The sequence below is a fragment of the Oncorhynchus mykiss genome, chromosome 10 (genome assembly GCF_057628025.1).
Source record: "Oncorhynchus mykiss isolate SJ-2025 chromosome 10, ASM5762802v1, whole genome shotgun sequence".
Classification (NCBI taxonomy): Eukaryota; Metazoa; Chordata; class Actinopteri; order Salmoniformes; family Salmonidae; genus Oncorhynchus; species Oncorhynchus mykiss.
This window is the reverse complement of record NC_143031.1, coordinates 50895741-51174440: the sequence shown is the minus strand read 5'-3', so window position 1 is coordinate 51174440 and position 278700 is coordinate 50895741. Positions and strand designations below refer to the sequence as shown.

The 278700-nt window shown below is 42.5% G+C and overlaps 5 protein-coding genes and 3 long non-coding RNA genes across 12 annotated transcripts; 3 read left to right on the top strand and 5 right to left on the bottom strand.

Annotated features, from left to right (window-relative positions):
- Nucleotides 1–69746: 69746 nt before the first annotated feature.
- Nucleotides 69747–76127, bottom strand: LOC149980053 (uncharacterized). Its single transcript, XR_016483787.1, has 2 exons — nucleotides 75967–76127; nucleotides 69747–73287 (listed from the first exon to the last, which is right to left on the bottom strand). It is a non-coding gene; the product is annotated as an uncharacterized LOC149980053 (long non-coding RNA).
- A 48-nt stretch (nucleotides 76128–76175) lies between these two features.
- LOC110534228 (uncharacterized) lies at nucleotides 76176–108586 on the top strand. 2 transcript variants are annotated; one of them, XR_016483786.1, is made up of 3 exons: nucleotides 76176–76245; nucleotides 82614–82688; nucleotides 107972–108586. It is a non-coding gene; the product is annotated as an uncharacterized LOC110534228 (long non-coding RNA). The 2 variants fall into 2 exon arrangements; XR_002475100.3 differs by lacking the exon at nucleotides 82614–82688 and adding an exon at nucleotides 84966–85040 and having other exon boundaries at nucleotides 76201–76245; nucleotides 107972–108110.
- Nucleotides 95969–184938, bottom strand: LOC110534227 (forkhead box protein O1-A). Its single transcript, XM_021618954.3, has 4 exons — nucleotides 183945–184938; nucleotides 107958–108149; nucleotides 101638–103052; nucleotides 95969–101493 (listed from the first exon to the last, which is right to left on the bottom strand). Exons 1-3 carry the CDS (start codon nucleotides 184533–184535, stop codon nucleotides 101658–101660), a joined length of 2178 nt encoding a protein of 725 aa, XP_021474629.1. The 5' UTR covers nucleotides 184536–184938; the 3' UTR covers nucleotides 95969–101493; nucleotides 101638–101657.
- Nucleotides 116561–122582, top strand: LOC149980052 (uncharacterized). The gene is made up of 3 exons (XR_016483788.1): nucleotides 116561–116668; nucleotides 122326–122392; nucleotides 122516–122582. It is a non-coding gene; the product is annotated as an uncharacterized LOC149980052 (long non-coding RNA).
- Nucleotides 184939–194262: 9324 nt separating the features above from the next.
- On the bottom strand, nucleotides 194263–213649 carry mrps31 (mitochondrial ribosomal protein S31). Of its 2 annotated transcripts, none has more exons than XM_021618951.3 (6): nucleotides 213164–213649; nucleotides 199788–200567; nucleotides 199479–199631; nucleotides 197168–197317; nucleotides 196586–196800; nucleotides 194263–196277 (listed from the first exon to the last, which is right to left on the bottom strand). In XM_021618951.3, exons 2-6 carry the CDS (start codon nucleotides 200432–200434, stop codon nucleotides 196042–196044), a joined length of 1401 nt encoding a protein of 466 aa, XP_021474626.2. In that variant the 5' UTR covers nucleotides 200435–200567; nucleotides 213164–213649; the 3' UTR covers nucleotides 194263–196041. The 2 variants fall into 2 exon arrangements, with proteins under 2 accessions (XP_021474626.2, XP_021474625.2); XM_021618950.3 differs by lacking the exon at nucleotides 213164–213649 and adding an exon at nucleotides 202514–203032.
- slc25a15b (solute carrier family 25 member 15b) lies at nucleotides 213459–225313 on the top strand. 2 transcript variants are annotated; one of them, XR_016483785.1, is made up of 9 exons: nucleotides 213473–213604; nucleotides 214438–214566; nucleotides 216016–216127; nucleotides 218810–218956; nucleotides 219072–219209; nucleotides 219316–219389; nucleotides 220345–220520; nucleotides 220808–220966; nucleotides 221269–225313. XR_016483785.1 is itself a non-coding variant. In XM_021618952.3 (8 exons), the coding sequence occupies exons 2-8, from the start codon at nucleotides 214512–214514 to the stop codon at nucleotides 221388–221390; spliced, it is 909 nt and encodes a 302-aa protein (XP_021474627.2). In that variant the 5' UTR covers nucleotides 213459–213604; nucleotides 214438–214511; the 3' UTR covers nucleotides 221391–225313. The 2 variants fall into 2 exon arrangements, 1 of the variants encoding a protein (XP_021474627.2); XM_021618952.3 differs by lacking the exon at nucleotides 219316–219389 and having other exon boundaries at nucleotides 213459–213604.
- Nucleotides 225314–227915: 2602 nt separating this feature from the next.
- tm4sf21a (transmembrane 4 L six family member 21a) lies at nucleotides 227916–231115 on the bottom strand. Of its 2 annotated transcripts, XM_021618949.3 has the most exons (6): nucleotides 230671–231115; nucleotides 230301–230553; nucleotides 229623–229688; nucleotides 229075–229208; nucleotides 228718–228904; nucleotides 227916–228409 (listed from the first exon to the last, which is right to left on the bottom strand). In XM_021618949.3, the coding sequence occupies exons 2-6, from the start codon at nucleotides 230475–230477 to the stop codon at nucleotides 228401–228403; spliced, it is 573 nt and encodes a 190-aa protein (XP_021474624.2). In that variant the 5' UTR covers nucleotides 230478–230553; nucleotides 230671–231115; the 3' UTR covers nucleotides 227916–228400. The 2 variants fall into 2 exon arrangements, with proteins under 2 accessions (XP_021474624.2, XP_021474623.2); XM_021618948.3 differs by lacking the exon at nucleotides 230671–231115 and having other exon boundaries at nucleotides 230301–230583.
- A 31651-nt stretch (nucleotides 231116–262766) lies between these two features.
- LOC110534223 (transcription factor Sox-19a) lies at nucleotides 262767–265892 on the bottom strand. Its single transcript, XM_021618947.3, has 2 exons — nucleotides 264301–265892; nucleotides 262767–264022 (listed from the first exon to the last, which is right to left on the bottom strand). Exons 1-2 carry the CDS (start codon nucleotides 264945–264947, stop codon nucleotides 263710–263712), a joined length of 960 nt encoding a protein of 319 aa, XP_021474622.2. The 5' UTR covers nucleotides 264948–265892; the 3' UTR covers nucleotides 262767–263709.
- Between the last annotated feature and the right edge of the window lie 12808 nt (nucleotides 265893–278700).

The window sequence follows — 278700 nt, the reverse complement described above, 5'->3', positions numbered from 1 at the left end:
TACAAACAGACTGAGTTAAATGGTTCCAGTCTGTCGTGAAGCGTTCATCCATGTATACAGGTATGAATCTAGCTATATTTTTCAGATATAATTTTCAAATTTTGTCAAAGTCATTTTTATTGCAAGTTAAAGCATACTGTTAGTTAGCTAGCGAACGTTAACTTGCTGGCTCGCTAGCTAACGTTACGTGTATGATCTATGTAGTAATATTATTTGTTTGCATTGCTAGTTATAGGCTAGCAAGCTAACATTGAACCTAGTTTGTTAGCTTTAGCTACCTGCAGATTCATACTACAGCTATGACAATGTTTGTATTGGTAGTAGTATTAGTTGGGATTTTGCCGGTTCATTGTCATATTATGTCATATTATATTATAGTCATATTATTACATGATCCATCATCTATTGCATTTCATGAACATTTGTACAGTACATGTCCAGACAAAAGTGACCCATCACCCCAGCATTAAAGCAGGGGAAACAAAATGAGCCGACGACAATAATGCTGAAGTGGGGAACAACCTCGGGAACAGACAGATATAGGGGAGGTAATGAAAGCAGGTGATTGAATCCAGGTCACTCCAAAGAATCGCTGATGCTTAAAAACCTGACAAACCGCCTGAGGTGTGGGAGCCCGGCGAACCGGCTGAGGCGTGGGAGCCTGATGATCCTCCTCGGGGCAGTACAAAGGCCAGGGTGATGGCTATCCCAAGAAAAGAAAATTGGTTGGTACGAAACGCAAAACCAACAGCTTGATCTGAACATATAACAGGGAATCAGAGTGTTGTGGAATTCGCCATAGCCTCCAGCTTGTAATCACTCTGCCCCTTCAGTCCGGTCCTTAAGAGAGCACAAACAAAATTAGTCAATTGACCTCAGGTGAGCTCATCAGTAGTGGCTGTACTGCGGCCCAGCCTCCAGGAGAGGGCGCAGTCAGACCACTTGATCCGGCTGATTCCCCACAGTGTATATATGTGCCCTCTGTTCCTCATTGTCCTTGTCGGTTATTGTTACCATGTCCGTTGGGCTTGTAAGCACCTGTACTGTTGTTTTGGCTTCCATGCTAAGTGTTATTGTGCACTTGTTTTACGGGTCTCGTCCCGTGTATTATTTAGAGGTTTACAACTCACATTTTGTATTGGAAGAGAAAATAAAAAACCCTATTATACATTCCTGCGCTTGTCTCCTATCTTTATACAGCGTGACAGAATAACCAACCCACTAAATGGAGACAGCAGGAAAGACCAAGCTGTCGACCATCGTAGAGACAGTCCAGCATCAAGAGGACTGTCCCTTCCAGACTCGGCAGCGCCATGGACAGCGTGCTGGCAACCATCTTGTGTTTGGACGGGAATATGCAGTCCCTCCAGTCTCCAGCACTGGTTCTGGCACCAGTCCCCACACCTGCCTACATCCCATGTGAGTCGGTCCGCTGAATACCCCTCCCTCCTGGAGCGCTTTGATGGCGCACTAGCGAGATGCAAGAGATTCTTTTTGCAATGCGACCTGTACCTCGCTCGCTACGCCAAGGCTATCTCTGGGAGGGACAGGGTTGCCTCATCATGTCGGCACTGACCGGATGGGCCCTGGACTGGGGTGCCGCGGTCTGGGAAACGGGCAGACCCGAGGTTGTGTCCTACGAGCGCTTCACCCTCCTCTTCCGCTCGGTTTGATCATCCTGTGAAGGGCCGATAGGGGGGTGAGTACCTATTCCGACTACGCCAGGGATCTAGGAGTGCCTTGGAGTTCGCTCTGGAGTTCCGGTCCATCGCGGCATCCACCGGATGGAACGAGTCGGCTCTGGTCACCGTGTTCTGCAGCTGACTGCGGTAGGAGGTACAGATGGAGTTAGCCTCCCATGATGACAACCTGTCACTGGACCAGCTCATCAGCATGGCAATTCGTTTTGGACGACAACCTGCAGTCTTGACGAAGACCTGTGCGGAATCTGGAGCCCATGGCTACACCTGCTCTGTGGCCAGAACCGATGGAGTTGAGTTCTGCATGTTTGCCCAAGCAGAGCGTGGGAGGAGGAGGAATCTGGGCCTCTGCTCCTATTGTGGAGAAAGGGGTCAATTATCCCCGACCTGCCTTCTATCCACTAATAGGAGAGGAAGGTGACAAGCCAGGGAATTCTCCTGCTCCAACCCAGGTAGGATGCAAGATCTCCCCTCCTTTCCTGTCAACTCAACCAGTGTGTTTTCTCATGAAATACCCTGAATACCCTAGCCACTCACTCCCGTTAGCTCTGATTTGATTCCGGAGCTGCCGGGAACCTATTAGCGCACTGGCCACTGCATTGCACATTCGTTTGGTTGCCCTACAGTCACCCATTCCGGTTCGAGCCCTGGATAATCGTCCAATAGGGACAGGGCTTGTACATCTCATCACTGTTCTTGTTTCTCTGATGACCCATGACACTCATTTAGAACAGATCTCCTTTTAGACTATAGACACCCCCATGCACCCCGTTGTGTTAGGTCTCCTCTGGTTGAGTTGGCATAACCCTGTTATTCCCTGGTCTGAGGGGAGACTGTTGGGTTGGTCGCAGGAGTGTCAGGGGAGGTGCCTCGTGGTGTCTGTCAACACCAATACTATGAGGAAAGTCTGGACAACGCCCCTCAAGTGGAGTTACTGGAGGAATACCATGATCTGCACAGGCTACACGCCTGCCTCCTCATCGCCCCTGGGACTGTGCCATTGACCTGCTGTCTGATGCAGCCCTGCCGAGAGGACACGTCTATCCCCTCTGACATGCGGAGACCTACACACAGGAGAGGCTCCAGCAGGGTTTTATCTGTCCCTCTGTCAAGCTTATTTTTTGTTTAATTAAAATAAAGATGGGGGACTGCATCCCTGCATTGATTATCGAACTCTGAATAAAGCCATCGTTAAGTTCAGCTATTCTTTACCCCTCATGCAAACCATCATCAAACAAATGCAGTACTTCACGAAACTGGACTTGAGGAGTGCCCACAATCTGGTGTGCATTTGTGCAGGCGACAAATGGAAAACTGCCTTTTCCACGACCACGGTCCATTACGAGTATCTCATAATGCCTTTTGGCCTGTCTAATACTCCTTCAGTGTTCCAGGCCTTTATTAATAAAGTGTTTCGGGGAGTGGCGGTTTATATAGACAATATTTGTTCTATTCTGCTGATCGCGCCCAGCATGTCTCTTTAGTCAGGTCTGTGCTGGAAAGACTGTTGGAGCATGATCTACATATTAAACAAGAGAAGTGTTTGTTTTTCCAGCGGTCCGTGTCCTTTTTGGGCTACCTCATATCCACAGAGGGAGTGTAAATGAAGGAGCAACGCGTCAGCGCAGTCAGGTCATGGCCCATCCCCAACTCCGTGAAAGCAGTCCAGCGATTTCTGGTGTCCGCCAACTATTTCCGCAGGTTCATCCGGGGCTTCAGCACGGTGGTCGCGCCTCTTACCCTCCTGCTGAGAGGAAGTCCCCAGGAAGGCAGAAAGGGCGTTCGAGACACTCAAGGCAAGCTTCATCACTGCTCCCGTGCTGGCACATTCTGACCCCTCACTTCCCTTCATCATCAAGGTGGATGCCTGGGATAAGCCATACCATCGCCTTGCCTGCTTGAGAAGTACTGGTGGCCCACCTTGGCTCGGGATGCCCGGTTTATGTCTCCTCCTGCTCCATCTGTGCCCAATCAAAGACAACAAGACATATCCCTTATGGAAAGCTCCTTCCCCTGCCAGTTCCAGAACAACCCTGGTCTCACCTCTCTGTGGACTTGGTCACTGACCTTCCCCCCCTCCCAGGGGAACACCACCGTTCTCGTCGTTGTGGACTGGTTTTCCAAAGCTTGTCGCCTCCTTCCTCTGCTTGAGCAGTTGTCGGCCATGCAAACTGCATGTCTTCCAGCACTACGGGATCCCGGAGGACATCATGTCAGATCGTGGCCCTCAGTTCACCTCATGCATATGGAAAGCGTTCATTGACCATGACCCCCAGGCGTTCCGTCTCACCTCCATGTACCGTCCTCAAGCTAATGGGCAGGTGGAGAGGGTCAATCAGGAAGTGGGCAGGTTCCTGAGGTGTTACTGTCAGGACCGGCCAGGGGAGGGGACTGATTTTCTACCTTGGGCTGAGTATGGGCAGAATTCCCTCCGCTACTCCTGAACTAACCTCACTTCTTTCCAGTGCGTGTTGGGGAATCACCAGGCCCTGGCCCCTTGGCATCTGAGCCAGACCGAGGCCCCTGTGGTGGACTAGTGGTTTCGGCGTGCTGAGGAGACCTAGAATGCTGCGGACACTCGTCTCCAGTGGGCCGTGTGTCGGCACAAGGAACAGATCGACCGCCACCACAGTGAGGTGACTATCTTCTCTCCAGGCGACCGGGTCTGGCTCTCCACAGTCCCCTCGCTGAGGCTGGACCCAGTGATGCCCTGCCCCCACCTTTGGACATCGAGGGAGGTCCGGCGTAGTCGATCCGTGAAGTCGAGGTGTCGGGCGGGGCGTTTCCAGTACCTCATCGACTGGTAGGAGTATGGCCCAGAAGAGTGGTGTTAGGCTCCTGCGGTGGACATCCTGGACGCGTCGCTGACTAGGGATTTTCACTGCCCTGACCGGCCCACACCGCGTCCCTGTGGTCTTCCCCGAGGCCGGTGTTGTCCCGCTGCTTTTGCAGCGTGTCGTGGGGGGGGGTCCAGTCACGGACCCCCCCAGTACTGCTGCTCATTCTGTTCACCAGCTCCGGAGGTCTACGTCACATGCCTTCTAGGCATCACTGAATTGGATTCATTACCACCAACCCCGGACTGTCTTGTCTCATTACGCACACCTGATTACAATTCCCCCTGATTAGTATGTGAATACAGTGGGGAGAACAAGTATTTGATGCACTGCTGATTTTTCAGGTTTTCCTACTTACAAAGCATGCAGAGGTCTGTAATTGTTATCATAGGTACACTTCAACTGTGAGAGACAGAATCTAAAATAAAAATCCAGAAAATCACATTGTATGATTTTTAATTAATTAATTTGCATTGTATTGCATGACATAAGTATTTGATACAGAAAAACAGAACTTAATATTTAGTACAGAAACCTTTGTTTGCAATTACAGAGATCATACGTTTCCTGTAGTTCTTGACCAGGATTGCACACACTGCAGCAGGGATTTTGGCCCACTCCTCCATACAGACCTTCTCCTGAACATTCAGGTTTCGGGGCTGTCGCTGGGCAATACGGACTTTCAGCTCCCTCCAAAGATTTTCTATTGGGTTCAGGTCTGGAGACTGGCTAGGCCACTCCAGGGCCTTGAGATGCTTCATACTCCTTAGTTTCCCTGGCTGTGTGTTTCAGGTCGTTGTCATGCTGGAAGTCCCAGCCACGACCCATCTGCAATGTTCTTACTGAGGGAAGGAGGTTGTTGGCCAAGACTTCGCGATACATGGCCCCATCCATCCTCCCCTCAATACGGTGCAGTCGTCCTGTCCCCTTTGCAGAAAAGCATCCGCAAAGAATGATGTTTCCACCTCCATGCTTCACGGTTGAGATGGTGTTCTTGGGGTTCTACTCATCCTTCTTCTTCCTCCAAACACGGCGAGTGGAGTTTAGACCAAAAAGCAGTGTATCATATATTTGTTCTCCCCACTGTATACACATTCCACTGTTCCCCATTGTCCTTGTCGGTTATTGTTACCGTGTCCGTTGGTCTTGGGAGCACCTGTGCTGTTGTTTCGGCCTCCATGCTACGTGTTATTGTGCACTTGTTTTACGGGTCCCATGTATTATTCAGAGGTTTACGTATTCCTGCGCTTGTCACCTATCTTTATACATCTTGACATGGCTGACAACTTTACAAAAACAATGTGTGTGCTTCCATGCTGCAGAAGTCAGCCTGTTGTTGTGATTCTGGATGGCCAGATTGCTAGCAAGAATGACAAACTGCTAAGTGGCTTGTTTCATGCCTTCTTTTGAGGTGTTTTGACTGATTTCATGTCCATGCTAATTTCCCTGCAATTCTCTAGCTAACCAACAACTCTAACAATCTATTTCAGAGACAGAGTCATTGTGCAAAAGTGTTTTCAATAAATATTGGAGACAAAATATACAAAAAACAAAAATATGAACGCAACAAGCAGCAGTTTCAAAGATTTTACTGAGTTACAGTTCATATAAGGAAATCAGTCCATTGAAATATATTCATTAGGCCCTAATCTATGGATTTCACATGACTGGGAATACAGATATGCATCTGTTGGTCACAGATACCTTTAAAGAAAAAGGTAGGGCCGTGGCCACCATTTACGTCATGCAGCACGACACAGCTCCTTCGCATATATATGATCAGACTGATTATCGGGCGGTTCTCCACATTAAGCAACGAGTTGGAGTCAAAGGCCAAACCTTCTCTGGTCTCTCCTCCACCATTAGCTCTGACAAATTGAAAACCCTAGTCATTGGCGACTCCATTACCTGCAGTATTAGACTTAAAAAGAATCATCCAGCGATCATGCACTGTTTACCAGGGGGCAGGGCTACCAACGTTAAGGATAATCTGAAGATGGTGCTGGCTAAGACTACAACTGGCGAGTGTAGAGAGTATAGGGATATTGTTATCCACATCGGCACCAACGATGTTAGGGTGAAACTGTCAGAGGTCACACAGTGCCACATATCTTCAGCGTGTAATTCATCTAGAAAGATGTTTTGGCATCGAGTAATTGTCTCTGGCCACCTCCCAGTTAGGGGGAGTGATGAGCTCTACAGCCAGCAGTCTCACAACTCAATCGCTGGTTGAAAACTGTTTTCTGCCCCTCCCAAAAGATAGAATTTGTAGATAATTGGCCCTCTTTCTGGGACTCACCAACAAACAGGACCAAGCCTGTTCAGCTGAAGAGTGATGGACTCCATCCTGGCTTGAGTTGTGCTCTCATCTTATCTATGAACATAGACAGGGCTCTAACTCCTCTAGCTCCACATTGAGATAGGGTGCAGGCCAGGCAGCAGGCTGTTAGCCAGTCTGCTATCTTAGTGGAGTCTGCCACTAGCACAGTCAGTGTAGACAGCTCAGCTATCCCCATTGTGTGCCCCGATCTAGGTTGGGCAAAACTAAACATGGCAGTGTTCGACTTAGCAATCTCACTGGAATAAAGACCTCCTCCATTCCTGTCATTATTGAAAGAAATTGTGGTATCTCACATCTCAAAAAATAGCTACTTAATGTTAGATTCCTCTCTTCCAAGGCAGTTATAGTCAATGAACTAATCACTGATCATAATCTTGACGTGATTGGCCTGACTGAAACATGGCTTAAGCCTGATAAATTTACTGTGTTAAATGAGAAATCTCCTCCTGGTCACACTATATCACCAGCGCATCCCGCAAAGGCAGAGGTGTTGCTACAGGTGTTGCTGCCAGAGTCATACTCTGGACCTAGTTTTGTCCCGTGGAATAAATATTGTGGATCTTAATGTTTTTCCTCATAATCGGACCACCATTTTATTACTTTTACAATCACAACAAATAATCTGCTCAGACCCCAACCAAGGATCATCAAAAGCCGTACTATAAATTCTCGGACAACCCAAAGATTCCTAGATGCCCTTCCAGACTCCCTCCACCTACCCAAGAACATCAGAGTACAACAATCGGTTAAAACTTGTTGGGGATAGGGGGCAGTTTTTTCACTTTGGATGAATTGCGTGCCCATAGTGAACTGCAGCCTACTCTGTCCTAGATTGCTAATATATGATATTATTATTACTATTGGATAGAAAACACTCTGAAGTTTCTAAAACTGTTTGAATTATGTCTGTGAGTATTACAGAACTCATAGGGCAGGCAATCTTCCAACCAGGAAGTGAACTTCTGAATGCGTGTCTAATTTTAAGTCATCGCCTCTTCCCTTCCAAATAAGATATGGATCTGTTAGCACTTCCTACGCCTTCCACTAGATGTCCTCATTCAGTAGAATGTGGAATGGAGCCTCTGGTGTGAACTTTGACCGAATGGGAGGGGAAATAGTCACTGTCCTGGCAGAATGCAATTTACCTGTGGCGTATTTGTCTGTGGATGTCACCATCGTTCCATTTGGCTGCAGATGAAAATGTATGCTCCAGTTGGAACGTTATTGGATATATATGAAGATTGATTCTCTACTTAGTTTGACCAGTTTATTCGACCTGGAATTGATATTTTTGAAGTTTTCGTCCGAGTTCTCCTGGACCAGCGTAAGCTTTTGGGCACGTGAGCTGAAAGTGCTAGCAAATGCAGCCAATTGGACACTAGTATTGGACGTTATGGAACAAAACAACGATTTATTGTGGAACTAGGACTCCTTGCACTGCATTCTGATGAAAGATCATCAAAGGGAAAGGAATATTTATGATGTAATTTCGTATTTCTGTTGACTCCAACATGGCGGATAAATATATTTACGCCTGAGTTCTGTCTCAGATTATTGCATGGTAGGCTTTTTTCGTTACGTTTTTCAAAAATCTTACACAGCGGATGCATTAAGAACCAGTGTATCTTTAATTATATGTAGAACATGTATCTTTAGTCAAAGTATTTCTGTTATCTGGCGTAGCTTTCTATAATTCCTCAGGATATTTTGGAGGCATTTCTGAACATGGCGTCAATGTAAACCGAGATTTGTGGATATAAATGTGCATATTATCGAACAAAACATAAATGTATTGTGTAACATGTCATGTGAGTGTCATCTGATGAAGATTTTCAAAAGGTTAATGATTCATTTTATCTCTAATCCTGCTTTTGTGACTCTATCTTTGGATGGGAAAAATTGTGTTTTTTTTATTTATTTGGTGCTGGTCTAACATAAATATGTGTTGTGTTTTCGCTGTAAAACATTTTAAAAATCGGACATGATGGGTAGATTAACAAGATGTGTATCTTTCATTTGCTGTATTGGACTTGTTAATGTGTGAAAGTTAAATATTTCTAAAGAATATTTTTGAATTCCCCGCGCCACCTTTTCAGCTGAATGGGAGGGGGTTCCCCTAGGGGAACTCCTCGCCATAACAGGTTTTAACCAACTAACTGAGGAACTTAATTTAACCTTGCGTAATACTCTAGATGCAGTTGCACTCCTAAAAACAAAACAAAATTGCACTACACCAAACTGGAAGTCTTCCTATTAGCTTGGAAAGACAGTACCATGCAGTATCGAAGAGCCCTCACTGCTGGTCGATCATCCTATTTTTAAAAATGAATTGAGAAGAATAAGAACAATCCTACATTTATTTTTGATACTGTCGCAAAGCTAATTAAAAAGCAGCATTCCCCAAGAGAGTATGGTTTTCATGGTTTTCACACAAATTCAACTTCATTGACGAAAAGATCATAGAAAGATCATTAGAAAGCAAATTACGGACTCCTTTTTAAATCTACAGATTTCGCCAAAGCTCAATTGTCCTGAGTCTGCACAACACTGCCAGGACCTAGGATCAATGAAGACACTCAGGTTTTTTAATACTACAGTGCCTTGCGAAAGTATTCGGCCCCCTTGAACTTTGCGACCTTTTGCCACATTTCAGGCTTCAAACATAAAGATATAAAACTGTATTTTTTGTGAAGAATCAACAACAAGTGGGACACAATCATGAAGTGGAACGATTGATTTTAAAAAATCAAAAACTGAAAAATTGGGCGTGCAAAATTATTCAGCCCCCTTAAGTTAATACTTTGTAGCGCCACCTTTTGCTGCAATTACAGCTGTAAGTCGCTTGGGGTATGTCTCTATCAGTTTTGCACATCGAGAGACTGACATTTTTTCCCATTCCTCCTTGCAAAACAGCTCGAGCTCAGTGAGGTTGGATGGAGAGCATTTGTGAACAGCAGTTTTCAGTTCTTTCCACAGATTCTCGATTGGATTCAGGTCTGGACTTTGACTTGGCCAATCTAACACCTGGATATGTTTATTTTTGAACCATTCCATTGTAGATTATGCTTTATGTTTTGGATCATTGTCTTGTTGGAAGACAAATCTCTGTCCCAGTCTCAGGTCTTTTGCAAACTCCATCAGGTTTTCTTCCAGAATGGTCCTGTATTTGGCTCCATCCATCTTAACCATCTTCCCTGTCCCTGCTGAACAAAAGCAGGCCCAAACCATGATGCTGCCACCACCGTGTTTGACAGTGGGGATGGTGTGTTCAGCTGTGTTGCTTTTACGCCAAACATAACGTTTTGCATTGTTGCCAAAAAGTTCAATTTTGGTTTCATCTGACCAGAGCACCTTCTTCCACATGTTTGGTGTGTCTCCCAGGTGGCTTGTGGCAAACTTTAAACGACACTTTTTATGGATATCTTTAAGAAATGGCTTTCTTCTTGCCACTCTTCCATAAAGGCCAGATTTGTGCAATATACGACTGATTGTTGTCCTATGGACAGAGTCTCCCACCTCAGCTGTAGATCTCTGCAGTTCATCCAGAGTGATCATGGGCCTCTTGGCTGCATCTCTGATCAGTCTTCTCCTTGTATGAGCTGAAAGTTTAGAGGGACGGCCAGGTCTTGGTAGATTTGCAGTGGTCTGATACTCCTTCCATTTCAATATTATCGCTTGCACAGTGCTCCTTGGGATGTTTAAAGCTTGGGAAATCTTTCTGTATCCAAATCCGGCTTTAAACTTCTTCACAACAGCATCTCGGACCTGCCTGGTGTGTTTCTTGTTCTTCATGATGCTCTCTGCGCTTTTAACGGACCTCTGAGACTATCACAGTGCAGGTGCATTTATACGGAGACTTGATTACACACAGGTGGATTGTATTTATCATCATTAGTCATTTAGGTCAACATTGGATCATTCAGAGATCCTCACTGAACTTCTGGAGAGAGTTTGCTGCACTGAAATTAAAGGGGCTGAATAATTTTGCACGCCCAATTTTTCAGTTTTTGATTTGTTAAAAAAGTTTGAAATATCCAATAAATGTGGCAAAAGGTCGCAAAGTTCAATGGGGCCGAATACTTTCGCAAGGCACTATATATCTCTTGACACATTGATGAAAATACTGGACCCTATTCCTACTAAACTACTGAAAGAGCTGCTTTCTGTGCTTGGCCAACCTATGTTGACCATAATAAACATCTCCCTACCTTCTGGATGTGTACCAAACTCACTAAAAGTGACAGTAACAAAGCCTCTCTTGAAAAAGCCAAACCTTGACCGAGAAAACATTTAAAAAACTATCAGCCTATATCAAATCTCCCATTCCTCTCAACATTTTTTGAAAAAGCTGTTGCACAGAAACTCACTGCCTTCCTGAAGACTAACAATGTACAGTATATAGTCTGGTTTTAGATCATAGCACTGACTGCACTCGTGAAGGTGGTAATAGTAGTCATAGTAGTAAATAGTGTCAGACCAAGGCTCTGCATATGTCCTTGTGCTCCTAGACCTTAGTGCTGCTTTTGATACCATCGATAACCACATTCTTTTGGAGAGATTGGAAACCCAAAATTGTCTACACGGACAAGTTCTGGCCTGGTTTAGAGCTTATCTGTCAGAAAGACATCAGTTTGTCTCTGTGGATGATTTGTCCTCTGACAAATCAACTGTACATGTTGGTATTCCTAAAGGTTCCATTTTAGGGCCTCTATTGTTTTCACTATATATTTTACCTCTTGGTGATGTCATTCGGAAACATAATGTTAACTTTCACTGCTATGCAGACGAATAACTGCTGTACATTTCGATGAAACATGGTGAAGCCCCAAAACAGAGATCCTAGTTCTCGGTCCCAAGAAACAAAGAGATCGTCTGTTGAATCTTACAATTAATCTTGATGATTGTACAGTCGTCTCAAATAAAACTGTAATGGACCTCGGCATTACTCTGGACCCTGATCTCTCTTTTGACGAACATATCAAGACCATTTAAAGGACAGCTTTTTCCCATCTACGTAACATTGCAAAAATCTAACTTTCTATCCAAAAATTATGCAGAAAATGTAATCCATGCTTTTGTCATGTTATTTCATTCTCAGACATTTCTTCTGTTACTGCAAGTTATTGCTAGTTTGACTACCAGAGGGCATCTTTGAGAAACATTTGATAGTATTCCGTATTGGCATTACCAGAGAATTTAACCTTTTTGTAATAACCCAGTACATGGAATTGATTTTAAGAAATTTGGCTTAATTAATTTGATTAATATTATGGTGTTTCATTCAGAGAAAAAATGTCCTTTTGTAAATTCTGACTGCTTCGCTCTCGGAGCTCACACTGGACGTTCAGGCCGTGGAGTAGGGTTGATTTGAGCGTTCTGGCCTTACAACTTCTATCAAGCACCCAAGCTAACGTTGGCTAGCTACTTCCAGACACAAATGAAACCACTCTGACCATTTTACTCGCCCTAGCAGAGCTGGTAAGGCAGTTTTCGTGTTAACCAGAGCGTTGGTGACTGTAAATGTAATGCTGGTGTCACGTTCTGACCTTTATTTCCTTTGTATTGTATTTATTTAGTATGGTCAGGGCGTGAGTTGGGTGGGCAGTCTATGTTTGTTTTTCTATGTTTTGGGGCATTTCTATGTTTTCGGCCTAGTATGGTTCTCAATCAGAGGCAGGTGTCATTAGTTGTCTCTGATTGAGAATCATACTTAGGTAGCCTGGGTTGCACTGTTTGTTTGTGGGTGATTGTCTATGTTGATGGCTTGTTTCAGCACAGGTCTCATTTTGTAGCTTCACGGTCGAATTTGGTTTATTGTTTTTGTTACTCGTTTGTATAGTGTTCAGTCTTTCTTGATTAAAGATTTACCATGGACACTTACCACGCCGCGTATTGGTCCTCAGATCCATCTCGTCTCTCCTCTTCAGACGAAGAGGAGGACGACCGTGACAGCTGGAAACAATTTAATTCGGATTTTTTCCGACGTTTATTGACACCAGCCATATTCAACGGGTGTTGGGCGCTCGTGAAGTAATTATTCTGCGCTCTGGTATACTCAGACAAGGGTGCTCTGAAATCCGTCTAGATAGTAGGCTGGACACATGACATATTTAACAAAGTTATTTTCTGATAAAAACTAGTTCATTGCATCCGCCGTGGAACCCAATTTTATAATATGACCATATTTCCCAGCTGCTTGCCGTCGTTTTGAAGTAATCACAAAAAAACAGGCCTTATTTTAGTGCATTTTTAACCCTGCCAGCTCCTATTAGTTCTATTGAGCACCGTGGCACCAACTCGCCTTCCGAACGTTTTATTCCCAGCTTATTGTTCAACGTCACAATGCCTGCTTCACTATTGTTGGCAATGAGACCTGCTCACATTGTTTTGTAGTTAAAATGTAAACAACAAAATGTAAACAACAAAAATAATATTGGAATGGTCTTTTGTCACTTAAAAATGGTCTTCCCACTGTTTCCTATGGGGGAAATATAGGCATGTCTGTCTATTTTGCCAAATATCTCGCATGTGTAAATTTAGATTTTTTTCAAGTCGGGTGTAACCGGTGTGAAAAGGCTAGCTAGTTATTGGGGTTTGCGCTAATAGCATTTCAATCGGTGACATCACTCGCTCTGAGACCTTTAAGTAGTTGTTCCCCTTGCCCTGCAAGGGCCTTGGCTTTTGTGTAGCGATGGTTAACGATGCTTCGAGTGTGGCTGTTGTCTATGTGTGCAGAGGGTCCCTGGTAGGTAGGGACGAGAAGAGGGACGGAAACAAAACTGTTACATGGGCACCATTTTAAATCAGGAGAATCTCATTTTTGTAATTATATACAGTGGGGCAAAAAAGTATTTAGTCAGCCACCAATTGTGCAAGTTCTCCCACTTAAAAAGATGAGGCCTGTAATTTTCATCATAGGTACACTTCAACTATGAGAGACAAAATGAGAAAAAAATCCAGGAAATCACAGTGTAGGATTTTTAACGAATTTATTTTCAAATTATGGTGGAAAATAAGTATTTGGTCACCTACAAACAAGCAAGATTTCTGGCTCTCACAGACCTGTAACTTCTTCTTTAAGAGGCTCTTCTGTCCTCCACTCGTTATCTGTATTAATGGCACCTGTTGGAACTTGTTATCAGTATAAAAGAAACCTGTCCACAACCTCAAACAGTCACACTCCAAACTCCACTATGGCCAAGACCAAAGAGCTGTCAAAGGACACCAGAAACAAAATTGTAGACCTGCACCAGGCTGGGAAGACTGAATCTGCAATAGGTAAGCAGCCTGGTTTGAATAAATCAACTGTGGGAGCAATTATTAGGAAATGGAAGACATACAAGACCACTGATAATCTCCCTCGATCTGGGGCTCCAAGCAAGATCTCACCCCGTGGGGTTAAAATTATCACAAGAATGGTGAGCAAAAATCCCAGAACCACACGGGGGGACCTAGTGAAAGACCTGCAGAGAGCTGGGACCAAAGTAACAAAGCCTACCATCAGTAACACACTACGCCGCCAGGGACTCAAATCCTGCAGTGCCAGACGTGTCCCCCCTGCTTAAGCCAGTACATGTCCAGGCCCGTCTGAAGTTTGCTAGAGAGCATTTGGATGATCCAGAAGAAGATTGGGAGAATGTCATATGGTCAGATGAAACCAAAATATAACTTTTTGGTAAAAACTCAACTCGTTGTGTTTGGAGGACAAAGAATGCTGAGTTGCATCCAAAGAACACCATACCTACTGTGAAGCATGGGGGTGGAAACATCATGCTTTGGGGCTGTTTTTCTGCAAAGGGACCAGGACGACTGATCCGTGTAAAGGAAAGAATGAATGGGGCCATGTATCGTGAGATTTTGAGTGAAAACCTCCTTCCATCAGCAAGGGCATGGAAGATGAAACGTGGCTGGGTCTTTCAGCATGACAATGATCTCAAACACACCGCCCGGGCAACGAAGGAGTGGCTTCATAAGAAGCATTTCAAGGTCCTGGAGTGGCCTAGCCAGTCTCCAGGTCTCAACCCCATAGAAAATCTTTGGAGGGAGTTGAAAGTCCGTGTTGCCGAGCAACAGCCCCAAAACATCACTGCTCTAGAGGATATCTGCATGGAGGAATGGGCCAAAATACCAGCAACAGTGTGTGAAAACCTTGTGAAGACTTACAGAAAACGTTTGACCTCTGTCATTGCCAACAAAGGGTATATAACAAAGTATTGAGATAAACTTTTGTTATTGACCAAATACTTATTTTCCACCATAATTTGCAAAGAAATTCATAAAAAAATCCTACAATGTGATTTTCTGGATTTCTTTTTTCTCATTTTGTCTGTCATAGTTGAAGTGTACCTATGATGAATTACAGGCCTCTCTCATTTTTTTAAGTGGGAGAACTTGCACAATTGGTGGCTGACTAAATACCTTTTTGCCCCAGTGTAAGTCTGGGCAGCGAGCACGTTTGTCATCGATCGCTAGACCAGAAATAGTCAGAAGTTTAGATTTTTTTCCCCTACTTTTTCATTATGCAGACATAAGCACAGTTGACACCATCGACGTGCGGATGTTTACTTTCTACACAAGTTGTTTTTTTCCAGTTTCGTCCGATGAACAGATTGTAGTGGTAAAATAAAAAGCAATACATTTTTAATGGAATTCTAAGCATCACTCCAGTCAAAACAGGCTATGTGAACGTTTGATTCCATTCATTTGCTATGGGCTCGCGCTAGTGTTCCAAGTTTGGCCAATGTTCTTGAGCCATTTTTCAGCCTTGGGTGAATTTTGGTTTGTTCTATTGTCCAGCCTATAGATAGCCAGAGCAAATTTACGAAAGCACCCGAATGTCCATTGAGAAAGCACAACGACTATACCATTTAGCTAAGCTAAGAATGACGAGAATAATCAAGTCAATAAACGTTGGGTAGTTAGATAGCCTATAGTTCATATATTGGCAAGTTTTATGTTTAACTACTAACGTTAGGTAGCTAGCTAACATAACATACTGCTGTAATGATATGCTATGTGGTTCGTAAGGACAGTGTAGCTAGCAAATTGTCAGCCAACATAACGTGTAAAGTAACTTGCTTGTGGTCGTGCTGGCAGGATATGGCAGCATCTTCGTTTGTGCGTCAAGAATTCTGCATACAGTAGCATGTTTGTATGAAGGTGTGATTATTCACAGGCAAATTGTTAAATGTTATGGAGGTACATTTGTGTCTTTGTCGAGAGCAAAACCTTTTTCATTTCCAATCAAAAATAATTGTTCTGAAAGCAACTTTTTTCAGACAAAAAGGAAGTCAAAGCGGACACCTAAGAAGAAGACATCTCAGGAAAGCAGCACTGGGCTGTATTGACGTATCCTAAAAATGACATGTGCTGCTTTGAATTGAATGGTCATATCGCAGTTATTGTTTTCATATGTATAAAAAAATAAGCTGTTTTCTTTACTTTTAGAGAGCGAGCTGACCAAGGGATCGAAAATGTAGATATTGCCAGATGTTCACTGTCCGAGGAACAGGCCGTGGAAGCTTTATTGCTGGCAAACGTGTCCATAACCAGAGGTAATTAAACTGTTCTGTGTTATTTTTCTCCATCTCTGCCTGTCTTATTGTACATGGAACCTGTCTCACATGCATTAATTTAAAAACCTTAAGATGTCAGCTGCTAATTTTCAGATTTACACCACAAAAACACATCCATTTTCACTGGACCATCTGTTGCTGCCAAGTCATGATTTCCCTGGGGGTTAGCCTTGCAATAACCAAGTGGTGAGACACATAGCCCTCTATATTTAAATGTTTCAGGTACACTCCGATACGTGTCTGCGTCACATGCAGTATCTTCTATTGACATTATCTTCTATTGTTTGTCCTCATGTGTCTGTTTTTCAGCATAAAGTACTCTGTAGCCACTTAGTGTGGACTTAGTGTGGACTTGGTGACTCTGTCTTCTACGCCTCTCTCCCCACCACACCATATGTGCATTGAAGTACAGATTGAACTTGTATTGATAATTATACAAATATCAGAATTATAATGCATTTATGTATTTATAACACCTGGATAATGAACTTCTTTCAATAAAGCGTTTTACATTCTCCACTGGTTTAAATTAAGTATCTCATTGAAATACTATCCCGTGTCCTCAGATTAATGCAGATGAAGGGAGTTAGATATGCATTTTTTTTCTGTATATACGAATTACAAATGTGATTTAACTATTGCATAGTTACAATGTGTAATCATTGATGTCCCAGGAGCAGGAGTGGTAAACATTGTTGAAGTGTATAATTGTAATATATACATGCAGACACCGCATCATTCAAATAATGGAGTTTGATATGACTGAAAAAGAGATTCATACCTGAACCGCACCTTTATTTGCCAAGGAAGAGTACATGATCAGTGAATATATTAAATGTACAGGCTACAATGTGGGAATCTCATGTGTTGGCACAATAAAGTTATTATATTCTACTCTATCCATTGGCTTCATTAATGCCATTCAGGCATGTTGTTACAACAACTATGATAGTTCATAGATTGGTAGGAATATTAGTTCAGAAATTAATGTTTTAGGGTCCATACACAGACCGGCTACATACTGTAGCTAGCTACACAGTAAGCAAGTAAATAGTTAGCTAGCTATGTTACTTCAGCTGCATTGCAAGGCAAGCTTACACAATTGTACATGACATTTGCAGTGAATGCTTTAGCTAGCTAGATTCTTTACATCCACTGTTTCACAAGAAGACAGCCTGGTTTGCTGGTTTTCTCAGGAGACCCTAAAACATTAAACAACACGAATTACAAATTCATTCTCTTAACACTAGGTAGCTGGCTAATGTTAGCTAGTCAGAACTTGCTAAATAGAGATTTTCGTAAATTAACTTTATGACAAAAAAATATGCACAAACATTTGTCTCTACATTAACTAACATATTCCTCTCAATTGTACAGTTTTTGCTTGACTCGTTATGACGTCATAACAACTTACATCTGGTTCCACTGAAATGTTTTGTCAGCCATCTTTGTTGAAGAATGCCACAAGGCAAGGGCTCGCGTCAAAATTCGTCATTGGAGCCACTCGATATGATTGGTCACATAAAAACCTTGGGACCCAAATGCATAATGAGTGCTCTAACTCCCCCTTGTGGTGGTCTGGAGCAATGAAGCCCTGATGCTGGGTACCTCTAAGTCCCGCAGTGTAAGCTCGCAACTTTAAAGGAGGAACCACTGTATGTGTCTAAAAACCATTATCCCCAAAAAAGTTAAATCACATTTACCACAAAAACCAAGATATGAATATTGTTGTATTATTTGTTTAATTACTATTTTTTGGATTCACAGACTTCACCCTCCCAACACCTCTGATGAATATAACAGGAAACTTGTTCGATCACCATGCACCGCAAAATCATTCTGGCTATAGATACAGAGAACATCAACACATTATCATCAACATGCCAGAGGATAAACCAACTGGACTTGGGTCTCTGCTGGGAGTTTCCCTCATATTTAGATTTTTAAATTCTGCTTTGCCACTAAAACATAATAAACACTGACAACTAAAATATTGTGTTATTGTTGTTATGCGTATTATTAACATTGGTGTAAAGTACTTAAGTAAAAATACTTTAAAATACTACTTACTGTAAGTTGTTTTGTGGGGTATCTGTACTTTATGTTACTATTTATATTTTAGACAACTTTTACTTTTACTTCACTTACATTCCAAAAGAAAATGATGTACTTTTTACTCCATACATTTATCCTGACACCCAAAAGTACTCGTTACATTTTGAATGCTTAGAAGGAAAGAAAAAAGGTCAAAATTACGCACTTGTTCAACACATGTTCATCCCTTCTGCATCTGATCTGGCGGTTTCATTGGTTTCCTCCATTTAAGAATTGTTAGGTTATAAATTAACCTTGTAATAATTCATGGACGATTAGTAAAGCTCAAACCAAGTTTTTTCACCCATTGGATCATACAGCTGCAAAGACAAAGACATGGTTCCACCAGTGGTAGTATGTACTGTATATACCCCCATTTGGGTGACGTCCTCATTCTCTCTAAACATTACATCTTTATTGCAAGGCAGAAAATTAAGTGATGCGAGCCATAATGTCTCGGACAATAAGGCGGACTAAGACAATGGTGAAGTGGGGTCCGCGTCCCGCGCCAGAGCCGCCACCGCGGACAGACGCCCACCCAGACCCTCACCTATAGGTCAAGGTTTTGCGGCCGGAGTCCGCACCTTTGGGGGGGGGGGTACTGTCACGTTCTGACCTCTATTTCCTTTGTTTTGTACGTAGTTAGTATGGTCAGGGCGTGAGTTGGGTGGGCAGTCTATGTTTGTTTTTCTATGATTTGGGTATTTCTATGTTTCGGCCTAGTATGGTTCTCAATCAGAGGCAGGTGTCATTAGTTGTCTCTGATTGAGAATCATACTTAGGTAGCCTGGGTGTCACTGTGTGTTTGTGTGTGATTGTTCCTGTCACTGTGTTTGTTGTCACAGGATAGGACTGTTTTGCGTTTTCACATTTCTTGTTTTTGTTAGTTTGTTCATGTGAAGTTATTTATTAAAACATGAATCAAAACAACCACGCTGCGCTTTGGTCCGCCTCTCGTACAGACGAACGTCATTACACATAAACTGTTCCTTCTCCCTTAATGTGACCTGAACTGACCTCGACCCCCTTCCTCACTAAACCACAACTCTCCACTATTGTCAGTGCCTGCCACGTGATTGCCCTTCCTTTACTCAGTACATTCCCCCTGCAGATAACCATTAACTTCTGGTGTAGAAACTAGACTATGGTACTCAATATTCCAATAGGATACCTGATCATTAGCCATATTTCAAGTTCAGAACTCATCAGAATGATGGAGGACACTGTGTTCTTGGGGACCTTCAATGCTGCAGACATTTTTTGGTAGCCTTCCCCAGATCTGTGCCTCAACACAATCCTGTCTCGGACAGTTCCTTCAACCTCATGTCTTGGTTTTTGCTCTGACATGCACTGTCAACTCTGGGACCTTATACAGTATAGGTCCAAATCACGTCCAATCAATTGAATTTATCACAGATGGACTCCAGTCAAGTTGTTGAAACATCTCAAGGATGATCAATGGAAACAGGAGGCACCTGAGCAAAATGTTGAGTCTCACAGCAAAGGGTCTGAATAATTATGTAAATGTTTTTATGAATTAAAAATGAAATGTTTTAATACTTTTGCAAAATGTTCTAAAAAACAGTTTTTCGCATTATCATTGTGAGGAATTGTGTGTAGACTAATGATGAAAAATGTGTATTTAATCCATTTTAAAATAAGTCTGTAATGTAATAAAATGTGGAAAAAGTGAAGAGGTCTGAATATTTTCTGAATGCACTGTATAGCCCGCTAGCCCGCTAGCTGTCTGAATCGCCGTGTCTCCGGCTCGCCTAGCTACTCACTGGACCCCTATGATCACTCGGCTACGCATGCCTCTCCCTAATGTCAACACACCTTATCCATTGCTGTTGTTGTTAAACCAGGTGACCTCACCTGGTTTAAATTATGTTTCTAGAAGCAATATCTCTCTCATCATCACTCAATACATAGGTTTACCTCCACTGTATTCACATCCTACCATACCATTGTCTGTACATTATGCCTTGAATCTATTCTACCATACCCAGAAACCTGTTCCTTTTACTCTCTGTTCCTAACGTACTAGACGACCAGTTCTTATAGCCTTTAGCCGTACCCTTATCCTACTCTTCCTCTGTTCCTCTGGTGATGTAGAGGTTAATCCAGGCCCTGCAGTGCCTAGCTCCACTCCCATTCCCCAGGCGCTCTCATTTGTTGACTTCTGATACCGTAAAAGCCTTGGTTTCATGCATGTAAACATTAGAAGCCTGCTAACCTAAGTTTGTTTTATTCACTGCTTTAGCACATTCTGATGTCCTAGCTGTGTCTGAATCCTGGCTTAGGAAGACCACCAAAAACCCTGACATTTCCATCACTAACTATAACATTTTCGGACAAGATAGAGCTGCCAAAGGGGGCGGAGTTACAATCTACTGCAGAGAGAGCCTGTAGAGTTCTGTCTTACTATCCAGCTCTGTGCCCAAACAATTTGAGCTTCTACTTTAAAAAATCCACCTTTTCAGAAACAAGTCTCTCACCATTGCCGCTTGCTATAGACCACCTTCTGCCCCCAGCTCTGCCCTGGACACCATATGTGAATTGATTGCCCCAGAGCTCGTGCTGTTTGGTGACCTAAACTGAGACATGCTTAACACCCCGGCTATCCTACAATCTAAGTTTGATGTCCTCAATCTCACACAAATGATCAATGAACCTACCAGGTACAACCCCAAATCTGTAAACACGGGCAACCTCATAGATATCATCCGAACCAACCTGCCCTCCAAATACACCTCTGCTGTCTTCAACCAGGATCTCAGCGATCACTGCCTCATTGCCTGTGTTCTGGGGTCAAATAACCTCCCCTCATCTCTGTCAAACGCTCCCTAAAACACTTCAGTGAACAGGCCTTTCTAATCAACCTGGCCCGGGTATCCTGGAAGGATATTGACATCATTGCGTCAGTAGAGGATGCCTGTATTCCTTAAAAGTGTTTCCTCACAATCTGAAATAAGCATGCCCCATTCAAAAAATGTAGAACCAGGAACAGATATAGCCCTTGTTTCACTCCAGGCCTGACTGCCCTTGACCAGCACAAAAACATCCTGTGGCATCCTAATAGCATCGAATAGCCCCCGCGATATGCAACTTCTCAGGGAAGTTAGGAACCAATATACACAGGCAGTTAGGAAAGCAAAGACTAGCTTTGTCAAACAGAAATTTGCATCCTGCAGCACAAACTCAAAAATGTTCTGGGACACTGTAAAGTCCATGGAGAATAAGAACACCTCCTCCCAGCTGCCCACTGCACTGAGGCAAGGAAACACTGTCACCACCGATAAATCCACGATATTTGAGAATTTCATTAAGCATTTTTCTACAGCTGGCCATGCTTTCCACCTGGCTACCCCTACCCCAATCAACAGCCCTGCACCCCCCACAGCAACTTGCCCAAGCCTCCCCCATTTCTCCTTCAACCAAATCCAGATAGCTGAGGTTTTGAAAGAGTTGAAAAATCTGGAACCCTACAAATCAGCCGGGATAGACAATCTGGACCCTTTCTTTCTAAAAAATTATCAGACAAAATTGTTGCAACCCCTATTGCTAGCCTGTTCAACCCCTATTGCTAGCCTCTCTTCTGTATCGTCTGAGATCCCCAAAGATTGGAAAGCTGCCGCGGTCATCCCCCTCTTCAAAGGGGGGATACTCTAGACCCAAATTGCTATAGACCTATATCTATCCTACCCTGCCTTTCTAAGGTCTTTGAAAGCCAAGTTAACAAACAGATCACCGACCATTTCGAATCCCACCTTGCCTTCTCCGCTATGAAATCTGGTTTCTGAGCTGGCCATGGGTGCACCTCAGCCATGCTCAAGGTCCTAAACTATATCATAACCGCCATCGATAAGAGACAATACTGTGCAGTTGTATTCATCGACCTGGCCAAGGCTTTCGACTCTGTCAATCACCACATTCTTATCGGCAGACTCAACAGCCTTGGTTTCTCAAATGATTGCCTCACCTGGTTCATCAACTACTTCTCAGACACAGTTCAGTGTGTCAGATCGGAGGGCCTGTTGTCCGGACCTCTGGCAGTCTCTATGGTGGTGCCACAGGGTTAAATTCTCGGGCTGACTCTTTTCTCTGTATACATCAATGATGTCGCTCTTGCTGCTGGTGATTCTCTGATCCACCACTACGCAGAAGACACCATTGTGTATACTTCTGGCCATTCATTGGACACTGTGTTAACAAACCTACAGACGAGCTTCAATGCCATACAACTCTCCTTCCGTGGCCTCCAACTGCTCTTAAATGCAAGTAAAACTAAATGCATGCTCTTCATCGCTACCCACACCTGCCCGCCCATACAGCATTACTACTCTGGACGGTTCTGACTTAGAATATGTGGACATCTACAAATACCTAGGTGTCTGGTTAGACTGTAAACTCTCCTTCTAGACTCACATTAAGCATCTCCAATCCAAAATTAAATCTAGAATCGGCTTCCTATTTTGCAACAAAGCATCCTTCACTCATGCTGCCAAACATACCCTCGTAAAACTGACCATCCTACCGATCCTGGACTTCGGCGATGTCATTTACAAAATAGCCTCCAACACTCTACTCAGCAAATTGGATGCAGTCTATCACAATGGTTCCAGGTCATCTATAAGTCTTTGCTAGGTAAAGCCCCGCCTTATCTCAGCTCATTGATCACCATAGCAGCACCCACCCATAGCACGCACTCCAGCAGGTATATTTCATTGGTCACCCCCAAAGCCAATTCCTACTTCGGCCACCTTTCCTTCCAGTTCTCTGCTGCCAATGACTGAAAGAACTGCAAAAATCACTGAAGCTGGAGACTCATATCTCCCTCACTAGCTTTAAGCACCAGCTGTCATAGTAGCTCACAGATCACTGCACCTGTACATAGCCCATCTGTAAATAGCCCATCCAACTACCTCATCCCCATACTTTTATTTATTTTGATCCTTTGTACCCCTGTATCTCTACTTGCACACTCATCTTCTGCACATCTATCACTCCAGTGTTTAATTGCTATATTGTAATTATTTTGCCACCATGGCCTATTTATTGCCCTACCTCCCTTATCCTACCTCATTTGCACACACTGTATATAGACTTTTTCTATTGTATTATTTTTTTTTTATTTTTATTTTACCTTTATTTAACCAGGCAAGTCAGTTAAGAACAAATTCTTATTTTCAATGACGGCCTGGGAACAGTGGGTTAACTGCCTGTTCAGGGGCAGAACGACAGATTTGTACCTTGTCAGCTCGGGGGTTTGAACTCACAACCTTCCGGTTACTAGTCCAACGCTCTAACCACTAGGCTACCCTGCCGCCCCACTGTATGTTTGTTTATTCCATGTGTAACCCTGATTTGTTGTTTGTGTCGCACTGCTTTGCTTTATCTTGGCCAGGTCGCAGTTGTAAATGAGAACTTGTTCTCAGCTAGCCTACCTGGTTAAATTAAAATTAAATTAATTAAGTTTAATTAAAGATGAAATAAAATAAATACAAATAGCGCCTCACAATCACCACACATAACATCCTATTTTACCACTTCACCAAATCTTTCCCAAACATTACTTTTCCAGCGTTCCCTTCTCTTTACTTTCAACTCTCTACTTTGCAGATTTTCTCTTGAATTAAAATGAAATTTTTCCATCAGTGGATCCACATGAACTTTTTCTGCAGTTCCGAAAAGCATATGGCGATTGGCGTTTAGGCTATTAGGTTCAAGTTTTAAATTGAATGTTGTACATTTGTAATGGTGGAAAATGTAAATGTGTATAGTGCAGAATGTCTTGTGTGATGTATTGTTGTATTTATGATATAGACTTTTGTTTTGTTTCTGTTTGGACCCAAGGAAGATTAGAGACTGCCTTGGAAGCTTCAGTTTATGGGGATTCTAATTTTACTATGCAGATAATTGTGTTTTCAATGCAGATGTTTTATGTACTGATTATACAGTACAAGAGCAAGGTGATGTTCATAAGAATGTCTTTACAGGTAGCCTGCATACAGCTCCATTCAGTGCACAATCAATGGCTGTGTTCGGGCGGTAAGCCTAACTAAGCCGACTGTAGATGAAAGTCAGGTGAGTGAAGCCGGGGGAGGTGCATCTGCTAATGCCGAAATTCGGACACTGTGGTGGTTTTCCAACCACACGCCTCAGCAGATCAACATGGCAGTGTCAACACACACAGCTGCTATTGGTTATAGACGTTTTTCTGTATAAATGTCGAACACTTTTCTATACCCCCACACACACAAACTGAAAATATAATGTGTGTACAATTAAATGGTTAGAGAGGTCTCATATGTTAGTGTTCAAATACTGGAGAGTTGAGACCAAATCACGGACGCTGGACAGAGTGGATTTCAGTTGTAACAAAAGACAGTTTTAATGAGTCAGAGATATCTTGTCCCGCAGTTTTACGTGCACGGACCTAGTTCACATAACTCGGCAAGGAGCCAGGTGAAAAAGAGACCTATACAATGGTTACATACATTTTTATACATAGAATAAAGTAGGTGGAGTCTTGTCGTTTCGGTCTTCTTGACTGGTCGGAGGGTTGGAGGCGGGCCTTGCTCTAGCCAGAGCGGGCCCCATTGGTGCACAGCAAAAGTTCTTTGCTCTTGGGACCGGCCAGTTAGAGGGAGATGAGATGTGTGTTTATATAAGGAAGTGGGGGTCAGTCTTATGGCTGGGTGTATGTGTTCTTACGACGGAATGTCTTTGTTTATATGAGCTATGTGTATGAATATTTATATAACAAATCCCCCTCTTCACATCTATTAGACGTGAAAACTATAGCAGAAAGGTGGCGGTTGCAATCGTGGGTATACATAAGGTGGTGCTCCTAACCTTGTCTGGTTTGCATGGTGGGTCTGTAGGTGTAGTGCTACGTTTGGGACGGGAGTGATTGGAGGGAGTGATATCAGGAAAGGAGTTAGGGACATGTGTAGAGGTTGGTGTATGTGATGTGGCAGGGTGAAATAGTTGTTCAATTAACCATGTGAAAGTCCTAGGGTTACTCCAAATATCAGTAGGAATATCACAAATAAGGGACCAGATATCCCCAGCCTCACCCAGAGAGGGAGAAATTTCCCTCTAACTGGGCGAGGTTCCCTTCTCAGGGGAGGCGGAGTTTGATGCCGCATCACCTGAGGAAGGAGTGTCTTCATTTGGAATCGAATTTAGGCCGCTCAAATCAGCTCTGACTTCAGTCAGTGTTCTAGAAGGAATTGGGGCTGGGGTGCAATGTGTAAGGCGGTGCCAAGGTGTGCCTGATTTACCTTTGACCTGGACTGAGTGTGAAGTAACCTCCTTCACTTCGTACGGTCCAGTCCACCTGGGTTCCAGCCACTTTCTCTTGTGGACTGTAACCCTCACCCCGTCACCAACCTTTACCTTCAGTAGTGGCGTGTCCCCCGGCAGCTCCCCCTCCTGGACCTTGTGAACCTGGGTAGAGAGTGCTGCAGAGAGAACCGTCAGTTTTTTCACATAATTAGACATTACAATTTGTTGTACATCAAGGGCGGGCATATGACCTCCCTCCCTTGGTGGACCATGCATGACTCTACCAGTCATTATCCCATGAGGCACATACTTTAGCTATCTTAGCTTTTGCTTTTGGTTTGACGTTCCACCAGATTTTGGGATTGGGGCCTGTACACAGATCCAAATCTGTGGGTTATGCCAAATCTTTCTTCCACCTGTCTCAGGTGTTTGTTAAATGTAAGCCATTTGTCAAATTTGATTTGTCTTGGGATGCCATACCTGGGTATTAGTTTGGTTTGTAGCCACTCAAAGACTGACCTAGCATCCTCCCCTTTTGTTAGTATTGCCTCTACCCATTTGGAGAACCTATCTACTATGACTAGGAGATAGAGTTTGCCTTTAGATACATTTTCGGGGCCCATGTCGGTGTAGTCTATACTAATATCCTGAAAACATGCATTAGGTATTACGTATGAGCCCATTGGTGTTTGATATGGTTTCTTTGGGTTGTGTCTGTCACAACCATTGCATTCGTCACAAAATAAATCATCGTCATAAAATAAGTCAGTCATATTTTTCATGTGAGGGTGCCACCAGATGTGCGAGGCCTTTTTGGAGGGTCTTTAGTTTGCCTTCGTGTGTGGGGCCATGTGTTTCTCATAAAAGTTCTGGGTCCATCAGTGTGGCCTGCTTCATGGGCATGGGCTGAGTCTGTATAGATATTCAGTCTTTCCTTTTCACCTGCGTCAATCCGATGATTTCAGCTAATTTGGCCGATGCTGGTTGAGGGATGATGGCTGATTGAAGGGTGACATCACGAGGTGAGCTGTTTTTTCAATAGCTTTTGCTACTGCATCAACGTACCTGGAGCATGTTGACTGTCCTACCTCAATGTGGTCAAGTTTGAAGAGTAGTACATCAAGACCCTTCTCTCCCCCTCTTGTTTCTGGAATAGGACGGATGAGGTGAATCCTTCCCTTTCAGAAACATCCAAATGGAACTTGTTCTTGTAGTCAGGTGCAGTCAGAGCTGCTGCCGCTGATAGATCTGTTTTCAGGAGTGCTATGGCTGTTGATGCTTCAGCCGTCCAGGCCAGGGGTGCATGGAGGTTCCTTGATCGTAGGATGACCGGTGCTGCCACCCCCTCTGGGCCACACCCAATGGTACAACACCTGATAGGTGGGGTCAGGTGCATCATGCCTTCGTCCCAGTCTGCAGTGTAGAGGCAGTCATCAGTTTCTGTTGCATTGAGTGTGCAATGGATCTCAGCTTGGGGAGTCTTATATGGGTGCAGAGTGTAGATTTGAGCTTTCAGTTGGTTGAACTTAAACTGGATGTGAGGGGTGGCAGGCCCTGTGGGTAGGCATTTTAGCCAGTACACTTCTTGGGCTTCAGACAGTGTGGTCATCGGCAGGAGTGGCATCCTCATCATTCTTACTGGGTGATCAGGTGTTGAAGTGGGAGGGTTGGTTGTAATCTTGCTGCATGTGTCTAGGAGAGGGTCCTCTTCCTCTTCCTGGTGCCCCTCCACGTCCTCTTCCTCTTTCTCTCCATTGCTGTTGCTGCGGGGAGAGTGGTTTCGTGCAATATCTGGCATAGTGACCGGGAATTCCGCAGTTATACCACTGGTAGTTTCCCCCTCTGTATGGTCCAGTGTAGGGGCCTCGTTGAGCCCGTTGCCGTTGCAGGATATACCGCTGTGGGGGAGGGTAATGGGGTGGTGGGGCTGCCTGCTGTTGGATCATCTGAGAGACAGTCTGTGCCACGATCTGAGTGTTATCTGGCTGCTCCCCTTGGTCTTGAGTTTCTACTGCAATCATTTGTTTGGGCGTGATGGCTGCAGACATTTTATCTAAGTCGTCTGATAATGTGTATAATGCGTTATTTAGGTATATTCAATTCTTACTATGTGGTGTTTATTTCTATCGTTGTATGCTTAGATATACTGCTGTACTGGCAATGGCTTATCTATTCTACCCTCACCCTCGCATACCAAGGGGTTTATCAGTATGTGACGCCCGCCACGTGTCTATTTCTCCGGTATTTTATTTGAATTTGTTCAGCGATTCGTTTAGGTATTTTCTAAAAATGATTCGGCGATTTCCTTTTGGAACAATATATCAGTGAATATATGCGGTTCTATAACAATTTTCAGAGTAATTCTAGCTCTTTAGGAAATATAGATAGAATTTCTAGACAACTAAGAGTTGTTCAGTGAATTATTTAAATACTTTCTGTAAACAATTCAGTAAATTCCTTTATGAACTTATATCAGTAAATTCGAGCGATTCTATAGCAATTGTCAGAATAATTCTATATCTTTAGGAAATATGGATAGAATAGAAAAACCCAAAAATCAGTGTGTAGCTTTTAGCGTCTGTCAAACAAAGTCTGTACTAAGCTCGGCGGCTTATTTAAATACTTTCTAGAAACAATTCAGTAAGTTCCTTTATGAACGTATATCAGTAAATTCCAGCGATTCTATAGCAATTGTCAGAATAATTTTAAACTTTAGGCAATATCAACAGGAATGAAAAAAAAACGAAAATCAGTATTCCAGCCCGGCTGCTGTCAATCAAAATTGCACGGCCATTCGATACTAAGGTGGCTTTGTCTACCAGCACGTGTGCCTAATAGCCCAGTTACGTATCCCAACCTACTCCGCGACAAACGTTTATTTCAATTTAATTTCCCCCATCTCCAAATCATGGAATGTCAACTCTGGTTCATATTATGTTTATTGTTTGATGTGCAATAGCCACATCATTCCCGATCTCTGTCTTGTGGAAGGCCAAACTTACATATCCTATATCTATTCGACTACACCTCTAACATAACCAATTAAACAGTTTACAACTCATTCAATAGGATCTTTTACATGCAGATTCAGTCGATCTATTAATTAACTAAATCTCTAAACACAACCAATTAAACAGTTTAGAACTTATTCAATAGGAACTTTTACGTGCATACTACACTTCTAAACACAACCAATTAAACAGTAAGCACTTATTTAATATGATCTTTTACATGCATACTACACTTCTAATAATAGGCCAATTGATAAAAAATTAAAATACAAATAAAGAATAAAAACGAGCAAAACAAGATCTCCGCGATCAATGTCTTAGGTTCTTATGTAAGAATTTGGGCACCGATTCATACTCACGCCCAGTACTTTCTGATCAAAATTTGGTTTAGGCTATAATACAATATGCAGATTTCGATATAACGGGCTCTGCTCACCTTTATATAGAGCGCTCCGATCAGATTTCCTGAGGCAAGATGAATGGCTGGGGAAGTCACTCTTCCGTCTGATTTTTTAGCCGTGATCAGTCTCGTCCTCTCACACTAACTTATAATAGATCGAATTCAAGAACAACCAAACTCTGCTACCAATTTTGTTAGTGTTCAAATACTGGAGAGTTGAGACCAAATCACGGACGCTGGACAGAGTGGATTTCAGTTGTAATAAAAGACAGTTTTAATGAGTCAGAGATATCTTGTCCCGCAGTTTTACGTGCACGGACCTAGTTCACATAACTCGGCAAGGAGCCAGGTGAAAAAGAGACCTATACAATGGTTACATACATTTTTATACATAGAATAAAGTAGGTGGAGTCTTGTCGTTTCGGTCTTCTTGACTGGTCGGAGGGTTGGAAGCGGGCCTTGCTCTAGCCAGAGCGGGCCCCATTGGTGCACAGCAAAAGTTCTTTGCTCTTGGGACCGGCCAGTTAGAGGGAGATGAGATGTGTGTTTATATAAGGAAGTGGGGGTCAGTCTTATGGCTGGGTGTATGTGTTCTTATGACGGAATGTCTTTGTTTATATGAGCTATGTGTATGAATATTTATATAACACATATCACTTTCATTGGTGGAACCTGTAGTATAAGAATAGCGGCAAAGTTGGTTTCTGTTTCTGTCACGTCTTTGGCGAGGGTCAAACAAAAACACTGTAATAATTGGTCGCCTCCCACAAAGCAGGCGATGTCTGCATGGTGCAGTTGGTGAGAAGCAACGGCAGCAATTTGAATGTAACTTCATCAAAAACTGCATGACCTTTGATCGCATGGTTTTTGTAAAGTTCATGCAGTCAACATGTAGTCGCAAATCTGACAATATTTATAACCATAATGCAACACACTTTGAAAGGCAAATTGATCAGCTCGAACGCCTCACTTGACTTACTCATACAATAGAGTACCAAACCAAGCTACACATAACATTAGCGCCATCTACTGTACTAAGTAGGAAACATATCGTAACACCGTCTGCCTTTGACCTTTGCTTGACACAGATACAGATCTCCTAATACCACTTGAGTAAATTTGAGAGACGATTCATCTACCCCAGTCTTGATAAAGATAATGTTCTGTCTTTGGGCATACCATTGGAACACCATGTGTAGAACACATTGGCTGCACATTTTGTTATCTTCTATTTCTAGTATAGCTCTAGATCTATCGAACAAATTAAAGCTCAAGTCACACTAAGCTAAGGCTCTATAAATTCACTGTGTGTCTTCTAAGTGTATGACAAAACAGTAATGGATATGGCAAAACATTTACTGTTACAGGTGTAATTACGTTGGTAACCAGTTTATAATAGCAATAAGGCACCTCGGGTGTTTGATATACAGCCAATTTACCACTAAGTCCTTAGGGGGTGTGGTATATGGACAATGTACCACGGCTAAGGGCTGGGTCCAGACACTCAGTGTTGCATCTTGTTGCTTAAGTATATCACACATACAGTATATCTGTTTTTAGATCAGTGGTACAAGACACAAGGGTTTTTCCTCACTGAACATAGCCTCTGAAAATAAGTGGCCCACTTTTTACACTTTTGATTAATAGCCCTTTGCTCCAAGCAACATCTTTTGTGTACATAGCCCCTTGAATTTTACCACGATTGTCATGACAACCCACTGTCTGAATTACCATCGTGCTGTAATGATATCAATTCACTGCTGTCACTGTGGTGTGGACAGCTGTGCAGGACATAGATGGATGGGGAGGCATAGGGTAAGAAGAAATAGCAAGTCATATTAACACATCCATGAATATAGTACACAGTATGTGTACCATGAATTTGATATTTTTTTCAGGCAATTTCCTGGACCCAGGTTAAGCATATTACTGGACTAAAAAGCACTTTCAATGGAGATTCTCCGCTGATCATGCTTTCTAGTCCAGGAGAAGGTTTACTCTGGTCGTGGGGAACTAGCCAGCATTATCCATTAAATGCTTAGTGTACACAATCTTTAGATTGTATCTCACCCTTTCTAATCTTACACTATATTCTATATAATATGCTGTATGTCAACATGCGGTTCAGGACACTGTTTAGTACACCAAAATGAATCAGTTGGACGGGAATTTGACTTCTACAGGCAGGCCCGATTTGTTTCCCCGGACCTGCTGTGTGCTTGTGCATGCATTTGTTAATGGGTGTTATAATAAAGATCATAGGCAGCTCATGAGTTTCGAGTTTGGGGAAGCTTCTAATTTATCCTACCTTTTTGCCTATCTGCGTGCCAGTTATGATAATAATAACGTTTTCGTTTCTCAAACGCATTGTCACATGATTAATCATAGAAATCTGAGTTCAAATGAAACATTGATGCGCCATTGGCAGCTTGTAACGGTCGTCGTATGAAGGAGAAGAGGAGGACGTAAATGCAGCGCGGTAAGTGTCCATATTGATAATTTATTATCATAAGAACACTAAACAAAATAACAACGAAGAATGAAGGAAACGAAACAGTCCTGTCTGGTGTAGACACAAAACAGAAAACAATCACCCACGAAACACAATAGAAAACAGGCTACCTAAATATGGTTCTCAATCAGGGACAACGATTGACAGCTGCCTCTGATTGAGAACCATACCAGGCCAAACACAGAAATAGCAAATCATAGAAAAACTAACATAGACAATCCACCCAACTCACACCCTGACCATACTAAAACAAAAACATAACAAAAGAACTAAGGTCAGAACGTGACACAGCTAAAGAAATCAGCGCATGGAACTCAGAGATAGCCTACAGGCCAATGCAGCATTAGGCCTATAACTTCCATCGTCAACTAATCCATAAACAGTGGGGCAAAAAAGTATTTAGTCAGCCACCAATTGTGCAAGTTCTCCCACTTAAAAAGATGAGAGAGGCTTGTAATTTTCATTATAGGTACACTTCAACTATGACAGACAAAATGAGAAAAAAAATCCAGAAAATCACATTGTAGGATTTTTAATGAATTTATTTGCAAATTATGGTGGAAAATAAGCATTTGGTCACCTACAAACAAGCAAGATTTCTGGCTCTCACAGACCTGTAACTCCACTCGTTACCTGTATTAATGGCACTTGTTTGAACTTGTTATCAGTATAAAAGACACCTGTTACCAACCTCAAACAGTCACACTCCAAACTCCACTATGGCCAAGACCAAAGAGCTGTCAAATGACACCAGAAACAAAATTGTAGATCTGCAATAGGTAAGCAGCTTGGTTTGAAGAAATCAACTATGGGAGCAATTATTAGGAAATGGAAGACATACAAGACCACTGATAATCTCCCTCGATCTGGGGCTCCACGCAATATCTCACCCCGTGGGGTCAAAATGATCACAAGAACGGTGAGCAAAAATCCCAGAACCACACGGGGCGACCTAGTGAATGACCTGCAGAGAGCTGGGACCAAAGTAACAAAGCCTACCATCAGTAACACACTACGACGCCAGGGACTCAAATCCTGCAGTGCCAGACGTGTCCCCCTGCTTAAGCCAGTACATGTCCAGGCCCGTCTGAAGTTTGCTAGAGAGCATTTGGATGATCCAGAAGAAGATTGGGAAAATGTCATATGGTCAGATGAAACCAAAATATAACTTTTTGGTAAAAACTCAACTCGTTGTGTTTGGAGGACAAAGAATGCTGAGTTGCATCCAAAGAACACCATACTTACTGTGAAGCATGGGGGTGCAAACATCATGCTTTGTGGCTGTTTTTCTGCAAAGGGACCAGGACGACTGATCCGTGTAAAGGAAAGAATGAATGGGGCCATGTATCGTGAGATTTTGAGTGAAAACCTCCTTCCATAAGCAAGGGCATTGAAGGAGTGGCTTCATAAGAAGCATTTCAAGGTCCTGGAGTGGCCTAGCCAGTCTCCAGATCTCAACCCCATAGAAAATCAATGCAAGGGCATTGAAGATGAAACATGGCTGGGTCTTTCAGCATGACAATGATCCCAAACACACCGCCCGGGCAATGAAGGAGTGGCTTCGTAAGAAGCATTTCAAGGTCCTGGAGTGGCCTAGCCAGTCTCCAGATCTCAACCCCATAGAAAATCTTTGGAGGGAGTTGAAAGTCCGTGTTGCCCAGCAACAGCCCCAAATCATCACTGCTCTAGAGGAGATCTGCATGGAGGAATGGACCAAAATACCAGCAACAGTGTGTGAAAACCTTGTGAAGACTTACAGAAAACGTTTGACCTCTGTCATTGCCAACAAAGGGTATATAACAAAGTATTGAGATAAACTTATTTTCCACCATAATTTGCATTAAAAATACTACAATGTGATTTTCTGGATTATTTTTCAAATTTTGTCTGTCGTAGTTGAAGTGTACCTATGATGAAAATTACAGGCCTCTCTCATCATTTTAAGTGGGAGAACTTGAACAATTGGTGGTTGACTAAATACTTTTTTGCCCCACTGTACATCAGCCTAAAATGAACAAATAAAAACAGTAGAAAATATCCTGATGAAAATGCAGGTTCTTACAATCGCATGCTGTTTCCTCACTACTCCGCCTGTCTGACTCCCTTTCTATCTGTCTTGATTTGAAGCTATCTCTAGTAAGATAAATGTATATAACCAAATTACATTACATTACATTACATTACATTACATTACATGGATAAGCAGGCCCAAACCATGATGCTGCCACCACCATGTTTGACAGTGGGGATGGTGTGTTCAGGGTGATGAGCTGTGTTGCTTTTACGCCAAACATAACGTTTTGCATTGTTGCCAAAAAGTTCAATTTTGGTTTCATCTGACCAGAGCACCTTCTTCCACATGTTTGGTGTGTCTCCCAGGTGGCTTGTGGCAAACTTTAAACAACACTTTTTATGGATATCTTTAAGAAATGGCTTTCTTCTTGCCACTCTTCCATAAAGGCCAGATTTGTGCAATATACGACTGACTGATTGTTGTCCTATGGACAGAGTCTCCCACCTCAGCTGTAGATCTCTGCAGTTCATCCAGAGTGATCATGGGCCTCTTGGCTGCATCTCTGATCAGTCTTCTCCTTGTATGAGCTGAAAGTTTAGAGGGACGGCCAGGTCTTGGTAGATTTGCAGTGGTCTGATACTCCTTCCATTTCAATATTATCGCTTGCACAGTGCTCCTTGGGATGTTTAAAGCTTGGGAAATCTTTTTGTATCTAAATCCGTCTTTAAACTTCTTCACAACAGTATCTCGGACCTGCCTGGTGTGTTCCTTGTTCTTCATGATGCTCTCTGCGCTTTTAACGGACCTCTGAGACTATCACAGTGCAGGTGCATTTATACGGAGACTTGATTACACAAAGGTGGATTGTATTTATCATCATTAGTCATTTAGGTCAACATTGGATCATTCAGAGATCCTCACTGAACTTCTGGAGAGAGTTTGCTGCACTGAAAGTAAAGGGGCTGAATAATTTTGCACGCCCAATTTTTCAGTTTTTGATTTGTTAAAAAAGTTTGAAATATCCAATAAATGTCGTTCCACTTCATGATTGTGTCCCACTTGTTGTTGATTCTTCACAAAAAAATACAGTTTTATATCTTTATGTTTGAAGCCTGAAATGTGGCAAAAGGTCGCAAAGTTCAAGGGGGGCGAATACTTTCGCAAGGCACTGTACATATGTAATGGGGAATTTTTAAAAAACAATCAAAGGGAAAACAATTCAGACAATTGAATGTGCAAGGATTGGCGGGAGACAGCGGAGCACATTTTGGAGAGACTCCCATATCTTCGCAACGCACCTTCTTCTAGTCTCAACATTTTAAATTATACTCAATACAGATGATCTTTACACATTTTAGAAGCTTTTCACTGACAGCTCAATAATCAGCTAGCCTACTGCCATGCTCGCAGTAGGCCTAGTTGATTAGTCAAGTTTTCTGGTAAAGTATTTTGAATGATTTTATTTAGACAGTACGTCTAAATAAAGGTCTTCCCAGTATGAAAATGTGATGCAAGGGGGAGGTCACGTTCTGAATACTGTTTTCTATTTTACAATGTGTACAAGTTCGCTGTACATTACTGATTTATACATGTGTACCTGTTAGGGATTGAGGGGCTTTCTGGGATGTGCTTTGGCATATGGTTGCTGTAAATAAGTGTGTTAGCTAGCATACACCGACGTAATGGTCACATAAGCGCACTGCTAACACAGTTGTCTTCATGCTACAGATTTTGCCATTGACAGCCATCAATACCGTTAAGCCCTGCACAACTAACATGCTGTTTCCTATTTAACAACAGCAGTATAAATAAATGATGCTCAACTGGAACCACTGGCTGATGTTATTTATTTGGACAAAACACAACGCAAGGAGAATACGATTTACGATCTGTTACACGTGCACTGTGCACCTCTCAACTTTCCTCTTTAATTTGCCTGTGGCTGAAACCAGAGATCTGTGTATAATGACGTTATGGTCATGTCTCCATCCTAACAATGCGAGTCGATGTCCCAAAGGCGGGAATGCAGGGGACAAGCTTAGGTCTGCATATCATGCCCATAGAAACACATTTGGCTTATTCAGGACAGATTTTCGCTAGAGTTAGCTACTTCCTCTCTGCTGAAACTAGCGAGCGAAATGGCGTCCCACTGTTTTACAACATGTAGCTAATCTATCTGATTCTGTCTGGACGAAAAAGTATGACATGCCATACTCCGTTTGTCCAGACAGCATCAGATTCATAGTCTACAAATATGGAAGCAAAGGGGCGCTGCTTCGCTCGCTCGGATGCTTAATCTGAGACTGATGCATCTTTCTGTCAGCGCTCGTATCGGTGAGTGAGAGAGAGGGCCTCCTTACCCAAGAAGAAATGAAGAGCTGTTAAAACACCCAAGAAGTTAGAGGAGTTCACTATTCCTGAAACACACGTACATACGCACAGACACACACACTTCACGTGTTCTAAAACTGTCAACACGCCAATATCTTCATTATTACACTGAACAAAAATATGCATGTGAAAGATTTTACTGAGTTACAGTTCATATAAATAACCATTTAAGGACACCGAACTGCAGTCAGGTCAAGACCCTGGTGAAGACAACGAGGACACAGATGAGCTTCCCTAAGACTTTTTCTGACAGTTTGTGCAGAAATTCTTAGGTTGTGCAAACCCTCAGTTTCATCAGCTGTCTGGGTGGCTGGGCTCAAACAATCACGCATTTGAAGAAGCCGGTCCTGGGCTTGCGTGGTTAGACGTTGTCTGCAGTTGTGAGGGCGGTTGGACGTACTGCCAAATTCTCTAAAAATGACATTGGAGGCAGTTTATGGTAAGGAAATTAACATTAAATTCTCTGGCAACAGCTCTGGTGGACATTCCTGCAGTCAGAATGCCAATTGTATGCTCCCTCAACTTGAGACATCTGTGGCATTGCGTTGTGTGATAAAACTGTCAATTTTAGAGTAGCCTTTTGTCCCCAGCACAAGGTGCACCTGTGTAATGATCGTGCTGTTTAATCAGCTTCTTGATAGGCCACACCTGTCAGGTGGATGGATTATCTTGGCAAAGGAGAAATGCTCAATAACCGGAGGCTGTAATCGCTGCTAAGGGTCTGAATACTTATGTTAATGTGATAATTCAGTATTTTTATTTTTTTATACATTTACAAAAAAATTCTAAAACCTGTTTTTGATTTGTCATTATGGGGTATTGTGTGTAGATTTATGGGGGGGGGGGGGGTATTCAATTTTAGAATAAGGTTGTAGTGTAACAACATTTGGAAAAAGGGAAGGTGTCTGAATACTTTCCGAATGCACTGTATGCTTTTTTTTGCAGATGGAACATTTTCAGCTCAAGAAACATGAGCTTTGACTCTCCTTCTCTCTGACCACCCATACAGCAGACTGGACATATTCTGGAAGTCTGCACTGTGTCTGAGCATAGACTGTCCTAAAATAACACTGACTATCTGAAAGTTGTAGTATGTTTAAAATGACTTTTTTAACCAAACTATAGTAGGTGTATTGTAATGATTTGGATTCAACATATGGGTTGTTCTCCTTACATTGAGGTGGACAGCAGAAACAGCTAGAGAGGAAATATTTGAGAGTGGAGAAAGATGAATTGCATGATGTGAAACTTGACTTCTGGCTTGTCAATTGGTTAAATAATATTTAGCTGAAAGATTTTAGGCGGTATGGAAAGATGACTGATGTAGTTCAATGTAAGGATGCAAAGAGTCACCCATTTTAGCCATGGTCATACTGTACTGTTGTCACACCATCCCACTCTCGACTGCAACTCTTTCAAAGGTTGTTGTTGTTGTCCTAAATTACATTGTTAATTATTTCACCCCTTAAAGAAAAGGACCATATTTAATCAATACAAATCTTGAAATTCTGTATGATGACAGGCCCTAGAGAAGGAGACACTGGAATATGATATCTGGGCTGGAAATGGGAAACAGATGACTATCCATCCTCCTCTTCCTCTCTTCTGTCTCTCCCCCTCTCCTGCTCTTTCTGCCATCAGACTCCCAAGAGTCCCTTCTACCCCTCTTCTTTCTTTTTTTCAATTGAGACCAGATATTTCCTTTCCTTCTCTTCATGACATCTCCTTCACTCCTCTGTTTCCTTTTCGTCTAATAACATTGGGACTTCTCTGCTCTTTTTTGAGAGGGAAGTAGTTGCGGCCGTGAGGCCTGTTTGGTGGGGTGGCTGATTTAGAACATTCATTCCAGGTCTGGTTCTCTCCCTCACACAGACAATGGTGCTTTCATGTCAGTCGGCTGAATCTCCAAGTCATGCCAAGGTCTTAAATTAGGAAAGAGATGCCTGCCATCTCCCCGCGTTTGATACTATTGATCATAACATCCTTGTTGACTGGCTGGAGAGGTGGATGGGAATCTCCAGCGTTGCCCTCAACTGGTTCAGGTCATATTTAGAGCTGTGTAAATAGTGGACAGAACATACATTGGGTTATTTTTGACCCAGCCAGTTGGTTCACTTAGTTGGCTTATGGAGCTATAATCCACCAGGTCAGATCAGAAGACTGGAGGTATGGCTTGGTAGGGGGAGGGGGGGAGGGGGGGAGTAAATGTAATTCCGGTTCACCTGTTCTGTTCTATTGTCAGTACATGTTATGGTTGAGCACTGACACTTTTGTAGCTAATGGTGCTTGCTAAAGATGAGTTCCTAACTATCTGAAAGCCACTTCCCTACTAAGCCAAGCCTCCAGTCTTCTGATCTGACCCGATGGATCATAGCTCAAAAACCCGGCATCAAAAACCCAACTGAAAGAAAACATTGGATTGTCTGTAAACCAACTGGCAAGGTAAAAATAGCACAACATGTGTTCTGTCCAAAATGTAACCAAATTGCTTTTAACCCAGCATTTTTTTGAGTGTGGGTGGTTGAGTATCGTCCCCAGCACATATTCACTATAGTGTCCCTCAGGGGTCTATTCTGGGCCCATCATATTTTCCCTATACATGCTTCCCCTTGGTGACATCATGCGCAATCATAATGTTCAGTTTCACTGCTATGTGGATGATACACAGCTTTATTTACTAATCAGACCCAGTGACCAAGCTAGCGTAGCTACCCTTCACAACGATCTTGCTGACATCAAATGTTGGATGTCTGACAATTTTTTCCAGCTCAATGATAACAAATCAGAGGTTGTTTTATTTGGCCCCCTTCCTGGCTAGAATCCAGATTGTAAATAATCTTGGTCATTTGTCCACCAACATAAAGCCTACAGCCAGAAACCTTGGTGTCTTCTTTGACCCTGACCTAAACCTTGAGCTGCATGTAAAGAAGGTTGTCCAATCCTGCTTTTATTATTTAAGATATATAGCTAAAGTCAAGTATTTTATTTTAGTCACTGATCTGGACAAAGTTATGCATGCTTTTATTTACTCAGTGTCACGATCGTCATATGGAGGGGACCAAAGCGCAGCGTGAATACATTCTTCTTTATTGAAGGAAGAACACTTAAACAAAACCATAAGACCACCATTACTGCTAACGTGCCACTGCGCTAACATCTAACATAGACAACTAGACATAGATAATAACCCACAAAATACCCAAAGAAGATGGCTGCCTAAATATGGTTCCCAATTAGAGACAATGATAAACAGCTGCCTCTAATTGAGAACCAATCTAGGCAACCATAGACATACATAAACACCTAGATAGTAAAACGACCCCATAAACCTACAAAACCCCTAGACAGTACAAAAACACATACATCACCCATGTCACACCCTGACCTAACCAAAACAATAAAGAAAACAAAGAATTCTAAGGTCAGGGCGTGACACTCAGGCCTAGATTATGGTAACTTTTTGTGTCAGTGGAGGCTGCTGAGGGGAGGATGGCTCATAATAATGGCTGGAATAGAGTCAATGGAATTGTATCAAACACATTAAAGACGTTGTTTCCATATGGCTGATACCACTCTATTGCCTTCATTCCAGCCATTATTATGAGCCGTCCTCCCCTCAGCAGCCTCCACTGCTTTGTATACATGTCTCAGTCAAAAATCTCTCCATCGTCTACAGTTAGTTTAAAATGCTGCATCTCAGCTTTCAAAAGGCACCAGAAAATGTAACCATATCACACCTACAGTTGAAGTCAGAAGTTAACATACACCTTAGCCAAATACATTTAAACTCAGTTTTTCACAATTCCTGACATTTAATCCTAGTAAAAAATTCCCTGTTTTAGGTCAGTTAGGATTGCCACTTTAGTTTAAGAATGTGAAATGTCAGAATAATATTAGAAAGAATGATTTATTTCAGCTTTTAATTATTCCGTCACATTCCCAGTGGGTCAGAAGTTTACATACACTGAATTAGTATTTGGTAGCATTGCCTTTAAATTGTTTAACTTGGGTCAAACATTTGGGTGAATTTTGGCTCATTCCAACTGACAGAGCTGGTGTAACTGAGTCAGGTTTCTAGGTCTCCTTGCTCGCACACACTTTTTCAGTTCTAGTAACAAATTTTCTACATGACTGGGGTAAGGGATTTGTGATGGCCACTCCAATACCTTGACTTTGTTGTGCTTAAGCCATTTTGCCACAGCTTTGGAAGTATGCTTGGGGTCATTGTCCATTTGGAAGACCCATTTGCGACCAAGCTTTAACTTCCTGACTGATGTCTTGAGATGTTGCTTCAATATATGCACATAATTTTCCTTCCTCATGATGCCATCTATTTTGTGAAGTGCACCAGTCCCTCCTGCAACAAAGCATCCCTGCAACATGATGCTGCCACCCCCGTGCTTCACGGTTGGGATGGTGTTCTTCAGCTTGCAAGCCTAGACCTTTTCCTCCAAACATAACGATGGTCATTATGGCCAAACAGTTCTATTTTTGTTTCATCTGACCAGAGGACATTTCTCCAAAAAGTACCATTTTTGTCCCTGTGTGCAGTTGCAAACCGTAGTCTAACTTTCTGATGGCGGTTTTGGAGCAGTGGCTTCTTCCTTGCTGAGCGGCCTTTCAGGTCATGTTGATATAAGACTCGTTTTACTGTGAATATAGATACTTTTGTTCCTGTTTCCTCCAGCATCTTCACAAGGTCCTTTGCCGTTGTTCTGGGATTGATTTGCACTTTTCGCACCAAAGTACGCTAATCTCTAGGAGATAGAGCGGTATGATGGCTACGTGGTCCCATGGTGTTTATACTTGCATACTATTGTTTGTACAGATGAACGTGGTACCTTCAGGACTTTGGAAACTGCTCTCAAGGATGAACCAGACTTGTGGAGGTCTACAAAAAATATTTCTGAGGTCTTGGCTGATTTCTTTTGAGTTTCCCATGATGTCAAGCAAAGAGGCTCTGAGTTTGAAGGTAGGCCTTGAAATACACCCACAGGTACACCTCCAATTGACTCAAATTATGTCAATGAGCCTATCAGAAGCTTCTAAAGCTATGACATCATTTTCTGTCATTTTCCAAGCTGTGTAAAGGCACAGTCACTTTAGTGAATGTAAACTTCTGACTCATTGGAATTGTGATACAGTGAATTATAAGTGAAATAAACAGTTGTTGGAAAAATGACTTGTGTCATGCACAAAGTAGATTTCCTAACCGACTTGCCAAAACTATAGTTTGTTAACAAGAAATGTGTGGAGTGGTTGAAAAACGAGTTTTAATGACTAAAACCTAAGTGTATGTAAACTTCCGATTTCAACTGTATTTTTGCTTCTCTACACTGACTACCAGTCACTTTTAGAATAGATTTTAACATTTTATTAGTCACGTTTAAGGCTAGTCTAGCCCCATCCTATATCTCAGATGTTATTTCTCCCTATGAGCCATGACGCAGCCTGAGATCCTCTGGCAGGACACTGTTGACTATTCCAAAGTCTTGGTTGAAAACAAAAGGAAATATATGATGAAAAATTGCCAGAGGAGATCAGGTTTGCAGATTCTGTGCCTCTTTTTAAATCCCCGCTGAAGACACACTTTTATAAAGATGCTTATAATATACAGTATGATTTCAATGTATGATTTTAATTTGCTATCTCTATTCATTCTCTTTCCTCCTGTCTTTGTTTCTTTGTTAGTAATTCTATTTTATTTTATGCTGTGAAGCACTTTTTTACTTGTATTGAAAAGTGCAATACAAACACAATTATTATTATTACTATTATTATTATTATTATTATAGCATAGTATGCCAGCTTTTTAAGGCAAGAGCAATGAAAAGAAAGTCTGTAAATGTAATATTTCACAGTCTTCTATGAAAAGAAAATATTCACTTTAGGAGTTACTGTAGGCTAAATTTAATCCTATTTTAATGTCTTCTTTCTAGATGGGAGATGGAGAGGAGGGGACTGTGATGGGAGACAAACACCACTGTGGCTTTGAGCTGCATGTTGTCCCCTCTTTTAGGAGTTTTGGTCGTTGACCTGTCAGGTACTTGATCAAAGGGCCAGTCAAGAACTTTGAGAGGAGGAGGAGGTTTCGATCACCCCCTTCAATACAACTTCTCACTCTATATGCATTTTATCACATTGAATTAGATTGGTGATGCATGTCACTGCCACGTTATCCTTGTAAGCCTTATGGTGTTTTATGGATGTAAATCACACTTTCTTCATCGTGCCACTGACTGAACCTCCAAGCCTCTGGAAGCAACAAAGACATTGGGTGCAACCTACTGTAAAGATAGCCTGCAGAGTTCTGTCCTACTATCCAGGTCTGTACCCAAACAATTTGAACTTCTACTTTTAAAAATCGACCTCTCTAAAAACAAGTCCCTCACCATTGCCGCCTGCTATAGACCACCTTCTGCCCCCAGCTGTGCTCTGGACACCATATGTTAACTGATTGCCCCCCCATCTATCTTCAGAGCTCGTGCTGCTAGGCGACCTAAACTGGAACATGCTTAACACCCCAGCCATCCTACAATCTTAGCTTGATGCCCTCAATCTCACACAAATTATCAATGAACCTACCAGGTACCACCCCAAAGCCGTAAACATGGGCACCCTCATAGATGTCATCCTAACCAACTTGCCCTCCAAATACACCTCTGCTGTCTTCAACCAGGATCTCAGCGATCACTGCCTCATTGCCTGCATCCGTAAAGGGTCAGCGGTCAAACGACCTCCACTCATCACTGTCAAACGCTCCCTGAAACACTTCAGCGAGCAGGCCTTTCTAATCGACCTGGCCAGGTATCCTGGAAGGATATTGATCTCATCCCGTCAGTAGAGGATGCCTGGTAAAAAAACATCTAATTAAATGCCTTCCTCACCATGTCACACCCTGACCATAGTTTGCTTTGTATGTTTCTATGTTTTGGTTGGTCAGGGTGTGATCTGAGTGGGCATTCTATGTTGTGTGTCTAGTTTGCCTGTTTCTGTGTTTGGCCTGATATGGTTCTCAATCAAAGGCAGGTGTTAGTCATTGTCTCTGATTGGGAACCATATTTAGGTAGCCGGTTTGGTGTTGGGTTTTGTGGGTGATTGTTTCCTGTCTTAGTGTTTGTTGCACCAGATAGGGCTGTTTTGGTTTTTCCACCTTTATTGTTTTGTATTATGTTCATGTTTAGTTTTCTTATTAAAAAACATGAACTTCAACCACGTTGCATTTTGGTCCGCCTCTCCTTCCCAGGAGGAATCCCGTGACACACCATCTTAAATAAGCATGCCCCATTCAAGAAATTTAGAATCAGGAACAGATATAGCCCTTGGTTCTCTCCAGACCTGACTGCCCTTAACCAACACAAAAACATCCTATGGTGTTCTGCATTAGCATCAAACAGCCCCCGTGATATGCAACTTTTCAGGGAAGCTAGAAACAAATATACACAGGCAGTGAGAAAAGCCAAGGCTAGCTTTTCAAGCAGAAATTTGCTTCCTGCAATACAACCTCAAAAAAGTTCTGGGACACAGTAAAGTCCATGGAGAATAAGAACACCTCCTCCCAGCTGCCCACTGCACTGAAGATAGGAAACACTGTCACCACCGATAAATCCACTATAATTGAGAATTTCAATAAGCATTTTTCTATAGCTGGCCATGCTTTCCACCTGGCTACCCCTACCCTGGTCAACAGCACTGCACCCCCCACAACAACTCGCCCAAGCCTTCCCCATTTCTCCTTTTCCCAAATCCAGTCAGCTGATGTTCTGAAAGAGCTGCAAAATCTGGACCCCTACAAATCAGCCGGGCTAGACAGTCTGGACCCTTTCTTTCTAAAATGATTTGCAATAATTGTTGCCACCCCTATTAATAGCCTGTTCAACCTCTCTTTCGTGTCATCTGAGATTCCCAAAGATTGGAAAGCAGCTGCGTTCATCCCCCTCTTCAAAGGGGGAGATACTCTTGACCCAAACTGCTACAGACCTATATCTATCCTACCCTGCCTTTCTAAGGTCTTCGAAAGCCAAGTCAACAAACAGATTACCGACCATTTTGAATCCCACCATACCTTCTCCGCTATGCAATCTGGTTTCAGAGCTGGTCATGGGTGCACCTCAGCCACGCTCAAGGTCCTAAACGGTATCTTAACCGCCATCGATAAGAAACAATACTGTGCAGCCAGATTCATTGACCTGGCCAAGGCTTTCGACTCTGTCAATCACCACGTCCTCATCGGCAGACTCGATAGCCTTGGTTTCTCGAACGATTGCCTCGCCTGGTTCACCAACTACTTATCTGACTGAGTTCAGTGTGTCAAATCGGAGGGCCTGTTGCCCGGGCCTCTGGCAGTCTCTATGGGTGTGCCACAGGGTTCAATTCTTGGGCCGATTCTCTTCTCTATATACATCAATGATGTCGCTCTTGCTGCTGGTGATTCTCTGATCCACCTCTATGCAGACGACACCATTCTGTATACTTCTGGCCCTTCTTTGGACACTGTGTTAACAACCCTCCAGACGAGCTTCAACTCTCCTTCCGTGGCCTCAATTTGCTCTTAAATATAAGTAAAACTAAATGCATGCTCTTCAACCGATCGCTGCCAGCACCTTCCCGCCCGTCCAACATCACTACTCTGGACGGTTCTGACTTAGAATATGTGGACAACTACAAATACCTAGGGGTCTGGTTAGAATGTAAACTCTCCTTCCAGACTCACATCAAACATCTCCAATCGAAAGTTAAATCTAGAATTGGCTTCCTATTTCGCAACAAAGCATCCTTCATTCATGCTGCCAAACATACCCTTGTAAAACTGACCATCCTACCGATCCTCGACTTTGGCGATGTCATTTACAAAATAGCCTCCAATACCCTACTCAATAAATTGGATGCAGTCTATCACAGTGCCATCCGTTTTGTCACCAAAGCCCCATATACTACCCACCACTGCGACCTGTACGCTCTCGTTGGCTGGCCCTCGCTTCATACTCACACACTGGCTCCAGGTCATCTACAAGACCCTGCTAGGTAAAGTCCCCCCCTTACCTCAGCTCGCTGGTCACCATAACAGCACCCACCTGTAGCACTTGCTCCAGCAGGTATATCTCTCTGGTCACCCCCAAAACCAATTCTTCCTTTGGCCACCTCTCCTTTAAGTTCTCTGCTACCAATGACTGGAACAAACTACAAAAATCTCTGAAACTTGAAACACTTATCTCCCTCACTAGATTTAAGCAGTAGCTGTCAGAGCAGCTCACAGATTACTGCACCTGTATATAGCCCATCTATAATTTAGCCCAAACAACTACCTCTCCCCCTGCTGTATTTATTTATTTATTTTGCTCCTTTGCACCCCATTATTTCTATCTCTACCTTGCACATTCTTCCACTGCAAATCTACCATTCCAGTGTTTTACTTGCTATATTGTATTTACTTCGCCACCATGGCCTTTTTTTTGCCTTTACCTCCCTTATCTCACCTCATTTGCTCATATTGTATATAGACTTATTTTTCTACTGTATTATTGACTGTACGTTTGTTTTTACTCCATTTGTAACTCTGTGTTGTTGTATGTGTCGAACTGCTTTGCTTTATCTTTGCCAGGTCGCAATTGTAAATGAGAACTTGTTCTCAACTTGCCTACCTGGTTAAATAAAGGGGAAATAAAATTAAAATAAAAACCCAATTCTGATATTTCTTTCACAAATTGGTATTTGCCCAATCAGATCAGCTCTAAAAAATATCTTATGTGAAAAGTCACAACACAAGTAAAATCTTTCTAAAATAGTGTGTAGATTTCACCTGTCTTGTGCTTGTCTTCACACCCCACCAGGTGTCTCCCATTTTCCCCATTATCCCCTGTATATTTATACCTGCGTTTTCTGTCTGTTGCCAGTTTTCTGTCTGTTTCCAGTTCGTCTTGTCTCATCAAGTCATCCCAGTGTGGTTTCCTTCGCTTTAGTTTGTGGTCTACTCCTCCCGGTTCCGACCTGTTTTTTGCCTGCCCTGACCCTGAGCCTGCCTGCCCTGACCCTGAGCCTGCCTGCCGTTCTACACCTGCCTGACTCTTATTAGGATTACTGATCTCTGCCTGTCCTGGACCTGCCATTTGTCTACCCCATCTCTGAGACTCGAACCATCTGCCTTCTGTGTCTGCATCTACATATATTTCCAAAATGTCAAAATTGTTCTTTGTATTTTAATTATGTTAAATGCTGCAAAACTGAAGAAAAAAAATAATGAGATCTACAATCTATCTAGCAGGAGATTCTGAAAAAGAGGCTCAATTTGCATCAAGACCTTGATCTTAGATCAAATTTAGCTCCTCCATAATCACATTTGAAGATGTCTCAATCTATTGCTCTAATGGGGCACAGACACAGTGACTGAGAGAAGAGAACACTGTTACGCTGTGTCTCTCAGGCTCATTTTAGAGTTCAAAATCCTAATAGTTGCATCTGAGACAGTTAGGCAGACCTGGTTTAAGTATGGGGATGTACTGTCTATAGTCTATCCAGCTGTCACAGAGTCAAAGACATAGTCGAAAACCAAAATACACTGCAGAGCAGGCAATAGGATAAATCCATTTGACTATAAATCTCAACATAGCAGAACAAGAGAGAAATGGAACATGACCTTTGCCTTATGAGCAGGCCCTAGGGTGCCTGGACTGCGCTACCTTACCTCCTTGTCCGTCCAAATAAAATATAGAATTATTGATAATTTATGTGACCGAGACGCACGCGGACAGAAAGATGCATCAATCTCGGATAAAGCCTCAGAGCGAGCTAAACAGCGCCCCTCTGCCTGCGTATGTATAGACCATGTATCTGATGCTGTCTAGACAAACTTTTTCTGTCCAGAATGTATCAGATACATGGGCTACTAAAGTAAGACAGAGAGGTGTTGTTTTTCTCACTAGTTTCAGCAGAGAGGAAGAGGCAAACTCTCACACAAATCTGTCCTGAATAACCCTTTGCGTACACTAGCATGCGGTGCGCGGTGTGTCACCGCTTCCCATTCATTTTCAACGGAAAGAAAGCGGTGAGAAGCGGAATGGCTGGGGGACCGTTGGGCGGCACGAACGTGGCATGGGAGGCCGTGAAAAAGTTCAGCATTTCCCAACTTTATGCAAATCACCAGCGGGTCCGCTGGGCATTGACCAATCATATCGAGTGGTTCCCATGACGAATTTGAAGCTATGCGACCAAACGCTGAAGACTTTCTTCATCAAAGATGGCAGACGAAAATACTAGGATGGAAGCAAATGTAAGTAATTAAAACATCATAACGAATCATGTAAAAAATGTACAGTTGAGAGGAATATGCAGGCTAGCTAACATTAGCTGGCTAGCTAGCAAGCTTTATGCGCGTTATGACATCAGTTTGAAATTGTCATTTGTGTTTAATGTTTTAGGGACTCCTGAGAAAACCAGGCTGTCATCTTGTGGAATAAAATAATCTAGCTTGCTAAAGCATTTACTGCAAATTGAATGTACAATTTTGTAAGCTTGCCTTGCTGATATTTGCCATGCAATGCAGCTGAAGTAACGTAGCTAGATAACTATCTTCTTGCTTATTGTTTTGTATGAGGATACAAAATTACTGTATGCTTATGGGATGTGTAGCTAGCTATGTAACCAATCTGTGTATGGACCCTAAAACATTTGGTATAAATATTCGTTCAGAACCTAGCTATGAATCTCAGCTATCATAGCCGGTTGTATAGACTTAAAAACCGTCTGAATGGCATCAACGAAGATTGTGGATTGAGTAGAATATAATATAACTTTATTGTGCCAAGGATTCAAGTGGTATATGCATGTAGTTATTACCAAGCATGAGATCCCCCCATTGTAGCCTGTACATTGGATATATTCACAGATCACGTACTCTAACTTGGCAAATAAAGGTGTGGTTCAGGTATGAGTCTCTGTGAGGCATTCTTTTTCAGTCATGTCCAATAGCAGGAAAATAAAACTCTAGTTTTTGAATGATGCTGTGTCTGCATGTATGTATTACAAGTATACACTTCAACAGTGTTTACCAATCCTGATCCTGGGACATCAATGGTTACACATTGTAACTATGCAAAAGACTAATAACATGATTTAACTAGTTAAAGGCTGATTTGTAATTCATATATATAGAAACATAACTTAAAAAACAACACCCTACACTTCCTATGCGTCATGTAAATACTCTAAAACAGGTTCATTTCAACCAGAAGAGAATGTGAAAAGTGTTATTGAAAGAAGTTATTTATCCAAGTGTTATAAATACATAATACATGCATAAAAAAATATTATAATTGTAATATTATACTATAAATACAAGTTCAGTCTGTATGTGAATGCACAGCACGTGATTAATAAATTACAGTGCTACTAAACTGAATATTCTCTCAGTTCATCACAATTACATAATAGTGTCTTCTATCCAGCCTTGGGCCCCCAGTTGGCCCAAAGGCTTTCTTAAGAGCAGGTGAGGTGGTGATGACGGGACTGGGGGTTGGCATCCTCTCTCACATCAAAACACAGCTAAAGACAAGAAATATGGAGATTGAGAGAGAGCATGATTAAGCCTTGTGTTTTTTTTATTCTAGCACTGTCAGTCATCATAATCATCAGGAGGTGAAATGCAAAACTGACCTTGGATCATTAACTCTGGGACTACTACATCTCTATCTGTATTTCAAAGTAAAGCATATTTTAAATAATACTTCCTGTTGACCCAACCAAGTGACCTCTCACGTCTGATCATGTTGTGCACTCTATGTAGCCAGTTCAGATGCGGGAGGGGTTCACCGACATAGCTGATATACAGTGAGGAAATATCACATTTACATAAGTATTCAGACCCTTTACTAAATACTCTGTTGAAGCACCTTTGGCAGCGATTACAGCCTCGAGTCTTGGGTATGACACTACAAGCTTGGCACACCTGTATTTGGGCAGTTTCTCCCATTCTTCTCTGCATTCTCCTCTCATGCTCTGTCAAATTGGATGGGGAGAGTTGTTGCACAGTTTTTTTCAGGTCTCTCCAGAGATGATCAGTCGGGTTCAAGTCCGGGCTCTGGCTGGGCCACTCAAGCACATTCAGAGACTTGTCCCGAAGCCAATCCTGCGTTGTCTTGGCTGTGTGCTTAGGGTCGTTGTCCTGTTGGAAGGTGAACCTTTGCCCCAGTCTGAGGTCCTGAGTGCGCTGGAGCAGGTTTTCATCAAGGATCTCTCTGTACTTTGCTCCTTTCATATTTCCCTTGATCCTGTCTAGTCTCCCAGTTCCTGTCGCTGAAAAACATCCCCACAGCATGATGCTGCCACCACCATGCTTCTCCATAGAGATGGTGCCAGGTTTGGGATTCAGGCAAAATAGTTTAATTTTGATTTAATTATAACCAGATAATATTGTTTCTCATGGTCTGGGAGTCTTTAGATGCCTTTTGGCAAACTGTCACGTGCCTTTTACTGAGGAGTAGCTGGACACTCTACCATAAAGACCTGATTGGTGGAGTGCTGCAGAGATGGTTGTCCTTCTGGAAGGTTCTCCCATCTCCACAAATAAGCTTTTTCAGAGTGACCATTGGGTTCTTGGTCACCCCCCTGAGCAAGGCCCTTCTCTCCCGACTGTTCAGTTTGGTCGGGTGGCCAGCTTTAGGAATAGTCTTGGTGGTTCCAAACTTCTTCCATTTATGAATGATGGAGGCCACTGTGTTCTTGGGGACCTTCAATGTTGCAGAAATGTTTTGGTACACTTCCCCAGAGATGTGCCTGGACACAATCCTGTCTCTGTGCTCTATGAACAATTCCATCGGCCTCATGGCTCGGTTTTTGCTCTGACATGCACTGTCAAATGTGAGACTTTATATCGACAGGTGTGTGTCTTCCAAATCATGTCCAATCAATTGAATTTATCACAGGTAGACTCCAATCAAATTGTAGAAAGGATGACCAATGGAAACAGGATGTACCTGAGCTCAATTTCGAATCGCATAGCAAAAGGTCTGAATACTTATGTAAATAAAGTATTTGTTTTATATTTTTAATACATTTGCAAAAATGTCTAAAATCCTATTTGCGCTTTGTCAATATGGGTATGTGTAGATTGCTGAGTTTTAAAAAAAGTAATCAATTTTAGATTAAGGCTGTAACGTAACAAAATGTTGAAAAAGTCAAGGGGTTTGAATACTTTCCGAATGCACTGTAACCTATAGGATTGAGGGAAAGGATGAAGTGAAGGAGAGAGACTTATTTAGAAAATAAAGTAGTTAAAGAGTGTTCAACAGGAGTCTGTGTGTGTGGCCTCACCTGGTGTCCACACTAACTGACTGCAGAGTACTTTATTCTGAAAAACATGCAGACACGAGGACAAACAATATAGTGTAGGTAAGTAAATAGAAATAACGAAGTGTCTTACTATTCTCTATGGTTGGTCCTCTTTATTCTTTGGTGGAAGGAGCCACAGTTATACACCTTAGCCTGCTTACTGCACAACACAATCCTTCAATCAGATTGATACACAAGTGTGTAGGTGTGGGTTATAAGTTGTTTAATTGTTCTACATTTTTTCAATATGGGTGACCCCTTTAATAACCTGTTTTGTTTTTGTACAGACATCACTCTTACCTAAACAGCACCCTCACCTGAGAAGTATAAATCAAAGGGAGAGAAACTGGGGATTGAATAACGGCATTTGACATGGCTAAGTAAATGGAAGAATACTTTTATTGCTTTTAATACTTTTATTAAAAGAGCCTTTAGTTTTGCATAGTGTATTCTATGGCAACAAGGGGTTGCCAGGGAACAGCGCCCTCTTCGAAGTAGGAGGTAAAGAAGATCTCCTGCACATGGATTGCCTCCCATCCCGCATTGTTGGCCCCCCATCTGTGCAATATTCTGCAGAGCAGCAGACCTCTCCTCTGGTACACGGTGGAGAGCTGCAGGTTCCCGCCGGGTCTTCGTGTCCATCCTCATGTAGTTATGCAGGGCACAGGTAGCCTTCACACACACGACTGAAATCCCCATGAGATAGCCCTGGTCACACTTGCGACAATGCACCCAACCGTGCAGTGTCCTACATGGTAACTGTAGGCAATTGTTTTGTAAGAATCTCCAATTGCAAGGTATGTGTAGGAATATGGAAGATAATGTAATTGTTAGACTTTTACATCACCGGGTAATTGTGGATTACTAATGTATGAGATGTCTTATAACAAATCATGATAGCATTGGGGAGATTGATGCATGTGAACAATTGTAGCATGTGACAACAGCAGGATCGTGTCAAGGATAGCATCACAAATGAATACATAAATACTAGTTGAAGCTTGATGATGAGTTTATCAATTGAATCAGCTGTGTAGTGCTAAGGCAAAACCAAAAATGTGCACCCCTTTGAGACCCAGGACTGAGAACCACTGCTCTTAATTGGGACCTCTTCATCTGCAGACAGGTTCACACTGCTCTCTGTATCTGAAGACAGAAAACATCACAAGAAACAGGCTTCATTATACTCATTAGACAGCACTGAATATTATGTTGCTATTATCTCTGTCCTCAGTTTCTTTATAGGGACTGAAACTACACAAAAGTACCTGCCCTATCCAGAATAGCCTGCTCTCTCCCTTCTTTGACAGATGGAGCTGCTATCCTTTCACCCTCTTCCATGGCTGTTTGCTGGCTACCTACAAATGCATTTGGAGTTTGTTTTTAATTTACAATGATAAATACATCAAGATAGCTAGCTAATATGAAGTTAGGTATTTAATTGACTTGGCTAGCTATTGATACAGTATGTAAAGTTGGTTAGCTAGCTACGTTAGCAGCTCATTTGAGTTAGCCTGCACTGTAGCTAGCTAGCTAATAATACATATTTTTGTTTTTTACATTTTCGATAAGTATTTACTTACTTTAATATGTTCTCCCAGCCATGTGGACAATTGGAGACAGGGCATCAAAGTTTTTGGTCACCAGAGTGGTTTAGAGCGTATTACTATTTACCTGTGGATACATTCGTTTAATAAACAGACCTTCATACAAACTTGCTATGCTGAATTCTTGATGCATAATCGAATGTGCTGTTATATGCTGCTGGCACACCTACAAGCGAGCCACTCTGGGTGGCTGGAGCAGCATGCAGTAATTTACTGCATAATAGTGTACACGAGCCGTAAACCCAATGCGTTTTAATGGGCATAATATGTCGACCTAAGCTTGTCGCCTGCATTCCTGCCATGGGACAATGATTCGCATTGTTAGTGTGGAGACATGAGCATCTCCTCATTATATACAGATCTCTGTTTTCAGCCACTTGCAAATTAAACGGGTGCACAGTGCACGGTTCGGATGCTGGCTTCCCCTAAAGTAAATTGATGTTTCTCCAAAATTGTGCAATTACTCTTTTCTAAATAAAATTATTCAAAATACTTTACCAGAGAGCTGTACTTAGCCACAGAGGATCATTGTTTAAAAAAATAAAAACATGTAAAAATCATTATTTAAAAAAAATAGCTGTGGATTGTTTCAAAAAGTGCTTAGGCCCATGCCTATTTGGGAAGCCAGCAATTTGTGTCACGCTCGTCGTTGGAATGAGGTGAGGACCAAAGCGCAGCGTGGTAAGCGTTCATCATATATTTATTAAACCGAGACCACTAAACAAAATAACAAAGGCGAAACAGTTCTGAAAGGTGACATACACATAACAGAAAATAATCACCCACAAAACACAAGTGGGAAAAGGCTACCTAAGTATGATTCTCAATCAGAGACAACTAACGACACCTGCCTCTGATTGAGAACCATACCAGGCCAAAACGCAAAACACAACATAGAAAAAGGAACATAGACAACCCACCCAACTCACGCCCTGACCATACTAAAACAAAGACATAACAAAATAACTAAGGTCAGAACGTGACAATTTGGGCAACGTGCATAGCTGTAGGCATAACTGATTATTGAGTTAAGGCTGTCAGTGAAAAGCATCTCACATGTGTGAAGATAATGTGTCTTGAGTATAATTTAAAATGTTGAGACAAGAAGAAGGGGAGTGGTGTGTGGCAAAGATAAGGGCATCTCTCTCCCGAATCCATGCACTCAGCTCTCCAGAATGTGCTCTGCTGTCTCCTGCCAATTCTTGCACATTCATTGTGCGAATTGTTTTCCCTTTGATTGTTTATTTTTGATAAATTCCCCATTACATATGTAACTAGTACGCCTAGTAAATGCACCATTAATCCCTGTCATTTGGTTATATACAGTTCTCTTAATGCATGTATTACTCATTTACCGTTCTCATTCTTGGAGTGGAAACATTGTTTGCAGAGTTCACAACCTGCTACACTTGTGAGAAATACATTTTGGTTTATTTCATAACCAGTGTTCCCTGAAAGGAATGTCGGCACTGAACAATTGTCAGGTCTGGTGAGTGCAAACTTGAATGTTGTGAAGATTCTGTTCAACTTCTGGCGCATGTTAATTGTGAACACCAAGGCTGTACCTGATTTAAGTTACAGTTATAACAGTGACCAAGTAGGCTGCTGTGGCTATTTGATCATAGTGTAGGCATATCAGAGTGGCCTACATCAAAAACAATGAAGAAAATGCATCCCATAACATTTTAACATGGAAATAGCTGTTCTATAGCTGTGCCTACAGTAGCAGCCAATGTGTGGTGTTCAGTGTAGGCTTACATTTCGTGAGACTTGACATTAACCTGTTTATCCAATTGTCCTTCAGGGAAGGTGACTGAAAATGTGTTGTTTGATGCAAAAAAACACTTAACAAAATAAAGTTCATTATTATTCCCATACCATTATTACAGAGAATCAGAGGAATTATGCTTCCCTCTGCTTATTGGCTACTTCGCTTATTCAAGCCTGTTTCAATATACAACACTGCCTCTTTAAGACAGAAAAAAAGCTATTTACCTGACTCACTTTTCAAAAATGGTAAGAAATGCACACATTTTGTGCTCTTTAGGAAGCAACCACTCCCCCATTGCTAACTAGAAATTAGCTATAACTGGGGGCCTCCCGAGTGGCGCGGTGATCTAAGGCACTGCTGTGCCAGATTCTGGGTTCAAGTCCAGGCTCTGTCGCAGCCGGCCTCGACCGGGAGACCCATGGGGCGGTGCACAATTGGCCCATCGGATATCCTTGTCCCATCGTGCACTAGCGACTCCTGTGACGGGCTGGGCACGCTGACACAGTCGCCAGGTTTACGGTGTTTCCTGTGACACATTGGTGCGGCTGGCTTCCGGGTTAAGTGGGCATTGTGTCAAAAGCAGTGCGGCTTGGTTGGGTTGTGTTTGGGAGGTTACACGGCTCTCGACCTTCGCCTCTCCTGAGTCCGTACGGGAGTTGCAGCGATGAGACAAGATTGTAACTAAGAAATTAGCTATAACTGGGTTAATAACTAATTTATTAGCAAAGAATGTGAACATGTGCACACGTGGCTACTTGCAGCTCTCACCTTGATCTCAAAACAAGCGCATCTACTCCCAACCACTCATGCTGTAAACACAGTCCATTTCAAAGGAATGGCACAGATCCATACATGGCAACGGTCTATTTGCATATATGGATACTGCAGCTCTGATTGATTATGCCGCACTGGTCTGTAGAGTACAGGCTGAGCCTGTCAATGCAATAGAAGCCTGCAAGAAAATCTCTTGCATACTTTGTTTTGCATACTTTGCATACTTGCATAGTTCGTTTTGTTTTGGCATGTTGCATTGAAAGTGGCTAACATTGGCAATTCCTACAGTAGAGGGAAACGTTGATAGTGTTAACTAGAAAGTTACATCTCGGGCTTCTCTGTGACAGTCCAGGGGAGATGAGCACCCGGGCACGCTCGCAGATTAGAGGGAACATTGTTCATAACCATCATTTAGGCGTTTTGTAAATGTTTTCATTGTCTTTTGTTTGGAGGGCTCCATGTGAGCAATGAGCATGTGTGTGGTTTCTCTGTCCTGATAATGTTGAGGGAGCGCGTGCACCTGAGCACACCAACCTGCTGAGTTGATACAATGTTGCACTTCACTAGCAGATAGAAAGGGAGACAGACAAGCAGAGTAGATAGGTTCTTGCGATTGAAAGAACTAGAATTTTCATCAAGATCTTTTAGACTGTTTTTATTTGTCGGCTTTAGGTCTATGTATTTAACCTAGTTGATGATATAAGTTATAGGCATACCGCTGCATTGGCCTATATGGTATTTCTGAGTTCCATGCGCTAATTTCTTTAGCCGCCAATGGTGTATCAGTATGTCCATATGGAAAAGGCTGGTGCTCTTGCATTAGTGGAATTTTTACTTTTATAATTTTAACCAGGTGACAATACTTTTTAGAAACAAAAAAGTTATTATTGAAATTAAACTTCCACAAACATGTGCATATAAAAATAATCCTAAATGGCACGTAGATAGGTAGAAATTGTAGAATCAATTGTAAGCTTCCCCAAACTTGAAACTCCTGAGCTGCCTATGGTCTTTATTATAACACCCATTAACAAAATTTGTGACAAAAAATGTGTGAAATAAACGGGCCGCCAATAGAAATCAAATGCCCATCCAATTGATTTGTTTTCGTGCCGGCCCTTACCTACAGTGCCTCGTGTGGCTCAGTTGGTAGAGCATGGTGCTTACAATGCCAAGGGTAATTTGATTCCCACTGTAACTTTATGCACGCATGCCTATAAATCGCTATAGATAAAAGTGTCTGCTAAATGGTGTATTATTATTGTTATTTCAGCATGACAAGAATCAGAGCACGGCGTCTGCCTGTAGATCATATCACAGAAAGTGCTATGCTCTTACTCTTAGAGGAAGAAGATGAAGTCATGAAGTGTTGTCACTGGTTTCGTGGTAATTCAGTAACAGTTGGAGAATGACAGGGCCTGTTTTTGAGTTATGCTGTTCTATGTCAGTACGTACTGTTTCTCTATTTTTCCCCTCTGGGTTATTTCCTCATTTTCAACTCCAGTGGTGTTGATTTTCAGAATATATTTTTGGCAGCCAGATCGTGTCAGTTAATGGTGCCAGAGTGCCACATAATAATCTGATCACCTTCGAAAGCAGATAAACAAAAAAGTGAGCGAAAGTAAGAGGAAAATGTACAGGTATGAATATGGTATGTCGTAAAACTATTTACAGTATCTTTCTCCAATCCTGTTGTGCTGTAATATCAGTTCGATTTACAGGACCAGTCAAAAGTTTGGAACACCTAATCAATCCAGGGTATTTTCATTTTTACTATTTTCTACATTGTAGAATAGTAGTGAAGACATCAAAACTATAAAATAACACATTTGGAATCATGTAGTAACCAAAAACATGTTAAACAAATCAAAATATATTTTAGATTTTAGATTCTTCAAAGTAGCAACCGTTTGCCTTGATGACAACTTTGCACACTCTTGGCATTCTCTCAACCAGCTTCATGAGGTAGTCACCTGGAATTAATTTAAATTAACAGGTGTGCCTAGATAAAAATGTATTAGTGGAATTTCTTTCCTTATTAATGAGTTTGAGACAATCAGTTGTTTTGTGACAAGGTAGAGGTATACAGAAGATAGCCCTATTTGGTAAAAGACCAGTCCATATTATGGCAAGAACAGCTCTAATAAGCAAAGAAAAACGACAGTCCATCATTACTTTATGACATGAAGGTCAGTCATTCCAAAAAATATATACAACTTTGAAAGTTTCTTCAAGTGCAATCGCAAAAACCATCAAGCGCTATGATGAAACTGGCTCTCGTGAGGACCGCCACAGGAAAGGAAGACAAATCAAATCAAAATCAAATCAAAGTTTATTTGTCACGTGAAATGCTTACTTACAGGCTCTAACCAATAGTGCGGGAAAAAAAGGTGTGTGTGTGTGCATGTGTGTGTGTGTGTGTAGGTAAGTAAAGAAATAAAACAACAGTAAAAAGACATTTGAAAATAAGAGTAGCAAGGCTGTATATGGTTAGTCAGGCTTATTGAGGTAGTGTGTACATGTAAGTATGGTTAAAGTGACTATGCATATATGATGAACAGAGAGTAGTAGTAGTGTAAAAAGTGGTTGGCGGGTGGTGGGACCCAATACAGATAGCCTGGTTAGCCAATGTGCGGGAGCACTGGGTGGTCGGGCCAATTGAGGTAGTATGTACATGAACGTTTGGTTAAAGTGAATATGGATATAAGATAAACAGAGAGTAGCAGCAGCGTAAAAGAGGGGCTGGGGAGGCAACACAATGCAAATTGTCCGGGTAACCATTTGGTTACCTGTTCTGGAGTCTTATGGCTTGGGGGTAAAAACTTGAGAAGCCTTTTTGTCCTAGACGTGGCACTCCGGTACCGCTTGCCATGGGGTAGTAGAGAGAACAGCCTATGACTGGGGTGGCTGGGGTCTTTGACAATTTATAGGGCCTTCCTCTGGCACAGCCTGGTGTAGAGGTCCTGGATGGCAGCAGCTTTGCCCCAGTGATGTACTGGGCCCTTGCAGTCGGAGGAGGTGTGATGATGTGGGGGTGCTTTGCTGGTGACACTGTCAGTGATTAATTTGGTATTCAAGGCACACTTAACCAGCATGGCTACCAAAGCATTCTGCAGCAATACACCATCCCATTTGGTTTGTGCTTACTGATACTATCATTTGTTTTTCAATAGGATAATAACCCAATACACCTCCAGGTTGTGTAAGGGCTATTTGACCAAGAAGGAGAGGGATGGAGAGTTGCATCAGATGACCTGGCCTCCACAATCCCCCGACCTCAACCCAATTGAGATGGTTTGAGATGAGTTGGACCGCAGAGTGAAGGAAAAGCATCCAACAAGTGCTCCGCATATGTGGAAATTCCTTCAAGACTGTTGGAAAAGCATTCCAGGTGAAGCTGGTTGAGAGAATGCCAAGAGTGTGCAAAGCTGGCAAAGGATGGCTACTTTGAAGACTCGAAAATCTAAAATATATTTTGATTTGTTTAACTCTTTTTTTGGTTACTACATGATTCCATATGTGTTATTTCAAAGTTGTGATGTCTTCACTATTATTCTACAATGTAGAAAATAGTCAAAATAAAGAAAGACCCTTGAATGAGTTGGTCTGTCCAAACGTTTGACTGGTACTGTATATGTTTGGTTCAATGGAAAACATAGAAATAGGTTAATAGTTCATGCATATTTATAACAGGTGTTATAAATCAGTTATCATATTTCATCATTGTTAAAGCTTAACTGGAACTGATTTGCTCTCATTAATTCCTTCTAGTCTGTGTATATCACATCTATGCACTTTGTTGTTGTGTGTGTGCTGTATTTTGCATGTGATTTGTGGCTAGAAAGGGTACATCTATTTGGGTGTTTTTTTTGCTCACACAATGAGCCCTCGGAGACAGAGCTGATGGTGGGGAGAGAGAAATTATCTGATAAGTGAGATTTGATAGGGAGAATCATTGGACCCAATGTGATTAGGAGGGTCAGTAATTAAATAAAGACGATTGTGTAAGGATTTGCCCGTGCGTCATGGACTTGGCTCCATGTCCTGGTAAGACCTAGACAGAACCCATCAGCATATCTTGCGAGTACAAGCATAGAGTGTAGCCTGATGAGCATTAGAGTAAAGACTGATTACTACCGTACCTAGAAATGATAACTTCCTCTCTATAAGAATAAGAATATTATTAACATGTACAAGAAGGATACAGAACCATGCATTCTTCACAGCCTTCACCGTGAAGATGTCTTCCTAAACAAAGTCATAACATAATAAAAATATATGTAAATAAGCAGATGCTTGTCATGCGTGCATAATTCTTTTCATGTGAGTGGCGCCGTGAATCGAACCCACAATCCTGACATTGCACGCACCATGCTCTACCAACTGTCTTGAGGTATCAAAAGGAAGATGTCCATAGACAGGCCTTAATAACTTGATGTTGAATTGAAGGAGGCATGGAATTATTATTTTCAAATGGTGAGTTAAATACACAGTTCAAAGAGAACATTTGAATTTCACTTAATTTACTGATGTGTTTTGTTCAAAGCCACTACAAATGCTCCCTTGTCTTCCGACCAAGGCATAGCGTGGTTCACATTAGTGTTTCAAGACACACCCTGAAATATCCAAAGACGTACCATGAAATGTCCTAACACACAAGCTTTGTAGTCAAATCCGTTTTCCGATTCCAAACCCACCAGTGGTGTGCGTTTCCAAAGAGCTCTATTTTCATGTCATCTGACCATAACACAGCCTGGAGTTTGATAAACTTGGATAGGAACTGGTGCTATTGTCAGACGACATAAAAATAGAGCTCTTTGGAAACGCACACCACTGGTGGGTTTGGCGTTGAAAAACAGAAGCATACAGTACGCAGAAAAGTACCTCATACCTATGGTCAAATATGGTGGTGAATCTTTGATGTGCTTCCACTGTTCCTGGACCCATTGATAAGGTTCAACAATGTGAACTTCACCAAGTACCAGGACATTTTAGCCAAAAACCTGGTTTCCTCTGCCAGGAGGCTGAAACTTGGCCGCAAGTGGATCTTCCAGCAAGACAATAACCCCAAGCACAAATCAAAATCCACAAAGAAATGGTTAATTGACCACAACATCAACATTTTGCAATAGTCATCTCAGTCTCCCGACTTGAACCCCAATGAAAACCTGTAGTTTGAATTGAGGAGGGCAGTCCATAAGTGTAGACAAAGGATATCAAGGATCTGGAAAGATTATGTACGGAAGAATGGTCTAAGATCCATCCCATTTTCTTATGTAATTCTCAGTGTCATTATCCTCGCAAGGGTAGCGTACTAGAGTATTGAAACATGGGGTGCCAATAATATTGATCCCAATCTTTCTGAGATTTAAAAAAGTACTTGTTAAACAAAATATATTTCTCTGAGCAATTGTATTAGTATAAAATAATATAATTTCCAGAATTTTTTTTGAGCATACATAGCTCAGTTTTTTTATTATTAATTTTATACAGTCTTTTTTGCTCTTCTTTATCAAGGGTGCCAATAACTATTGACCTGACTGTATATGAAAAGACACAATATCATTCTGAGCTTTCAAGAAAATACATAGGCCTTGGCTACATCCCATATGGCACACATGTATTTCCTATATAGTGCACTACTTTTGACCAGAGCCCTATGGGGTTCTGGTCACCACATAGGGAATAGGGTAACATTTGGGAGACACCCCTACAGTACAGTTCAGTCCGCTTGTCCCCCAAATGGTAGCTCAAATGGTGGCTCATTGAGACCTATGAGAGCTCTTTTGTTACATAAAATAGCAGTGATTACTCCCTTTCTTCTCCTCCCTGCTCTCAACAATGGCCTCTACATTCCCCCTCCATTTCTCATCCTGAATCCTTTAATAGCCAGCACCAATTACCAGACACTCCATCAGCTCTCCTGTCACAAGTTCAGGATGGGTCTGATAAGATCTCATGACACAGTCCTGAACATATGTTACAAATCATGTTAACCCTTCTTCTAAGAATGAATAATAAGGCCATTCTAAGAATCTCATACATCACAAACTATACTGAACAAAAATATAAATGCAACATGCAACAATTATAAAGATTTTACTGATTTGCAGTTCATAGACGAAAATCTGTCAATTTTAAATAAATCCATTAGTCCCTAATCTATGGATTTCACATGACTGGGCAGGGGCACAGCCATGGGTGGGCCCAGCCAATCAGAATTAGTTTATCTAGACAAAAGGGATTTATTAAAGGAAATACAGAAATACTCCTCAGCACCCCCCCTAAGACGATCCCACAGGTTGAGAGGCCGGATGAAGTGGCCTTGGGCTGACGTGGTTACACATGGTCTGCGGTTGTGAGGCCGGTTGGATGTACTGCCAAATACTCTAAAACGAAAAAAAAAAACATTTTCCATGAACTAACTTAAACTACATTAACATAGTTTTTTTCAAGTAACAGATAAGGGACTTTTGTTCCCCCTCTCAGAAACAATCAGAAATTATTAAATTACAACCAGAGCGAGACAGGGCTACGCAGAAAGATTCATGGTAGAGAAATTAACATTTAATTATCTGGCAACGGCTCTGTTGGACATTCCTGCAGTCAACATGCCAATTGCACGCTCCCTCAAAACTTGAGACGTCTGTGGCATTGTATTGTGTGACAAAACTGCACATTTTAGAGTAGCCTTTTATTGTCCCCAGCACAGCATGCACCTGTGTGATGATATTGCTGTTTGAGCTTCTTGATATGCCACACCTGTCAGGTGGATGGATTATCTTGGCAAAGGAGAAATGCTCAATAACAGGGATGTAAGCAAATTTGTGCCCAAAAAATTGAGAGCTTTTTTTTGCATTTGTCAAATTTCTGAGATCTTTTATTTCAGCTCATGAAAAATGGGAACAACACATTACATGTTGTGATTATAGTTTGTTCATTATACTTTACACTTTATCCATGGATCAGTGATCTTTTCTCATCATACTGTGCATGGTATACAGGGACCTGCCGAACCAGCCTGCCGAACTAGTCTCTCCCCTTCCCTGCCAACCGCAAGCACCCTCATGGGATATATGGGTGTGAGGCTGTCAGCTCCCTGTCCCATGGCCTTAGCAGTAGCAGCACCAAGCCTGCCTGGGCTTGTCTGGCTGAGGATGGATCCCCTTAGCAGTGATGAAATACCTTCCTCTGGGCTTTTCAACCCGCACTTGAACAGCATCTTTAAACACCTTTACTGAAGACTCACAGCTGGTGCCAGAGCCCCAACTCCCCAGTCTGGGTGTGCATCCCAAATGGCACACTATTCCCTTTGTAGTGCACTTCTTAGGACCAGGGCCCATATCGCCCTGGTCAAAAGTAGAGCACTATATAGGGAATAGGGTGCCATTTGGGACTCAACTTGTGTGTGCCTTACATAGTTACTGTACTGTGTCTATGTCAGTACTGTAGCCAAGTTCTCCAGTGTCATACTAACTGACTGACTGACCCTCCCCCCAATTATAATTGTTATCAATATTATCATTATGTTGTTATTCTTATTTACTTACCTTTTAAGAACCCCACAGGTGCTCTGACACTCCCGGCCCACTTTGTTAGATACCATGGGAGTCATCACTGATGCTCACAGCTTGCCGATGTATAATTTAACCAAGGTTTTTGTCTGCTCTGTTCTCCTTCCTCTAGCTTTTCTTTACATCAGCAGACTATTAATACATGCTCCATTAGTTTCTCAGTTGTGTAAATGTTTGAATTTTTTTTAAATTAAACAGTTTTGTCGATTTTCAAAACAGAATCCACAAGATGGTACTTGCCTACAGAGCAACAATAAAAACTGCCCATCCCTACCTTCAGGATATGCTCAGACCCTACACCCCAACCTGAGTAGTGTTCCGCCACCTCTGGTCCATTGGCCCTCCCACCACTACGAGAGGGCAGCTCCCACTAAGCCCAGTCAAAGCTCTTGTCTCTCCTGGAACCCCAATGGTTGAACCAGCTTCCGCCTGAAGCAAGGACAGCAGAGTCCCTGCCCATCTTCCAAAAACATCTGAAACCCTACCTCTTCAAAGAGTGTCTTAAATAATCCCACAGCACCCCCATCCTCAACTCCCCCAAAGAAAATATATTAAGTTAACATGTAACGGTTGTCGTGGGTGGAAGAAGGAGAGGACCAAGGTGCAGGGTGGTGTGCGTTGATGATATTTTAATTACACTGAACACTAGCACAAAAAGGAACACCCGAAACAGTCCTGTCTGGTACAGCGACAGAAAACAACTACCCACAAACACAGGTGGGAACAGGCTACCTAAGTACGGTGATCAATCAGAGACAACGATTGACAGTTGCCTCTGATTGGGAACCATACCAGGCCAAAGACATAGAAGTACAAAACATAGAACAAAACATAGAATGCCCACCCCAACTCACGCCCTGACCAAACTAAAGCAGAAACATAAAAAAGGAAGGTCAGGACGTGACATCACACTTGACTTTTTCAGCACCTACTAGCACTGAATTTGCTGATAGCTACTTCATTGAGGAAGAATATACTTACTATGTCTGAGATATGCGCTTGTCCCTCCTAGCTCTCTTAGGATGAATGCACTTACTGTAAGTCGCTCTGGATAAGAGCATCTGCTACGACTAAAATGTAAATCTAAACATTTAAGACAGAACTCTGTGGCCTTTTGCAAGACAGTACATGTGTTTTCAAAATGAATTTGCTTTCACAAAACCAATACTTTCATCAAAACTATACTGTCAAAAGAGCAAATACTTTAATCAAAAGAACACAACTGCCTGCAAAAAAATGAACGCAGTCATATCTCGAGTCCAAGTAGATCAATAAATGTTCTTTGAAGTCACTAAATCATGATTATCAAAATGTAAATACTACTATCCAAAGGTGCAGAATTATTAAAAATTACTCTCCTTATATGCATATTGTTGTCGTTCATATATGCAATATCAAATATTATTCCTGATAAAAAATACAATAGAAAAAAATTGAATTTTGTGTCGGATTCATACAATGGTATCATCAAAATTTAATTCCATGTATTCAAAAGGCTGGTTTGCTCATAGTTTTGTAGACTTTCCTTTGGTGCAAAAAAACACAATGGAAAATAAGGTGAATACAATGAAGGTGCACAACTGATATGAATGTATAGGCCTCAAACTACACCAAAGCAAAGCTCTATAATGGAAGGTCACAATGTCAAAGATGATGACTTAGAAGCAACCCAACTCATGATAACAATTACAGTCCCCACTGCCTAGAATGGATTGCCGGAAACAGAGAACACAATTGATCTTCAGATGAAAACAATGTGTTGATATTCTGTGAACACAGCAGTGAATTGTGTTTACACTGATGCCATTTGCCTTTAACGTTTTGTAAAAGATATGTAAGTCAGGTACTAAGGCAAGAAAATGATCAGAAGTTCTCTAAAATGTATTTGAGCATTTGATCATTGCTGTTCTGCTGATAGATATGTCTAAACACAGATCCAAAAAGTTATTGTACGCAATTGAGAAAAACTGTAATTTATGCTCATTCAGGGCTTAAAAGCAACATAAAATATTATCCATAGTATACATGACAATATTTATATCAGCAAAGTATCGGAAATATTATGTTTCTAATACACACAATACTGTAGGTCTTATGTGGTCGCTACATGGGTATTTCTCTGAGTTTGCACACTATTCAATGTCCTAAAGCAATAACCCACTCAAACTATCCTCTGGTATTTTTTTTAGTAGTCCACTGTTGATACAGTCCCAAAATGTTTTCCAAAATGCATCATGTGACGCAAAGCGCACTTTACATGTTGAGTTTATATTTATGTTCAGTATACATTTTTACATTTTTACTTCTGTTGTTGAGGCCACATCCTCAGGGCTCTGGTGTTCTCTACCAGATGAAGCCCTGGGCGGTGGTCGTCACTAGCTGGCACATCAAATTCATAAACCCTGCCTATTTCTACAATTATCTTCTTAAAATCGGATTTTAAACCTAACCTTAGCCACACTTCTAACCGTATGCCTAAACCCTAACCTTAAATTAAGGTAAAAAAAAAAAAGCCAAATAAATATTTCATAAATGTTTATGACATACCCAATTCTGACTGTTTATGTCGACCATTTCCATGGTTGCACCCCATGATGACCAAGAGTATAACATTTATGTCCCTTTGATGAATTCTTCATGAGCCAATCGAAGACTGGAGTGACAAAATTGAAAGACAGTATATCTCATTGTATCATATCCACTGGGTACACCACACTATTTCGACATGGATAATTGTGTAAGTTTTGGTTGAGACAATGATATTACAACCCATATTTTCCTCTCAAAAAGACAGCCAAAAGTTAGTTGAATTTCCATTGTGGTATTACTATGGTTTTAAACATCTAAAAGCACAACCAAATACCAATGGAAAAACAATGTCAGATTTTTGGTTTATTTATACAACAGAATAAGTTGTTATCGTTGTGCTTCATCGGATATCAGAACCAAAGAACCTGGATTGCAGTTGAGATTACATTAAAAGTACATGCTGCAAGTGATGAATACCGTTTAAGATTCTGTGCAGATTATTACAGAAATTGTGAAGTTCTCCACAGACCTGTGACGACCTATATGATTACATAGGAATAAATGTATAGTTACAGTAACCGCAAAATATGATCATGGATGCGTTACACATTTACAGTGCCTTGCAAAATGATTCACCCCCTTGGCGTTTTTCAATTTTGTTGTATTACAACCTGTAATTCAAATGGATTGTTTATTTGGATTTCATGTAATGGACACACACAAAATAGTTAAAATTGGTGAAGTGAAATGAAAAAAAGTACTTGTTTCAAAAATTATAAAAAATAAAAAACATAAAAGTGGTGCATATGCATATCTATTCACCTGTTTTACTATGAAGCCCCTAAATAAGATCTGGTGCAACCAATTACCTCCAGAAGTCACATAATCAGTTAAATAAAGGCCACCTGTGTGCAATCTAAGTGTCACATGATCTGTCACATGATCTCAGTATATATACACCTGTTCTGAAATGCCCCAGAATCTGCAGCGCCACTAAGCAAGGGGCACCACCAAGCAAGTGACACTGTGAAGAACAAGGAGCTCTCCAAACAGGTCAGGGACAAAGTTGTGGGGAAGTACAAATCAGGGTTGGGTTATAAAAAAATATCCAAAACTTTGAACATCCCACAGAGCACCATTAAATCCATTATTAAAACATTTAAATAATATGGCATCACAACAAACCTGTCAAGAGAGGACCGCCCACCAAAACTCACAGACCAGGCAAGGAGGGCATTAATCAGAGAGGCAAAAGAGAGACCAAAGATAACCCTGAAGGAGCTGCCAAGCTCCGCAGCAGAGATTGGAGTGTCTGTCCATAGGACCACTTTAAGCCATACACTCCACAGAGTTGGGCTTTACAGAAGAGTGGCCAGAACAAACACGTTCATTACTATGGGACACAGCATGGTAGCAACACAACATGGCAGCAGCACAACAGCACCTCTCACTCAAACCCTTGTCTTTTTGTGGTCTTATGTTCCACCTACCCCAAATGTTCCAAGAATATTCCTATTATGTTACTGTATGTATCACAAGCATTTTTTAGATTTCATTATCAACAAATGCAACAAAATTACAGTGATTGTAAAATGCACAAAAATCAACAGTGTAATGTTTGGATTCAGGTGAACTGTTGTGTCCTCGCCTTTAGTCTAATAATTTCCCCATAATCTCCAAACTGTTCCTTTTTAATTGGTACCATGGTTATGCATATGCTTTCCATATTTATTCTGTGAGAAAATAACAAATCTAAAGATTAGTGATGTTACGGTTCAAATGGGAGCTCCGAGGCATGAGTCGAAATTGCTAAGTAGCTAACTCCGAAGCAGTGTTCCGATGCGTGTATCACTTTATCAGAAGTATGTAATCAATGATGTACAAAGCTTCATTTGATCACATGCTTTTACAAAACCTCTTCAGGACACCATACTTACAAATATAGTTTGGAGTTTGTACAAATAGTTTAATCTGATCGGTAGCTTAGCAGGTATAGTACAAGATGGCGCCGGAGGGTAGGGCTGCCGTCTTATCGGCTCTTAACCAACCATGCTATTTTGTTTGTTTTTTCGCGTTGTTCGTTTTGTACATAATGTTGCTGCTACCATCTCTTGCTACCGAAAAGAGTTTCTGGACATCAGAACTGGGATATCTCCCCTCAAATTGGACGAGGAGTTCTTCTTCAATGAGTCGGATACGAGGGATATATTACGGACACCCGACCAGGCCCAGATCCCCGTAATTAGTTAGAAAAGGAAGATCAGTATGCCTTGTGAGGATCAGGTGACGAGTGGCTAATCTGCCCTTGCCTTCTGTTCTGCTAGCTAACGTTCAATTACTGGAAAATAAATGGGACGAACTAAAAGCACGTATATCCTACCAACGGGACATAAAAAACTGTAATATCTTATGTTTCACAGAGTCATGGCTGAACGACAACATTAAGAACATACAGCTGGTGGGTTATACACTCTATCGGCAGGACAGAACAGCAGCCTCTGGTAAGACACGGGGCGGGCTCCTATGCATATTTGTAAACAATAGCTGGTGCACGATATCTGAGTAAGTCTCAGGGTTTTGCTCAACTGAGGTAGAGTATCTCATGATAAGTTGTAGACCACACTATCTACCTGGAGAGTTTTCATCTGTATTTTTCGTAGCTGTCTACCACCACAGACCGATGCTGGCACTAAGACTGCACTAAATGAGCTGTATAAGGTCTTAAGCAAACAGGAAAACACTCATCCAAAGGCAGGGCTCCTAGTAGCCGGGGACTTTAATGCAGGGGAAACTTAAATCAGTTTTACCTCATTTCTATCAACATGTTAAATGTGCAACCAGAGGGAAAAAAAATTCTAGATCACCTTTACTCCACACACAGAGACACATACAAAGCTCTCCCTCGCCCTCCATTTGGCAAATCTATCCTCCTGATTCCTGCTTACAAGCAAAAATTCAAGCAGGAAGCACCAGTGGCTCGGCCTATAAAAAAGTGATCAGATGAAGCAGATGCTAAAATACAGGACTGTTTCGCTAGCACAGACTGGAATATGTTTCGGGATTCTTCTGATGGCATTGAGGAGTACACCACATCAACCATTGTCTTCCAAAAAGGGTTCTTAAGATTAAAACGGTTCTTGGTAAAAACCCTATCCCTCCGCAAAGAACCCTTTTGGAACCCTTTTTCCTAATAGTGTACAGGCCAATTCCCACGAGGGTAAGGGGTTAAATAATCAAATCAAACATTAAATGCACTTCAAATAATGTTTGATTTTATTTAGTCTAATTCTTTAACTTCCATTTTGGGTTGAAATGGAGACGTAAATCCAACATATCAATTATTAATTTGTAGACAAACTGGATTTAAAGCCTACTAGGTCAGTGGTACAAATGGAACTATCCAAGTTGAATTTACATCTTCTTCTTACATCTTCTTCAAATGCTTATATTTGTTTACTTTGACACTTAAACATAATTCATAATCATATAAGGGCTAATTTCAATCTGTATCTGTCATGCCTGGTCTTGCTCCCCATCCCTGGTGCTCGAATGAGCCACGCTCCCAAGCATTACGCACTCCTGCCACCATCAGTACGCACACCTGCCTTCCCCCTCCAGGGTTTTATGCCTCAGCCAGCTCATCAGACTCCCACGTTCCAGCGGGATCATCAGGCTGTCACGCCTCAACCGGGTCGCCAGCCTCCCATACAAATGGAACTATCCAAGTTGAAGTTACATCTTCTTCAAATGCTTATATTTGTTTACTTTGACACCTAAACATAATTCAGAATCATATAAGGGCTCATTTCAATCTGTATCTGTCATGCCTGCTCTTGCTCCCCTTCCCTGGCACTCAAAGGGTCCAGGCTCCCCAGCATTATGCACTCTTGCCACCATCAGTACGCACACCTGCCCTCCCCCATCACGTGGGTCAGCGACTATTGGACTCACCTGGACTCAATCACCTGTACCTCCCCTATATCTGGCTGTTCCCAAGCTCTGTTCCCTGCTTCAAGATAAATGTCTGTTTGTCTTTGCATACCCGGTTCTGATGCTGTCGCTGTCCTGTTTGATGTCTGTTCCCTATTAAATGTTCTACTCCCGTATCTGCTCAAACCTCTCCAACACCTGTCCTTACAGTATCACTGAATTTCAAAGTGATTGAAATTTAAAGGCAATGTTCCCGCATTAGCGGAGCCTGCATTCACAGTAAATGCTGCGTGTCGGCTCAATCGGAAATGACCTTTACATTTCAATTGCACAATCTGCAATGCTTCAGCGATACAGATTGAATCAAGACCTAAATAATTAAATCAACCAGAGCTTGGAAACCCTACCCACTGGGCACACTACGACATTTCAATGTGGACATTTTTGTAATAGAGACGTTGATCAATGAGATTTCAACCTTTATTCACCCACTCAAAGACAACCAGAAGTTTGTTGAATTCCCAATGTGTTATCACGTGACTATCATTAATCTGATGACTGTTATTTATCAAATCAAACTAATTATGTTTAATTATTACTCATTTAAATTAATCGTGTAACAATTAACTCATTAGGAATTTGGGGGTACCACGGGAAAAGTTAAACTCAAACCCTAAAGATATACAGATATCTCTTACATCAATAACAGGCAATTATTAATTATTACCTCATCAGTCTCATTCTGAAAGTTGCATAATCCTTGGATCCGCAAGAACCCTGGCCCTTTTGAATATTCAGTACTACACAAATTGATTTAATCATTTATTTACTAACTAAATAATAACACAGAATACCCATACACACTTACATGAGATAAAAGTCCCTAGTGGACTGACACGACATGACGGCTTGTTATACAATGGAAAAAGGGTGGGGAAAATAAAGTGAGGGAGAGACAGTGAGTAAATTTATCGTACATACATTTGGAAACTACACTCACAGTAACCAGAATACTTAGCACCTGTCACGGTTTTCTGTATGTGAAGGAGAGTCGGACCAAAATGCGGCGTGTAGTTTGCGATCCATGTTTATTTAAACTAACGTAAAACACGAATCGATACAAACACTACAAAACAATAAACGTAACAAAAACCGAAACAGCCTAATACTGGTGCACATACACACAGAACAAGGACACTAAGGACAATCACCCACAAACACACAGTGAAACCCAGGTGATCTAAATATGGTTCCCAATCAGAGACAATGACTAACACCTGCCTCTGATTGAGAACCATATCAGGCCAGACATAGAAATAGACAAACAAGACATCCAACATCGAATGCCCACCCAGCTCACGTCCTGACCAACACTAAAACAAGGAAAACACACACGAACGATGGTCAGAACGTGACAGCACCCTAACCAGCGCTCATTTGGATTAGAAAAACAATCTATATTTATACATAGATGTCTTTCTCTGTCGTATCTCTGTTGAAACCAATCGATCTGTCTATGGGTAGTGGCTCGATGTAAGGTTCTGGTTGTCCAGAATTATTCACATTTTTAACAAATTAATACAAACTGAAAAGCTGAAGTCAAGTCAATAAGTATTCAACCCCTTTGTTATTGCAAACCTAAATAAGTTCAAGAGTAAAAATCTGCATAACAAGTCACATAATAGGTTGCATGGAATCACTTTGTGTGCAATAATAGTGTTTAAAATTATTTTTGAATGACTACCTCATCTCTGTACTCCACACATACAATTATCTGTAAGGTCCATCAGTCAAGCAGTGAATTTCAAACACAGATTCAACCACAAAGACAATGGAGGTTTTCCAATACCTCGCAAATAAGGGCATCTATTGGTAGATGGGTACAAATAAAAAAATCTGACATTGAATATCCCTTTAAGCATGGTGAAGTTAATAAGTACACTTTGTATGGTGTATCAATACACCCAGTCACTACTAAGATAAAGGTGTCCTTCCTAATTCAGTTGCCAGAGAGGAAGGCCAATGTTGACTTTAAAACTGTTACAGAGTTTAATGGCTGTAATAGGAAAAAAACTGAGGATGGATCAACAACATTATAGTTAATCCACAATACAAACATAAATGACAGAGTGAAAAGAAGGAAATCTGTACAGAATATTCCAAAACATGCATCCTGTTTGCAACAAGGCACAAAAGTAATAGTGCAAAAACTGTGGCAAAGCAATTCACTTTTTGTCCTGAATACAAATTGTTTTGTTTGTTGCAAATCGAATACAACACATTACTGAGTACCACTATCCATATTTTCAAGTATAGTGGTGGCTGCATCATGTTATGGGTATGTGTGTAATCATTAAGGACTGGGGAGTTTTTCACAATAAAAAATAAACAGAGTGGAGCTAAGCACAGGCAAAATCCTAGAGGTAAACCTGAATCAGTCTGATTTCCACCAGATACTGGGTGATGAATTCACCTTTCAGCAGAAGAATAACCTAACACACAAGGCCAAATATACACTGCAGTTGCTTACCAAGAAGGCAGTGAATGCTCTGGAGTGGCCAAGTTGAACTTTTGATGTAAACCAACTTGAAAATCGATGGCAAGACCTGAAAATGGTTGTCTAGCAATGATCAACAATCAGTTTGAGCTTGAAGAATTTTGAAAAGAATAATGGGCAAATGTTGCACAATCTAGGTGTCGAGAACACACATACTGAGACAAAAGGGCGCTGTTTCGCTCGCTCGGATGCTTTATCTGAGATTGATGCATCTTTCTGCCCGCACGCGTCTCGGTTAAATAAATTATCAATATTTAGATATTTTATTTGGACAGGTAAGGATGTGCGGTAGGGCACCCCAGGACCCCTAAGGCCCACCCATAATGCCCCTGGGATACTCTACTGTGATGTCAGACTATTAGACGTTGTGTGTAAAACTTGACTATGAAACAGTACTGTTTGTCTCTCACTGCCAGACCTACACCAGATCTCCAGACCATCACGAATAGAGCTCCTAATTAATGGTTAATTGCTGTGACAGTTTTAGGAGCTGGGAATATTTCATTGTGTAGAGCCCTCAAACTCAAACTTTGGACTTCGAAGCCAGTTCCACTGCAGTTCCTCATTGTTCTCCTCAAATCAGGGGCTGATTTAGACTTGGGACACCAGTAGGGTAAGATTTGAATACCACTGGTGTTGAGACACATCAAACTCACAGGCACAACAAATGACAGGTGGACTGCAACTCTTACTGCTAAAGATAGTTGAATGTTGCAGATCGACGGAACAGTAAATGGTGCACCAGATGCCCGGAGGGAAGAAGCCACTGCAATTCTTACTGCCAACACACATTTCACTGGGTTTAAATTCCCACACTCAGCGGGAGAGGAGAAGAAAAAAGCCTATTTTATTTTTTGTGATGTGTGGGTGTCTACTGATTAATAATAATAGCTAATCATGCTGACTACGCCAAATGTATTTGTGGGGTAATATTGATATATTATTCTATACTGTAATCCCCAATGTTACATGTTCATGCCTATTGCTGCATGAGTGCTGAAAGTTCCATTTCGACTGAACACAGTCTTTTCTGTTCTCTACAAAATAAATGAAATGACCATAACAACACCCATGGTACCCCTCATGTTGTTACCCGGAAAGCCGGGTACAACATATCTTGCATTAGTACAGGTCCAGGGTAGGGTTTGGCCGGGGTAGACTGTAAGCTGACTTGCCAAAGTTAAATAAAGGTTCAGTAAATAAATAATAAATAAAAGTATTTGATTGACATACAACAATACAACACTGTAACCAGGTTATGTACTCTTTATCCTCACATGAGCAACAATACAGTCACTCAAGTCTTTTAAGTGTGTCATTTCCTTCAAAAGGATCCTGTCTGCTTGACTGATTGAGTTTCCTCAGCCCCATCCTTAAATCAACTTCCCTTTGTCAGCGCCGGGTTACCGTGACAATGGAACAGACATTCCTAAAACATGTACAGCGTTCTTTCTGTTGTCATTGAATAATTGGTTGGCTCCCCTTTGGAATGTGAATCCGCAAGACGATTTACTAAGTATATTTTGGCTGATTCACAAGTCAAGTGACGTCTTAAGGTGGGGTGGTGACATAAGCCATCCGCAGTCCAAATGTTTACAACCTGACTCAAACAACCATATCATGACAGTTCATATACAATCCAAACAAAGCAAAGACCATACCTCCCTTGCAGCATTATCATTCTGACTCAATACACTGTAATATAATATTATATATTATTGTACAAAAGACTGTGTCCATTTGTTTTCTTCTTCATACACTTTATATCTATCAATCGTCTGTGTACACGTACATGTAAATCAACCACCTTATCCTGGTCATCCTAAGAGCATAGCTGAAGCTGGAGGCTGGTGGTGGGTTGAGGATGGGTCTGGGCTGTGGCCATGCCTGTGCACACTGCTCTCCCCATTAAAGTCTAGCTCCAGCAGCCGTGGTCTAATTCCCTGGCCCTGTGCTGGGGCCACACCAGGATATTAGCCGTGGCTCCCATCCCGCTGTGAGACTCCCTCCCCAGCCCCCTGTAGCACGCTGCCAGGCCCCATGCGGCACCTCCTCCTGTGGAGGAGAGAGTTGTCTGTTGACAGTTGTCTGTCCTTATGATCTAAACCTGATGTCTGGAGCCTTATCTCAACAATGTCAACAATCAACACTGGGGTGCATTAAAGCTCAAATCTGGGATTCAAAATACAACAAAACGGCAGCCCGGCATCGCCACTTGACCATTACACAGATGACCAGATCCTAGATTGTAGCTTTAACCAGAGCCCTGGATGGTGACGGTCGGTCAGCTGGCTGGAAATGTAAAGAGAGGGTTTGTTATGACCCCTTTCACTCAATTAGGAGGAGCAGGGTAGAGAGGAGGACAGAGAGGAGACACAGGGGGAGAGGAGGCACAGGAGGGGGTAGGAGGAACAGGGAGAGAAGAGAGGAGGAGATAATGAGGCACAGGAGGAGATAAGGAGGCACAGGGGGAAGAGGAGGCAGGAAGAGGGTGGTAGGAGCAGGAGGGGGTATAGAAATAACATGGAAGAGAGGAGGAGGTAGGGAGAGAGGAGTACAGCAGGGGGGTCTAGTCTGCCTGTCAATAATATTTAACATATTTAACCTTCGTCAGAGATAATGGCTGAGCAGCAAGCAGCAACGCTCGTCTGATCTGTCTCCTGCTGTGACTGCTTTTGTCGCTGCCTTTCACAAATACAGACTAAGAGAAGAGTTTAGCTAAAATATAGTCAGGACTCCCCCTCTCCACTATGCGGAGGGAAAAGGTCTGTAACCAGAGTGACTGACTGGATGTCCATAAAACGTTAACACTATGGCCAACCGGACTCCCCACTTACTCACAAGATCATGGTTCGGTAGCATGAATGGTAAATGTGACCACCTCCATCTCCCATCATCACAACAAATTGAAGTGGTGGTGGTGCACAGTGGGATGGGGAGAGAGGGTGTGCACGTGCATGTGCATGTGCATCCATGCTTGTGTGCGCATCCATGCTTGCATGGGTGACCAACCTCTACTCCCACTCCACACTCTCCCCTGCCGCAGGTGGCCACCTCTCCCCCATCAACCAATCAGAGGTCTGGATCCACTCTGCGGCACACCCGTCTCTTTGAACAACAACCAATTAAGGTGTTTTATTGTCATCCGCCTCCCCGCTGCTAAATAGCTCTCAGTACACTTGACTGACCAATCTCACCGGAATTAATTGAGTGTGAAACGGGCAGCATCTGGTAATCTGACGATTAGAGAGGGAGGGAGAGAAAGAGAGTGGGGAAGTGAGAGAGAGAAAGAGGGAGAGAGAGAAATAGAGAGTGAAGGAAGGGGAGGGAAGGGGCTGATGGGGAGATGAGAGATAGAGTGGAGGGAAGGAGGTGATAGAATGGTAAGTAATGGAGAGTAGAGTGTAGCATTAATACCAAGGCTTTCTCATTTTTACTCTTTTAAAACACAGTAATTATCTATTGTTTGATCATTTCTTTTTCTTTCATTGTTGGAGATGGATAGATCAATGTTTCTTGTTATTTGCTCACCTCTTGAGTCCATTAGTGTTTTAAAGTAAATTGCACAGAGAGCTTATTAAATTATGTTTGTAATTGGATGGTAAAGGGCATCCTACCTTCAAGATCTTTGTGCTTTTCCAAATTTAGAAGGAAAGGTTTCTCTTTTGTGTGATAGAAACCTTATGTTATCTTTGTTCAGTTTAGCCAAATGAATAGTGTGAGATACAGCGTTTCTCTTTACATAGCACAGCTTGTATATAACTAAAAGCACCCTATACTGTCCTTTCAATGCTGCGCTTGAAATAAGTAATTATAAGTCATTAAAATAGTTTGAAATAAAGCTACGTTTTTATGGGCAAGATATTTCCCAAAATCTGAAATCCTCCCTGGTCTTTGTGGTTGAATCTGTGTTTGAAAATCACTGCTTACAGATCATTTGTATGTGTGGGGTACAGAGATGAGGTAGTCATTCAAAAATCACGTTAAACACTATTATTGCACACAGAGTGAGTCCATGCAACTTGTTAAGCACATTTTTACTCTTTATTTACTCTTATTTAGGCTTGCCATGACAAAGGGGTTGAATACATATTGACGCAAGACATTACAGCTTTCAATTTTAAATTAATCAAAATACATAATTCCACTTTGACATTATGGGGTATTGTGTGTAGGCCACTGCCAAACAAATCTACATTGAACCCATTTTAAATTCAGACTGTAACACAACAAAATGTGGAAAAAGTCAAGTGGGTGTGAATACTTTCTGAAGGCTGTACTTTATTTTTCTCATAGAAATAACACAATTCTCCATGCTACTAATACGAGCTAGGTAAATTAGTAAGCCATTTGGGTAAAGGGATTGTAAATGTAAATTACAACTATTTTACATCTATTTTACCTTACAATCGCTGGAGATACAGTTGAATGATGATGTAAATATATCACTAGCCAAACAATGCTACCTTATATAATGTTGTAGCTCCCTTCAGTAACCACGAGCACAACCGTTCCTTGATTTTAACTGGCGGCTTTATTCTGTAGTTTTAGTCAGAATTATCACCTTCCGTGAGAACTATAAAGTAAATGAAAAATACAGTTAAGCACACTCTTACAACCTTATCTTACGAGTGACTTATTAGCTTGGTATAACTCTGAAGTGCTTACATACATAACAGTTTAACCGGCGTTATAATGGGTTCAGATTAAACACATGAATAAAGGAAAAAATACCTCATTGGCTGCTTATTACAGAAGGGAGGAAATCAAACTTCACACTTATTATTCCTGCCGTGAATTCACACTTCATCCTAACATACACTCTTCAACCTTTATGAACTACACCCGATGACATGAAAACTTGGCTAACAGGATTGCCTTCCCTCCAAAAGTGTGTTGCTACGATAAGGATCCCCGTTACAACAGTATTAGCTACGTAGTTCCGCTTGTATTATCATTTCCCCCGCACAGCGGACACGTAAACAATTCAAACGAAAGACAACGACATAACCTGTAAGTCTAACTGTCAGTTACAAATGTTACTTACCCTACATTATTCATCTCATATGCATACGTATATACTGTACTCTATATCATCGACTGCATCCTTATGTAATACATGTATCACTAGCCACCTTAACTATGCCACTTTGTTTACATACTCACCTCATGTATATACTGTACTCGATACCATCTACTGTATCCTGCCTATGCTGCTCTGTACCATCACTCATTCATATATCCTTATGTACATATTCTTTATCCCCTTACACTGTGTATAAGACAGTAGTTTTGGAATTGTTAGTTAGATTACTTGTTGGTTATTACTGCATTGTCGGAACTAGAAGCACAAGCATTTCGCTACACTCGCATTAACATCTGCTAACCATGTGTATGTGACAAATACAATTTGATTTGATTTGATTTGAAGTCGGAAGTTTAAATAGACCTCAGGCAAATACATTCAAACACAGTTTTTCACAATTCCTGACATTTAAACCAGGTAGAAAATCCCTATCTTAGGTCAGTTAGGATCACCACTTTATTTTAAGTACGTGAAATGTCAAAATAATAGGAGAGAGAATGATTTATTTCAGCTTTAATTTCTTTCGTCACATTCCCAGTGGGTCAGACGTTTACATATACTTAATTAGGATTTGGTAGCATTGCCTTTAAATTGTTTAACCTGGGTCAAACGTTTTGGGTAGCTTTCCACAAGCTTCCCACAATAAGTTGGGTGAATTTTGTCCCATTCCTCCTCCTGACTGAGTTGATGTAACTGAGTCAGATTTGTAGGCACCCTTGCTCGCACATGCTTTTTCAGTTCTGCCCACAAATGTTCTATAGGATTGAGGTCAGGGCTTTGTGATGGCCACTCCAATACCTTGACTTTGTTGTCCTTAAGCCATTTTGCCACAACTTTGGAAGTATGCTTGGGGTCATTGTCCACTTGGAAGACCCATTTGCGACCAAGCTTTAACTTCCTGACTGATTTTCCTGCCTCATGATGCCATCTATTTTGTGAAGTGCACCAGTCCCTCCTGCAGCAAAACACCCCCACAACATGATGCTGCCACCCCCGTGCTTTACTGTTGGGATGGTATTCTTTGGCTTGCAAGCCTCCCCTTTTTCCTCCAAACATAACAGTTCTATTTTTGTTTCATCAGACCAGAGGACAGTTCTCCAAAAAGTACGATCTTTGTCCCCATGTGCAGTTGCAAACCATAGTCTGGCTTTCTGATGGTGGTTTTGGAGCAGTGGCTTCTTCCTTGCTGAGCAGCCTTTCAGGTGATGTCGATATAGGATTCGTTTTACAGTGGATATAGATAATTTTGTACCTGTTTCCTCCAGCATCTTCATACGGTCCTTTGCTGTTGTTCTGGGATTGATTTGCACTTTTTGCACCAAAGTACGTTCATCTCCAGGAGACAGAATGCGTCTCCTTCCTGGGCGGTATGATGCCTGTGTGGTCCCATGGTGTTTATACTTGCGTACTATTGTTTATACAGATGAACGTGGTACCTTCAGGTGTTTGGAAATTGCTCCCAATGATGAACCAGACTTGTGGAGGTCTACAATTTATTTCTGTGGTCTTGGCTGATTTCTTTTGATTTTCCCATGATGTCAAGCAAAGAGGCACTGAGTTTGAAGGTAGGCCTTGAAATACATCCACAGGTACACCTCCAATTGACTCAAATGATGTCAACTAGCCTATCAGAAGCTTCTAAAGCCATGACATCATTTTCTGGAATTGTCCAAGCTGTTTAAAGGCACAGTCAACTTAGTATATGTACACTTCTGACCCACTGGAATTGTGATACAGTGAATTATAAGTGAAATAATCTGTCTGTAAACAATTGTTGGAAAAATGACTTGTCATGCACAAAGTAGATGTCCTAACCGACTTGCCAAAACTATAGTTTGTTAACATGACATTTTCTGGAGTGGTTGAAAAACGAGTTTTAATGACTCCAACCTAAGTGTATGTAAACTTCCGACTTCAGCTGTAAATGTCAAATCAGTCATAAGGCAGAAAACTGAAGCATATCAACATATCACCTTTTCCACAGTGAAGTTTATGACATGCTGGCTGTTATAGTGTGGACACTATATAAATAATTACATTGAATATGTATTGTACTTACCTGCAGTATAGTATGATTGCTATTCATGTGTGCATGGTTATTATTGACATTGACCGTGACTTTTCCCCTTGGATGATATCATCACCCCGAGTCGAATCTGTACAATGCAACTCTCTTACATGTTGAGTTGCCTGTATCGTTTGGCTGTATTTGTACCATTTGTACATCACTGTACACTCTTTATTTCTTAGGTTGAAAGTAAAGGAAAGTAATATTAAAATGCGTGTGGGCATTCCTTGTCAAGTTACTACACTGGCCTTATACACTGCCTTGAAAATGTACATGGCCCCCATCCAAATCTTCACATTTATGAGTCTCGCAAACTCCTTTTTCCATCGAGTTTCTATGCAGAGTAAATACATATCGTATAAACAAATGTAATCACGAACAACTGTGATGGAAACAGGAAGTTTCGATGTAATTTTATAAATGCTGAGAGATCATTTGTTTGTTCGACATGGAGCAAATGCCGTTAATGCGCAAATATTGATATAATAGGCCGCCACAGTGGATGCGTCATAATACCAATACAACTGTACTTACTTGTATGTATGATGGTGCCGACAGAGATGGTCGCCTCGCTTCGCGTTCTTAGGAAACTATGCAGTATTTACATTACGACCAGGAATACGAATTTCCCGAAGCGGATCCTCTGTTTGGACAACCACCCAGGACAATGGATCGGATCCCAGCAGGCGACCCAAAACAATGGTGCCGAAGAAGGGGCAGACAGAGCTGTCTTCTGGTCAGGCTCCATAGACGGGCACATCGCCCACCGCTCCCTAGTGTACTACTTGCCAATGTCCAGTCTCTTGACAACAAGGTAGATGAAATTCAAGCAAGGGTTGCCTTCCAGAGAGACATCAGAGATGGTAACATTCTCTGTTTCACGGAAACATGGCTCAATCGGGATATGTTATCAGAGTTGGTACAGACACCTTTTCTTCATGCATCGAGCCTACAAAACAAACATCTCTCTGGTATGAAGAAGGGCGGGGGTGTATGCCTTATGATTAACAAGTCATGGTGTGATCATAACAACATATAGGAACTCAAGTTGTAATGAGGTCTGTGTGTAGCTGGTGTAGTCAGGAGCAGGACAGCAGATATGAGTAAATAAACATACTTTACTCAACATATACAAATGCAATACAAAAAAGAGAGCCTGCATAAACGGACCTTACTACATACAACCAATTACTCACAAACAGACATGGGGGAACAGAGGGTTAAATAATGAACAAGTAATTGGGGAATTGAAACCAGGTGTGTAAGACAAAGACAAAACAAATGGAAAATGAAAAGTGGATCGGCGATGGCTGGATGGCTGGTGACGTCGACCGCCGAACGCCGCCCGAACAAGGAGAGGGACCGACTTCGGCGGAAGTCGTGACACAAGTCCTTCTGTTCACCTGACCTAGAATTCCTTACAATGAATGCCGACCGCATTATCTACCAAGAGAATTCTCTTCAATTATAATCACAGCCGTGTATATCCCCCACCAAGCAGACACCTCGACAGCCCTGAAAGAACTTCTTGGACTCTATGTAAACTGGGAACCATATATCCTGAAGCTGCATTTATTGTACTCGCTAAATTTTATCAGCATATCGAATGCGTGACGCGGGCTGGCAGCAATCTGAATCATTGCTGCTCTAACTTCCGCGACGCATACAAAGCCCTCCCTCGCCCTCCTTTCGGCAAATCTGACCACAATTCCATTTTGTTGCTCCCAGCCTATAGACAGAAACTAAAACAGGAAACGGCCAAGCTCAGGTCTGTTCAACGCTGGTCCGACCAACTGGATTCCACGCTTCAAGATTGCTTCGGTGACTATTAAAACCTTCCCCAACTAGAAACCGTGCATTGATGGCAGCATTTGCATAAAACTGAAAGCGTGAACCACTGTTTTTAATCATGGCAAGGCGACCGCCACCAAAACCTGCGGGCTCTCCTTCACCGCAGCCAACGTGAGTAAAACATTTAAACGCGTTAACCCTCACAACGCTGCCGGCCTAGACGGGATCCCTAGCTGCGTCCTCAGAGCATTCGCAGACCAGCTGGCTGGTGTGTTTGCGGACATATTCAATCAATCCCTTTTCCAGTCTGCTGTTCCCAAATGCTTTAAGAGGGCCACCATTGTTCCTGTTCCCAAGAAAGCTAACGTAACTGAGCTAAATGACTATTGCCCTGTAGCACTCACTTCCATCATCATTAAGTGGTTTGACACCCTAGACCCACTCCAATTTGCTTACCGCCCCAATAGGTCCACAGACGTTGCAATCGCAATCACACTGCACACTGCCCTAACCCATCTGGACAAGAGGAATACCTATGAAAGAATGCTGTTCATCGATTACAGCTCAGCATTTAACACCATAGTACCCTCCAAACTCGTCATTAAGCTCGAGACCCTGGGTCTCGACCCCGCCTTGTGCAAATGGGTCCTGGATTTTCTGACGGGCCACCCACAGATGGTGAGGGTAGGAAACAACTTCTCCACCCCGCTGATCCTCAACACTGGGGCCCCACAAGGGTGCCTTCACAGCTCTCTCATGCACTCCCTGTTCACCCATGACTGCGGGGCCACGCACGCCTCCAACTCAATCATCAAGTTTGCAGACGACACTACAGCGGTAGGATTGATTACCAACAACGACGAGACGGCCTACAGGGAGGAGGTGAGGGCCCTCGGAGTGTGGTGTCCGGAAAATAACCTCACACAACATCAACATAACAAAGGAGATGACCGTGGACTTCAGGAAACAGCAGAGGGAGCACCACCCTATCCACATTGACAGGACAGTAGTGGAGAAGGTGGAAAGATTTAAGTTCCTCAGCGTACACATGACGGACAGACTGAAATGGTCCACCCACACAGACAGCTTGGTGAAGAAGGCGCAACAGTCCCGCTTCAACCTCAGGAGGCTGAAGAAATTTGGCTTGTCACCTAAAACACTCACAAACTTTTACAGATGCACAATCAAGAGCATGTTGTCGGGCAGTATCACCGCCTGGTACGGCAACTGCTCCGCCCAAAACCGTAAGGCTCTCCAGAGGGTAGTGAAGTCTGCACAACGCACCACCGGGGGCAAACTACCTGCCCTCCAGAGGACACCTACACCACCCAATGTCACAGGAAGGCCAGAAAGATCATCAAGGTCAACAACCACCCACTCCACTGCCTGTTCACCCCGTTATCATCCAGAAGGCGAGGTCAGCACAGATGCATTAAAGCTGGGAACAAGGGACTGAAAAACAGCTTCTATCTCAAGGCCATCAGACTGTTAAACAGCCATCACTAACATTGAGTGGCTGCTGCCAACATACTGACTCAATCTCTAGCCACTTTAATAATAAAAAATTGGATGTAATAAATGTATCACTAGTCACTTTAAACAATGGCACTTTATATGATGTTTACATACCCTACATTCCTCATCTCATATGTATATACTGTACTCTATTGCATCTACTGCATCTTACCTATGCCGCACGGCCATCGCTCATCCATATATTTATATGTACATTTTCTTATTCATTTTTTTACACTTGTGTGTATAAGATAGTTGTTGTGAAATTGTTAGATTACTTGTTAGATATTACTGCACGGTCGGAACTAGGAGCACAAGTATTTGGCCTCACTCGCATTAACATCTGCTAACCATGTGTATGTGACAAATACAATTAGATTTTATTTGACAAAAAACTGTATTGTATGTAAAACATGGAAATGATTCCAATAGCTTTTCCACGATTCATTTTTCTTATCATGAATTTTAAAAACACTTGAAATTAAGTATGTGTTTGGTGTAGGCTTACCTTGACAATACGTTTTGTTAACTGTGTAATTCCCTCTCGGACAATGTGAGTTTTATCAATATAATTGCCTCAATTTACACAAAAAAAATTGAAATACTAATTAGCAACAGAGAACACCTCAGCAAGACTACAAATTCCTGTAGGATGCTCCTGCACATTATCTCTAGCTAACACTGTCAACTACATTCACCAGCGCGAGCAGACCTGTGCCCCAATCCGTGATGAATCCATGTGTTATATTGAAATGAATTGAATAAGCTGTTGAACGTCTTCTGTCCTCTTTCTCGGTTTTAGCTAGACTCTGACGAGACTTTAGCTAGCTAGTTATCGGAGCAGTAGATAAAACAATACTTTTGTATTACTTTGCCTAGATCATTGTTTGTATATTATGTCGACTTTGTTGTCTATTTCAGACCTTACGGAAATGTTCAAGGATAAGCATATGAGCATTACAGGGGGAGAAGACCACTATAAATCTGGCCATGTGGGTAAGTGCAGCTATAATGAGGGATAAAGTTGATCCTGTGTCAGTGAGTGTAGCTATTAAGTCAAGGTTGAGCATCTTAGCAGTACAATGTGTTCTATACAGCTGTCAACATTCTACAAGGAAAAAGCCACTTAATCAATGATATAATCATTAACCAGAATACCCCGGATACCAGACTTCTATGAGTGATATTTCAGTTCTAGAATCTTGTCATTGATGAGAATTAATAAAAAAAATGTATTGACATTCAGAATTGACTTTGTTTAGATATCCAGACTGTATTGTAGTTTCATGACCAGAGACAAATCTTCAAAGGCACAGTATTTATTTATTTGGAGGGGTACATGCATTCACACAGTCTTGATTTATGGGTTCCTTCCCACTATATGATTGTTATGTCAAGTGATAAAATCCAAAGTTATCGATTAAAAGTTTATGGAAAATCTGTACTTGTCCTCGTGTAAATTACGGTTTATTAAATATTCTATAGCTGTAATATCATCAATCAAATCAAACTTAATTTACACCACTGGTCAAAAGTTTTAGAACACCTACTCAGGGTTTTTCTTTATTTGTACTACTTTCTACATTGTAAAATAATTGTGAAGACATCAAAACTATGAAATGGAATCATATAGTAACCAAAAAAGTGTTAAACAAATCCAAATATATTTGATATTTGAGATTCTTCAAATAGCCACCCTTTGCCTTGAAGACAGCTTTGCACACTCTTGGCATTCTCTCAACCAGCTTCATGAGGTAGTCACCTGGAATGCATTTCAATTAACAGGTGTGCCTTCATAAAAGTGTGTAATTTCTTTCCTTCTAAATGCGTTTGAGCCAAACATTTGTGTTGTGATAAGGTAGGGGGGTATACAGAAGACAGCACTATTTGGTAAAATACCAAGTCCATATTATGGCAAAAACCGCTCAAATAAGCAAAGAGAAACAACAGTCCATCATTACTTTAAGACATGAAGGTCAGTCAATAATGAACATTTGAAGAACTTTGAAAGTTTCTTCAAGTTCTGTCAAAAAAACGATCAAGCACTATGATGAAACTAGCTCTCATGAGGACCGCCACAGGAATGGAAGACCTAGAGTTACCTCTGCTGCATAGCATAAGTTCATTAGAGTTACCACCCAGAAATTGCAGCCCAAATAAATGCTTCACAGAGGTCAAGTAACAGACACATCTCAACATCAACTGTTCAGCGATATGCCATCCCATCTGGTTTGCACTTAGTGGGACTATCATTTAATGCACAGATGCATTAAAGCTGGGAACAAGGGACTGAAAAACAGCTTCTATCTCAAGGCCATCAGACTGTTAAACAGCCATCACTAACATTGAGTGGCTGCTGCCAACATACTGACTCAATCTCTAGCCACTTTAATAATAAAAAATTGGATGTAATAAATGTATCACTAGTCACTTTAAACAATGGCACTTTATATGATGTTTACATACCCTACATTCCTCATCTCATATGTATATACTGTACTCTATTGCATCTACTGCATCTTACCTATGCCGCACGGCCATCGCTCATCCATATATTTATATGTACATTTTCTTATTCATTTTTTTACACTTGTGTGTATAAGATAGTTGTTGTGAAATTGTTAGATTACTTGTTAGATATTACTGCACGGTCGGAACTAGGAGCACAAGTATTTGGCCTCACTCGCATTAACATCTGCTAACCATGTGTATGTGACAAATACAATTAGATTTTATTTGACAAAAAACTGTATTGTATGTAAAACATGGAAATGATTCCAATAGCTTTTCCACGATTCATTTTTCTTATCATGAATTTTAAAAACACTTGAAATTAAGTATGTGTTTGGTGTAGGCTTACCTTGACAATACGTTTTGTTAACTGTGTAATTCCCTCTCGGACAATGTGAGTTTTATCAATATAATTGCCTCAATTTACACAAAAAAAATTGAAATACTAATTAGCAACAGAGAACACCTCAGCAAGACTACAAATTCCTGTAGGATGCTCCTGCACATTATCTCTAGCTAACACTGTCAACTACATTCACCAGCGCGAGCAGACCTGTGCCCCAATCCGTGATGAATCCATGTGTTATATTGAAATGAATTGAATAAGCTGTTGAACGTCTTCTGTCCTCTTTCTCGGTTTTAGCTAGACTCTGACGAGACTTTAGCTAGCTAGTTATCGGAGCAGTAGATAAAACAATACTTTTGTATTACTTTGCCTAGATCATTGTTTGTATATTATGTCGACTTTGTTGTCTATTTCAGACCTTACGGAAATGTTCAAGGATAAGCATATGAGCATTACAGGGGGAGAAGACCACTATAAATCTGGCCATGTGGGTAAGTGCAGCTATAATGAGGGATAAAGTTGATCCTGTGTCAGTGAGTGTAGCTATTAAGTCAAGGTTGAGCATCTTAGCAGTACAATGTGTTCTATACAGCTGTCAACATTCTACAAGGAAAAAGCCACTTAATCAATGATATAATCATTAACCAGAATACCCCGGATACCAGACTTCTATGAGTGATATTTCAGTTCTAGAATCTTGTCATTGATGAGAATTAATAAAAAAAATGTATTGACATTCAGAATTGACTTTGTTTAGATATCCAGACTGTATTGTAGTTTCATGACCAGAGACAAATCTTCAAAGGCACAGTATTTATTTATTTGGAGGGGTACATGCATTCACACAGTCTTGATTTATGGGTTCCTTCCCACTATATGATTGTTATGTCAAGTGATAAAATCCAAAGTTATCGATTAAAAGTTTATGGAAAATCTGTACTTGTCCTCGTGTAAATTACGGTTTATTAAATATTCTATAGCTGTAATATCATCAATCAAATCAAACTTAATTTACACCACTGGTCAAAAGTTTTAGAACACCTACTCAGGGTTTTTCTTTATTTGTACTACTTTCTACATTGTAAAATAATTGTGAAGACATCAAAACTATGAAATGGAATCATATAGTAACCAAAAAAGTGTTAAACAAATCCAAATATATTTGATATTTGAGATTCTTCAAATAGCCACCCTTTGCCTTGAAGACAGCTTTGCACACTCTTGGCATTCTCTCAACCAGCTTCATGAGGTAGTCACCTGGAATGCATTTCAATTAACAGGTGTGCCTTCATAAAAGTGTGTAATTTCTTTCCTTCTAAATGCGTTTGAGCCAAACATTTGTGTTGTGATAAGGTAGGGGGGTATACAGAAGACAGCACTATTTGGTAAAATACCAAGTCCATATTATGGCAAAAACCGCTCAAATAAGCAAAGAGAAACAACAGTCCATCATTACTTTAAGACATGAAGGTCAGTCAATAATGAACATTTGAAGAACTTTGAAAGTTTCTTCAAGTTCTGTCAAAAAAACGATCAAGCACTATGATGAAACTAGCTCTCATGAGGACCGCCACAGGAATGGAAGACCTAGAGTTACCTCTGCTGCATAGCATAAGTTCATTAGAGTTACCACCCAGAAATTGCAGCCCAAATAAATGCTTCACAGAGGTCAAGTAACAGACACATCTCAACATCAACTGTTCAGCGATATGCCATCCCATCTGGTTTGCACTTAGTGGGACTATCATTTGTTTTTCAACAGGACAATGACCCAACACACCTCCAGGCTGTGTAAGGGCTATTTTTATTTATTTATTTTTATTTCACCTTTATTTAACCAGGTAGGCTAGCTAAGAACAAGTTCTTATTTACAACTGTGACCTGGCCAAGATAAAGCAAAGCAGTTTGACACATACAACAACACAGAGTTACACATGGAATAAACAAACATACTGTAGCTGGTGTTCTGAAAGAGCTGCAAAATCTGGACCCCTACAAATCAGCCGGGCTAGCTAATCTTGACCCTCTCTTTCTAAAATTATCTGCCAGACTGTTCAAACTCTTTTTCGTATCGTCTGAGATTCCCAAAGATTGGAAAGCTGTCGAGGTCATCCCCCTCTTCAAAGGGGGAGACACTCTAGACCCAAACTGCTACAGACCTATATCTATCCTACCCTGCCTTTCTAAGGTTTTCGAAAGCCAAGTTAACAAACAGATTACCAACCATTTCGAATCCCACCGTACCTTCTCCGCTATGCAATCTGGTTTCAGAGCTGTTCATGGGTGCACCTCAGGCACACTCAAGGTCCTAAACGATATCATAACCGCCATTGATAAGAGACATTACTGTGCAGCCGTATTCATCGACCTGGCCAAGGCTTTCGACTCTGTCAATCACCACATTCTTATCGGCAGACTCAACAGCCTTGGTTTCTCAAATGATTGCCTCGCCTGGTTCACCAACTACTTCTCTGATAGAGTTCAGTGTGTCAAATCGGAGAGCCTGTTGTCCGGACCTCTGGCCCTTCATTGGACACTGTGTTAAAAACCTCCAGACGAGCTTCAATGCCATGCAACTCTCCTTCCGTGGCCTCCAACTGCTCTTAAATGCAAGTAAAACTAAATGCATGCTATTCAACCGATTGCTGCCCGCTCCTGTCCACCTGTCCAGCATCACTACTCTGGATGGTTCTGACATAGAATATGTGGACAACTACAAATACCTAGGTGTCTGGTTAGACTGTAAACTCTCCTTCCAGACTCACATTAAGCATCTCCAATCCAAAATTAAATCTAGAATCGGCTTCCTATTTCACAACAAAGCATCCTTCACTCATGCTGCCAAACATACCCTCTTAAAACTGACCATCCTACCGATCCTCGACTTTGACGATGTCATTCACAAAATAGCCTCCAACACTCTACTCAACACATTGGATGCAGTCTATCACAGTGCCATCTGTTTTGTCACCAAAGCCCATATACTACCCACCACTGCGACCTGTACACTCTCGTTGGCTGGCCCTGGCTTCACTTTCGTCGCCAAACCCACTGGCTCCAGGTCATCTACAAGTCTCTGCTAGGTAAAGCCCCACCTTATCTCAGCTCACTGGTCACCATGGCAGCACCCACCTGTAGCACACACTCCAGCAGGTATATTTCACTGTTCACCCCCAAAACCAAGAGAAATACCGGAGTGTGTGTGACGATATTAAGAGGATCTGCGACGATATGAGGGTACACGGCTAGCACGGAAGCCCGAGAGGCAGCCCCAATAAAAATATTTGGGGGGGCACATGAGGAGATTGGCTGAGTCAGGTAGGAGACCTGATCCAACTCCTCGTGCTTACCATGGGGAGCGTATAACTGGTCAGGCACCGTGTTATGCAGAAATGCGCATGGTGTCTCCAGTGCGCTATTCTAGCCCTGTGCACTCTATTCCAGTTCCTCGCATTTTCCGGGCTAGAATGGGCATCCAGCCAGGACGTATTGAGCCAGCTCTATGTTCTGGATCTCCAATGCTTCTCCACGGTCCAGTGTATCCTGTACCTCCTCCCCACACTCGCCCTGAGGTGCGTGTCACCAGTGCCAACACCAGGCACCAGGCTTCCAGTGCGCCTCCAGGTTCCAGTACGCCCTGTTCCTGCTCCTCGCACTCTCCCTGAGGTGCGTGCCTCCAGCCCGGTACCACCAGTTCCGGCCACAGGCTTCCAGTGCGCCTCCAGGTTCCAGTATGCCCTGTTCCTGCTCCTCGCACTCACCCTGAGGTGTGTGTTGCCAGCCCGGTACCACCAGTGCTGGCACCATGCACCAGGCCTATAGTGCACCTCGGCAGTCCAGTACGCCCTTTTCCTGCTCCTCGCACTCGCCCTGAGGTGTGTGTCCCCATCCCGATACCACCAGTGCCGGCACCACGCACCAGGCCTACAGTGCGCCTCGGCAGTCCAGAGCGTCCGGCGACAGTAACCAGTCCAGAGCGTCCAGCGACAGTACCCAGTCCAGAGCGTCCAGCGACAGTACCCAGTCCAGAGTGTCCAGCAACAGTACCCAGTCCAGAGCGTCCGGCGACAGTACCCAGTCCAGAGCGTCTGGCGACAGTACCCAGTCCAGAGCGTCCGGCGACAGTTCACAGACCGAAACCTCCAACGACGGGCCACAGTCCGGAACCTCCAACGATCAATCAGCAAAATGTATTTTTAAAGTCCTTTTTACATCAGCAGATGTAACAAAGTGCTACAGTGTTTGTTTCTTTAAAAGTTGCGTCATACTGCAGCACACCTTGCTGCAGCATTCTGTAGCACGTTATCTAATTACATTTTTTCTGTTAATGCAAGTTAGTGCTAGTTTGACCAACCGGAGGGCATCTTTGAGAAGCATTTGATAGTTTTCCATATTGGCATTACCAGAGAATTTAAAACATTTTTTGTAATAACATAGTATATGGGATTGATTTTTAAGAAATTTAACTTCATTAATTTGATTAATATTATGATGTTTCTATTCCGATTTTTTTTTACATGAAACCCTTAGGGTTTCCGTTATGAGGGAATGGAAAATATGGCACTGTACAATGTGACGGTCGGGAGTAGCCTACAGGATTGGATGATTCTAAATTGTTTGCCTTCTTTAGACAACTTTGTTCCAATATTTCTGTAAATCTGTGATATTTATTCCCATAGTAATTTGTTATGGATCCATAACTAAAGAGAGCAGGGTTGAGCACACAGTAGACTGTATCACCTAAAGCTGCTCTATGGATTCTAATTACTGCACAGTGTATGTGATAGAGAGAGAGAGAGGATGTTTGGGTACTGGACAAAATTTGGCTAACGTTAGCTATTCTATTTGCCTCAACCACACTAGACCTGAATCAAAAGATGAAACCATTGGACAAAAGATTAAAGACCGATATTCAGAAGTTTTTATTAGTCAGTATGGCATGTAACGTTACTGATATGACAGTTTTCCTAGCTAAATCCCACATTTTTACACTGACACGGTAATAAACAGCTCTAATGTTACAGGCTTCACTGTTATGTTGCACAGTAGAGGTCTGCGAGGGACTGATTTCTTCATACCTCTCCTGCCCACACCTGCAGCTTTTCATACCACACTCCGCTTTCTGTCAGACTCCCACCCACTACTTCAAGAACTGGTCCCAAACTAAACCGCAGTGTTATTTTAGGTGTATGTTATTTAGCAAGTATGGCTACTGAGCAGCAATAATTATGACAGTGACACTTGCAACGTTTTGCATAGGCCTATAGGATGTAGCCTAACTTTTAGGAGGACGATTTGTAGGCAGAGACAAATAAAAGGGTAATCAATACTTATTGAAAATGAAAAGGGGCAACACTTGCATACCATAGTAGCCTAACCTATGTACATAGTTGTGCCTTTTCAATTATGATTATATTTTTAAATTGCACTTCGACTCACGTTGGTTGTGCGCCCTCCTCTTCTTTCTATTATCAATATTTATTTACAGACACTAGTAAACTACAGTCTAATCATATTTAAGTTAATTTCATATTTAAGTTAACTGCCATGTGTTTATCCGCCCATGTAGGCAGCGTACTCTGTTTCAATGAGACCCCACATACTAGGTGCACTTGAACTCTCACGCCCAACTAGACGAGGTAGGCTGCTGAATTTGAAGCAGCGAATTCTGAGTCTGTGAATAATGTGAAAAGGAATATGTGCTTTTAATACAATAGGTAGACTAACGCATACAGAGCAGAAAGAGGACCGTTTCCAAATAATCTGTGGAACAACAAAAATATTTTCATCAATATTTTCAGGTCGTCTGTCTCACCACCCGCTCCTGCCCGCTGAATGAAAATGCAGCAGGGAATGCAACCCTCTAGTGCAGTCAGTACACAACACTATGCTCATCATTTCTTAGCAGGATCAGATGGTGACAGGGGTCCCAGTGGGGTCAGACCGCCAGGGAAGACCGGTCTACGGAGCTCAGGTGAATTTGACAGTATATTAACAATATCAGTGAATGATACAAGGTTCCATCTTGAATTGATGGGTAGACCTACAGTAGCTACAGGACAGCAGCTTAAGCTTAAAGTTAGAGTCTGGGATCTGGGAATAATGGTCATTTCAATTATTGAACCATTGATTCTACTCTTGGTTAATATCATGTATAAATGTACACCAAGGTAATTCTTTATCATGCCTCCTCTTAGGAGCATCACATGGTGACAGGGGTCTCAGCAGGGTCAAGCAGCCAGGGAAGGCTAGTCTGTGATGGAGTTGAGGTGAATCTTTACAGATACAACACTTTAATCTCTCTGTGTAGCAAACACGGGACAAGCCAGATGCTATTTTAAGGCAGTCTGACATACCTCCAAAGTTGATTTCCCAACTGGATCAAGGCTTTTCCCAATGACACAAAACATGCAAAACAAAAATGTGAGGAAGATCTGGTAGAAGCTATTGATGATGATGAATGGATATAGGTATGTTTGAATGACCAGTCATGTTCATATAATCTCAGACATAAATTACTGCAGTTTAAGACCATCCATAGAATGTACTATATGCCAGTGAAACTGAATAACAGTGTACATGCACTCAGAAATGTAATTCCTCTGCAGGAGGTGTAAAACACAAAAGGGGACATATTTGCAGATGTTATGGTCTTGTGAAGGCTGGCTGAAGGCTGGCTGAAAGAGTATGTACTTTTATCTCAGCATGTCTACAGATTATCCCTTCTCCCTGTTTTTGTTTGTTTGCTTGAAATGTTGATACTAGAGACAGTTATCTGAAGAAACTGTGTAACCAATCATTTATAGTGGCTAAGAAATGCATTGCCCTTAATTGGAAGGTTGGTTATCCTTCCACAATGTCAAGTTATGTATCACTAGATTTGATTTATTACAAGATTAATGGTATACTGGGCAACTTTCATAAGGTCTGGATGCCTTGTAGGGAATACAGTACGACTAAAGGTGTCTGTATTGAAAACCTTCCCAAGTCAGGGGAGATAACCTTTTAGGCAATCCCTCGCTGCTGGGTTGCTCTGACCTGGCCCCGGGGGTCTGACGTACTGTGGGTTGTCACTCTGGCCTTGACCTAACACACCTGAAACTATTAATGAATGTTTCACTAAGATCCTAAAGCTGAGTGGGGTGTGTTGGGTTGGGGCACTGCAGGGTGGTGGACCCCTAAGAACAGGATGACCCAGCTATATTGTGTGCAAGTAAAAATAGCTCTACAGTACTCTTAGGCCAATGTGTCACACCCTGATCTGTTTCACCTGTCTTTGTGCTTGTCTCCACCCCCCTCCAGTTGTCACCCATCTTCCTCATTATTCCCAGTGTATTTATACCTGTGTTCTCTGTTTGTCTGTTGCCAGTTTGTCTTGTCTTACCAGCGTGTTCCCATCTCCCTGCTTGCTCAAGTTCTGTTCCCTAGTTTCCCCTGTTCTGACCATTCTGCCTGCCCTGACCCCGAGCCTGCCTGACATTCTGTACATACCTGACTCTGACCCGTTTACGAACCTCCCCACTGGGCAGCGGGTCACCCCCGTAATCTCCCAGCCTACCCCAGTGTACTCATCGTCTCTGGGGCAGATGAGAGGTTTTTTTGGACGCTACCCTGGCATCCGAGCTGGGCATCCCCACTCAGCCCCTTTCCATTCCCTTGGACGTTAGAGTCCTGGGCGGGCGCTCTATAGGCCGGGTCACTCACAATACCACTCCCATTGAATACGTCCGTAACACCCCCACCCACCCCCCTGCCACTGGGCTCTCACCTTTCGAGTGTTCCCTGGGGTATCAGCCCCCGCTCTTCCCAGAGCAAGAGGTCGGCATACCCTCGGCCCAGATGTTTGTCCGCCGCTGTCGCCGTACCTGGAAGAGTCGGCTCTTCTCAAGACCACCTCCAGGCATCGATGACAAGTGGACCGCCACCGGACCCCGGTTCCCCGGTATCGTCTCGTGCAGACGGTATGGCTGCCCTTCCGGGTGGAGTCCTGCAAACTTTCCCCCCACTTTATCGGGCCCTTTCTCCATCTCCAAGATCATTAGCCCCTCTGCTGTTCATCTTCTGTTGCCCCGTATTCATCCCACTTTCATGTCTCACAGCCCTTTGTCTCCTGTCTCCTGTTTTTATTTAGACTGTTTTCTACATTGTAGAATAATAGTGAAGACATCAAACTATGAAATAACACATATAGAATCATGTAGTCACCAAAAAAGTGTCAAACATATCAAAATATATTTTATATTTGAGATTCTTCAAAGTAGCCACCCTTTGCTTTGATGACAGCTTTGCACACTATTTGAGCTGTATGACAGGTGGGAACTGGGAAGGAAATTGTGTTGGGAGAGAGTTGAGTTATTGACTAGAATGGTGGGGGGTCGGGTGTGCAGGCGGCTTGGGCTGGCTTAATAAAGATAATCAAAAGACTGTGTATTTTTTCAAGTTGTTCAAGTTGTTAGACTATTGGTTAAAGCTGCAACACATTTGTTATTGAATTACCTTTGTTCTAGTTCAGTCTTGTTAATCACTTAAACATATTTAATATTGATCTCTTACCTAACTTGATGACCCTCACAGGCATTTTTGCTTACATTGTGTTCTAAATAGAGACGGCATGTTGGATTGTGTGAAAATGCAGGAAATTCTCTTTAGATGCCCAAGAAATTCTGGGGAAGGAGCCCAAGACCCCCCCCCCCCCCCCCCCCCCCATCAGGTTATGTGGTGCCCCTGGCTGTTGTTTTACGTGTTCCAGAGTAGAGAGACCCACAGTAGTTACTGTAATTGAGTACTGGAAGTGTCTGCTGTGGCAGGTGGGAAGGTGCAAGTTACCTCAAAGTACACCAAATTCATGCATTTAGCTGTTGAAATCCCTTATTATTTTGTGAACCCCCCTTTGGGCTAAGCTACCAATGTCTTCAAATCCTAGAAACACCCCTGACAAGAACTGATCAATTCAAATACAGCATTCTATTAGAACAACATTACCGTTGGTTCCTTATTGTGATAATTCCATAAATTCAACACACAATGCAGGTCTGGAATGTGTAAACTGAAACACTTTCCCCGTAACAGCCCTAACCCAATCCCTCAAAATGAACTTGAAGAAAGGCAGATACACTGCCCCGGCTAGTGAACCCATCTTCCCTGTGCTGTGTCCTCGCGTGCGCTCTGGAGATAGCGCTCTGGCCCTGTCCTCTTCTCTCCCGCTGGGGAGAACATATGGGCGGCATGTGTGCTTAGTAGTGATGCGTGTCTATCCTGCACGAGCAGGTCACATTCCTCTAGAGCCAATTCTCTTCTGACGCCCCTGTCAATTTGTCTGTCTGAGACTGGGGGGGGGCAGGGGCCTGAGAGCCCTCCACATATAGTGCCGGAGAGGAAGTCTGCCGTTTTACAGGCTCATAATCAACTGTGCTATTTTGTTTGTTTTTTCGCATTGTTTGTACCTCATCTTGTACATAATGTTGCTGCTACTGTCTCTTATGGCCCAGTACATCCCTGGGGCCAAGCTTCCTGACATCCAGGACCTATATACTAGGCGGTGTGAGAGGAAGGCCGAGTGCCAAGTCTAGGACCAAAAGTCTCCTTAACAACTTCTACCCCCAAGCAATAAGACTCCTGAACAACTAAAATAATCAAATGGCCACCTGGACTATTTACCCCCCCCCTGGACTATCCTATACCCCCGCACATTCACTCGGTACCGGTACCCCCTGTATATAAAGCCTTGTTATTGTTATGTAAATGAATTGTCACTTTTTGATTGATTGGATTTTTTTTCTTTAGTGTATTTAGTAAATATTTTAGTAACTCTTTCTTGAGCTGCATTTTTGCTTAAGGGCTTTTAAGTAAGCATTTCACATTAAGGTCTACTACACCTGTTGTATTCAGCCTATGTGACAAATACAATTTTATTTGAGAAACAGAAGGCCAGCATCCCGGAGTCGCCTCTTCACCGTTGAGATTGGTGTTTTACAGGTACTATTTAATGAAGCTGCCAGTTGAGAACTTGTGAGGCTTCTGTTTCTCAAACTAGACACTCTAATGTACTTGTCCTCTTACTCAGTTGTGCACCGGGGCCTCCCACTCCTCTTTCTATTCTGGTTAGAGCCAGTTTGCGCTGTTCTGTGATGGAGTACACAGCATTGTACGAGATCTTCAGTTTCTTGGCAATTTCTCAAATGGAATAGCCTTCATTTCTCAGAACAAGAACAGACTGACGAGTTTCAGAAGAAAGTTATTTGTTTCTGGCAATTTGAGCCTGTAATCGAACCAACAAATGCTGATGCTCCAGATACTCAACTAGTCTAAAGAAGGCCCGTTTTATTGCTTCTTTAATCAGGACAACAGTTTTCAGGTGTGCTAACATAATTGGAAAAGTGTTTTCTAATGATCAATTAACCTGATGGTTGCTGATAATGGGCCTCTGTTCGCCTATGTAGATATTCCATCAAAAAATCTGCCATTTCCAGCTACAATAGTCATTTACAACATTAGCAATGTCTACACTGTATTTCGGGTCAATTTGATGTTATTTTACTGGAAAAAAAACGTGCTTTTCTTTCAAAAACAAATACATTTCTAAGTGACCCCAAACTTTTGAACGGTAGTGTATATGACATATTATAAGCCTTATAAGACATTATAAAGGCTCATATGTTTACAACAAATGATAGAGCATTATACTTGCAGGCTCTTCCTACTGAGTGAATGGCACTAGGAGGACCCCACACAGGTGCTTCCTGTAATATTAAAGATATATTAAATAGTTTTATAAAGGTTGAAGACGGTCAGAGATTGATATGTGCTGATCAACGTTTCATATAGTCCTATTTGGGGTGTTACTTTGGCTTTGGGTTTGAGTCTGGCTGAGGAATTAAATATCTTCTCTCCACATCCTGATCTGATGATTAACCCAAACCCAAGGTCAATGCAGTGCAGACCTGGTTTCAAATACTATTGGAAATCATTTAAAATACTTTAGCTGTGTTTGATTGAGCTTGCCTGACAAAATGGAATCAATAGAATTATAGTGTCCCAAAAGTGTAAAACCATCTTTAGTCTGCATTCCAGGCAGGCTAAAGCAAACGCTCAAAGTATTTGAAAGATCGAAACATTTCAAATCGTATTTGAACCCAGGTCCGCTGAGGTTTAGATCTGAGAACACATTCTGCATGGATTTCCAACAAGAGCCTGTAGAATCTAAATGAATCTAGCACCATTATAACTACATTATGTGTGTATAACATTGTGCCAATAACTAGAGAAGAATGTAGTGTACTCTAGATTAAGGATGTGAAGGGGTTGGGTGTCTGGTGAAAAGGTGAAAAGTACAGTGAGTAGGAAAAAGCAGCTTGCTATAGGGGTTACAAAGAGAGAGTGTCCACCAATTAATTATACAATGAATAGACAGCCACAAATATTTTCAGTGAGATCATTTATATATACATACGGCTTCAACCAACATCTGCAAAAAGATTTTTTTCACAAAATCTTACTTGTTGCATTTTATTTGTAAATATGGCGCAGATAGAATAGTGTCAGGCACTTGCTCCTCGAGGTTCCAAGAAAGCACCATGGTGTAGCTGGCTGGTCTGAGTTGTCACTTCTCCCCTTTAAGATATGACTACTTATTAAAGGGGAGGGTGGTTGGATGTTTTTTTAACACCAAGGCAAAAGAATAGCAGGCAACATTTACATACATGTCAGGATAAACATTAACCAATAACAATTTAAATGTAATGAACACTCACCAGAAACAACTACAGTCAACACTAACTCATCAACATTGATTTTAAGATCAGCATCAACATTGCACAATAACCATTGACTTTAAGATTTGCCTGTGTCAAAATACAGTGCTTTCGGAAAGTATTCAGACCTCTAAACTTTTTCTACATTTTGTTACGTTACAGCCTTATTCTAAAATGGATTAAATAGTTCTTTCCCCCCTCATCAATCTATACACAATACCCCATAACTACAAAGCAAAAACAGTTTTTTTATATGGAAATCATATTTACATAAGTATTCCCTTTACTCGGAATTTGGTTGAAGCACATTTGGCAGCAATTACAGAGTCTTCTTGGGTATGACGCTACAAGCTTTGCTCCGTTCATCTTTCCCTCGATCCTGACTAGTCTCCCAGTCCCTGCCGATGAAAAACATCCCCACAGCATGATGCTGCCACCACCATGCTTCACCTTAGGGATGGTGCTAGGTTTCCTCCAGACATGACACTTGGCATTCAGGCCAAAGAGTTCAATCCAGGTTTCTTCAGACCAGATAATTTTGTTTTTCATGGTCTGAGAGTCCTTTAGGTGCCTTTTAACAAACTCCAAGTGGGCTGTCATGTGCCTTTTACTGAGAAGTGGCTTCCGTCTGGCCATGCTACCATGAAGGCCTGATTGGTGGAGTGCTGCAGAGATGGTTGTCCTTCTGGAAGGCTCTCCCATCTCCACAGAGGAACTCTGGAGCTCTGTCAGAGTGACCATCGGGTTCTTGGTCACCTCCCTGACCAAGGCCCTCCTCCCCTGATTGCTCAGTTTGGGCGGGCGGCCAGCTCTAGGAAAAGTTGGTGGTTCCAAACTTCTTCCATTTAAGAATGATGGAGGCCACTGTATTCTTGGGGTCCTTCAATGCTGCAGAAATGTTTTGGTACCCTTCCCCAGATCTGTGCCTCGACACAATGCTGTCTTGGAGCCCTACGGACAATTTCTTCGACATCATGGCTTGGTTTTTGCTGTGACATGCACTGTCAACTGTGGGACCTTATATAGACAGGTGTGTGCCTTTCCAAATCATGTCCAATCAATTGAATTTACCACAGGTGGACACCAATTAAGTTGTAGAAACATCTCAAAGATGGCCAATGGAAACAGGATGCACCTGAGCTCAATTTCGAGTTTCATAGCAAAGGGTCTGAATACAGATGTAAATAAGGTATTTCTGTTTTTTATTTGTAATACATTTGCAACAATTTCTAAAAACCCGTTTTCGCTTTGTCATTATGGGGTGTAGATTGATGAAGAAAAAAAGTAATTTAATCAATTTTAGAATAAGGCTGTAACGTAACAAAATGTGGAAAAAGTCAAGTGGTCTGAATACTTTCCGAATGCACTGTATAATCATATAAGCAGTTAACAATTATAGATATAGTTTCCAATCAGAACTCAGAAGGTCAAGTCTCTATACTTCAAACAAACAAGAGCTATTTTACAATATATATTCTGGGGTCCGGAATTATTGGATCCCTTGATAAAGATGCACAAAAAAGACTGTATAAAATAAATAGTACAAATACTGAGCTATAGTGTATAATAAAAAATGTTATGTAAAAGAAAGGGGTCAAAATGATTGGATCCCATGCTTTCAATACTCCAGCACCCTCCCCTTGCAAGTCTAATGACACTGAGCCTTTAAAAAAAATAGATATATAATGAGATTGGTGAACACATTCCGCCATACAAAATCTTTCCAGATCCTTGATATCCTTTGTCTGCGCTTATGAACTGCCCTCTTCAATTCAAACTACAGGTTTTCAATTGGGTTCTCAAGTCCAGAGACTGAGATGGCCATTGCAAAAATATACATTTTGTGTCCAATTAACCATTTCTTTGTGGATGTTGATGTGTGCTTGGTGTTATTGTCTTGCTAGATGATCCACTTGCAAATAAATTTCAGCTTCCTAGGAGAGGCAACAAGGTTTTTGTCCTGGTACTTGGTAAATTTCTGATGCCGTTGACCTTAACAAGGGCCGCTGGACCAGTGGAAGGAAAATAGTCTGATAACGTCAAAGATCCATCACTATATTTTACAGTAGAGTCAAGGTATTTTCTGCATTTGCACTGTTCTTTCGAAGGCCAAACCCACCATTGGTGAGCTCTATTCTCATTTCATCTGACCATAGCACTGCCTGGAGTTTGCTAAACGGCATTGGTACTTGGATTGGAACCGGTGCTATGGTCATATGGCACGAAAATAGAGCTCTTTGGCCACCCACACAAGCATTGTGTTTGGCCTTCGAAAGAACAATGCATATGCAGAAAATACCTCATCCATAAAAACAAAATTGGAGCATACTTTATTGAGCATACTTTATTCAAAGATACTTATCTTTATTAAGAGATCCAATAATTCCGGACCCCACTGTAGATCATTTGTAATTCATAAACAAATCTCATTGTACTTTTATGGCAAATCTCAGACAAATATCAAAATACATTTGACTTTCCGTACATAAATTAAGAAATGTAACAGGCCCAAACACTTGTTTATGTTTGAGGATAAGCAGTTTTCTGTCAAATCTTTACAGTCAAAACTAATTATACAAAACACTTGAGCAACTACAAAACTTTAGAAGTGCAACATTGTAAACGTAAATTGGTCCGACTTTTATTCACGTTCTTTTGTGTATGTTGTTTACGAAGTCAATTTCAAAATGTCTACTTTCAGTTATTCGTTTTTTTATTCAAAAGCAGCTAAGTAACAATGTCAGTTTCCAAAAACAAAAAGAGCACTTAAATCATTGCATAATCTATTAGCTGAATACTTCATTTTTTGTTGAGTATCTAAATCAAATAAAATAGTAACAAAAAGTTAAGATAATAATAATAATAAAAATAAGATTTTATACGATATAATTTTCTCAAGAATGATGATCTGAAAACTGGAACTAACATAGTGTCGGTCCCAAATGGCACCATATTCCCTATGTAGTGTACTACTTTGGAACAGAACCCCATGTGCACTATATAGGGAAAACAGTACAATTTGGGATGCAGACAGTCTCTCACAATAGGGTCTCTGTAGGTACTGCATACCCTATCTTAAATGTTTCATTAATTTCAAATAATCTACATATTAATTTCTTATTATTTACAGTGAGGTCACATGCTGAAAGTAGGTAAGGGGTATTGTTTTGAGAGAAAAAAAATGGAATCAACAAAAAGTGAAAGAAGAAATATATTATATCACTCAGTACACATATAGCTGGTAAGGTTTGTGAATGGTCCATTGTAACATCAATAACATGTCCATCCATACTGTATATCAAGAAAAAAGTTCTGGATCATATTTTACATACCCAATCCCCATGTACTGTGACAGAACGGTGAGAGGTAAAATAAGTTGAGGTATGAGTGTGTGAGTGTGCGTTAACTCATCTTAAATTGCATTAATTAAACATGTTTAGTAAACAGCCAAGTGGGAGAGAGGCTGGTAAAAAGGGGAATCCATTTAGACCTCAAACTAAAATTAGATATTAATCTGGGGAACACAAGAAAGCATCTTGTGGGGCTGATATACAGTAGATCCTGTGCCTGGAGTTTGAGACAGCTGATTTAGGTCCCAAATGGCAACCTATAGGTGCAGACTCTACCAGGTTACTCCAGCACTACACAGATTCTCACAGGTCACTCAGGTAATTATTATAAACTACAATGCAAAGTCTAGTAACAAATAAAGCCTTGACTTTCCAAAACTTACTTACATAAATCTGAGACTATAAAAGGTGCAGTGAATCAGCACACTGACTCTAAAACATCAGGTTATTTAGGTTACACGTTTTGGTGTGACAAAAAAAAGGAGGAAGAGAGGGAGGGTTGCTAGGGAGGAAAAAAGCTCAAATCCTGTGTTCTGCTGTTGAGCACTGTTATGTGAGATAAACTAGAGTCCATTATCAGCCTCTCAAATTATCACTGCCCTCCTAATGCATACAGTGCCCTCACACCCACAGACAGAGAAAGAGAGGAAGAGGGGGCGAGAGCGAGAGATGAAGAGAGGAATTGAGAGTAATAAGGCACAAAGAGAGGTGAGTTAGAAAAGGGTAGGAGAGTGGGAGGGAAACGGTGGGAGTGAGAAAAGGGAGTCAGGGATGCGAGCTGAATGAAGGCCAGGGAGAGTGTGATCGTCACAATCAGATAGATGATGATTAGAGAAAAGTAGATGGAATTAGGAATCGTAACTCGAAAGAGACGTGAAGGGCAAGAGAAGGGAAGAGTGATGAACAGCTGAGGAAAGAATAGCCTGAGATGTTAGATAAGTAACCACTTGCTGCACTTCTCTGATTTGTCCTGTCACTAAAATACATATATCTATTATCACTGAACTAGTCTGATTTGTCCTATCACTGTGACTTTGGCTATCCCTATGCTGGCCTGGTTCCTGGGTAGATGGTTCAACATAGCATATTGGTCATTTGAAAGGTAATGAGAGGCAATGAAAAATGAATTTTAAATGCACACAGAGAAAGGTGTAAGAATAATAAAAATGTAAGAATATTCCTTTTCACAAATATACACACAGTATACATTACATATGTTTGAAGTATTGTAGCATATTTTACATCCCTAATATTTTAATCATACATAATATGCCAAATGCTTTTTGACAACCTTGTTGAAAAGCACCCTGAAGGGCGGGACTGATCCCACTTGAATGTAGAGTAGAACAGACTCCATTCCAGTTGTTTTGAAGAGCTAAAACTAGCCCTGATCTTGTGTGATTTTGACACTGAACATAAAAAAGAAATACACTTGCAAAAACATAATGTGAGAGCCCAAAAACGATAATAACACAATAAAAACAAAATATATTTCACAACAAAACATAGCTTTTTGTAAATTAGGCTCCAGCTTCTTCCAGGTTCTGTTGAAGTGAATGACATTGTGCCGAGTCTGGCGCTGCTGTATTTACAAAGCCAACTTCAGACGAGACGTTCCCTCCAAACAAGCACAGTCTCAGCCAGCCCCGATTCACTCTCTAAGCCCTTCCCCTTGGCCCTTACCCTTCGATCTTCGCAAAATGCATTATTTCTTCCACCTTACAGATCTGCAATGGATAGTGAGAGAATTGGGATGGGCTGATGATAGTGCTGTGGAGAGGGGCAATGGTTTCCTTAGACCTTTCCATTCTCTTAACGAAGGGCAGTGTCGAAGGGTGAAAAATCTGAAAAACCACGCATGTAAAACCATTAATAACTGCATTATCCATGGGTTTCAGGATTTCAAAACATTTACCACACATGGTTTGAGACACTCACCCACAGAATACTATATTATATTTACACTGTCAAATTACTTATACACTCACCTGTCTGAGAGGTGTGTGTCCTAGCCAGACACCCAGCTGTGTGTGGTGGTCTTCACCCCAACCCCCTGACTGAACCCCTGAGAGGTTACCATGGGGTCAAAGTTGAAGTCCAGCGAGTCTCCGTCCATCAGCGTGTCATGAAGAACAGACTCCATGTCACACTCAAACCTCTCTATGGACATGTCGTCTAGATCACTAGGCAGCCTCTCCTGATGATGGTTGTGATATTGGTGGTGATGGTGAGCCTGGGGATGACCAGAGCTGTGGCCGTGGCCTGGACCTGGCCTCACATAACCATTAGCACTGCTGCCGTAGCTGGGTGGAGGAGCTCCGCTGTGGTGGGGACTGTGGTTTTGGTGGCCTGAGGCTGGGTGACCACCACCACGTGGCTGCTGCTGTAGCTGGTGGATGTGTGTCCTGAGGCTAGCAAGACGGGCTGGGCCCCCGGCGTGGTTCAGGCTGGTCAGGGGAATCAGGCCACAGCTGTTCATGGAGGGCCCAGAGGGGGGAGGGCCCTGGCTGTGGAGGGGCCGCGGGTGAGGATGTGACTGAGGGTGCTGTGGGTGTTGCTGAGGTGGGGGACTCATTATCTTCACCCCCCCGTGCCCCCCTACCTGCACCTGGCTGCTGTAGTTGGGAAGCATCCGCCCTCCTCTTCCTCTCCCAGACTGGGACACTACAGTCTCCATGGAGGGCATGGCCTCCCCACCACAACAAGGGTCGGCTACGTCAGAGGTCAACAGCTCCTTGAGTAGCCCAGCAGGGCAATTGTAATGGCTCAGGAAGGGTGCGAAGGACCCTGGCGACTTGCTCTCTTGCAGCGTCTGCATGGGGATGGGAGAGAGATGTGGGCTATTCATCCCTGGCCCGGCCTGGCCGTAGTGGCACTTCCTATAGTCCTGCTGTTGGGGCTGGGGGTGAGGGGTCATGGAGGGGGAGCTATAAGGGCTGTTCTGAAGCTTGGAGGAGGGAGAGGACCGGGAGGAGTCAGGCCCAGACCCAGGACCACCGCCTACCCCCAGCTGGGTTTGATTCTTGGGGGACAGCAGGTTGAGGTTGTCAAGGAGGCTATCCATCACGTTCTCTGTTCCGTGGTGACCGTGGTGATGACCACCCATGGAGTCGACCAGGCCCACCTCTGATAGGCTAGGCAGGGTGGCCATGGAGGTCATCTTAGGCCCCACCCCTCCGGGGTAGCCCATGTGGATGTCGGCCTCTGATAGGTCGACCTCCTGTTCCAAGAAGGGAGAACGACGGCCAGAGAGGGTGGAGGCGTCGGAGCTGGTGCGCGTCCGGAAGGTGGTCCAGGCCTCGAAGTCGTCGTTGCTGTGGCTATGGGAGTTGGGGCTGCCGAGCCACTTGGAGTACTGGAAGCCTCCCGGGCTGTCTGCACCCCCATCCACCTGGAGAGCCACCTGGCGAGAGGAGAATCACAGAGGTGAGCTCAGGTAGACAAAGGTACACGGGTGGACAGGCCCCTGACACAAGGCTAAAAGAAAAACTCAGCACATTAGGTAGAGAATGCTTTAGTTCCAGCACCTTCAGATTCAGCAGCATACCACCCTGCATCCCACTGCTGGCTTGCTTCTGAAGCTAAGCAGGGTTGGTCCCTGGATGGGAGACCAGATGCTGCTGGAAGTGGTGTTGGAGGGCCAGTAGGAGGCACTCTTTCTTCTGATCTAAAAAATATTCCAATACCCCAGGGCAGTGATTGGGGACACTGCTCTTTGTAGGGTGCCGTCTTTCGGATGGGACGTTAAATGGGTGTCCTGACTCTCTGAGGTCATTAAAGATCCCACGGCACTTATCGTAAGAGTAGGGGTGTTAACCCCGGTGTCCTGGCTAAATTCCCAATCTGGCCCTCAAATCATCATGGCCACCTAATCATCCCCAGCTTACAATTGGCTCATTCATCCCCCTCCTCTCCCCTGTAACTATTCCCCAGGTCGTTGCTGTAAATGAGAATGTGTTCTCAGTCAACTTACCTGGTAAAATAAAATAAATTCATCAGATTAACCTACACTGAGTATACCAAACATTAGGAACACCTTCCTAATATTGAGTTGCAACCTCCCCTCCATCTATGTCTCAAGGCTTAAAAATCCTTCTTTAACCTGTCTCCTTCCCTTCATCTACACTGATTGAAATTGATTTAACATGTGACATCAATAAGGGATCATAGCTTTCACCTGGATTCACCTGGTCAGTCTGTCATGGAACCCATGTTGGGTTGTAGAGATGACCAAAACATGGGTTCATTTAACCATCAATTGGGTTATATTCACTTTGATGCTGGGTTGATCCAGAAGATGGGTATTTTGTAATGTAATCCATTGGTTATTTTCAGGAGGTGTGTCTTATTAGGGTAGTGGCTTTCAGATAGTTATTTTCGCCACCTAAATTAATGTAATTTGTGTTCATCATTTTAAGTTGGTACACTGCAAATTTTATTTTCATGAAATATGTTTGCACATGGCATATTCTAATATAATATTAATAGCATAAGTATTTACATATTGTAAATCTAAGGGTGCTGGTGTCGCTATATACATAAAATGCAAGCTTTCGGGGACCATGCTTAAGGCCTACCTCCAGGATTTCAGGTCTAGCCACAACACTGTCATAGAAACATTGAAGGTTCTGAATGATGTTCACTGTGTCATGGATAGGAAGCAGCATTGTGTATCTGTATTCATAGACCTGTTAAAGACATTTGAAACTGTGGACCATACTATCCTGGTGCAGAAATGGAAGTGTATTGGATAGGAAGCAGCATTGTGTATCTGTATTCATAGACCTGTTAAAGACATTTGAAACTGTGGACCATACTATCCTGGTGCAGAAATGGAAGTGTGTTAAGCAGATGATTGTAAGTCGGACACCATAGAGTTGTGATCGGATGTGCCTCAAGGATCACCTTTAGATACCCTGTTGTTTATAATATAGATCAACAACATTGGGAGACATATTGAGACAGCTGATGCACATTTCGTATGTGGATGACACTGTGCTCTATTCAATTGGCAGCAGCTTGACTTTTGAAAAAGCTCAAACAGCTTTTAACATCATTCAACAGAATCTGTACGATTTGAAGCTAGTTCTGAATTCCTCTAAAGTAAAATGCATGTCCCAAGTGGCGCAGTGGTGGGTCAGCGCTTGAGTCATCACTACAGCCTCGAGAGACCCATGAGGCGGCGCACAATTGGCTCAATGTTGCCCAGGTTATTGGTGGGTTTGGCTGGCCGTAATATCCTTGTCCCATCGCGCTCTAGCGACTCGTTGTGGAGGGCTGGGTGCCTGCAAGCTGACTTTGGTTGCCAGCAGGACGGTGTTTCCTCCGACACATTGGTGCTGCCGGATTCCGGGTTATGCGAGCAGTGTATCAAGAAGCAGCGCGGGTTGGCAGCGTCCTGTTTTGGGGGATGCATGGCTCTCGACCTTCGCCTCTCCAGAGTCCGTAGGGGAGTTGCAGCGATGGGACAAGATTATAACTACCAATTGGTGAGTAAAAGTGGTAAAAGTACAAAAAATATTTAACAATAATAATTGTAAAAAAAATCAATACAGTACCAGTCAAAAGTTTGGACAAACCTACTCATTCAATGGTTTTTCTTTATTTTTACTATTTTCTACATTATAGATTAGTGAAGACATCAAAACTATGAAATAACATATGGAATCATGTAGTAAAACAAAATATATATATATTTGAGATTATTCAAAGTAGCCACCCTTTGCCACGATGACAGCTTTGTACTCTCTTGGCATTCTCTCAACCAGCTTCCCCTGGAATGATTTTCCAACAGTCTTGAAGGAGTTCCCACATATGCTGAGAACTTGTTGGCTACTTTTCCTTCACTCTGCAGTCCAACTCATCCCAAACCATCTCAACTGGGTTGAGGTCAGGTGATTGTGGAGGCCAGGTCATCTGATATGCAGCCCTCCATCACTCTCCTTCTTGGTCAAATAGCCCTTACACAGCCTGGAGGTGTGTTGGGTCATTGTCCTGTAGAAAAACAAATGATAGTCCCACTAAGCGCAAACCAGATGGGATGGCGTATCACTTCAGAATGCTGTGATGTCCATGCTGGTTAAGTGTCCCTTGAATTCTAAATAAATCACAGATAGTGTCTCCAGCAAAGCACCCCCACACTATCGCACCTCCTCCTCCATGCTTCCCATGGGAACGACACATGCCGAGATCATCCGTTCACCTACTCTGCGTCTCACAAAGACACAGCGGTTGGAAACAAAAATCTGAAATTTAAGACTAAAAGACAGATTTCCACCAGTCTAATGTCCATTGCTTGTGTTTCTTGGACCAAGCAAGTCTCTTCTTATTATTGGTTTCCTTTAGTTGGGGTTTCTTTGCAGCAATTTGACCATCAAGGCCTGATTCACGGAGTCTCCTCTGAACAGTTGATGTTGAGATGTGTCTGTTAACTTTAACTCCGTGAATCACTTATTTGGGCTGCAATTTCTGATGTTAGTAACTCTAATTAATTTATCCTCTGCAGAAGAAGTAACTCTGGGTCTTCCTTTCCTTTGGCGGTCCTCATGAGACAGTTTCGTCATAGCGCTTGATAGTTTTTGCGACTGCACTTGAAGAAACTTTGAAAGTTCTTGAAATTTTGCAAAATGATTGACCTTCATGAAGTAATGATGGACTGTCGTTTCTCTATGCTTATTTTAGCTGTTCTTGCCATAATATGGGACTTGGTGTACCTATGATGGAAATTACAGGCCTCTCTCATCTTTTTAAGTGGGAGAACTTGCACAATTGGTGGCTGACTAAATACTTTTTTGCCCCACTGTAATTACTACCTTGGAAGGACATTCTATATTGCAAGTCTAAACTCACAAATATCTGTGAGTTTGGGTGGATGAGAAGTTGAGCTTCACCACCCATGTAGAGAACCTTGTTAGGAAACTCAAGCTGTATTGGTTTTTATTACTGGCACAAAGCTTGTTTTTTATTTTCCGCTAGAAAATGGTTGATTCGTTGCACTTCTCTCTCTGTGTGTTGGACTATGGTGATACTATTTATGTGCAAGCCTCACCTTCTACACTGAAGGCTCTTGACTCTGTGTAACATGCAGTACTTTGTTTTGTCATCAGTCAGAGGTCAGAGGTGTCTTACTCACCATTGTGATCGCTACAGTGCTGTCTGGTGGACATCACTAGCAACATGCAGGCTCAAACTCTGGTACATTCTTATTTACAAGGCCATTTTAGGAAAACTGCCATTTTATCTACAGATATCCTCTCTTCTAGCTCAAAATGAAAACACATACAACCTCAGCTCTCAACCTTGTTTCATGCTAAGAGTCCCGAAAATTTAGAGCCGAGCATGGAATAAGGTCCTTTCATTACTCAGCCCTCAGTCTTGGAATTCCAATTCAAGCCAGCCTAAAACTCCAGGACCTAGTGTCGTGGGAGGACTTCAAAGGATAAATAGATTAACAGATTGTTGAGAAATTTAGTTTTTCCTAGTTGCCACCTGATGTCAGTTGTTTGCATTGCCTTACGTAAAGAAGCATGTTGTTTTACTTCACACACACCACACACATGCCTGCACGCGTACGCACACACACACACACACACACACACACTGTTTGTTTACTGCTGTATTTGTGCTGTTGCCAGTGTCTTCTGTCTGTATTGTCCGTTTTGTCTTTTTGTTTTTTTTGTCCCAGCCCACATCACCACAGGAGGCCTTTTGTCTCTTGCCAGGCCATCACTGTAAATAACAATTTATTCTTGACTTGCCTGGTTGTATTTGACTTGCCTGGTTAAATAAAGGTGAAATGAAATCAATAAAAATAAAGGTTCAATTAAATAAAAGTTCTAAATATCCCAACATTTGAATATGCATAGGCTTCAAGGAACTCATACAGTTGTGTACGCCTCATTAAAGCTACAAAACCGTCAGTGTTCAAGCTTAACATGTGATAACAATACAACAGTAGAGATGAACCGGAATGACGTTAACTCTCACATGTAGCCAAAAATAACTATCTGAAAGCCACACCCTTACTAAGCCACGCCTCCAATCTACTGATCTGACCCGCTGGGTCATATATCAATAACTCAATAACCCAATAACGCAGCATCAATAACCCAACCTTGCTCTTTTTAAAGAAAACGACCCATCTAAGTGACCCAATGCCTGCAACCCAGCAGTTGGGTTATCCATACAACCCAGCATTTTGTTTTTGGTGTGGTCTATGTTATTCACTCTTCCATATTGACAAACAAACACTGTAGAGGTTCTAAAAATGAAGCTAATAATAGACCATCTCCATTCTACTCCTTCCTACCTTCTTCTTTGCAGCCCGTCCTCTGCTCTTGGTGAACTTGCTGTTGTTGTCCATGGAGGCAGCTCTACGTCGGGGGGACTTCCCGCTCTTCCCTCCCTCGGGGTTTAGCATCCACCAGGAGCTCTTCCCTGTCCCCTCGTTCTGCACACGAACAAAACGACTGTGGAGGGACAGGTTGTGGCGGATGGAGTTCTGGAGGAGAGAGTTTTGATTTAACATCCTAATAGACATTTGCAAATAACACCATTCAGGCTTTCTGTGTCTTTAAACGTTTTAGGATATACTGTAAATTGCTTAAAGGAGTTGCTCAAATAATGTATGACCTCTGATTCCCCAATGATGGTGCACATTTGTTTTCCTCAACAGTGTTCTTCCATTACAGAATCCATATCTACCTGACCTAATCTCCCCCCTAAGACAGTTGACGGTGTGATGTGTCAGTGTGTGTTTGAGGGGGCACTTTAACCAGAAACACCACAGTCCCAGCTGCTCAATAGGAGCTACAAGGAGGAGACATTACCTATTGGGCTTGAAGGGGAAAACTCATCTGTGAGTTTTGTCATACGAGGAGGAGGAGGAGGTGCAGAGTGAAATCAAAATAAACAGACCAGACAGATAGACGAACAGTACCATGCTCTGCGCTGTATGTACACACACACACACACACACACACACACACACACACACACACCCTCCCTAATGATATTTTGACTAGCCAGTTTTTTCCACTCACTCCCAGACAAGACCGCTGTTGGCAGGGACCCCTCTCTGGTGGGGGAGGGAAGGAGAGAGGGGGAGAGAGGGGCATGTGGGCAGAAGGATCAGGATGTGGTGGTATCATTCAAACATTTCTGTAAATATTTGGCGGTCGACCGATTATGATTTTTCAATGCCGATACCGATTATTAAAGGACCAAAAAAAAGCTGATACCGATTTTTTTAACAATTTTACTTGTAATAATGACAATTACTACAATACTGAATGAACACTTATTTTCACTTAATATAATACATCAATAAAATTGATTTAGCCTCAAATAAATAATGAAACATGTTCAATTTGGTTTAAATAATGCAAAAACAAAGTGTTTGAGGAGAAAGTAAAAGTGCAATATGTGCCATGTAAGAAAGCTAAAGTTTAAGTTCCTTGCTTAGAACATGAGAACATATGAAAGCTGGTGGTTCCTTTTAACATGAGTCTTCAATATTCCCAGGTAAGAAGTTTTAGGTTGTAATTATTATAGGAATTATAGGACTATTTCTCTCTATACGATTTGTATTTCATATACCCTTGACTATTGAATGTTCTTATAGGCACTTCAGTATTGCCAGTGTAACAGTATAGCTTCCATCCCTCTCCTCGCCGCTACCTGGGCTCGAACCAGGAACAGCCACCCTCGAAGCAGCGTTACCCATGCAGAGCAAGGGGAACAACTACTCCAAGTCTTAGAGCGAGTGACGTTTGAAACGCTATTAGCGCGCAACCTGCTAACTAGCTAGCCATTTCACATCGGTTACACCAGCCTAATCTCAGGAGTTGATAGGCTTGAAGTTATAAACAGCGCAATGCTTGAAGCATTGCGAAGAGCTGCTGGCAACGAAAGTGCTGTTTGAATGAATGCTTACGAGCCAGCTGGTGCCTACCACTGCTCAGTCAGACTGCTCTTTCAAATCATAGCCTTTTTTTTTTTTTCTTTTTTTTTTTACCCCTTTTTCTCCCCAATTTCGTGGTATCCAATTGTTGTAGTAGCTACTATCTTGTCTCATTGCTACAACTCCCGTACGGGCTCGGGAGAGACGAAGGTTGAATGTCATGCGTCCTCCGATACCCAACCCAACCAGCCGTACTGCTTCTTAACACAGCGTGCATCCAACCCGGAAGCCAGCCGCACCAATGTGTCGGAGGCTACACTGTGCACCTGGCAACCTTGGCTAGCGCGCACTGCGCCCGGCCCGCCACAGGAGTCGCTGGTGCGCGATGAGACAAGGAGATCCCTACCGACCAATCCCTCCCTATCCCGGACGACGCTAAGCCAATTGTGCGTCACCCCACGGCCGGTTACAAACCCAGGGACTCTGATGGCACAGCTGGCGCTGCAGTACAGCGCCCTTAACCACTGCGCCACCCGGGAGGCCTCAAATCATAGACTTAATTAAAACATAATAACACACAGAAATACGAGCCTTAGTTTCCGGATTCAACCATATTAATGACCTATCTTGAAAACAAGACGTTTATTCTTTCAGTGAAATACGGAACCGTTCCGTATTTTATCTAACGGGTGGCATCCATCAGTCTAAATATTCCTGTTACATTGCACAACCTTCAATGTTATGTCATAATTACGTAAAATTCTGGCAAATTAGTTTGCAATGAGTCAGGCTGCCCAAACTGTTGCATATACCCTGACTCTGCGTGTAATGAACACAAGAGAAGCGACACAATTTCACCTGGTTAATATTGCCTGCTAACCTGGATTTCTTTTAGCTAAATATGCAGGTTTAAAAATATATACTTCTGTGTATTGATTTTAAGAAAGGCATTGATGTTTATGGTTAGGTACACGTTGGAGCAACGAAATATATGCAAATTCTACCAAACTGTTTCGGCTGGGAAGCACGTGGACGCATTTAGGATATCCAACAGCTGGAATTTTTATTCATCTGTAATTTAGGGTTAGGAATGTTGTGCGGAGACTACCTAAGGCATTTAAACAGGAACAAACATTTCAGTAACAGCTACAAAAAACTGATTGGATTAGTTTAGATTTTTTTTTGTGTATTATAAGATTAATCTATCAATCAATGCACAAACATAGATATTGAAACAAACAATTTTTTAAAATCTATCTGCAATAGAGCATGCTGGGAAATATGATAATGATGGGCTGAAGTAATGTGTATGAGTTTCACCTGTATTAGGCTAAAACTAGGCCCTCAAAATAAGTCGTAATGAAATACGGATAGTATTGTGTTAAATAACATTTTTGCTTAGGATCTTACTTGGTGAATTCCATAGGACCATGAATGCCACAACCAAAAGGCAAGGCACTCTGGGAAATATTTGAATTAGTCTTTACACTAAGCAGTGTGTTAAATTAACACTGTTCTGGTGTCTATGTGGGTCCAAAGACTCAACACTTTCAGTGTTAATTTAACAATCGGTGTTAATTCAGTTGTTGTTTTTTTACCTGGGATAATTTGCTGTGTATATATTGAGTCTTCCTGTGTTAAAGAGCACTGATTTGTCTTTCTCAGTATAGTTTATATTCTATAACTACTACATCACATTCAGAGGTGGTAGAAGGTAATATAAGAAGCAGCTCTTTCTGTCTATGAAGGGATGGCTAGTTGAGGTGACTTGAGGACAAATGGATAGTATGGAGATTCAGGGTCTAACAAGTCAAATACCATGCCTTAAACCTTCCCTTACACCCAAACACAAAAAAAGCACAGATTATAATTTCCGAGACGTATGTATTTGTCACTTAGCTTTACTGTACTTTATGAATGCCCAGCACCATTACTCCTAGTATTCAGGATCTACTACAGCATTTCCCAAACTTGGTCCTCGGGACCCCTGTGGGGGGGGCCATGTTTTGTTTTTTCCCCTAACACTACACAGCTGATTCAAATAATCAACTAATCATTAATATTTGATCATTTGAATCAGCTGTGTAGTGTTAGGGGAAAAAACTAAACGTGCCCCCCCCACAGGGGTCCCGAGGACCAAGTTTGGGAAACAGCTGATTCAAATGATCAAAGATTGATGATTAGTTGATTATTTGAATCAGCTGTGTAGTGCTAGGGCAAAAACCAAAACATGCACCCCTTGGGGTCCCGATGGCCGAGTTTGGGAAGCCCTGGTCTACCATGTCAAATACCAAGCCTTGAACCTTAAAACATATGTCCCTCTAGCTCTGGGGTTACAGGACAGGGCTCTGCGCAGTGGGCCTTTAATACACTCAAGTATGGTTTGGGACCTGAGATGTTTTGATACCATAATCAGTAAAGGATCCCTGTAGCCCTCCACCCTGACTATAACCTTGTTTACAATCTACAAAGATGTGCAGGTCTTTGAGGTGTGCACTCTGAGCCAGAGATTAAGGTGCTAGTTGCTAGCGTTGCAGTGTGATTTAAAAAGAAACAAAATAGAGAGGAGTGTTTTCTTCAACATTTCAGTCCCAACACACACTGCACACAAACAACCAATGGTTGTAATCCTCTTCACAATAGCTCTTAATAACACGTTTCCTGTAGGGCTCCACCCTGTTTCACCTGTACAATCCTTTACCGCCCATCTATCAACTCCCCCTCACACACACGGGCACGCACACACACACACACTCACATAAACACACACACCTACAAACACACACACCCTAACCACATACACCATCAAACAGAGAGAAAATATAAGCGAGAGATAAAGTACAAAGGTAGGGAAAAAATGTTTTTAAAAGGTATTCTTTCGTTTTTAAAGGAGGGCCGGGCTGTGTTACAAGAGACACCCAGAGAAATAGTTTCAAGAGATCAGTAAATTGAAATAGTTCCCCACCCAAACCATTCCTCTTTCAAGAAAATTTACTGCGGCTCTTTAATTATTTGTTATTCTTATCTCTTACTTTTTCTTTTTTTCTCGTTGGTATTTTCTTAAAACTGCATTGTTGGTTAATTAAGGTCTTGTAAGAAAGCATTTCACTGTAAGGTCTACAAATGTTGTATGTATGTACTGTATAATCTCACCACCCAGAACCAAATTTTGCGGTGCATGTTTTCCAGTCACAAGAGACCCAACTTGGCTAGACCAGTGGGTTCTGTGAGGCAAGATCTGATTAGCCTGGATCTACTCGAAGGGGGTTTGAGTAACACTTTCTCTTCATGACTCACTTCTACTCTGTGTGTGTGTGTGTGTGTGTGTGTGGGTCAAATCAAAGTTCATTGGTCGCGTACACAGATTTGCAGATGTTATTGCTATAATGCTTATATGTCTAGCTCCAACAGTGCAGTAATATGGCAGGGTAGCCTAGTGGTTAGAGCGTTGGACTAGTAACCGGAAGGTTGCAAGTTCAAACCCCCGAACTGACAAGGTCCAAACCAGTTTAACTGTCTGATGGCCTGGCAGTGATACAGGATTCTCTAAATGGTGCATCTGTTGACGTTTGTGAGGGTCTTAAGGGCAAAGCCACATTTCTTCAGCCTCCTGAGGTTGCTGTCTGTGTGAAGGGAACTTTTGCTGTCTGTGTGAAGGGAACATTTCACGTTGTCAGCACGCCGAAGAGTTTCTGACCATCTCCACTGCGACCCCATCGATGTGGATAGGGCTGTGATCTGTCTGCTGTCTCCTGTAGTCCACAATCAACTATTAACTTTGTTAATGTTGAGGGAGAGGTTATTTTCCCGGCACCACTCCGCCAGGGTTTTCACCTCCTAGGCTGTCTCGTCATTGTCGGTAATCAGGCCTACGACTGTTGTGTCATCAGCAAACTTGATGATTGAGTTGGAGACGTGCATGGCCAAGCAGTCATGGGTGAACAGGGAGTACAGGAGGGGGCTGAGCACGCACACCTGTGGGGCCCCCGTATTGAGGATCAGCGTGGCGGAGGTGTTGTTGCCTACCTTCACCACTTGGGGGTCGGCCCGTAAGGACGTCCAGGACCCAGTTGCACAGGGAGGAGTTCATTGGCAGCTCAATGTTGTTTTCCTCGAAGCAGGCAAAGAAGATGTTTAGCTCGTCCAGGAGTGAGGCGTCGGTGTCCAGGAGTGAGGCGTCGGTGTCCAGGAGTGAGGCGTCGGTGTCCGCAACGTGGCTGGTTTTTCCTTTGTAATCTGTGATTTTCCCTGCCACATATGTGTCTGAGCTATTGAATGACTCCACTTTGTCCCTGTAATGTCGTGTGTGTACTTGTTCTTATATCCTTGTAAGGTACTTGAAATCCCCAAATGTCCCCACAAGGATAGAAAACAAGGAAATCCTCCCTATTGAGTACAAAGGCTATTTTAAGCTCAGGGGTTAGGTTTTGTGTGTGTGTGTGTGTGTGTGTGTGTGTGTGTGTGTGTGTGTGTGTGTGTGTGTGTGTGTGTGTGTGTGTGTGTGTGTGTGTGCGTGTGCGTGTGAATGGGTTGAGTTGAAGAAAGTAAGTATTGGAATAAGAGCTTAATTAAAGAGGATCATCAATACAGCGGTTGTAGAGAATGGGAACCATGGTAACCAAGCCATGAAGACTGAAGAGTCTCACCTGTTGAAACATATGTGTCTTATGGGGGGAGGCGTTTACCAGGAGGCTTAAATGAACACACACACACATTTGTTTTACTTTCCTTGTGGGGACCAAACAATTGATTCCCATTCAAAATCTTTAAAAAAAACAACCTAACCTTAACCCCAACTGTAACCTTAATTGTAACCCTAAACCTAACCCCTAAGCATAAAATAGTATTTTTTTCTTGTGGGGACCGGTAAAATGTCCCCACTTGTTTGAATATTCCTTATTCAAAAACCAAATACACACTATGTGACCACCTTACTTTTTGTTTTGTTTTAGTTAACAGCAGAAAAAAATGCTGGCTTAAAATCAACGCTATTTGCCTTATTTAGTAAACCAGCACTGGCTAAATATTAGACAGAACACATGCTGGGTTATTTTGACCCAGCAGCTGGGTCTTTTTTTATGTAATCAATAGGTTATTTTTCCCCACCCGTGAGAGTAAATGTCATTCTTGTTCATCATGTTAATTTGGTACACTGCCAATGTCATTAAATTTTTTTTTTTACATGACATATTCTAAAATAATATTAATAACATTAATATTTACATATTGTATAAAAGTGGTAACTATCCCAACTTTGGGATTTTCATAGGCTTTAAGAAACTCCTACAGTTGTGTAAGCCTCATTAAAGCTACAAAAACGGCCAGTTTTCAACCTTAACATGTGATAACCATACAACAGAACAGATGAACCGGAATGACTTTACTCTCACGGACGTCCAAAAATAACTATCTCAAAGCCACGCCCCTACTAAGCCACGCCTCCAATATACTGCTCTGTCCTGCTGGGTCATATCTCAATAACCCAGCGTCAATAACCCAGCATCAACAACCGAACCTTGTTCTTTTTAAAGAAAATAACCCAACTCAGTGACCTAACGCTTACAATCCAGCAGTTCAGTCATCAAACAACAGTTTTTTTTTCGGGTAAGGGGCAACAACAGCACATACTAGGAAGAAAGACTGGAGGGGGAAGAATAAAAGAAAGCTATAATTCACTACCTGTTATCATTTATGTAATGGAGAAAAATAGAAGGTCTTTAGGAAATGAACACGATTCTCCTAGCTACCCACAGAAGAGAGGAGGCTACCACGGGGCAGCAGATAGCCTAGTGGTTAGAGCGTTGGGCCAGTAACCGAAACAGTTGCTGGATCAAATCCCCGAGCTGACAAGGTCAAAATCTGTTGTTCTACCCCTGAACAAGGCAGTTCCCCGGTAGGCCGTCATTGTAAACTGACGTGCCTAGTTAAATAAAGGTTAAAAAATACAGACAACATAGAGAGACATATGGGTATGAAGACAGAGGACAGAAGCTAAGGAACATAACAGCGAAATGAAAAGAAAGTCCCTGATGAATTAGCTCTATTTTGGCAACCCACTGGACACAAATGTCTGTCTAGTTTTGACTAACGTGTAATCAATAAACATTTATTGGATTTAGTTTAAAAGTTGGGTGAAAAAAATACAAAACATTCCCAAAATTCCTTTTACGTTGATTACTTTTTTGTTGTTGAAATGACATGGAAACAACGTTGATTCAAGCAGTTTGTGCCCAGTGGGAAAGACATGGGCAGATTGACACAACCCCTCGCTTTGTAGCCTGGATCCAGTTCTGTTTTTGCTTGTCTTGTCTTGTCGACTCCTATAGGAACCAGGCTACTCTTTCTGTCCCTCTGTAGTCAGTCTGTCCCTCTCCTACCTAAACACACAGCCTGTACCATTATAGAAGACAACAAGGTCAAATTACAAGGACTGACAGACCGATTAGACACACAGTCTGTCTGCCTCTGACGCACGCACGCACGCGCGCACACACACACACATACATACATACATACACACACACACAGACTGTCTAGCCAAAATCTTCCCAGCACGCTATAGTATCAACTTACTGTTGTGATGCAGCAGGACACAGGGAACAGAGAGAAAGACCAAAACAAGACAGGCGACAGAAAACAAAACACCCACCCACCAACCACCCAGGGAATTTCCCAAAACAACCATGTGGACTGAGGCTGAGCTAGGCTGAGACACCCCTCTGTACATCAACCCAGATGTACCAGACCACAGGATTCTGCATGGATACAAACACACACACACACCCATGCACGCATGCACAGATACTGACTCTTGGAATGAACAACAATAGAATGATTATCCAAATGAGGCACAAGAATATCCATTTTGGTTTACGATTAACAATAGTGAAATTCTTCCATGTTTACTCACTCACAACATGATTCATAATACAACAATGAGCTGGGTGTCTCCTGAATTGCTCACATTCAGTTCAATCTATACTACACAACCTTTCTTCTCAATTCTCTCCCTTCTTATTGCAACTTTCCATGGATATATGGAACTACGACTCAAATCCCAGTGCCAGGCACAGATTTTTTTGTTTTTTTGTTTTAAACCTTAAACAAAACCTTAAAGGGTAAGTTCACCAAAATTAACATTTGGGTAGTTATAATGTATTTATTGAGGTCCTAAAAATGTATTGTCTCATTTTATAATTTCATGTCTGTTGAATGATGAGCAAAACCGGAAATTCCTACCGTGTTTTGGTTTTTCTTTATGGACAGTCATTTTCAGCGACCTACAGTACCTTCGGAAAGTATTCAGAACCCTTGACATTTTCCACATTTTGTTACGTTACAGCCTTATTCAAATATTGATTATACCCCATAATCACAAAGCAAAAACAGGTATTTTGAATTTTTGATCATTTATTACAAATAAAAAAACTGAAATATCACATTTACATAAGTATTCAGACCCTTTACTCAAGACTTTGATAAAGCACTAATGGCAGTGATTACAGCATTGAGATGCCACAAGCTTGCACACCTGTATTTGGGGAGTTTCTCCCATTCTTCTCTGCAGATCCTCTCAAGCTCTCAGGTTGGATGGGGAGCGTTGCTGCACAGCTATTTTCAGGTCTCTCCAGAGATGTTTGATCGGGTTCAAGTCCAGGCTCTGGCTGGGGCACTCAAGGACATTCAGAGTCCCGAAGCCACTCCTGTGTTGTCTTGGCTGTGTCCTTAGGGTCGTTGTCCTGTTGGAAGGTGAACCTTCGCCCCGGTCTGAGGTCCTGAGCGCTCTGGGGCAGGTTTTCATCAAGGATCTCTCTGTACTTTTCTCCGTTCATCTTTGCCTCGATCCTGACTAGTCTCCCAGTCCCTGCCGATGAAAAACATCCCCACAGAATGATGCTGCCACCACCATGCTTCACCATAGGGATGGTGCCAGGTGTGATGTGACGCCAAAGACTTCAATCGTGCTTTCATCAGACCAGAGAATCTTGTTTCTCATGGTCTGAGAGTCTTTAGGTGCCTTTTGGCAACATCCAAGCGGGCTGTCATGTGCCTTTTACTGAGGAGTGGCTTCTGTATGGCCACTCTACCATAAAGGCCTGATTGGTGGATTGTTGCAGAGATGGTTGTCCTTATAGAAGGTTCTCCCATCTCCACAGAGGAACTCTGGAGTTCTGTCAGAGTGACCATCAGGTTCTTAGTCACCATCTTGACCAAGGCCCTTCTGCCCCGATTGCTCAGTTTGGCCGAGCGGCCAGCTCTAGGAAGAGCCTTGGTGGTTCCAAACATCTTCCATTAAAGAATGATTGAGGCCACTGTGTTCTTGAGGACCTTCAATGCTGCATACATTTTTTGGTACCCTTCCGCAGATCTGTGCCTCAACCCAATCCTGTCTTGGAGCTCTACGGACAATTCCTTCAACCTCATGGCTTGGATTTTGCTCTGACATGCAATGTGAACTGTGGGACCTTGTTTTTTATTTATCCTTTATTTAACTAGGCAAGTCAGCTAAGAACAAATTCATATTTACAATGACGGCCTACCCAGGCCAAACCCTAACCCGGACAAAGCTGGGCCAATTGTGCACCTCCCTATGGGACTTCCAATTACAGCTGGTTGTGATATAGCCTGGAATCGAATCAGGGTCTGTAGTGACGCCTCTAGCACTTAGATGCAGTTCCTTAGACCACTGCGCTACTCGGGAGTCCCCTTATATAGGCAGGTGTGTGCCTTTCCAAATCATTCCAATCAATTGGATTTACCACAGGTGGACTCCAGTCAAGTTGTAGAAACATCTCAAGGATGATCAATGGGAACAGGATGAACCTGAGCTCAATTTCAAGTCTCATAGCAAAGGGGCTGAATACTTATGTAAATTAGTATTTCAGTTTATTTATTTTTTTACAAAAATGTCTAAAAACCTTTTTTTGCTTTGTCATTATGGGGTATTGTGTGTAGTTTGATGAGGGGGGAAATGATTTAATCAATTTTAGAATAAGGCTGTAACGTAACAAAATGTGGAACATGTCAAGGGGTCTGAATACTTTTCCGAATTTACTGTATATCCATAGTTTTTTGGCAAAATTGCTCAGACTCTGTAGATTTGGTTGGGGATCATTGATGGACAATGATATTTAAATGTTGTCTCAGATTTTGTAAGCAGATTTAAGGCAAGACTGAGACTAGACCCCTCAGGAACACTCAACACCTCTTGGAAAGCCATTCTGGTGTGTCTTTTGCTTAAACATTTGTGTAATTATTTTAAAAAACTATCCCAGGATTTTCAGAAGACTGATGTGGGCTTTCCTCTAACTTTTCATCTAGGGTTTACTCCTCTTATATTTATTTTGATCCTAACAAACTTCTCAGTTCCTGCTGGTGGAAGCATACCCATAACATGATGCTGTCACCCCAAAAAAATAATTACAAAAAATCCAATTCAATCCTGTTTAGATTACATTTTATGGCAGGGAAATACAAAAAAGGTAAAAGGGGTTGTAGACTTTCTATAAGTACTGTATATCCCAAAAACAGTGCCCAAGAGGTAAACTCCTCTGTAAGAGAGGGCTGTTTCAGGCCCCTACGAAGGCTGTCACCCTCACCATTATAAATAAACATAATTGTCCCAATGATCTGCCAGGATAGCGTTGAGGGTGGTTGCCCAATGAGCAAAGAGCATGACACCCTTGCATGAGCTCTCGTTCAATCCAAGTACGTGCAACGTGCGTACTGTACAACGACAGGGACATCTTTCTGGGGAAGGCGACAGTCGAAAAGAAATAGGCTCCAAGGTGCGACAACGAGAAGTCGGCCAAGGATGGGGTTAGGTACATTAACCTGAAAAACCTTGGGGCAGATTGTGAGCATGAACAGTGGTTGGTAGAGCGCAGTCAAGACACAATCACTTTAGGGATGCCAAGGGTAGTAGTAAAGAAAAACACTGATGAATATTACATCTCCACTCTTCTCAGCGGCTAGTAGCTGCTGTGAAAGGATCACAATAGACACATTGCACAATAGACACATTGCAGGATGAGTTAAAGGCTTAGAGACTGGGCGTAAGCGATGTGCCTCCCCTAGAACTGACATATTTGTTTGGGATAAACTGTATTACTGTCGGGGCCTTGGCAGGCCCAAGAAAGAGGCTAGAGGACCTGACAACATTTTCAGGAGCATAGCACCCTGGAAAACAGAGGAACGATCTGTTTAGTCATACCACTTTTTCAAGAAAACGCATCAACTGTAAAACAGAGAGCATGACTCATGGGGCTGGCACTAATATTCCCTCAAAAAAAATTGGGCATAGCAAATTTCATGTCTGCAGAGTGCTAATTTGAACATTGTGAAACTTCCGGCGCGTGTTTACTGTGAACACTGAGACTACTGTGGCTATTTGATTATAATGTAGGCCTACCAGATTGGCCTAACATCAAAAACAATCTAGAAAAATGCATCCCATGACATTTTAACATGGAAATAACTGTTCTATCTTCAGCCTACAGTAGCAGCAAATGTGTGGTGTTCAATGTAGGCCTACATTCCATGAGACTTTTGAAAAAAAAAAACATGCAGGGCTTGACATTAACCTGTTCATCCACTTGGCCAAGGTGATTGAAAATGTTGTGTTGTTTGATGCAAAAAAAAAAAACATTATGTATAATTATTTTTTATTCCCATACCATTATCACTGAGAATCAGAAAAATTATGCTACCCTCTGCCTATTGGCTACTTAGCTTATTCAAGAGTTGTTGCAAAATACAACACTGCCCCTTTAAGCTCTTACCGGACATGCTTTTCAAAAATACTAGAAATGCACACATTCTGTGCACTTGTAGGAAGCAACCACTCCCCCATTGTTGACTAGAAATTAGCTATAACTGGGCTAATAACTCACTAACTGGCAAAGAATATGATCAAAACAAGCGCATCTACTCACGATAACTCATGCTGTCCAGTTCAAAGTGAATGGCACAGATCCATATATGGCAATGGATATTTGCATTTAGGCCTACTGCAGCTCTGATTGGTTATGGTGCCCCGGTCTGTGTAGAGTAGTGCATGGTCAATCTGACGTCTGCATTGGATGTACAGCATTTACGGTGGCTTTAGCAGAAGTCAGGGCATTCAAACTTCTTGTGCTTCGCCGAGTAGGGGGCCTCTGGAGGCCTGGCCTCTGGAGGCTTCGCAATTATGTCACACCATTCATACGGCGCCTCCGACCACATTTTCAGATCAAGCATAAATTGGCTTTGAGTCGTGCATGTCAATGCAATAGAATCCTACTCCAATGCGCTCTGCCTGCAAGAAAATCTCTTTGCATAGTTCATTTTGTTTCAGTATGTTACATTGAAAGTGCCTACAGTGGTTGCTCCACTAAAAGTTTTGTGATTATGCTGCGGGACTTAAGAGGTAATTTGTGGTTTAGTATGGTACCCTGCATCACTACTTCATTGCTCCAGACCACTTCATTGCTCCAGACCATTAGAGCACTAATTATGCTTTGGGTCCTACTGTGTCTCTAACTGACAATGAATGGGTGCCATAAACCTAAATAGAAACTGATAATTATGCACGACTTCAGTATTACTTACTAAAACTGTTGTTACACTAAGGTTTTTATTATTTTATTTTGTTAGGATTATTTTTGTTCTTACTGTAGTACTGTAGCCCACTCCTGACCGGTCATAGAGCCACTAGCAATGGTCTAAGATACTGCATAGCAGTCAAGCTGTGTTGCTACAGATGCTGCTTCAATACCCGTAGACTGGGACACCCATGAGATGACTGTAGGTTTTTGGTATCGCTCCCTCTAAAAACAGAAATAAATCATTCTAAATAACAAACTGGTTTTATTTACAAATTAGTAACAATGTCTCACCCCTTGTTCAAGAATGGCCTTTTTGTCACTAATTTTACGTTATTTGGAGAGAAAAAAATCAGCTCCAAAATATTTTTAAACAAAGAGATGATTATTATTATTATTAATTTAGAATAAAAGCCCCTTGGATATTCTTACAGATATATTATTAACCCTGTTATTAGCAGGACAATCTATATTGGTCATGGCTCCCGAGTGACGCACAATGGGATTGCCTTGCAGTTCTCCAGCTGAATCCACTGAAACAGAGGTGGGCGCGTGAGGTTCAAGGAACGAGGGCACAGGATGGGCCGCAGAGCCACGCACAGAAGACGGACCTAGCCCATGTGGAACAGATCAACACTTTAAGGGGCATTGCACTAATAATGGAGCTGACTAGGGGAAACGTTCCCTCTGTTCTTAGTGCCAGTCTGCACGTTCAAACTAAAACAATGTAATTAATAATGGCGTGAAAAATGCCCCGTAGATATGAATTCGGAGGGCAGATATTATTAAATATTAAACCATTAGATCTCTCGCTAAAGGCGTCACTAAAAAGTTATACTTAAATCACAACTGGATTTAACGAAAAATGACATGAAAAGCACACATTTGTAAATCCCAAACTCTAAAGTAATTGAAAAGGGTGAGCAAATTATTTGTGACATTATGGTTACAATAAAGAATGTAAACAAGATGTGTTTTTATTTAAAGTAGTGATGGACAGCTGGTGGCATTCTGAAAACAGGTTTTCAAACACTTGTAGCAGATTAGCAGGACAAAAGACTCTTTACAGCCCGGCTACTATAGGTGTGAACATCCCCCTACCTGCAAAAAAAGACATTGCGACCAAAGAGAACATACCAAATGGAGATTGTTTTCATCAAGCCAGCTTCTTTCTATGGTTCTACCCATTCCAGGAGTAGGACTGTAACCACGAGAGGACTTGAAAATGAGTCGGAGCTGAGAGAATCACCAAAACTAAAGGTTTGTATATTTATATATACATAACCTATCAATGTGTAGTAGGCATACTGTGTAATAAAATCGATAATTAAATAAAATAAATGTAAATGATTGAGTACTAAAAACGTGAATGTTGTTTTGCAGAGCATACAAACATGCCGACAACCCTCCGTGGAGATCAGTGGACAAAGGGCTGGACAATGGGCCGCACGCCCAATTTTTCAGTTTTTGATTTGTTAAAAAAGTTTGAAATATCCAATAAATGTCGTTCTACTTCATGATTGTGTCCCACTTGTTGTTGATTCTTCACAAAAAAATACAGTTTTATATCTTTATGTTTGAAGCCTGAAATGTGGCAAAAGGTCGCAAAGTTCAAGGGGGCCGAATACTTTCGCAAGGCACTGTAGATTCTTAAAATGTGTACGCAGCATTTGTGTGTTGAAGTCACTTTTAATTCTTAATTTATTTACCGTTTCTATCATAGGCCACTGTAATCGATGGGGGCTCAGGGCGGTACCATTCATCTGATGAAGGTGCACATGGATCAGATTCAAACTTTGAAGACCAAGATCGAATCATTGAAGGCAGACCAGCAGAAAAATAAACATTATCGCGGGGCAGAGATACGGGCGACAGCTGATGCATTGGTCCAGGCGGCATTGGCAGAAAGACAGGCGGAGAATGCCGCGTTGAAGAGAGTAAGGAACGAGATGGAGTCACAATCCATGCAAGGCACACCTCTGAGCTCTGGAACTCCACCTCCGACAGGCAGAGTCAATATACCTGGTGGGTTCATCAGGTCGTCGGTTCACCCTGACATTTCCATTCCTCTTCTGACAACAGAACTTGACCAACTGCTCATCAGGCACAGCAAGGGCCGTCCGGACCGTTCTGCTGTTCTGCTGTAGCCTAATAAACAAATGCAGGTGGCTTATACCTTCAAAATGCTTTAAATGCATTATTATCCAAATGTAAAAGCATATATTGTACAGTACTCTATTTCTTCATCAGCATCTTTATGCTTTCGTTAATAAAATAATGATAAAAATAATTTTTCAAAATGCCGATGTTTATTTAGTTATGGCTGCATAACAAATTACTATGGGAATAAATTACAAAAATATTGGAACAAAGCTGTCTAATGCTTACTGGAAAATACTCTTTCAAACACACACGGTCACGTTGTACAGGGCCATTATGGCTATTAGCAGGGTATATTTTGGCCTTTATGGGCGACACACAATTGGCCAAACGTTTCTCCCCCTCTAAAAACAGAAATAAATGTTTTTAGAGGGAAGTTTTAATGTTTTATTTTGTTTTTAGTATTCAGATTACAACCGCTCACTTTCGTTTTCATTATGGGCTATTAGCAGGACAATATACCTTTTACCAAAACCTCTCTGTATTTTGATACTTTGTGGATGGGGCTCCCGAATGGATTGGGGCTCCCGCAGTGCAAAATACAGTGGGGCAAAAAAGTATTTAGTCAGCCACCAATTGTGCAAATTCTCCCACTTAAAAAGATGAGAGAGGCCTGTAATTTTCATCATAGGTACACTTCAACTATGACAGACAAAATGAGGGGAAAATATCCAGAAAATCACATTGTAGGATTTTTAATGAATTTATTTGCAAATTATGGTGGAAAATAAGTATTTGGTCAATAACAAAAGTTTATCTCAATACTTTGTTATATATATCCTTTGTTGGCAATGACAGAGGTCAAACGTTTTCTGTAAGTCTTCACAAGGTTTTCACACACTGTTGCTGGTATTTTGGCCCATTCCTCCATGCAGATCTCCTCTAGAGCAGTGATGTTTTGGGGCTGTTGCTGGGCAACACGGACTTTCAACTCTCTCCAAAAATGTTCTATGGGGTTGAGATCTGGAGACTGGCTAGGCCACTCCAGGACCTTGAAATGCTTCTTACGAAGCCACTCCTTCGTTGCCCGGGCTGAAAGACCCAGCCACGTTTCATCTTCAATGTCCTTGCTGATGAAAGGAGGTTTTCACTCAAAATCTCACGATACATGGCCCCATTCATTCTTTCCTTTACACGGATCAGTCGTCCTGGTCCCTTTGAAGAAAAACAGCCCCAAAGCATGATGTTTCCACCCACATGCTTCACAGTAGGTATGGTGTCCTTTGGATGCAACTCAGCATTCTTTGTCCTCCAAACACAACGAGTTGAGTTTTTACCAAAAAGTTATATTTTGGTTTCATCTGACCATATGACATTCTCCCAATCTTCTTCTGGATCATCCAAATGCTCTCTAGCAAACTTCAGACGGGCCTGGACATGTACTGGCTTAAGCAGGGGGACACATCTGGCACTGCAGGATTTGAGTCCTTGGCGGCGTAGTGTGTTACTGATGGTAGGCTTTGTTACTTTGGTCCCAGCTCTCTGCAGGTCATTTTTGCTCACCATTCTTGTGATCATTTTGACCCCACGGGGTGAGATCTTGCGTGGAGCCCCAGATCGAGGGAGATTATCAGTGGTCTTGTATGTCTTCCATTTCCTAATAATTGCTCCCACAGTTGATTTCTTCAAACCAAGCTGCTTACCTATTGCAGATTCAGTCTTCCCAGCCTGGTGCAGGTCTACAATTTTGTTTCTGGTGTCCTTTGACAGCTCTTTGGTCTTGGCCATAGTGGAGTTTGGAGTGTGACTGTTTGAGGTTGTGGACAGGTGTCTTTTATACTGATAACTTGTTCAAATAGGTGCCATTAATACAGGTAACGAGTGGAGGACAGAGGAGCCTCTTAAAGAAGAAGTTACAGGTCTGTGAGAGCCAGAAATCTTGGTTGTTTGTAGGTGACCAAATACTTATTTTCCACCATAATTTGCAAATAAATGCATAAAAAAAACATTTTGTCTGTCATAGTTGAAGTGTACCTATGATGAAAATTACAGGCCTCTCTCATCTTTTTAAGTGGGAGAACTTGCACAATTGGTGGCTGACTAAATACTTTTTGCCGGGAGACCCATGAGGCGGCTTTTGGTTTTAATTTAGAATCCTCCAATCCCCTATATGTAACTATTGGTGGAGAGTCACTTCATATTTTTCTATATATTGTAGGCCACTAGTGCTGAGTTATGTGCTCTTAAAAGTGGTGTAGGTCTTATTTATCTAAATAGCATATTGAAGATAGAAGCAATAGGATTTTAAGCAATAGCCTACAACTATTTTAGCACCATTTCGTGCTGCTCTGAGACAAGCATGGGGACTAGTCTTGATAAATCAAATTTATTTTTATTTTCACTGAATCTCAGTTTGGGTATTGGTTAAACTACAATTATACAATTAGGGTGTAGAAATGTTATGCTCTTAGTGTAACCTTTATTTAACTAGGCAAATCAGTTAAGAACAAATTCTTATTTACAAGGACAGCCTACTAACTCCCCATTGGGGAATTGAACCCCAGTCTCCCGCATGCCTGCACGACACAGGGATTCTTTAGCTAAATAGCCCAGTACTGTAGCCTACTCCCGACGGTCACGTTTTACAGCAACATATTTTCTGTTCCATCCTAACGGAAACAAAGAGGGTTTTGTTTTTCTTGGAATATAAACACCATAATATTAATCAAATTAATTAACCAACAATTTTTAAATCAGTCCCATATACTATGTTCTAACAAAAAAATTGTTTTAATTCTCTAGTACAGCCACTATTGAAGGCTATCAAATGCTTCTCAAAGATGTCCTCTGGTGGTCAAACTAGCACTAACTAGCATTAAATGGTACCAGTGGTTGACACTTAAATAACGTGCCATAGAATTCTGCGGCACCATGCAAGCTGTGCCGCAATACGCTGCAACTTTTAAAGGACGAACCACTGTAATATTGCATTAATTTGAGCACAATTGAAACGTTGACATTGTTAACTAAAGGGGAAAACTATGGAAAGTTGAGGGATGTTCAATCTCGTGCGTCTCTGCATGGGCTGATATTTAATCTGCGTGGCAGTCCGAAGGGGAGCTGCGAGCCCGTGAGCAGCATAGAGCGAACGCTGGCTGGCACTATTTTCCAAGAGTCACGGGCCTGTCTTTCTTTTTCTTTCTTTTTTTCCCTTCTCTCACCGGCTATGCCCAAAGGGCTATAGCATCCGGGTGAGGGTAGAGAATTGCTTAGTATGCCAGGGTACAAAATCTGCATGATGATAGCAGCCAGGACTGGTCGTGAGCAGGGTGTAACTGCCAACTGGAAAGTCACTGGTCATCAAGGGGCTTGAAGATGAGGGGGAAGTCCTCTTCCCGTGCTCCGTGTAGACGGAAAAGGGATGCTGGGCAGCATAGAAGGAAAAGCATATGGCATCACCCTATTTCATGGGTGTGTCAGCTCTCCCACGACAAATGGCATGGTCACCGTTTTGAGGGTGGGGTCTTCCAGGGCCCTCACAGGGTCATAGCTTCTACCAGGCTGCAGCAAATCAGTCCAGATACATGCGGGAAGCGGTCTCTCTCGGGGTTTCGGCACTACGTAAGACGTCAGGCAATGTAGCCAAAGGGAGAAGGAAATGACTGCAGCGTAGTATTCCTGATCCTGGGCAGTAGGACAGCTAGCTGACTGGTATGCCTTGGACCTGCTCAATGGAGGGTTGTCAAAAGCAAAGATATATCCTCAGCCGCTCACTCCCGTAAGATGGGGAGGCAGAGCGGGTAGTGGTCTGGTTGCGTGAACCAACATTTTTGTGGACTCGGGAGTACCAGACAGCTGTCTGGGGCTTCCCTAAGACCCAGAAAGTGAAGTAATAAATTACTATACTGATTGATCGCTAGCTCAATGGAGAGTGTTCTCCATAACAGAGCCAAGTCATCTTTGCCATATAGAGGGGAAAAAAAGCTCCCTCAGAGCCCCGTAGAATGGGGAAGCGAATATGGCAGCGCCCTCCAGTGGGAAAACTGGAGCGATGCATCTCAGAGCTGGCTTGACGGTGATTGTCTGTGCAATGACAGTTATAGGCAAAAAGGCCATAGGCAAGGGGGAAATGGCCACAGTGGATGGTGAGAGACAGAATGTCGTCCTGCTCCGTGTGTCTGTGAGACCGGAGGGAGAGATGATATGCTGACTTCTGCCCCTGGCTGAAAACCTAAGAAGGCGTCAGGGGGAGAGCCTGAGGGTGGCACTCTGGGGGAACAAAAAATACTCCATTATCTCATGTGAGCATGGACATTAGGTGAGATGCTGCACAGAGAACAGGATTTTGATCTAACGGAGCTCTGCTTTCCCGCTGCTGCGAAACACGGAGAGGGAAAGGAGTGGCAAACATTAAACCCAAAAGAGGGAGAGTAGCGCAGGGAGCCATGGGCTTTGCACTATATCCTCTTCAGCCACCAGGGCTGTGCCCCCTTAGGGGAGTTAGAAGAGCAGAACCCTGATGCGGCTGCAGCGTAGGACTGCTTAACTACACTTTTGATCTGTAAGGCTGGGGCGAGATGCAGGGGCCGGCAGAAGTTGAAGGCTTCGTCTTCTTTCTTGAGCATGTTACACTTCTGCTGCATGGTGGCGACAGTGGGCCCGAACAAATTCTTGGGTGTCACTGGGGCATCCAGGAGGTCCACCTTTTCTTTGTCTATAAAGCTGGACAGGCTTAACCAAAGTGCCTTTTCTCCCACCACCTCAAGGCTCATGGTATGACCACAGCCTTGAATGGCATTACGGGAAGTGCAGAGCAGTGGTGTGAAGTACTTAAATAAAAATACTTTAAAGTACAACTTATGTTGTTTTTGGGGTATCTGTACTTTACTATTTATATTTTGGACAACTTTTACTTCACTACATTCCTAAGAAAATAAAGAAAATTTTACTCCATACATTTTCCATGACACCCAAAAGTACTCGTTACATTTTGAAGATTCACGCACTTATCAAGAAAACATCCCTGGTCTACCCTATTACCTCTGATCATTTGTAAATTATGTCTTGAGTGTTGGAGTGCACCTGGCTATCCATAAATAAATAAATAACTGAAAATTGTGACTTCTGGTTTGCTTAATATAAGTCATTTTAAATTATACTTAAATATATTTTTGCAATTACATTTATATTTTGATTCTTAAGTATATCTAAAACCAAATACTTTTAGACTTTTACTCAAGTAGTAGTTTACTGGGTGACTTTCACTTTTACTTGAGTCATTTTCTACTAAGGTAGCATTACTTTTATTCGGGTATGACAATTGGATACATTTTCCACCAATGGTGCAGAGGGTTAGGTCTGTTATCATATTTGTACTTTGTATTTGTAATTATTATGGATGACTATTATTATGGATGACCACTGCCAAGGCATCAGCTACTCTTCCTGGGGTCCGGCAAAATTAAGTCAGTTATACAATTTTAAAAACATTACTATACATTTCATAACAGATTTCACAACACACTAAGTGTGTGCCCTCAGGCCCCTACTCCACTACCACATATCTCCAACATAAAATCCATATGCACGTGTGTGTATAGTGCTTATGTTATCGTGTGTGTGTATGCATATGTCTGTGTCTATGTTTGTGTTGCTTCCATAAGGTGTATTTTAATCTGATTTTTAAATATTTTAAAGATTCTACTGCTTGCATCAGTTACCTAATTTGGAATAGAGTTCCATGAAGTCATGACTCTATGTAGTACTGTGCGCCTCCCATAGTCTGTTCTGGACTTGGGAACTGTGAAGAGACCTCTGATGGCATGTTCTTGTAGGGTATGCATGGGTCTGAGCTGTGTGCTAGTCATTTAAACAGACAGCTCGGTGCTTTCAACATTTCAATACTTCTCACAAATCCAAGTATTGATGAAGTCAATCTCTTCTTGACTTTGGTATGTATATTATAAATGTTAGCTCTCTGTGTACATCCAAGGGCCAGCCGTTCTGCCCTGTTCTGAGCCAATTGCAATTTCCCTCTTTGTGGAATGTGACCACACGACTGAACAGTAGTCCAGGTGCAACAAAACTAGAGCCTGTAGGACCTGCCTTGTAGATAGTGATGTTAAGAAGGTAGAGCAGCGCTTTATTATGGACAGATTTAGTTACTGTCGTATCAGTATGTTTTGACCATGACAGTTTACAATCCAGGGTCACCCCAAGCAGTTTAGTCACCTCAACTTGCTCAATTTCCACATGATTTATTACAAGATTTAGTTGAGGTTTAGGGGTTAGTGAATGATTTGTCCCAAATACAATGCTTTAATTTAAAAAAAAATATATATTTAGAACTAACTTATTTCTTGCTACGCATTCTGAAACTAACTGCGGCTCTTTGTTTAGTGTTGCAGTCATTTCAGTCTATCACAACACAGGGCGAGACCCAGATGCTGACACAGGAGGCAGATGGTTTGAGGCTCAAGGGGCAGGCAAGAGGCATGTCGAGGACAGGCAGAAGTTCTTTAACCAGGTCAGAGTCTAAAAGGTACAGGGCGGCAGGCAGGCTCGAGGTCAGGGCAGGCAGAATGGTGAGGCAGGCGGGCTCAGTGCCAGGGCAGGCAAAAAGTCAGAACTGGGAGGACTAGAAAAACAGAGACTAGGAAAAAGCAGCACGGAACAACATGCTGGTTGACTTGACAAGGCAAGATGAACTGGCACAGACAAACAGAGAACACAGGTACAGTATAAATACACGGGGGATAATGGGCTGTCATTAGTAAAGATTTTTTAAAGTAAAAGGCCTAGACAGCTGCCCTGGGTAATTCCTGATTCTACCTGGATTATGTTGGAGAGGCTTCCATTAAAGAACACCCTCTGTGTTCTGTCAGACATGCACCTCTTTATCAACAATATAGCAGGGGGTGTAAAGCCATAACACATAAGTCTTTCCAGCAGCAGATCAATGATGTCAAAATCCGCACAGCAGTGTAACAAATCAGCCCCCACAATCTTTTTATCATCAATTTCTCACAGCCAATCATCAGTCATTTGTGTAAGTGCTGTGCTTGTTGAATTTCCTTCCCTATAAGCGCGCTGAAAGTCTGTTGTCAATTTGTTTACTGTAAAATAGCATTGTATCTGGTCAAACACCATTTTTCCCAAAACTTTACTTTGGATTGGTGACAAGCTGATTGGTTGGGAATTTGAGCCAGTAAAGGGAGCTTTACTATTCTTAGGAAGCGGAATTACTTTTGCTTCCCACCAGGGCTGAGGGCACAAACGTTCTAGTAGGTTTAAATTGAAAACATGGCAAATAGGAGTGGCAATATCGTCTACTATTAAGATGTCAGACCCCAGTGGCTTGTCAATGTTGATAGACGACAATAATTTTTCACCTCTTCCACATTCACTTTATGGAATTCAAAATTACAACGCTTGTCTTTCATAATTTGGTCAGATATACTTGGATGTGTAGTGTCAGCGTTTGTTGTTGGCATGTCATGCCTAAGTTTGCTAAACTTGCCAATTATAAAATAATTTAAGTAGTTGGCAATATCAGTCGGTTTAGTGATGAATGAGACATCTGATTCAATGAATGGAGCTGAATTTGCCTTTTTTCCCAAAATGTCATTGAAGGTGCTCCAAAGCTTTTTACTATATTTCTTTATGTCATTTACTTTTGTTTCATAGTGTAGTTTCTTCTTCTTTTTATTCAGTTTAGTCAAATGATTTCTCAATTTGCAGTACGTTTGCCAATCGGTTGTGCAGCCAGACTTATTTGCCATTCCTTTTGCCTCATCTCCCTGAATCATAAAATATTTCAATTCGTCATCAATCCACAGGGATTTAACAGTTTTAACAGTCATTTTCTTGATGGGTGCTTGCTTATTAGTAACTGGGATGAGCAATTTCATAAATGTGTCAAGTGCAGTGTCTGTTTGCTCCTCATTACACAACACAGACCAACAAATATTGTTTACATCAGCAACATGGGAATTACTACAAAACTTATTGTATGATCCGATGGATCTGGATACTGTTTTCAAGCACATTTCTGCAGCATTCATAAAAATGTGATCAAAACATGTTGATGACTTCATTCCTGTGCTGTTTGTAACTACCCTGGTAGATTGACTGATAACCTGAACCTGAAGCTGTTTTTTGAGTGGGCAGCTTGATGAAAGCCAGTCAATATTTAAGTCACCCTGAAAATATACCTCTCTGTTGATATCACATTACATTATCAAGCATTTCACATGTTATCCAGATACTGACTGTTAGCACTTGGTGGTCTATAGCAGCAGATAGTCAAAATATGAAAGTAATCTGTTACTAGCAAGTTATTCATTTCATGAACCTTGTGTCTTAAGCGACATGTTAACATGGGCTATTTTGAGCACTTTTCTGCGATGATTTCTTGTTTTCAATGCTTTACTTGGAAGCTTAGCAGAAGTAGATATTCTCATGTTATTTATGTTAGTGCAGGGTGAGCTGCAAGCAGGGGAATTCCTACTAGGACCCACCGCATCAGTGCGAACAACATAAATTTGGTCAATAGGCACATAAATGCTACATACAATAGCTGTACGATCAGCAGAGGCATTCATGGCAGTTAGAGGGACATAAATTAGGTTACTTACATTGTGTCTACCAACGCTCCTGGTATAATGTACATTTGCTAAAGCATTATGACAACTCAGCAACACAATGGTAGGATTTTAATGAGCTGGACTTGGGCCATTGAGTCATTGCCTCAACGCAGCCTTATAATGTTGTGTAAGGATCCAGGAACACAAATGATTTGTGATCATCCTCCTTATTTCCAAAAGGTATCGAAATTGTCAACAAAAGCTACACCCATTGTGCGGCAATAATCACGTAGCCAGTTGTGAAGAGAAAGAATCCTGCTAAAGCGTTCAATGCCACAATTCAGAGAGGGCACAGGGACAGATATGATGGGTCTTTTATTAGTGTCTAGCAGAGGGTCAATCAGCTCTTTAAATCCAGTTTAAAATGTTCAGAACTGCCCTTCATAATGTCATTAAAACCCACATGTCCTGAGGTAGTACATTCAGGAGCAGCTTAGTAATGTAATTTACTCGAGCTACGGGATAGGACATTGTTTTTGCACCAGGAACAGTCACATTTCTTACCATGGAGCTGCCCAAAATCATGGTTGGCGAGAAGGATGAGGAAATCTGCCCACTCACAGGCTTCACAGGATTCAGAGAACCCTTTAAGGACGGGCGAGAGGCAGGATAACATGAGCCCGCAGCTCCCGGAGTAGGCAAACCGGCCGCAGATACAGGTACCCTCTGCGACGAAGGTGCAGGAAAATCAGGCTGCAGGGCGGTGAAACTATTCGTTGTTTGTATCCGCTCCGGGCCTCTCATTGGGAGTGTAGACAGCTTTGCTGGAGGCTGCTGTTTTCGGCTTCCACGGCTTGTGACATGTGACCATCATTGATTGCCATGCTCCTCTTGCTGTACTCCTTCAACTCTGCCATCAGATGGGGGAGGAGAGGCAGGAGATGGCTCCCCTGGCGAACAAACTCCGGGCAACACCAGTTAGACGGATAACAACAAACAACAAGGCAGAGATGCTTCCAACAAGCGTGAACGCCTTCCAGCCACCAGCGTAGAAAAGGTAAATATTCCACACTGTGTTTTCCCCAGTTTCTTACGTAGGCTGGCGACCTGCGTGATCAAGGAAGCCACCTCAAGCATATAATCCTCGGCAAGCAAATAATTGCCGAATTGGAACTCAGAGTGATCCAGTTTGTCCCGATATCAAAGCAGAGTAGATACAGCTCTTACAGCACTTGAGCTGTTCATTTACTTCTCCAGACAAAGAGGGCTCCATTGTAAACAAACTTCGTTAGCTTGATGGTTAGCAGCTTAGGGGCCCTGTTAAGCAGACTTCAACCTGTCAGTTCAGCGGGATTCCGGGACAAGAAATAGCGTTCCTAGCTGTTAAAAGCTAGGACTCGGTCTTGGGCCCCCTTGGCTGCACTTTTTTTTGCCCTAGAACTACACTACAAAGCTGATTAAAATAATCTAAGCTTGATGATGAGTTGGATATTTGAATCAACTGTGTAGTACTATGGCAAAAAACTAAATGTGCACCCAAGGGGTCCCCAGGATCGAATTTGGGAAACATTGCCTTTAAAGGGCCTTTAGCACTGACGAGAGATGGCCAGTCGCCTGCCGACATGGAGGAGCCTAAACTGCTCTCGGGGCCATCAGATCTGCAAGCCTGAGAGGGCGGGAGAATGGGTTCATCAGCCCCCATCGCCTGAGCTATCTAAAGGATATCGGTGAGATTTACCCCATCATCGTCCTCATCATCCCCTAGCTCGCCTTCTCCTGGCACTACATCATCAGAAAGTGAGGGGAGGGAGTCGAGGATCAGGGTAGCGGAGCCTCGTTTTCGCTGTTGGCTCAGAGGTGAGAGGGACTATTGAGATGATTGCTCATTTAATCTTCCTCTTAAGACCCGACCCAGTCAGCGATTTGCAGTGCTCATAGGACTAAGGCTTGTTGAGCGCCTCTTGAGCGTGTTCCTTTCACAAGTAATTGATGCATTGAGGGTGGAAATCCTTACCCGCAATCATGGATCCGCAAGCGCAAGAATGTGGTGGTTCAAGTGCTGGGCTCATCCTGGGATGCAATAGCAGTGGTCACTGTGAGGAACAAGGCTTGCTAGGAGGACAAAACAACGCCTGTTGTAAGAACAACGTGTAGATGGCATAGGCTAGCTAGATAGAAGCCTTGCGGCTGATGGCTAGCGAAATGAAATGTAGCTCATGTAAACAGCGTTATAAGCTAGCTGGTTAGGAGCCTTGCGGCTGGTGGCTAGCCTAAAGTAGCTTGTGGAAACAGTGTTATAAGCTAGCTAGTTAGTAGCCTTGAGGCTAATAGCTACCAACAATGAGCTCAGTAGAACGCTATAGCCACGAGGCTAGTGGGGCATTAGCTAGCTAGCAACTACCTCATGGTGAAGGTGTGCTGTAGCTAGCTTAGTGCTGGCTGAAGGAAACCGTGTGGTGGCAGAGTTAGCCTTCAGGTAGAGAAAGGAGCTGTGAGGCTGAGACGGTCGGTTCAAACAAAAGGGTGAATGTTTTTTTATATTTTTTATTTCACCTTTATTTAACCAGGTAGGCTAGTTGAGAACAAGTTCTCATTTACAACTGCGACCTGGCCAAGATAAAGTATAGCCGTGTGAACAGATCACAACACAGAGTTACACATGGAGTAAACGATAAACAAGTCAATAACACAGTAGAAAAAAGAGAGTCTATATACATTGTGTGCAAAAGGCATGAGGAGGTAGGCAAATAATTACAATTTAGCAGATTAACACTGGAGTGATAAATGATCAGATGGTCATGTGCAGGTAGAGATACTGGTGTGCAGAAGAGCAGAAAAGTAAATAAATAAAAACAGCATGGGGATGAGGTAGGTGAATTGGGTGGGCTATTTACCGATGGACTATGTACAGCTGCAGTGATCGGATAGCTGCTCAGAAAGCAGATGTTTAAAGTTGGTGAGGGAGATAAAAGTCTCCAACTTCAGCCATTTTTGCAATTCGTTCCAGTTACAGGCAGTAGAGAACTGGAAGGAAAGGTGGCCAAATGAGGTGTTGGCTTTAGGGATAATCAGTGAGATACACCTGCTGGAGCGCGTGCTACGGGTGGGTGTTGCCATCGTGACCAGTGAACTGAGATAAGGCGGAGCTTTACCTAGCATGGACTTGTAGATGACCTGGAGCCAGTGGGTCTGGCGACGAATATGTAGCGAGGGCCAGCCGACTAGAGCATACAGGTCGCAGTAGTGGGTGGTATGAGGTGCTTTAGTAACAAAACGGATGGCACTGTAATAAACTGCATCCAGTTTGCTGAGTAGAGTATTGGAAGCTATTTTGTAGATGATATCGCCGAAGTTGAGGATCGGTAGGATAGTCAGTTTTACTAGGGTAAGTTTGGCGGCGTGAGTGAAGGAGGCTTTGTTGCGAAATAGAAAGCCGATTCTAGATTTGATTTTATATTGGAGATGTTTGATATGAGTCAGACTACTCGTAGAAAATGAATGACGTATGTCGCACAGCCAAAGTTGAGTGGGGATGAACGGATTGGTTTCAGTCAGTTCAGTCAGTCATCCTAATGAGCCATCAGCCCTCCCCAGCTAGCTTATGCTTATGGCTAGAAATATCAGCGACAATTTGAAACTTGTTTGCCGAAGTTGGGACTTGGGAGTTTTAAGAATCATTCGGTTTTTATCAGACTACAAAACAATAAATGTGCTTTAGCTGTCACCCTGGCCTGATATTAGCTACACTATTCTAGCTACGTCCCTTTAAGTTACTGCAGGACAGCAGTGCTGAGCAATCAGGACTCGGGAGCGAAGAATTCACCCCGTGTTGTTGTGTTGCCGGGTTACAGCGCAAACTCTCCCCATTGAGCAGTAAACTGTATCACATGACATCCAGATGGTTACTACCAATATTACAAGTTATTTCTCGTGTAGGCTGCTATTCTACTCTAAATATAATCAAGTGGGATGGAATAAATTGGCCATGCACGTTAGCTACCACCAGCGACATATGATCCAGCTGCCCGGTGAAGCAAGTGCAACTGCTACCCAGTGGGAAGCAACTTCATATATACAGTCATTGGAAGCAACAATGGAAGCACATAGAATTAGGAATCAAAATACTAGAATGGACATGAACCTTCCTATGATGGGATAAAGGTCAGCCATTTTGGTCAGGGAGTTGGTCAACCATGGTTTGCCAGTGCTGTGATAAGATATTGTTGCCAGTGCTGTGAAAAGACAAATAATGAATATGAAGAATTGATCTGCACTGTATGTTTGTTAGATAGCTAGCCAGACAGTTTTAGAGGAATGATTCCATTAATTTTAAAATTAACTGGCAATATGCCAACACGTTGATGATAGGACTCAGACAAGTTATAAATGCAACAAGTACTGATCTTGTATCATATAATAGTACTCAAAGCTTTCCAAAAAAGCAGAAATGCAGACATTTATGGTCTGTTTACATCAGTTTAGGCTATTTATACAGAACATTTGTATAAAACCCATATAATTAAATTACAATATTTTAGGTTGACAATAATTCTATTACCTAATTTATAAAATATCCCATGCTTTTTATTTTCCTGCATAAGTAAAAATCTGGATTATGCCTCTAATACCATTCATTCCAATTAGACAATATGGCTGCCATTTTCACCCCATTCTGGAACGTTGCTGGTTTATGACATAGACCCTTTAGTAATTTAAAAGTGTCTCAATGGGGAAGCACTTCGATCCAACACCATTGCACTGGTCATTCACACCAGCTTGTCATTACGTTAGCTAATTGGTATGTCAAGGTGAAATCCAGATTCCAGTAGGTGACCAATACTACAAGTAATTTTTCCCTTCGCCTCTAGAAATAAACATCACTTCTATTACAAGTTGTATCTAGCGCCATGCTGCTGATGTTGCTAGCTGGGAACTAATTGAAACATATCCATTCGTCCCCACTCAATTCTCAGCTGCGTGACATACGTCATCAATCTGGAGAAGGGTGCAATTCGGAGCATTCCTGCATGTGGGCATTCCTGCATCTTCATGAACCCCTCTTTATACTTATATTCGTACATTTTTAAGCTAGGACAGGTAGGAGGTGGGGAACTCCAGTACATTAGGTGCCATTAATGGAAAATACATTTGGATGCCAGCCGCCAATAAGCCCCACAGAAGAAGGGGCGGGGGTAACAACGGTAGCTAGCTAGCTAGCTAGCCGTGCACCGGTACACAGTGTCCTTCACCCCCACCTGTCGGGCACTGTTTTCCTGCAGTTCTATTAAAGGTGTTCAGGACACTGTCTACCAGCGAAAAAACTATGATAATACTTTTGTTTGCCTTTTGACCCATGTTCAATAGTGTCACACGCATGAAGATGTGCTCAAGAGTGGGGGGAGTTGACTACAAATACGAATGATCTAGAATGCCATTGTATGCTTTAGCGTTAAGATTTCCCTTCACTGGAACTAAGGGGCCTAGCCCGAACCATGAAAAACAGCCCACGACCATTATTCCTCCTCCACAAAACTTTACAGTTGCCACTATGCATTGGGGTAGGAAGCGTTCTCCTGGCATCTGCCAAACCCAAATTCGTCCGTCGGACTGCCAGATGGTGAAGCGTGATCACTCCAAAGAACGCATTTACACTGCTCCAGAGTCCAATGGCAGTACACCACTCCAGCTGACGCTTGGCATTACGCATGGTGATCTTAGGCTTGTGTGCGGCTGCTTGGCCATGGAAACCGATTTCATGAAGCTCCCGAAGAACACTTCTTGTGCTGATGTTGCTTCCAGATGCAGTTTGGAACTTGGTAGTGAGTGTTGCAACCAAAGACAGACATTTGTTAAGCACTGGGCTTCAGCACTCGGCAGTCCCGTTTTGTGAGCTTGTGTGGCCTACCACTTTGCGGCTGGCCCTTATATAGTTGATCGGGGCAGCTCTAGCGGGGCAGACATTTTACGAACTGACTTGTTGGAAAGGTGGAATCCTATGACGGTGCCACATTGAAAGTCACTGAGCTCTTCAGTAAGGCCATTCCACTGCCAATATTTGTCTATGGAGATTACATGTCTGTGTGCTCGATTCAGCAACAGGTGTGGCTGAAATATCCAAATCCACTAATTTGAAGGGGTGTCCACTGTCCACATACGTTTGCATATAGAGTGTATGTTTATATTTGGAGCTACATCCATGGTAACAAGTATTAAATGACAATGGTGGTCATGTCAACTAGTTAAAAAACGTGTGGCAAGCTACAGAGAAGCATATGAGATCTAATCTTAAATGGCATTCATACTCTCCAATATGGCGTAATAAAGAATTCTCAGCGTGTAAGAAAAAGCGTTTATATCAGATTCTTAGTCTAAGAAGTGTATCTATACTTTCAAAGACATGTTCTATGTGAATGGACTCCTCAGTTTCCAGGAAATCTGCCACTGTTTAAATGTCCCAGGTTCATCATTTTGTCTTTAGCTTTAAATCCGCCCATCCATGCGAGTCTTTGTAGTCCCCTGGGGAGCAGAATTAACAATACAGCCATTGGTCAAACTTCGAACGGACAGACACCCCTCAAAAGGAGTTGTACTGTACCTATAGATAAAATAATGTCATTAGATCCAATAGTGAGGTGGCTTTGTGATGGCTCTGATTTGCACTTGTCAGAGCGCCAACAGAGAGTGTGGTTGGCAGGAACCACAGCTGCTAAGAAAAATATTGTGTAAAGGTGGATTCCACCTCATCAGTTACCATTGCAATAATGGCAATAATGGCTGCTCACATTTAACTCTCCACGGCCAGGATACACAGGGCCAAGGTGTCCACTCTGGACACATGGAAAAAAGCAGCAGCGCACATTTCTGAACTCTTAACCAACGGGCCTTTACATTCATGAATGTGTATTAATAATTTGTAACTATTTCTGAGGCTATATGATGTATTGTTCAGTAGATTTACTATGTAGTATTAATTTATTTGCTTTTATCATATATATATATTTTTTCTTATATATCTATAAATCTATTGTATAAATATATATATATATATATATATATATATATATATATATATATATATATATAAAATGAATGCATAAACTTAACATAACTTGTTTGCAAGCTTTATATTCTCAAAACATCTTTGCAACAACATCATTGCCCGCCGTGCTTGAAAATGAAGTCACAGCATCTAAACTACATCTAATATTAGCAACAATCAAGTTGAACAAAGAAGAGATATTACTCCCTAACCAAGCAAAGAAGCTCCTCTGTGATTGTCCCTGAAACATCCCATCCAGTCAGACAGGAAGTTAGCCCCTAACTTTCATGTGTGCCACTTCAGGCAGGAAGACTTGTCAAAGGGTTGAGGGTGGAAGAGGGGAAAGCAAAGGGATAAGGGAGGAGAAAGGGAAAAAAGAGGAACAAGCTAGCAGGGTCAGCATCCGACCACTTAATCCAGCAGGGTCATGACTGTCAGTCCTCCTGTAAAGACTGCTGCCCCCTAAGACACATTCACACAGCAAAGGAGGTATTCACACAGCTAAATCAATAGTGTATATTTAACTCTGAAAGTAATATGTACACTATTGTGAACATGTGAGTCCCACTGTACTGGTGTTAAAATAACACTTTCGAAATTGTTCAATATTTAACTCTGTTGCAGTGTTCCCCATTGTAATCTGATGCGGTAGCACAAAAAGGGGCTCTGAGGACACCTCCTTCGCTGGATCAGCACACACTGTCACCACTGGCTCCGCCTCTTGAGTGGGGGCCGGATAGCTGGCCCGAGGAGATGCCTTGCATTCGGGCACCGCCCCCAGAAGGGGGAGAGAGCGGGGCATCAACGGAACGAGGAAGAGCTAGACTAGCAGTAGAATTTGAATGGGTTAAACTGATGCAAGAGTTGGGGATAGAGGATGCATCTGTCATTAGTAATGGTTCACAGTAACATGTCAAACTAACCCTTTACAGAAATAGCTCGCCACAAGGTTAGAATGTGACTCAGCACTAAAGCTGACCTGGTCCCGAAAAGAGTATATAAGGAGAGTGCCTTCATTAAGAGGGCATGATAGTGCTACTTGACTTATCACCGACAGACAGCTCGTGATACTTCAACTATCATCAACCTAAAAGGTAATATCTGACTTTCATACTCTAGAACAATTGTATCTCTTGACTTCTGATTTCTGAACGAGACATACTGAGACAAATACCCTCCACACTCCTCGTGCTGAATAAATCAACCTCCTAACCGAGGTGGATGAATAGCAACAGTGGTGTTATAATGGGTTTTTGTCTCGAACCGTTCTCTTCACTAATCAGTAAATCATAGTACAAACTTCTAGTAGGAGACACAGATACTAAGTGATTGGATAAGCCTCTGGAGAAATTGTGAGTGAAAGAACATACTCTTTGGGGACCAACCTGGTCAACCTGCGCTAAGGTAATTAACCGCTTGTTGTAATACATATACAAGGCATTAATAGTAGTAAGTGTTTTGATGATTGTTGATGTTATAAATTAAGGACAAAGAAGAAACTGTAATAATGTGTACAACTGTGTGACTTGCAAACATTGAATAAAAAGTAGAAACTAGACCCAAAACCCTAGGGGAGAGAACGCCTCTGACACTCCCATTCTAGGGGAACAAGTCTAGTTTCTACACTAAAGACAATATGATGGTTTGGACAGAATAATAATTTTATTGTAACAGGTATCCTCTATATTAATACTCAAGCAGTATTAGTTGACGGGCATAGACTATAAATCGTAACTAAGGTACAGCTTGCGTGAGTCTACATATAAGAGCATGCATATGGAAAGCAAAAGCAAAGTAAGAGGTACTCTTGGTCTGATTGATATTATCTAAGATCCCGAAACCAATGTAACGGCACCACATAAGGCTAATCTCTGAATAAAAGGGCAAGATACATAACCAGGCCAGTCCGGCGGGCCTGTGAGTCACCTGTTAGCCGGGTGACATAAGAACTTGAGTGAGACGACTTGTATCACTCTCGACGGGGGTACCTTAACGGTCCTATAGCAAAATCCCCTACCGCGACAAATCTTAAAGGGTTCAAAGAAACTCGATTGTGGTGTTTGCAACGCTCTACTGTAAAGTAATACGCAACACCTACAGTGTAAAACATAACACTTGATTTAGAGTAAACTTGACTCAATTTGCTTAGTACGGACTCTGTTACACTTTTCAGTGTAATAAATTAAAAACTGTAGTTTTACAGTAAATCATTTTTGGGTGTTGTTTGGTGTAAAGTATAACTTGCATATTTCTCGGTGATCCTTTTCTTTTTGAGTAAATTGTAGAGTTAACACCCATGACTGTATTCGTTAGTGACAAAAACATGGCTGTTGAATTCTTTCCTGTAAAGCTGTAATATGCAACTTTTCAGACAACCATACCAAATGCACATAGACATAAATGTAAGTTATAGATCTGTAATTCTCAATGAAAGCAAGTCTAAAAAACTGGGGATATATCTATGCTCCCGATGCTTCCCGATAAGTTTTTGCGTCTTTTACTTAAGGTTTTGTACACCAGCTTCAAACAGTTGAAAAAACTATATTTGTGTTTACGGAAAATATATTTCACAGCGGTTTACGTTGGTACAATAATTCTCCACACTATTCACTGAATGGACAAATCATTAGGAACACATTCCTAATATTGAGTTGCACCCCCCCAGGAGCATCCAAATTCTTTTGATCAACCTTAAGATGCCACTACATGTTTTAGAGCATGATTTAGAAAGAAACATACCTGTCTATATATACAGTTGAAGTCAGAAGTTTACATACACCTTAGCCAAATACATTTAAACTCAGTTTCACAATTCCTGACATTTAATCCAAGTAAAAATTCCCTGTCTTAGGTCAGTTAGGATCACCATTTTATTTTAAGAATGTGAAATGTCAGAATAATAGTAGAAAGAATGATTCATTTCAGCTTTTATATCTTTCATCACATTCCCAGTGGGTCAGAAGTTTACATACACTCAATTAGTATTTGGTAGCATTGCCTTTAAATTGTTTAACTTGGGTGAAACGTTTCGGGTAGCATTCCACAAGCAGTTGGGTGAATTTTGGCCCATTTCTCTTGACAGAGCTGGTGTAACTGAATCAGGTTTGTAGGCCTCCTTCCTCGCACACGCTTTTTCAGTTCTGCCCACACATTTGATAGGATTGAGGTCAGGGCTTTGTGATGGCCACTCCAATACCTTGACTTTGTTGTCCTTAAGCCATTTTGCCACAACTTTGGAAGTATGCTTGGGGTCATTGTCCATTTGGAAGACCCATTTGCGACCAAGCTTTAACTTCCTGACTGATGTCTGGAGATGTTGCTTCAATACAGCCAAATAATTTTCCTACCACGTGAAGCCATCTATTTTGTGAAGTGCACCACCCCCAAAACATGATGCTGCTAAACCCGTGCTTCACGGTTGGGATGGTGTTCTTCGGCTTTTTCCTCCAAAGATGACAATGGTCATTATGCTAAACAGTTCAATTTTTGTTTCATCAGACTAGAGGACATTTCTACAAAAAGTACGATCTTTGTCCCCATGTGCAGTTGCAAACCATAGTCTGGCTTTTTTATGGCGGTTTTGGAGCAGTGGCTTCTTCCTGCTGAGCGGCCTATCAGGTTACTGTGGATATAAATACTTTTGTACCTGTTTCCTCCAGCATCTTCACAAGGTCCTTTGCTGTTGTTCTGGGATTGATTTGCACATTCGCACCAAAGTATCTCTAGGAGACAGAACGCACCTCCTTCCTGAGCGGTATGACAGCTGCGTGGTCCCATTGTGTTTATACTTGCATACCATTGTTTGTACAGATGAACATGGTACCTTCAGGCATTTGGAAATTGCTCCCAAGGATGAACCAGACTTGTGGAGGTCTACAAAGAGGCACTGATTTTGAAGGTAGGCCTTGAAATACATCCAAAGGGACACCTCCAATCGCCTCAAATTATGTCAATTAGCCTATCAGAAGCCTCTAAAGCCATGACATAATTTTCTGGAACTTCCAAGCTGTTTAAAGGCACAGTCATTTTAGTGTATGTAAACTTCTGACCCACTGAAATTGTGATACAGTGAATTATAAGTGAAATAATCTGTCTGTAAACAATTGTTGGAAAAATTCCTTCTGTCATGCACAAAGTAGATGTCCTAACCGACTTGCCAAAACTATAGTTTGTTAACAAGAAATTTGTGGAGTGGTTGAAAAACGAGTTTTAATGACTCCAACCTAAGTGTATGTAAACTTCCGACTTCAACTGTATATATTTTATATTTAACTAGGCAAGTCAGTTAAGAACAAATTCAATTATTTACAATGAAGGCCTAGGAACAGTGGGTTAACTGCCTTGTTCAGGGGCAGAACAACAGATTTGTACCTTGTCTGCTCTGGGATTCAATCTAGAAACTTCTCAGTTACTGGTCCAACACGCTAACCACTAGGCTACCTGCCGCCCCTACGAGCAGGAGATAAGGTCCAACAGTTGACAGTGCATGTGAGAGCAGAAACTATACCATGACGTCCAAGGAACTGTCAATAGGTCTCTGAGATAGAATTGTGATGAGGCATATACTGTATCTGGGGGAAAGGTATACAACCATTTCTAGAGTGTTGAAAGTTTCCAAGAGCACAGTGGTCTCCATCATTTGGAAATGGAAAAAACTACCTAGAGCTGTCCGTCCGACCAAACATAGGAACCAGAAAAAAAGGACCTTGGTCAGGGAGGTGACTAAGAATCCAATGACCACTTTGACAGAACTACAGAGTTCCTTGGCTGAGATGGGAGAACCTGCCAGAAGGATAACAGTCTTTACAGCATTTCACCAATCTGGGCTTTATGGGAGAGTGGCCAGATGGAAGCCACTCTTGAGAAAAAGACACATGACAGCACCCCTGGGATTTGCAAAAAGGCACGTGAAATACTTTGAGTGCATAAGACAAATGTTTCTGTGGTCTGATGAGGCAAAACTGTAACTCTTTGGCCTGAATGCAAAGAAAACCAGGTACAGCTCATCACCCATATAACACCATCCCTATCGTGAAGCATGGTGGTGGCAGCATCATGCTATGGGGATGCTTTTCAACAGCAGGGACTGGGAGACTGGTAAGGATAGAGGGAACAATGAATGGAGCCAAATACAGACATGAGAACCTGCTTCAGAGTGCAAATGACCTTAGACTGGGGCGAAGATTTACAGTCCAACAGGACAATGACCCAAACATAGACAAAGCAACGCTGGAATGGCTTCAGAACAAGAATGTGAAAGTCCTTGAGTAGCCCAGCCAAAGCCCAAAATAGAATCCCATTGAAAATCTTCGGAAAGACTTGAAGATTGCTGTTCATTGCCGCTCCCCATCTAACTTAACATAGCTTGAGAAATCTGAAAGGAGTAATGGAAGAACATCCCCAAATCCAGATGCTGAAATAGTTTATGTTTTGGAGGGCTAGGGTCAGTCTTTTATATCTGCTGTATTTCTCCTGTCTTATCTGCTGTCCTGTGTGAATTCAAGTATGCTCCCTCTAATTCTCTCTCTCCCTCTCCCTCCCCTACCCTCCCGGAGGACCTGAGCCCTGGGACCTTGCCTCAGGACTACCTGGCCTGATGACTCCTAGCTGTCCCCAGTCCACCTGGTCGTGCTGCTGCTCCAGTTCCAACTGTTCTGCCTGCGGCTATGGAACCCTAACATGTTCACCGGACGCGCTACCTTGTCCCGGATCTGCTGTTTTCGACTCTCTCTCTCTACCGCACCTGCTGTCTCTACCTCTGAATGCTCGGCTATGAAAACTGACATTTACTCCTGAGCTGCTGACCTGTTGCACCCTCTACAACCACTGGGATTATTATTATTATTTGACCCTGCTTGTCATCTATGAACGTTGGAACATCTTGGCCATGTACGGTCTGTAATCTTAATCCGGCACAGCCAGAAGAGGATGGCCACCCCTCAGAGCCCGGTTCCGATCTAGGTTTCTTCCTAGGTTCCTTCCTTTTTAGTTAGTTTTTCCTAGCCACCGTGCTTGTACATCTGCATTGCTTGCTGTTTGGGGTTTTAGTCTGGGTCTCTATATAGCACATATGTATATGTCTATATGTGACATCAGGTGATGTAAAAAAGGGCTTTATAAATACATTTGATTGATTGATTCATACAGACATACCCATACTCAAAGCTGTAATCGCCCCCAAATGTGCTTATACAAAGTATTGACTCAGGGGTATGAACACCTAAGTAATTTAGATATTTCTGTATTTCATTTTTAATAAATTTGCAAAAATACCTACTAAAATGTTTTCACTTCGTCGGTATGAGGTGTTGTGTGCAGATGGGCGAGAAAAACAATTGAATTGATTCTGAATTCAGGTTGTCACAACAACATTTGGAATAATTCAAGGGGTATGAAAACTTTCGAGAGGCACTGTAGGTAGAAAAGCCCAGATCTAGGGTGAAGACAGGGGGCTGGAGGCATGTGTGTGTGTTAGAGAGAGAGTGTGTAAGGGAGAGGGAGAGGGAGGTTGCAGGGTTCGAGGCACGGACAGTGAGGGAGAGAGGCGGAGGGAGGGACGGAGGGAGAGGGGAATGGTTTGCCGGTGAGAGGGCCGGGGTCCATGAGTTCAGAGTGAGCTGAGAACAGAGCAGAGCAGAGCTCCTCGGCGGGCGCTGACAGACAACAAACAGGCTTGAACAGGAGAAGGAGGAGAGGGGGGATGGAGGAGGAGCGGTGAGGGGAGGCCTCAGACGTGACTTGCTAGTTCGACTGGCTCGGGCCGTCTGGCGTCTGCGTGACTCACTGAAACACTAAAATTGAACCCCCTTTCTGAGCCTGACTCCTACTTGCGTGTGTGTGTATGTGTGTGTGCGTGTGCTCTGCTCTGCTCTGCTCCACGGCTAGCTGTGGGCTGGGGCTCCATTAAGAAAAGACTCCCAGAGCTGAAGCACGTCCGGGCAGGCCTACTGTAGTGCTGGGCAGCCTGCCCGGCCCAGTCAGCACCACAACACGAGAGAAAAAGAGAGAGTGAGTGAGTGAGTGAGAGAGAGAGAGAGAGAGGGGGGGGAGAAAGTAAGATAAGAGAAAGAATGAGAGAGGACCACAGGAGTAGGGTTTGTAGTAAACAAACAGGATGAAACTGCACAACATGAAACACTACGACTAGTGTAATACTAGTGTATTGTTACTACATTATACTGTATAGATGAGGGTCTTGTCACACCGACTGTGTCTGTGTTTACTTGTGCTAGAACTTCCTTCAACACCCTGGCCTGGTGCCTACCAAGTGAGTACTGTATCTTTTCCACTCTCTCTTCCTTCCTCTCTCTCTCTCTTTTTCTCTCTCTTTCTCTCCCTCTTTCACTCATACACACAGTAAAACATGAAACACAGGACGTGAGTCATTTGAAAAGGCCTGAGAATTGAGAGAGAGAGTTGGCAGTTTTATCCTCTAATCATCCAAATCACAGAGAAAAACCCAAACACAATGTTATCTGGTCTTTGCCTGCGTGCATGAATGCATGTGTGTTACATTGTGCAGGTGCGTGCGTGCATGTGTTACTTAGTGTGTGTGTGTGTGTGTGTGTGTGTGTGTGTGTGTGTGTGTGTGTGTGTGTGTGTGTGTGTGTGTGTGTGTGTGTGTGTGTGTGTGTGTGTGTGTATGACTACTGACTAAGTATGGGTCCATGGTGAATGTGGCAGCCGTTGGGGATCCAAGGAGTGATCGCCATTCCTCTTGGGGGATAATCCCTAAACTGAGACAGGTCTCGCCTCACTCCACAGGACACAGCAGAGGAGGCCTTCACAACATCATTGACTCTGGGCTGGGGTTGTCCCGTCCTCTTCAGACACAGTACCCTGAAATGTCAACCCTCCGCCAAAAAATACCCTGTGAGTCATTTGAGGCAACCCATGTTCAAAACAAAACTAGAGCCAACGTCACAGGCTGATAGGTAGATATGGGAGATTAGATCAATGATAGTGTGAACTCCAATCCTTTAGATCTGTTTTCACCTACGGACAGAACCTTCTGGTCTTTTCTGAGTGTGAGAGGATCTGTTCTTCTGTATCTACAGTGCCTTCAACAAGTATTCACACTCTTTACTTTATCCACATTTTGTTGTGTTTCAGTCTGAATTTAAAATGGATTCAATTTAGATTTTTTTGTCACTGGCCTACACATAATACCCCATAATGTCAAAGTGGAATGATGCTTTTCAAAGTGTTTTCTTGAGTTAATAAGTATTCAACCCCTTTGTTATGGCAAGCCTAAATAAGTTCAGGAGTTGAACAGTGAATTTCAAACACAGATTCAACCACAAAGACCAGAGATGTTTTCCAATGCCTCGCTATTGGTAGATGAGTAAAAAAAAAGAAGAAAAAAGCAGACATTGAATATCCCCTTTGAGCATGGTGAAGTTATTAATAACACTTTTGAAGGTGTATCAATACACCCAGTAACTAGAACGATACAGGCGTTCTTTCTAACTCTGAGAAGAAGGAAACTGCTCAGGGATTTCACCATGAGGCCAATGGTGTCTTTAAAACAGTTACAGAGTTTAACGGCTGTGATAGGAGAAAACTAAGGATGGATAAACAACATTGTAGATACTCCACAATACTAACCTAATTGATAGAGGGAAAAGAAGGAAGCCTGTACAGAATAAAAATATTACAGAACATGCATCCTGTTTGCAACAAGGCACTACAGTGATTCTGCAAAAATGTGGCAAAGCAATGCACTTTTTGTCCTGAATACAAAAGTATTATGTTTGGGGCAAATCCAATACAACACATTACTGAGTACCAATATGTTCAAGCATAGCGGTGGATGTATCATGTTATGGGTATGCTTGTCATTGGACTGGGGAAGTGGGGAGTTAAGCACAGACAAAATCAGGCAAAATCCTAGAGAAAAACCTGGTTCAGTCTGCTTTCCACCAGACAGTGGGGAGATGAATTCACCTTTCAGCAGGAAAATAACCTAAAAGACAAGGCCAAATCTACACTGGAGTTGCTTACCATGAAGACAGTGAATGTTCCTGAGAGGCCGAGTTTTATTTAAATCTGCTTCAAAATCTGTCAAGACTTGAAAATGATTGTCTAGCAATGATCAACAACCAATTTGACAGACCTTGAAGAACTTTGAAAAGAATAATGGGCAAATATTGCACAATCCAGATGGGGAAAGCTCTTCAGAAAGACTCACAGCTGTAATCACTGACAAAGGCATATTGATTCAGGGGGTTGAATACTTATCTAATCAAGAGACATTAGCATAGACAAAAAAAGACAATTAAATCCATTTTAATCCTACTTTGTAACACAACAAAATTGGAAACATTTCAACAGGTGTGAACACATTCTGAAGGCACTGTATCTGTATCTATGCACTCTTAAAAAAACTGGTTCCAAAAGGGTTCTTTGTGTTCTTCAAAGAACCATGGTCTTAGCGACAACAAACCTAGATATGGGGGGAGGTTTTAGTGGGTGGAATATATAGAACAATTGGAGGTTTACAAAGTTGCAGCTACTGTAAGTGTAACAGTGCAAATTATTATGGTACAGCTGTATGGTCACTTAATCATCATGGTGCTTTTTATGGTAAGTTGACAAACATTGGTTGTGGTAAGTATAATTAAAACCTGGGTATCATTATGGTAAGTGGGGAAATGAGTATAGCAAGTTATAATTGTAATGGCTTAGCAGATCATAAAAACGAAGATACATTTTTACATGGCTAAAAGAAAAATAATATCATATCTATTGTTTACAAGAAACTCATTCTACAAATATAGATGAGGTTGGGTGGGAAAAGGACTGGGAGGGAGAAATATATTTTTGTCATGGGCAAATAAACTCAAAAGGGATGATTCTACTAATTCATAAAATGTTGATCCGATTGTGCAAACAGATTCGCAACGAAGTTGGATTATTTTAAATATGCTATTGGACCAAAAACACATCTGGATAATTAATCTATATGGGCCAAAGAATGATGAACCACACTTTTTCGAAAATATATATAATAATCTATTGAGCTCACAAGCAACAAAATAATCTATTATTATGGTGGGAGATTATAATACCGTTTTAGTACCTCAATGGATCGTAAGGGAAATAATTCTACAAACTATCACCCTCAAGCACTTAGGGAAATCACACAGATCATGGATACAATAGAAAAAGTGGATATATGGAGGTTGAAAACCCCTGACCTAGTGAGATATACATGGAGGAGGCTTAATCAAGCTAGCCGTCTTGATTACTTCCTGGTCTCGTTCTTGCTGGCATCAAAAGTTTTAAAAAATATTAACAGGAGACCGAATGCGATCGGACTACCATCTAATTGGCCTCCATATAACACTTATAGAATTTCCACGTGGACGGGATATTGGAAATGTAATCAAAGTCTATTGGACGACAATTTGTTCTTAACTAAGACAAAAAATTAATAACATACTACTGGTCAAAAGTTTTAAAACAACTACTTATTCAAGGGTTTTTCTTTACTTTTACTATTTTCTACATTGTAGACATTGTAGACTGGATCTTTATACTTACAACATGGGTCCTATTTTAGTAGTAATGAAATCAGACCTTGTTGAGAACCTGAAAGTCTACCATTTGTATAACAGTAATTAAAACATGCTATTAATGGATCTTTGAGTATACAGTGCCTTGCGAAAGTATTCGGCCCCCTTGAACTTTGCGACCTTTTGCCACATTTCAGGCTTCAAAGATAAAGATATAAGACTGTATAATTTTGCACGCCCAATTTTTCAGTTTTTGATTTGTTAAAAAAGTTTTAAATATCCAATAAATGTCGTTCCACTTCATGATTGTGTCCCACTTGTTGTTGATTCTTCACAAAAAAATACAGTTTTATATCTTTATGTTTGAAGCCTAAAATGTGGCAAAAGGTCGCAAAGTTTAAGGGGGCCGAATACTTTCGCAAGGCACTGTATAAAAAGAAGGTATGATATACAGTGGGGCAAAAAAAGTATTTAGTCAGCCACCAATTGTGCAAGTTCTCCCACTTAAAAAGATGAGAGAGGCCTGTAATTTTCATCATAGGTACACTTCAACTATGACAGACAAAATGAGAAAAAAAAATCCAGAAATCACATTGTAGGATTTTTAATGAATGTATTTGCAAATTATGGTGGAAAATAAGTATTTGGTCAATAACAAAAGTTTATCTCAATACTTTGTTATATACCCTTTGTTGGCAATGACAGAGGTCAAACGTGGGGGGGGGGGGGGTAATTGTAATGTTGCAGGTTAGCCAACCATTCTCCAGGAGAGGTACAGGGTGTGCAGACTTTTGTTTCAGCCCTGCTCAAACACACCACATTGTAAAAAATCAGCTGCTAAACAGGACTTTAATAAGCTGACTCTGATGTGTTTGAGCAGGGTTGGACCAAAAGCCTGCACACCCAGAAGCTCTCCAGATAGAGGGTTGATGGACATGTGTTTTATGCAGTAGCCTTTTACTTTGTAGGGGGTTAATTGCCTTGCTCAAGGCCACAACAGGAGGAGATATAATACATGGGATCAGAGACCAGCAGCCTTCCATTGTCAATACCAGTGATAATAATTAATGTTGTTTTGTGAGGTGGTTCCTTGCATCATACAACATACATTTCAGTCACCTTTTAGGCCCATGGTGTTACAGGCCATTTTTTTGGGGGGGACGACAAAAAAAATCATGCTCCAAGGGTGGTCCAACAGATTGAAGTCTTCATGAACTGAACTGTTCTCCAACAAAAACAACAACAGCATCATGTCTATGAGCAAGAGACATTGAAAATACGTCTTCCTGGTTGCAAAGACGTTAAAAAGTTGTTGAAAGGTCGGCTTTTGCTCACTGGGGATATCTTAACAAAACTGAACAACAAGTTGATGGTCGCAGCTGGTTGGCTGCAGTAAGATTAGTGAGGCGTGAGGAGGATCACAGTAACGGTCACAGGTCAAGTCAACAAACAACAAGACCCAGAGACTGCCAGGTGCACCCTGGGTGAGAGAACAACCAATCCACAGAGACTGAATTGACTGACAGCCAATCCATGGAGAGAATACTAACTGAAAGACGCATCACAACCACACTAACTGCAGCTGCCAAAGCATCCCCAGGAGATCATTCAAGGAGACAAACCAACACATCAACAAACATCACATTGTATTGTCACATTGACTATAAGATTTTAGCATGGCAAAACAGGAAAAATAAATCTGGGAACATTTTTGCTATTTAACCCTTTACAGCAGGAGCATTCTAATTTCAAATAATAGTTATGATGGTTTAAAGCCTTAATAACACTGCCGTCCAATCACCAATTTCATTTCAGGAATCATCTAGAAACCAAAAATAGTGTTAAACAAATCTAAATATATTTCAAATTTGAGATTCTTCAAAGCAGCCACCCTTTGCCTTTATGACAGCTTTGCACACCCTTGGCATTCTCTCAACCAGCTTCACCTGGAATGCTTTTCCAACAGTCTTGAAGGAGTTCCCACATATGCTGAGCACTTGTTGGCTGCTTTTCCTCGACTCTGCGGTTCAACTCATCCCAAACCACCTCAATTGGGCTCCAGAGTGGTGCAGCGGTCTAAGGCACTGCATCTCAGTGAAAGAGGTGTCACTACAGTCCCTGGTTTGAATCCAGGCTGCATCACATCCGGCTGTGATTGGGAGTCCATTAGGTTTGGCCGGGAGTAGGCCGTCATTGTAAATAAGAATGTGTTCTTAACTGACTTGCCTACTTAAACAAAGGTTAAATAAATAAATAAAAAATAATTGGGTTGAGGTCGGGTGATTGTGGATGCCAGGTCATCAAATGTAGCACTCCATCACTCTCCTTCTTGGTCAAATAGCCCTTACACAGTCTGGAGGTGTGTTGGGTTATTATCCTATTAAAAAAACAAAATATAGTATCACTAAGCGCAAACCAAATTGGATGGTGTATTGCTGCAGAATGCTGTGGTAGCCATGCTGGTTAAGTGTGCCTGGAATTCTAAGTAGATCACAGACAGTGTCACCAGCAAAGCACCCCCACACAATCACACCTCCTCCTCCATGCTTCATGGTGGGAAACACAAATGTGGAGATCATCCGTTCACCTACTCTGCGTCTCACAAACACACGGCAGTTGGAACCAAAAATCTCAAATTTGGACTCATCAGACCAAAGGACAGATTTCCAACAGTCTATTGTCCATTGCTCATGTTTCTTGGCCAAAGCAAGTCTCTTCTTTGTATTGGTGTCCTTTAGTAGTGGTTTCTTTGCAGCAATTCGACCATGAAGGCCTGATTCACGCAGTCTCATCTGAACAGTTGATGTTGAGATGTGTCTGTTATTTGAACTCTGTGAAGCATTTATTTGGGCTGCAATCTGAGGTCCAGTTAACTCTAATGAATGTATCCTCTTCAGCAGAGAACTCTGGGTCTTCCTTTCCTGTGGCTGTGGCGGTTCTCATGAGAGCCAGTTTCATGGAACTGCACTTGAAGAAACTTTCAAAGTTCTTTACATTTTCCAGATTGACTGACCTTCATGTCTTAAAGTAAGATTGGACTGTCGTTTCTCTTTGATTATTTGAGCTGTTCTTGCCATAATATGGACTTGGTCTTTTACCAAATAAGGCCATATTCTGTATACAATCAATCAATCAATCAAATGTATTTATAAATCCCTTTTTACATCAGCTGATGTCACAAAGTGCTATACAGAAACCCAGCCTAAAACCCCAAACAACAAGCAAATATACCACCCTACCATGTCACAACAGATTGGCTCAAACACATTAAGATAATAATTCCACAAATAAACTTTTGACAAGTCACACCTATTAATTGAAATGCATTCCATAAAGCTGGTTGAGAAAATGCCAAGAGAATGCAAAACTGTCATCAAGGAAAATGGTGGCTACTTTGAAGAATCTCACATATAAAATATATTTTGATTTGTTTAACACTTTGGTTACTACATGATTCCATATGTGTTATTTCATAGTTTTGGATATCTTCACTATTATTCTACAATGCAGAAAATAGTTTTTTTTAAATAGAATTTTAAAAACTGGAATGAGTAGGTGTGTCCAAACTTTTGACTAGTACTGTAGATACAATTGGTTTAGGGTTTTATGGGCAGTAACTTATTTTTTACTTCAATGAACAGTAACGAAGCAAATCCTCCTAGATCACGTGTCTAACACAAGGCCCGCGCGCCGAATCAGGACTGTGACACATTTCTATCCGGCCGCTCAATGATTTGGGTTGTCAGTTCATTTTGGCCCGCTTCCATACAGCCCGCCATGTGCTGCACTACAAGTCACAGCAAGCACTGCCAACGTGCTGCACGCAAAACAGCAGTGCATTGCCACACACCCACCCATACTCGAGCCAGCCAGTGTGCTGTATCATATCATCACTAATGGCACTGACTGAATCTTCTACCGGACCAAAAGTTTCAAGGTGTTGTAGGCTAAATGTCCATGTCTCTGAGTGCACCATACAGCAATGTTGTATTCAACCGCACCGGTGATCCATGAAGTGCAAAAAATATATATATATATTAAATACATGTTTTAAGTTTAAATGTTACAACAAACCAGCTGCGTTTTTGTTATTTGGAGTTATTAAATATTTTTGGATTAGGATCGTATCATATTACGCACATTTACAAGCATAACAGCAAAGGCTAGACAAATAGTATTTATCTCTTGTTTTAATATGTTAAAACGCTACATACTATGTACATAAGTGGACATTATAAAGGCCATATTTTTTCTAATAAAACAACGGCCAGTTTGGGTCGCAGTTGTGTGCACAATTTTTTTGGGGTACAAACAAACATAATAGGCTATGTTTGGCCCACAAATTCGTTGTTCTTTCAATGTGGCACTTGCGCTGATTGAGTTTGACACCCCTGTCCTAGGTGACTGTAAAGAGATTTGAAATGGAAACCAATTGGATCAGTTGAGGTAAGAAAGTTGTTAAATTGACATTGGCAATGTTGTATCAGTAATGTCACTTGAAAGACAAAATTATTATTTTTTAAAAGTCTGCATTTGCAGCGCTGAAAAATGTTGGTTGCAACGCTACTTGAAGAGGCAGAAGCCTGCGTTGGCAGTTGCTCTAGCTAGCTATCCTCTCCCTCCGTTTCTGAATGAATGTGTGCCTATTTCTTTCTAGCTGGCAAAATAAGCGAGCTACATTTTCTTTGTGTCCTGCCATATGTCGTTAACATAACTACGTTTATCGCAGTAAATATCCTAAGCCTAGACAGTGATAGTTGCAAGAAAAAACAAGGGAGAGGAGAGAATTAACCTCCTGTTTCATTTGCTGCTGGCTTGCTAATGTTCACTCAAATACGTTATGTAGCACTTTATTGGATCACTCCAATATGGTATCCTTCTGTGCGGCAGGATACATTCCGAGTAAGGATTTTCAGATTAGTTCCGTGTACCTTGTACCAGGTAGTGCTGCGGCTGACCTCCTTAAATAGCTGCCACTGCACTACTTCCACCTCTTCCTTTTCTCGGCTCATTCCAAAGAGGATTCGCTTGTTAAGAGCTCTATGTTAGCGTGTATAAACGCAGAATTATACCCGCTGCTATTCAATAGCTTGGCTTGTGCCATCTCGTTTGGTGTTTGTCTTTGTTTTAATTACTTGTGACAGTTCACCAACCTGGGCGGTACTCGGTTTGGTCGACCAGTATTGCGGCGCTGAGGGGTTATCCTAGTTGTCTGTGTAACTTGTCTGTCCACCGTAACCCTCCTGGTTTAAGCTAGTTCAACGAGAGGTGACCATTGCAGGACTAAAGCACAAAGTTATAAGCACACTTTCCCTTAATTCCAGCCAACCTGAACCCCAACGTATTAAGCAAGAAAATAAGATTGTCTCATACACTAAGGCCGATACTGCAGGTCCGAATTTTTTTTTCACTATAATACAGTATTACGCAGTGTTTACTATAGACATAGTATGTTTCATTGTTGGCTTAATTTTTTCCACAAGGAAAAGCTACATACAGCCTTACACATCTCTCCTTCAGATAGTGTATGACACAAAGGCTAATACTGTAGGTCCGTAGTGATCTTTATCATACAGTATTGTGCAGTGTATACTATAGACACAGTCATATTACACTGTAGGCTTCATTTTCCAGTATTAGGCTGGGTTTATGCTAGCCCCACCATAGTGAAATTACACTTTTTCACACAGTGGGTAGCTGGGTTGTGATAGTTTTCTGTTATACTCCTTTACAGTACAAACACTAACTATCCTAGTTTCCCTTAGAAACTCCCATAACAGCTCGATTACACTGCTGGTCTTACACAGTGTGTAGCTGGAGTTTGCACATTTTTTCTGTTACACTGCAGGATATACACCACCCTTCTCTTCTTTCCACAGAAAGAAACTACCATATCCAGTATTGTTTCGCCTTGAGAAATGCAAGGTGTCCCTGCCTACAAGCAGCAGACTGCGTTTTAAGAAGGGTCGCAGCAGTCATCCTGATTTGCTTGGCGCTGGCATTTGCAGCTTCTCACAGGCCCAAAGGCCAAACTCGGAGAGGCAAGTGTGGTCCCCATGGGTACTAAATACAGTGATGGAAGGTTCCGAACTCCAATTCTGATGCCGGCCATCACTATAGTTCTGGCTCCTCTAATGTCTCAGGGTCTTCTACTGTCCTGGTTGACTGAATGTTTCCTAATGAGTTCAGATGAAAGGAGTGTTGTCCTCCATCCTAACCCCTCATTCTGGCCAAGGGTTCTGTCTGACAGACATGTTAACCATTACAGTCCAGGCTTCCCCCAGTGTGTTGTGCCCAGCTAGGGCAATGGACACTTACTTTTCACAGACACAGGCAATATGAAAGCTTTATCAGTTTTTAATTTACTATGGTGAGAGAGTTCTGGACCAGGACCTATCCGAACAGACTCTCGCATTGCAAGGTGGACACTAACTGCAGCATTTCGTCTGGACTGCCGACCTTTGCCTTTTGCTGTGGTGACGCATTCTACTGGAGTAACTGCCTTACCTGGATGATTGGCTAGTCTGCGCCTCATCCTGGGAGCAGGACCCTCTCAAACCACATTTAAAGTCTGGGCCTCACCTGACCCCTTCACAGTGAGTGATTTGTCTTGGATGTCAACAGACTCGATTCTCATGAGGGCACATCTCCCTCAGGTGAGAGTCATACAAATTCTATCCTACCTCAACATAATCCGTCTCAGACGAGCCGTGTCAATGTTCAAGTGCCAACAGCTACTTGGCCTACTGACGGTGGCTTCACTGCTGATTCTGCTGGGCATTCTCCACCTTCAACTCCCACGGCCAGCAGCCAAAACAACACAGACATCGTCAGCTGTTGGTGACGAGTACATGTTTGTACCACATCGGAGTGGCTATGGCACTCCTTCCAGTTAAAGGGAGTGAGCCTAAGCAGAGTTCAATGCAGAGAGCTGGCGCGCACCGACTCCTCTTTGACAGGTTGGGGTGAAGTGTTCAGTTGCATGGAGGCCAGTGACCCCTAGTTTTTCTCCAAGTGTGCTGTGACCAGTCAGAGCCTTGGACACTTATGTTACGCAGACACAGGCAATACGTCCGATCGAATATTTGTTTGCTATGGTGAGAGAGTTCTGGGCCAGAGCCTATCGATACAATGACTCTCACATTGGATTGTGGACACTATTTCAACAGCAAATCAGCTGGCCAGAAGGCCTCTGTCATCTGCTGTAATAGCGCATTCTACTAGAGGAGTAGCTAAATCGTGGGGGAGTTCCCCTCAATGACATTTGCGCCTCGGCCAATTGAGCATGATCTAGGTACTATCGAGTCAATGTTGACCCCGCCAATGAAGTTGGTATAGCTTTGCTGGGTGTTGCCTCCACTTCCCTGAGTGGGGACGGAGGGACACAGCAACTGTGATGGCCCTAAACTCAAACCTACAGGACTTTGCTCTCCGTCTGGCCCAGACCGAGTTTGCAGATTCATCTGGTATTGTGATAGCATATTGGAGCGATCCAATAGTAATTCATAATGAAGGTTCCGTATGTAACGACCGTTATGTGAGCTATTGAATCACTCCAATTCGCTATTGAATCACTCCAAGGCCACGCTAACATTTGGCTGATGGAGCAGAAAGAGTGAAACTTAAATGTACTGGAAGTCTACTCTAGAAATCGTTGGCTTTGTTACAGGAATGATAGAAAGGACAATAGGACATAGTTTGTTTGTGTAGCACCTGAATGTGAAGGCAAGCGGTTATGCATCGTAGGGGACCGAAATTGTTTTAGGTTGTGGCAGTCCTGGTAGTGTGAACCATTGCGGAAAAAGCCACCAGTAAAGGTAACTATCAAACATGTCTACACTGACAACCGTCTAGGGAATAGGGTACTATTTGGAACGCAGCATTAAAAGATTATAAACTATTGTTCCTCCTGTGGATGAATCAGGCGTTGGCCTACACTGAGCTGACAGAGGAGCTGGGTGGTGTGAGAGGTCTGGCTGTCAGACAGAGATCCTGAGGAAGGCAACCCACTAGCAGATGGGTCAGTATGTCCAAACATGATGCAATTATTAAAGATTATACTCCACATTAATGTTGAATAGAATAGACTTGTGAAACCAGATTGACCACTGTGCTCACACTGGTATCACTTCACTTCACTTGCAGTGAAACAGTTTGTGAGCTTGCAAGATCAGGCTGGTTTAGGGAGATTATAGAAACAGCATGCTTGATGCCATGCCAACTGATGCCTCCCCCAATGGGACTTTCCTGATTAAATAAAGGTTCAATAAATAAAAGTAAAAAACGCTAAAATGTGATAAATCACTAATTGACTTCTGAAAATGGGGTTTGCAAAGATGGGTGTACTAGAGGTCGACCGGTTAATCGGAATGTCCGATTAATTAGGGCCGATTTCAAGTTTTCATAACAATCGGAAATCGGTAATTTTGGGCGCCGATTTGCCGATTTTATTTATTTAAAAAAAAGATATACCTTTTATTTAACTAGGCAAGTCGGTTAAGAACACATTCTTATTTTCAGTGACGGCCTAGGAACGGTGGGTTAACTGCCTTGTTCAGGGGCAGAACGACAGATTTTCACCTTGTCAGCTCGGGGGATCCAATCTTGCAACCGTACAGTTAACTAGTCCAATGCAATAACGACCTGCCTCTCTCTCGTTGCACTCCACAAGGAGACTGCCTGTTACGCGAATGCAGTAAGCCAAGGTAAGTTGCTAGCTAGCATTAAACTTATCTTATAAAAAACTATCAATCATAATCACTAGTTAACTACACATGGTTGATGATATTACTAGATATTATCTAGCGTGTCTTGCGTTGCATATAATCTGACTGAGCATACAAGTATCTAAGTATCTGACTGAGCGGTGATAGGCAGAAGCAGGCGCGTAAACATGAATTCAAACAGCACTTTCGTGCGTTTTGCCAGCAGCCCTTCATTGTGCATCAAGCATTGCGCTGTTTATGACTTCAAGCCTATCAACTCCCAAGATTAGGCTGGTGTAACCGAAGTGAAATGGCTAGCTAGTTAGCGAGCACTAATAGCGTTTCAAACGTCACTCGCTCTGAGCCTTCTGGTAGCTGTTCCCCTTGCTCTGCATGGGTAACGCTGCTTCGATGGTGGCTGTTGTCGTTGTGTTGCTGGTTCGAGCCCAGGGAGGAGCGAGGAGAGGGACGGAAGCTATACTGTTACACTGGCAATACTGAAGTGCCTATAAGAACATCCAATTGTTAATGAAATACAAATGGTATAGAGGGAAATAGTCCTATAATTCCTATAATAACTACAACCTAAAACTTCTTACCTGGGAATACTGAAGACTCATGTTAAAAGGAACCACCAGCTTTCATATGTTCTCATGTTCTGAGCAAGGAACTGAAACGTTAGCTTTCTTACATAGCACATATTGCACTTTTACTTTCTTCTCCAACACTTTGTTTTTGCATTATTTAAACCAAATTGAACATGTTTCATTATTTACTTGAGGGTAATTTGATTTTATTTATGTATTATATTAAGTTACAATAAGTGTTAATTCAGTATTGTTGTAATTGTCATTATTACAAATAAATAAATACAAATCGGCCGATTAATCGGTATCGGCTTTTTGGCCCTCCAATAATCGGTATCGGCGTTGAAAAGTCATAATCGGTCAACCTCTAGTGTGTACTGTAGGCTTTGTGGAAACAACAGGTTCAGATAGGGATGCAGTCTAATGGTGGACTCTAGTTTCATTAGAAAACAAACATAAGGGTTTCTTATCTGTCTCCACAATCTTTGCTGACATTTCTGAGGCCCTGATGATATCCCTCTCAACCCGGGGGAATGGAATGGGGTTCACATGGCTGAGATTTGGTAAAGAGGTTAGAGGACTGGAGTCTTGTGGAGATAAGAGAACAAATAGAGAGAGAGAAAGAGAGGACACAGTCAGAGCTTACATAGATAAGTTCACAATGTCAGGCTGAATGGGCTAACCACATCCTGATGTGCTATTCCTGTACGTAGTACCTCTCTTTTCTCTATCTCGCTTTGTATTGCTCTCTGTTTTTCCCCCCTCTTTTTTTCTCTCTATGCACACATTAGATAACCCAGGAGCAAACTGAAAATGACTCAAACAGAGGGTTGAGCAGAAAAGCAAAGAGAAACAGAGAAAGAGAGGGCAGGCTTGGTTTGTGTTAAGGGACTGTAAAAGAGGCCAGCAGTGAGGCGTGTGCACGGTGGGTGCTGATGAAAAGCACTCTTCTTGCACAATCTGGAGAGAGAAAGAGCTGAATGTCACCTCCAATAGTCCCAAATGGCACCCTATTCCCTATATAGTGCACTACTTTTAACCAGAGCCCTACCGGCCCTGGTCAAAAGTAGTGCACTACAAAGGGAATAGGGTGCCATTTGGGACGCAGTTTCAATGGTCCTAGTATAATGCAGCCTGCTCCTCTCCTCTGTGAACACTAAGCAACATGATGCCCGTGTCCCAAATGGCACCGTATTCCCTATACAGTGCACAACAAGTGCACTAAGTAGTGAATAGGGTCAGTGCCATTTGGGATGCCTCCTCTCCTCAGTGAACACTAAGCAACATGATGAGTGACCTATTTCTGCAAGGCCTGCAAATTGGCTTGGTGAAAACAGCCAGGGAGGAGAATCATAGTCTCATAGAGAAAAAGCATAGTCAGGTTGAAAACAGCAAGGCTTTATCGGGCACCATTAGTACGGTCACTTCCCATAATGAACCTAAAGTCTTGTTTTACTAGCCTAGAGAGTCTAAAGGCTGATATAAGCTTTAGTCCGTTGATCTATTCACGGGCATGAGCATGGGGTGGAGTCCGATTATAATTTTTTTGAGCAGCACACACCTTTAAGTAACATGATACCCTCACCGATCCGTGGTTCATAGACTCCCATTCACAAGGGGGCGATACAATAGTTTTTTTATTTTTTATTTAGTGGTGAAAGCAAGGAAGAGTCGGCTTCCCTTACTAGTAGTAGCTAGCTGGCTTTAGCCTGGCTAAAAGCATAGCAAGCTAGCTAGCCTTTTTCGCTTCCCACATATCCATGTGAAATAATCAAATGTATAGTTAAATATAATATGCCCTGGCTAATATTCTTATACTTTCCATTGTAACCTACATTATCCCAATTTAATTTGCTGCTTCAACGTATTCGCTCCCATATCAGCTAAAAATAGAATATCATAATTTTTGTCACATATTTTTTTTTTAACATGGCTACAGCTGTTTTGACATTGTAAAGTAGCCTAGAATCACATAGTAATCACTTCTAAACAAAATACATTTTGGGGGATTCTAATAAGGCTACAATTAGGGCCCAAATGAAATCTGTTTGATTTTTGGACCAGATTACGTTTTTTTCCCTCCAAATTCAGTTTTCTCTATTTAGTTTTTCCCTGTTTGAACAGTCGCTGAAATTATATTTGGTTATCAATGCAAAATAGGCTACTTTGATGTATAGCCTACATAGATCAGATCAAGGAACCAAGCGAGTTCGTAGTGAAATACAGCTTCATTGCCTAAACAACAATGCCCCCATGGAGTGTAGTACAAGATACGACATTGCAACACTGCACTACACTTAAGAGTAAATGCTGCTGCTCATACCGATACTGAACAAAAATATAAAACGCAACACGCAACAATTTCAAATATTTTACTGAGTTACAGATCATATAAGGCAATCGGTCATTTGAAATAAATAAATTTGGCCCGAATCTATGGATTTCACATGACCGGGCAGGGGCACAGCCATGGGTGGGCCTGGGGGGGCATAGGCCCACCCAGTGGGGAACCAGGCCCATCCAAACAGAATTAGTTTTCCCCCACAAAAGTTCTTTATTACAGACAGAAATAATCCTCAACAACCCCCCGTAGTGGGTTAAATTTCCGGGACCACCCATACGTAAAATGTATGCACGCATGACTGTAAGTCACGTTGGATAAAAGCGACTGCTAAATGGCATATATTATTATATTATTATTATTAGGTCTATTTGCACAATAATAAGGCTTCAGCCTTAGTTCCACAAGCTGAAGCTAATGCCTAGACAGAGATAGTCAGACTTGTAAAAGTTCTAGTCTGAAGCTAAGGCATAAATTCTAGGCTAATCCAATCTATAATCTCTGACTGGGCCTAATTTAGAAAATTAATGACTCACATTCGTGTGTCTACTTCCAGAGTTAAAAGGCCAAATAGTTTTAACAGGATTGAGCTTTAATCTCAGTCACTTTTGATTATTTGTTTTTTTTTCTTCACACCACGTCATACTCTTTGTCACCCTTCCCTGCCTCTCTCTTTTCCTTTCTCTTTGTCTCTCTCTTTTTCTGTCTATGTTCTCCCTCCCTTTTTCTCTCTCCCTCTTTCTCTGTGATTTATATAATAGACGTTAGAAGACCAGATTTTGTGTGTGTGTGTGTGTTGGACATGGGTACATGACTAAGTGTGAGTGTGCTGTGATAGCCTGCAATACTCTGTGTGCCAGAGCAGTGTTATGCCAGACAAAGAAAGAAAGAAAGAGAGCCAAAGAGAGAGAGAAAAAGAGAGCAAGAGACTTTAGCTTCCCATTGGGCTTGTTTGTGGGCAGGTCAGTCAGTGCACTCCACTCCCTTCTCCATCATATCCGCTCAGGAAGTGCTGGTAGGTGCTGATATGGCCCTTCTGACTGCCAAACACAGGAGACAGTGGCCTCCTAAAGGGCACAATGGACAGACTGGGCGGTGTGTGTGTGTGTGTGTGTGTGTGTGTGTGTGTGTGTGTGTGTGTGTGTGTGTGTGTGTGTGTGTGTGTGTGTGTGTGTGTGTGTGTGTGTGTGTGCGTGCCTTGCGTGTACCAGTGAAGTTGGAGGGAAACGTCTAAAAGTCTGAGTCAGGAAGAAGGGACCTCTACTGCCCTTTGAAGATGGCAGCCATATTTAATGGTCTTAGAGAATGCCTGGTTCTACATCCAACACAGGCTCTTAAAACCAAACCTCTCCAGAGAGAAACGTGCAAGTGGCCATCTCAACATCTGCAGATGTCTATATGATGTCCAACATCTTATTATTATGACACATCTCAGTTGGCAGTGCTGATGCCCACTTCAAGTTTGAAGAGTCGTGGGAATTTGAACTGAGAAAGAGTGAAGAATGTGTGAGGAGGGTTGGGAGAGGTAGGAAGCAGGAAAACTCAGAACTTCCCTGCATTTTTATTTCCGCTTGCCTTTGTTTCACCTCAAATGCACCCGGGCAGACAGGCACACTGGCTGAGTTCAATGTGAGTTTCTATAGTGTGTTTTTGCCTTGTCTAAAACAATGTCTAACTTCAACATATTGCTACCAACACATGCAGTACCAGTAAAAAGTTTGGACACAGCTACTCATTCAAGGGTTTTTCTTAATTTGAACTATTTTCTACATTGTAGAATAATAGTGAAAACATCAAAACTATGAAATAACACATTTGGAATCATGTAGTCACCAAAAAAGTGTTAAATCCAAATGTATTTTGTATTTGAGTATCTTCAAAGTAGCCACCCTTAGCCTTGACGACAGCTTTGCCTTGTTAATTTGTGGAATTTCTTTCCTTCTTAATGTGTTTGAGCCAATCAGTTGTGTTGTGACAAGGAAGGGGTGGTATACAGAAGATAGCCCTATTTGGTAAAAGAACAAGTCAATATTATGGCAAGAACAGATCAACTAAGATAAGAGAAACCACAGTCCATCATTACTTTAAGACATGAAGGTCAGTCAATGCAGAACACTTTAAGAACTTTGAAAGTTTCTTCAAGTGCAGTCGCAAAAACCATCAAGCACTATGATAAAACTGGCTCTCATGAGGATCACCACAGGAAAGGAAGACCCAGGGTTACCTCTGATGCAGAGGATAAGTTCATTAGAGTTACCAGCCTCAGAAATTGCAGCATAAATAAATGCTTCACAGAGTTCAAGTAACAGACACATCTCAACATCAACTGTACAGAGGAGTCTGCGTGAATCAGGCCTTCATGGTCGAATTGCTGCAAAGAAACCCCTACTAAAGGACACCAATAAGAAGAAGAGACTTGCTTGGGCCAAGAAACATGAGCAATGGACATTAGACCGGTGGAAATCTGTCCTTTGGTCTGATGAGTCCCGATATGATATTTTTGGTTCCAACTGCCGTGTGTTTGTGAGACGCAGAGTAGCTGAACGGACAATCTACGCATGTGTGGTACCCACCGTGAAGCATGGAGGTGTGATGGTGTGGGGGTGCTTTGCTGGTGACACTGTCAGTGATTTATTTAGAATTCAAGCCACACTTAACCAGCATGGACACCACAGCATTTTGCCACACCATTGTGCTTCGTGAGACTATCATTTGTTTTCAACAGCACAAGCGGAAATAAAAATGCCTCTCCCTCCGGGTGAGGAGGATTGGCAATCTTCAATGTTCTCTGTTCAAATTCCCACAACTCTTTAAACTTGTGACTGTTACTGTATGTGCATGTTATGTGTGTTTTGGAGTGTCTGTGTATGTGTACAACTCTGATTGTGCATACAGACAGTGCAAAAATAAAAGTAAATACAAGGGTCAACTCAGATGGTCTGTGTTGCCATTTTGTTAGTTATTTAGCAGTCTTGTTTATTGGGGATATAAGCTGTTCAGAAGTCTGTTGGTGCCAGCATTTTTGTTTTATATATATATTTTTTACCTATTTTTCTCCCCAATTTTGTGATATCCAAGTGGTAGTTAGTTTTGTCCCATCTCTGCAACTCCCATACGGACTCGGGAGATGTGACGGTCAAGAGCCTCCCCCGAAACACGACCCCGCCAAACCGCACTGCTTCTTGAGACACTGCTTGCTTAACCCGGAAGCCAGCCGCACCAATGTGTCAGAGGAAACACCATACAGCTGGCAATTGATGTTAGCATGCATGCGCCCGGCCTGCCACAAAGAGTCGGTAGAGCGCAATGGGACAGGGACATCCCGGCCGGCCAAACCCTCACCTAACCCAAACGACACTGGACCAGTTGTTGCTTCGCCTCATGGGTCTCCCAGTCGCTGCCGGATACGACACAGCCTGGGATCGAACCCGGGTCTGTAGTGACATCTCTAGCAAGCCGATGCAGTGGTTGGTGTCAGACTTGATGCACCGGGACCGCTTGCCATGCGGAAGCAGAGAGAATAGTCTATGGCTTGGGTGGCTGGAGTCTTTAAAGATTTTCTGGCCCTTTTTTCCTTTCACACCGCCTGATATAGAGGTCCTGGATCGCAGGTAGCTCGGCCCCAGTGATATACTATGCTGTCCGCGCCACCCTTTGCAGCGCCATGTGATCAAAGGTGTTGCGGTTGCCATACGAAGCAGTGATGCCGCCAGTCAAGATGCTCTCAATGGTGCAGCTGTAGAACTTTTTGAAGATTTGAGTGCCCATGCCAAAATTGTCAACCTCCTGAGGGGGAAGAGTCACTGTTGTGCCTTCTTTATAAGTGTGTGTGTGGACCATTTTAAGTCCTTAGTGATTTGGAACTTGAGGAACTTAAAGCTCTCGACCTGCTCGACTGCAGCCCTGTTTTTCTGGGCATGGTCTAATTGGTCTACAAAAAAACATATCAAAGTTTAGCTATTTTTAATGAACCAGAAAATCTCTAGTTTATTTCTGGTTTCTTATCAAAATTAGCTAGCTAAATCATTGATCCTGCTTTGTAGTATAGTCCTCTGTATATTCCACTCACACAACTTCAGACCAAAATACCATTCAACATGCACTTTGAGTATAAAAATATATACATATGAAGTAGTAATTTTTTTATTTGTAATTTCTTTTATCTGCGCATGATGATATTAATCAAAACTAATTAATACACGGTCACATTTCTATTTGTTTTACACTGTAAACATTTTAATTTAATTGGTTTGTTGAGCACATGAACCCAAATGTGCTTCCTTCTAGACTAGAGCAACAAATAGGGATGTTTTAATCTCCTGGAAACCCTGAGAATAGGGTCCAGAAAATATAGTACAGAGATAATATTGACCTTGTGTACTAGGGGGTTTCTATCTAGGACTGTTGTGGTCAACTGTGTTGACATCTATATATAGCATTGAGCTGTGATAAATTGGGTTAATCAAGATGTAGCCTACATTGATTCACAAGACAAGTGAATGAGGGAGGCGAGGGAGATGAAGTGAAATAAAGTTTTTGGTGACAATCAGCTTTGAAATCAGCATATTTTGTTATATGCTAGGTTAGTGAATTGATGTTGCTTCAGCTGTAAGCGAGACATTGTTTTGCGAACAGTAATGAACAGTTAAATATGTCTACATGCCGTGTTCCATTATTCAAGTGCGTTAATTTCAGTGCAGCCTGAGTGGGTAGCTAACAATGCAGCCCAGAAAGATCTAGCAATGAATGAGGAAGGGCAGCAGGCATTTTGCTCTTCGCACTACAAAGGGGCTGCGCTGATAGACAGACTTGATTATCTCAATCACGAGACACATTTGACAGAAGTACCGAACTATTTTCATTACGAAAATTCTAGTACTGAAACGTAATATAGTTTGTATCGAAAAAGCACAGAAGTTTTGGTATACCGTGCAACACTACTTTCTATATGGACAGCAGTGATGTAGTGGAGGGTAAAGGCATGTAAACACCTTTGAGTGAGTGAGTGTGTGTGTGAGTTAGTCTGCCTGCTTGCATTCCTGCCTGTATCTATGTGTGTGAGGCTGATGTCTAAAGAGGCTGTACAGCAGTAATACAGTGCCGGGTCTATGGTCTATGAGGCAGGCTGTGTGAGGCTGTGGAATGTGTGGCACGCGGGGCCGTTGCATTGTACTCTAGTTCCAGCCAGCAAGCGACAGGATAATCACCTCCCTATCAACTCCATATATTCGGGGCCTTGGGGGGCCTCTAGGCCACCACTAACAATACAACACACATCGCAGCACTGCAAGTAATTATGAGGAACAGGGATTCATCGGGCTGGCTGGGGGCCCACAGCTCAGTCCATTAATCTGTCTGGGGTTTCAGTGGGCTGTGAGAGGGCAGACAGACTGGAGCAACATGGGGTGGTTTCTATAGCAGACATTATGATGGTGGTCTTGATTGAGTAGTAGAACGGATGAACTAGTTGGATGCAACTATTGTTTTTGTTGTTTCTCTATAACTACAGTACCAGTCAAAAGCTTGAACACACCTACCCATTCCAGGGTTTTTATTTTGTAGTTTTTTAAAAACTATTTTCTACATTGCAGAATAATAGTGAAGACATCAAAACTATGAAATAACACATATGGAATCATGTAGTAACCAAAAAAGTGTTTAACAAATCAAAATGTATTTTATATTTGAGTATCTTCAAAGTAGCCACCCTCTGCCTTGATGACAGCTTTGCATTCTCTCAACCAGCTTCACCTGAAATGCTTTTCCAACAGTCTTGAAGGAGTTCCCATATATGCTGAGCACTCGTTGGCTGATTTTCCTTCACTCTGCGGTCCAACTCATCCCAAACCATCTCAATTGGGTTGAGGTCAGGTCATCTGATGCAGCCCTCCCTCACTCTCCTTCTTGGTCAAATAGCCCTTACACAGCCTGGAGGTGTGTTGGGTCATTGTCCTTTTGAAAAACAAATGATAGTCCCACTAAGCACAAACCAGATGAGATGGTGTATCGCTGCAGAATGCTGTGGTAGCCATGCTGGTGAAGTGTGCCTTGAATTCTAAATAAATCACTGTCAGTGTCACCAGCAAAGCATCATCACACCTCCTCCATGCTTCACGGTGGGAACCACACATGCCGAGATTGTCCGTTCACCTACTCTGAGTTTCACAAAAACACGGCGGTTGGAACCAACTATTTCAAATTTGGACTCCACAGACCACAGATTTCCACCGGTCTAATGTCCATTGCTCGTGTTTCTTGGCCCAAACAAGTATCTTCTTCTTATTGGCCTTTAGTAGTGGTTTCTAGTAGTGGTTTTCTTCAATTCAACCATGAAGGCCTGATTCACAGTCTCCTCTGAACAGTTGATGTTGAGATGTGTCTGTTACTTGAACTCTCTGAGGTGCAATTTGAGGTGCAGTTAAGTGCCGATTTCTGAGGCTGGTAACTCTAATGAACTTACCCTTTGCAGCAGCGGTAACTCTGGGTCTTCCATTCCTGTGGCGGTCCTCATGAGAGCCAGTTTCATCATAGCGCATGATGGTTTTTGCAACTGCACTTGAAGAAACTTTCAAAGTTCTTGACATTTTCCGTATTGACTGACCTTCATGCCTTAATAAAGTAATGATGGACTGTGGTTTTTCTTTGCTTATTTGATCTGTTCTTGCCATAATATGGACTTGTTTTTTTTTACCAAATAGGGCTATCTTCTGTAAACCACCCCTACCTTGTCACAACAACTGATTGGCTCAAACGCATTAAGAAGGAAATAAATTCCACAAATTAACTTTTAACAAGGCACACCTGTTAATTCAAATGTATTCCAGGTGACTACCTCATGAAGCTGGTTGAGAATGCCAAGAGTGTGCAAAGGTGTCATCAAGGCAAAGGGTGGCTACTTTGAAGAATCTCAAATATGAAATATAGTTTGATATGTTTAATACTTTTTTTACTACATGATTCCATATGTGTTATTTCATAGTGTTGATGTCTTCACTATTATTCTACAATGTAGAAAATAGGGTATGAATACTTATGTAAATTTAATATTTCAGTTATTTCTAAAAACCTGTTTTTGCTTTGTCATCATGTGGTATTGTGTGTATATTGATAAGGGAACATAGCCTAACAAAATGGGGAAAAAGTTAAGGGGTCTGAATAGTTTCCAGAGGCACTGACTCTATTCACATGCACACACACACGCTCACATACAGTACAATTTTAATTGATGCTGTATATCATAGCTATTCACCTTACCCCTATACCGCAATCACTCCTGTATCCCTGCACATTGTAAATATGGTATTGGAACTGACCCTATATTAGGGTTGGGTGGTATCCAGATTTTCATATCATCCCATCCTTCTCTCACCCCATGATTTATGTTAATACTGGTTTAGTACACAAGTGGGTGCCAAAAAAAAAGAAAAAAAAGCCCATTGGGCATTTATTACCAGAATGATAACAAAATGTGCACAAGTAATAGCGAATTTGCATGTAGGCTGCTATCTAAATATGCTAACGAGCACAAATGAAAATAAACAAATTGCAAAGACAGGCAATCCAGCTCATAAAGTTATATATATATAGGTAGGAGCTACCGAATGTCATTTTTGATTAGTTTGGACATTTACAAGCAAATGTGAATGAGATACGTGCAAATGAACAAAGTTTTGACGCATGCAGTACTGTCTCTCCAGCAGCATGTCTACATCCTGTGTCTGTGTGGAGTCTGTAGTCGCTAGGGCAAAAGGCCTGCCTGCTCTGCTCAGAGAAGAGGGGGGAGGAGCAGAGGGGGTGAGAACGGAGAGGAGAAAAAACGCAAGGAAATCAAGATAACAGTGGCAGCTGTACAAATAACTCATCCAAAGGGCTTTGCCTTCTCAAACACGGCAGTAAGCTAACACAACATGATGCCCTGTCACCTTATTAATTCAGCCACTTACTTAGATAACATGACCCCTAGAATAACTTGCTAACACAAAATGCATGTTTTTCACGCAGGAAAAAAAGATGAACGCTTTGTGTTTTGTAAACAGAGACCTAAAATGCTTCTTATTGTAATTTCTGCTCGGCATCAGACACATGTTGTGCTTCAGTTGCACTTCTAAACTCGGATGAGAATTCCCGAATGGGCATTCTATCAGCAGACAGCGCTCCGACTGATATGTAGCTTCTTTTCTCAGATACTTTCTTGGTTTACCGATTTTTCTCAGGTAAATTGCAAGATTAACTTTAAGCAAAACATTAGGAAATGTAGCTGGCTACATTATTTCTATGGCAGGCCTAACCATTATACATATGATAGCCATGCATCGTGTTTGCACAAAATACCTTGCTTTTTTTATTGTAATCTCATTCACTTCTGTGGCTACCCCTGTCAATACACAGCTGGGACCACCTTACAAACAAACACATGACTGGCCACACTGTTCTGGGGTACTAAGTAAGCTTCATAATGTAAAATAATGTGACAGGTGAAATAAGAACACGAATCTGCTTTATCTCATAATGCACTGGTTCTCAATCCTGGTCCTGGGGACCCAAAGGGGTGCACATTTTTGTTTGCCCTAGCACTACACAGCTGATCAAAATGGCTTTGATGATTTGAATCAGGTGTGCAGTGCTAGGGCAAAAACAAAAACAAAAACGTGCATCCCTTTGGGTCCAGAGGACCAGGATTGAGAACCACTGTCCTAACGCATTGCACCAGTTGGCTGCAGGTGTTTACTTAAAAAAATAGCCACAAATATAAACATGTATTGGAAAACTTCGGAAAACTTTGGAAAACTTTAAGGTATTGAAGGTATTGAAAAACCATCCCGTGGCTATTTCCAAATACCCCGGTATACCGTATATACGGTATACCACCCAAGCCAACCCTGTACAGTGCCTTGCGAAAGTATTCGGCCCCCTTGAACTTTGCGACCTTTTCCCACATTTCAGGCTTCAAACATAAAGATATAAAACTGTATTTTTTTGTGAAGAATCAACAACAAGTGGGACACAATCATGAAGTGGAACGACATTTATTGGATATTTCAAACTTTTTTAACAAATCAAAAACTGAAAAATTGGGCGTGCAAAATTATTCAGCCCCTTTATTTTCAGTGCAGCAAACTCTCTCCAGAAGTTCAGTGAGGATCTCTGAATGATCCAATGTTGACCTAAATGACTAATGATGATAAATACAATCCACCTGTGTGTAATCAAGTCTCCGTATAAATGCACCTGCACTGTGATAGTCTCAGAGGTCCGTTAAAAGCGCAGAGAGCATCATGAAGAACAAGGAACACACCAGGCAGGTCCGAGATACTGTTGTGAAGAAGTTTAAAGCCGGATTTGGATACAAAAAGATTTCCCAAGCTTTAAACATCCCAAGGAGCACTGTGCAAGCGATAATATTGAAATGGAAGGAGTATCAGACCACTGCAAATCTACCAAGACCTGGCCGTCCCTCTAAACTTTCAGCTCATACAAGGAGAAGACTGATCAGAGATGCAGCCAAGAGGCCCATGATCACTCTGGATGAACTGCAGAGATCTACAGCTGAGGTGGGAGACTCTGTCCATAGGACAACAATCAGTCATATATTGCACAAATCTGGCCTTTATGGAAGAGTGGCAAGAAGAAAGCCATTTCTTAAAGATATCCATAAAAAGTGTCGTTTAAAGTTTGCCACAAGCCACCTGGGAGACACACCAAACAAGAAGGTGCTCTGGTCAGATGAAACCAAAATTGAACTTTTTGGCAACAATGCAAAACATTATGTTTGGCGTAAAAGCAACACAGCTGAACACACCATCCCCACTGTCAAACATGGTGGTGGCAGCATCATGGTTTGGGCCTGCTTTTCTTCAGCAGGGACAGGGAAGATGGTTAAAATTGATGGGAAGATGGATGGAGCCAAATACAGGACCATTCTGGAAGAATGATGGAGTCTGCAAAAGACCTGAGACTGGGACGGAGATTTGTCTTCCAACAAGACAATGATCCAAAACATAAAGCAAAATCTACAATGGAATGGTTCAAAAATAAACATATCCAGGTGTTAGAATGGCCAAGTCAAAGTCCAGACCTGAATCCAATCGAGAATCTGTGGAAAGAACTGAAAACTGCTGTTCACAAATGCTCTCCATCCAACCTCACTGAGCTCGAGCTGTTTTGCAAGGAGGAATGGCAAAAAATGTCAGTCTCTCGATGTGCAAAACTGATAGAGACATACCCCAAGCGACTTACAGTTGTAATCGCAGCAAAAGGTGGCGCTACAAAGTATTAACTTAAGGGGGCTGAATAATTTTACACGCCCAATTTTTCAGTCTTTGATTTGTTAAAAAAGTTTGAAATATCCAATAAATGTTGTTCCACTTCATGATTGTGTCCCACTTGTTGATTCTTCACAAAAAAATACAGTTTTATATCTTTATGTTTGAAGCCTGAAATGTGGCAAAAGGTCGCAAAGTTCAAGGGGGCCGAATACTTTCGCAAGACACTGTATATAGCTTCTTACTTTCTCATGTTCTTATTTTATTGTTTTTATTCTACCTTACATTATTTTTAGTACTACATTGGTATTGTTTACTACCTTGTTCGGTTTAGAGCTTGTAATTATGGCATTTCCCTGTACGTGTGCACGTGACATTAAAACTTGAAGTTAGCTGGCTAACTCATTGATCCTGCTTTGTAGTATACCCCTGTGGTGTTGTAATGATTACATTTTAGTAATTTAGCAGACAATCTTATCCAGAGCGACTTACAGTAGTGAGTGCATACATTTTCGTACATGTATTAAAAACACATTTCAGACATGGTCTTCAGGGATCTCTAAGGAACCCAAACCCCACCCCCAAAAATACAAAATAAACATTAACAGGAAGTTAGTCTCACACACACACAGAGTTACAGAGCTGCTACACGTGTGGCTGGCGATGGCTCAGATCACAGCTCATTGAGAAAAACACTGAGTTCCAGGAAGATGCCGTTCATGGCGTGGTGCACTCACTCTTTCTCTCTCTCCCCCTCCCCTCCCTTCCTCCCTTTGGCGCCTAGCCCCAGCCTCCAGGGCCTCCAGGCTAACCCAGGGGAGAGAGAGATTCCCCAGCGGGCAGGCTGGCGGGTAGGCAAGCGGCGAGACAGGGCTGGCTGCTCTGGCAGGGCAAACGGCTGGAACGCCCAGCTGGCACACACAGACACACAAACACTGATGGGTAATAAATAAGCATAGCGTGGGGAACACAGGAAGCTCCACCCACCTCTAGTAACTTCCGCCCTCCCCCAACCACACACACACACACACACACACACAGAGTGGAGAGCAGCATCCACCCCTAACACCTTCCACCTCCGAAAGGGTGGAGTTCAGAATCCACCCTCTACCCACTAGAGTGGTGGGGAGTGGTGTTATCACAAAGAGTAAAATAACATCATTATTATTACTATCAGCATCGATGGAGGTGGCATTTGGGAATAATTTACCCCACCCTATATTGTTTCCGTATTACGGTAGTATGAATACTGTACATACCAGATATATAGATCTGATCTATGACCTTTTTATAGATATGATCAACTGTTGACAAGGTGACAGACAGTATAGGGAGAGCACAGGGAGGGACAGTTGTGGAGAATAGAGAAAACATCTCACTTTACACACACACACACACAATTACCCTGAGCCAGGAACTATCCTGTCTTGTGCTCCCTCCCTCTGGGAGAAGGGGCGAAAGCTGTGGTGGGAGAGGAGGCGAAAAAGCTACATTGTTGGGGGCTGCAGCAAGGCAAATTGGTGCTGTGACATCGTCGTGGCAATGGCAAGATGTTTTCTAGCAACTTCTAGAACAAATCTAGGAAACAATAGCGATTCTCACTGAAAAATAGCGGCTCGTGCCTTTACACACTGGGCGACAGCCAGCGGTGACCATAGCACGAAATAAGCATTCGTTATTGACATGCCAAAAGTGAATTTCTATAACACCATAAGCATGCATAAAAATGTATTTACATGCTACAGAAATTATTAACCCCCCAAAAAACGATTAGAAAACAATGATTTTTATTGCTAAACATGACTCGGTAAACTGAAAAGTTTTTGCCAGCTAGCTAGAGTTGGCAAGTTTGCTGGTCCTTCTGTTGGATGTACGTGCTGATGATGTATCACCACGCAGGCTACGTTTTCTGTTATTGGTCAACAACGGCAGCACCACTTCAGAAATAGAATAGATTTCTATTTTCTCCGCCTCGGCTTGTGCATGCCTTCACAGGCATGAGCACCGCCGACAGCGCCGCCTGGATAGAATTTTGCCCCCTCACCTAAGGCTTCATTGAAAATGAATGGGCCACCCCACACGCCGCGCAAAGGCTGTTAGCGACTTAACTCCTCTCTCCCTCCTTGCCTCCCTCTCTCCCTCCTCCCACTCTCCTTAACTCTCCCTCCCCTCTGCTTCCCTTCTGCCTCCCTACCTACTCCCTCCCTCTCTATCTCACCATCTCCCTCCCTCCTCTTGCTACCCCAACCTCCCTACCCTTCCCTCTTCCCCCCCTCCCACCCTGCCTGGCCCTTATGTTTTTCAGGACGGAGGAGATACGAACACACGGCAGACCGGTGCTATTTTCCAGCCAGTCAGCAGGATGTGCATCATAGTTCATTGTGGGGGACGAACCAAGGCACCGACCGAGCTGCTGCTGTTTTTACAGGAAGGGGTAAAAATAACCAATCGCCAAAGGTTCCACCATCCGGGACTTAGGGCCGGGGCCGGGGGTTGGGCCAGCATAACATGACATGAAAAACTCCTGTTATGTTTGTTTGCTTGTTTGTTTTTAGATTAAAGGAAAACAGCCATTTGCACACAACAAGCAAGGATGCTCTTTGAGGTTGTGTTCCCGGATCTTTTGTCAAAGTGCTGTATTTATTTTGTTATTAACAGGTTATAATCACCTGAAATCAAATTTTCAACCACTAAATGTATGCCATGCCTATGCGGTATTTGTCATAACAGTATTCTTGTGTTTTATTGTTGGTTGACAACATAGTAGTAGTACCAAAGACATGACCTCAGTTCATGCCAGCAGACTGACTTACCCACACAAACGCCCAAGCTGCAGCTCTCCCTGTGTCTCCAATGAGTGGGCCTTTACTGCAGGACAGGGCTCAAACAGGAGACTTTGTGGTCATGAATGGTTAAGGCACTTGATTCCAATCCTTAGAGTTCATGGTGACTACATGCAATGTCACACAACCGACCCTTCACACTCCCAACTCCGTCACCCCATGGCCAACAACACGCATGCACGCACAAACACTCCCTCACCCCGCCACCCACGAATGTTCCACAGCTAAACTGAGTCACATGATGCAATGGCTTGTACTGACTTTTGGTCACATAGCAGCTTACACACTACAGACAGACAGATGGACGCATTCATAAACATACAGGCATGATGTGCTTATATACAGTGCCTTCAGAAAGTATTCCGACCCTTTTACTTATTGTGTTATAGCCGGAATTCAAAATAGATTAAATGTAAAAACAAATATTTAAAAAATATTAACCATCTACACACAATATCCCATATCCCATTTAGAAATTATAGCACATTTTTTGAATCCGAAATACAGTATTCACAACCGAGTCAATATGTTAGAATATTTTCTGGTAAGTCACTAACAGCTTTGCACACCTGGATAGTGCAACTTTTTAGTTTTTATTCTTCAAGCTCTGTCAAATTGGTTGTTGATCATTGCTAGACAACCATTTTCATGTCTTGCCATAGATTTTCAAGTAGATTTAAGTCAAAACTGTAACTCGGCCTTGATAAGCAACTTCAGTGTAGATTTGGCCTTGTGTTTTAGGTTATTGTCCTGCTGAAAGGTGAATTTATCTCACAGTGTCTGGTGGAAATCAGACAACCATGTTTTCCTCTGTGCTTAGCTTCATTACGTTTTTTGTGTGTGTTTTTTTACCCATAACATGATGCAGTCACCACTATGCTTGAAAATATTGATAGTGGTACTCAGTAATGTGCGTATTGGATTTGCACCAAACATAACACTTTGTATTCGTGGAAAAAAATTAATTGCTTCACCACATTCTTTGCAGAATCACTGTAGTGCCTTGTTGCAAACAGGATGCATGTTCTGGAATATTTTTTATTCTGTACAGGCTTCCTTCTTTTCACTCTATCAATTAGGTTAGTATTGTGGAGTAACTACAATGTTGTTTATCCATCCTTAGTTTTCCCCTATCAAAGCCATTGAACTCAGTAACTGTTTTAAATTCACCCTTGCCCTCATGGTGAAATCCCTGTGATTTCCTTCCTCTCCTCAACTGAGTTAAGAAGGACAGCCGTATCTTTGGGTGTATTGATACACCATACAATCACTACAAAGTGTAATGAATAACTTCAACATGCTGAAAGGGATATTCAGTGTTCTTTTTTTCTTCATTTTTTGTCCTTCATCCCTTCTACCAATAGAAGCCCTTCTTTGCGAGTCATTTGGAAAACCTCCCTGGTCTTTGTGGTTGAATCTCTGTTTGAAATTCACTGCTCGACTGAGAGACCTGACAGATAATTGTATGTGTGGGATACAGAGATGAGGTAGTCATTAAAAAATCACGTTAAACACTATTATTGCACACAGGGTCAGTCCATGCTACTCATGTGACTTGTTAAGCACATTTTTACTCCTGAATATATTTAGACTTGCCATAACAAAAGGGGTTGAATACTTACTAATTTCAGCTTTTAATTTTAATTCATTTGTAAACATTCCACTTTCACATTAGTCAAGGGGTGTGAATACTTTCTGAAGGCACAGTATATTACATTTGTTTTAGGCCTATTTGATGACTTTATTATTTAATTCCAAGTCAACATATCTATATAGAGCTGCTGCCTGTGTTGTCTGACACAAATCACTATTTTAGTAGCTCTTCAAAGTAAATAAGGCATACTTTTATGACTGCTGAAAACCAACTATCCATCTTAGATCAAGTATAGATACCTCACGAAGCAACTGCTCTCTATACCTCTCAATCGCACTGTCTTCTGTCTCTTCTCTCCGTCTCAGACCGGACAAGGAGTCTCGCAATGGATTATGGCCATTATAGTTAATTAACACGTTTTCTGTGCTAAACTATGTAGAATATTGGCCTGTTGGAAAATACAACTCCCTACTACAAATCGCACAGTTCAGGCTTGATCTGATTTATCTTTAGAGAAACTGCACATTGCCCTCACAGAAAACCCCCTGAACAAAATGGAATTCAAATAATTGAACCGATGTCAGTTAAATCGCTCAGCACTAGCCATTTGGGACACCGACCTGAAAGGCCAAGCTGTTGAGTCCGCACAGGAAACTAGAGGACATGGACGACGCAGGGATATGAGCACACAACTCTGGAATTCAAGGATGTTTGATGCCCCCTCCCCCCTACATTGATTGAGGTGTTTGTGTTGCCTCCTGTTATTGTTAAGACTGAGGACTCAGAAAAAGAAGAACATTTAATTGAGTAAAAATAAGCTCTGTCGCTACTAAGCCAAGCGCCCCTAACCCACGACTCACCCCCATGTTCAAAAAGAAGAAAGGCTATAGATGAATAATTTCAGACAGGTTTAGAATGAAAAGGAGGAAAAGGCTGTCTTGTAGCTAGGGCAGTAATTCATAAAGCGGCCATGCAGTGACCAAGTTGTTTTGTTTCACACAATGGAAACTGATTTGTTCACCCCCGTCAGTCACGCATAGCTCTGCAGGCATTTCCTGACTCACTATTGGTGTTTCATCTCACAGAAGTGACATTAAACTCCTAAACACTTAGGCTGCTAGGCATATACTGCAAAAAGTAGATTGAACACAGCACAAGTAAAGCACAAAATGGTGTGGGAGATGGGTTAGCCTTAATTTCTGAGTCCATGTTTCATGTCTGTCTGTCTAGCTGTGTGTGTCTGTCTGGGGCAACCTGTCATTTCTGTCTGTCTAAATGTGTCTGCATCTCCTCTTCTGTTTGTAATTCCATCTGTATCTGGTCTAAGTAGACGGCTCTCCCTATCCTATCATCACCACTGAGCTGACTAACTACCTACGCACGGCAGCAGACTTTGGCCCAGGGCATTCCAATTCCAGTAAATGTTTTTTGTTTGCGTAATGTCTCTTATAAGACGAGTCACCCCATCTGAACTCACACATCCATACTCACACTTAGCCTACCCACGGCGGTGCCTCGGTCGGTGCTGCAAAAGATAGCGTCGGAAAAAGTGTTTTGACTGATAAAGAATATTACCGTCCGTCCGTACGAGAATATGTATATATTTTGTTACATTCCTTTCGCACTGAGGAATGTTTTGAGTGACAAAATACAGTATGTGGGCCTTTTTATTTAACAAGCACAAACAAGCTGTTAAGGATTATAGATCAGCACTCCTAGTCCTACTCTGAAATGCTTGATACACGCCAGCCTGCTCTAAGCTCACAGTGCTGTAGTAAACGAGAGAACATTCTGTGCCAGCATTACGATAGCTCTTATTGAACTGGCCTAGTGCCAGACCACCTCCACAGAGGCTTATGTTACTTAAGGTATTTCTACAACCGTCTAGTCTAGTGTCTGCTGCTCACCAAATCAGCCGGTGGAGGAATAAAGCTGAGTAAAGCTTTCTCTGATTGACTGGATGTCTGTCTGTAAGGCACCACAACAAACTCAAAGCCTGGTAGAATTGACAACAGTGCGTTTAGGTGCCAACAACCTGTATGCCAAATCTTTCCATGACCAACTCTGAACACACTCACTGTTTGTTGTGCTCCTCTTGTCCTAGAATATCATAAGGCGCACTGCAGCGGGGCTCGCTCTCTCTAGTATTCCAACAGATGTCCTATAACTTGTTTGTTTCGAGAGAAGAAGTCAGTAAAATTAGTGACAGAAGGGAAGACAAAGCACGTGGTGCATCACTGGAGAGGGAGGGAGAATCTCTCCCCTCACTCCTCTGGACTTCAAAGGTTACTGGGGTACCTACGTTCATCCAGCGACCAGCCATATCAAGGCTGACTGATAAACATTTGCACAGCTACCAGAAGCAGTGTCCTTTGCTACATACACAGTGCTGTTGAAGAATATGGACAAGGACACAGAGTACACCACTACTTATATAAACAAGGGTGTGTATGTGTGTGTTAAGAGTTTCAAAGGAACAAAATGTTCAAGATTGACACACAAACAAACCATAGCATCATGGACACTGCCTATAGGCCTAGTTAAGCTGGGTCAAAAAGGAATCTGTAAGAAAACATTGCATTTAACCTGGTTTAGAAGGACAGTCAATACAATGTGCTGAAATGATCATTATAGGCAGTGTAAATTATTTTGGGACATTTCTTTAGCAAGTCTATATGACGAAGACAAACCATTCTTCAGTCCTTTAATACTGGTATAGTGTAGCTACAGGTCCTCTGATTAAACAGATATATTGCTCCCTCACTGTTCTCCTTACAGGCCTGTCTGCCCACTCCTCCTAGCTTTCGTTCTTTGCCAACACGTCTTGAACAGAAACTAAACACGACCAGCATTAATTCAATTGGGTTGTGGTAAAACTCGGAATACACATACAGCCAATAGGAGTGCAGTGCCACCCCAAATGGGCACGGTGCCTATAAAGTCACCGAGCGGGTTTGCCAGTCGCATTCCTTTCACTCCAGTGACAGACTCTCTCTCTCTCTCTCTCCCCCGCCAACCTCACACTTAGAGCCGTCACTCACCCTAGTCAGGGGCTGTATGTGGCCTATCAAGCGTCTCAGAGTGCTGGTTTAGGATGAGTTTACCTTTAAGATCACAATGGATAAGTTGATATGGACAGGGGGTTTGCCAGTCGCATTCCTTACACTACAGTGACCGACACACAGACAGACACATACACACAATTCAGGTGGAACGGAAGTTGTTACACATTCAGTTATTTGTCAATATATAAATCTAAAACCAATGAACCAGCACAGCATGGGGCTCCCGAGAGGTGCGGTGGTCTAAAGCACTGCATCTCAGTCATAGAGGCGTCACTACAGACCCTGGTTCAATCCCGGGCTGTATCACAACCGGCCGTGATCAAAAGTCCCATAGGACGGCACACAATTGGCCCAGCGTCGTCCGGGTTAGGAGATGGTTTGGCCGGGGTAGGCCGTCATTGTAAAATCAGAATTTGTTCTTAACTGACTTGCCTAGTTAAATAAAGGTTCAATCAAATAAATTATGACATGACTTTGATACAGAGATTTAAATCACACTTCCCCTAGGTGGTTTTTTGTACTTGATCTCTGGAACCTGCTGCTCTCCTCTCTCCTTTTTCCCTTTCTCTCCTCCTGTCTTTCTTTCCCAGGGGCCTGCTGAGAGACACTTAACTGTTTCACAGTCAATGATTTACACTCGGGAGTGGAGACAGACCGCCAAAGCTTTGCTGGGCTGAGCCCATCATAACTGTACGCTGGACTGAAAAGAAGACAATAATACGATAGTCTTCCTATACTAGAGGGGAACTTCAAAGTGAACCACAACAGCAGTAGCACGAAATGTGTGAGCAGCAGGTTAGCTTTCCTGAATCAATAACAATTCTACTCTCTCTCTCTTCCTTCTCTTTCTCTCTGTCTGTCTGTCTTGCTTTTTGTTCCTTCTCTCTCGCTTTCTCTCTTTGTCTCGCTGCTTCATTGGGAAGGGCTAGTGAGCAAACATTTCGCAGTAAAGTGTATTCTAGCGCATTTGACAAATCAAATTTGATCTCTGATACATATGCCCACAGCTACAGCTTAAAAGTGGATCCACAGAAACATCCCATGACCTCATGGAATGTTGACACGGCGCTGTCTCAAGGGGAACGTGGGCAGACGTTTTGTGGCAGCACGCATAGGCAGACCATGACTGTAACGTCTTGGAACACACCTCTGGAGTACCTCTCTCACAGGTAAATACAGGTAACTCTCCACATCTATTTTTATCCTGAAGAATGGAGGGGCCCCTGACGTCTATTAGAGTAACATAACAACCGCAAGACTGCTATGCTAAAACTTCAGCTATGTGAGTGGGTTGAATGAGCGACACTAGTGATGCACCGATATTACATTTTTGGCCGATACCCAAAAAAAACAATACCGATAACCGATATTTAACATTTTAGCGGCCTTTTAAGCATTCTAGTAGAGTTAAATAGTTAACACACACAGACGCAGCAGTCTAAGGAACTGCATCTCAGTGTAAGAGGCGTCACTACAGTCCCTGGTTCTAATCCAGACCGTATCACATCCGGCCGTGATTGGGAGTCCCATAGGGCGGCGCACAATTGGTCCAGTGTCATCCGGGTTTGGTCGGGGTAGGCCGTCATTGTAAATAGGAATTTGTTCTTGACTGACTTGCCTAGTTAAATAAAGGTTACACACACACACACACACACACACACACACACACACACACACACACTGACCAAAAAGTGATTTTGTTGGCATTTACGTATGTCCCCAATATCAGTAAAACATCATCAAAACCTATTTCTTTCACTAACTTGCTGTGCTGTTGCGTTGTTAATTTGTTCAGTAATTTCATTCTCAACCAGGATGTCTATGGAACGCCATTTGGGTCTTTGCGTGTCAAATAAGCTTGTTGACCAATTAGGACCTGAATATGACTGCATGTCACAATTTAACGCGTTCATAAATTTTTTACGTAGTTATTACACATTGATTACACTATCACTCATATTTCATATGTCACAACGATTCATCGATACGTATGCTATGATGCTGGTAACGTTGTCTCGCACACCTACAGTTCTGGTCATAAAAAAAGCTAGCTAGCTTATGGATGCAAACAATGTTCCCCAAAAACATAGAAAAATGACAATGTTTCAGTAGCTATAGTTAGCTAGCTAACTATATAGCTAGGTGTCATCTAAAATAACCCTAATTTATAAGACAGTTCGTATTTTATTAATGGTGGTCAGACCCATCTATGTGAAGCTAGCCACAATAAGGATTAGCCACAATAGTGGACTTTGTGGTTAGCCTTCAAAATAAAGTATGGCATAATTCTACTATTTGTATTTATTTGCATCACTGTCAATAACATACTTTTGCAAATTCCACTATTGTGCCTAATCTTTATTGTGGCTAGCCAGATGAAGCTAGCTGGCTGATTATAACGTTAGCTTTGGGCAACAGGGTTAAGTAGCTGGCTAGTTATTTATTTTCAAGAACTGAAGTTCAATTTCAATAGGCGAACAACAAGTGGCAACCTAACTAATACTTAATCACAAGGATTCCTAAATCATTGCTAAGAATAATAAAAATGACTGCAGTTTCTACTGGTCAATGTTTTCAGGTTGGTTGTATTGGTGCTAGCTAGGTTCCAAGCTAAAGCTAGCTACCCCAGAAGTTGTGGTCAAACAAATTGCTTTATTATCAACGTGGCTGGTGTTTGCAGACTTTTTTGTACAGCTTTGACAGTGCTACTGTATCTTTTTTGACACGCAAAGACCCAAATGGTGTTCCATAGTATGTATGTCGTGAAGCTAATAGCAGTGACGCTATCACTATGCAACTTCGGTAGGGCAACATCTGAAAAATAGCGCACTTGGCAGTGTGTACCGGTGCTCGACCAGTCGGCGAAAGCGAACATCACCCAAGACAGAACAGTTGATTGTCAAGGGCAATGAATTCCATTATCTTGGCTTTAATGGCTTTCGCCTTTGAGTTGTCTCGCTGAAATGTTCTTACTCTTTCAAATGACTGCTCAATCCACACAGCAGTCATTGTGGGCTAGGTTAGGAATGCTGTGTTGCACGTGTAGGGCAGAATTTTAAGTGCCGTCATTACGTTATATAGGTATGCACCTCAGCTTTGACATTGGTTTTGCACATCAGCGTTAAACTAGACATCATCCGATACCGATGTTGGCATTTTTAGCTAATATTGACCGATTCCAATATGTTCACTGATATATCCTGCATCCCTAAGCGACACGGTTATAAAGGCACAGTTACAATTACACAGTTATCTGTGCCTGTGAGAAGGCCCCTATTCGTATCCTTAGATACAACATTAAACAAACCATTTATAAATGCCTTATTTTAAATTGTATTACCAAAGCTGAGTCTTTTTAGATGATTTGTGAAGCATCTGTGTAGTACTTATGAATAGTTTATGAATGCTCTATAAAGCATTTATGATAAGCAAGATGGTCCACCTTTAATTGAGAGATGTGCTCTTCACTGGAAGAGAGCATCACTCTGTGTAGACAGAATTAACACTCCAGCTTTGAGAAACAAGTCAACTTCTCTGAATTTGTCAGAGGGATTAATGCTCTCCGTCACTGCAACGAATTTCCATCATATGGATTCTGGAGATGACGTTTTTGAGGTCAGTGTAGATCTGCATTTAAAATCTACCAGGTAGGCAAGTTGAGAACAAGTTTGCATGATTGTTGCTAACACTCCGATGTTCAGACAAAGGGAATGAAATCGTCTATAATGCGCACCACAGCAGCGCTCAACTCAGACAGAGGTGTGTAGTCTACTGTAGCTGCTGGCAAAGTAATTCAAAGCCTATATCACTCAGGTGCAACTTTCCAGTGCTAATATTTTTTGCCATGTAAGGTTGTTATTAAAACAAAATCAGACAACCCCATAGTAGAGTAGTTTACCTATTTACCTAGTCGGCTTGTTGTGTGTTCAGTGTGAGAGAAGCATTCCTCAAGGTGCTTTCAAGTTGCGAGAGCCATAGGTAGGGAAACATGTGTTATGACAAGAAGTCAATGCGCAATTCTTAATGCAATTACCGGGAAAACACTTAAAATCAGTTTTGGCTAATGTATTTTGAAAACAGTTTTAGCTTTTTGGTAAAAAAAAAAAAAAAGAGGGTGATCCAAGTTCTCCATTGCTACCACTATATTTAAACCAGAGTTTCAAGCATAGTGTACTTTTTGGTGAAAGTCGGGAACCAGATTGCATAATTTGGCTCCCTGATTTGCGTCAATCAAATCAGGGACCACCTTTTCCCCTCAAAAGAGCCTCACTTCATTAGGGCATGGACTTCACATGGTGTCGATAGCATTCTACAGGGATGTTGACTCCAATGCGTCGCACATTTGTGTCAAGTTGGGTGGATGTCCTTTGGGTGGTGGACCATTCTTGATACACACGGGAAACTGTTGAGAGTGGAAAAACCCAGCAGTGTTGCAGTTCTTGACACAAACTGGTGCCCCTGGCACCTACTACCAAACCCGTTCAAAGGCACTTAAAAATACTTAACCTGTCTTCTCCCTTTCATCTACACTGATTTAAGTGGTTTCAACAAGTGACATCAATAAGGGATCATAGCTTTCACCTGGGCAGTGTATGTCCTGGAAAAAGGTTTTCTTTATATTTTGTGTACTAAGTGTACTTTGCAATAGAAACACAAAATATATATTTGAGTGAATAATAATTAATAATGATGCATTTACATGTATAATACAAAATAATGTAATAAGCATGTAATAACAAATCAGGATGTTCTGTCCAATAGAGTAAATGCATCAGTTGGGCTACAGATGATAATGCTTATTGCTAATAGCAAATCTGATAACATAGGGAGGACCACGGACCCACTAAGAAAGTGGACTGGAATTGGTCAGGTAGGCCAACAAAATTATCATCTTTGTTACATGAGGGAAAGTAAACTTTGCCCCAGACAATCGATCTAAGATACACATGTTTAAGTCACTGCCCCGTGATCTCCAAATACCCCCATCTATCCGTGATTCTGCACTGCGGGACATTGTGGCACGTAGTGAATTAATGACCTGGGACACAATTTAATTGACTTGACACAGGGTAGCCTATAATTCAGGGACAATTCATAACGTGATGGCTGTAAAATAGGCCTACATAATGTCATATTAGATATTAAGCGCGAATGGATGCTTATTGCTTGCTTACCTTCCAACCTGCAGAGCTATTACTGTCTCCTTTATCCTTAAAATATGGCACGCTCTTCACCATCCAGTCATAGATCTGAGACAAGGTGAGTCGCTTCTCGGGTGAGCTCTCTATCGCCTTGGTGATGAGGTCCGCGTAGGACATATTCCCCCACGCGTTCCGACGCGACGAGCTGCTTTTCCTCTGCGCAGCGGCGGCAGCAGCGGCCACCGAATTTGACCCGACGGGGGACGAGAGCGGGGGCACCTGTTGCTGGTGTGGCAGCAGAGTACCCGGGTGTTTCTGTAACTGCTGTGGATGATGTTGCTGCTGTTGCTGGTGTATGCATTTCTCCTGGCATTGAAAATCATTGCACAAAACGAGCCGTTTCTCATCCTCCTGGTAGTCCTCTGACTCCTCTAACAAACGGAGGTTACTAATGTATTCGACAGGCTCCTGCTTGACTGCAGGCGCCGGTGAAGATGTGTTCGAGCTGGCGGGTTCGATGAACTCCGGTCGAGGCAGAGGCCAGGTGCATGACCGGGGGCGGGAGAGCGGCTCGAAATCCGGGTCAATATCAACCAACTGTTGCGGCGGTGGTAATTCTGCCATCTCGAAAAGCAAACGGGCAAATAGCGCAACTGTCACATAAAGACACTCAATGAATCGACCAGTCCAGGCACCAAATGTAAAAGTGTAGAAACCGTCGTCACTTCTTCACGAACTCCCAGATAGAAGGCACTGGTTGATAACGGCCGGTGGTTTTACGATTAAGTAATACAAAAAAATGTTTAGCTCCTTTATCTAAAACTGCGCGGTTACAGTTAAAGTGTATCCGTGTTCTGTTCGTAGCATGTATATCACGCTTGTCGATGTCTACTGTCAGTGTCAATCACGGTTACACTAAATTACCTTTTGTAAATCCTACGAAGTAAACTGGTAACAGACATTGGGTAACACCCACTAGGTCCTTGAGTGACAGTGAGTGGCCACCAATGATAACCCTTAGGCCTGTGTCTATAAAGTAAACAGGACATGGCTTTTACATTGCCTAATGCATGCTTCTGATCTTATTCTATCGAGAACAATATTTCCCATCCTGAAAACAGGGGCCAGGGCAGTGAGTTTAAACGTTTAAACATGGAAAATATTGAAGGAAGTGCAAGCGGTTAGAACAATGTGTTTTTGAGTTATATCTATTTTTTTGCCCATGTCTTAGGGGAAAGTTGTCTGGGGTGTCAATGTTATTAAGTATTGGACTACTTTATAAAATGTTGGACAAGTCTTGGATTTATAAAAGTATATACAACGTCTAAGGGAACGTGTAGTATTTTCTGACAGAAAAAAAACTACATTTAGTAAGATTTAGATATATTCATACTGGTTATCCTTAAGCAAACACATTTTTGAAGGGAAATAAGTGGGCAGAATTCATATTTTTGGGTTGTTATTGAATAAAAACAGAAACTTTATAAAGGGTCCCCCCTGAAGAATAGTGTGTTAAACCATTTCATACATTTTTACTTTGGTATTTTGGTACTTGGCTCTTAAAACCTAAAAAATAGGTATATTATTTTAATTAAATAAATAAAATATCGAAACAAAATGGTATTGCACATCTCACTATTAATATCCTCTTTTTAGTTTCGCACACCCTACCCAAATCACCCTAAAGTATCTCAAAATTCATTGTGTAATTCAATTAAGTTACTTATAGATGATTTGGATATGATTCTGGAAAATGCTAATATAGGTACCATTGTCTTGCTTTGGATTGCCCTGGGGGTATTTTGCCCCACTGAAGGCCGGACATTTTTCCCCAAACATACACTTTAAAATGTTACTATTTCATTAAAAACAGATTCAAATGTCTCTCTCTAACCAAGTGGATTATTTCTCTTTAGGCTCCCCTAATGTTATGTAAAAAAGTTTATAGATCTAACTTCATTAGATTATATATAAAACTTTTTTCTAAATGACAAAATATTAGATCAATGTACCTCAAATGGTTTGTTGGAGTAACTTATAAAGTTGAGACCGATGACATTTTTAGTTGAGCGTTTTGCTCAATTGGATATTGGTATCCAGGGAAAGTTTGAAGAAAGTGACAGAAATAACTTTGTCACTTTGTGAGAATTACAGGATGGCATTTAATCACTCTTCTTTTAGGGTGCTGCTATAGGCCAGCAAGTACAAAATGTCAGTATCTGGAGAATGTGTGTGTGATGTTAGATAAGGTCTCTAACGCGAACAGAGACATTTTCTTGGTGACCTAAACAATGACTGGTTATCATCTAGTTGTCCTCTCAAGAGGAAGCTTCTTACTGTGACTAATGCCTGTAACATGACCCAGGTTATCACTCAACCAACTAGTGTATACCAATAGTGTTGGACTGGTGACATCCACTTGTATTGACCATATATTCACCAATACTGCAGAACTTTGCACCATAGCAATATCAGTTCCCATTGGCTGTAGTGACCATAACATTGTGGCAATGACAAGGAACCCCAAAGGCAGGGCCTAAAGTTATTTATAAGAGATCGTACAAAATGTTCTCTCATGACTCTTTTGTTGAAGATGTAAAAAAATGTATGTTGGTCTGATTTGTATGAGGAGAATACAGATGCAACACTTGGGAGTAATTGTAAAATTATTCTTGCCCATTGTTGACAAACATGCACCACACTAACTGTGCCAACTGTTAGAGCCCCCTGTATCGATGATGAATAAAGAAATGATGCAACAAAAAAGTGTCAAACAAGTCAGGCTGCTCAGGTTGACATACTTTCAATAGAGAAATGTTGTGACTGAACCTAACAAAAAAAATATTTTATTACAAAAACAAGATAAATTACATAAAACAACAATGGGAAAAGACTTAAGTATATATTATGGGCAAAAAAACAATTCATCTCCATTTATTGAAGTTTATGGGTCATTTATAACAAAACCTTTTGATATAGCCAATCATTTCAATGACCATTTCACTGGTAAAGTGGCCAAACTGACAAGTGAAATGACACATTGAACCATCATATTTGTGTATTGAAGATCTAATAATGAAAGAGGAAGGATCGCCATTTTGAATTTGGTCAAGTTTGTGCGAAATGGGTGGAAAAGGGTATCCATCAATAATGGTAAGCCACCAGGTATAGACAATCTATATGGGAAACTATTGAGAATGGTAGCAGACTGTATTGCCACCCCTATTTGCAATGTCTTTAACCCAAACCTAAAGGAGCGTGTCCACAGGCGTTGAAAGAAGGTAAATCAATTCCACTACCTAAAAATAGTAAAGCACTCATTGCTGGCTCTAACAGCCACCCAATCAGTTTGTTGCCTGTTCTTAGTAAACTGAAGGAGATAGTGTTTGAACAAATACAATGCTGTTTTTTAAGGAACAAATCAACTACAGACTTTCAGCATGCATATAGGGAAGGGCACTTAACTTGTACTAAACAGACGCAGATAACTGATGATTGACTCAAATAAATGGATAATAAGACAGTTGGATCTGTATTGTTAAATTTCAGTGCAACCTTTTATTGATAATTTGTTATTTGAAAAAAACTCACTTGTTATGGCTTTACTGTGACTGTTAGCCATCACATGGTTGGATAATTACTTATCAAATAGAATAGACTATTCTTCAATGGAAGCTTATAACAGATATGTACAGTGTGGTATCCCTCAGGGAAGTTGTCTTGGGACATTACTCTTTATTTTTACAAATAATTCGCTACTTGTCTTACAAGAAGCTCAAATGACGATGTATGCTGATTGCACACTCTATACATCAGCACCTAAAGCCAGTGAGCTCACCAAGACTTAAAAATGAGTAAGTCCGTGTCAGAATGGGTAATTAAAAATAAACTGGTCTTAAATACATTTAAAACCAAAAGCACTGTATTTGGTTCAAAGCATTTTCTTTGACCTAAACCTCAACTGGAGTTGTGCATATAAGGTGTGACCATTGAACAAGTTGAGGAAGCTAAACACTAATGGTCAATTATCATAGTCAAATCATATTGAAAAAGTTGTGAAGATCGGGAGAGGTATGTCTGTTATAAAAATCTGTTGTGCATTTAACACAAAGATCAACTGTACTTGTTGTTTAGGCTTTGCTCTCGTCCCATTTTGATCACTGTCCGGTAATATGATCAGGTGTAGCAAAGAAATACCTAGCAAAGCTGCAGCGGGCTCAAAACAAAGCAGCACACCTTGCCCTTATCTGCACACAAAGAACTAACATCAACAGCATGCATGATAGTCTTTCATGGTTTAGAAGAGAAGTAGTACATTTTTCTCATCTTTTTAAATGTCTAACCACTTTTATAATCTATTGCATACACTTCAGACACACAGTACCAGTCAAAAGTTTGGACACCTACTCATTCAAGGGTTTCTTTATTTTTACTATTTTGTATATTGTAGAATAATAGTGAAGTCTTCAAAACTATGAAATAACATATATGGAATCATGTAGTAACCAAAAGTGTAAAACAAATCAATATATCTTATATTTGAGATTCTTCAAAGTAGCCACCCTTTGCACACTCTTGGCATTCTCTCAACCAGCTTCATGAGGTAGTCACCTGGAATACATTTAAATTAACGGGTGTTCCTTATTAAAGTACATTTGTGGAATGTCTTTCCTTCTTAAAACATTTGAGCCAATCAGTTGCGTTGTAACAAGATAGTGGTGGTATACAGAAGTCCATATTTTGGCAAGAACAGCTCAAATAAGTTAAGAGAAACAGCAGTCCATCATTACTTTAAGTCATGAAGGTCAGTCAATCCAGAAAATTAAGAACTTTGAAAGTTTCTTCAAGTGCTATCGCAAAAACCATCAAGCGATATGATGAAACTGGCTCTCATGAGGACCGCCACAGGAAAAGAAAACCCTGAGTTACCTCTGCTGCAGAGGATAAGTTCATTAGAGCTACCAGCCTCAGAATAAAATGTAACAAAATAAAATGTCAAATGCTCAGAGGAGACTGCATGAAATCATGCCTTCATGGTCAAATTGCTGCAAAGACACCACTACTAAAGGACACCAATAATAAGAGACTCCCTTGGGCAAAGAAACACATTAGATCGGTGGAAATCTGTCTTTTGGTCTGATGAGTCCGAATTTGAGATTTTTGGTTCCAACCGCCATGTCTTTGTGAGATGCAGAGTAGGTGAACGGAGGAGGTGTGATAATGTGGGGGTTCATTACTGATGATACTGTCGTGATTTAATTAGAATTCAAGGCACACTTAACCAGCATAGCTACCACAGCATTCTGCAGCGATACGCCATCCCATCTGGTATGCGCTTAGTGGGACTATCATTTTTTTTTTACAACAGGACACCTCCAGGCTGTGTAAGAGCTATTTGACCAAGGAGGAGAGTGATGGAGGGCTGCATCAGATGACCTGATCACGACATATGCCTAGTTTCCTGAAATTAGTCACATATGAATAGTGTGTAAATATTATTTTTGTTGTCTCTTGGTGTCTTTCCTTTGAATTTAATGTATATCATATGTTGTTCTTGTCTATTACTGTTCTGTACATTTTATGTGGACCCCAGGAAAAGTAGCTGCTGCATGTGCAGTAAGTAATGGGGATCCTCAAACTAAACCCTGGGGAAGGGGGGGGGGGGGATTTAACCCCAAGCCACCCTAAATACTATTCAATATTGTTACTTTATTTTATTTGTGTATCCTTTACAAAGGTAAAAAAATATATGTTAAAATTTTAGATGTAATAAACAGTTAAAACATTGGTTGAAATTGTGTTTGTTACACAATATTGCACTTCGATATGATTGCACTAGACACTGATATTATTCCAATGACAGGTCACTAATGACCGAAACCACCTTGTTAGTTGCTCTGCATGCAAATCTCAAAAAATAATTGTGTTTAGGTTAATGGTACGGTTTTGCATATTCACATTATATCACATGCATGAACCCCCACATACTGTAAGTCACACCTGTCGCCAAAGAACAGTCAGTGATTATTCCTTTCATAGTAGTCTGGTGGAAAGGTGTCTTCTGCAAGACAGCGAGAGGGAGGACAGGTGAATAAAAAAACAAAAGGATAGGAATACAGGTAGCCTGGTCCCAGATCGGTTGTTAAGCAAGGGAGTTGGCAAGAGCACAATGGTTTGGCATGACAATAAGTTTGCATGATAGCATAAACAGACTGCCACAGGCTAGAATGCAGGTGACTGACTCAGATAATTCAGAAGTATAAAATCTTTCATTAGGGCCTAACATTACCACTGCTGAGCAATTACCTGAGCACACTGTCTGACCACATAACCCTGCCTAGACTCAGTTGTCGTCCCAAATGGCGCCCTATTCCCTAATTACTGCACTACTTTTGACCAGGGCCCACAGAGCTCTCGTCAAAAGTAGGGCACTATGTAGGGAATACGTATCAGTCATTTGGGACTCAATACCTTCAAGTGGTACCTTTATATCTCTGTCACCTCTACTGCCCTCACACAGGCAATTACACCATTGGCTAAAATAGTAACCATGTGCTTGACATCTGTACCTGTATTTGTGTCTGGTCCTTAAACTTCTGCACACAGTATTTGTCTGTCATCGTAAATCAAGCACAAGAATAAGCTGGAACATGTGCTCTAGTGATTGAGCAGCAGGTGACAGAAAGCAGAGCAGTCACTTCAGGTTACAATAGTGCCACCTTGTGGGAAATTCCCAGATTACATTGTTGAACCTACTATGTAGTGACGGTTTACTCATAACCTGCAGTTATTGAGTCTCTTATGCCCTAGGAATAAGCGACACAAGTGGTCGCTTAAGGTGGGGAGGAACTCAGTCGAGGTCTCAATTTACTGTTGAGAGTTAGAATAGTACATTTGGTTCTGCGTCAGCAAGTTTTTCAATTGTTATGTCAGTCACTAAGAGTCACTCAATTAGCCCATATCAGCTAACATGTTTTAGATAGGTAATTAGTCTAGCCAGCTATTTAAACTTGTCGTAATCATGGCCGAATTACCGACGGGGAAGGAAGGGCACTTGCCCTGACCTCGAGGGGACCCCCATTGATTTTGTTAGTCACTAACATGGCATAAATCATGTGGAGAATTTAAGGAAATTAACTCTAAAATTGCAACATTTTCTCTCCGCCCCATGGAAAAATGTGTAGAATTCCAGAAAAAAAATATTAAAACAGCATACAAAAATCCTGCGCCTCGTGGCAGTATGTGTAGAATTACAGGAAATTAACTTCAAAACTTGAAACGTTTCTCTGCAGAGCCAGGACAAAAGTAACACGGGGCGAAAGAAACAATCCCATTTTCTCAGATAACACAAGGTGGAATTATATAGTGAAGTTAACACGTTCCTACTGTGGTGGACGACCTCACTGCAAAAAATCTGCCAAGTCTGACCATGTTTCGCCGAGTAAACAAAAAGTGGTTTTGATCAATGTAAGTAAAAACAATTTTTTTTAAAAACACACCCAGAAGTGTTTTTCAGTTGTAGAATTGTCTTTAGTTTAAGGTTCCATACATGTTCTTTTCTTAACCCCTCTAGTGGCTAAATGACAGCAACATGACATTAGAATTATGCCTTAATCAATTGACTTGATGGATCAGCTTCCAACATATATATATATATATATACAAATATATACATATTTTAATCGACAGGTTAGTGGTTAAAAAATATATCTTCATGATTCTGAGGGCCAGTTAACTTATGTCAAGCCATGGAAATGTGATAAGCATGATGAGTTTGCCATTTGTGAAGAGAATAAAGACATGTATTCTATCAAGACACAAGGAGCGCACATGACAAGGACCGCTGGAGCCCACCTGATTGGTAGGGCTAAGCATGAATAGTAATTAAAAATGGTGAAATACATCTACTACATTCCCATTAAAGGGAGGAGAAAAATGTGATACATTTTAGTCCGGTTAATATTGTAGGCAAAATATTGTGGTTTCGCAACATTGTGATGTTGACACAGCTCATTTTATTAAAATGTTTAACCTATAGCGTGAATTATTCAAATAGACACAAACATGAAATTATGGCTAATGGTGCAGCATTTGTTTAAAGTAACAAGCAATACAAACCGGAAACACTGTGCACTTCTCACCAGCTGTTACTCCTGTTCCAAGGCTGTGTTATTCCCACCCTGCCGGCAGGTACAAAAGTAATATTGCGGTAGTTCTGTTGTCGATCTATTTAATTTCAACTCATTTCCCTTAACCCTGAAATTACAGTTGGTAATGGTAGAGGACATATATAAGCTGTTGGGTCATAAAATATGGTGTCTCCACTATCGATCTCGGAGTAATTTTTAAACCCTTTTTCTCCCAACTCCCCAACAGGCTCGGGAGAGGCGAAGGTCGAAATATGCGTCCTCCAAAACATGACCCGCCAAGCGACGCTTCTTAACACCGGAAGCCAACTGCACCAGTGTGTGGGTGGAAACATCGTTCAACTGACGACTGAGGTCAGCCTGCAGGCACCCGGCACGCCACAAGGAGTCACTAGAGAGCAGTGAACCAAGTCAATTCATATATATATATATATATATATATATATATATATTATTTTTTTAAAGATATTCTCACATAGGTTGTAGCTTAGACCTTAGACCCTATTTCACATCTAAGATTGTGTTGAGACAACATGCTCTTGAATACAAGGTGGGTGTCATGTTTTGGCTGATAAAATGTACTAAAATGGGAATACAATTTAAATGTAAACTTTCAAATGGTATCACAAAGCTGGTTGTAGGTTCACACAGAATGTTGACTTGAATGGGAATATCTGTTTAAAATTATACTGACAATCCTCCCTAGGAAACCTATTGAAATATAGATAACAGAACAAACATGACCATTGAAGTTGACATTCAACAGTGCGTGATAATCTTTGTGGTAGTAATTAGAAGTTACTAATCACTACCACAAAGAATTTAGCTGGTGTACCTGGTCTGAAAGGATAGGTCCAGTCTATGAATTATATTTCTATGAGTTTAATGACACCCTGTATTCATGAACAAGTTGACTCAACCAATGGCGGGCACAAAACTTCAGATGTGAAATAGGGTCTAAGCTACAACATATGTGAATATGAGAAGAAAACAAATCTGAGTATGCATTTTTAGTTAATTGACATTAAAAGTTTACATTTTAGACATTTTTTTAAAACAGTCTTCAATAAAATAATTTGACAACACTTGATAATCTTATAAATTAAATTAAACTCAACCTTTTATATTTTCCAATAATGAAGACAAGCACTTATGTCCTGAATGTTTTGGCATTCAGGTTCAAAAAGCCACATTCTGACCACTTCTTCCATAGATGTTTTCCTATGTGAAATTTTATTTAAATCAAAAGTGATGCTGTCAAAAAAGTGATTCAATTCTAATGAAATTACCCAATTTGAAGTAAGTTTACATTCTGAATTGAAATTGACCCCAACGCTGGTAAATACCATTACACCCTAAGAATAGCAATGCAACATTTGTTTGCAGTCTTTTAGAAGTCAAATAGACATCTTACAAATTATTCAGCCTCCTAAGGTAATATAATATTTGTATAATTTGTATATATAATTATAACATTTGGGGATGAATTTACTTTAGAACGCAAAGCAACTCCCTTTCATTGAATCATGTGCCAAGTGCTATCATTCTTCCAATTGTGTCACACAATGGAACTGCTAAGTGTTTTCAGAACAAGACCGTAATTAGTAGGTATTTGCTTTCATTGTTTTTTTCACCCTCCTAACCCCCCTTTCCTGTAAAAACTTTTTACGGGTGAACATAATGTCGCAATGACTGAGTAAATATATACGACTAAAAGCAATTTGGCATCGGGAAACTTAGAAGTCCTGTATAAATTTAGGATGTACAATTTTTTTTTTACCATAGCCCAGAGGCCCTGGTCAAATGTAGTGCACTATATATAGGGACATGGTTGCCATTTGGGACACATTAACACTGATTTCACTGCTGACCTGAGACCTGTGGAAAAACAACATCCATCGTGATTCCAGGATAGGAAACTAACGCTGTGAAATTGTTTATAGGAACATTTCACACAACAATTGTAAAGGAGAATGTTTTTATTATCTTAACCTTAAGGCCTTTCTATTAAAAACATTCTACAAAACACTCTCCCTCTATCCTGTTTGGCTTACAGTGAGGTTACTAAGGCCAAAACCGATCAAGCCCTTTTTTAAATAATTTCTTATTGACCGGGTAATAATGTTTTCCGAGAATTTCACAGGAACACAAAAACACTTAAGAGTCTCACCTGTCTTAAAAGAAATCCTAGCAGCAAACAAGACTTTGAAAACAGTGTTTATTTCAATAACATCTCAATAACAATAGCTATTTTGAAGCTAAATGTTGCAGTGCCGAGTTCAATGTGTCAATTAAATGTATTTAATAGTTACTCTTTAAATTGCACACAGAGTGCACAGCACGAGGACGGATCCATCTGAAGCACACAACGCGTTTGCTATATACAGTGCTCAAAAAAATAAAGGGAACACTTAAACAACACAATGTAACTCCAAGTCAATCACACTTCTGGAAATCAAACTGTCCACTTAGGAAGCAGGAGGCGCTACCATGAGACAGGCCAGTACATCAGGAGACATGGAGGAGGCCGTAGGAGGGCAACAACCCAGCAGCAGGACCGCTACCTCCACCTTTGTGCAAGGAGGAGCAGGAAGAACACTGCCAGAGCCCTGCAAAATGACCAATGTGCATGTGTCTGCTCAAACGGTCAGAAACAGACTCCATGAGTGTGGTATGAGGGCCTGACGTCCACAGGTGGGGGTTGTGCTTACAGCCCAACACCATGCAGGACGTTTGGCATTTGCCAGAGAACACCAAGATTGGCAAATTCGCCACTGGTGCCCTGTGCTCTTCACAGATGAAAGCAGGTTCACACTGAGCACGTGACAGACGTGACAGAGTGTGGAGATGCCGTGGAGAACGTTCTGCTGCCTGCAACATCCTCCAGCATGACCGGTTTGGCAGTGGGTCAGTCATGGTGTGGGGTGGCATTTCTTTGGGGGGCCGCATAGCCCTCCATGTGCTCGCCAGAGGTAGCCTGACTGCCATTAGGTTCCGAGATGAGATCCTCAGACCCCTTGTGAGACCATATGCTGATGCGGTTGGCCCTGGGTTCCTCCTAATGCAAGACAATGCTAGACCTCATGTGGCTGGAGAGTGTCAGCAGTTCAAGAGCAAGAGGAAGGCATTGATGCTATGGACTGGCCCGCCCGTTCCCCAGACCTGAATCCAATTGAGCACATCTGGGACATCATGTCTCACTCCATCCACCAACACCACGTTGCACCACAGACTGTCCAGGAGTTGGCGGATGCTTTAGTCCAGGTCTGGGAGATCCCTCAGGAGACCATCCGCCACCTCATCAGGAGCATGCCCAGGCATTGTAGGGAGGTCATACAGGCACGTGGAGGCCACACACACTACTGAGCCTCATTTTGACTTGTTTTAAGGACATTATATCAAAGTTGGATCAGCCTGTAGTGTGGTTTTCCACTTTCATTTTGAGTTGGACTCCAAATCCAGACCTCCATGGGTTGATAAATTTGATTTCCATTGATCATTTGTGTGATTTTGTTGTCAGCACATTCAACTATGTAAAGAAAAAAGTATTTAATAAGAATATTTCATTCAGATCTAGGATGTGTTATTTTAGTGTTCCCTTTATTTTTTTGAGCAGTGTACTTCTCCTTGATCAGACATCAACAGTGGAATTGTCAAGGTAGAGAAACGCCACGGTGTGTATAGTTAAAAAGAGTCTCTGAACAACCAAAGCAATACATGGTGTATCCGATTAAGGGCTATGCCAGGGTCTCTGTTAACCATCTCCATTGGTTCTCTCATGGGAAAATACCATCCAATCTCTTGAGTGACAGTTTTCAGGAGGGGAGTGTGTCTGTCATTATTGTTTTAGTATACTGATCACCCTAGCCCTGAGACAAGGCTGTCATGCCATAGGAGTCTACAACCCTTAAATCCCACGTTAGCATTTGTGTGATCATAAATTACTTAAAGATTGTGTTTCTCTTAAATTTTGCCAACACAGTTCAGTTGAGGTAAACCTCTGCCTCCTTGAGGACCTCCTCTTTCTGCTGAAAGTAGTCCCTGAACCAGGCTATATGTTCTCTCTTTTGCTGTATTGTGTAGTAGGGATTTTTAGCCAGGCCCGAGACCACCAGCTCCATGAAGTGTCTGACAGGTCCCTGGCGTGGGAAGCCTTCCTCCAGGTGTTTCTCCAGGAACACGTGCTCATGGAAGGGCACCTGGGCCTCCGCCTCAAGACCTGAGACACAGGTGGGAGAAAAGGGGTTTGGGGTCAGAGAAGAAAAACAAAAAACTTGTCGAATCATGCCCAAACTGTCTTTTTCTCGGTCTCTCCTTCAGTCAAATTGATCACATTCATAAAGCCTTTCTTTAAGTATATATTTTTTTACACATTTTTTATAAAAATAACCTTTATTTAATTAGGCAAGTCAGTTAAGAACAAATTCTTATTTACAATGACGACCTACACCGGCCAGTAACCCGGCCTAGACTCCAAAGAGTGCGCAAAAGTGCAGTGGCGAGGAAAAACTCCCATCAGGAACTCACCAGCCTCATTGTTAATTGGATACTGCCACAGCCTGCCCTCTTTGGTCCACTGGATCATCTCCTCAAAGCCATTACGAGGCATTTGATTGGTTGACAGGGCCACTTGATTGGCTAACTCCATGTCCCATAGGGTCGGAACAGCTATATCTGTGTCTGCCTCCGGTTCAGTGCTCGGGGTGAAGATGTTCAGCCTTTTTCCTGAAAATAGACTTCTCCTGACAACCACAGGGTCAAAGGGCAAGGGTCAAGTTCAATCAAGCACTATTAAATAATGTCTAGACAAAGACGACCCATACTAAAAGACTTCCTGGATGTGCCAGAATATTATTGGAATAGTTTGACTGATTTATTTAGGGTTATTGTACAATTTAAAAAAGGCAGAAGACAGAGGATAGCACATGAAAGCATTACACAAGGCTCTGATGAAGGCGATTACGAGGAAACGTAAGCATGCCTCATCAATAAATAATAATCTATATGCAGAAACAGAGTGCTACTTGTTCTTTGAGACATTTAATTATGAATGAAGACATTTTTACTTCAGCACTATAGTCCTAGCCATGTCCAGGGCATTATCCTTACCTCCTCCGTAATCCACCATCCAACTCTGCAGTGATGCCTCTATCATGGGTGTAGCCCCTCCCATCTTCATCAAAGCGGATCTGATTGGCCGGCCGGGCGTTCTGCCTGCCGTTGGGCTTCTTCCCCACCTTCATGTCAGCAATGATAACCCTGAAACAATGATATCTTCATTAGATTGCATATTTGCTTGTTTCACGGCTGTTAGATTACACTATGGACCTCTACAGCCAGGGAATAAGACTCAAATTATAGTTAAACTTTAATTCTATAGTAAACGTATCTAGAGCAACCTACAATCAGTGCATTCAACTAAAGCAAGTAAAACAACCACATAATCACAATCCTTGCAAGTTAAAACCTTCAGAAATAGCTGCCAGGTGCTACAGTGCCTTGCGAAAGTATTCGGGCCCCCTTGAACTTTACGACCTTTTGCCACATTTCAGGCTTCAAACATAAAGATATAAAACTGTATTTTTTTGTGAAGAATCAACAACAAGTGGGACACAATCATGAAGTGGAACAACATTTATTGGATATTTCAAACTTTTTTAACAAATCAAAAACTGAAAAATTGGGCGTGCAAAATTATTCAGCCCCTTTACTTTCAGTGCAGCAAACTCTCTCCAGAAGTTCAGTGAGGATCTCTGAATGATCCAATGTTGACCTAAATGACTAATGATAAATACAATCCACCTGTGTGTAATCAAGTCTCCGTATAAATGCACCTGCACTGTGATAGTCTCAGAGGTCCGTTAAAAGCGCAGAGAGCATCATGAAGAACAAGGAACACACCAGGCAGGTCCGAGAGACTGTTGTGGAGAAGTTTAAAGCCGGATTTGCAAAATTATTCAGCCCCCTTAAGTTAATACTTTGTAGCGCCACCTTTTGCTGCGATTACAGCTGTAAGTTGCTTGGGGTATGTCTCTATCAGTTTTGCACATCGAGAGACTGACATTTTTTCCCATTCCTCCTTGCAAAACAGCTCGAGCTCAGTGAGGTTGGATGGAGAGCATTTGTGAACAGCAGTTTTCAGTTCTTTCCACAGATTCTCGATTGGATTTAGGTCTGGACTTTGACTTGGCCATTCTAACACCTGGATATGTTTATTTTTGAACCATTCCATTGTAGATTTTGCTTTATGTTTTGGATCACTGTGTTGTTGGAAGACAAATCTCCGTCCCAGTCTCAGGTCTTTTGCAGACTCCATCAGGTTTTCTTCCAGAATGGTCCTGTATTTGGCTCCATTCATCTTCCCATCAATTTTAACCATCTTCCCTGTCCCTGCTGAAGAAAAGCAGGCCCAAACCATGATGCTGCCACCACCATGTTTGACAGTGGGGATGGTGTGTTCAGGGTGATGAGCTGTGTTGCTTTTACGCCAAACATAACGTTTTGCATTGTTGCCAAAAAGTTCAATTTTGGTTTCATCTGACCAGAGCACCTTCTTCCACATGTTTGGTGTGTCTCCCAGGTGGCTTGTGGTAAACTTTAAACAACACTTTTTATGGATATCTTTAAGAAATGGCTTTCTTCTTGCCACTCTTCCATAAAGGCCAGATTTGTGCAATATACGACTGATTGTTGTCCTATGGACAGAGTCTCCCACCTCAGCTGTAGATCTCTGCAGTTCATCCAGAGTGATCATGGGCCTCTTGGCTGCATCTCTGATCAGTCTTCTCCTTGTATGAGCTGAAAGTTTAGAGGGACGGCCAGGCCTTGGTAGATTTGCAGTGGTCTGATACTCCTTCCATTTCAATATTAATCGCTTGCACAGTGCTCCTTGGGATGTTTAAAGCTTGGGAAATCGTTTTGTATCCAAATCCGGCTTTAAACTTCTCCACAACAGTCTCTCGGACCTGCCTGGTGTGTTCCTTGTTCTTCATGATGCTCTCTGCGCTTTTAACGGACCTCTGAGACTATCACAGTGCAGGTGCATTTATACGGAGACTTGATTACACACAGGTGGATTGTATTTATCATTAGTCATTTAGGTCAACATTGGATCATTCAGAGATCCTCACTGAACTTCTGGAGAGAGTTTGCTGCACTGAAAGTAAAGGGGCTGAATAATTTTGCACGCCCAATTTTTCAGTTTTTGATTTGTTCAAAAAGTTTGAAATATCCAATAAATGTCGTTCCACTTCATGATTGTGTCCCACTTGTTGTTGATTCTTCACAAAAAAAATACAGTTTTATATCTTTATGTTTGAAGCCTGAAATGTGGCAAAAGGTCGCAAAGTTCAAGGGGGCCGAATACTTTCGCAAAGCACTGTAAATCAGTGCTAGTAAGAGTAAATGAGAAGACACTTGCCCAATGTTGTTGACGTCCCCGTTCTTCTGCGCCTCTCCGATAGCTTCATGTTGCCTCAGCTTCTTCAGCAGCTCTGACTCAGCCTGGCTTTGGTTAGGTAAAGTGGCTGCAGCAGCAGAGACAGCAGCAACCAGCTCAGGGCTCAGTGTCTCACTGCACACACACAAAAGGGTGAATTTGGTAGAAGGGTGAGACTAGATATATGGCCACCTATTGTGAAAAGAGGTGTATCAATAGAAGCAGTTGGATCTCAGCGGAAGATAGAAAAAAAACAGAATTACGAGTCGACCACGGCACAAGTCTCCTCACCTTGGGGCAGGTGCTGGTACGTCAGCCATTCCAGTGGCCTCCTGGAACATACTGGTGGTGCTCTCCATAGCTGCTGGCATGGGCCTGGCAGCAGTCTCAGAGGTCCTCTGCACCTTTAAGGCCTTAAACTTCCTTTTGTTGGTCACCTCGACCTTCATGGCCCCCAGGAGGTCCAGCAGACTCTCCTTCCCACTCTTCACAGGCTGAATTTCATCCTTGGGGGGGGCTTCTGTCTGTTGTTCCTCCTTATTGACCTCTAACATCTGCTCCTCTACAACTTTGTCTCCCTCTTTCTTTACATCTACAACCTCTTCTGTTTTAACCTGGATCTCAACAATTGTTTCACCCTCCTTTACTACCGCCATTGTTACTTCTAGCTTTTGTTTAACCTCCTCTGTTTTACTGGCTAACATGATTTCTTTCATTTCCTCACTCTCCTTTACATCCTCCAGATTTACTTCTGGAATGGGCAAAAGTGCTGTTTTAGTCTGGATTTCTTCCATTTTCTCACTATCCATCTTAACTGGAATTTCCTCAATTTTGACACTCTCTGTTACTCCCTCCATTTTCACCCCTACTCTCTGCTCGCTCTGTTCTGCTACCATTTTTACATAATCTTGTAGCTCTATGACCTTCTCTCCAACCATCTTTACTGCTACCTTCTGCTCACCATCCTTCAATGCACTATTTTCTTCCTTGGGAGGGAGTGGCCCCTCTTTCTTTTCACAGTGGATGACAGAGCTTGTGCCAAATGCATTGAAGACCCCTCCATTCGTAGCTCTGGGTGAGGGAGATAGACCGTGTAAGCACAAGAAACATTAAAGCTAAATACTTTAACTTGCAAGACAGTGGCCCTCAAAGACATTGTGCTGCACTAGTACTGAAACAATGTAGACTTGCGATTGTTTGCTACATGGCTGCAAAGTGAGAATAGATTAGATCTTTATTGTAGATAAAGATGAGATGTTCCAGGGCCGGCCCGCTCATTAGGCAGGATTATGCGGCAGATTTGCGAAGGTGGCATTTTCAGAGGTAAACTGGCCAAGACCACCAACAACACATAAAATCTCACATAATTCTTCCCAAAAACAATTACAGTTCTCTCAACAATCACAGTGCCCACTTAGTCAAAGGCAGGGACGCAAAATATTGATCTTGTCCATTCCAAGCGGGCCTCTCCGGGGGGCTGTTGGAGAGAGACGCATCGCTGCTGTGGGGGGGGGGGGGGGGGGGGGGTTACAAAACGGTAGATATACCACATAGATGGGAATTCCTAAAATTACATTTCAGGCAACGCTGTAGGCCAGGGATGGGCAACTCCAGTCCTCTGGGGCCTGATTGGTGTCGCACTTTTGCCCCAGCTAACACACCTGACTCCAATAATCAACTAATCATAAACTTCAGTTTAGAATGCAATTAGTTTTGTCAGCTGTGTTGACTAGGGATGGGCAAAAAGTGACACCACGCCATCCCTGAGGACTGGAGTTGCCCATCCCTTGCGTACAGCGTTGCCCGAAATTGAATTTGCTCATCCCTGCTGTAGGCTATAACTCAGTAAGCCCGGACTGCCGCTGATGCCTTTTTTGTTTCAATCCAGACCGGCCTTGATTTCCACATTCACAGACGTTGGTTTTTGGTTCAGACTTTGTCCGGTCTGAACCAGCCTTGATTTGGCCCAAACATAGACTTCTATAAATTACATCTTTTAAATTTCATTCAGAACCTAAATTGAACCTAACTTCAACATGTGGAAAATTATATATTTTTGGTATCATTTTGCTTACTGGGCCTATTCTTGTAGGGTGGCAGAACAACCAGGACCAGCCCAGTGTTGGTCATTGCCATAGTAGGCATAGTTTGTTATAGTGATGTTACCTTTGATACCAGAGCTCATTCATCACTAAGCAGCTAACTTCAAAGCAGTGTGCCAAAAGCATGTTTCACTTTATCAGAAATGTCATCGATGAGGTCAGAAGTTTTGTTTGATCACATGCTTTTTCAAAACATATGTTACAAAATGCGAGATTGCACTGATGGTTTGGGTGCTTTCTTCGATTCCAAGCTGCTTTCAAACACCACCCATACAGTTCGGGTTTTGTACATCAAGTTCCACCTGACCTGTCACTTAACAGGTAGTCTAGGGAACATTGAGGGACGTGAGGGTATGAGGTCAAATCCCATTTAAGACACACCATCTTGATAATTATTTTGTGAAACCACACTTTCTGCACTGTTGTTCAAATAATTTGTTTCATTTAGTATAGTAGAAGCTCCTGTCTTTAAGCATAAATAATGCAATAGATTCCGTTTTTGAAAAATAGTCCAATTGAAGGCAAAAAAAGGGAAGCATGATGTAAAACGAAAACCTAATATTGCAACGGATTATAGTTAACGTTAGGTTAACAAAATCAACGCTTGACGAAATAAGTGGAGGGGGAAGAAAAAAAACACCATCTCATCACGCTTTACTATTTGTTGACCAGCAGATGTCACTAATGTCCATTGTGAACAGATAATAAAGAGCCGAGTAATGAACAGTTTCTCGGCACAATTTGCCGGGAAAAAAGCGCCGAAGCCTTCAGAAAGCCTCAGTTTCCCATCACTAGTGTGTAGCCTAGTTAGCTTAATGGCTCTCTAAGGTTGTTTAGCTAGCTAACGTTAGCTACTGTAGTTTGATTGTGCCGTTGTCATCAGACAACCTTGTAGAGGGTGATATGAGAACTTACCTGCAAATGGGGAGTGAAACTATATCACATTTCGACGACCTTAAACATGCCTCGCGGATGTACACATGTAATGCACGATTTCTAACCGGACAGACGGACAATAGTAATATTCTATACATGATTGCTCTTCACAAACGCCTACAATGTCGTCCATACACGTTTCCTCCTTGTGCGACGATCAAACTGTCCGTAGTGAAACAAATGTTTAAATAATGTTTCCGCTCGACATTAACCACATGGGAGGGGAATGGGGGTGTGCAAGGGCTGTGTTAGCTTCTTTGGTGAGTGGTTTGGGTGATGAAGTCGAGAATGCAAAGACGTGCGGTCTTGCTTACCGAATTCTGATGTGCACTTGTCAATCTACTGTAGTATAACAGTTTAGGCTACCTATTATATTGGTCAACTTGTAAAGAAATAGCCTAGCTCCGTTTTGAACGGTCATCCAACTCGGAATTACAACTCGGGAACTCGAGCCTCTTTCTGGGGCTCCGACTTTCTGACCTGAAGATCACTGACGTCATTATTTGACCTGTATATTTTCGTGTTCCCAGTTGTCTTGAAAGTACCACAAGAAGCTGCAGTAGCAGCAGCAGCAGCAGCAGCACTTGCTCTGTCTGACAGATTTCCCTTAAGGGCTCTGTATGCTTATGATAAATAAGATACATCATGAATATACTGTACACATAAAGCAATTTAATTCGACTAAAGTATGCAATTTAACCGATAAGCATGACCAGTCAAATGTATTTCCATAAATGAATAGGCTAAAAAGCATTATTTCGCAATGGGATTTTTTCTTCTCCTGGCCAATTTTATTTATCTGCTTTTCAACAAAAAAAATATCGGACAAAAGCCTAACGGCAACTACATTGTTTATAAATACTGAAATTAAATATCAGTTTGGGTGTCAGGCGTGTCCTTATAGACTTTTGCAGTTGAGGAGCGTGTAAATGTGTTAGTAGTCATCTTCAATAGCCTCCCTTTGACGAGGAAACACAAGCGTATCCTACCTGAAGTGTTTTGATATCTGCCACACCCCATGTCGGAGGAGAAAAGCATGCACACATTTACTTATCATTGTATCAATAAAATGTATTACGCAACGAACTTAATTTGTTTTGATCACTTTACACATTTATTTTGAGATCTACCCCTGTAAAAGTAATTTGCTTGATGCGCGTGAGTGGAAGACGCGTGAGGAGCTTCTAATTTAATGCAAGCGCATTTTCGTCCACGTTAACTCTCCTCCGTTACCGTTGCCATTTTAAAAAGTAGGCAAGAGAGGGTGGAGATGATGCAGGAGTTGAGAAAATCTCATTTTAAAAATCCCAATGACCTTTGCAGTTTTTGGACGGAGGAGTGGCGATGACGCTGAGCGTAAGAATGGCGCTGTTAATCAGATCTGAGATTTGTCTCCTGTGTATACACATTCGTTCGAGGTGTACATACATACGTGTCCTGAATACAAACCAAGTAATATTACTTATAGGTCTGTATGCTCTCTTGAGAACCTTGATGATCTTGAAATGGCGTCATACCGCAGTGGTGAGCGCTCTGAGGTTGAGCCAGTCCAGGATGAAGTGGGCCTACCTGCAGCGACAGGTGTAATGGAGACTTCTAAAGTTTGCCTTGAGAATCCTACCAGAGATGGAAAGAGTGGATTCCTGCATTGTGGCCGACCCATATATTGTGTCGGGCTGGGTAAAGGACAAACTAGGAATGATTACTGTTGTAATAACATATTAAAACATGTAATGACGCATTCACGGACTGTTGTTAAACACACTGATAACCCATGAATATACACTGCTCCAAACCCTTTGGGATGGGCTACAAAGACACAGAACTCTGTCAAGAACCAATGTGATACAGACAACAGGCTGGAGAGGACTGTCTATCACCTACGAACAACCAACCAGGAGCCAGGACTACTAGAATCTACCTACGTCATTTCAATGTATAAATGTACTGCCCAAATATGTGTTACGCTCTCTTTTTCCGAAACCTCCCTAAGAGTGGACGATGAGAGCCGTGCTGCACGTTTGCCAGCTATCACTATGCTAGATTAAAAGGCCTCAAATATACCGTATCCGCCTGGTCCAGAGTCTCATCTTGTTCTTGTCTCTCCTATAACTAATTCATTGACAAATTGGTAGCAGAGGATGGTTGAAATCCATGAATTCGGTCCATAGATTTGATGAGAGAAAAGACAAGTTGACGACAGATTCTAGAAGGACGGGCGACCTGTCTACAGGAGCCATCGGGGATTCAACTCGCCTCAGGAAACTGACCAAAGAGCTCGACATTATAAAGGTACGCAGAACCGGTTTAATCGAATTCTGCATATTATAGTATAATCAATATCCAAATTATGGTCAGAAGTACTGAGTGCGTGAGTATGAATTGCCGTTAAATTTATGAAAAAATTATCCAATAACCAAAGGCATTTGCATAATGATATCTGTGTAAATATATTGTTCAAATCTGATTCAAATAGTCCTGCAACAGTAATAAAATTACTGGGTGTCGTGGTGAGGAATTGGAGGACAGAATGTGATATATTGTTCAAATCTGATTCAAATAGTCTGGCAATAGTTGATATGTAAATCAGCTAGGTGTTACGGTGAGGAATTGGAGGACAGAATGTGATATATTGTTTAAAATCTAATCCATATAGTCTGGCAATAGTTGATATGTAAATCAACTAGGTGTTACGGTGAAGGATTTGATAACAGAATTTGATGGAATGTGATGCACTGTTTTAATCGGGTCCAGATAGTCTGGCAATTTTCGATTTGGCAATCGTTTAGGTGTTACGGTGAGGGATTCGATAACTCAGTGAAATGAAATATGAATGAGATGATGAAATGTTTTGTTAATTGATCGAGACACATAACAAAGACTGGGACTAGTGGAGTTGACATCCCACTAGGAGCATCAGTTAATAAGCTAAAAAATTGGACTAGGAGTGAAGGAATTAAACCTGATCTCTCCAGATTAATGTCACTGATTCACCGTTCCATGAGACAGAGTGATACTGACCACCGGCTCTAAATTTGACCGCCGAGTCAAAAGTTTGGGCGGGGCTGTGCGGCCGCCGTGCCGTGTAACGAATTGATTTCTGTTCTCTTTGTGCTGTTGGGGTTGCCTAGAATTAATTTGACAAATATTATAGAAGGCATTTGAATGCTTTGACATTGACCCAAAAGTAGGCGTTTGGGACACTAACATTTCGCCAGGCAGTAGAAATGTGTGAACCTGTAAAATTACTCCAGTAAAATACCCTAGACGCATGATTATCTCGCGAATATCCCTTTGCGATATTATAGTACAGCAATTCTACAAAACTCTGTGTGCACGAGGGTGAGACACGAGAGATAAGTCTGTGTGGGCACCAGGGATACATCGCTGGTTTTGACCAAGTGACGGGCTAAGTGCACATAGTTGCGGAGGGCCATAGTGCAATGTGCAACATTTAGTTGTTTTTAATTGTTTTACATAATTTTTTATCGGACCCAGACATAGTGAATCGTCAATATGGCCTCAATTACCGTTCCCAAACTCAAATTCAATGAATATTTAGATCAGAGAATACAGGAAAGGGCAGGAGGAAAACAGGAATATAAATCAATAAAGAAGATATGGGGGGAAATTAGGCTAAGATGGACCCAGGCAGGTTACATTGGTGGAGTTGCCCCATCCAGGGAACAACTCAGCACTATGGAAAGAGAATTAGAGGAGGCAGTCAGGCACGGGAGAGAGAGTGAGGCAGAAAAGAATAGCAGCCATTTTTTTCAAGAAAAAAGGAACGAAGGAGAGAGAGAGAGCGGAGGCGGAGCTGAGAATAGGGACATGGGCAATAGAGGTGAAAAAAAGGACATGCCCACAAAAGAAACCTGATATGATGGGGGTGCTTGCTGGGGCCTCAGATGACGTCAGAGAAGGCACAAACAACAACCACAACACACCACCACCCACCGTGACCACCCCATCGGCCCCGCTCCCTCTATACCCACCACTGCCACAGGAAGAGAAGACTGAAGTGCCACCTCCCTATTCACAAAATCCATTCGCATACCTCCCACACAACCCATTTAAAAACCCACACCACACCAGCAGCCATACAGGCCCCGGTCTTCATGGTGAAGGGAGGACAGCTAAAAGGGAACATGACTGTGGGGATTCAAGAAGGCCACCTCGTCTGTGAAGAAAGGCCCGATTGCTCAAGCCCCACAGCACTACAAGGCCCAGGTGGGTCCCTGCTGAACTACCCACAAGGAAGGGAAGGTGGATCTCAACCGGGCCTCCTAAAGAGAGAAGGCCACGATATTATTCAGTTCTCCTCTACTCCAAACACAGACAATTAGCTGAAATCATAGGCTTGACACAAGCACTGAAAGGAGCAGGAAGGGGCCTACCAACTTCCCCTACGCCCAGCAGTTGATCCACGCTTCGTTGAGTACCAGCCTGGGAAGACCGCTTTGATGGGACAGATGCCCAGCCTACATGGAGGAGCCTCTACATGGATACACTAACTGCAATGAAAATACTACTACCCAAAGCCACGAACACAGGATGAGGAGGAGGAGGAGGAAGAGGACCCCCTCCTCTACAATACAACCACCCAGGGCCCAGCCACATGCAGCAGCAACAGCAAGATTACAACCAACCACAGTTTCAAGGTATGGCAGGGAACACCATGCCCTGGCCATAAAAGATGCCCACACTGTCTGAAACCCCAGAAGTGTACTGGCCAAAATGCCTACCCACAGGGCCTGCCACCCCTCACATCCAGTTTAAGTTCAACCAACTGAAAGCTCAAATCTACACTGCACCCATTAAAGACTCCCCAAGCTGAGATCCATTGCACACTCAATGCAACAGAAACCGATGACTGCCTCTACACTGCAGACTGGGACGAAGACAGGATGCACCTGACCCCTCCTATCAGGTGTTGTACCATTGTGTGAGGCCCAGAGGGGGTGGCAGCACCGGTCATCCTACGATCAAGGAACCTCCATGCACCCCTGGCCTGGACGGCTGAAGCATCAACAGCCATAGCACTCCTGAAAACAGATCTATCAGCGGCAGCAGCTCTGACTGCACCTGACTACAAGAACAAGTTCCATTTGGATGTTTCTGAAAGGGAAGGATTCACCTCATCCCTCCTATTCCAGAAACAAGAGGGGGAGAGACGGGTCTTGATGCACTACTCTTCTAAACTTGACCACATTGAGGTAGGACGAACAACATGCTCCAGATACGTTGCTGCAGTAGCAAAAGCTATTGAAAAAACAGCTCACAGCCATCATCCCTCAACCAACATCGGCCCAATTAGCTGAAATCATCGGATTGACGCAGGCCCTCATCAGAGGAAAAGGAAAGACTGTGAATATCTATAGAGACTCAGCCCATGCCCATGAAGCAGTCCACACTGATGGACCCAGAACTTTTATGAGAAGCACATGGCCCCACACACACAAAGGCAAACTAAAGACCCTCCAAAAGGCCCTCACATAAAAAATATGACTGACTTATTTATTTTATGACGAATGCAATGTTTGTGACAGACACAACCCAAAGAAACCATATCGAACACCAATGGGCTCATACCCATTACCTAATGCATGATTTCAGGTTATTAGCATAGAATACACAGACATGGGGGCGGATAAGGTGGTTAATGGGAAACAATACCTATTAGTGATGGTGGATAGGTTTTCCAAATGGGTAGAGGCAATTCCAGCGGCGGGGGAGGATGCGAAGTCAGTTATAGGCCACAATCCCAAGATCTCATGGAACGCGCAAGTCAAACGTATGTGCCGGGTCGAAGTTGAAATGGGTCGAAGCCCTGCCCCTGGCGTTGATGGCCATGAGAGCCTCACCAGGATCAGGCACCCATCTCTCTCCTCATGAGATAATGACTGGTAGAGTCATGCCTGGCCCACCAAGGGAGGGAGGTCATATGCCCGCCCTTGATGTGCAATAAATTGTAATGTCTAATTATGTGAAAAAACTGACGGTTCTCTCTGCAGCACTCTCTACCCAGGTTCACAAGGTACCGGAGGGGGAGCTGCCGGGGGACACGCCACCACTGAAGGTAAAGGTTGGAGACTGGGTAAGGGTGAAGGTCCACAAGAGAAAGTGGCTGGAACCCAGGTGGACTGGTCCGTACGAAGTGAAGGAGGTTACTTCACACTCAGTCCAGGTCAAAGGTAAATTGGGCGCACCTTGGCACCACCTCACACATTGTACACCAGCTCCAACCCCTTCCCGCACACTGACGGAAGTCAGAACCGACCTAAGAGGTCTACATTCGGCCCCAAATCTTGCACCTCCTTAGTCAGGGAAAATGGGAGGTTCAGCCCCATACTCACTGACTAAGTCACACCGTACTCCTTGGGAGCGGTTGGGGATCTCCGGACCCCTGTTTGTTATTTTTCTTCTCATGGGAGGGGTCACTGTATGTACACTCACATGGCTTATAAACCAACAGAGGCACCCACTACAAACTCACACACTGAATTCTACTCTGCCAGGTGAAACTAACTCTCTCTCTTTTCCCTCTTATCTACCACAAGACCATACCGTTTCTAGGCGTGAGGTGGGGGTCACTAAGTGCACCCCCCAGGAGTTGAAGAGCACCACCCTGTGTTTGCCTTTCAATGCCACCACCACTGTTTACCTGCCTTGGGGCCTTTTGGGTCATGCGAAAAATAGTTTGGGGCTGCCTGCCTGGACCTATTCCAGTTTTAACTGGTATATAACAAAAGGGGGATATGGTGAGTGGTCTTGGAAAAACTTGGTGGCAGAAACGGGGCATGACTGGTCCAGCTATTCCAAGGGACGGGTTGTTCTTGCCTGGCGCAAACGGCTTACATTTTCACGCACTGGTTTTCAGCTAAAGCTGATTGTACGACCTGGAACCACTATGGGGTGTCAGGTTTTTACGTTGGCCCCATATGTAGATACCGAGAGGGCTGAAGTCCATTTCACACTATATATCTGTGTTACGCCAGAACCACAGCCTACTTCTGTGACGGTGCGTGACGATATGGCAAAGCCACATACCCTGCCCCAGCACAGGGATGGGTGGGGTTCTGCTGTTTTAGTGGTCACCACCCCTACCCCGGATGAAGAACATTCGGGTTGCTACAGGTATCTCAGGTTTGTCTAACAATTGGCTATTATTGACCGAACAAGCAGCCAATACAACCCCCACTAGTTGTGTAGTTTGCATGGGTGCCCGACCATTGCTCCGCATTGTCCCGGCTACTGTCGAGATCGGATGTTTAATGCCCCTTATGGACCAAGACAATCCGACTGGTAAATGTTTCTTGTGGGATGCAGTTTACCCTGTTGTCTCCGCTACGGACAGGGCACCAGTATTTTCCTCTGATGTTGCCAGGGCCGAATTCTCCTGTATTAACATGACAGGGGGTATACTACAGTTAGGTTTGCTCCCTGTTGGTTGGTGTACAAATACTATCGTAGTAGTTGGAGTTTTTAAGCCAGTGATCAGGGCTGACATCTGGTGGTGGTGTGGGGGACCTCGGCTTTTTGACAGACCTCCCAATAAGGCTACGGGTACTTGTGCGCTTGTAACACTTCTACTGCCTATCTCTGTTTACCCTATAGGTGTGGGTGATTTGGTGACCCGGATACAGGCTGTGGACCCACAGTTTCTGCCTACCAGAACCAAGCGGGAAGCAGCCCTGACTGTTGGGGATCCCACATATATTGATGCTATAGGTGTTCCTAGGGGGGTTCCTGATGAGTACAAGCTGGTGGACCAGGTCGCCGCAGGTTTTGAATCATCTCTCTGCTGGTGGTGCACTGTGAATAAAAATGTTGACCGCATTAACTATATACATTTCAATGTCCAAAAATTAGGGAACTGGACTCAACAAGGTTTTGAGGCCGTACATGGCCAACTGGCGGCTACCTCCCTTATGGCTTTTCAAAATCGCATTGCCGTTGACATGTTGCTGGCTGAGAAGGGTGGGATATGTTTTATGTTTGGGGAGCAATGTTGCACATTTATCCCCAATAACACAGCCTCTGATGGCAGTCTCACTGTTGCGTTAGAAGGACTACGTACCCTGAATGGTAAAATGAAATCCCACTCTGGGGTTGATACCAGCACGTGGGACTCCTGGATGGATGCATTTGGTAAATATAAGGTCCTGGTCTCTTCTATTCTGGTCTCTATCTCTGTGTTTGTTGCAATATTAACCCTCTGTGGCTGTTGTTGCATCCCATGTGCCCGCTCCCTGCTTTCTCGAGTCATTACTTCTGCTATTGCACCAAATAATGACCCTGCACTGATGTTCCCCCTCCTACAACAGGAGGATCCTCTGGTGGAGTTTGAAACATGCACATATGAGTAATTTTCACGTCTCTTTGGAGACGTGAAGAGGGGGACTACAAATTTCCTAAAATGTCCTATTCTATTTTTCTTACATTTAGTTTTTGTCACGTCTAGTAGACGTGAAGAGGGGGTGTTGTAATAACATATTAAAACATGTAATGACGCATTCACGGACTGTTGTTAAACACACTGATAACCCATGAATATACACTGCTCCAAACCCTTTGGGATGGGCTACAAAGACACAGAACTCTGTCAAGAACCAATGTGATACAGACAACAGGCTGGAGAGGACTGTCTATCACCTACGAACAACCAACCAGGAGCCAGGACTACTAGAATCTACCTACGTCATTTCAATGTATAAATGTACTGCCCAAATATGTGTTACGCTCTCTTTTTCCGAAACCTCCCTAAGAGTGGACGATGAGAGCCGTGCTGCACGTTTGCCAGCTATCACTATGCTAGATTAAAAGGCCTCAAATATACCGTATCCGCCTGGTCCAGAGTCTCATCTTGTTCTTGTCTCTCCTATAACTAATTCATTGACATTACATCTGTGAAAGTTTCTAGGAGTGGAATTGTTTAGATTTATTTGTGTATCCGCCTCCCAGAGGAAGCGGCCGCTTCGAATCACGCAGCTTGGAGCTCAACCTGTGGTGTGCTTTGTTTTCTGTAGCAGGGCGCCTCAAAAATGGGTGATCAGGGGGGTGTGTGTGAGAGATTTTAGTCTAGAAGATCTACAGGAAGTTTTGAGAGAAGGGGTTCCATCCTCCCAGGTCGACGGTCTGGTGTAGGATAATTTAGGGCCAAGTAGTGGGATGGGGTGGTGGATTTTTGGGCATAGTGTATAGGTGCAGGGGTAGTGCAATTTCAGTTTATCCCATTCCCTTTTCCCTTTATTTTTTGGTTTTGTCATAATGTGGAATGCACATTCCGAACTGAGAAAGGCAGTAATACAGCAAAAAGTGTCTGGTCTGGCGGAAATTCACAATAATAAGAAGAAGAAATTCCATTGGACAATGAATGGAGGAAGGTATAACGCCCCACCCAGCATGCTGCATCACACAATCCCTTCTCAAGGTCAGGGTATGAGTCGAAACCTGCTTATTTTTCAGTGGAGTGTATTCACGAATGCCAAGGGAAGCCAGGCTTCCCAAAATAGGGAAGCCAGGCCCCAAATAGTTGAGGAAGAAAAATATATATATTTAATCTCTGTTTTCATAATTTTCCTTCAATTCTCAAGAGGCTGAATGTATCTCACCCGAGAAAGTTTTAGAGCGAGCGAAACAGCACCCCTCTGTCTCTGTAAGTGTAGTCTATCTTATGCTGTCTGGTTAAAAAGAGTATGACATTGTTGCCGCCCATAGCTTTGAATGCAGGGGAAGTCCGCGAGCATTTGGCCTCCCTTGATTAAAAAAAAAGTCTAAAATAATAGCCAATCAGCGTTGCGCTAAACTGAGTGAGCTCAACTGTGAATGGTCCTGGTGCACCAAAAATAAGTGTCAAGGGAAGCCAATTTGGATTTGGCTTCACTCCTATCACATCACATTTTGAGCATAGAAACAACTTGAATTGTTACATCTCGTTGTGGTGTTGTCCTCTGGCTAGCTAGCTAGCCAAAATTGTCCCTTTCCTAAATTAGCCATGGATAGAGATGGGATTTGGACTAAAGGTTTTACTTAGTTCTCTGTACTGGCTAATGGTTATAACGGCGATTCTGATCCGAACATAAATTCATACAATGTGCCCCCGGACTGAAACGATGAAAGTTCAATATGTAGTTAGATGTAGAAGGCTTATGTTAACTAGCTAATGTTGCCCATGACAGGAAGTAAGGCTAGCGAGCAAGCATTTTAGCCGGGTAGCCTAGAACAACAAAAAAATAAAAGCGTTCACTCTATGACAGTCAGACTGCTTCCTCAACATAAAAAAGAAGAGGATTAAATTGGTGTTTCTCCCCAATAGGGTGAGTCAATGTTTTTTTCTACTTGCACACACACATACACGGAAATCTGAACCATGGACAGCCACATCATATTTAGCTTACATTGTTTGGACTAAATTGTTTTTGATATCTTTTGTCATTGTATTAGATTGGTGAAATAGTGCTGGAATAGAGGATTCAGCTCCTGTTTTCTTTGTGACTTGCGGTAACTCTCCTGGTTCTAAATCAATAGTTATTTAGTAGTCAGAAAATGTCAGAAACATTAACTTGATTGACCATGCTGTATGTCATGTAACTGTTTTTTACATTCAATATATTTTGTGGACTTTACCTGACAGAGGTTGCTTTCCGGTGGCTGCAATGTCAAACAAGCCCAATGTCCATGCTAAAACGGGTTATAGCCATGAGTCCTCTATGTATATCTATCAAAAAAAAAAAAGAAAGACACAGCTCCCATAAATAGTTTTTTTCAAAGATGCCGAAATGCGAAATCCACGTATATCAGTGTATTCGTAACAACCATTACGAAACTTATATTCTATCAAATAAACCTCACGTAGCAAATTATCAATTACATTTTTTGTTGACCAAATTCGACACATTGACCTCCATACAAAAAATGACTCACTCCGTGGCCTTATTTTCGTGGACAGGTTTTGGGCGGAGTAAAACTATATCTCGCTTCGCCTCTTCCTCTCTGTCGAAACGCACGTTTGAATGAGATGGCCTTGGATGCTGTGTCTCTAGCAACCTTTTCTACGTAGCATCAAAGGTACGTCGGAATGAGAGAGTAGTGTTCTATATGAAGCTAAATAAATGTAGAGAACTCGAATGAACCCTGCCGTTAGCAGTATTAGGTAGCTAGCTAGCTTACATCCACACATCATCGCTGTAATATGTAGCTACTGCTAAAAGCTAGCTACCGTTTGTCCTTACATTCGATGCATTGCCAGCTGTTAATGTTGTAGCTTGCTTAGCCGGACACCCGAGTCATTTTAAGCATTCTTGTTCAGATCGCAAACTAACTTTTGATATACCAACACGATTGCCGCAATGCACTGTACAACATGAGTGAATATATGGCTTATGGTGACAGACTCGGCGCACTCGAGAGCGGTTTTCACAGTTAATACCGTATTAATTTATATACACAATCTATGTGCTGAGCGTGACAGTCGCCTTCTCTGGCTCCTTGAACTTTCGCACCAGTTTCTGCTTCGAATGAAGAGTGATCACAGACTAGCAAATTGAGACTTGCATTGGAATTGTGAATGGACAGCTAATTATAAGTGATTCACTCTATTAGAGTTACATGTGAACAATCGAGGAACTGTGATTTACTGCCTCACTTGTCGTGGGAAAAACAACTACCGTGGTGAAATGGAGTGACATTTTTGTCAATGTTTATTAAGGTGCGATCTATACTGTAGTTTAAATAAGAATTTGTTCTTAACTGACTAGCCTAGTTATTTATCGTTTTTCTACTGTACCCACTAATCTTATTTCCCTGATTTTTATGGTGAGTGATAACTGGTTTAACATGTAATAGTAGCTTCGTCGTTTTTTTTGTACAGTGAGTATTTACTGTATATGGTTGTTTCACAGATTGGCATTGCAGTAGGCGCTGTACCATAATAAAGGAGGAACCCTTCTACAGGTAGTTCCAGATCTCCATCTCAATGGCCCCACACCCAGTGGTGCAGGCCATCATTGACCTCTCAGCTGGAGCTATAGGTAAAGTAACAGTTGCAAAGCACAGTTTCAGGGGGCCCAAATTATTATTTTATGCAGTTTGATAGCTAATCTCATGCTATTTTTAAAATGTTGCTATGGGGCTAAGAGAAAATGTAGCTGTTTTAGAGCTCTTCCGATTCTTGTAACTAGCTGGAACTCCATAAGACACGATAAAAGGCATTTCATTTGTACAATTATTGTCCAACAAGTGTTTAATGGCCTTGATTGTTTAATTCTAATATGAAATTATTCAAACTTAATATCCATTATTGCCTGTTTTCTTGAATGTTAAACACTTTTTTGCAGCACAGCAGTGTCTAGTTCGGGGTGCTGGTTTGGCACAAACAACTAGTATTCAAACATTATTTGATACGAAAAAAACGAGTTTTCGTAGGAAAACTAGCCTAGTTTAAAAAAGGAAGTAAGAGAACCACACACTAGAAAAGACAGATGACGTGACCTTTGTTCTATTTATTTACATTTTTATTTGGCAGTGCAGCAGTGATAAACGCATGCAAAATAAGAAATAAACTAAAGTCAACATTTGTCGCCTGTCTTTTTAAAAGGGAAAATCTGCAGTTACTATTCATTTTTACTTAAATGTATATTTACCCATTTGATTCTTGAAGAATATAACTTATAAATGCCGCATGAGCATAGTTCAACTGTTGTACCCCATCAGAACCCCAGAAATAAACATGTTTTACTCCACTATTTGTAAACAGATTTTAAATGTAAACACACACTGTATATAGCCTCAACATGATTTAAAATATATAATTTTGACATCATGGATGGTCAGTCCTTGCATCCATAGCCCTGTTTATGAATTTGATAGTGGTTACATACAGCCTCGTCCCTCAGCTTTGTCGGGAAGTATGCTTTGTTATTGTTTCTACTGCGGCTTGCCCCTTTTTAAGTGTTTGGTTTTTGAACACTTATCACAATAATAAGGTTGCAAATCCTTATTACTTACACTTATTGCACACCAGTGGTCTGGATGGCCAAGATGGAGATGAAATATCTCAACATTTGACTATTTGTGTAACTACATCTGAGTAAATGTTCTTGAGAGCTTTACCTAACTCTTGTACTGTAATTGCAGTAGCAATGCTAAAAGGTGTCAATTGTTCAGAGTCCTCACCTGATCTAGCAGGACACTGACTGCTGACTATTGCCTTCCCCCAGCCGGGCCCTTTGTTTCCAATGGCTTTGATCACTGTCACACACACTCACAAAGCCCACTCTACAGATCCTTATCAGTGTAAAATGTGGGGGTAAGCGCTGAATCAGCTCTGAACTTTAGATACACTAAAGAAGTAGGATTCCTTGTAACTTTGCATGATCATAAGGTTCAGGTTTTGTGTCCCAGATCTAATTGTTGTCAACTCCTATCGTCATAAAGTGAAATGGCTTCTTTTAACTGTCCCCACTCCACACCCTACCCAGGAGGTACAGCGTGTGTGCTGAGCGGTCAGCCCCTGGACACAGCCAAGGTGAAGATGCAGACCTTTCCCTCCTTGTACCGAGGCTTTGTCCACTGCTTCTCCTCCACATACAAGTATGTAGCTTTTTTGTGTGTTTTAAAAAATGTTTTACCCCCTTTTCTTCCCAATTCCGTGGTATCCAATTGTTAGTAGTTACTATCTTGTCTCATCGCTACAACTCGGGAGAGACGAAGGTCGAAAGCCATGCGTCCTCCGAAACACAACTCAACCAAGCCGCACTGCTTCTTAACACAGCGCGCAGCCAACCCGGAAGCCAGCCGCACCAATGTGTTGGAGGAAACACCGTGCACCTGGTGACCTGGTTAGCGTGCACTGCGCCCCGGCCCACCACACAATGAGACAAGGATATCCCTAACCCCGCGCGTCGGCCCATGGATGGCCGGCTGCGACAGAGCCTGGGCGCGAACCCAGAGTCTCTGCAGTGCCCTAGACCACTGAGCCACCCGGGAGGCCTCAAGAATGTAGCTTTGTCTGAGGCTCCTGTCCTATGGGACATTCTGGCTGTCTCCTGTTTCTGTAGCATGAGGCAGTTTTAATATAAAAGTACAACCCAGGACAGAACGCTAAGTCTATCACAGGTCCATGTTAAAGTACAGTGCATTTGGAAAGTATTCAGACCCCTTGACTTTTTCAACATTTTGTTATGTTACAGCCTTATTCTAAAATGGATTTTAAAAAATTAAGTCCTCATCAATCTACACACAATGACAGCAAAAACAGTTAAAAAATAAAATAAAAATCTTAAACAGATACCTTATTTACATAAGTATTCATACCCTATGCTATGAGACTCCAAATTGAGCTCAGCTGTATCCTGTTCCCATTGATCATCCTTGATGATTCTTCAATTTGATTGGAGTCCATCTGTTCATCTGTCCATCTGTAAATTCAATTGATTGGACGTGATTTGGAAAGGTCTATGTAAGGTCACACAATTGACGGTGCATGTCAGAGCAAAAACCAAGCCATGAGGTTCAAGGAGTTCATAGAGCTCTGAGACAGGATTGTGTCGAGGCACAGATCTGGAATAAGGTACCAAAACGTTTCTGCAGCATTGAAGGTTCCCAAGAACACATTGGTCTCCATCATTCTTAAATGGAAGAAGTTTGGAACACCCAAGACTCTTCCTAGCGCTGGCCACCCGGCCAAACTGAGCAATCGGGGGAGAAGGGTCTTGGTCAGGGAGGTGACCAAGAACCCAATGTTCACTCTGACAGAGCTCCCGAGTTCCTCTGTGGAGATGGGAGAACCTTCCAGACGGACAACCATCTCTGCAGCACTTCACCAATCAGGCCTTTATGGTAGAGTGGCCAGACAATACTCAGTACTTTGTTGAAGCACTTTGGCAGCGATTACAGCCTAGAGTCTTCTTGGGTGTGACGCTAAAAGCTTCGCACATCTGTATTTGGGGAGTTTCTCCCTTCTCTGTAGATCCTCTCAAGCCCTGTCAGGTGGGATGGGAAGCGTCGCTGCACAGCTATTTTAAGGGCTCTCCAAAGATGTTTGATCGTGTTCAAGAGTGGCCCGGACAAGGACATTCAGAGACTTGTCCCCAAGCCTCTCCTCTTGGCTGTGTGCTTAGTGTTGATGTCCTGTTGGAAGGTGAGGTCCTGAGCGCTCTGGGGTAGGTTTTCATCAAGGATCGCGCTGTACTTTGCTTCATTAATCTTTCCTTCGATCCTGACTAGTCTCCCAGTCCCTGCCTCTGAAAAGCATTCTCACAGCATAATGCTGTCACCACCATGCTTCACCATAAGGATGGCGCCAGGTTTCTTCCAGATGTGACTCTTGGCATTCAGGCCAAAGAGTTCAATCTTGGTTTCATCAGACCAGAGAATCTTGTTTCTCATGGACAGTCCTTTAGGTGCCTTTTGGCAAACTCCAATTGGGCTGTCGTGCCTTTTGCTGAGAAGTGGCTTCTGTCTGGCCTCTCTAACATAAAGGCGAGATTGGTGTCCTTCAGTAAGGTTTTCCTATCTCCACAGAGGAACTCTGGAGCTCTGTCAGAATGACCATCAGGTTCTTGGTCACCTCCCTGACCAAGGCCCTTCTCCAGCAGCCAGCTCTAAGAAGTGTCTTGGGTGTTCCAAAGTTCTTCCATTTAAGAATGATGGAGGCCACTGTGTTCTTGGGACCTTCAATGCTGCATACTTTTTTTTGGTACCCTTCCCCAGATCTGTGCCTCGACACAATCCTGTCTCGGAGCTCTACGGACAATTCCTTCGACCTCATTGCTTGGTTTTTGCTCTGACATGCACTGTCAACTGTGGGACCTTATATCGACAGGTGTCCCTTTCTAAATTCTGTCCTATCAATTGAGTTTACCACAGGTGGACTCCAATCAAGCTGTAGAAATATCTCAAGGATGACCAATAGAAACAGGATGCACCTGAACTCAATTTCGAGTCTCATAGCAAAGAGTCTGAATACTTATGTAAATAAGGTAGGTCTGTTATTTTGAATAAGTTTGCAAAAAAGGTATAACCTGTTTTTGCTTTCTTATTATAGAGTATTGTGTGTAGATTGATGGGGGGGGGGGGGGGGGAATACCCTTATCTATTTTAGGGTAAGGCTGTAATGTAACAACGTGGAAAAAGTCAAGGGGTCTGAATACTTTCCGAATGCACTGATGTAATGTATTTTGACTAATATGGATGACATCGAGTATTTTATATCTTGTAAATTGTTCTAATCTGGTGGAGTGGCACTTTAATAAACTACTCTAAACTGTACAGACAGGTGGGTCTCCGAGGGCTCTACCAGGGTACCAGCCCAGCCCTGATGGCTAACATCGCTGAGAATTCTGTGCTCTTCATGAGCTACGGATTCTGCCAGGAGGTGGTTCGCACAATGGCGGGACTGGGAACGGAGGCTCCACTCAGGTAAGGAAAGATACTAGGATGTGTAGGCCTAATTGAATGCTCGCTCTCTTTCAGTAGTAGGCATATCATCTCCTACTGTATGTTCTCTCTTTCTCTATATGTCTCTGTCTTTCAGTGACATGCAAAAAGCATGTGCTGGGTCGGTTGCATCCATCTTCTCCTCTCTGGTCCTGTGCCCCACTGAGCTGGTCAAGTGTCGTCTTCAAGCCATGTACGAGATGGAAGCGTCTGGCAAAATCGCAAAGGGCCAAAAGTGAGTGTTTAAAGGCCCAGTGCAGTCAACATTTGTCCTGTGTTTTGTATCATATTGTATAACAGCTGATGAAACTAACACTGTAAATGTGTTATTTCCTGATTAGTTGCTGGTTGAAAATACAATCTACACGGGACCTTCTAATCAGCAGATTTTGCATGAGTGGAGCTTCGACAGGCGGTAAATGAGTTAATGTTAGAGGTCGGACGATTTAAAAAATATATATATATATATATATAATTTTTTTTTTAAATAAATAAATTTTAAAAAATTAGGGCCGATTTCAAGTTTTCATAACAATCGGTAATTGTCATTTTTGGATGGCGATTATGGCCGTTTACATTGCATTCCTCGAGGAGACTGCGTGGCAGGCTGACCACCTGTTACGCGAGTGCAGCAAGGAGCCAAGGTAATCTTAACATAATCACTAGTTAACTACACATGGTTGATGATATTACTAGGTTAACTAGCTTGTCCTGTGTTGCATACAAATTAACAGGCACCGCATTGATTATCATTGAATCACAGCCTACTTCGCCAAACGGACCTTTCCATTGGTCCTAAAGTGAGATCTCCACACACCCGGTGCAGCGAGCAATGCAAAGCAAACTCGCTCAGTAACAGCAAGTTTTCCCATCCCCGCTCAGACCACTCCAAGGCAGTCCTAGCAAAAATCTTGCTTGACTTTTTTTAAATTTTTGACCATATTAATGGAAAACTATTACAGTAAGTTACTTAATTGTTACCCAGAAATTAATATAAAAACGTCTGCTTTGGGCCTTTTTTAAAGGATATTCGCATAATTACTTACATTTTTCACTTAAGTTTTGCTACTTTAAAACTTTTTTTTGTTTTCCTGTTTTGTTTAGAGGGTAGTATAAACTATTCTTACAAAATGACCATGTTTTGATTTTCATATTACCTCCTTATAAAAGAGCTTTTCTACCTCTGAACTGGAGGAGTGGTCCGGTATGGCTGAGTTTGTAAAAGTGTAGCACTAATAGTACCAAGGTTGTTGGTTCAATTCCCGCAGGGATCCCATACAAATTTTAAGTATGCACTCACTGTTTTGTAAGTCGCTTTCCATAACATTTTCTCTCTCTCTGCCTCTCTTTCTCACTTTCTCTGCCTGCAGCACGGTGTGGTCAGTGGTGAAGTCAGTGATGAAGCAAAATGGTCCTACAGGGTTTTTCACAGGCCTGACCACAACCATCGCCAGAGAGGTGCCCGGCTACTTCTGCTTCTTCGGGGCCTACGAGCTCTGCCGAACCACCTTTGCTGACAACATGAAGTGCAGCAAGGATGACATAGGTACTGTAGTGTTACTTAACTATTAAGGGATGGCAAGTAGCCTAGATGTTAGAGTCCTGGGCCTTCCGAGGGGATGGGATAAAGGAGAAGGCTTTTAAAGATGAATTGTGTAGCAATATACTTGATTGGGATTCCTTTTGGGATTATGTCGGAATTGGCCATTGTAAAGCTTTTGCGCCAAACTCTCTTTCCAAAACATTCAACCTAATTTGGTTAGCTTGTTAGAAAAAAACACATTATGCTTATGGCTGTGTTCCTGATGACTTGTGGCTATGTGTATGTTACAGGAGTGGCCCCTATTGTGTTCAGTGGGGGTTTCGGGGGTGCATGCCTGTGGCTGGTGGTCTACCCCTTTGACTGTGTCAAGTCTCGCATCCAGGTCATGTCAATGATAGGGCGCCAGGAAGGTTTCTTCAAGACCATGATGACTATCATGAGGACGGAAGGTAGGCACTGTGTGGGATGTTTTGTGGTTTTGGGCAACATTTTTAAACAGGAATGTCTTTGCAATTCATATCTTCAAACATCATAGATAATTGATTCCCCCCCCCCAAAAAAATTGTTTGAGATACAGATGTATAATTTGTTCTCGCTGCATGTGATGTGCTTGTGGGCGATCGACCAAGCCAACATTCTGACTTTGTAAAAATCCGCTCTGTGCTTCAAGCAAGATGCATCACTCCTCTTACACGCTTTGTTGAGGACAGTAGGAAATATTATCCTTTCATTTCTTTCCCTTTTTGGTTAGGTGTAAGGGCGCTCTATTCTGGTTTGACTCCCACCATGATCCGCACGTTCCCCGCCAACGGAGCCCTGTTCCTGGGGTACGAGGCCAGCCGTAAGTTCATGATGAAACAGTTTGACAGCTGACCTGGTCCTCCTCTGACAACGATGTCCCCCATCTCTTTTTTTGCCTTGTCATTTGTACTGGTTAACCCTACTACGTTGTGTCGTTAACCTCCTACAACACTCTGAACTGGTTGAAATGACCTGATTTCAATGAGTTCTGGTTGTAAGTGGGTTGAGCTTTGCCCGCTGGGTTGGGCTCGGAACCCACACTCCTCAGAGAAGCATTGTGGCTAATATTATGTTTTTAGATACTTGACTTAAATGTGAATAAACAATGAGTGTACAAAATATTAGGAACCTAATATTGAGTTGAGTTGCATCCCCTTAACAGCCTCAATTCGTTAGGGAATGGACTCTACAAGGTGTTAAAAGCGTTCCACAGGGATGCTGGCCCGTGTTGACTCCAATGCTTCCCAAAGATGTGTCATGGCTGGATGTTCTTTGGGTGGTGGACCATTCTTGATACACACAGGAAACTGTTGACATGAAAAACCCAGCAGCATTGCAGTTCCTGACACACTTCAACCGGTGCGCCTGGCACCTACTATAGTACTATTCCCCGTTCAAAGGCACTTAAATCTTCTCTGAATGGCATACATACACAATCCATGTCTCTTGTCTCAAGGCTTAAAAATCCTTCTTTAACCTGTCTCCTCCCCTTTGTCTACACTGATTGAAGTAGATTTAACAGGTGACATCGATAAGGGATCATAGACTGACTGGGTGAATCCAGTTGAAAACGATGTTATGGACCTAATTCTTTGTACACTCGGTGTAAGGTTGATATACAGGATGCACTCCCAGACCTGATTTGAAACGGGATCAAGGTCTGGAAGTGGAGTATTTAGTGTTTTAATTTTTTACAGTATTAATAAAAGACATGTTATTTTATAAAGCCCTTTTTAAATTAGCATTTGTCTGTGGCACGTCAGAGCAGAATCTCAGAATAGTCATAATCTATTTCTTAATCTGCGAGAGGGGTATACTACAAAGCAGAATAAAGGAGTTCGACAGTTAACTTGGTTATATATTCATAATTTAAAAATATATATATATTTTAAAGAAATAAGATTGAAATGTGCATGGTCTAATTGACTCCACAAACAAAAACACATACAGTGGGGAGAACAAGTATTTGATACACTGCCGATTTTGCAGGTTTTCCTACTTACAAAGCATGTAGAGGTCTGTAACTTGTATCATAGCTATTCTTCAAATGTGAGAGACGGAATCTAAAACAAAAATCCAAAAAATCACATTGTATGATTTTTAAATAAATAATTAGCATTTTATTGCATGACATAAGTATTTGATCACCTACCAACCAGTAAGAATTCCGGCTCTCACAGACCTGTTAGTTTTTCTTTAAGAAGCCCTCCTGTTCTCCACTCATTATCTGTATTATCTGCACCTGTTTGAACTCATTACCTGTATAAAAGACACCTGTCCACACACTCAATCAAACTCCAACCTCTCCACAATGGCCAAGGCCAGACAGCTGTGTAAGGACATCAGGGATAAAATTGTAGACCTGCACAAGTCTGGGATGGGCTACAGGACAATAGGCAAGCAGATTGGTGAGAAGGCATCAACTGTTGGCGCAATTACTAGAAAGTGGAAGAAGTTCAAGATGGCGGTCAATCACCCTCGGTCTGGGGCTCCATGCAAGATCTCACCTCGTGGGGCATCAATGATCATGAGGAAGGTAAGGGATCAGCCCAGAACTACACGGCAGGACCTGGCAATGACCTGAAGAGAGCTGGGACCACAGTCTCAAAGAAAACCATTAGTAACACTCTACGCCGTCATGGATTAAAATCCTGCAGTGCACACAAGGTCCCCCTGCTCAAGCCAGCGCATGTCCAGGCCCGTCTGAAGTTTGCCAATGACCATCTGGATGATCCAGAGGAGGAATGGGAGAAGGTCATGTGGTCTGATGAGATAAAAATAGAGCTTTTTGGTCTAAACTCCACTCGCCGTGTTTGGAGGAAGAAGAAGGATGAGTACAACCCCAAGAACACCATCCCAACAGTGAAGCATGGAGGTGGAAATATCATTATTTGGGGATGCTTTTCTGCAAAGGGGACAGGACGACTGCACCGTATTGAGGGGAGGATGGATGGGGCCATGTATCGCGAGATCTTGGCCAACAACCTCCTTCCCTCAGTAAGAGCTTTGAAGATGGGTCGTGGCTGGGTCTTCCAGCATGACAACGACCCGAAACACACAGCCAGGGCAACTAAGGAGTGGCTCCGTAAGAAGCATATCAAGGTCCTGGAGTGGACTAGCCAGTCTCCAGATCTGAACCCAATAGAAAATCTTTGGAGGGAGCTGAAAGTCCGTATTGCCCAGCGACAGCCCCGAAACCTGAAGGATCTGGAGAAGGTCTGTATGGAGGAGTGGGCCAAAATCCCTGCTGCAGTGTGTGTAAACCTGGTCAAAAACTACAGGAAACGTATGATCTCTGTAATTGCAAACAAAGGTTTCTGTACCATTAAGTTCTGCTTTTCTGATGTATCAAATACTTATGTCATGCAATACAATGCAAATTAATTACTTAAAAAATCATACAATGTGATTTTCTGGATTTTTGTTTTAGATTCCGTCTCTCACAGTTGAAGTGTACCTATGATAAAAATGACAGACCTCTACACGCTTTGTAAGTAAGAAACACTGCCGATTTTGCAGGTTATCAAATACTTGTTCTCCCCACTGTATCTAAGTTGAGCTTTCTTAAAGAACCAGAAAATGATCCGTTATTTTTCTGTTTATCAAAGTTAGCTGGCTAATGCATTGATCCTGCTTTGTAGTATACCCCTGAGTTGTTACTGCTCTTTTGTGGTCTTGTCTGTCTACTGCAGAAGGGCAATGCATCTACACAGCCAACCATTATTTTCCTCCTATTCTCAACACTCCACCGGAGTGGACCTGACCCGAGGGGTATACTACAAAGCGGGCTCAATGAATTAGCCAGCTAACTTTGATAAACAACCAGAAATAACTATTGATGTTCTGATTCATTAAGAAAGATGTGTTTTTTGGTTGTTGAGTCAATTAGACCATGCCATTTCAAGCTTATCCTTCAAAAAAATAAGTTATTTCAGAATATTTAGGCAGGGTAACTCATTGATCCTTTGTTGTATACCCCTCTGGCTTTACTTGTCATAGTGCTGGTACACGATTGAGAAAGGCACTGTAATAGTACTGTATTTTCCAGCCATTTCAAGAAAACAGCACTCTTTTTTTCAAATGCATTTCAATACTGCAGCCGGATTGCCTTTTTGCCAAGTTCCCTGAAATGTAACTCCATTATTCAAATGTTCAGTGTTTTTCTGTCCTTTTTTTTAGTCATTAATATTGGTAACGCTTAACATTCAGTTGCTCTTATACCTGTGTAATAATGCTGAAATGTATTAATAGTAACAACATTGTGCTAACATGTTATACGTCAGTAACTGCGTTCTAATTGATTTGAGCAGTTTTGTAATTACATAGGGGAGGAATTGGGGGTGAAGTGTTACTTTGTTATTGTTGTTTGTCTATTAACCACTATTCTTCACCTTGTTTGTCATTTACTGTAATGTTATATTGTGATGTGCCAAACCATGAAATTCTCAGTTTCAAGCAACACTGACTAAGCATCATATCCAAACTGCCAATTGCAATGATCTGCCGGAGGTATCATTCCATTGTCAAATATTCCTTAAACAAGCCTTTAAACTTTAGACATTTTAAATATGCAATATTTATTTCAAATAAAGATGCATATTATTTGATTCATGTTCAGGAAATTATCAGGAACGAGTAGCCTATTATACGATCCTACTGTAAAGAGTACAATAATACTGTATAGAGTAAAGAATACTAACTGTATATGTTGGGGGGAAAATAGTTTTTGTATTGTAATTACATGACTTGCATTAAAAGTGTCACTGCAGGACAAAGATGTGGGATATCTCATGTGCTGCGTTCAGTACTTCACACCCCTTGACCTTTTCCACATTTTGTTGTTACAGCCTAAATTAAAAATGTAGATTTTTGATGTCACTGGCCTATACTTCAATGTAATAGTGGAATTATGTTTTTCAAAATTTTGACAAATTAATGAAAAGCTGAAATGTCTTGAGTCAATAAGTATTCAACCCCTTTTATGTCAAGCCTAAATAAGTTCAGTATACCAAAGTTCAGGAGTACACATGTTCAGGAGTACACTAGTTCAGGAGTACACATGTTTTTAACAGGTCACATAAGTTGTATGGTGTGTTTTTAAATTTATTTTTGAGTACCTCATCTGTACCCCACACCATACAATTATTTGTAAGGTCCCTCAGTCGAGCAGTGAATTTCAAACAGATTCAACCACAAAGACCAGGGAGGTTTTCCAATGCCTTGCAAATAAGGACATCTATTGGTAGATATTTTTTTTTAAATCTGACGTTAAATATCCCTTTAAGCATGGCAAAGTTATTAATTACACGGGATGGTGTAGCAATACATCCAGTCACTATAAAGATACAGGCATCCTTCCTAGTTGCCAGAGAGGAAGGAAACTGGTCAGGGATTTCACCATAAGGCTAATGCTTTAGGGTGTTTGCTACCTCGATCTGCGCAAACGAATCCTAGACCTGCGTGAGTAGTGGGTCCAAAATCCGAGACCAGAGTACCATGTATTCTGACGTGGCAGTGTGAGTCGCGTGGACTTTTTTTGCCTGTGGTAAACAAGCTAGCTCGCTAATGTCATGTAAAACTGTTATTTTTAGGTTTTGTGGAATCAAATATATTCTGTGGAATTAAATCAAATCAAATTTATTTATATAGCCCTTCGTACATCAGCTGATATCTCAAAGTGCTGTACAGAAACCCAGCCTAAAACCCCAAACAGCAAGCAAAGCAGGTGTAGAAGCACGGTGGCTAGGAAAAACTCCCTAGAAAGGCCAAAACCTAGGAAGAAACCTAGAGAGGAACCAGGCTATGTGGGGTGGCCAGTCCTCTTCTGGCTGTGCCGGGTGGAGATTATAACAAAACATGGTCAAGATGTTCAAATGTTCATAGATGACCAGCATGGTCGAATAATAATAAGGCAGAATAGTTGAAACTGGAGCAGCAGCACAGTCAGGTGGACTGGGGACAGCAAGGAGTCATCATGTCAGGTATTCCTGGGGCATGGTCCTAGGGCTCAGGTCCTCCGAGAGAGAGAAAGAAAGAGAGAATTAGAGAGAGCATATGTGGGATGGCCAGTCCTCTTCTGGCTGTGCCGGGTGGAGATTATAACAGAACATGGCCAAGATGTTCAAATGTTCATAAATGACCAGCATGGTCGAATAATAATAAGGCAGAACAGCCAGGTGGACTGGGGACAGCAAGGAGTCATCATGTCAGGTAGTCCTGGGGCATGGTCCTAGGGCTCAGGTCCTCCGAGAGAGAGAAGGAGAGAATTAGAGAAAGCACACTTAGATTCACACAGGACACCGAATAGGACAGGAGAAGTACTCCAGATATAACAAACTGACCCTAATTATAACAAAAGCTCCAGGTAACCAAACCAGGGTACCAAATTTCAGATGTGATAATGCCCTAACAGTTACAGTTTAATGGCTATAATAGGAAAATACTAACCTAATTGACAGAGTGAAAAGAAGGAAGCCTAAAAAAATATTCCAAAACTTGCATCCTGTTTGCGATAAGGCACTAAAGTAAAACGGCTAAAAATATGACAAATAAATTAACTTTATGTCCTGAGTGTTCGGGGCAAATACAGCACAACACACCACGGAGTACCACTCTTCATACTCTATATTGTTTTCAGCAATAGTAGCAGTACTTATTCAATTTATGAGAAGGTGTTATAGCAGGTCGCACGCATGGGTCCACATATCGACATGCCCGAAGTTCCTCCACTGAAGGTTCTTCCACTGAAGACCACCTAGCATATCGGCTTGCCGCTCAAGAAATGAGCGATTGCCGACTTTCGGCATGCCAATGATCTGCCACCGGAGGCCCGACCGCGGCAAGCCACTGACGGCGTGCCACCCAAAAAATACTGGCGGATCGACAGGTCATTGTTAGCTGGGGATCAACAACCAACTTAACAGATCTAGAATAATTTTGAAATAATGTGTATATATTGTACAATTCAGGTGTGCAAAGCTCTTAGAGACTTTCCCAGATGTAATTGCTGCAAAAGGTAATTTTATCATGTTTCTAACTCAGTGGGTTAAATACTTATCTAATCAACATATATTAGTGTTTTATTTTTCATTCATGTTTTACAAATGTTAGAATTTGTATTCCACTTGGACTAAAAATGATAATTAAATACATTTTAATCCCACTTTGTAACACAACATTTGGACAAAGGTGTGTGAATACTTTCTGAAGGCACTGTATAATGCATTAATTCATGCCTCGTGTAATGGAGAATAGACCATCATTAACAATTACTTAGTAATGGACTCAATTAGTAGAAATCATACATTTGTCTCTCTTATTTTCAACATAAAGGGTCCTATGTATAAATACAATGGAGAAGAGAGCACAAATAGAATGTAAGAATAAAAAATAATTCATTTTATTTCAGAAAATGTGTACAATGCATGTATATAATGAACACAGAGAATTGATATTGTATATTATATGCTGCACCACTGAATTGCAATTGCATGTCACTGAAGAGTTTACTGGGAAAATTCTGAAATGATACCAATCCATGTATCGGACAAGTCGTTATTTTTTGTTAAAAACACATTTAAACACATTATAAATTTGCATCTAACTATACTGACAAATGGTAATTTGGTATACTGTTGACCTGCCTTAGTTGAATTCACTAACTGTAAGTCACTCTGAAGAAGAGGGTCTGCTAAATGGCTAAAATGCTAATTTAGAAGGGATATCACATTGCAAATATTAAAATAAGGGAGAATGTTGTGCATCACATTGCAAACATATTGAAGCCAATGTCTCTCTTGGTCCACTTAGAGGCGCCAGTCAATCCATCATGGATGGAGAGTAGAGTAAGAGTCTTCCTTCCATTAGATAACCTGCTTGGGACAAGATTAACAATTTAATAAGGAAACTTTCCCCACAGGGAGACAAATTTAATAAGGAAACTTTCCCCACAGTGAAGGACTATTCAGCTCTCTAGAAGACAATCCTATAAGAGTTAATTGGTCTCCTTTTCCTATAGCGTATAACTTTTCAGCAGTGTAGGCTATAGCTGATACATTTTAAGGATTTATATCACAATAACATTACATTTAAAAATGTACTTAATTGAAGAAAATATTTCTATTAAATCCAATGATAACTGTCTCACAAACAGGTGTAAGGGACCCCTCCCCTTCCATACCCCTTTGTTGGTGCAGGTTCCACAGAGGCATCCAAAGAGCCCGTTGATCATTTGGGTGCAACAGAGCACCAGCTGCAGAGAGCTTGTCACCAGCAGGATGGCAAACAGCCCAATGTTAAACTCCACCACGTTTTTAGGCGCTGTGCACAATCCCCACAGATCACGGTTGTTCAGGTAACTGTCCTCTCTGATGGGGAAAGCCGGAGAGGGTTGTAATTAATTATAAGCGTGGTGGTGGTGGTGGGGGTGGGTGGGTGGGTGGGTGGGTGGGTGGGTGTGTGTGTGTGTGCGTGCGTGCGTGCATGTGCGCTTGTGTAAGTTAATGAGTGTGTGTTTGTGATCTATGAAGACACTAACCTGTCTTTGAAGGGAGTTGTCCAGAGCAGCAGCACTCTACAGTAGGGCCCATTAATCAGGCCAAGCATTGCCACTATGAAACTGTAGAGGGCGCCAGCAACCCCGACCGCAGCAAAGGCAATGGAGAGGAACATCTGTGGAAACAAGATTAGTTAAGTTTTAATATATTGGTCTTTCAGCATTATTACAGGTTCTTAAATAAAGTTATAATTAAAAAATAATAATAAATAATACATGTTAATTTCAAAGTGCTAAAAATTATGATGACTATCTTATTTAGTATTTCCTGTTTTCTTTGCATCCTATCACGTATGATTCCTTCCTTCCTTTCTTTCTTTCTCTCTTGCTCTGTCTCTCTATCTACCTTACTCTCTCTGTCTCTGTCTATCTGTATCTCTGCATCTGTAGCTCTGATCCTTTTGTAATCTTTCGAAAGTAATCTTTCAATTCCCTGCTCTTCTTTTTAGAGTTTTCTAGTATTTTATAGTTCAACAGTTATCATTCTTATAGACTTCTCCAGTGTTTTCTTGTCTGTAAAGAGGACTTACCCCGCAGCGGTTGGCACAGCATCCCTGCTGTCCAGTAACATGGATGTACAATGCTGGGACCAACACCTGGAAAGGGAATGGGCAAGGAAATCAGTACCATGCATGTAACCTCAAGGACTTTTATCCTGGTTAAGTAAAGGCTACATTTTTAAAAATCAACATTTGACAATAACAACTATTTGCATTTGAACAAGTGGTTGAATGTGAGAGAATGGTTGAATGTTTTTATTTTTGTGTGTGAATTATTTTGTTGCTCTTGTTCTTGAATGAATGAGGCAGTAGTAGGAAGGTCCAGCAAATGTGCACTTTGATAAGGGCTGTGGTGAGCTTCTTGGCAAATAAAGCAGCATGATTCACCAGATTACTTACATATCACACTGTAGTTTGTCCCTAACCATGTAAAAATCTAAAAACTAGTAGAAAACACTCAAACATGTAAACCATATTTTGAATCACTGGCCCCCTTGGATAACTTAACTGTGTCAACTCATGGGTGACTCCCCATTATACATATACTTGTGAATCATGTGGAACCTAACAAGGGTTTCATCAATAAACAAAGCAAAGTCCAAATGACATTTCACTGACATGCTCATATGAATGGTTATGGGGGATTTCCCAAAAAATATTGCATAATTAAATTAAACACCATTCATTATTTAAGAAGAAAGAACTTACCATTAGTCCCCCTCCAACCAGTCCTCCCATGTACTTCACCTCTTCTGTGATGTATCCGTCTTTGGCGTAACTGGTCTCCCAACCCGGGAAGAACAGTATGATGTTACAGATGATTGAGATGACTGCCAGTGGGTATAGCGTCACCCCAATACACCGGGAGCATTTACCTGTACACATCCTATCTGCCACGTACGGTTTGACTTGTCTAAGAACTGTGCAGCCAATAGGTTTGAGACCCTTGGACGATGAGAGCCTTGAACATTCCAAAAGAAAAACAGGGTTCTTTCAGTTAGGTATAAAGTTGTAAAACAAACTCTTAGAATTCCACAAAGGGTCTTTTCTGATGAAAACAATCGTCTTGTCCACTCACCTTTTTTTTCTCTCTACCTGGTGATGTACGGGGGGGAATAGAATACATACTAGGTGGGAGGAGTGGTTTTGTGTGGGTGTAATAGTGTACTGTGAGTCATAGTAAAGCAAAGGCTATAATTGGACACCTATTCTTCACCCAACATGGCTGGGGGACTTTGAATGGCGTCATTTATGTCAAATCGATTATGGTGTTATGATTAACACTAGAGGTTGGCATGGTTTCCTTTGGTGATAAACACCAAACCATAGTCAGAATAGGGTACCTGAGAAATAACCTACAAAGCCTCCAGACTACAGTTATTTGTCTGTTTAGTATGCCCCCATTGTCACAATATTCTCTAATGAATAAGAGAGGGTAATTGTTTTTGTGTTGTTCTGCTTCTTTCAAATCTTCCAAGCTACACGGAATGTGTTCCGCCAGTGTGTGTTTGTATTGTCTATCTGAGTTTCTGTAAAAAAAAACACTCCTTGTGAACTTTGGACCGGTAGTGCATGATGCTGTAGATGGGAGGGATACAACAAGTCTTTGACATCAGCAGTAAAACATTAACAAGTGACTGGTTAAACATTAATATGAGACTGCACACTAGCCACGGTGAGCTAGGATAAAGGAATGTCATTCACCACTTACAAACATTAGCTGTTTTGAATTGAGTAACTGTAACTTCCCAATTGAGATGTTAATTGGAAACATTTGTGTGCACCGCTAACCAAAGATTTCTCAGTTACATACTCAGTAATATGATTTAGTCTGTCATTATAGGATGATGAGCAATGAGCATCCTTTTGATTACAAAAAAAAGGATCTGACAAAAACCAAGAGGCCGACATGTAAGCTTGAATAAAAAATAAGTGATACTAGCAAAAGCAGTGTGTAGGTTTCTCTTTTCTTCGAAGATTACCATGAGTTAAAACCTGTGAGTAGTAATTAAGGGAGCTCTTTGGTGTTAGCGCAGGTGACAATTCTAGGGAGAGAAAGTTTTTGTAATGTTACCCGCAATGTTCCCCAGATGTTTGAGTGTCCAGTTTTCTGTTAGTTAGGGGAACCATCTAAGTATGTTAGCAAAAACCTCATGAGAACCGATTTAGAATGTTTTGGCATTGGAGTTAGGAGAACATTCCCTAAATGTCAAACAGAACTTACCCAGAACGTGGTTGCCATGTTCTCAGAATATCCAATATTAATGTTCTAGACACGTTTCATTGGAACATTGCAAAAACATTCATGTGTCCAGTTTTCTGAGAGTTAGGACAATATTCCATCAATGTCCCACCAAATATTTACAGAACATGGTTGCCATGTTCTCAGAATATAAGATATTAATGTTCTAGACATGTTTCATGGGAATGTTGTAAGAACAATTCCTGTCTCCAATTACCTTTAAAGTAGCTGTCCAGTGGTTTCAGATTTCTATGATATATGACCTATAATTACTTCGAAAATGAGTGAGATAGTTTTCCTTCCAACATTTTAAAATGAAGTATGTTAAAAAGCAACTGTTCTGTGTTGGAATGGTGTGGGTGTACCCCAACAACAGATGGTGTGGGCATATACCGGTCATTACAAATATTCAAGCAAGTAGACCTCTGATTGGCCAGCTCATCCTGCTCTAGACCGCTGATTGGCCATGACATCATATTCTATGAGGAAATAGCAAGCATTTTTTAAATGGTCTCTTTGCGATGTTTGACGTTGGGTTTTTGAAGTGTTTTTTTCCCCCTACAATTTATGCTTTGGCCACAAATACGAGTATAGGATGAGTCAACAACATTATTTGGCTATGAGTTAATGGAAAATGAACTTTTAAAGTGAGATTTTCACTGGACAGTTACTTAAAACATACGCCGTTCTGGAGATTTTGTCTAGTTCCCAGCTTGTTTAGGGGACACCCCCTTTAAAGTCCAGGAGCATGCAGGTATGCTTCACCATCTTGGCGCCGCCATGGATCGTGTTGTCCAGACAATGGACCGCTGGGTGAGACAGGGAGTTTTTCCAGCGCCTCCACCAGCACAACAGGGGTCTCTCCTGAGCACCCCTTTCCCGCATGAACCCAGTGGGATCCGTCTTTCCTTGCCCCAGGAGTACGACGGGAGGGCTGCGAACTGCCAGGGGTTCTTGTTGCAATTAGACCTCTATCTGGCCACCGTCCACCTGGCTCCATCGGACCGTGAGAGGGTGTCCGACCTCGTCTCGTGCCTCACCGGGAGAGCCCTGGAGTGGGTCAACGCCGTGTGGAGAGAGGGAGATGCGGCGTTGGACCAGTTTGAGGAGTTCCGGGCAGTTTTCGACCACACGCCCGAGGGTAGAGCGGCGGGTGAGCGCCTCATCCATCTGAGGCAGGAGACGAGGAGCGCCCGGGAGTTCGCCCTGGAGTTTAGGAACTTGGCTGCCGGCGCGGGATGGAACATCTGGGCCCTGATCGACCATTACCACTGCAGTCTGCACGAGGACGTCTGTCGGGAGCTGGCCTGCAGAGACACCACCCTCACGTTTGACCATCTGGTGGACCTGTCCATCCGGCTGGACAACCTGCTGGCTACTCGCAGATGTTCAGATCGGGGTCTGGTGGTTCCATCCTCCCCCTCTCCGATACCCATGGAGCTGGGAGGGGCAGGGCGCAGGGAGACCGGAGGGGGTTCCCACTAATGCACCATCTGTGGCCGCAGAGGTCACACTGCCAGTCGGTGCCGGGTTGGTTTCTCTGGGAATCAAGGCAGCAGGCAGGGCGCTCTGGCGTCACTCCAGGTGAGCCGGCACCATTCTCACCCAGAGCCCTCTGTTGCACATATGTTTGTCTGTTACGTTCCCTGAGTTTTCCCCGCATTCCCAGCAGAAGGCGCTTCGTCGATTCAGGCGCAGCTGGGAATTTTATTGATAGCCAAAAGTTTAGGGATCCCCATCGTTCCCGTGGATGTGCCCTTCCCCGTTCAAGCCTTAGATATTCGACCATTAGGGTCAGGGTTGATTAGGGAGGTCACAGCGCCTTTGGGCATGGTGATGCAGGGGGGTCATTCGGAGATAATTAGTCTCTTCCTTATTGACTTTCCTACATTGCGCGATAGGTCTCCTGGTAGACGCTGCACTTCCCAGGAGTCACATGCATCCCCTCTCATAGGCGGAGACGGAGGCTATGGAAACATATGTCTCCGAATCCCTGCATCGGGGGTACATTCGGTCCTCCACTTCACCCTCCTCCTCGAGGTTATTTTTTGCGAAGAAGAAGGAGGGAGGTCTGCGCCAGTGTATAGACTATCGGGTCTGGATCAGATCACTGTGAGGTACAGTTACCCGCTACCGCTCATAGCCACAGCAATAGAGTCAATGCACGGGACGTGCTTCTTCACCAAACTAGATCTTAGGAACGCTTACAACCTGGTGCGTATCCGAGAGGGAGACGAGTGGAAGACGGCTTTCAGTACCACCTCTGGGCACTATGAGTACCTCGTCATGGGTTGATGAATGCGCCATTAGTCTTCCAAGCCTTTGTAGACAAAATTTTCAGGGACCTGCACGGGCAGGGTGTAGTGGTGTATATTGATGACATTTTGATATACTCCACTACACGCACTGAGCATGTGTCCCTGGTGCACAGAGTGCTTGGTCGCCTGTTGGAGCATGACCTGTACGTCAAGGCTGAGAAATGCCTGTCCGTCTCCTTCCTAGGGTATCGCATATCCACTTCAGGGGTGGAGATGGAGAGTGAGCGCATTTCAGTCGTGCGTAATTGGCAGACTCCCACCACGGTAAAGGAGGTGCAGCGGTTCTTAGGGTTTGCCAACTACTACCGGAGGTTTATCTGGGGTTTTGGTCAGGTGGCGGCTCCCATTACCTCACTGCTGAAGGGTGGCCCGGTGCACTTGCAGTGGTCAGCTGAGGCGGACAGGGCTTTTAGTCACCTGAGGGCTCTCTTTGGCTTGAGGGGGCTAAACACCCTTTTCTCTTCTGGACTGACCACCGCAATCTGGAGTACATCCAGGCGGCGAGGAGACTGGTGGCGCTGGTAGTGTGGGAGCTGGACGCATTACGTGCAGAGCCCGCTCCCCTCCAGTGTCCAGCTGGGCATCTGTACGTTCCGTCTGCTGTCCACGATCGGCTGATCTATTGAGCCCACACGTCACCCTCCTCTGGTCATCCTGGGATTGGTCGGACAGTGGCCCACTTTGGCTAAGGATGTGAGGGTTTATGTTTCCTCCTGCTCGGTGTGCGCTCAGTGTAAGGCTCCTAGGCACCTGCCCAGAGGTAAGTTACAACCCTTACCCATTTCACAACGGCCGTGGTCACACCTGTCGGTACATTTCCTGTCTTCCTCCTTCACAGGGTAACACCACGATCCTGGTCGTTGTGGATCGTTTTTCTAAGGCCTGTCATCTCCTCCCTTTGCCCGGTCTCCCTACGGCCCTACAGACTGCGGAGGCCCTGTTTACACACGTATTCCGGCACTATGGGGTGCCTGAGGATATAGCTGCCCATGTCCACCTTCAGCGCCCGTGCTGCTCCAAAAAGTTGGCGCAGACTGTCACCGCAGTGAGGCCCCGGGGGACCGGGTCTGGCTCTCGTCCCGAAACCTACCCCTCCGCCTCGCAAGCCTTTCCGACCTGCACATTTCTCAGTAGTTGGTATTCAGACGAACCTTATTCAGTCGCATAACGTGCTCTGCAGGTGTAGCTACTGTACCGTGCGCACTATATATTTAATTCAACCACTGAAAACCCTCCCACTTGCTGGCCAACAAATGTTTTCAAGGAGTTTTTATTCAATAGGGTTTTAAGTACATTTACACTATATGTATATAGAAAAGTCTGTGGACACACCTTCAAATTAGTGGATTTGGCTATTTCAGCCACACCCGTTGCTGACAGGTGCATTAGATCGAGCACACAGGCATGCAATCTCCAAAGAAAAACATTGGCAGTAGAATGGCCTTACTGAAGTCAATTCGTCAATTCGTCAAATTTCTTCCCTGCTAGAGCTGCCCCGGTCAACCGAAAGTGCTGCTATTGTGAAGTGGAAACATCTAGGAGCAACAACGGCTCAGCAGGGAAGTGGAAGACCACACAAGCTCACAGAACGGGACCACCGAGTGTTGAAGCGCGTAACGCGTAAAAATCATCTGTCCTCGGTTGAAACACTCACTACCGAGTTCCAAACTGGCTCTGGAAACAATGCCAGCACAAGAACTGTTCGTTGGGAGCTCTATGAAATGGGTTTCTATGGCCGAGCAGCCTCACAAGCCTAAGATCACCATGCGCAATGCCAAGTGTCGGCTGGAGTGGTATAAAGCTAGCCGCCATTGGACTCTGGAGCAGTGGAAACACGTTCTCTAGAGTGATGAATCACGCTTCGCCATCTGGCATTCCGACGGACTAATCTGGGTTTGGGGGATGCCAGGAGAACGCTACCTGCCCGAATGCATAGTGCCAACTGTTAAGGATTGGTGGAGGAAGAATAATGGTCTGGGGCTGTTTTTCATGGTTCAGCCTAGGCCCCTTAGTTTCAGCGTGACAATGCCCATGTGCACAAAGCGAGGTCCATACAGAAATGGTTTGTTGAGATCAGTGTTGAAGAACTTCTCTGGCCTGCACAGAGCCCTGACCTCAAACCCATCGAACACCTTGGGGGTGAATTAGAACATTGAGCGCGAGCCAGGCTTGATCGCCCCAACATCAGTGCCCGACCTCACAAATGCTCTTGTGGTTGAATGGAAGCAAGTCCCCGCAGCAATGTTCCAACATCTAGTGGACAGCCTTCTCAGAAGAGTGGAGGCTGTTATAGCAGCCTCCAGACTCATATCAGTGCCCATGATTTTGGAATGAGATGTTCGACAAGCAGGTATCCACATACTTTTGGTCATGTCGTGTATCTTAAGCCATCCCTTTAAATACGGTGTACCTTTTAGTTTGAGTTTTGTTGACAGACTCACTAGAATATAATGAGAGAACGGGTTCAGAATATTATGGACAAATGAAAGAAGAAATCTAAACATGTGCATATACGTCTTCATTTCAGCACCAATTGGTAGATTGAAAAATACTCTGATCTTGTAGAGTATTTAGGGATATGAAAGTATCATACATTTATAAAATCAGATTTGGAAAGCCTTTACAAACAAAATATATTGATGAATCAAAAATACAGTGGTTTGACTTATCCTGGAACTTGCCATATTCAGATCTTCAACTCATGGTAATGTTGGAAGATTAGTGTACATATAATTATAAAAGGGAGAATAGTGTAATTCAGCCACTATACCCTCGTCTATTGCCTGCACTTGCCTGCACTAACCATCTGGTTCAAACTGTTACGGCTACGTTTTCCGCTCTATAACAATGTAATTTATGTATTATTATCAACTGTTACTAATGATCCTCACCAACAACCACATGGCCGTGATGGCATTTAAAGAGGAAGCAAATGAAGTCAAACAAAACAATGTAATTCAATTGAATGATAATGTAGGCGTTACCAACTGAAGGGACCTAACAGTAAATTGGAGCATTGGCCTGCAACCAAAAGGTTGCTAGTTTGAATCTCAGAGTCAACTATGCCCTTGAGCAAGGCACTTAATCCTAATTGCTCCAGGGTCGCTGTCAATTATGGCTTATCCCTGGCCGTTACCCCACTCTCTGAGGGTGTTTTAGGGGAGGGGGATATGCAAAAACATATTTCCATTTCACACCACACACTTGTACAGGTTAAACACTTGTACATGTGTGAAATGGGACAAATATAAACATCCCCTATTTGATGTGTTGTTATCAGGCCTACTGATGGTCAATACTGATAGTGGCTAATATTTAACACAATAGAAAAAGGAAACAGAGAAATTCGGGGTAGACTATGATTAAGACATTCGAGAGTGCCCATCACTGCAAGCAGTGGCAACCAGTCATTCAGAGCAAGTGGGGCAAATTAATACTAATTTGTTTGCTAACAATATAACAAAAAAATGTCATTGAGTTAATAAAGCTACATACAAACATGGTCTCTTTTTTGCTTTCTTGAGTAAGGCAGCTCCAAAATGCATGTGTTTCAGCCTAGCTCAGTGCTTTCTGTGGTGGTGGTGGGGCAAGCCAGCAGAAAATACAGAGCGTTGCGCCTGATTGGCTCAGTTTTCTGTCACTCATGGGACAGTACATCACCCACAAGCCTAAGGTTAGAGCTCGAAAATGTTTGGGTTCTGCCATAGAGTTATATTAGAAGTGCCCATCCAAGCAGGCTCAAGGTCATCGGCCACAGAATGACATCAAATCACAGCTTTGATTGGACTTTCAAAGTCTTAGCTAGCAGTCATTATCATAAATCAAGTCGACAATCTACTGGCAAATCCTTTCTAATCCATGTCATATGAAGATAAATAATGAAGCGAAATTATTGATAAAACGTATCGGTGCTCATCAGCCATTGGACATAAACATTACACAACAAGTTGGAAATCGCAAATTTAACAATGAGTCATTTGGAAGGAATCAGTGGCTAACTGCAAGCAGTGCAAAGCAATCAGTAACAGTAGCCTCCTATTCAATGCTGCTGTGTTTTTTTTCCCACCATAAATGCAGAGAATGCCAGACTTTGATGACAAAGTTTGATGACAAAACCGTCGTGCCAACTTCATGTTTAAGTGAGCACAGCACAAGCCAAGGTGAGTCCAAAAATGTCTTGTATGCTGCTGCATAAATGATCTAATATGCAAGGGAGATATGTATACCGTAGCTAAGAAAGTAATACTAAGTGTATGTTGTGTAGAGACATTGTTGTTAGTAGCCCATGTGCCTCACCCTAATAATTTGGTCTATTTTCACCTCTTAATTTCGAGGCTGAATTAATTGTTTCACTGCCAGATAAGGCTCCGCTGATAGCCAGGTGCAGCGGTGGTAAGGATTCACTCCATTGTGCTGGAAAGAAAGCTCTGCCTTTGGGACAGCTTTATGTAGGCCCTAACAGTTTGTGGGCTTGCTCGTACCTATCTTTCCGATTTGGTCCTGCAGTACATACCTACACGTACGCTACGGTCACAAGATGCAGGCCTCCTTACTGTCCCTAGAATTTCTAAACCTCAACCTTTAAGTCTTTATTGAAGACTCATCTCTTCAGTAGGTCCTATGATTGAGTGTAGTCTGGCCCAGGAGTGTGAAGGTGAACGGAAAGGCACTGGAGCAACGAACTGCCCTTGCTGTCTCTGCCTGGCCGGTTCCCCTCTCTCACTGGGATTCTCTGCCTCTAACCCTATTACAGGTGCTGAGTCACTAGCTTACTGGTGCTCTTCCATGCCGTCCCTAGAAGGGGTGCGTCACTTGAGAGGGTTGAGTCACTGACTTGATCTTCCTGTCTGGGTTGGCGCTCCCCCTCGGGTTGTGCCGTGGTGGAGATCTTTGTGGTCTATACTCGGCCTTGTCTCAGGATGGTAAGTTGGTGGTTGAACATATCCCTCTAGTGGTGTGGGGGCTGTGCTTTGGCAAAGTGGGTGGGGTTATATCCTGCCTGTTTGGCCCTGTCCGGGGGTATCGTCGGACGGGGCCACAGTGTCTCCCGACCATCGACCTGCTAGCAGACTGCGTCTATTCCCTGACGGTGGCTAAAACCAAGGTTCTAGAGAGGAGTACATCCAGGAGGCTTATCAACAGGGTTTTATCTGTCCATCCACCTCTCCTGCATCAGCAGGCTTCTTCTTCATGGCCAATAAGGAGGGTGGTCTACGTCCATGTATCAACAACAGAGGTCTTAACTCCTTCACCACCAAGTACCGCTACCTTCTACCGTTGGTACTGGCCTTCATTGACAGCTCTGTGGGGCCTGGTGTTTTACTAAACTGGATCTGCGGAGTGCCTACAATCTGATCTGCATCCGTGAGGGGGATGAATAGAAGACAGCCTTCAGCACAATGTCTGGGCATTACGAGTACTTGGTGATGCCTAATGGATTAGCCAATGCTCCGTCAGTGTTCCAGGCATTCGTGAACGAGGTGTTCTGGGACATGCTTGGGTGTCGGGTGGTCGTGTATATCGTATACATCCTGATCTACTCGGCCACCTTGGAGGATCATATCGCCCATGTCCAGGTAGGCCTGGGACTCCTGTAGATTCACAACTTATCATGTGAAATGGGTGATGGACATCCACATATTAATACATACCATACGAAACGGAACACATCATACTAAATGGAGTGTCTCGGATTTACGTACAGAATAATATGAAATGCTCTGAGACCAGTATGGTCCTACTCCTGACCAAAAGACTGTGACTTGTCTGATAATCAATCAATGTGATTTTGTTTCACTAAATCTCGGTCTGTATGTTTGGTTAATTGATCTCTGGCTAGACAAGCAGATGTGGTAGCTTATTTATTAGTTTGCTAATCTATCACTGGTAAGAAACATTTAACATGGGAAATGTAGCCTAAATCAAGTGTATTATTTATCTATTGACTCACGGAGTAGCCTCATATAGTCTTATATAGGGCCTAGGATATTTTTCCTATACATGACAAAATACAGATATAACATTTCCCCCGCTTCTCTGCACTATCTTGTATTGCTGCCCATATGAGAGCTTCGGTAAAGAATGTGTGATCAACAAACAGTATGAGAGTAGATATGGATATTTTTTTTACTAAACAGAGTTGGTCCCCGTTAAGATACCTTGATGTTTAAACAATTTCCTCTCTTCAGCTCCCCGTTATTCATGAGCTGATTTGCTAACTGTATAACACAGGAGGTTGGTGGCACCTTAATTGGGGAGGACGGGCTCATAGTAATGGTTGCAATGGAATAAATTGAATGGTATCGCACTCAAACGCATGGTTTCCATGTGTTTGATACCATTCCATTCACTTCATTACTATGATCGGTCCTCCCCTTAGCAGCCTCCTGTGCTGTATAGGCCTAATCAAAAAATAGATTTTGCCAAATAGGAAATATTCTGTCATTTGTTATAGGTTATCTAGCAAGCTTAGCAACTTTAATCATATGACCTACTCATTCAAGGATTTGACTTTATTTGTACTATTTTCTACATTGTAGAATAATAGTGAAGAAATCAAAACTATGAAATAACACATATGGAGTCATGTTGTAACCAAAAAATGTTATTCAAATCAAAATATATTTTATATTTGAGATTCTTCAAATGGCCACCCTTTGCCTTGATGACAGCTTTGCACGCTCTTGGCATTCTCTCAACCAGCTTCATGAGGTAGTCACCTGGAATGTAATTTGAATTGACAGGTGTGCCTTCTTCAAATGTTATTTGTGGAATTTCTTTCCTTCTTAATGCATTTGAGCCAATCAATTGTGTTGTGACAAGGTGGTGTAGGGGGGTGGGGGGTTATACAAAGGCAGTAAATGTCTTTGCTAGGTAAAGCTCCACCTTATCTCAGCTCACTGGCCACCATAGCAACACTCACCTGTAGCACGCGCTCCAGCAGGTATATTTCACTTGGTCATCCCCAAAGCAAACACCTACTTTGGCCTCCTTCCTTCCAGTTCTCTGCTGCCTATGACTGGAACGAATTGCAAAAATCACTGAAGTTGGAGACTTATATCTCTCTCACTTACTTTAAGCGTCAGCTGTCAGAGCAGCTTACCGATCGCTGAAGCTGTGTAAATAGCCATCTGTAAATAGCCCATCCAACCAACTACCTACCTCAAATCCATATGTGTTTTTCTGCTCTTTTGCACACCAGTATTTCTACTTGCACATCCTCATCTGCACATGTATCACTCCAGTGTAAATTGCTCAATTGTAATTACTTTGCCACTATTGGCCTATTTATTGCCTTACCTCCTTACCTCATTTGCACACACGGTATACATATTTTTCTATTGTGTTATTGGCTGTACGTTTGTTTATCCCATGTGTAACTCTGTGTTGTTGTTTTAGTCGCACTGCTTTGCTTTATCTTGGCCAGGTCGCAGTTGTAAATGAGAAAAATATTTGGTAAAAGACCAAGTCCACATTATGGCAAGAACAGCTCAAACAAGCAAAGAGAAACACCAGTCCATCGTTATTTTAAGACATGAAGGTCAGTCAATATGAATAATTTCAAGAACTTTGAAAGTTTCTTCAAGTGCAGTCGTAAAAACCACCAAGCTCTATGATGGAACTGGCTCTCATGAGGACCGCCACAGGAATTGAAGATCCAGAGTTAACTCTGCTGCAGAGGATTACCAGCCTCAGAAATTGCAGCCCAAAGAAATGCTTCACAGAGTTCAAGCAACAGACACATCTCAACATCTTTTCAGAGGAGACTGTGTGAATCAGGCCTTCATGGTCGAATTACTGCAAAGAAACTGCTACTAAAGGACACCAATAATAAGAAGAGTCTTGCTTCGGCCAAGAAACACGAGCAATGAGCAATGGACATTAGACTGGTGGAAATTTGTCCTTTGTTCTGGAGTCCAAATTGGAGATTTCTGGTTCCAACCGCTGTGTCATTGTGAGACGTGTTGTAGGTGAACGGATGATCTCCGCATGTGTATATTTCCCACCGTAAAGCATGGAGGAGGAGGTGTTGAATTAGTTTAATTAGCTTTGCTGGTGACACTGTCTGTGATTTATTTAGAATTCAAGACACACTTCTGCAGCAATACGCCATTCCATCTGGTTTGTGCTTAGTGGGACTATCATTTGTTTTTCAAAAGGACAATGACCCAACACACCTCCAGGCTGTGTAAGGGCTATTTGACCAAGTAGGAGAGTGATGAAGTGCTGCATCAGATGACCTGGCCTCCACAATTCCCTGACCTCAACCAAATTGAGATGGTTTGGGATGAGTTGGACTGCAGAATGCAGGAAAAGCAGCCAGAAAGTGCTCAGCATATGTGGGAACTCCTTCAAGATTGTTGGAAAAGCATTCCAGGTGCAGCTGGTTGAGAGAATACCAAGAGTGTGCAAAGCTGTCATCAAGGCAAAGTTTGGCTATTTGAATAATCTCAAAAATGAAATGTATTTAGATTTGTTTAACACTTTTGTGGTTACTACACGATTCCATATGTGTTATTTCATAGTTTGGATGTCTTCACTATTATTCTACAATGTAGAAAATAGTAAAAATAAAAAAAAACCCTAGAATGAGTAGGTGTCCTATAACTTTTGACCGGTAGTGTATATATATTTATTGTTTTGTACCCATTGCCTAATTTATGAAGGTCAATAACCATGTATTTATTTTGTTTGCGAGTTATTTGCTTTCCCCATGGGGATGGATGACAAATCCATTTTACATGCTTGTTATATTCTTTAAGAGTCTATTGATGCGCCCGTGCAGCATAATAAAATAAATCCCCATCAAAATACAGATATCAGTTTTAGATAGATATCAGTTTTAGATACAGATATCAGTTTTAGATAGAGACATCAGTTTTAGATAGAGATATCAGTTTTTTGCATGGCCTGCATCTAAATCCGCAGTATCCGCCTATAACTGTCGGCCTTCCGCATCCACAGTCAGACCATGAGACATCCCGAAAATCGGTCTTCTCACCAAAATGCCTGTAGCGTCTGAAGTCAGCAACGCTTGTTAAAATAGTACTATAAACTACCCAGCTATCAATTCTAGGGAGAGAGAACATTTTTGTAATGTTTCCCGTAATGTTCCTCTAATGAGTATCCAGTTTTCTGTTAGTTAAGGCAACATTCTATTTTACAATGTTGGCAAAAACCTTCTGAGAACCTTTTTAGCATGTTTTGGCATTAGAGTTGGGGGAACATTCCCTAAATGTCAAACAGAACATACCCAGAATGTGGTTACCATGTTCTCCGAAAATACAATATTAATGTACTAGACTCATTTCATGAGACATTGCAAGAACACTCGTATGTCCATTTTTCTGAGGGTTAGGAGAATATTCCATCAACGTCACACAAAACATACATAGAACATGGTTGCCATGTTCTCATAATATTAAGATATTAATGTTCAAGAATGTTGGAACGTTGCAGGAACATTCCTGTGTCCAACGATGTTTAAAAACACAGGACATTCTGTCATGATCCCCTGGAGATTTTTGTCTAGTTGTCTATTTTTTGGGACGTCGCCTGATGATCTCAAAGAAACCTTCTCAGCCCAAAAAACAAGTTTCATTACATATTGCCCCTTGTTACTGTTGCAGAGCCCATCAAGGCCCTGATTTGTGAACCACTGATCCTTTCACAGGTCTTAGTCTGTTGGCAAGGTCAGAGACACCCACACACGAAAACAGTGCTTTCAACTTACATATTTGACATATGATTACATTGTGCATGTTCATTTATACATTATTTATTTTTTTAACATGAGCCCAATTCACACTCAGGAAATGTATGTCTACCTATGCATGCCTTTCCTATGCACTTCTCAATTAAGGGCACAAGGCGAGACCCAGATGCAGACACATGAGGCATGCATAGCTACATGAGGTTGTAGTCTTAGATGTTTATTAATCCAAAAAGGGGTAGGCAAGAGAATGGTCGTGTACAGGCAAAAGGTCAAAACCAGTTCAGAGTCCAGTAGGTACCGAAGGGCAGGCAGGCTCGAGGTCAGTGCAGGCAGAATGGTCAGGCAGGTGGGAATGGAGTCCAGAAAACAAAGAGAAGAGAAGAGAAAAAGGAAAGCAAAGAGAAGAGAAAAAGGAGTGGTTAACTTGACAAACATACAAGATGAACTGGCACAGAGAGACAGGAAACACAGGGATAAATAACCTGGGGAAAATAAGCGACACCTGGAGGAGGTGGAGAAAATCACAAGAACGGGTGAGACAGATCAGGGTGTGACATCTCAGTAGTTGGTATTCAGACTTACCTTACGCAGGTTCCCTTGCGAGCGCTGTATACATTTAATTAAACTAATTCAACCAAGTTCCTGGCCAAAATATTTTCTCTGTAGTTTTCATTCAGTACATTTATCTAAACCCACTCTTTAAATTTGGTGGACATTTAAAATACATTTTCTTGAAAGACTTATAAATAATAAATACATAATAATAATATATTACGGATCAATGAAAGAAAGCCATATAAATACATATACTCTTAGTGTACAAAACATTAGGAAACATCTTTCCATGACATACTGTAGAGACTGACCAGGTGAATCCAGGTGGAAGCTGTGATTCCTTATTGATGTCACCTATTAAAAGGGGAGGAGACAGGTTAAAGAATGATTTTTAAGACTTGAGACAATTGAAACATAGATTGTAAACTCAGCAAAAAAAATGCACCTGTGGAACAGTCGTTAAGACACTAACAGCTTACAGACGGTAGGCAATTAAGGTCACAGTTATGAAAACTTAGGACACTAAAGAGGCCTTTCTACTGACTCTGAACGTGCCTTAGGCATGCTGCAAGGAGGCATGAGGGCTGCAGATGTGGCAAGGGCAATACATTGCAATGTCCGTACTGTGAGACGCCTAAGACAGCGCGACAGGGAGACAGGATGGACAGCTGATCATCCTCGCAGTGGCAGATCGCGTGTAACAACACCTGCACAGGATCGGTACATCCGAACATCACACCTGCGGGACAGGTACAGGATTGCAACAACAACTGCCCGAGTTACACCAGGAACCAACAATCCCTCCATCAGTGCTCAGACTGTCCACAATAGGCTGAGAGAGGCTGGACTGAGGGCTTGTAAGGCAGGTCCTCACCAGACATCACCGGCAACAAAGTTGCCTAAGGGCACAAATCCACCGTCGCTGGACCAGACAGGATTGGCAAGAAATGCTCTTCAGTGACGAGTCACAGTTTTGTCTCATCAGGGGTTATGGTCGGATTCGCGTTTATTGTCGAAGGAATGAGCATTACACAGAGGCCTGTACTCTGGAGCGGGATCGATTTGGAGGTGGAGGGTCCGTCATGGACTGGGGCGGTGTGTCAGCATCCTTGGACTGAGCTTGCTGTCATTGCAGGCAAACTCAAAGCTGTGTGTTACAGGGAAGACATCCTCCTCCCTCATGTGGTACCCTTCCTGCAGGCTCATCCTGACATGACCCTTCACCATGACAATGCCGCCAGCCATACTGCTCATTCTGTGCGTGATTTCCTGCAGGACAGGAATGTCAGTGTTCTGCCATGTCCAGCGAAGAGCCCGGATTTCAATCCCATTGAGCACATCTGGAACCTGTTGGATCGGAGGGTGAGGGCTAGGGCCATTCCCCCTAGAAATATTCCGGGAACCTGCCAGTGCCTTGGTGGAAGAGTGGGTTAACACCTCACAGCAAGAACTGGCAAATCTGGTGCAGTCCATGAGGAGGAGAAGCACTGCAGTACTTAATGCAGCTGGTGGCCACACCAGATACTGACTGTTACTTTTGATTTTGACCCCCACCCCCTTTGTTCAGGGACACATTATTCAATTTCTGTTCGTCACATGTCTGTAGAACGTGTTCAGTTTATGTCTCAGTTGTGGAATCTTGTTATGTTCATACTAATATTTACACATGTCAAGTTTGCTGAAAATAAAACTGCAGTTGACAGTGAGAGGGTGTTTATTTTTTTGCTGAGTTTATATGTGTGCCATTCAGAGGGTGAATGGGCAAGACAAAATATTTAAGTGCCAGGCGCACCGGTTTGAGTATGTCAAGAACTGCAACGCCGCTGGGTTTTTCATGCTCAACAGTTTCCTGTGTGTATCAAAAATGGTCCACCACCCAAAGGACATCCAGCCAACTTGACACAATTGTGCGACGCATTGGAGTCGACAAGGGCCAGCATCCCTGTGGAACGCTTCCGACACCTTGTACATTCCATGCCCCAACAAATTGAGGATGTTCTGAGGGCAAAAGGCGGTGCAACTCAATATTAGAAAGGTGTTTGTAATGTTTTGTACACTCAGTGTATGTTTGTCTCTTTTTCAGCACCAATTACTAAATAAAAAAATACTCATCTTGTATATTATTTAGGGTTAGGAAAGTATTTATGAATAATAAAACAAAAAAAATGATTTGGAGAGCCTTTACACACAAAATATATTGGTAAAACTTGCCATATTCAATTATTCAATCGATTAAATAATGGAAGGTGAGAAAAGTGTACAATAGGGGTTGAACAGTAGTCTATATATTAGTCTATAAATCTAACCTAATAATTATCACTAATCATGGAACTGTGATGACAACGGTCCAGTCGTTGTGAACCGTACACCAGGCTCCAGGTTTAAACTGCTACAAATGATCTGCGTTCCATAATGATTCAAATAGGCTACACGTCCCAAATTATTCCACAACTTGTAATATGTTTTTCCTAATATGATCCGATATTTCTAGTGATCCTCAGGAACAACCATATGAACGTGACAGAGGAAAGAAAGGTAGACTAATGATGTAATTGAATGATTTAAAATGTAAAGAACAAACATTAAAGTGACAGTTATAAGCGTATGTGGGTATAACTGATGGTGGCTGCCGATAGTGGCTAATATTTAACATGATACAAATTGTAAAATCACAGTGAAAAGCCGGGGTATATAATTAAAACATTCGAGAAATCCTAAATCAACTCGGCAGGTTTAGCACCACACTGTCATTTGCGCTTGGCTACTATAGCTTGGGTCTCCAGATTTTATCCCTGCAAGCTGTAAGGCCAGCATTTCATAAACTTCACTGTGGAAAAGGTGATATGTTGATATGCTTCAGTTGGCTGTCTCTAGTGCAGTGTGACTGGTTTCATGTCTCCAGCGATCATAAGGTAAAAATAGATCTAAAACAACTGTCATTTATATTTACAATCCCCTTATCCAAACAGCTTAGCTCTTATCAATTTGTAAATTACCATGCATTTAGAATTGTGTTATTTCTATATGAAAGAATAAAGTAGATTTCTCAAACTTATTAATAATTTCATCGCGTGTAAAGGTGGAATTATGAAGGAATTAAGTCAAGGTCAGAATATGTCTGTAAACACACCTCTGCCACGCCTTCATTTTTTAAATCTACACCTCAAGGGACCGATTGACACGAGTTAAGCGTGCAATAATGGAATGCAATTCTCTTTTTATACACTTTTCTCTGAGTATTCTGACCTTGAACTTAAGCATGAGAATAGCATGCTATTCTCCCGCTTTTCATTTGGGGTGGAGATCAAATAAATAAATGAGGGTGTGGCAGAGGTATGGCTACAGATACACTTTGTTCTGACCTTGACTTAATTCCCTCAACATTCCACTACCTTTACGTGCAAGGAAACCATGAATAAGGTTTAGCTAACCTACTGTTTCCTAGTGGAAAAAGCATCTACTTTATTTTTACAGATAAAAATAACACCATTCACTGCCATTTACAACTTGATAAGAGCTATTGATAAGAGTTAGGTAAATGAGTAATACATTTGGATAAGGGAATTGTAAATATAAATTACACATGTTTTAGATCTGTTTTACCTTAACGCTGGAGACAAATGTGAAACCAGTCATATGGCAGCAAACTGAAGCATATCAACTTTGCCGCAGTTGTAACATCGACACATGTGAGTCAGGAAGCAAAACGTCTGGACATGAAAACTGAACCAATGCTGCCTGAAGAGTGATGCGAGGGAGTGCTAGATAAAGGGGGAGTAATCAGGGTAGTGATGGTTTCCAGGTGTGCCTCATGAAGGGGCGCAGGTGTGCATAAAGAGGGTTGCCAGGTGTGTGTAATGATGGGTTGCCCCCACCCCCGACACGCAACTCGAGCCGCAGGACGAAGCCGTCGAGGAGCGGGCCGGATGGCGAAGGTGGAATTCTCGGATGATGTTGGGATCTAGAATGTCGTACACCGGAACCCAGCACCACTCCTCTGGACCATACCCCTCCCAGTCCACCAGGTACTGGAGCCGACTCACACGACATCCAGGAGTGATCTGACGGCATAGGCGGGGCTCCCCTCAGTGTGTTCAAGGGAGGCGGAGGGGTGTTGGGGGATGGCATCAGCCAGGGGACCGGGAACCACCGGCCTGAGAAGGGAAACATGAAAAGATGGTGAGATCGTATAGTTAGTGGGGAGTTGTAATCTACCTCGTTGACCCTCTGGAGTACCTTGAACAGCCCCACAAACCGGGGACTCAGCTTCTTACAGGGCAGGCAGAGTGGGAGGTTCCTGGTAGAGAGCCAGATGTGATCGCTAGGATGGAACATGGGAGCCTCACTGCGGTGGCAATCCACCTGCTCTTTCTGACGGCGGATGGTGCGCTGGAGTCTCAGGTGGGCATCGTTCCATACCTCTTCTGCACGTCTAAACCACTCATCCACCGTAGGAGTGTTGGTCTGGCTCGGATTCCTCAGAGCCAGGGCCGGTTGATAACCCAGAACACACTGGAAGGGAGTCAGCTCGGTGGAGTGTCGCAATGAATTCTGGGCATATTCAGCCCAAGGAAAGAATCGGGCACGCTCCCCCTGCCGGTCCTGGCAGTGACCCCTCAGGAACCTCCCCAGCTCCTGGGTCATCCTCTCCACCTGCCCGTTAGATTGAGAATGGTACCCGGAGGTGAGGCTGACCATGACCCCCTGCTTCTTCATGAAAGCCTTCAGTCACGTGATGTGAATTGCGAGCCACGATCGGAGACGATATCCCCCGGAAGTGCTGGAAGACCTGCTGGAACAGTGCCTCAGCAACCTGGAGAGCGGTAGGGAGACCAGACAGAAGGATGAAACGCCATGATTTTGAGAATATGTCCACAACCACCAAAATGGTGGTGAAACCATCAGAGGGGAAATCAGTGACAAAATCAATGGACAGATGAGACCAGGGACGCTGAGCCACGGGAAGTGGAAAGAGTTTGCCTGCTGGAGCATGCCGGGGAGATGTAGTACATACTGAACATGAGTTGGCAAGTTGTGCAATGTCCTGCGCCAAAGTGGGACACCGGTATTTCTAAGAAAGTGATTGAGCGGTGCGGGTGATACCTGGATGTCCAGCAGCGAGGGATGTGTGTGCCCAGGTCAGCAACCAATCTCTGATCCCCTTGGTGACGTAGATGCACTCCGGAGGGCAGGTGGCAGTAGCGGCTTCCCTCTCCAGAGCCTGGCGGATGTCCACATCTACGTCCCAAAACACGGGCCAGAGATACGGAAGGACTGATTGATGGGCTGGTGGACACTCACAGGACCCTCCACCGACGTGGAACCACAGGGTGTGGGAAAGCAGGTCTTCCGACATCCTGGTCCCCGGGCGGTAATCCTCCTCTCTGACCAGGAGATGGTGGGTGGCTGAGGATGACTTTGTGTATGGGTGCGATGATGAAGAAGGGAAGGCTTTCCTGGTGCTTGTGTCCCACTGTGAGGGTGAGTGGTGCTGTGACATGAGTAAATATGCTGGATACCAATGGTTGCATATCCAGAGCTTGGACAGGAAAAAGAGAGGAGAGTTTGTAAGAAGTTGTGTTCAGGGAGGAGTCAGGAGCCTGGTTGATGAAGTTCCCAGCGGCACCGGAATCCAGTAGAGCTATAGAGACAGATGAGGGAAAGCCAGCCAGTGAAATTGAACCCAGAAAGTGTTTGGTGGAAAGAGATGATGGAATACCCTAAGGACGGAAGGCCACAGGGCCGCCGCTCTGCTCTAGAGGACCCCGGGTTTGGACGCACCGGGCACCGCTGAAGCTGGTGTCCCTCTTGGCTGCAATAGGGACAGAGCCCCAGCTCTCTCCGGCAACCAGAGAGGTGCGTGGCCCCCACCTCCATGGGTTCTGCCACAGGACAGTCATAGGAGCGAGGCAAGTGGCGAGGTGGACACCGACGCTCCCAAAGAAGGTTATACGCATGGATGGCCATCGAGATGAGAGCATCCAAGGATAGGTTGTCATCTTTGACATGCCAACTCCATCTGGATCTCCTCGCGCAGTCCACTGCGGAATAGAGTGCGGAACGCCAGCTCATTATATCTGCTGGAGGCTGCCACAGTCCGAAAGGTAGGGCGTGCTCCACATCAGTCTGGGCACCCTGCTGGTGTTCAAAAAGTTGCTAATCTCCCTCTCTGCTCTCTGGAGGATGGCCCTGAACAGAGCCATGAACCGCTCATAGGAACCCAACTCATCCGCTCCTCTCTCCCAGACGGACGTAGCCCACTCCAACGCCTGTCCGGTCAGCTGGGAAATGACCATGGCAATCTTGGTGGGGGCTGCCGTCTGGTAGGAGAAATAGAGGGAGCACTGGAGTAGGAAGCCACTGCATTTCGAAGGAGTACCGTCATAAGTCGGGCATCGCTGACCTGGTCGGACGGCTGGGGGACTGGCTCACTTTGACGACCGAAGGTAAGAGGCCCTCCGTCAGAGGTATGGAGAACCTCGCTGGTGGAGTCGAGGCGGTGGAGAACGTGGAGGACCTCCTTCATGGTTATATCCAGTAGACTCAGCTGGTTGCAGTGTTGGTGTAGTAGATGACCCTGTTTCTCGAACGTCTGGAAGATGGTGTATTCTTCCATAATTTCTGATGCAGTATTATGTAACCAGACGCAAGGAGTCAGGATGCAGGTGCAGATGGTGAGTTTAATAATAATGAACATGGAGAGTTACAAATCAAGAGAAATGTCTGGACTTGAAAACTGAACCAATACTGCCAGTGGAGTGATGTTAGGGAGTTCCTAGATTAAAGGGAAGTAATGAGGGTAGTGATGGAGTCCAGGTTTGCCTCATGATGGGGCGCAGGCATGCGTAATGAGGGTTGCCAGGTAAGCGGGAGTAGACGTGACAGCAGTAAAGTTTAGGAAATGCTGTGGCATTATGCTGAATTTTTATTCAGACCTTTTAATAAGTTACCCATACTGCCGAAATTATTGTTTAGATACGCTGCTGTTTTGATACAATGGCAGAGCCACGTATCAACCGGAGGGATGGTATGGTAGAGATAATTAGATAACACTTTGTAGCATACGGAATAACTAACTTTTTTAAATGTTTTAATGTTCACATTGTGTTATTTGTGCACAGAATAATAGTAGACAGAAAGCAGGCTTAGAAAAACGCACATGAGTACAGGTAAAAAATTGGATGCAGTGTTTACCTATTGTGTTAATGACTATAAGAATAACCCCCGATAAAGATGGGTTATCCCCATTTGAGAAAGTATTTGGAAGACCATATAGAATGCCAGAATTAGGAAGGCCGGAACACTGTTTTGTAGAGACAGAAAATACTAGCAGAACACATGAGGAAACTGTTCAGTAACCACACCCGTATGTCTGAGATTTTATGCCCAACAGGAGAACTACAGAAGGAGATTACACACAAGATTCTGCCAGGAGACTGGGTCTGGGTCCAATCACTAAAGAAATAGAACTGGAAAGAGTCACAGTGGGAGGGGCCATACCATGCTCCTGGTGACAGCCTTTGCGGTGAGAATAGCTGAAAGTGCTACCTGGGTTCATATAACACATTGCGGGAGGGTAAGACACACTGACACTGTCGAAAAATCACAGAGTTAGGAGAAGAACCGAATACCAATAAGGTTCGGAGGTTACCTCTCTAACGAAGATTCGTTAGAAGTGAAAGTGTGGGTTGGTCTCTAGCTGGTGATGTATTTTCCGGGAAGGGGTGGGGCTTTACAGGAGTACTCGTCGGTCTGAGCTGTCTGGTTGTGGGAGCCATATTCTTAATACACCACAACCCACCTGAGAAAGCAGGGGGTAACTTGACCCATAGTGTAGAAGATGAGGATGTTGTAATAACAAAATACAAAAGGTCACTTAATCTGGGTAAACAGGAAGTGAGAGTAGAGCTAGGGAAGGATGTCTCAGTTGAGTTCTATGTAGACCAAATGGGGTCTCTGACCCCTTGGCAGTCTAGAACTATGAGCGTTTATGGAAGATATCTGTGCAGGTCCCCGTGTAGTTCATGGAAACAGGTCATAGCTCACACAGAGAGAGAGAGAGGGCTATATAAATCCACATACCCAGTATGGAAGAAGATGGAGTATAGTGAAGGTGAGGTGTTTTTTTACTATTATCCGGAGCAAGGGAAGTATTGCATAAAGGTACGAATTACCATTAAAAACATAAAGAGGATCTCGGGTTATGCTCCTTCATCCCTCTTCCCTAGAGCACAGCTCCCTTCAGTTGTGGAATGTACTTTAGGCCAGGAGTGAATCAGGGATCAACTGGTGGTCTGTCCTACTGCAGGTCTATGCCATCACAGGTCCTGTACTCTTTTGCATCACCAACAACTTCCCCCTCGAGTATGAACAATCAATTGACAAACCATTGAATCTTTATTTGCTCCACGTCTGTCTGTTTGTTGCACAGAGCCTGGGCAGAGACTACTCATGTCGATCCAGAGTTTGGCCATGAGCTTCCTCATCCAACACTACAGTAGTAACACCCTCAAACGTATGACCACTCCCCTCTGTATACATGTGTGCTTCTAATGTGCATGAGTCCCTGCCTACAGATAACATTTTTTGACACAAGCATTCGATCAGATAAAGTTTGGTAATTCACCACCCCATTTGTAAAAGGAACAATATGTCAGCCATGGGAGTACAACATAAATAGTTCATGCCTAACAGTTTATTTTAGGCTACATTTCACAGAAATAATGTGTTTATGTTCTGTACAGTGGCTGTGTCCTAACTGTCCTTGTTTCCTGCAGGTATGTTGTTAATCTTGGCCTACAGTGGTGTGATGTTGCTCCTGACCTCTGCGCTGACCTTTTCTCTGGTCCATAAACATTTAATCTCTGCAATGCAGGCCTCCAGCACGCTGGCTGTTGTTGCTAGCCGGGTATGATACCATACAACGCTTTTATTGTCCATTTTCATGGAAATATAATCAGCTGGAAGGCTTCTGGCAGTTGTGGTACAGTCAGCAGAGGGTGTACTGTAGGAGCTGGCCTATGGGATAAGAATGCCTGTGCAAAGTTTAGCAGGAGAAGAAGTACAACATTTGATTAGTTTGCTGCAAAGGAAGGCAAGGCTTTTTGGTCTTTGTCAATGGTGAGAAAACAAGCAAGGTAACTGCTTATGTTAGGTCATAATAAACATGTGTCTGTAGATGTTTACACACTGACTGCTAAGAGGAAGCTAACTGCATGTGTTGGGCTATAATAAGTTGCCTATATTGACTTGTACAGACTGGCTGCTGAGTGTTTGTTATGTTGGGTGTGTTTGGCCAGGTGATCAAGACAGGAACTACTGCCATGGCAACAAGGGCCAGCTGTCACCTCTGTCTGTGTTCCTGGTCTTCACTGGTTCACTGGCTGTAATCTTCACCTCTCTACGGGTAACACACACACACACACACACACACTTAGAAAAAGGTGAAAGCAGTGTTTCTCTGTTTGTATTACTCTTATTAAAATAATATCATCACATCCCTTTCAAATCCTCTTTGTTCCCTTCTCACTCTCTTCCTCATCATTTTCCTCCCTTATCCCCCTCATCTCTCTCTCCTCCCCTGGTCCTATCCCTCTCTGAAGGAGACTGGAGACTAGATCTCTGTCTCCACTCTGACCCATGTGCCTGTCACTGCTGCAGACCTGGCGCCAGAATAAAGTTAAATCGGTAAGGGGGCAGTTGAAATCGGGCACAATTTGGGGGGATTCTTGCATTGGAATGACTTTGAATTCCGCTTATCACGCTACACCCCAATAAACAAAGTTCAAATGCTGAGACTACGAGAACATTGATTGAGTACTTTTGAGGTGACAGGTAGGCTACAGATTTCGCTGCAATCTCCACTGCGCTGTATCAGCACAACGGTCAGTGACCTACCTACACACTAAAGCGAGGCCGTTTTGGTAATGAATAAAATGGACGGATAGGGTAATCGGATAGGGTAATTCACCTATTACAAACAACCTATGTGAATGCAGCCGTGCTTTACCAAAATAATGCAAACAAGGTGCTGAAAGTCGTAGCCTAGTTATTCATGCATGCACATGCAAACAAAAATACTGAATAGCCTTATTTGGCTTAGAATACAGACACAACTGCGAATGAATGAATGCAAACAAAACGGTGGTACCAAGTAGGCCTAGCAAACAAAATATCAGATTATGTCATGCATTTATCAATCTATATTTAGGCTAGTTACATTAACAGTAAATACATGCAGTAAACAAAGGGTGAATGGAGATACAGATAAGTAAACTACAGCCTTGCAGCCTTGCCAAACAAATAGGCCCACTTCGAACATGGAAAACCATGCCGCTCATGAGTACAGCAACACGTTGTGATATGGCACAATACACTCCTGTGGCTCAAATTCAACCCACGTAAATTCAACCCATCAATTAAGCAATGCCAACCAAACATAAACATGTTTCCAATACGTGCAGTTCAATTTACAACTACGAAAACCAATAGGCTACCAAGAACTACAATAGAATGTGGCTATTCATATGCTGAAACATACCGCTATACCCAGGTGCGTCACTTGGGTTCTTGCGTTGGAATTCTGCAGTAATTCCAGCCACTCTCTTGCTAGCCTAATGACAATAACGCTTTTTACAGCTAGCTAAGAAGCTAGCTAAACTCTGTAGTGGTAGGGCGTGAGGCAGAATTGAGTGAAGCAACTCCAATGGTAAACGTGACCCCCGATTTTATTAATCAAATATTATAGGCGGAGGCGTATCATGTTATTCCCTTAGCCTACCCAAGTGACTTCCCATAGCCCCTTTACGCACACTGTGGCGCGCTCTGTCCATAGTGCTGACACAGCACATCGGAGATACAGGTTTTGCGCCAACCTGTCATTCAATCATTTGAACTTATTTGCTATTTTCATATAGATACATACAATTAAAACTGAGGGTGCTAAGCCCCCCCCTTGTGGAGCTGGGTCCGCACAGTTGCCTGCTCCTGGTGTTGCAAGACTGGCAGCACTAAAGACAAAACTGAGTAATAGTAAACCACAACTCAATCCAAGGACCTACTGTTATAGTAAATGGTACCAAATATTCAATGTTACTTCAATCATTCCTTCGTGTGCGCATGCTTGTTTTGAGGTGCTTTTATGGCAAAGTTTAGACCATAACATTTCAGGTCACAAAATATAATACTCTATATGAACCGTATTTGTTCTGTCAGTGAATGCATTGTTGCTACGAGACAAATGTACTGCGATTCTCATTCATGCCTCTAGAGAGAGACAAAGCACAATGTTCATGTCATCTTGAAGAAAGCTTCAGCAGAAGTATAATCTTCCAATAAAAATAACACAAATATTGCAATTTTTGCTTTCCATTGGCTCATATATGGGGATTGGGTTGTTGACTTTTCTTGTTATTAAAACTGTTGAATTGATTATCGTACTTGTCATGTTTTTCCAACTTCTATGAAGATTTTAACCCACTCAACCCTAACACTTCTCCAAGTTTATACCATCATTGTAAAGCCCTAGTTATTTTCTAGCTTTGACAATTCATTTCTGAAGATTATAATTTAATGTGATTAATTCATGTCTGTCCCTCCATTTTTAAGGTCAAACCTATTACGTGAACGAAACTCTCATTTTAATATGGTGAAACTATTCCTTTAAAAAATAAAATAATCTGAACGTAATGGTCAAATCAGTGTAAAAGCAGTTGAGCTGGTTTTACTCTTTTTTGGCCAATTTCTGTTTTCTGGTGGAAAACTGAGCTCGTTGAGCATAACACATCAACCCTGTTACCCATAGATAGGTTTTTAACCATTTTAAAAACATTGAAGTATTCAATTGCCCCTCCCTGTTGAACACAAGTTTCCATTTCCTCTGTCACAAGGTGATTAATAAATATATATTTTTATGGCTGTTTTTAAGATGAGAACCTCAATCATGTTACTTTATTGGCACTTACTATAGTAATTTTGTTTATTTAAGCCCTTGAGATGGGAAACCATGTTTTTATGAAGTGGAACATGTGCTCTTTATGACAATGTTAAAATTAGGTCACATTAAAAGTTTATTTTGACCAAGTTACTCTAACCAAACTGTACTCTGTTACTGGACTGACCCTACAGCAATCAGGTATTTGGCATCATGGCCAGCTTTACAGTTGAATGCGCTAACATCCTAGGTCCAGTGACGAGGAGGAGTAGTAAGGATCGGAGGACCAATGCGCAGCGTGGTACGTGTTGATGCTCTTTATTAAACCAAGCAAACACTGAAACAAAACAATAAACGACATTTGAAATAACTAACCGAAACAGTTCCGTGTGGAACACACAGACACAGAAAATAAACACCCACAAAACACAAGTGGGAAAAGGCTACCTAAGTATGATTCTCAATCAGAGACAACTAACGACACCTGCATCTGATTGAGAACCATACCAGGCAAAAGCAAACACAACATAGAAAACGGAACATAGACAAACCCCCCCAACTCACGCCTTGACCATACTTAGACAGAGACATAACAAAGGAACAAAGGTCAGAACGTGACAGTACCCCCCCCCCCCCCCCCCCCCCAAAGGTGCGGACTCCGGCCGCAAAACCTGAACCTAGAGGGGAGGGTCTGGGTGGGTGTTTGTCCGCGGTGGCGGCTCTGGCGCGGGACCTGGACCCCACTCCACTATAGTCTTTGTCCGCCTCCTCAACCGCCTCCGTGGTCTCTCGGCAGCGCCGGAGTGAAGGACGACTCCGGCAGCACCGGAGTGAAGGGCGATTCCGGCAGCTCCTGGCTAACGGACGGCTCTGGCAGCTCCTGGCTGACGGACGGCTCTGGCAGCTCCTGACTGACGAGCGGCTCTGGCAGCTCAGGACAGACGGGCGACTCTGGCAGCTCCGGACAGACGGGCGACTCTGGCAGCTCCAGACAGACGGGCGACTCTGGCAGCTCCGGACAGACGGGCGACTCTGGCAGCGACTCTGGCAGCTCCGGACAGACGGGCGACTCTGGCAGCTCCGGACAGACGGGCGACTCTGGCAGCTCCGGACAGACGGGCGACTCTGGCAGCTCCGGACAGACGGGCGACTCTGGCAGCTCAGGACAGACGGGCGACTCTGGCAGCTCAGGACAGACGGGCGACTCTGGCAGCTCAGGACAGACGGACGACTCTGGCAGCTCAGGACAGACGGACGACTCTGGCAGCTCCGGACAGACGGGCGACTCTGGCAGCTCCGGACAGACGGGCGACTCCGGCAGCTCCGGACAGACGGGCGACTCTGGCAGCTCCGGACAGACGGGCGACTCCGGCAGCTCCGGATAGACGGGCGACTCTGGCAGCTCAGGACAGACGGGCGACTCTGGCAGCTCAGGACAGACGGGCGACTCTGGCAGCTCAGGACAGACGGGCGACTCTGGCAGCTCAAGACAGGAGGGAGCACCTGCAGGAAGGAGATGGAGAGACAGCATGGTGAGGGGGGCTGCCACCGGAGGCCTGGTGCGTGGAGGAGGCACCGGATAGACCGGACCGTGGAGGCGCACTGGAGGTCTCGAGCACCGAGCCTGCACAACCCTACCTGGCTGGATACTCCCCGTAGCCAGGCCAGTGCGGCGAGGTGCAATAGACCGCACTGGGCTGTGCTGGCGAACCGGGGACACCATGCGTAGGGCTGGTGCCATGTACCCCGGCCCGAGGAGACGCACTGGAGACCAGATGCGCTGAGCTGGCTTCATGGCACCTGGCTTGATGCCCACTCTAGCCCGGCCGATATGAGGCACTGCGATGTAACACACTGGCTATGCCTGTGCCTGCCCGGTCCACCTCTCTCCACGGTAAGCATGGGGAGTTGGCTCAGGTCTCCTACCTGACATAGCCACACTCCCTGTGTGCCTCCCTCCCCCCAATACATTTTTGGGGCTGCCTCTCATCCCTGTTGCGCTGCCGTGCTAGCTCCTCATAATGCCGCCTCTCGGCTTTCGCTGCCTCTAGCTCTGCCTTGGGGCGGCGATATTCCCCAGCCTGTGCCCAGGGTCCCTTGCCGTCTAATATCTCCTCCCAAGTCCAATCCTCCAGGTATCGCTGACTCTCGTCACCACGCTGCTTGGTCCTTTCTTGGTGAGTGATTCTGTATCTGCACTAGACAGAACTGTTTCGGTTGCGTTCGTTCACTTTATTGTTTTTGTTCAGTGTTCATTTACTTTATTAAAAAGATGGACACTTACCACGCTGCGCATTGGTCCTCACCTTCTTCCACCACCAATGGCCGTTACAAGCTGTTTTTTTTTTATTATCTGAATATCAAATCATTTCTGGGCAACAATCTTACTGTGATTGTTTTCAATTACAATGCTAAAAAATAAACAAATAGCTACTTAGCAAAGAGCAGACCAAGCAATACTTTTGCTGGGACTATCTGAGTGGGGAGGGGGAAAACTGAAAAACAGCTGTTTTTGGCAGCGGGTTGGAACTCTCCTTCTTATTGATCTAACTAATTTACCGCATGGGTATGTCACCATAGAAGGCCAAAACTCCCTCCCACCAAAACAGGCAGGAATTTCAGGCAGTCTTTTCAAACAGCTCTTACACTAAAAGGGCATTATCATCATTTTCACAGTATTATTCCAACCTCATAGTGTGGAAATATATATAAATCATGTTTTTGACTGCACTAGGCCTTTAATGAGAAAGGTAGTGTCACTGTGTGGGTGCAAACATGTAATGATCTTATTTGTTTGTGTGGAAGGCTGTGGCAATTGTTGTTTTTTTTCCACCTGGGGAGGTCATCTTGGGAGGTCTTCATTTGAAGTTAAGCTTCATATCTAGACTGGCTCATATCTGCTGGAACTCTTGAGGCCCAATGTGTTGTCCTGTCCTTATCTACCTGTACAAGCTCATGTGTCTCCAATCTCTCTGACGCATTAATGCGTCAGTGAGTTTCTATGCCCTTTGCGCTGCTTTTTGATGTGCTGTGTACAGACTCACCCTTCACAGCTCTGATCTAAGGATCTTTGTGTCCATGTCCCTGCGGCCAATACTTGTCCACGTTTTTGTTCAGTTAGGGTATCCAAAATAAGATTTTATTTTCAGGACTGTAACGCGATAGAATTCAATTAAGAGACAATTCCATGAAAATGTGTATACAAAAGAACATCTAAGCACAGCCAGCCTTTCTAAGGAATCAGTTGAGTGCTGTGAAAGTTTTTGGAGGGATCAACTCAACAAAACAAAAAAAGGATCTGTTTGCGTGCCTGAACAAAACGTGGGTTTACCGGTGCATTCATTTGAGGAACACCTGTGCTAACTCCCCGCCATGTTTCTTGGGCGGGAATTGTGAGTTGTTGACCTCGATGTGTTGGCTTTGTGTGGTGTGGCACGTCATGGGGAGACTGAGAACTGGATAGACCAGTCCAGCCCAACCTTAGGGTGGTCCCTCTCTCTGTGAGAACTAAAGTGTGGTGGTGGTGGGAGGGGAGCAATGACTTTACACTGGAAACACACCTTACAATGCTTATAGAATGGGGGTAGAAGATAATTGTCAGAGTGATTCATTTGAACAAAATCAGCCCAGTTTTGGGGGTAAGAGATTGTCAACATTACATCGTTCCAGCTGGTTATTCCAAACCAAAATCTTAACCATCATAAATTTAGTCAACACGACAGTCACCAGCTTTCTCTGCAACCATTTACGTAACAGGAATTGATTTACTACTGCTTCGACACATCTCATCAGTTGTCAGTTGATTGCCAAATGACGTGTAATTTAGCTATTTTGTGGAGTGCTTGAGTGTTTTCACCTTGTTCTGTAGAAAATGGAGATGACTGTTTGCTTTGACCAGCTAATGACTTCTGAGGCAAAGGATTACTATGTGGGAGCCAGACACAACATCTTTCCCTATCTCCACCATCACGCATGGCCCTGGCCACACACACACACACACACACAAACGGCTGCCCATGTCAGCTTGTCACCCGTGACAGAGCACAGCCCTGATCTTTGGTGACTGTTCACAGTTGTGGTAAAATATGCTGCAGATCCAGCCCCCTCTTGTGACATAGCACTGAAGCGTGGCAGCCATTCTACTAACGCAAGAAGACGCCCACTCAAAGCATTCACCTGCTCTCTGCCTGCCTGCCACCAAAACATTGTTCATTATGACTTGGGTAAAACTACCTTGTCTGCCCAATGCACATGGAAGTGGCTCTTGCTTTTGCAAGTTTTATTCATTCCCTCACTCTAACCCAAAGAAAATGTTTTAAAAAAACAATTGAACAAGTATTTGAAACTAAATGGGTCGTTCCACCAAGTAGGTGCCTTTTGAGTAATGTAACTTGGCGGGGGAAAAATAACTTTTATTTCACCTAATTTGGATACACTATCATAAATTGCACATGTTAAACTTAATTTAAAAAACGTTTTCCCATCTCAAGAAGTGAAATTAAAAAAGTACTATAATAAGTGTCTATTAAGAACCAAATATATTAACAGGGTTGATAACTTCATCTTAAATCAGCCATGAATCCCCTTGTGACAGGGGGAATGGAAGCTTGTCGTAATGCAACAGGGAGGGGCAATTGAATGCAAGCTTCACCAAAAAAAAAACACATTGTTAAAACATTTCTAGCCTGTCTATGGGTAACAGGGTTGACGTGTTACGCTCGACCCACTCAGTTTTCCACCACAAAAAAAAAAGAATAAAAAAGAGTAGAACCAGCTCACCTGCTTAACACTTATTAGCTTCTTTTGTAAAATAAATTAAAAGGAATATTTAACATTATTAAAATTAGATGTTCAGTTCATGTAACAGGGTTGACCTTTAAAATGAATCACTGATCACATTAAAAAAATAATCATCAGAAATGACTAGGTCAAAGCCACAGGATAACTAGGGCTTTACATTGATGGTGAAAAGTTGGAGAAATGTTGGTGTTAAGGTGGGTTAAAATCCTCCTAGAAATCAGAGGATGCACAGAGGGACATGTCTAAATGCAGAATTTTGGCACTTTAGCAAGTCTTTATTCATATTAAAAAAATCACATATTGAATTTTTCCATGTGGTTTATATTAAAAGGCAAGGTAGCCTAGTGGTTAGAGAATTGGACTAGTAACCGGAAGGTTGCAAGTTCAAAGCCCCAAGCTGATAAGGTACAAATCTGTCATTCTGCCCCTGAACAGGCAGTTAACCCACTGTTCCTAGGCTGTCATTGAAAATAAGAATTTGTTCTTAACTGACTTGCCAAGGTAAATAACAGGCTTTTAAAATTCAATATTTTTTGCACAATTTCTACTTTGCACTAATTTGAAAGAACAGACCAAATATGAAGAAAAAAATTGAGAGCAGATATGAATGCCTTCTGTCTAGATCTTAACCGTATACCCCCTTACACACACATTGTGTTTTAACATCATCTGTTTGCGAGACTCACAGATCAATGTTTAACTATCAATTGCATATCATAACATTTTTGTATTGTGCTGTCTAGGCCTAAATAATTTTACATCTACAAACGAATGTTGGGTTGGTAGATTTAGAGGTCTTTTGCTATGATGGAAGAGGACAAGAGTGTCTATGGAATGGCATAGTCATTTAACTGGAGGGGGTAGTTTGGTGACAGGGGTATCCCTTGGTAACAACAACCTGTGGAAGACTGCTGGTTGCTAAGAGACTTCTTCAGAAAAGTGGACCCCCCCTTCCTCCAAGAGTATAGATTACATGCAGAATCACACTCCGTTAGTTGACATGTTCCTAGTTGCCCCAATTAAGACAATCTTTTTCAAATAAACTAACTTTGTCTTCAGTTAAGGAAATGGTTTTGTCACAAAAGTGTGTTGATGTCCGTTAATATGAATCCATGTCCTACCCTACGACATTCCCTAGCCTAGTTCGACTAGTCAGTCAGTGATGTGATGGCAGACCTTATTTCCATGAGAATGGTGAGGGGCAGGGAAAGGGTTAAGCCTGGACTGTGGGATAAGGAAGAAGGGGCACTCAATGCAACGCTAATTTTCTGCCCCATGGGGCACCCAGAGAAAAGAGGACAAAGCCAGCCATAAGACACGCTGAGAACCACGGTTTACTGTGTGCACCTGCATGCTCTAAAGCAGTGAGGGAACAATGAGATTTACCGAAACGGGTAATTATGCTCGGGAGTTGGATGGCTTTCCACTCTCCTTTTCTGTTGGGAAAGAGAAGCGGGCAAAGGCCTGGTGAAAGTTTAGACTATCTCCATGTTAAATCATATAGGCCTTGAGTTTATTCTACGGTTGCATTGGAAGACTTCAGTTATGTTTTATGTAAATGGTGTTAGTTTTAGGAATTTATCATAGGCACATTATGTGACAGTAGAAAATAGAAAAATAATAACACTTTATTACCTTTTTTTTTTTTTTTTTTTTACATCGTTCTTGTCAAGTGACTTGAAATAACAATACCCTTACTATAAGGGTATTAATAAAACATGAATTCAATACATTTCACAATGGTAAATAAGGCCTAAACCTCAGAAAAGCAGCATCGATTTAAACTAAACAATAACAAAAATCCTCAAATATCGGTTCAGTTGTGTTTCAAAAAGTTGTGAAATAAAAACCAACTGCTATTTAACTTTTATATAAATTACAGGGCGTGTAGACCCATTTAGAGGTAAATTCATTTTCTGAACGGATACAGAAATGGCAGTTGTCTGAGAGAAACATTTGAGATTGTCAATGTCGAAGCCATTTTGTTCAGAATTCACAAAAACAAAATGTCATACTTCCACTTCAACTTTTCGAGTTCCCATTGCAGTCATTAATACTCTTTTAGATGGTGGGTTTAGAGAAATAGCAGAATGGGACAATATCTGGGGTTTGGAATCACTCATAACCATCAAGGCATTCCAACTGGAATGTACACTGAAACCACTCAACCAATCAACGACCAATGATGACGACGTCGTCATCTTGTCACAAAATATTGTCTGTGTCAGTGAGGGATCTCATCTTTGTATTAAAATGAATATTATTTTCTTTCTTCAGTCCCTGCACATTTACTGACCCCATTGGGCTGCCACCAGTCAATGCCAGCATATCAAGTCAGATCACGTTGTTTCCCAACATCCATCTTACTGGACTTCCACAATAACAGTGTCAGACCCTGTAGGTCAGATGTGGATAAGGGACCAACAAGAGTTAGGAAGGGAGTCGACAGCACTTCAACCAACATGATACACGGTTGATTGAATCAGTATAATGTCTCAGTTCAGAGGTGTGCGAGTTGGTGAGTGAGTTCAGCTTAGAGATGTGTGAGAGGGAATTCAAAGGTGGGTGAGTGGAGCTGACCCTCCCAGGTAATGCTGCTGGATGTTTGCTGCAGAGACGGAGTACCCTCTCTGGGCCTCTGAGGCATCTCCCCCAGGCATGTACATGCTGATCATGTCCCTGAGATGGTCTCCCTGGACCTGGATACCACGCTGGGTCTGGTGCTGCTGGTGGGCCTGGTGGTGGTGCTGCTGGAGGGGGCTGTGGGGCCCGGTGGGGGATGGGGACATGCTGTGGCCATCAGACTGCTGCTTCATCATGGACATCACTGGGCTGACCTGCTGGGGGCTGCTGTTGTAGGACATGGGGCTGAGGAAGAGAGATTAGAGATTGGGTTACTGATCAATTGAGACAAACTAATGAGAGTAACTATTTGACTTCAAAAAGTCACAAAAAGGTCACTGACCAAAAATAAATGGACAAGATGGAAATAGACTATTAGCACCAATAAAACCACCTCGCCATGGGTTTTGTATATCCAAAAACAGTTTAGGCCTATAACTGCCAGGTACATTGGAAAGAAAATATATCTGAATAAACTGTAGACAGCCATTAAAATCATAGAAAAAGTAACAATCTAGACTCACTTGTATGCGTTGGCACCATTCATGTAGGCTTGGGCCTGGGCCATGCTGGACTGATACTGAAGTGCTGACAGGTCATAGCGGTGAAGCTGCTGGCTGTAGCCGAGCGCCTCGCTCTGCATCGCCGCAGTGTAGCCCCCTGTGTGGCCCCAGCCATATGCGTCCATTCTGGGGTTTCCAACTTGTCCCTGAGCCGCGGACGCACTCAGCAGGTGGTTACCGGCCGACATCTGATACTGGGCGGCTAGAGTATTGTTCTTCGGCATCGGTTTGGTTTTACGACGGGGTTTGTATTTGTAGTCCGGATAATCCTTCATGTGCACCGCGCGGAGGCGCTTAGCCTCGTCAATGAAGGGCCTTTTCTCGGCGTCTGTTAGAGATTTCCACGCGACACCCAGCCGTTTGGATATCTCAGAATTGTGCATTTTGGGATTTTCCTGAGCCATTTTTCGTCGCTCACCGCGAGACCAGACCATGAAGGCATTCATGGGCCGCTTGACTTTGTCCATTGGGTCAGGTTGGATTGTCGGTAATTTGGAACCTGTGTGGCCGCCCTCGTGCCCCCCTACTCCGTTCGCAGGTGGCATTCCTGTTCCAGGATGATGTGAAGGAACAGAGGACTTGAGTTGGTGCTCTATAATGTTATACATATTTACCGTAAACGAAATATACAAAGTTTGAACAGAGCTTTAAAATTACACCGGCTGTGTAAATGTCAACCAAGCATCCCAAGCAGAAGTTGAAAACAATAATGATAAAACAAATTGTCAGAGATGGAAACAAAATCGGCGCAAAAACATCCTGCTACCAACTCACGACTTCAGATGCTGGCCTTTAAACTACAATGAGAAGAGAGATACTGCTGTAGAGTTCCTTCTTGAAATAACTCCCTATCCCACTGGTAGCTAGCTGGTGATTATAAAACTTCTTCACAAGCAAATCTGCTCCTAACTTCCCTCCCTCCAGCCCACTCATTTACATCACTATAGAAGGGGTGCGGTGAATTTGGAATGCACTTGAGTGAATATGAAGAGAAGCGGAATCGCTGTGGGAGGGAGGGAGGCAGCCCCCCCCCCCCCCCCCCCCCCGCCCCTCTTCTCTCTCTGCAACGCAAACTTCAAACTTTACTTTGTTAAATTTATTATATAGTTCTTGTTAATTTAAGATAAAGAATACTTTTGTTTCAGGCTTCTCCATAACATTGGCCAACAGACATGTTTAAGACAAGGGAGGGAGAAGGCAGGGAACCCCTCACCCAATTCTCTCTCCAATAGAAACTTAAAAAACGAGTTTACATTTTCAGATTCATCATTCTTATTTACTTAAGGTATATCATTATTTTATTTCAGATCTTTCTCTATAATATTGGCCACCACATTAATGACACTTGTTGACAGTAATCAAAATAAGTGTAGGCTTTTCATATCAATGTAATGTCAGAATGACATCTGTAGCATATTTGAATGACCTAATAACATATTACAATGTACAATCCATTGGATCCCATTGTCAAAAGCCTGGTAGGCTTATGTTTTCAGAGAGAAAGTATGTCAACAAAACAAGACCCATTTCACAGTATATACCCCATGCATGGTCCATGCCTCCTCTATCCAGTAGCAGCTCCCTGCGGTTCTAAAATGAGACTAGGTGTGATATTACTAGTAGCTACCCATTACACCTTTTTCTAGTTTCTATGGTCACCACTTTACACCTCCACTGGGGGCTAGGTGTTTGCCCATAGCCATCAATCAGTAAATAGCTCATTCATTATGCTTTGCAGGATTAAGAGTCAGTGCTTGAATTGAGCTGGTGCCCACAGGTGTACCGGCACCTCTTATAGAATACAGGCAATAAAATATGATGACTACTGACACCTACTTATAAAGACTACTGGGCCGGCACCCAAAATGAGTACTAGCTGGCACCTACTATTTCAGTCCACTTCAAGCACTGAGTAGTGTGATACAAGTTGAATGTTCGAGTGATATAATCAAATGGGATAATGACAAATATAACAAAAACTATAAACTGGTGAATTACCTTGGTATCCAGTTTATAATAGCAATAAGGCACCTCAGGGGTTTGTGGTATATGGCCAATATACCACAACTCCACTTTGTGTCGTGCCTAGGAACAGCCTAGCCGTGGTATATTGGCCATATACCACAACCCCCAGAGGTGCCTTATTGCTTAAATAGACCGCAATGTGCACAATAATACCAGTCCCCCTTAGCATCAGGGAGATTTGGTTGGTTGAGAGATCGATCTGTTAATTTGGACTGAAAGTCCACAATAATATATACATTATCCAATCTATTTGGATTAGCTAGTTCCAATGGCCACAATAACAAAGCCACTAACCAATTTATTTGGACAGGTTCCAATGACCAAGATAATATAGCCATTCTGCAACTTATTTGACTATTTGTACTTGGAGTATGCCTCTCCCATTGTGCCAGGGTCATTCTTTTTGTGAGTAGAAGATAAGGGAAATAGAGGAAATACATGTATGTTTCCTGGTGTTGTGGTGGTGACAATCAATTCAACATTAAAGTGGGCAAATAAAAGACCGACAAGACAGAGGGGGTGAGATTTGAAAGCCTCTAGCATTATATACATAGGAAAAAAACAGAGATTGGCAATGACAGATTTGAGGCAAAGGAAAATGAAGTGGAGAGGTTGAGGAGAAGAAAGAGGATAGAAAGAGAGGGAGGCCAAGAAACAGAGAGTAGCACAAACAAAAGGTTGGTGATGGGGGGTTGGTGGTTAGAAGAGAAAGTCCTCAGAGACAAGCAGATTGAAAGTCGTTCTATTCATCGCTCTCTCCTCCGGCTCTTCTCATGTAAATGGGCCCTGCGGTCTCCCAGCTATCCGTCACAGGGCAGGGGAACCCAGGCAGGGCCCTTTACGAGCCTCCCGCACACACAATTGCTCTACCAACAATTGGGGTGCCAATGGGGGGTTGGGGGGTCACGGTTGGGAGGCCAATCTTGGTGAGAGAAATAGTGAAGGATGGATACCGGAGAGAGGGGGGGGGGGGGGTGGAATTGGAGGAATGACCACCTACACTGAGCCAGAGAAGTATACATTGGTTTAGGTTGGTTGCATTTAATAACATAAGGAAAAGTGATGAAATGATAACAGGAACCGTGTGTGAGAATGACAAGAGGCTGTTCGATGCCAATTCTCAACTGTAAAAGTTTAAAGGGCAAGGATTTGTTTCTTAATAAGAAATAGGACGCTGACATGCTTCTAATAACTCTGATTCATGTAGATTTGTTCAATTGACACGCTGAGAGATCTTTAAAGGGGGCTGTAGCCTATAGACCTACAACATTTCTAAAGAGCACTTAGGCCTATTCCGGACAAACATAAAGACACACAGCAGAGATAATACAAATTGTAGAAATATACTAGAAAATAATTTCAGAAAAACATGGACTTATTCACCAGATCCACTTTATGACTGTCAGTAACTCCATTAGTAACTAGTCCAGTAAAACAATGTAAATTTGTAAAAATTCTAACTCACAAATACCTTCCTGGTGTTGTGGTGGTGACAATCAATTCAACATTAAAGTGGGCAAATAAAATACCGACAAGACAGAGGTGGTGAGATTTGAAAGCCTCTAGCATTATATACATAAGAAAAAAACAGAGATTGGCAATGACAGATTTGAGGCAAAGGACTCTTGAGACAAAGCTGTTGTTCAAAGTCTTTCTGACCTATCTACCACCTTGGGTCCATCTCTCTTTTTTTGTAGGTGCATTTAAACATAAATCGTGATTTATAATGTTTTAAAATCTAAATGCCTGAAGGATAGGCACTGCTGAGTGAAGCAGCAACACTGGATGGAAGGCACCCAAAATTGGACAGTATTTGGAATCCATCTGGTGGCAGACACAGGTATTTATTTATTCTTAGTTTAACTAGGCAAGTCTTAAGAAAACATTCTTATTTTCAATGACGGCCTAGGAACAGTGGATTAACTGCCTTGTTCAGGGGGCAGAACAACAGATTTGTACTTTGTCAGCTCAGGGATTTGATCTTGCAACCTTTCAGTTACAAGTCCAACGCTCTAACCACTAGGCTACCTGCCTCCCATTGAAAACTCCATTGTCATAATACATTTGTTTTTCCTCTGTGTAATGTCAAACAAGCAGTAACATTCTACATTCTATCCCTAAAATGGTACTGGTCAAGCATACTGCTTGCGCATTTCAATGAACCAAATGTGATTAAGTGCACTCTGTGGTGATCAAATCAGTTCCAACTGCAAATATCCAAAGAAGCTGAACATTTTTATTAAATCAAAGACATCCCCACTTACATAGAGCAGAATACAATGTAGAATTTTTTTTTTTACATTGTTTCTGTAAAAATGATTTCAGCTAGACTACATTTGTATGATAATTGCTGTTGTTTCATTATGTTTCAGCTAGTCTACAACATCAATATTGTTAACTATGTTTGAGCAGAAATCTTAAAATGCTTGCAGGCAGACTAATTCTGAAATTTTGCCAAATTATTGTCAAAAGAGCTGATCTGATTGGTCAAAATACCAATTTGGTGGGAAAAGATCCGAATTTGGCTGCCTGTGTAAATGCAGCCAACATTTGCCTAGTCCTAGAGACAATCCGAGAATGCATCTGAATACAAAATATATGGGTTTATACAAGACAAGAATGCAATTATTTCATGGCCCCACTATTTATGCAATAAATCCCCCCTGCATGACCATTCGGATGTTCCAAAAAACAGGATCATTACATCTCTTAATATGGGTCATATTGAGGGAGATCGATTAAGCTGAACTGCAGTGCACAGGTCTATAGCCAGTGACGTAAATGGGTAAAAGCAGTGAGGGAGGAGCACCCTTTTCAAATTTAAGAGTAATCTGCACCGCTCGGTCATGTTGTCAACAAGGCAGCATGATGCATCGTTTAGAAACATACAACATCTCTTTTCCACAAAACACACTATATATACAAAAGTATGTGGACACCCCTTCAAATGAGTGGATTTAGTTATTTCAGCTACACCCGTTACTGACAGGTGTATAAAATCGGCATGCAATGTCCATAGACAAATATTGACGGTAGAATAGCCTAGCAGCCGCACACAAGCCTAAGATCACCATACGCAATGCCAAGCGTCGGCTGGAGTGGTGTAAATCTCACCGCCATTGGACTCTTCGAGCAGTAGAGTGGAGTGATGAATCACTCCATCAGGTAGCCCGACGGACGAATCTGGGTTTGGTGGATGCCAAGACAACGCTACCTACCCCAATGCATAGTGCCAACTGTGTAGTTTGGTGGAGGAGGAATAATGGTCTGAGGCTGTTTTTCATGGTTTGGGTTAAGCCCCTTAGTCCCAGTGAAGGGAAATCTTAACGCTACAGCATACAAGGACATTCTAGATTATTCTGTGCTTCCAACTTTGTGGCAACAGTTTGGGAAAGGCCCTTTCCTTTCCTGTTTCAGCATGACAATGCCCTTTGCCCAAAACGAGGTCCACACAGAAATGTTTTTTCGAGATTTGTGTGGAAGAACTTGACTGGAGAGCCCTGACCTCAACCCCATCGAACACCTTTGGAACGCCAACTGCAAGCCAGGCCTAATCGCCCAACATCAGTACCTGACCTCACTAATGCTCTTGTGGCTGAATGGAAGCAAGTCCACACAGCAATGTTCCAACACCTAGTGGACAGCCTTCCCAGAAGAGTGGTTGTTATAGCAGCAAAGGGGGGACCAACTCCCTATTAATGCCATGACTTTGGAATGAGATGTTCGACGAGAAGGTGTCCACAAACTTTTGGTCATATAGGGTCATGTAGGGTATATGTTCGAATTTTGACATCCGGTTCCGTTGGCATGCATTGAAACGCGTGGCCTTATCGTGGCTTCCTTTTGCAAATTACCATGAATTAATGGACTTATTTCCTAAAATGTATTATTTCCTAATACTAAACAAAATATTAAGGTGTTGGACATTCATTGTGTGACAAGAAATAACTATCAGGTCTATTATGCTCCAGCAGCTAGAATTTGTCTGTCCACAATTCAACTGTGGGAACATGGAGGCTCTCAACACCAGACAACAGAAAGAGCTGTCCTCTACTATACCAGAGATTGTTCATGAGGAGATTACCTCTGCCCTTGACCTACCACTAAAAATGTTAAATGAATCATTGGCAGTGCTCACTGCTGAAGTGGATAACTTTTTAACTAAAGCAGAAAGTCTGGACATGGCAGCCAATGCAACAGAGGTGCTACTCCGTGACCTGGAAACAGCGCAACCTAAATTGGAAGGGATAATCATACTCCTTAAAAGAGAAAACAGAATAAAACGAAAATGATTTCCTTAAATTCAATGTGCGGGTCACAGGACATGAAACTGGTGTGGAAGCAGGCAACCCAACTTCCTTCATGAGACTGCGGTAAAGTCAGCTTTATATTAAAGATGCAGACTTTGCTCATCAATACCTCTTTAACAGAATATGACAGGATGAAATAAATGTAATATTCTGAATCACCTGACGATAGTGAACAAGCTACACCCCTTTTCTCGGTTCCGTTCTGTTTTCAGTCTATTACAGTCATTTCTATGGCAGGGACCATCTTAAAATTGCAATTGGAACCTAGAAAAACAATCACATGACATAGAACTCTCAAGTCAACTGTAATATAGTGATTTACGATAGTGATTTACGATAGTGATTTACGATAGTGATTTTCAATCAATTAAAGTGTACTTCCTTAAAACTTTAATAGCTTCGAACCCATAATACATTCATGAATATACAATTTTTTCTATACATTTTCTATAATTGTATGTCTAAAATACTTCCTATACTTCAATAGCTTTCACCCAATACTGACTTGCATGAACTATTGGTCCAGGGACCTCTTCCCTCCAATCTACAGCAATGACTTTTTGGCTTTGTGACGGTCTATTGTTTTTACAAATGTTAACTGTTTTTACATGACAAACACTTTCCTAAAACTTGAAATGACTTCCATCCCATATGACTTCTATGAATTAAAAAAAGAGGCCAGCTTTCGCTCCGCTGGCCATTATAGAGCAGTGTGTCACCATTTGGCTACACTAAGAGTCATATTAACTGCCGTTTTCCCCCGCTTCATTGAATTTCTTCACTTTGACATGAGGAGCAAATTGATTATATTCAAAGGAGACAAGCGGTTGTCTCCTTTGAATATCATTTTCCGACTTACAGACTGGCCATCAGTCGACCTATCTAGTCATCAATGTGCTACGCAATACTTACCAGGAGAAGAGAGAGCCAAGGAATAGCGCTACTATCCGGCATCCTTCAGCTGGGGTGGGCATCCTTTTCCTACTGCTGGTCTCTGTCCAGCACTCTGAGACACCTGAGAGCAACACAAGAGGGATTACTTGGCTGGGAATCGGATGGTAGCACCCTCAGCCAATGTATGAAAGCATGAGCTTTGCTGGCTTGAGTGTGTGTTCGTGATACTTGTTACTGTTCTATATCTATAGTATCTATATCCACAGTAAAATTAGTCATATATCGACATAACCTGAAAGGCCGATCAACAAGGAAGAAGCCACTGCTCCAAAACCGCCATAAAAAAGCCAGACTACGGTTTGCCAGACTAACTGCACATGGGGACAAAAATCGTACTTTTTGGAGAAATGTCCTCTGGCCTGATGAAACAAAAATAGAACTGTTTGGACATAATGACCATCGTTATGTTTGGAAGAAAAAGGGGGAGGCTTGCAAGCCGAAGAACACCATCCAAACCATGAAGTACGGGGGTGGCAGCATCATGTTGTGGGGGTGCTTTGCTGCAGGAGGGACTGGTGCACTTCACAAAGTAGATGGCATCATGAGGTAGGAAAATGATGTGGGTATATTGAAGCAACATCTCAAGACATCAGTCAGGAAGTTAAAGCTTGGTCGCAAATGGGTCTTCCAAATGGACAATGACCCCAAGCATACTTCCAAAGTTGTGGCAAAATAGCTTAAGGACAACAAAGTCAAGGTATTGGAGTGGCCATCACAAAGCCCTGACCTCAATCCTATAGAAAATTTGTGGGCAGAACTGAAAAAGGGTGTGCGAGCAAGGAGGCCTACAAACCTGACTCAGTTACACCAGCTCTGTCAGGAGGAATGGGCCAAAATTCACCCAACTTATTGTGGGAAGCTTGTGGAAGGCTACTCGGAATGTTTGACCCAAGTTAAACAATTTAAAGGCAATGCTACCAAAAACTAATTGAGTGTATGTACACTTCTGACCCACTGGGAATGTGATGAAAGAAATAAAAGCTGAAATAAATAATTCTCTCTACTATTATTCTGACATTTCACATTCTTAAAATAAAGTGGTAATCCTAACTGACCTAAAACAGGGAATTCGTACTAGGATTAAATGTCAGGAATTGTGAAAAAAATATTTAAAATGTATTTGGCTAAGGTGAATGTAAACTTTCGACTTCAACTGTATGTGTGAGTATGGATGTATGTGTGTTGCGAGCAGAAGTCCCTTTCATTACCATGCCATCCCTTGTTTACTCCCTTCGACCTGCACCGGCGTCAGAGTGCCCCCATGTGCTGACAACCACCTATGTTCCTCCTGGCCAGAGCCAGGGATTTGTTCGAGCCGCCTTCATCTAATAGACCACTTGTCTACTCCCTTCGGCCTGCACTCTTTTCGAATCTAGTCACCATGAGGGGTATTATTATCACCAGAATGATGCATTCTATGTGCCTGTGTGCCTCTCACGGTTAGTTTCTCATAGCTTAAAGCCCCTCTCCTTGTAAACTCTAGAGGGTAAGGCCCTATCTAGTGGACCTCTTTTGTAAGATGGCCCTCCGACCTGCAACTGTCTTTTACATTCATATATGTGTTCCCCTTCTTATAATGTATATTATTGCCCCTTTTACTATCATCCTGGGCTAAGGTCTCCTTAAGAGGGTCATAGTTACTACCCCCATTTACCCGCGCTTAATTGAATTTCTTCACTTGACATTCAGAGCACTGGGCAGAAATCACATCGCGTCAACACCCACCTCGGGCCTTCGCAATGCTTTGATTTAATTAAACAGTCAGAGCAAGGGGAACCACTACTTCAAGGTCTCAGAGCAAGTGACGTTACCAATTGAAACGCTATTTAGCGCGCACCGCTAACTAAGCTAGCCGTTTCACATCCGTTACATATACTTCAATAGATATAACCCAATATGACTTGCATGAATACAACCAACTGTTATTGGTCCAGGGACCTCTTCCATCCAATCCACAGAAATACATTTTTGCAGGGTATTAGAATTGGGGTGACATAAAAAAACTAAAAATGGATAAACACTCCAAACAACGTACCTGACCGCTCGGAGGCATCTGCATGGTCCTAAAGCACACCGTTAACCCAATGATGAAACTGGGGGGGGGGGGATGACAAAAATGCATATTTCAGAATGTGGGGAAGGACATGTTCCCCCATCCCCAGTGAAAGTTGTGCCCCTGCATTTTTGCCTTTTTGACTTAGTCTATTTTTATCAATGTTAATCGGTTTTACATTACAAATACTTCCTAAAAAAACTCAATTACTTTCATCACATACAGTGGGGCAAAAAAGTATTTAGTCAGCCACCAATTGTGCAAGTTCTCCCACTTAAAAAGATGAGAGAGGCCTGTAATTTTCATCATAGGTACACTTCAACTATGACAGACAAAATGAGAAGAAAAAAAATCCAGAAAATAACATTAGTAGTATTTTTTCTAAATTTATTTACAAATTATGGTGGAAAATAAGTATTTGGTCAATAACAAAAGTTTATCTCAATTCTTTGTTATATACCCTTTGTTGGCAATGACAGAGGTCAAATGTTTTCTGTAAGTCTTCACAAGGTTTTCACACACTGTTGCTGGTATTTTGGCCAATTCCTCCATGCAGATCTCCTCTAGAGCAGTGATGTTTTGGGGCTGTTGCTGGGCAACACAGACTTTCAACTCCCTCCAAAGATTTTCTATGGGGTTGAGATCTGGAGACTGGCTAGGCCACTCCAGGACCTTGAAATGCTTCTTACGAAGCCACTCCTTCGTTGCCCGGGCGGTGTGTTTGGGATCATGGTCATGCTGAAAGACCCAGCCACGTTTCAAATTCAATGCCCTTGCTGATGGAAGGAGGTTTTCACTGAAAATCTCACGATACATGGCCCCATTCATTCTTTCCTTTACACGGATCAGTCGTCCTGGTCCCTTTGCAGAAAAACAGCCCCAAAGCATGATGTTTTCACCCCCATGCTTCACAGTAGGTATGGTGTTCTTTGGATGCAACTCCGCATTCTTTGTCCTCCAAACACGACGAGTTGAGTTTTTACCAAAAAGTTATATTTTGGTTTCATCTGACCATATGACATTCTCCCAATCTTCTTCTGGATCATCCAAATGCTCTCTAGAAAACTTCTGTCTGGCACTGCAGGATTTGAGTCCCTGGCGGCGTAGTGTGTTACTGATGGTAGGCTTTGTTACTTTGGTCCCAGCTCTCTGCAGGTCTTTCACTAGGTCCCCCCGTGTGGTTCTGGGATTTTTGCTCACCGTTCTTGTGATCCTTTTTTTTTTTTTTTTTTTTTTTGAATTTTACCCCTTTTTCTCCCCAATTTCGTGGTATCCAATTGTTGTAGTAGCTACTATCTTGTCTCATCGCTACAACTCCCGTACGGGCTCGGGAGAGACGAAGGTTGAAAGTCATGCGTCCTCCGATACACAACCCAACCAAGCCGCACTGCTTCTTAACACAGCGCACATCCAACCCGGAAGCCAGCCGCACCAATGCACCGGAGGAAACACCATGCACCTGGCCACCTTGGTTAGCGTACACTGCGCCCAGCCCGCCACAGGAGTCGCTGGTGCGCGATGAGACAAGAGGGACTTTGATGGCGCAGCTGGCGCTGCAGTACAGCGCCCTTGTGATCATTTTGACCCCACGGGGTGAGATCTTGCATGGAGCCCCAGATCGAGGGAGATTATCAGTGGTCTTGTATGTCTTCCATGTCCTAATAATTGCTCCCACAGTTGAATTCTTCAAACCAAGCTGCTTACCTATTGCAGATTCAGTCTACAATTTTGTTTCTGGTGTCCTTTGACAGCTCTTTGGTCTTGGCCATAGTGGAGTTTGGAGTGTGACTGTTTGAGGTTGTGGACAGGTGTCTTTTATACTGATAACAAGTTCAAACGGGTGCCATAAATACAGGTAACAAGTGGAGGAAAGAGGAGCCTCTTAAAGAAGAAGTTACAGGTTTGTGAGAGCCAGAAATCTTGCTTGTTTGCAAATAAATTCATAAAAAATCCTACATTGTGATTTTCTGGATTTTTTTCCCTCATTTTGTCTGTCATAGTTGAAGTGTACCTATGATGAAAATTATAGCCCTCTCATATTTTTAAGTGGGAGAACTTGCACAATTGGCGGCTGACTAAATACTTTTTTGCCCCACTGTATGACTTCTATGAATGAAAAAAATAACACACGAGACCAGCTTCCGCTCCACTGGCCATTTTATAGCAGTGTGTCACCATTTGGCTACCTCAAGAGGGTCATATTACCTGCCGTTTACACCACTTCATTTGATTTTTTAACTTGACATGAGGAGCGCCAGCGAAACGGGGCTTGTCTCCTTTCAATATCATCAATTTGTCATTCGGTTGCGCCACATAGCCGGGTAGACTATTATTCATTTTTTGGACTACTTGCAGACTGACCGTCAGTCAACCTTCTAGGGAGGAGGTAAGGGCATTCAGGAGAATTCTGTCGAGCTGTATCACAGCCTAGTACGACAACTGCACCGCCCTCAACCGCAAGGCTCTCCAGAGGGTGGTGCGGTCTGCACAACGCATCACCGGGGGCAAACTACCTGCCCTCCAGGACACCTACAGCACCCGATGTCACAGGAAGGCCATCATCAGAACTATGAAACAACACATATGGAATCATGTAGTAACCAAAAAACAAATCTAAATATATTTTATATTTGAGATTATTCAAAGTAGCCACCGTTTGGGGTGATGACATCTTTGCACACTCTTGGCATTCTCTCAACCAGTTTCATGAGGTAGTCACCTGGAATGCATTTCAATTAACAGGTGTGCCGTGTTAAAACTTACATTTGTGGAATTCCTTTCCTTTTAAATACGTTTGAGACAATCAGTCAGGCGGGTATACAGAAGATAGGCCTATTTGGTAAAAGACCCAATCCATATTATGGCAAGAACAGCTCAAATAAGCAAAGAGAAACAAAAGTCCATCATAACTTTAAGACATGAAAGTCAGTCAATGCGGAACATTTTAAGAACTTTGAAAGTTTCTTCAAGTGCAGTCACAAAAACAATCAAGCGCTATGATGAAACTGGCTCTCATGAGAACCGCCACAGGAAAGGAAGACCCAGAGTTACCTCTGCTGCAGAGGATAAGTTCATTAGAGTTACCAGCCTCAAATAAATGCTTCACAGAGTTCAAGTAACAGACACATCTCAACATCAACTGTTCAGAGGAGCCTGCGGGAACCAGGCCTTCATAGTCAAATTGCTGCAAAGAAATCACTACTAAAGGCCACCAATAAGAAGAGACTTGCTTGGGCCAAGAAACACGAGCAATGGGCATTAGACCGGTGGAAATCTGTACTTTGGTGAGACGAGTTCAAATATGAGATTTTTAGATCCAACCACCGTGTCTTTGTGAGACGCAGAATAGGTGAACAGATTATCTCCGCATGTGTGGTTCCCACCGTGAAGCATGGAGGTGGTGTGATTGTGTGGTGGTGCTTTGCTGGGGACACTGTCTGATTTATTTAGAATTCAAGGCACAATTAACCAACATGGCTGCCACAACATTCTGCAGCGATACGCCATCCCATCTGGTTTGCACTTAGTGGGACTATCATTTGTTTTTCAACAGGACAATGACCCAAAACACCTCCAGGCTGTTTAAGGGATATTTGACCAAGAAGGAGAGTGATGGAGTGCTGCATCAGATGACCTGGCTTCCACAATCACCTGACCTCAACCCAATTGAGATGGTTTGGGATGAGTTGGACCGCAGAGTGAAGGAAAAGCAGCCAACAAGTGGTCAGCATATGTGGGAATTCCTTCAAGATTTTTGGAAAAGCATTCCAGGTAAAGCTGGTTGAGAGAATTCCAAGTGTGCAATGCTGCTATCAAGTCAAAGAGTGGTTACTACATGATTCCACATGTATTATTTCATAGTTTTGATGTCTTCACTATTATTCTACAATGTAGAAAATAGTAAAATAAAGAAAAACCCTTGAATGAGTAGATGTCCACATTTTTTGACTGGTACTATATAAGAAAAGGTTTGAGCTTTGCCGATATGAGTGTGTGTAGGATACTTGTTACCGCTCCATCCCTTCACACCTTACCTTGTGTTCGTCTCTGTTTGGGTGGCTGTGTGTTGTGAGCGGAAGAGAAGGCACTTTCATTACCAGGCCATCCCTTGTTTACCTCATTCGGCCTGCACAATTGTCAGAGTGCCCCCTTGCTCTGACGACCGCCAAAGTGGTCTCCCAATCGTGGTAGGGGTTTTCGTTGTCAGGAGTACCAAGGAATGTCAAACACACTTGACCTGATGTAGCCTCGGGTGGTTTAAGCACCCTCGTCACTCAAAGCCTTTTCCTCGAGCAGATCTATGGAGTACAGCAGGACTCTCTGGCTTACCAGCTTTGCGAAGGCTGCCCTTTGGGACTGCTATACTTCCATGTGTCGCAGCACTTGGTTGTTACGAGTGGGCCACATGGCCCTGGTCCCTACCGGGACTCCCGGAAACTTTTCTAGGATTTCTGGGGCAGTATGGAGATGGTGCGTTATCTTTTTAGATCTAGCCAACTCAAGAGTGTCAAAGGCGAATTCGTATGGCACTGTAACATTGACCACCAAAGCTGCAGCTTTTTTCATGAGTCTGGTTTCCTCAGTTTCCCATTCTGTGAAAATAAACTTATCTCCTTGATAACGTTCCATCCGTTGCTTTCGGCTTCTACTAATAGGTCACATACCTTGTTGTGCCTATTTATGCAGGCTCCTTGGATCGACAGGCATCGACCCAGGATGTGTGAACAAGATTCGTAGGGGTCTGGACAGCGCCTGCAATGAGGAATCCCTCTCTGGCCTTCCTCTTGCAAGCATCTCCGGGGTGGGATAAATGTTGGCCGTCAACTTAAGCCCTTCGATGTACTGGCCTTGCTTGAATCCCACTGAGAATGAGCCAGCCATGTATTGCTGGTCTTGCCATTACCAAAGGCCTGCGTCCCTATACGTTGAGTTACCAGGCTGATCCATTTCCGCATTTCCTCTCGCCTCCAATCGTACGGTATTGGACACCGCGGCGTCACTGAGCCGGTTAGGTTGTCT

Excerpts from the sequence above, each read along its gene's own strand:
- tm4sf21a (XM_021618949.3), bottom strand. The coding sequence starts at position 230,477 with ATGTGTACAGGTAAATGCTCCCGGTGTATTGGGGTGACGCTATACCCA. Across the intron at positions 229,689-230,300 it reads TGGTTGGAGGGGGACTAATG|GTGTTGGTCCCAGCATTGTA; the intron begins GTAAGTTCTTTC and ends TTCCCTTTCCAG. Across the intron at positions 228,905-229,074 it reads ACAACTCCCTTCAAAGACAG|AGAGGACAGTTACCTGAACA; the intron begins GTTAGTGTCTTC and ends TTTCCCCATCAG.
- slc25a15b (XM_021618952.3), top strand. The coding sequence starts at position 214,512 with ATGGCCCCACACCCAGTGGTGCAGGCCATCATTGACCTCTCAGCTGGA. Across the intron at positions 219,210-220,344 it reads AAAATCGCAAAGGGCCAAAA|CACGGTGTGGTCAGTGGTGA; the intron begins GTGAGTGTTTAA and ends CTCTGCCTGCAG. Across the intron at positions 220,521-220,807 it reads GTGCAGCAAGGATGACATAG|GAGTGGCCCCTATTGTGTTC; the intron begins GTACTGTAGTGT and ends TGTATGTTACAG.
- LOC110534223 (XM_021618947.3), bottom strand. The coding sequence starts at position 264,947 with ATGTATAACATTATAGAGCACCAACTCAAGTCCTCTGTTCCTTCACAT. Across the intron at positions 264,023-264,300 it reads AATGGTGCCAACGCATACAA|CCCCATGTCCTACAACAGCA; the intron begins GTGAGTCTAGAT and ends TCTCTTCCTCAG.
- LOC110534227 (XM_021618954.3), bottom strand. The coding sequence starts at position 184,535 with ATGGCAGAATTACCACCGCCGCAACAGTTGGTTGATATTGACCCGGAT. Across the intron at positions 108,150-183,944 it reads ATAGCTCTGCAGGTTGGAAG|AACTCCATCCGCCACAACCT; the intron begins GTAAGCAAGCAA and ends TCTCTCCTCCAG. Across the intron at positions 103,053-107,957 it reads GACGGGCTGCAAAGAAGAAG|GTGGCTCTCCAGGTGGATGG; the intron begins GTAGGAAGGAGT and ends TCCTCTCGCCAG.
- mrps31 (XM_021618950.3), bottom strand. The coding sequence starts at position 202,632 with ATGTATAGAATATTACTATTGTCCGTCTGTCCGGTTAGAAATCGTGCA. Across the intron at positions 200,568-202,513 it reads GTTTCACTCCCCATTTGCAG|AGCTACGAATGGAGGGGTCT; the intron begins GTAAGTTCTCAT and ends TCCCTCACCCAG. Across the intron at positions 196,801-197,167 it reads GATGGTGGATTACGGAGGAG|GAGAAGTCTATTTTCAGGAA; the intron begins GTAAGGATAATG and ends TGTGGTTGTCAG.